This window comes from Talpa europaea, assembly GCF_964194135.1.
Source record: "Talpa europaea genome assembly, chromosome: 1".
Classification (NCBI taxonomy): Eukaryota; Metazoa; Chordata; class Mammalia; order Eulipotyphla; family Talpidae; genus Talpa; species Talpa europaea.
Window position 1 is genome coordinate 129302262 of NC_140073.1, and position 288358 is coordinate 129590619.

General features: G+C 38.5%; 1 protein-coding gene across 2 annotated transcripts; it reads right to left on the bottom strand.

Annotated features, from left to right (window-relative positions):
* Positions 1-39467: 39467 nt before the first annotated feature.
* SATB2 (SATB homeobox 2) lies at positions 39468-212924 on the bottom strand (the record flags this gene model as incomplete). Of its 2 annotated transcripts, none has more annotated exons than XM_084252893.1 (10): positions 39468-40232; positions 72362-72559; positions 87805-87960; positions 91922-92134; positions 110129-110601; positions 127745-127847; positions 138223-138346; positions 139632-139758; positions 190899-191075; positions 212741-212924. In XM_084252893.1, 10 exons carry the CDS (start codon positions 212907-212909, stop codon positions 39771-39773), a joined length of 2202 nt encoding a protein of 733 aa, XP_084109019.1. In that variant the 3' UTR covers positions 39468-39770. The 2 variants fall into 2 exon arrangements, with proteins under 2 accessions (XP_084109019.1, XP_084109018.1); XM_084252892.1 differs by having other exon boundaries at positions 212729-212909.
* Positions 212925-288358: the final 75434 nt, after the last annotated feature.

A 288358-nucleotide genomic window follows, 5' to 3' on the forward strand; every position in this document is an offset into this window, starting at 1 on the left:
ATAAACCACTTTTTGCCTGTAGGATAAAGTCAAAAATATGATAGATTGCTAATTCATAATATATTTACTCATCACTTCACCTGTTAAAACCTTGTCCACTCAAAACACCCTGTGCCTTTGTGAAAACTTTTCTGTTAAAGTTTTACCTAGGCATTACACTTAGGAAAATGTTCTCCCTCTTTAAAGTCCTATCATCTGTAATATTCATCAAAGCAAACTCAAACTTAATACAGCAACCACCAACACTCAGATCATCTTCCCTCCAAGCTTTCTTGCCCGGAGTTTTCTGTCCACCTGCAACTATTCCAGCAATCACTGGAAATTCCAAGGAGGCCTATAACTCCTCCTCCTTTTCACCGATGTGCCCCTAAGCCTATTGTTTGTTTTCCCACTGAAGGTCTCTCCATCTATCCCTTCCCTCTCTTGTCTCAAGCTCAGCCTTCATTCTTACCTTTTGGACTTGAGAGCATAAAAGAATGATCACAAGATTAAGTTTCCACCCCACAATGAGAAATATTAATAGTATAGAGGGCGCAGAGGAGGGAAGAGACTCAGGAAAAAGATTATGACAGCCCACATGGAAAAATTTAGGCCTAGAGAGAATGACGGAGAGAGAAAAAAATGCACATCACCTGGGAGTAGGAATGAGGAAGAGGACAATGATGTGAGATGCTGAAAGCTGAATGAGGAATTAGATAAGAAAAAGCAATGTAAGAGAAAGGTGGTTGCGATTAGGAGTGACATCCCTCTTTAATTTACCATTGGAAGACAAGCAAAATTTGACATTCTTTTTAAATTACATTTTGGCTGTTAATGCTATGCTTCCATGATAGAGCTGTCTTCTCTGAACCAAGGTACATGGCCTTCTCTACCACTACCTTCTCTAGCTCCCACCTCTCAAAAGTCGGCCAAAGCTACTCTGGTGGCATTCACGTCTCTGGGGGAAAAAAAAAGCTCCCCCACCATTCCTGGCTGCTCCCCACCACCCTCCAGGCCTCACAGGAGCCCACCAATAGTTTCCTTCTGCGTGTGTGACTTATCCAAGCTCCTCTCCCTCTCAACTGCCTGTCTCCACCTCTACCTCTCAAAATCCTCTCCACTCCTCAGTGTCTAAGGAAAACGCTCTCTCGCTGATTTTCTCATCTGGAAGTTCTCTTGCTCCCTCCTTTGAACACAAATGATACTTTGTTATTGCTTTATCATTTTTTAGCCTTCTTTCTTATCCAACCCTCCTTGTCTCAAACTTGGAATTTTCCCATTTTACCTTCTCACTTCAGCTTTTTTAAATTCAGCCCTGAAGGTAAAGACAATGATTTGCTTATCTAATAAATATTGCACACAAAGCAAGATAACCCGCACATATTTACCAGGCTGAGTGGCACTTAATCCCACTAGCCTTCCTGGTGTTTGCCCCTATTAGGCACTGAGGTGAGTTGTCCACCAGGGTTTTTTTTTGCATGGGAAAGTATCTCATGGAAAATCTTAGCCTCTTTGTTATAGATGAAGTTCCAATTAAAAAGCACAAAGTGACACAGTCTGAACCTAGAATATATCCTGGGGCCCAGACCAAAGAAAGAGACAAATTTAAAGTTGTACAAACCAACAGTGGGAGGACTGTCTATACTTAGTGACTAGTCTGTCAGAGTGAAAAACCTCAAGTGGGTTGTAAATATAGGGTTGATTCTTTGGAAGATTTTTCTTCTATTTGCTGATTCAGCTCCTACAATCAAGAGATTTTGTTGTTGTTCAATTTTACTTAAGACAGACTAAATCAACTGATTTCATGTTTATTCCTGATTTTTGTTTTTGTTACCTTGGCTAAACTCTGTACTTTACGAGGCCCTTTCAGTTTCGATGCTCAGAAATATGTTTTTATTCTTTTTATTTTTTTAAGCCTTTCCCTTCTTTTTGTGTCTTCTATGGAAGTCCAACTGACTTGGTACAAAATGTGATTTTTTTCAAATTTACAGGGATTTACAGGACTCCTGCCTTTGAACATTCTGGTCGATGGTATTGATGGAGTCTCTCTGCAGCATTCATTAGGGCCACTGTGAACTCACATCTGTACCACTTGTAGATAGCTCTCTGATGGGTACAAAATGGTTGTTTAGCATTTTATATTCCCCAATATACCACTGTCCTGTCTTTCATGATTCACATTCTCTTGAAATACAAGGTAATATTGAAGGCCTATCTTTCAAGGGACGGCTCATTTTAGAAAATCCAGACAACGGAGTGTTTACTTACCTATGATGACCTTAAATGGGGAAATTAGCAAAACAACGATGATTAAAGTTTCCCAAACACAGATTGGGCAGAGGTTTTAAAAGGCTTTCTCCTAGAGCTACACGATATGGTCATTAGGCATTTAGGGGAATAACTAGAAGATTAGAAAAGTAGACCAGACTCCCCTCTGCTAAAGTTCTAGGTTAAAAAAAAAAAAAAACAGAAAAGAAAGGAAAGGAAAAAGAGACCTTTTGGATCTACCACGTATTAATTACCAGCAACCTATATTCTTCTTGAACAACTGCTGACATTATCACCCCTCTCCAAAGTAAGACTAACCATCTTCCAAAACTAACACTCTCCTTTTTGACAGTTCATTCCCATTTCACATGTATGCACACACTGAAATCTACACACAGTTTTTCTTTCATATTTGGATTTGCAGAGGGGTCAGAGGAAGAGGGAAGGCAAGACTACAAAAAAAAAAAAAAAGAAAGAAAGAGAGAAAAAAAAAAGAACCTCCAGTAAGTTTGATCTAAACAAAATGGTTATTCAAATAGGTCCCCTACTAATTTCACAAAGATGCGTGATAATATCCAACATATGGCTTTAACTACGTTTTTTAATATTAGAAATTGAATGCACATTTTAAGACACAAGTTTTGCTGATATGCTGTTGATAATATAAGAGAACTATTTTCCATTTGTTTCTAATTATCTTAAAGACAGCCTGGGGATCATTTACCCATGGTTTAAGAGCACTCAGATAAGTCCACAGATGCGACAGGCGGGCATGTGTGTCAGCTACTGCAGCGGGGCTGTTTGAGGGTGGCTTAGCCAAGACTATCCTCTTATGTCTGAAACCACTAGATACGGTTCCTAAGGTCAACCATTATGAAAAATAAAATGCTTCCTTTGTCAACATTCTTAGGGTGTGGAGCCAGACTGCCTGGCTCCACCATCTAACTAGTTGACTGACCTTGTGCAAGTTAGTTAACCACCCCTTGCCTCAATTTCCTCATCTGAAAAATGGGGATGTGTCCAGTTCATAGGGCCATCCTGAGGATTATAAACCCAGTGTGCTGCCATGAACACACTTGCTCATTGATCTGGCCTAAGCTTAACTCTATGATTCAATTCTCTCTGCCTTCCCAAACCCAAGTCCTTTCCTTGAATCTTGGCAGCAAGATTTCTCCCAGTTCTTCCAACCTCTCCTGGAACATTTTCTCCTCTTCTGGTTAATTCATACTCCTCTTCCATATCTCAGTGCAGGTAATGCTCCTTTGATTCCGAGGTAGATGTTCCTCACCAATGTGTCTACAGCTCCCTGGGTTTCCCTGGTTATGGCGAGTGGAGTGATCCAATTTAACATTTGTTGGTCTACCCCACTGGCCTCTAAGCTCTGAGGTAGGGATTGAATCTGTCTTTGCTACAATTCTACCTTTTAAAAAAGTGCTTTGCCCTATAGATTAATTTTTTTCTTTGTAAAGCAAAAAAGTCTGCATTAACGTACCCATCCAAAATTGATAGTAATTCAGAGGAGGTAGAAAAGAATTACATGCTTACTTGAGAGTGTTTGTTAATTTTAATCCTTCTTGAGATTTGATGAGCACTTTCAATCTGAAAATTCAAGTGTTTCTTCAGCTGAGGGATGTATTTGTAAACATGCACATGTGTGTGCACACACTATGCTATCGATTCATTTCCATTATCTCTTCTATCTCCTTCAGTCATGGTTATTGTTTATTAGATCTGGATTTCTTTCTTTTTTTTTTCCCAAAGTTGCTCTTCCATTTTATTTTATTTTTTTAATAATAAATTTTATTTTTATATTCCCCATACAATTGCAACCCCCCCATTCTGATCCCAATCCCTCCCCTCCCGTCCATCTTTTCACTCATGATTTTCATTTCTTTCATTCCATTTCTTTGCTATGTGTTTGAAATTGTTCCTCTGTTTGCTCTTACAGATTACTAATTTTGTTTTCAGCAACATGGATTCTTTTTCTTTTCCACTAGTGAATTCTATTAACTGGAAATGTATGGTTTTACTGTTCCCACTACTTCCTAAAGCATTGCTAAAGCATTATGAATTCTTTTTTCTGGCTATACTTTTGGTTTTAAATCTCTCTTCTAATTCTTTCTCTAAATCTTCCTCCATACATGGTAGCTAAGTCTCTCTTCTTCAAGTCACTGAGAACTTTTTGCTTTCTCCAAAGCTGGGTCATGCAGCAGGCCCATAGTATCATGGAGCTCAGACTTCTAGAATTTGGTGGGAGGAGGGGGGCAGTGCAAGACTGGCCAGCTAGAGACAAAAGGTTGGAGTACCTTCTCTAGGTGACTGGTCATGAAAGGTCAGTGCCAGCTAGGACCCCTGCACCAAGAGTGGTAGTGGAGGGGGGAGGTTCCCAGTAGCAGCAGGGTCTGTTCTCTCCTCCTGGGTCTCCTTCTTGGCTGGTGCATTCTGCACCTGCAATCCTGCATTCCCTTCCCCTCCCCCCCCCCCAGCCCTGCACCTTCTTAAGCATCCCAGACCTTTGGGGGAGGGGCTCTTGAGTTTTCTTCACTCAAGTCTATCCTACACAATTCCCAGAGGTTAATGGCAGTCAGGGGTATGTGTTCAGGCTGCCATTTCCCATTTTTATTTTTAAATTATCTGAGGACATGAGGGTAGGGGAGGAATATGACAAAGCCCTTTATATTAAAGAAAAAAATTACTCAAAAAAGTTGAAATGCTCAAAGTTAAAACAGCCAATTAGGAGTAATTTCCAATTTTTAAGAGAAAACTACAAAATTAAAACTTCTCTGAAGTTTAGTAAGATATCCTGTAAGACACCCAAATTCATATGGGAAACATTAGCCTCAAAGCTTGATGTACTCTTTGAAATATAGCTTGGCTGTCCCTAAAACACAATATAGAGACAGTGTGATTAAGAGCATAGGCTCAGTGTGGCCTCCCTGGTGATGCAAGGGGTTAAGACACAACCCATGAAGCTATCAGCAGCCACTGCAGCATGAGTTTGATCCCCAGCCAAGAAGGAGACCTACATGACGCAGCAGACCTCTCCTGACTCGTCCACTGCTCTCCTTAGCAGTGTATTTCAGTCAATCTGCCTGTTCTGTTCCCTGCTCTGTCTCTGGTGAATCCTCTCACCCTTCACACCTCTGGCCTGTACCCCAGTTCTTGTATGCATAAATAAATAAAATGTTTTTTTTTTTTAAAAAAAAAGAGCATAGGCTCAGAACTTATGTTCAATACCTCAGTTTCATCATCTTTAGAGGGGATTAACAGTAATAGCAACTACCTGATACAGTTTTGTGAAGGTTAAACAAGTGTTTGGAATAGTACCTGCAGTTATAAAGACTACAAAAGTATTTGTTTAATAAAATTAATTAAAATAAGATAAAAACAGAGTACATCAGTATTTAAAGTTATAAGGAATTTTTGATATTCAGAACATCACTGAATTTTTTTATCATTTAAAATATCTTTGTGCTCAACATGAGTTCACCACTGTCTATTTGAAAATGATTCTGTAGTAAATGCAGCAAGGACTGTGGCAGAGAAATCTGCTGGAAGGCCAGGGTTCCCAGTGGGGTAAAAGGAGTGGAAACTTGCTTTATAATGTTTCCTCCAGGCATGTGTTTTCATGATAGTCCATTTTCAATTAAATAGTAGACTAACACATCATTTCTATTAATTAGATAATATAAGAAATAGCCTGAAGCATCATTTGTTTCCGAGGCCAAGCTCCTCTCAAAGACACAGTCCACATCTGTTTTCCTGGACTTGTTTTTAAGCACATTCACATAGTGACACAGTTGCCCCATTAACAGAAATGTACATGCAATTGAACTATCTCTCTGTTCCTTTCTGACCTATAGTCACAAAACCAAAAGTAAGATAAAACAGCAGCTGAGCAATGGCAGGAATGTCAGGTCCTGGTGATTAAATCATTTCACAATAATAAGTAGTAAAAGTGAACATCCATTGCAAGATATTGATAAACATTTTACATGCATTGTTTCACTTGATTTTCTAATAAATAGGGTAGCATATTTTTCTTCTCTGATTACCCCTTCGCTATTCATGGCTTCTTAGGTTAACTGTATCTTTTCCATTCCTAAAGGCCAAGAAACAATGGGATTTAGTTTTAATAATTTTGATGAGCCAAATGACAACAGAGGTTTGAGATTAAAATGTGTTTTTGATCTGTGCAGAAAAAGGATGTTAAGTGGCACAGCATAAATGGTTGACTACTAACCATTGAATAAGCTTCAATCAGCTGTATAATTCACATAAAGCATTCAGCTTGATCCAGACAACCAAGGACAATGTGTGATTTTATCCTACTTGATCCAAAATGTAAGTATTGACTCATTACATTTATTGTCAGCCTTATATGTTACTTAATATCTTGTGGAATCCATTTGAAAGATAATCTTTTGGTAACATTTTCTTAGAGCAGCTGAGGCTCAGGCATTGGAGGGAAAACAAATGTATGTGACACTCAATGTCAGGGAGGAGGTGGAGTCAACTGCAAATTTGGATTTTCAAGTCTCCACCATTGCCCAGGTCCTGACCCTAACCTTCTGTCTCCACTGGTAAAGAGAAGAATGTTCTGCCTCGCATCACATGAGAAGCCACTCTACTGTGTGAAATCCCCCATCAATTTTGCAGTGGTTTTCTGCCATTATCACAGTCCAGGTAGGCAGTTGTCACAAAGCATTAGAGCTGAAAGAGGCTGACAGCATAACTGCAGGCGAGCTCGGGGCTTAGCCTGGTCCTGCACCTGCCGCCTGCTTGGGCAGGAGTGTCCTCTGTCAAGACACAGCCTGGCAAGAGGCTTTAGGAATCACTTTGTATCCATGCCCTTCATTGACAGCACACTGGAGGGCAGCCTGTCTAGCAAAAGCAGGACAGAAACCTTTGCCAGCCACCTGCCTGCCCCCATATGGTGGCCATTTAGAAACCCGTCACATTTATAAAGAAACTCTCGAATTATTCATTCATCAAGTGCAGTTTTGACTGGGCAACTGCCTCAATGCACGATCACCTGATTTCTGTGATTTAAAGAACTTTGTTTTCACAGGACTTCATTTGGCTGTTGCTAAGGAAGAGGCTGCTTAAATGCATCTGGCTGAGCAAGTCAGGTCCATTCCAGGTTCTAGACTCCTACTTCTCCAAGGAGGGCATTCCTGGGGAGCAAGAGCCCAGGTGGTTTCTGATGACATGCTCGGGAGCCTCCCTGAGCATTTGTCTGGGCCAGTGGCAGGAATGTCTTTATTAGTCTTACCAGTTGATACTCTGTTTCCTTAATCTCCAGCCCCAGAGGCAGGCAGTTAAGAGAGAGTGGCTGGCAGGAGGAATCTACCCTGAGGCTCTGTCATGAGAACATGCTCCTTCTGTAGCCCAGACCTCTAGCTCCATGTGTGGGTCCAGACCCAGACTGAGCTCCTGACCTCCCTCCCACACCAGCACCTCCTCCTCTGTTATCATGTCAGGAGAGTTGCCAACATCACCCAATCCAGGCATCTGATACCTCTAGGACTCCCCTCAGGCTCCACCTCCCCCACCAAACCAGTCCGGACACCCCCCGAACTCAAGAATCATAAGGCCTATCACTTCATCCTCTCCCCTTTGCCACCACCACTAACTTAGTTCAGGCTTTGATCATCCTTACTAGAATTTTACAGTAGTTTCTCATTGGTTGTCCTGCTACCGGTCTTGCCTGGGTGATATTCACAAAATGAAAGCATTCAGGATACCCCACCCCGCATCAGCCTGGCTTAAAACCCCTTCTGGATGTGACTGAGCTTCTATAGCAAGGGCTACAAGAGCCTTCCCAATAGCCCACGGGCCTTACCTCTGTTGTAGTCATTGGGCTACACAGAATTTCCTGGGAGGAGGTAAGGTTGTCTTATCCATCAGGCCTAGACGCTTGCCGCCGCGTCTCCCTGTAATCCAACGTGGATTATCAGGTTTTTAGAAGAGAAAATAGTGCAGGTGTGCCCAGCTGTTCAAAGTATACCACTTCGCTTTTAACAAAAGACCTACATTATTGCCTGCATTCATCAACCCAGAGTAATCCAGAGAGGATTTTCACTTTTACGACAAAGGACGACATTTAGCATTTGTTTTACAGCCGGGCCAGTGGTATCGAGGCAGGCAACGCACACACCAGCCCCGAGCGGCCTCACCAGGCACCGCTCCTGTTCCCCCGCCCCCCATACTTTATACGGACTTTGTGAGTGTCAGGTCATTCTTGACTTTATATGTTAGTGTTACTTTAGGTTTTATGTGTATTTGACATGATTTGATAGGCTATTTGGGGAGTCCGGGAACACTCAGACATTTTTCCATATAAATTTGACAGTGATTGCATCTTCATTTTATGCCTTTTGGACTTGCAGAATGCTCTACTTTTGGATAGTGGGGAAAGCTGTACTCCAGAACTGAACATTCCCCTTCCCCCAAGTGCTGGGTAGTAAAAGAGAGAAGATCGGTCATTATTGGGACTGCTTACTAAGAAATCCTTGGCCCGGTAACAGGAGGTCTGAATTATTCTTTAATTTTGATGATCTAAGTTAGGCCTTTAGGATTTCTTGCCTAGAGTTGCAAAATGCCTTCAGAAGTTCTTTACCTTTTATCTTCCTAATCCATTCTCCATATTGCTGACAACCATCTTCCCAAACCTCAAATAAAGTCACATCAAATCCTTCCTTGTAAGTTTTCAGCAGCTCCCAATAGTCTACCCGGTTCCTGAGATTGGTCCCACAAGCCCCAGAGTTGCACATGGCACATTCAATGACTTCCTGTTAATGGAAGCATGTTAGCAACTCACAGATTTGTCCAGCTAAATGTCTATTCTGTGAGTATAAATTTCACAACAATAACAACTAGCATCAGTCTTCAGAGTCCATCACTCTGGTGACATGTGTTTGGGCTCCATAGTTGAAGCAGTAAGTCTTGCCTTTTTGTCTTCCTCAAATTTGAGCAGCAGAAAGTAGCTGAAATACTAAAGACGGGAGAACATGGACCATGGTTCAAATCCTCGTCCAACTACCTGTGCATCTTGGTATACAAATGCCTGACTCTCTGTGAGGCTTGTCTGTATCTAGAGACACAATTTCCATATCACAATAATTGTGAGGATCAAGTAGTGGGTATACCCATTCAAGAGAAGTCTAACTCATCTTCTCTAGTATCACCATATGCTCACCCTTTCTTATTACTTAAGGTATTATGGTTTCTTTCTATTAAAAGCTATCGTTAAACTGAAGCAAGCAAAAATAACAGCAAAAAGAGTCTGTCCTTTAAATCTGGAGGTAAGATCTTGAGGCTTTAAAGGACAGGTTAGTTTTTTAAATTTGTGTTTCCTTCTCAGGCACAGATGTTGGGTTTTGACAGACTTGCTGAAATGGACACTATAAAGAGATCATGTGACAGAAAGAGTGGACTCCCAGGGAAGGAAAGCCCTGTTTTTAATTCTCTTAAATCCTCAAGGTCAACTTCGAACAGAGTCTGGGTAACCTAGCCAAATTGGCAGTGACTAGGAAGTGACCCAAGCCAGGTTGCAAATTACTAGCTAATAGAACCAAGTCATTTTGATTGAGACCCCCAGTTGAGTTCCAGGTTTGTCTGCCTGCCACAGTCAGCACGGTAGAGAGTCAGTCCTCAGAGGAAGCACCCCACACAGAGGCTGGCTCCAGTTTAAGCTTTGGATGGAAGGTATTCAGATAAACTAATAATTGCATAGGGATGTGGTTTGCTCTGGAGAAGTTAGACTGTGTTTAAATGTCTGAAATTCCTGGTGTCGCTAATAATTGTAACCTCTGCTTCAATAAAACACACAAATAATGTTACTGAAACATTTCCAATCACAAGGTATTATTTTTGGTCTAAAACAGATGCAACCCTCAGTACTTAAAAGGAAGATGTCTGGATGGATTTACCTCTGCTTGAAGGGAAACAAAACTCCTGGAACTTTGACTGAGGCCTCAAATCTAAGAAGCATCTATTGGAACCACGGCAGCTCAGAAGCATCTTTCTAAGCACAAATGGGGACCATAATGGGAGGCCTAGTTGTACTGGGATGAAATATGAACCAGTAGCTTGAAGGGAAATGAGCTGTCATTTTAAAAATGCTAATAGTTGTTAGACTGTGCATAAATGTGGATTGTGTTATTCAACCATAACAGCAACCCCATTTTACAGATGATGAAACAGAAATCTAGAAAGGTTAAATAATGGACTAAAAGACACTCACCAATGTGAGGAAATTAGATTTGAGCCCCGGCTGTCTAAACAAAAAGCTCATGAACTTTGCAGTCACTCATACAGCCTCTCTAGGGAATTACAGAGTTAACCACAAATCAACAGGAACCTGTTGGGGTTCAAATCTCTGATCCATCACTTGCTATCTTTTTAACAAAGATGAGGCATTTGACCTCTCTGTCTTCAGTTTCCTCAACATAAAATGGCAAAGAATAGCACCTACCACATACTAGACAAATTAAAAGAGGCAGTGTGCCCAGAGCTCAGTGCTGGGCCTCTAACCTCACACCCAATCCAGACATGCAGATATTTGCCCTGCAGGCAAGCAAACCGGCTTTTCTCTTGAGCCCAGCCTGGGAGGGAAGACCCCTGGCTTAGCCCAGAGACCACTCTCCCTGGACCACCAGAGGTCCAAACCCCTGCAGACAATCAAGGCAAATGACCAAAGCTTTCTCCACCACAAAGCAGTAGGTCATCTCCCAAGTTTCTCATTGTAGTTTCACATCCCGAACACACTCCTCAGATGCTGCAGACACAGGCAGTTGTAGAAATTCACATTTCTTAAGTATTTCACATAGAGCTGGAGCACACCAATAAAGATTTGCTGAGCACATATGGAAAGCATTAGTTACTTTGTGGATTCAGGCAAAAGGTAGTTAGTATCCAAATAAATCAGATTGATGCTTTATCTAACAACCATTAAAGAAAAGCCTAAATTCAACATTTTCTGGCTGCGGACAAGACTTAATATAGATATAAAAAAAATCACCCCAACTGGAAAGAACTAAAGTCTTTAGGTACGGTAGTGCTTTCTCCTTGGTCAAAAAATACATGTACACCAGTGTTATAGAGGTTACTATCTTGCATGGGATATATTAAACAAAGATAAGGTATACAGCAATTGTACGGAATTATGAAAAATTAGGCATTGGGGTAAAAGAAATTCTTCCTTTTCAAGTTAATCATTAACATTTCTCCAGGAAACAAACAACTGAGACTATTGTCTAATTTCCAAAGGTTGCCCAGGGGTGAGCAAAAAAGCTAATTTCATTAGATGCAATACATAATCTAAGGGTGGTCATACAATCATTGCATGCATATGTGCCTGACCATAAAAATAGCTCAAGGACTAGGAAGCTTCAAAGTAAATGTAAAAATAGGATACATGAGCACATTTTCACACAGTGTTTAAACATGTATATACTTCAATAAAATGCACAAATAATGTATTCATTGTTTAAATATAGCCAATTGGCCATTATTCAATGCAAGTCAGGTGTCAGGAAGGCAGAAACTAGCCTCCTCTTCAGTCCTGTTTCTGAATTCTTAGAACAAGAAGTAGAGAAACTGAGAAAACAATACATCATTCAAAGCAATCAAGAAAAGCAACAAAAAGGGGGGGAAAGCTGGATGTTAAATTTCTGTGTAGCCAAGAATTTAAAGTGAGCTCTTTCCATCGTCATTCTCAAAGTCACAGAGTAAATGAAGTTATGAGTTATGCATTTTTTCACCACTAAATGTAATGAAATGCCATGAAATTGAAGTCATACAGTTTTGATTCTATAAGGAAAGCACTTAGCACAGTGCCTGGCACATATAACATGATTATTATTAACCACTATTCCCTTTTCCTAAACTTGATCCTAACAATGGAGTATGTCACATATTTTTCTGTTCTTTGAATATTTCTTCACTAGAGAGGAAACAGTAAAGAAAGAAAACTTCCTCCTTGGGATAAAATCTTTGAAAAAATGATTCAAATTATGTAATATCACAAAGATATATTTGATTCCTGGTCTCTTCCATTTGTTAAGACCCTGATGTAAAAGAAATGCCACAACTGATTATAAAACTTAGAGTGACTTCGAAATGTTTTCCCTTTGCAAATTTACATTTTTCCTCCCACCATCCCTTGTACCCTTTTGACCCTTTCATCCGGCCCGCCCTCCCTATTAATCTGAGAAGCAACGCTTTTTTTTTTTTTTAAGATTTATGTATTTATACAAGAGCTGGGATACAGGCCAGAGGCGTGGGAGGGTGAGAGGATTCACCAGAGACAGAGCGGGGAACAGAACAGGCAGACTCACTGAAATACACTGCTGAGGGGTGGAGCGAGCGAGTCAGGAGAGGTCTGCTGCGCCATGTGGGAATCTCCACGGCCGCCTGGGAATCAAACTCGTGCTGCAGAGGCTGCGGACAGCTTCACAGCCCTGTGCTCAACCTGCTGCACCACCCGGGAGGCCCGCCACACTTTATTTTTTGGTGTCCACTAGTTTTTAGTATTTTGCTTTGTCAAATCAACCACTATGTAAATGTCCAATTTTTGTGTTTTTCATTCTGACCCCAAAACTGCTGTCCCCACTCAATTGCCAAACCTGTATGTAGAGCCTCAAAAACCCATCCAGTCTAACTATGACTCTCCCCAGTGTTACAGGTTGAAGTATATAAAAACTTTTAAAAGATATATTGAAACCTTCACCTTAAATACTTCAGTATGACATTATGTGGAAATAGGGTCTTAACAGAAATATCCAGGTTAAAATGAAATCTAATGGGTGGGTCCTAATCCAGTGACTGGCGTCCTTATAAAAGGGAGAATTTGGACATTGAAACAGACACACACAGAAGGAAGACAAAATGAAGAGACACAGGAGAATGCCATATGAAGTTGGGTTAAAGTGATGCATCTATAAGCCAGGGATCCCCAAATCTAGGAACAGGCCTGAAGGGATTCCCTTATCAGTTTCAGAGGGAGTTGGGCTCTGCCAACACCTTGGTTGCAGATCTCCAATCCCCAGAATCATAAGACAACAAACTTGTGTTGTTCTAAACCACCTGGTTTGTCATACTTTGTCAGGCACTCTTCAGAAACACTGGGAGTGGGAAGTCTTTGCAGCAACTAATACTGCCCCTGCCCCCACTTCATTATTGACCACAGGATCCGGCCCATAGAGACACAGGGTGGCATGTAAGAACTCCAGTCACTAAGCCACCTGGCATCAGCAACCAGGCAGGAACTCACCTGCAGTGCTCTCGGGGTTTCTTTCGATGTGCTAGGCACATGTAGGGATATAACAGCTCATGAAAATATTTGTGTCCATTACAAAATAAAGTTCCAAAGGAAAGGAGGCAGCCATCTTGTAGGTTCATTTTAATTACTATGTTAGAGGTTATCATTAGATAGGTCGTAACATCACCTTTCCATGATGATAAAACTTGACATACTTTTCTAAGGTGACAATACTTCTTGATTAGAAAACTAGCACAAAGAGAATGTGGTCAAAATATAGACTACATACCTCCATACCAAAGACTAGGTCAAATTCATATGTTAACCCAGTTAATCAGTCAGTATGTATTTGACTATATGTTCAGCTCCATTCTCTTTTTGCATAATTTTTCTATTTCCTTTTCCCTTCATCCTCCTCTGCCCTGGAAAGAGTCTCTGGATCTAATAATAATGACAATTATAATAATTGATAATAGCTGATATGTATCATATACCATCCACTGTGCCAAATTTTTATGTGCTTCATTTCAGTTAAGCCTCATAATGGCTTTTGAATTAGGTACTATCATTTCTGCAGATGAAGAAAAAACATTGGAACATATAAGTAAATTTGCAAAAGACGAGAGGGTAAGTGACTAGGAAGGGGAAAACTTGAATGCTAATTTGTTGATTCCGAAGAAGATCGCTTCTCGGCCTTTTGGCTAAGATCAAGTGTTGATTCCGAATAGTCACACTCTTTTTTTTTCTTTTTATTTTTCGTACTGTAGTTTATATTTATAAAACTATAAACATAAAGTTTTTTGTAAATTTTTTAATAAAATTTTATAAATATTTATTTTTAAAAAGTGCATTGTTTTTACAACACTGTATATGATTACAGGGTATGGGTTCACACCTCTTCAGATGTTTGTCACCACTCTATGCCACCATTGGACCTGCTCCCCATTGAATTCACCACCCTGACCCTCATCTTCTGGTAGCTTCAATTCCTAATTCTAGGGTTGGCTTTGGGTTAGTCTGTTCCTTTGCTGTTGATTTTTTCATATGAGTAAAATAATTCAGTGTTTGTTTTCTCCTTCTGACTTATTTTGCTTAATAAGATCCCCTCCAGTTCCATTCATGTTGCAAATGGCAAGATGTCATCCTTTTTTAATAGCTCATAAAATTCCATTTTGTATATAAGCCATATCTCCTTTATCCACTCACCTGTTACTGTGTACTTTGATTCCTTAACTTTGCTATTGTAAATAGTGCTGCAATGATCCTAGGAACACACTGCACAGCTCGCCCTCTCTTGGATATTTCCACTTCTGGTGTAATTTAGATGTAGCTAACGGCTGTGACAACTATGCTGGGTGCTTCCTGTTTAGATTGACAGCTCTCATTCTCTATCAGTCAACCTTGAGCTCTTGTGGAGTGACTGCTCAATCTATATACATATATATATATATATATATATATATATATATATGAGCCAAATCCCAGTTGTCATTTGGTGATCATATTCTTTTCATCGATCGAAGTATTTCATTTTTAAACTCTTAGTGAGTCATTCAGAAGTTATTTTCATCATTATTTGATAATTTATATACACTTAAAAGCACTGGGAAAGATGATTTTGACTTCAGGCCAACAATAGATGTTAATCAAACTACTATTCTGCTGATTCTCCCATACAAGAAAGGATTCAACATGAAAGTCACAACAAATATCTTACATTTCCAGAGATTCAAGATCAGGCCAAATTTGGGTCCATTTAACTCTTTTTTTTTTAATAGTTTTTTTTTTTTTATAGAGGCATGTTTTTATTTATTTATTTATTATATTTGTTTGTTTGTTTTGTTTATACATGCACTGGGTACAGTCAGAAGCGCGGGAGGGTGAGAGAATTCACCAGAGCGGGGAGCAGAGCAGGCAGAAGGACTGAAGAACACTGCTGAGGGGAGCAGCGGGCGGCAGGAGAGGTCTGCGCACCATGTGGGATCCTCCTCCGGTGGCCGGGGAGCAGCCGGGGATCGAACCGGTGCCGCAGAGGCCACAGGCAGCTTCGCAACCCAGCGCTCAACCGCTGCGCCACCGGGGAGGCCCGGGTCCATTTAACTCTTGCATAAAAATATTACATCGGTTGGCAGTCCAGCCTGATAGGAGATTTTTATGTGGGAACAAACACTCCAACAAAGCAGCGGGATCACCTGCCACTTGTTGAGTGCCTGTTCAGTCAGTGTGTCACACCCAATACTAGGCACTCTATATTAAACTGATCCATAAGTTCTTCATTTTATGGATGGAGAAATGGATGCCTAAAGGACATCAAAACATGTTGATGGCCTCCAAGATTCCAACAGAGGAAACTCTGATTCAACTATATCTCTGCCCTGATCCTCTAGCCACAGTGTCAATAGGCTGACATTAGAGGCACATAAAAGAGCAGTCCAGTGTTTGGGCAGAGTCTAGAATCCAGCAAACACTATAAAAATACATTTTTTTTGCCTGGAGACATTTTTGGATAGAAAATGAGGAGAAGCGTTACCATCACCATCAATTATGCCTTTAATTCTGAATAAGTAATCCTACCTGTGGAGAATCTGCTGGTTTTAAATTCAGATTAGCAAACTGAAATGAAACCAGAGAATCATTCAATTCCCACTCATCATCTTCTGAAAGCAAAAAATAAAAATATCACTTTGAGGAAGCCAGTGTGCTTATCTCTTATATGGGGGAATCAAAAATAATACTTTTATTAATCAAAAACACATCCCAGTGTGGTCCTCCGTGCTATAAACTCAGTGCTTAACAGTTATTTTGCATATGTCAATTATTTTCCTACCAGCCAAGTTGCTGTAAAAAAGGTTCTACATATCCTTGTGCCCAGTTTACCAAGTGGTGAAATGATAAAAACAATATCTGCCTGGTGGGATATCAAATGCACATAAGTGCTATTAATTTCAAATATCAAGTACTATACAAATTTGAGGTGTTAATACTACAGCTCTTCCTTTTTCCTTTTATTATTCAAATATCATGCTCCCTTATTATCCACCACCAAATACTTTTACTGTTTACTCAAATATTCTCATTTACTCCCATTCACACCTCAGTTAGAAAAACTGAGCAGTTGTTTGTTGCTGATTTCCTGGACCTTTATTCTGTGCTTCTTAGCAGCCAGCACAGCCATCCATCACTAGGGCCTACCTAGTCTACCTGGCCATAAACCATACCTGCAACAGATTGATGATATGTTCAAACACGGTCATTCTTGTTTTGCTAAATAATGTTATATCAGTAAATTTTAATTCTTCATTTCCACAGCCTCTTAATTTCTTCCACTTAGTGTGACAAACATTCTTAACAAAAAGAAAAACCAATTGGCTCATTTTCTAATGTACATTTAAATGCATTCAAGTTTGTTTCTTTTTCATTTATAATGTCAAATCTCAAGCCTTTAACTTTTCTCAAATGGAAAGATAAGAAAAGCTAGATCTATTACATCCTTTCACTCATCCTTCTCTGACAAGGAATGATTATTTTGGTATTGGCAAATACCTGTTTAATATGAGGCTTATGAGTCACATATTTCGAGAACTAGTTCTTAAACTTGGCTGCCCACTGGCACCATTTGATGGGGGGCTTTAAAATATTGTTGTCAGATCCCATGCTCAGAAATTCTAATGTAACTGGTATGGAGTGTGACCTGTATGTTAGGATTTTTTAATTCTACAAGGGGTAAATGTAGTAAAGTTTGAGACTTACTGATTTGAAGTTTTAAGAAAACTAGCTTGAATAGGTTTAGCAAGTCAGGGGGAGAAAATTATAATAATATAGTTGAATATATTTTGATTTCTCTTTGGTAGAGTGCAAACTTGCAACTGGCAATTCCTGATATTATCCTGTATACTCTGGTGCAAAGATCAGGGGTTTATATTCCCTCTACAATTTCCCTAATAGCCTGCTTTCTTTGGAGTTTACTTCTTGGCCTGCTTTGATTTTCACTTAAAGAAGAGATATTTTCTAAGCTTTATTAAAAGTGATTCCGATCTTCCTTTTGCAATGCCACAACATTTAATAAAGAAGATCAACTTTCAAACAAAGTTGAAACAAATAAATCCTTCTGTTTGAAGCTGCGTGGTAAAAATTCTTCTAAATACCAGTACCAGCAAAGAAAACAGAGAGTACAACCTGAGGGAATGGGGATCATTTCTCTCTAAATAGTGGCTAAGTTGCTGAGTGTCAAAATGACAAGCCAGGAAAACACCAGGTGAAGAAAGAACCCTGGTTGGTAACATTCACATCAGTGCGGCTGAAAAGGCAGTGTGGTCCTGAATATTTGGCCTTAATTTGGAATTTCCTTGTTTTTGGTGAATTTAAATCCTTAGCACTAATGCCATGCAGTTGTTTGGTTTTTTTTTTTTTTTGGTATGGTTTATTTTCTTTTCATTTTTGTCATGCAATATTCAAAACAAGGTGAAATGTACATTCTTCCCATTGAGAATGAATTCAGCAATAACTCAAGCACATAATTCTTCTCTGCATGGGAGGAGATGCCGGACATCTGCTCACACCAGATCTATGGAGCAATGTGCGCGTTTTCATGGAGTAACTGAGAGAGGAGGCTCCTGAGAGAGTCCTCATATCACACACTTCAGGAGAGAGGCAAACATACAGGCTTTATTAGAGGTAAGGAATCTATAAATTGCTTATTTTTTAGAAATCTGTTCATTATTTATCTGGGTACTCAAAAAATATTTTTAAAATGAATGAAGGGTTCTTACTTCAAATACCAAATCATGAAGAAAAGTAAATGTATTTCCTTCTCTCACTGCAAAGAAATGGAATTAAAATGAGTGTTTCGTCCTAAATTACATAGGTAAGTTTTTGCACAAGGAATAGAAAGCACTCTTACATGGAGTCCTTTCTTGCAGGCATCCTCCCCAGACCAGCAAGCTCAGAGGCTTTCACATAACACCCAGGAGGGGTCTCTTAGAGCAGTCAGACATCCATCCGGAGCCCCAGCGTGACCCCCCACACTCCCAGATCCATCCTGGCTCCTGCTCAGCTGCTCTTCCTGACTCCCTGTTAGGATCCCAGCACAGCAGCTCTTAAGCACGAATGCAAATCACAGACACCTGGGGGTTTGTTAAATGCAGTTTCTGGGACATCACTTTCATGCCACATCCCAATAGATGTGCTCAGTGAAAGACCTCCTGCTCGGGTTGTTTAAGGCCTTAGTTTGCACCTACATTAAGAAAAATGCTTTGTGTTTTGAAGCTCTGCTCCCGAGTTCTTACCTGGATAGCGAGCTTCCACAACAATTGCTGCCAGAGGGTTTTCATCAAGCTTCTTAAAACTTCTCTGAGCCTCGGATTTCCCATCTATGGGATGAGATACTCAATTTTTTAAGTCAATGGACTTCTTTAGTTAATAACATTTTTTATAGCAGTTTTAGATTTACAAAACAATTAAACAGATAGTGCAGAGTGTTCCTATGCATGCTCCCCTCTCAGGGTTGCCCCTAAAGAACTTGCCTCACTGTGCAACATTTGTTACAAATAAGGAGCCAGTATTGATATATTATTAAGAACAAAAGGTCCTCAGTTGATAGTAGGGCTCATTCTTTTGTGTTGTACAATTCAGTGCGTTTTGACAAATGCATAATGTCATGTACCCACTGTTACAGTACCACAGAGAAGTGTTTTCACTCCACTAAAAATATCTTCGCCTAGACTTGACTAGGCCTTCCTCTGAAGCCTTGGCAACCACTGATCTTTTTATCTCTTTATGGTTTTGCTTTTTTCCACATGTCATCATTGGATGTAGCCTTTTCAAACTGATCTTTTTACTTAGCAATACACATTCAGAGTTCCTACGTTTCTTTTCATGACTTAATAGCTCATTTCTTTAACCATTGAATAATATTCCATTGTCTGAATGTACCTCAGTTTATTTATTCATTCACCTGTTGAAGGACGTCTTATTTACTTTCAAGTTTTGGCAATTATGAATAAAACTGCTACGTGTGCACATTGTAGACTTAAGTTTTCCACTCCATTGGATAAATATCTAGAAGCATACTTATGGTAAGATGATCTTTACCTATGTACAAACTGCCAAACTCTCTTCCATGGTAGCAGTAACATTTTTCACTTCCATCAGCAATGAATGAGAGTTCTTGATGCTATTCATCCTTGACCAGAGTTTTGGGATTCAGTTACTCAAATAGGTGTGCAGTGGTATCTCTTTGTTATTAGCATTTTCCTAATGACATGACATGACCACATTTTGATATCTTTATTTTCTGTTTATCTTCTTTGATGAAGTATCTATTCTAGTCTTCGGACTGCTTTCTATTTCGGTTGTTTTCCTATAGTTGACTATTTAGAGTTATTTTTATATTTTGGATATAAGTCTATTACTACTTGTTTTACAACTATTTTCTCAGCCTGTGGCTTGTCTTTCCATTCTCTTAACTCATCACCAACTTCAAGGTCATCTAAAATGTTTCTGCTGGGCCTCAGTGGCTGGCGCAGGCATTTGAGGGCAGTGCTGTGAAGACGTCCACAGCCTCTGCAGCATGGGTTTGATTCCAGACCCAGCCGGCAGGAGGATATCCACATGGTGTGGCAGACCTTTCCTGTCTTACCTGCTGCTCCCCTCAGCAGTGTATTTCAGTCAGTTCTGTTCTCTGCTCTGTCTCCAGTGAATCTTCTCTCCCTCCTGCATATCTGGCCTGTACCCCAGTTCTTGTATGCATGAATAAATAAATCTTTAAAAATAAAATACAATGCAGTGTTTCTGCTATGTCATCTTCAGGAACTGTAAACAAACTAAATGCCCATCAACTGATGAATGAATAAAGATGTGGGGTGTGTGTGTGTGTGTGTGTGTGTGTGTGTGTATATATATATATATATATATATAATAGAAAACTATTCAACTCTAAAAAAGAAAAGGATGAACTTTACAAAATGGAGGGAATTTGAAAAACACATGTAGCAAAACAAGTCAGAATGATAAAAACAAATATTGGACAATAGTATAATACAATTCGACAATGTTTCAAAACCTACTGGACATCAACAAACCACCTGAGGGCTCTGAGGTTAAGAGGGAGGGAGGAAGGAAAAGACAAGTGTTCACAAGGGGTGGTAGTGGGAGAAAACAAAAATAATTTTTTTAAAAAGATAAATCCTGCCATTTGCAACAACATGGATGGAACTAGGAGGAATTGTGCTTAGTGAAATAAGCCTGACAGAAAAAGTCAATCTATTATTTCACTCCTGACATATATAGAAAAAATAAACAGATAAACTAAATAAAAGAAAAACAAACTTTTAGACTATGAGCCCAGTTAGTGGTTATCAGAAGTGAAGGGGGAAGGGAGGTAAGTAAATGAGTAGGAGGGGGGTGGGAAGAAGATGAAGAGAATGGATTTTTAGCAGGAAGTTAATGTAGTATATATGCATGATGATTTTCAATGACGCATACTTGAAACATGCAATGTTACTCCAATGTTTTTAAAAAAGAAACGGTCTTAAATAGAGTGTCTTTCCGATCTCTCAATTGTAATCCACTCTTACTATAGAGAGCCCTGTTGATAGGGTTATAAGGTGTTAGAGATGGGAAGCATTCTTTAATTCTATGATTATATTTCAGATATTTCATTGGGCTTAAGTTCTTGAGCTGTGATATTTGGAAATATTTCTTAGCCTTATTTGTTCTCCCATTACGAGAGACAGAAAATTGGGAACTGAGCTAATTGTCCTTCCCTGGTCAGATAAGGCTCTGGTGAAGTAGTTTCCCTTGAGGGACAGACTCTTAGAGAAAATGCCCTGTGGATATTTCAAAATGGCTACTTTTCCACTTCTGCTGAGAGAATGAGAATGTGCTAGAGCTCTTAAATGTAAAACACACAAGGTGTGTCCCCACTATCATCATCCAAGTCTAGGTTTCCAGAAGTTTTAAATCTCAAAATAATCTCTACCCAGTGTCCAATAATTCATCAGATACAATTAAAGTGTTCCAACTAGTTACTGGCCCCAGTGCCTTTTGCTCCCAGTACACTAATCGGACCTGTGATTTTCCCTAACACCTCTTGTAGGGTAAAGAAAAAATGTCAGGCTTTTCTGACCTCCTGCCATCAGGATAGATGATGGATCCTTGCGGTCCTGATGGTCCTGAATGCATGCCTGATGGCGGGCACCTGGAATAGGGTGTGGGTCTAGGTAGATGGGATTCACCTGGGCTAAGACTGTGCTTTTAAGGGCAGCATCACGGGGACGCCAGTAGAAGCCAAGAACGAACAGAAGCCGAAAGAGAAGCTGAGAGAAGGCCGGAGAGCCCAGAGTGAAGACCTGTTGGGGGCTGGGAAGCCTGCCAGCCTCCCGGCCCCCCAGCACCCCGCCTGTTATATGCCTGGTGAACCCCAATAAAAGACCTGCAAAAACCACTGAGGACCCTGACTCCTCCTTTACCCGGTCTGCTGGATATCAGAAAACCTGCTCAGTGGTCATTCCTGCCTCTACTCCTCTCTTCATTTAGGTTGGTAGTTTGTCCTGTGGTCTGAATTTTCTCAGAAATCTAAGAAAAGTGACTGATTGCTGGTTTGTTCGGTTTTTTCTTATTGTAAAGATTCGTCTGATGACTTCTAATTTCTCTAATTATTGGAGCTGAACATATCTCCTAAATTCATAAAATTGTTGAGAAAACTAGATGCCATATGTGGGCAAATAATTATTATAATATTACCTAATATTATAATAGTAGCTACTCATCTCAAAAATACTTTACATGGATTATGTAACTTGAGGTAAAGAGAACTTTTATACCTAATTGAGGATATTCTAGCATGAAGAGTCAATCGGAGGCATAGGCTGACTTAATCCCTCCAATCCAGGCTCACCTTCACACACACACACACACACACACCACCCCCACCACCACCCCACCACCACCCCATCTGCTTGCCTCTGAGTCCAGCTCCCGGCTCAAGTCCTGCGCTGCAGCCAGTTCTCCTTGACTCCGCATCCCCTCCCAGTTGGCTCCGGAGCCCTTCAATTATTTAAAGTCCTCTTTCTCAATTTACTCATCAAGCTCATCTGCTACCTGTTCTGTCTCTCACCTCTGAGTTAATTTAACCATAGTTAAATTGCAGACAGAACATTTGAAAAAAAAAACACAAAAAACATTTAAAAGATGAGTTGTGGATTAACAACAACAACAAAATACACACCCATTCAACAAAATGTGTCAGTGGTTCCGAGGGATGCCCCTCTGGGTGGAAGGGTGGGGGCAGGGGGGCTGATCAGGGATTTGAAGAGACAGTTCAGTCACATATTTCCTTGGATGAGAAATGATAGAATGTGAATGAAGACAAACAAGGTAATTAATTTGACATATTCAATAGCATTCAATTAAGGGTCTCAATATTCCTGGTTAAAGCCCAATCTTTTCTCCGCGATGAAAGGGAGGCGCCCTTGTCTTGGGAGAGACACCCAGAGAGGATGAGAAACTGAGATCTGCTGCTCTGAGCCTGCAGACTTCCTGGCAACAATGCCGTTTTCTTCCTTGCCTCCTGGACAGCACACACTTCCTGCTAATAATCCTCTCAGGGGAACTGCAGGGCAATGGGGGGCCCTGGGGCACTCTGCATCTCTCTGAACTATCTTCATGCTTGCTCCTTGTTGCCTGCTGTCTTCAAGGAGACCACTGGCCCAAAAAACACCACCAAAACCAAAAATCACTTCATTTTTCATCAATACTTCTGCCATTGTTCAAAACAGTCCTTTATGATGGATCAGTTTACAGCAGATCGGTATTCTAGCATGGCTGGTCATTAGAATTCATTAACAGCTGAAATCAATTTCCCATTCTATGCATTTTACTGCCCTGAAATCACCTGTCCAGCTTAGCTTTCTGACCGGTTTGGCTCAATTTAATATCTACTATCCCACTTCTGCACTAACAAAAAGGATCAATGTCCAAACAATGGTCTATGGGTGTTTAACAATCAGTTCTTAAAAAAAAAAGAGGGGGAGGTGGTTGGTCACACTGTGCCAAAATGTGTATGTGTAATGCTGACATTGTGGCCAATTTCAAGCCACCAACATTACCAAGGGTGGATTTGGGAAAGATACACACTAGCATGGTATATAATATTTCCACCACACAGGTGTAAATCATCACAAGAGCATATATAATAGTAAATTGTTGGAAAATAATTTTGTAATGATGAGTTTCAAGTATATAAAAACTTTTAGGTGATTCATCTAATTTTGTTTATATAATTTTTAAAAACACATGTTTAGCAATTAGTTCATAGCTTTCCTGAAAATAGAACAATCAGCAAGATGGATTAGCAGGCTCATGTTCTCTGGAAAGGTGCGTGGTGTAGGAATGGAACAAGCATTTTAGTAAAATACACCCTGAATTTTAGCTAAGTAACCAGAGATGACCTGCTTAATTTTTCTAGTTTTAAGTAATATTTTAAAATATATCTGGTTCAATCTGTAGGGCTCCAAATTATCATTTCCATTACCACCTCAAAGAACCATATTCTGTTGCTCTTTGAATTTTAACATGTGGAGTTCTTGCTACCCAAACACAAGTGAAATAAATTAATGATAATTTTTTTTAAGAGCCTTTGTGACTTTTTTTTTTTTTTAAAGATCCATCTATTTATACAAGCACTGGGCACAGCCAGGAGCGCGGGAGGGCGAGAGAACCCACCAGAGACAGAGCGGGGAGCAGAACAGGCAGAGCGACGAAATACACTGCTGAGGGGAGCAGTGGGCACGGCAGGAGAGGTCTGCGCACCATGTGGGACCCTCGCCGGTGGCTGGGGATCGAACCGGCACTGCAGAGGCCATGGGCAGCTTCACAACCCAGCGTTCAAGCGCTGCGCCACTGGAGGAGGCCCAATTAATGATAATTTTAAAAAACAATAAGAGCTAACATTTAGTGAACATATACCATGTGCCAGGACTATATTAACTTACTGAATCCTCACAATTCAGTGACATTGATGCCTAAGATTGTGACCATTTCAAAAAGGAGTAAATAAATACACAAAGTTAAATTGGTGAAGAACTCAGGTCCTGGCCTCTTTGCATTTAATCACTGCATTCCAAATAAACGAACAATAACATATGCATCATGGAAGAAGCATTTTTTTTTTTTTTTTGTGGGCCCCTCGCCAGCGGCCGGGGAATGAACCAGCGCTGCAGAGGCTGCTGGCAGACTAGCAGCCCAGCGCTCAGCCGCTGTGCCACCAGGGGAGGCCCCCAAGAAGAAGCATTTTTAATACTATTAGGAGCTATGATTTCTAAAGGAAAACTTGACAAAGCCAGAAGTGTATCTCTGGGAGCAGATATGCAAAAGAAAGATACTATTTTTCCAGGCACATTTTTTAATGGCTCAAATATGGAAATGTTTATTACCACAATGCATGACCTTTTTTTTATCTAATATCTACAGTAGTTCCTGACAAAGGAAAGAATTCTTTATTAATTTAAAAAAAAATACTCCCTTACTATATGCAATGAGAAAGATGGCAGCATTCAGTAATACAAACTTCCATAAACAAATTAGATATTCCCTTACCCCCCAATAAAATCTTATAAGAAACCACCAATTACTGTGAGAATTATCTTCATTTTAACCATCTGGTTCTTCTGAATAGAGGGTGTGTATGCACACGAGCCTGAGAACAAGACAGAAAACTGTTGTTATCTTGATACATTGCAACATGTGAAAATAATTGCTTTTAGTGTGGTTAATACTCATATCACACACAACACAACTTTAGGGCAAAATTCTTGTCTATGTTCCATATAAATAAATGGACTCCAACATTTAACTCTCTTTATATGTATAAAACTGACTAGACATTCTAAGACTGACTTAATTTTGCATAAAATTTTCCAAACTAACTCAGTGATGAAAACTCATATGCAAGAACAGGGAGTTAGTTTGCTTCATAATGTTAATGAACATGCAATTTGAGGGTTTTTTTTTTTTTTAACATTAAGTTTGTGTACTCTATGTGCTGGTTGGTCTCTGTAAGGCCTCCAAATCACTCTTCACACTCTGTTGCCCTGTACTGCTCCTGGAGAGTAGGGGGAGCATGACCTCTGTTGTTTTTATCACCCAGCTGTCTTCTGAATTCTAGTTGGTTTAGGCTCATAGGAGGAATAGACAGGAGATTGAAATAGGGAGAGAAGAAATGGTCAAGAGTTGTATGTCCCTACCTTGCTATGCTTCTGAGGAATTTAATATTCGAAGACTACAGATTCTGTCATGCTGCTCTGCTCACCCTTCCATCTCCTGGCCCCTTCCCACCTATTTGTGATCATCGCTTTCACTATTGCTTCTCCCTTGGGTGCCTAATATACCAAGAAGTTATATACCATATACTATATACCTTCTTGGTATATTAGGCACCTTAACCCTAACCACACCTCTACAAAGACACCCTTCATTAATTGCATTTGGTTAAACACTTTGCATGTGCCATCTGTTTCCTGCCTAGATATTCATGGAAATACCATACTCAAAGAAATTAAATATGGATATTAAAAAATTGCTAAATGTCGGAATCAATACCTTGTTATATATAACTTGTCATTTTTATGTGTGTGAGAGTATATATATACATATATATTATATATATGTACACATATATTATACATATTTCCAATATTCCTTTGACTAGAGTAAGCCCTGAATTATTTGATTCAGTTAAAACTGACAAAAGCAAATTTTCAGGAGACATACCTGTTCATAAATTGTGGTAATCCTGGGTATGCAGATTGTAGTCTCATGCTGAAGAAAAGAAATATAGAAAGATGCATTTTGACCTATAGCAACAGTGAAAGCCAACAGAGCCCAAAAGAAACGAAGAGCCATTCTTTTCCAAGTTATAGGACTTCAATCTCCCAGTTTCCTGTTAGCACCTCAAAGAACTCCATTTGCTATCTTTTGCATTTCATATAACTTCCTATTTAGTCAATCATAATACAATGAATTAATGATTTTTTAATAACAATAACAACAGCTAATATTTATTGGGACAGATATTGAAGAGGGCATCTGTATACTAAATATTGTTAGTTGTTTATCTGAAATTCAAATTTAACTAAGTGATTTTTTTTTAATTTTGCCTTGTTTTGTTAGCAAAAGCTATATATTTTTTGTTGCTACATCTGGCAACTTTACACATGTGTGTGGGGTTTCATATAGGACAACACAGAGATAGGGCATATCTGTCACTGCAGAAACTTCTATTGGAGAGCTTTGCTGGAAATTACAGTGAGCTCAGTTTACATTATGTGCTTATTATTAATAAAAATCAGCAACAATATCCCCTCATTACCTACAGAGCAACACACTTTGAGAAAAACATACATTGATGTACTTGAAATCCTGAGCTATTACTTTAAATGCATTTGTTTTGGGGGGCAAATAGAATCTGAACCTTCTGACATCAGCTTTCAAGTGAATATTTTAGGGGTTGGATAGTAGTTTTTCCCAATAATGAGCACTTTGAGATAGTCTTTCTTTCATTATCACACAAAGCATCCTTTTAAAAAATTTTGATTGCAAAATACAATCCCCACACAGGAATATGTTTCATACATATTTGTATAGTTTCAAAAATAAGTATCTTGACATCCCTTCTGATGTGTGTTAGAGGCTGGTCACTCCCATGGGATCATTCCAATTTCTTCCCTTTCAATTTTCTAAATCTGGTCAGAAACATTTTTCTTGCATTTTAAACTCTCCTTCAATCTGCACTTGGTAAATATGTAGTTAGAACCCTTAATAAATTATTTATAAACTAACAAAATAGATTGTTTTAAAGGAAGGTATGAAAATTGACCTGTTTCTCTAATAAAAGTGGGAGAGACAGCATCCTTCCAGTCAAATCAATGCATTAATTGGTTATTGGAGCAAATGAAAGATTCTCTTTACCTGTTCTCCTCCAAGTTTAGGAGGAATAATCTGATCAATTAACCTTTTGGCATCATGGATTTGAAGCAAATTGGAAGAAAGCTATTTTTCGTTTCCCTGGGCTATTCCATTGTCCCATGCCCTTTAAGAGAAAACTCTATCCAGTATAGTCCAACAAATCCAGAAGGAAAAATCCTGATTCCCCTGATGCTTGATAAGTGAGAATCACAAGCAGACCGTGGGCCTTTATTTCTGGAGGAGACAGCTGGAGCAAGCCCCCTCTGAGGGGCTAAGAGCATCTTGCTCTTTATTCGGCTTCTCTGATCAGCCCTTTCATTGGGCATCAGTTTACCCATTGGTAAACGGAGTTGAATAATATATACTTACCACTCCATAGTAAATGAATATTGAAGATCTTTGGCTAAAGAGGGCTATGAATATGTAAAAGCACTGTGAATACAAATCAAGAATTCATGACTTAGTAAAAGCTCAATATGTTGATAAATCTTGAATTTTTGCAAATGCTGAGATGTTTCGCTTTTATTCAGAATATATAATAGTTAGGATTGAGGTTTAGCCAGAGAGGCTTTATGCAAAGGACACATATGTAACTACATACAGTAAAAAGCTGTACATCTGGCATGTTGGGGGAAATTGGAGGCACCAATCAGTCAAAAGTTCTGACTAACAATTTTTCATTGCTTTTGGTAGCTCACTTGTTTCTTGTCTTGGCCTCTCTACTAAAGCCTAGTTGGAGGGGGAAAAAAAAAAAAAACAGTTGGAAGATTTTACTCAGGCAAAGCTCTGTTGTTTGTCCAAAGTCCACTGAAACCGAGATGTAGCTCAGACTCACATCCAGGCGCAGCCCGTGCAGACTAGGAGAGATTGTTGTTTACAAATCATGAGCTCTTTAGGTGTGGCATTCTAACAGCAGAAGACCAAATGCTGAAATGCGATACATACATGCCTTTGAATTTGTGCATAAGCGTGGGCAGAGGCACCCCTGACCTATTCTGCACCTTGGCTTTAATTAGAAAGAAGGATTTCTTTTTCTGGACATCACCCCCCACACACACACCAGCACACACACCAGAACACATAATTTGGAGAAGCCTCCACTTGTCTCTTCCCCTAGACACTGTGCTATGAATAACACACACAATCATATGAGAAAGCTCCAAATATGGACTTGGGGTAGTTCTTTGGTCTCATCATAAGGATGGATTTGCCCATATGAATAAATTTTATTAGGATGAATTGTTTATTGACTTGCTACCTAAAAGACCTATAATCTCCCAAATCGCATCTTGGTAATTAGACATGTCATCTCTTTCCCTTTTAGAAGTACAGGGTAAATTTAGTAATTTTGAGGATAAGTTACATTGATTCTGAGCTTCCTAGTAGCCAGGGCAAAAAAAAAAAAATGCCTTAAGAAGTTCAATTGTTCTCTGGTGCATGGGTGAATTGTTGGTGGGAATTCTATGGGGACTACACCTGAGAGGAGAAAGCAAACATCGTACAAAAATTAACAGTGATAGTTGGTGGGAGTGCAAACTGGTCCAACCACTATGGAGAGCTGTGTGGAGATTTCTGGACCTACTAAACATAGAGCTTCCATAGGATCCAGCAATTCCACTCCTAGGTATTTACCCAAAGGACACAGAAACATCAATTCCAAAGAGCACCTGCACCCCTATGTTTATAGCAGCACTATTTACAATAGCTAAGCTTTGGAAACAACCCAAATGCCCAAAAATAGATGACTGGATCAAGATGTGGTACATATACACCATGGAATATTACTCAGCATTCACAAAAGATAAACACATGCAATTTGCAGCAACATGGATGGCACTGGAAGGGATCATGCTCAGCGAAATAAGCCAGAAAGAAAAAGGAAAATATCTGATGGTCTCACTCATAGCAGGAATCTAGAAAACTTAAATAAGGGACCAGGAAAATGAATAACTATAAGAAAGTGAAAATCAAAATCAACAAAAACTATGAACCAGAGACACTCTATGGGGGGTAGAGGGCGGGAGGGGAGGGATTGGGGTCAAAATAAGGGGGTTGCAATTGTGTGGGGAATATAAAAATAAAATTTATTATATAAAAAAAAATAAACAGTGATAGGGGCCTCCCTGGTGGGGCAAGGGGTTAAGCACAGCACTGCAAAGCTATCTGCAGCCTGTGCAGCACGAGTCCAATCCCCGGCCAGGGAACTGACTCACATGGCGCAGCAGACCTCTCCTGACTCGCCCGCTGCTCCCCTCAGCAGTGTATTTCAGTCAGTCTGCCTGTTCTGTTCCCCACTCTGTCTTGGGTGGATCCTTTCACCCCCCCAAACCTCTGGCCTGTACCCCAGTTCTTGTATGCATAAATAAATCTTTTTAAAAAATTAACAGTGATGTAAAATATATATAAATAAACTATTAAAAAATAATAAGTACAATTGTTCTCATTCACAGAAAAAGAAAATAGCATACTGATTCCAGTAGAGAGACAATTATCTCTTTTATTTTCCACTCTAAAAAAATTTTCTCAAGTGGAATTTCACTGGCACACCATAGAGACCTCACAGTCAACAGCTGTATCAATAATTTTAGAACAACTGTCATGGCAAGGTCATGTGACATCAAGTTCTTGTAACAAATCTTGATACCAGCAAAGCACAGTCGAGTCAATTCTGAAAAAGCTGGACTAATTTTGACTTAAGTGTGGATCATCTGGCGCTTGACTTAATCACAAGATAGAGTATCTGGGGAAGTAAATACCCAGCCTACTCCTCAGACCAACCATTCTCAAATGTCTGCCGTCAGCTTCTGGGCTGTAACAGAATTTTCACTGCTCCCAGAATGGGGAGAAAAAGAAGAGCAAGACATACATTTTATTTCAAATTGATTAACATTCCTCATTTTTTAAAATTAATTTGTCAGTAGTTTACATATCTATAACTTCGGGGTTACATTTTTACTCTTCCATATGTGCACATGCTTCACTCACCCTCCACAAAATCTCCCTGCCAATACCCTCTACCCTCCCTTTTCATCCTCTCCTCCCTCCGCCCTGTTCCCTCTGGTTACCAGTATATTTTTCACAGAGTCTAAGAACTGTTTTTGCTGTACTCTGCCAGTGTGTATTTTTTGGTTGTTTATGTTCCACAGATAAGTGAAACCATCCAATATCTGTCTTTTACTTTCTCACTTATTTCACTTAGTATAATCAACTTAAGGTCCATCCATTTTGTACCAAAAAGCACCATGTCACATTTTTTAAATAACTGAGTAATATTCCACTGAGTATATATTCTGCAATTTTTTTATCCAGTCATCTGCTGTTGGGCACTTAGGTTGGTTCATGACTTGGCAATTGTTGTTAGTGCTGCTGTGAGGATAGTGTTTAATATTATTCAGGTAAGTTCCTTGTAGAATTATTGCTGGATCATATGGAATTTCCTTTTTATTTTTTAAAGTATCTCCTATCATTGTCCCCAGAGACTGTACCAAGTTGCATTCCCACTAACAGTGAATGAGTGTCCCTTTTCCTCTACATCTGGCCAATATTTGTTGTTCCCATTCTTTCGGATGTTAATTTTTTCATTTGAATAAGACTAAACTTTATTCTAAGATTATGTCCTCTTGGCGGGCACAGGAGTTAAACTTACTTTCTCTGATGTAGTGATGCTATAGGAAGTGGTAGTTTTCTATTTGGTATTACTTGTTAATGTCTTTATTTGCCAATATGAATTTGACAACTTTATTATCCCAGAAGTTGGGGGGATGGCTCTGACTGGCCTATGAAGTCCCAGTGTATGGTGACGATGTCGGTGGACTATCTTCCCCACAGGATTTCCAAAACCAGCATAGACTTGAGAGTCGTACTTCCCCAGTGTTTGACAAAATTGTGCCCTTCTATGCTTATGCTGAAAATTACAGTCTCCCCACTATTCCCAATGCCACCAGAGCTGGGCCTTAAGACTACCTACAGCAACATTAGTAGGTGCAAGCCGTTCAACACATAATTGGTCAAAACCCCATTTTCCACTGTTTGAGTTTGGAGGCCTTGAGAGGAGTGTTCTCTGTGACCTGACTTTGATATAGAAAATATTCTCTTGTGTTTTGATGATCCTACTAACATTAAGGACTCCAACATGATGCTTTCTTGCTGTTGTGTTAGTTACAAATGTGTTCCCAGATAATCTAATAAGTTTGGGCTGGCTTCAGGAAATATTTAGTAGCACCTGATGGAATACAGAAGAATGGAGAATGATTGATGGAGGTGATTTTTACCTCTGATCGAGCTCACATTGAGGCACACGAGTAAGAGTAAGATAACAGGACTGAGTATGATTTGAGACCACTCCTAGCTTCTGCTAACACAAGAAGGCATCAGTACCTTGGGGGTGCATCACAGTGGGTCTTGGTCTACCTTGTATGTCAGTATTCTTGAGGTTACTTTGTTAGCTATCTACTGTTATATTTTTCTTCTAGGTAACTACTATGTCTTCCATAACATTGCCACATTTAAAATAATGGAATTCTTTGTGTCAGGCACCATCACTGGTAATGGGGATACAAAGATATTGAAGGAAAACTATCATGTACAGGTATGATGCCCTAACCATGATTCTCTCTCTCACACACAAAATACTGCACAATAGGCCTCATTTCCCTCTTTTTACAGATGTGGAAACTGAGACACAGGTTCAATAACAGCCCAAAGTCACAGAAATAGTCAGGATTCATACCAGATCTTTCTGATTTCAAACCAAAACCATGCTGTTTGAATAAGACACAGTGTCTTTCCTGAAGAGCTCACAGTTTAGTGATCATGTTGCTTTCAGCTCTTAGCATGTGCTTTGCACCCTGAGCGCCTCTGATTGTCTCTGTATTTGGAAAATATACCACCTATGAATTCACATTTCCCGAGATGAAACAGAAATTCATTTTCCCAACCTTCCATGCATATGACTTTAGTTACACATGCATGACACTTTGATTTGGAAGGGAGTGAAATGAAGAGAAATGTGCCATGCGGATTCTATGCTGTTAGGGGAGTAGCAAAGTCATCCAGTCTTCAATAGAAGCAGGAGTAGAGATTCTACAGGTGGCCTCCATGCCCAGGATCAAGGGACCAAGCTCTGCTGCCTGTGCCCATGGGACAGCAGTGTAGTTCCCTCTAAAGTATGCTTGGTCATTGATCTTAACCTCGAAGCCTGATTTTTCTGACTCCCAGAAATTCCCTGAGCATGCTAATGTCTTTTAGTAAAATCCTTTTTCTGCTTAACTAGTTTGATCTGTTGCTGTCAACTAATGTCCTAACTTTATTTCCTTCACGGTGACTTCAAATTATAGACATTTCTTAAATTCTGGTTTTTGGTTGATGTGTAAGGAAATGACTGAATGGAAAAAAATAGCAGAAAAAAAGCTTTCAAGGCCCTTCACCATCCTGGTGACCCTCTGTTTTCTGAATATATCTCTATTTATCAATATCTTCCTAAAACAAGTCATCCAATAAAAAAATAATGCTGCAATGTGGCCTGTCTGATTTGAAGAAGACAAGATGATGACTTGATCTAAGTTGTATATCTCTATTCACGCAATCTGAAATGACATAAGTTCTCTTGACAGCCTGTGATTAACAAAAGGAACCTAAGAACTTACAGAATTCAATGGTCAAAATCTGAGGTGAGCCTGGATACTGAGGCATTTACTGGAGAGACGCTGCAATCTTGGATGGCATCAATAATAAGTCAGGGAAAGCAGAGCTGACCAGAGATGGAACAGACTGAATTCCAAAATCAGAAGTTTCTAGTCATGGAAGGATGAAGACTACCTGGCCTCCAGCCAAGGATACCTGAAAAGAGATTTCTGCTTTGAGTAAGAGGAGGTGTTAACCAACAATATTCTTGGTTCAGTGGATTCTATTGTCCAAGATAGCAAAAAAACAGACTCTTCGTTACTTGCCTGTGGGCTCATAAATATCACTCTTGGAGGCTCTTAGGTCTCATATATCTTGGTTATGCTTTAAAAAAAAGAGAAGTCCAGAGGAAGTTCATCTCTAAGTCATTTAATTTCTTAATGCCAACCAAAATTGGGAAAATCGAAGAATCCAAATAAATGAAAATTACAATGAAATGTGCCCTACTTTAAATACTGGTCAGTTAAAAATATAGGTTTTATGCCCTCCACGTGTTTTCACTAGGATGAAGGAATTGAGAAATTATAAAAAATATGAAAAGGATCCAGAAGGCAGGGGTGGGGGCCATTTGCAATTTTGGATGAGCTACTATGATCAGTTCTCATTGAGAAGGTGACATGAGGAGGCAGGAGGGAATTGAGGGCCAGTCACATGGCTCTCTGCCTCTACCTCAGAATGAAGAGGTAGGAGAGCAGAGGCCCTCAGGCAAGAATGAGCCTGTGTATTCCAGGGCTGGACCCCAGAGAGTGAGCAGAGTAGAGGGAAGGGGGTCCAAGAGGGTCAGAGCACTAAAGACCTATCAGATCATTGTAAGAACTTTGGTTTAATCCTAAAGAGTGACAGGGCAAAACAAGAGGCCTGTTAGGGAGGCTATAGCTACAACCCAAGTCAGAGATGACAGTGGCTCTGGTCAAATTGGTAGCAGTATTGACAGTGGTGGTTAAAGGACCATAGATTCATTTTGAAAGTAGCGCCAAAGGACTTGAGTGACGGAGTGAAGGTAGTATGTTAAAGAATGAAGGATAAATCCAAGGTTTTAGGTTCAAGTCACTGGAAGTTTAAAGTTACCCTCAGCTGAGTGCAGCAAGTTTAGGGAAGAAGATAAGATCATTTAGGGACATGTTCAGTTTACTATCCAAATGCAAATACTGAGGAGGCAGTAGCACATGATGGTTTGGGGGTGTGGAAGAGGCTGAGTCTGTAGATAGAAAATAGAATGTTGGAAGCACAGGGATGCATTTGTGTCGTGACACTGGCTAAGGAAGGAGTGTAAATCCAGAGAAATGAGCACCACAGAAGCATCCCTGCAACATCCTGGGTGTTAAAGCATGGAAAAAAGAATCACACTGATCGTTCATTCTTTCATAGTGAAAAAAGAGCAAGAGAGAAGTAGGTGAGGGCCTCCCTGGTGGTGCAAGGCGTTAAGACGTAACCTATGAAGTTATCTGCAGCCACTGCAGCATGAGTTCAATCCCCGGCCAGGGAGCTACCCACATGGGAGAGCAGACCTCTCCTGACTCGCCCGCTGCTCCCCTCAGCAGTGTATTGCAGTTGGTCTGCCTGTTCTGTTCCCCACTCTGTCTCTGGTGAATCCTCTTACCCCCTCCCCACACACTTCTGGCCTGTACCCCAGTTCTTGTATGCATAAATAAGTAAATCTTTTAAAAAAAAGTAAGTGAAAAATAAGAGTGTGGTGTCATTCGTGTTTAAATATCTACTTTTGAAGACAACACAAGGCTCCTAAAACATCTCATGTGCTCTCTAATTAAGAAAGAAAACCATACTACAGCTCTTGACAGGAAGAAGGAAAGACATTACAATAAAAGAAAATGGAAGAAAGAGAGGGAAAAGGAGAGACCAAAAAAAAAAAAAAAAAAGGAAATATAGTAACACTTTGGCACCCTAGGTTTTAAGTCATGTAAAAAAAATTTTAAAACATCAGACAATACTACTCTAAAACGCATCTGAAATATTTTTTAAGTCATTTATAACATTTTATTCTATCCTAGTTCTTTTTTTGGAAAGGAGGAAAACAGAATTGTCCAACTTGTATTATTTAATCATGACACAATCCTGAGATCTACAAATTATTGACCTCATTTTATGGATGAAGAAACTGGGTATCTAAGAAAGCACTTCCCCAAGCTACAAAATTGGCTAAGAAATAGACAGAGGACAGCTCACTGCCCCCTCACAATCAATTTTAAGCAAATTATTCTAACAAATTTTCCCCTTTACCTTTTCCTTACACAAGGTAGGGCGGTGTCTTAGGGCTGCACAGTCCAAAGTTGCTTGAGCCCCTCAACTCCCTTAGTCTGTACGGTTTTGTGCTAAAATGAGATTAAGCGTGTTAATGGATAGTGAATAAATTCTAGGTATCTCTTTAATTAATCATTGCTCTGCACTATTGATTAGAGTGCAAATGCAATATCCTTGTAATTATTTCTCCATATGTGAAGCTAGTACTTTAAACCTTTAAATGTCACCAAAGGAGCTACTTCTAGATTCTTGTGGGACAGTTTTACCAGCAGAGCATGGTGTTTAAAATAGGCTTTTCTTTCAGAACTAAAATCCATCAGAAATGTCACACTCAGGCAAGGTGTGTTTAGAGAAGTCAAAAGGCCATGTAAAATAGTGTTAGCCACGGTTCAGCCAACTGAGGTTCAGTCCAGGTAGCATCCTGGGACACCTGGGACATAAAAGGAGGTATGGTGACACGGAGATTTTTAAATCTTTGCTTGAAACTTTTCAGAAAGGGAAGTAGCAGGATAAAGGAAAATTTCTTCTATAAAGGAAAAATAACAAAAAATCACTCCATGAAGAGACAACTTTCAGAAGCTATAATATGGCATAATGTTTAGTCAAATACTTCTTAGTTTCCTTTCTTGGAAATAGAAGTTGATAGCACAGAGACCACCTTCTAGGCAGAAGCCAATGCTTCTGTGAGCAGACTCCACTCTTCAGTGTCTGACCTCCAGTGAAGTGTGACCCCTACAAACACCACCTCATGCATGTGCTAAGAATCAGATGATCACAAGTACCTCCCTCCTTGACCCCAAATGTTGGATTTATTTACATGAATCCACCTCATATTGAGCCTCTGTTCTTGAAAAACTTCAGCTCTCTGTGCTGGGAGTCTGCCTTTTGGAGAACATGCAGTTTCTACAAACTGTCCTTAAAACAATATCTATGTGTATCCTGAGCTGTTAACCATCATGGAAAAAAAAAATAACAAGTGAAACTAAGGAAGAAAGAAAAGAAAAATTACAATGCAAAAGAAAAAAGGAACAATCCAGGAAAGACAATTTATCAAGAGAAAACAAAATCATTTCTTAATTGACTTTCTCTTTGCCAATTCTGTAGCTAAGCACTTGCTTCTTCCTTAATAACTTTAGTCCTTTGAGCAATTTTTTCCATTGTAAGCACTTTCAAAAAAATCATTTTCACACATTTCTCAGATACATCAATCCTTCCGGCATTCCTCTACGCACACATTATGGTACCCAGCTCTAAATATAAAAGACTTTTTTATGTCCATTAACCATGGACATATGCACTCCAAAAGTTTCCTGACACGCAGTCATTTGTGGTTTCTTAATTATAAACAGAAAATATTCACTAGAAAAATAAAGAAGCAAGCCCATACATATATCTTAATACATTTGAGTTTTGTTTGTATACGACAAAAATCTTTGGATAAAAATTACTCTCCCTGTTGCTGGCTCCAGGATATGAGCATGCGTGCATTTATAAACAGAGATTCACACACATTCACATGTATAATTAAATCCATGCAGCGTGCAGGACTCAAACATCTGTAATTGTGGGGGCTGCTATCTTCTCCTATTTAGAAAACAAGTGAATGAATTTTCCTTTCACCCACAAGATCTCCCTCTACATGAAAACTTAAATGGGAAAGAAGGCAACGTCCAGGAAAATACTTGACAAACGAAGTCATGTTTATTGAATGCGTTTTATTTTAACAACCAAAAAATTCTAACAGCCTAACAATGCACATAAGTTAAAAATTAATTATCACTTAGTGATAACAAAGATAGTTGATTTACATGGAAAAAAGAACATTTACAATATGTTAATCCTTATTCACATTGTTGATACCGCAATAAAACACAATTTGTTTTTCATTTCACAAAAAAAAAAAAAAGGCGGGAAATTGTGCTTTGTCAAGAGGCACTACAAGAGAAAGTTTCTTCTTCCAAATAGATATTATATGACAGATATTGAATAAATAGACATATATGCATTGTAATTCGCAAAGATCTGGCAAGACCACAGGCTAAAATGCCCACAGATTCACTTAGAACCACTGCAAACTTGGCAGTGAAATTAAAAAATAAAAGGCAAGACTTAGCATTGAAAAATACCTAATAAATTTTTGGTTGAAGTGTAAAAGATACCAAATGCGGATGCCATCGATAGATGAACCACCTTGTAAGAGCTTGGCAAAATCAGTTTCCATTACATGAACAGAGTGACCTTCAGCAACAGTGTAAGAAGACAATTTGGAAAGAGTAACTCGGAGATCAGGAAGCAGCGACCATGGACTTTCTGATTAAAGCTGCAGCATACTACAGAAACAGGAAGGATGGGCCCAGGGCTTATCTGCAAACCACCATCCTTTTGCAAAGGTATGACACTCAGGTCAAGATAATTTTTTAAACATCATTATTTGAAAAAGTACAGGAAAATGTCCCTTTAAAAACTCCAGAGGTTACTGAGCAGCTAGAATTAGCTTGTATTGCAACATGTCTTCTCCCTGTATATTGTAAGTTCTGAGTTAATATCTACACATAGAGGTTTTTTTTTTAACTCCTACCTTTTATACCTTTCAAATATATAAATAGTATTAACAGTTATATTACAATGCTTGTGTAGTAAACAGAAAATAACTTTCAAAGTGATATTGCATGAGGTCTTTGACAAGGTTGCATGAAAGCACAACTCAAAAAAAAAACAAAACAAAACAAAACAAAACAAAAACAAATCCAAACGTATGGGACTGTTTGATGGCCACTTTGAAGCACAGATTTGAAGAAGGCGAGGTCTCCTCCTGCAATTATTCTAAGTAGAAATGGGAAGTAATGCTCCTGGTGTTTCTGATAGAAAGCTAAAGGAGATTTGAAGAACTATAGTAGATTGCAGCTTTAATGCTCATTCTGCTCAACAGCCAGTCGGCATTAGTTCTGCTTTATGTAAGGTAATTGCTATGTAGGTAGCTGGGAAAATGTTTCCGTTTATTGAGGAGTAGGTGATTCCACTGAAATCGCTTCGCTGACTCTATTGCCTGGAGCTGCACAATGATTCAAAAACAGGTTCTCGTGAGGGCTGCCATGCCAGGGAAGGGATGAGGCTTGCAAGACCAGAGACTTGTCAGCTGGATGGAATGTGTAGAAAGAAGAGGAAACCCAAAGTGAAACAGAAATGAGAACTGTCTTTTGGGAGACTGAAGGATGGAGATTTATTTGAGAGGGAGCCCCTGTAACTGGGCAGCAACTTCTTATTAGTTCTAACTTAGTATTACATTGAACTATTTTCTATTAAAAAAACAGAACCAAAAAAAGCAACAATAAACAACTTTTAAATGAGCACGCTTGTTAATTTTAAGATTTGAAGCCACGAGCAGGTAAATAAATTTCACAATAAAATGTGGCTCATATCATGAATTGCATATGTCCAACCATTTTATCAAGACTGCACCAATGGACAAGTTTTCTCTGTACTGAATTTCAGTCTTACTCATTTGGAATTCCACAGAAATACATCTGTTCACTACAGCAATGACAAGTTGAATAACGGAACATATTGAGTCATTTTAAGTGTGCATTGTGTCTTTAAGAAAAATTTGACATGTATCATTTTAAGGTGCCCTGATTTTTTTTTTTTACTTTACTTTTTTTTTTTTTTTTTTTTGGCAGTGTTGATTTATTTTGTTAAATACATACCTCAAAAATTACCCATCAAGCTGCCAGATAGGAAGCAATAGAATTAAAAAAAAAAATCAGGGACAAACACAGAAAATAAATAGGAATTCAAAAATAGTCACCCCACCCTGAGAGCAGGCCGCAGTTTATCAAAAAGCCAAAGCGACTCACTGTGAAGTGGTTTTTTTTTAATACATAAACAAGTCTCTTCTTTAAGAACTCATTTCACAGTCTATTCTTTCAGATTGTAAAGTTCTCTGTCCCATGCAATTTTAATATATATATGTAAATATATAGATATATACATATACATATACACACACTTGTAGCTTCCTTCATTTATTTCGTAGGTCTTTTCATCCTGGAACTTGCCTGATGTCACTTCCATAAGTGCAAGAATAATGAAGGCAGAGTCTCCGTGATTATAATTACTGTGATCCAGTCAACTGTAAAAGTGTAACACTTTAATGTCTTTGCCAAGGTGATGTCTAATTCGGAAATACTGAACTTATTCAGTCTACAGGTGTATCCTGTGCAACAAAGAAATGTCATAAAAGGTAAGAAAAACAAAAAAAAGACAAAAAAATAAAATAAAGTAAAAAAATCTTTTAAAGAAAGTAAAACAGAAAATCCTTGGACCGATGTATTGCTTTGCCTGGTAGGAGTTCACATTATCTCTGGTCGATTTCAGAGGGTGCAGCCTTGCTTTTCTCAGCACTTTCCTCCTCGGCTTCCACTTTGTACATCTCCTCCGAGCCTTCCTCACTGTCATTCTCCTCTGACTCTGTCAGCAGCTCCTCATCCTTATACTCCGCCACGTCCACCGCAGAACCGAGGTGCTCCTTGAGCTTCCCGTGATGCTTTACGTGGTACCGCTGGTTCTGGAAGAACTTGATGATGGTGTGTTTGGGGAGATCCAGCTGGGCAGAAAGAGTGTGGATCGCTTCCTGATCAGGATACAGGCCCACATCATGAATAAAGCTTTGGAGGATCCCCAGAGCTTCTAAGGAGATCTTTGTGCGAGACCTGGGCTTTTTGGCACAACTGTCTTCAGTTGGAGGAGGTGGGGGAGGCGCTTCTTCTCTGGGAGGGGAACTCTCCTTGGGTGGCTGAGACTGCTGTCTATGAAGGACCTGATAATTAAAATTAAAAAAACAAAAACAAAAACAAAAACGAAAACGAAATGTTAATGTCTGACTCACTATTTCACATTTCAAAAGCTGTGGGTTCCTGTGAGCTGGCTACTTGCTTGCCACTCATGTACAAATGTGACCTATTTGCTATCTACAAATCACAGTGGAACATTCCTTGACTACCTATTATCTACAAGGCAGGCCTGGGAACGCCTAGGCCGCTGTTAACCTGATTATGTGACTATCTCCATGGTGGTCTCGGGATAACTCTGCCAGTGATAACATCAAATACTTTGCTGACGCAAATGTCTCTTGACGCATGGTAACGATGGCCCCATTCTCTGCTCCACGTAAAACTTTGTCTCCCATTCCTATCCCAACCTCTGGACCTTATTCCTCATACCACTGTTGCATGATCAGCTTTTACTAGCCTGTATGCTGTCAATAAACGGCACAAGAATTTCTGCTCAAGTAGCATAGTTTTGCCTTGCAAACCTGCTCCATGACTGCTGTGTCCCTCATCATTCACTCCACAAAGTGGCAACAAAGTTCCTATCACAACAAAAAGCAATCATCCCTCTGAAAATATGTGTTGAAAATATGTATTGACACATATGGTGTCAATATAAATTGTTGTCTTTGGAAAACTTGAAAGTCGCTTCTGGAGATTCTAAATCTCATCTACAAAACAAGAAACTAATAACAGTGATGTCTGCTAACATATATATTCTGAGCCACAAAGAAGTCATGTTACCAACGGTTATTTGATTTTAAACTGGGTCCAGAATCTCCCTTGCTGTGAACCAGCATGATATGCCCCATCTCTGCAAGCTAATGACAAAAAAAAACTGAACCTACAAGGAAAAGGAGGCTCTATGGTCAGATCACATGGATTCAAGACCAGACTCTTACACTTAGCTGGGTATCTAAGACACTGAACATTTGTGCAAGACACTGAACATTTAAAATCTAAACTTCTTTATCTACGAAAGAAGTGAAAGACATTGACTTCCTAGGAATGCTAAGATTAAATGGCAAATGCACGTAAAGATCAGTGCTTACTTTAAATCAAAGGTTAGTCAAACTATAAACTACTAACCCTCTTTTGCACATACTTCAGAGGTTTTTTATCCTTAATGTCAAGGTTTTCTAGTTGTTGTACTTAAATTTCTCTTTTATTTCTACCTATTGCCCCACTCATTAAAAACTGAAAAATAAAACAACTCAAGTGTTGAAATAAACTTCTGAATCCAAGATGGAGTCATTTCTGCCCTTGGTACCATGTTAGGAAACCAAACTTTCATGCTCCCATAATGTTCCAGCTGGTCATAAATGTCACATATATGTCCAGTCAGCCAAGCCCCAAATACCAAGTCAACTTTGAGCTCCTCACTTATTTCCTTGTTGCCTCATTTTTCAAAATAGGTAAAAAATGCAACCCCAGTCAGTCATGCTGCATCCATGTTGCTGCTTCTAATGTTTGAACAAAATCCCTTGAAAAGACAGCTCTTTTGCTTGTGAGGTACAAGGCCCTGTATTCCCCCAACCCATGGATTGCTTTCCATTGAATAAAGGACATCAGACTGGTTATTAAATTGTTGTAGTTGATCATTTGACACTAGTTTGGCAAGCTTATTCTTGATCTTTATAATTGCTTCTTAATTATCACCTCTATGTGACATAGTTTGCCATTTTAATCTTTATGAACTTGAATCTGACTAAAGAAAGACACAGCAATAGTGAGACTGCAGACCACTTGTATCTGCCCCAATCATAGGTCTATGTGAGAAGGGCTTCATGGAGAAGGGAACAGGGAGCATGGGGTTTCCAAGAGGAACCTCAGTCACTGCTTGCACCTTCCAACATCAGCAGTAATATAACCTAACTAAAGGCTACAGTGAAGGGTCATACTAAAAAGGGTTATATCAACTCCAAGGAAGAAGACCACATTTCCTGTATTCAGATCAGTGTCTAATTTCTTGAATCCTTTCAAATCATTAAAAATAATGTTATTTCACTTTTTAAAAATATACATTTTTCTTTAAGCTTTCTTTCCTGTTTCTATGTGATTTTTTCTATATTAGAGTAACAAATATTTTCCAAAGTTCAGGGAGAAATCAGTGAAGAAGAAAACATGTTTATTTACGTGAAAGAATGACTCCAGCACTGTCCCACACTAGCATCATCACACACCATATAACACATTATTTTAGCTACAAAACATCAATATCAAAGCAAGAGTTTAAGACAAAAAAAAAATCTCTGCCACCTATATGAAGTTAAGAAAAACTGATTTCTCACCAATGTGAAAATGTCAGTGTTTTACATAAAATTTTTAAAAAATAGGTAAAAATAAATAAGGTAACAATGAATAGAAGGCAACAATAGAGGTAACAATAAATAGAATTTTCAAATAATAATAATAATCAAAAGTTAATCAATGTAAATAACAATACCAACCAAGATAATCAGACAGCTGGTAGCAGAAAGAAATCTAAAACACAGGACCATAAATAGTGATACTAATGGTCCACATAATGTTGACCAATTGAAGTGAATGTTCTTGGCATTTTGTTACCACTTTCAATTAAGAAGTAAACTCCTGTGGTTGACTTGGTAAGCTGGCATCAGCAAAAGAGTGAGAGCCAGTAGGTAAAGGAGGATGGCATGGTGGGTCTGCCCTGCTCCTGTCACCTCCAAAGGCAGGAAGATATTTACTCAGAGAGGTCATATCTGGGAAGCTTGAGCATTGTAAGCATGAACCTTTTGGTCAACAGGTAAAGATTTTGGGTTTTGGCAGGCATAAAGAGAGGCGGAGAGAGGGAAGGAAGAAGGGGAAGAGACTGAAATCATGATGGAATAGATACTTGAAGAACATATACTCAAGCACAAGTACCCCCTATTAGAGCAGTTGCTTAAATTGGAAAACAAAAGAGAATTCACATGCCCCATTTTCTAAATTATGTTTGCCTTCTGTAGTAAAAGTGAGTATAATGGTTCCATTTAATTAAATAATTAGATTGGTTCTTTAGGAGTTTTCCATTGTGCCTTGGTTAGACTTAGAGATTTTCCAAAACTAAACTTTGAAGTTACTATAATCTTTCTGCATGATAGGGTTTGTTCTTCTTTGGGCCAACCAATTGGCTTGCTACACGTCCCCTCTTCCTTAGAACTTAGCGGTAGTAATATGTGCATATAGGAAAGTCACATGAAATAAAGAAACAGCAATAATAGCTACCACTTACTGAAAACTGATTCTCTGTGCCAGGCAATTCTCAGATGTTTGCATGGATTGATTTATTTAATCCTCCCTGCTCCTCATGGAGGTGCTATTTGTATCAAGCACTAGAACAAACTAGAAACATGTTGCCTCTCAGAAACATGTTGCTGTTACTCAGACAAGTAATAGCAATAGACATGCCCTATGAGATAGTACTCTACAGTGACTTGGCAGAATGACTATATTTACAGGAAGAAGGTTAAGTGGCACCTTCAAGCATATAAGGAAAGAGTAGTCAAAACGCAGCGTGACAAAATGAGCCATATAAAGTGAAATTCTTACAGATTACCAATGGGGCTTGCTTGCGGTTTTTCAGTTACTCTACCACCTTTCTTTGGCTAAAATTCCCCTTCAACCATGCTATACATATTATCTAAAAGATTGAAAAATTCCCCAAGTTATCTGTCCCAACTATCTTCAGTTGGGTAGAGAGTTAAGACAACTCTAGCAAAAAGAACTGCATATATGTCCTCACAAGTCAATTGCAGTCGCTTATTATAATGACAATCAAGGATTTTTTTTTTTTACTCCTCCTTTATTGAGGTAACATTGGTTTACAACACTGAATATGATTTAGGGGAACAAGTTCACATGTCCTCAGATGTGTGTCACCCCCTCACTCCCACCACCCAAGCACTATAATCTTTCAGCATAGATTCTTATATCCTAGTGCCCCTTCCTTCCCTCGTTTCAATTCCATAGGCATGCTTTCGAATCAAGGACTTTTTAATATTGTGTACTCTCTTCTTCTAATGGTGTAAGTGTCCTTAACAAAAGTAGACTAAAGCCGAGTCTTCAGATGATGGTATTCCCAAGACTGAAAGATGAATCAAAATTCTCCTCTAAAATCCATCTAAATGGCAGAATCATATCCTTTTTTCTTTACTTTCTTGACAATTCAAGAATATGTACCTAGCTGATTGTTTTTTTTTTTTTGATCACGAAATTTACACTTACTTCGACCAAGAGATAAGATACCCTGCCAAATGAATAGAGATATGCTCTTTTTTAACGAGTTCACAAACCCTGATTTATTTTTTTAATCAGGAGTTTTCTTAAAGTTTAACAGAGCACCTTCCCAGATATTTACATAAAACTACCCAAATTCACTGATTTTTCCAACCTCATCTTTTTCTCCATTGCAAAAAAGGAGTCTCTTATGCCTGAGGACCATCATCTCCACATTATTTTCCCAAGTAACAGAATATATATTTCTGTGAAGGTAACTGTTCATTCCTTTATACCTCACCTTTGCTTACTAAAGCCTGATAATTCACCCTTGCTCTATTTTGGTTTGATTTTTTTTCTCATCACTTCTGAACTTAATGTACTGAATAAATTACTTCTCATCATTTTGACAAAGAGTTTTAAAAGGTTTATTTAATAAGTCTCTTCCTTTTTGTAGCGTTTGTTGTTGATGCTTCATAACAGGGTTTGCAGAAGTTTAATATCTAAGTAACTTCAACAATATCAATAACAACAATAATAGGTAATAACATTCATGTAAAGCTTAGTATGAGCCAGAGTGATCTAAATACTATAAATATATTTTATTTTCAAAGTATTCTTGGAGGTAGGAATGTTTACATCATTTTATGATGAAAAAAATCAGAGTTCAGTGAGTGTAGGCAATTTGTTTGACACCTCATGGCTTGTTATAAGTAGCAAGACTGGGATTCTAAAACACATCTGCCTGATTTTAAATTCCATACCCTTCAATAGTATATCCTCCTGCCTTCTATAAGTAAGATTACATAAGAAAATTGAAAAAGATTACAGAGCAGAGGACACAGACCATGAATAAAAAAAAAATCAGGTAGCAATAAATACAATAAGCAAAAATAGAGCGATGCCTAAGGAGGTGATGGAGGAGCAGTTACTTTAGATAATTACCTTAATATGACTTAAAGTTATTTTATAAGGCTTCCTAAGGGAGGCAGTATTTGGCTAGAGGCCTGAAGGTAGTGAGGACCAAGCCATGAAGAGCATTCCAAACAAAGGAAAAAGTAACCAAAAAGGCCGAGAGGTAGGAATATACTTGGTATATTTGAAGGACAGAGGGGAAGGCAATGATAGAACCACTCAATATGGTAGCTGCTAGCCACATGTGGCTATTTACATTTATAGTTAATTAAAATTAAAAAAAGTAACACCTCAGTCCCTCAGTCACACCAGTCATATTTCAAGAGCTCCAAAACTGCTTTTTACGATATCAAATTGGACAGCACAGATACACTTCATTCCCATTATCACAGAAAGTAGTATTAGACATATGCTAGAGAGAAATGACAACCGAGACGAGGCCAGGGCCTTGGCATTCTAATGTCAGGGTAATGGGAAGCCCTACAATGAACCACAATCATATAATCTGATCTACTAAAAAACACAGTAGGGGGCCTTCCTCGTGGCACAAGGGGTAAAGACGCAACCTATGAAGCTGTCCCCAGCCACTGCAACACGGATTTGATCCCCAGCCAGGGATGGCGCCGCAGACCTCTCCTGACTTTCCTGCTGCTTCCCTCAGCAGTGTACTTCAGTCAATCTGCCTGTTCTGTTCCCCACTCTGTCTCTGGTGAATCCTCTTACCCCCCGCACCTCTAGTCTGTATCCCAGTTCTTGTATGCATAAATAAATAATTACTAGAGAGAAGAGAAATATTCACATATCCACATACTAAGTAAGAAGCTTGTTATATAGACTGGGCTCTCAATGGAGTGGATTTTAAGCAACACTATCAAAAAACAAACAGAAGGAGGATGCACTGGCTCTTCTATCCTGAAGAGAACAGTTAATTTACATTTAATTGATGGTTGTCCTCTTTATCACGTCTAAAACAATTAGCTTTGGATAAAACAATCTGCCTTGGATGAAAAGAGTAAATATGTACTCATAATAACTGGACCTATTCATTTATAAAACGCTCTAATAAGGAGTCATGTCTCCAACAATTATATATTCATGAATAAGTTATGGGTAAGACATAAGCAAATAAGAAGTTAAAAATTTGAATAAGCTTATTTATTTGTTGAAATTTCTCTGGGGTGAGATATGACATATATGTATAAACTAAATGGTCATGAAGATGGTGATGAAGAAGGAAAAGTTGTAAATTGAAAAAAGACATCAACTTGCCCACTTGTAATGCAGACACAAGCTGTTTCTCAGCTTCAAAACTGAAAATTTTGAAAACCTAAGGACAAAACTGTACCATGGTAAAAGTTGCCTAAGAAAGATAAAGCAGCTCTTCTTAAATCAGTGTTCAAATAGATTTCAAAGGCCTCAATGAAAACCAGCTGGAGCCATGTATAAAATATAATGGTTTTTGCCTACAGGGAAGGAAGTGAGATCTTGAATGATTAAGTTTAGGAAAGTATATAATTCACTGTATCATTATGAGGTGAACTGGATTACTTATAATAAGCCAAGACTTTGTGGTCTTTTTTATATAGGGAAAATGAGAAATTATTAAAGAGGTGACTATATAGAGTGGCAGATCCAGTGTGGTAATAGGTTAAAACAAAAGCTTCCCAAGTGGCCACAATCACCTCTCTATGACAAGCTTCACCCTGAAAACTGCACCTCACCCCAAGATTCAGGTCCTAAATGGTGAAACACATCAACAGAAGTTGATAAAACCAAGAAAATGACTTTGTCTGTATATATTTCCAGTTAATAGTAGAGCTACTTTAACTTGTTTAATTTACCTCAGCTATGACAACAGAATATACAAGAGTTGATCCAGAAAAAGGAAAACATTTCCATTAAAGCTCCCAAGAGAAATATATTTAACAGGCAATAAGAACAATTGGTTGGCCAAGCCATCCACTCTTGGACATGTATTCATTCAAACAGGAAACCATCAACTCAAAAACTACATGTTCCGCAATATTTGTTGCAGCATTATTCACAACAGCAAGAACATGGCAACAACCTAATCCAGTGCCCACTGATAGAGGATTGGATCAAAAAGATGTGGTACATTCACACAATGTAATATAATGCAGCCATAAAGAAAGATAAAATGTTGCCTTTAACAAAATGGAAGGAATTTGAGGCAATTCTGTGTAGTAAAGCAAGTCAGAATGACAAAGACAAATATTAGACATTTACATAGCAGATGATTCAAGAAAGAAAATGCCTATATGAAAACTAGAGGACTCTAATAAAGGGAGTCAGATTTCTAAGGTAAAGAGGCAGAGGGTAGGCCAAGAGGAAAAGGCCAAAGAGTTGAAAGGAATGGTAGTGGGGAAAGAGAAATGAAAATATTCTCAAGGAAACTTTAGTATAATCAGTTTAGTATAATACCTTATGTAGTTTTTTTTCATCAATCATGATTACTATACAAATCAGTAACAAAGGTTTGTCTCCCATTATCACCCCAGAGATCTATAGATCAACAATGGGCATATCCACCAATAAATCTACTTATTCCTTTCACTTTCACATACTACCTATATCTTTGTTCTCTAACATGCCAGCTATCACAGTGAAGCTGCCTCTTAAGCATCTGTCACATGGAATTGTAGCTCACAATCATAGTCCCATTCGAGGTGACACCCTATACACAGAGCCTGCAATACTTTTAGGAATATCCTTCATCAGTAGATTATTTTAATGTATGGTCCGTGGATCCCTGGCTGAATCTTGGTAGCCCATCAAGAGATGCATGACATCAAAATTATGTTCATGACAAAACTAAGACATTCGTTTTAGACCATGCTGAAATTGATGGTGCAAAAGCAATAGTAGAAAAGATGAGCTGTTAGTACAAATCAGCAGGATGGCACTAAGCCACACTAGTTACTGTATTCTTCACCACCATAAAAATGTCACTTTTGTTTAGGGATGTCTTTGATGAAGCAGTAATAATAAAATTATATTAAACTTAATCCTTAAATATACCTGTTTTTAGTGTTCTGTTTGAGAAAATGGGAAGTACACATAAAGCACTTCAGTGTTAGAATGTGAGTTGTATTTAAAGAACAACTAAGAAAGTATGGTTATCCAGGGTGGGGTACTTGGCAGACATTTTTTATGATGAATTGTGCCTATAACGTCACAGAAGGTATTTGACAGTATTTGTTGCCAGTGATAAAATTTGACCTGTCAAGCAAAAATCAGAATTCTGGAATTCTAGCTGCCACACTAAATTTCCAAAACTTAAGGACTTTCTTGATGATATTTGTGAAGATTTAGCCATTACATGAAAAATGTCACATAATGAAAGTTGCCAGCTCTTGGAAGATGTATGTAACTCAGAACATCAACATTTTCCAAATGACCATTGCATGATATTACAAAATCATGAATATGTAGAAATCCAGAGTACAAAAAAGACCAATGAGTTTTAAAGTAACAAAATATGGAAGCATGCAAAGTCATCCATATGATTTTAGATTCCAAGATGCAACTAATGTTTAAGAAATGATCACTTGTAGAATTTTGCCATAGTATCAGAGAATAACAACTACTTGGGGAAACCATTAAAATATCCCTTCTTTTTCTAACTGCAGTCTATGTGAGTCTTCATTTTTCTCATTTACTTCAACCAAAACTGTAACACACTGAATGCAGAAGCAAGTAATAAGAATCCAGGTGTTTTACATTAAGCTAGATATTTAAAAATTTTGCCAAAAAATAAGTAAATAACGGTATTCTTCTCATTTTGTTTGTACTATTTTCCAAAAGTACATAGCATTTATAAATATGCTATTTATTAATAATTTTAAAATTAATAAACTTTTCTCAGTATTCATTTCCAATACAGTAAGCCATGGTAGGTATATAGCACCTTATTAGAGCTCTCCACAGTAAGAGTGAAAGGATCCTGACACCAGAAAGTTTGGAAACTCTGCACTATCAGAAACACATTCAACATATATGCTTGTCTTCCTCCTAATGAAAACCAAGCACTTTACTATAAAATTCAAAATGGGCCCGAGATTTAAAAACATCCTCACTTGAGCCAAGTCACTTAGGAAGGTCTTAGCAAATGTGTGTAGAAAATTAAACATGCATTATGACTTGCCCCTTAACTTTATCAAAGACATTTCACAGGCAAAACACATTCTCCTAGATACACAACTCAGCATTATTTCTAACTTCAAATGATGTTTCTTGAGTTGGCTCTTATGGTTATAATTTCACATCCTAACATTATAAGACTTATTAAAAACCATGGTTTAGCTTTGTTGCTTTTTTTGGATTATACAGTATCCTAAGGTCAAAACTCAGGAAATCTGTTATTAAAAAAAAAAAGTATCCATGAAGTGATGACAAATTGCAGACTACAGGTGTTAGATTACATTTTGACTTCAGGCAGGTTTAATATAAGTTGGTTTCCTTTTACAATTGCTCTTAGCTCATACAGCTATAGGAAGGGGATTTTAAAAAAAAGAAGAAGAAGAGGAAAGAGAAACGAGAGAATAAAAAAAAAAGAGCAGTGCTCAATAAAAGAAGATCATGTCAAGAGAAATCAATACAAACAAGCAAAATGGTAGGAAGTCTGACATGGAAATATGTGTTCAATTTCATCCAGCCTTAGTCTGAGTTTCCTTTAATATTGTAACCAAGATGGTATTGGAACATCATGTATGTTTTTAATGCAGTTTAATAATTGTTTCTCAAAATAAACACTTTGGTCAAAGATAAAAGCATAAAAACACTGTGACACAATAATCTGTTAAAATAAACTTGGGGGTTGGAGGAAGCATAGTTCTTAAAACAGCCTTTGGCTTATATCATTTCCTCTTTGGTAACAAATTGAGAACAACTATACCAACAACTTTGGTATGGTTTGGCTCAAAGGAAAAAAAGAAACTGTTTCAGTCATTAATCTGACAACTGGCAATGACCAGAATCTGCAAATGCTGAAGATGTGAGTTGCTTCTTCAGTATAAGGAGATGAACTGATAGACAGTAAATTAGCAAGGTCTAGATGAATTACTATATCTCAATCAAATATCCACTACTGTTACATAAAAAACAATCATCTCTCTTGTTGGGGCATTAAAAGAACCTAATGGCAATTATACCTTTCCCCTCATTGGCACCATCATATAAATAGGTTTATTTGATCATTTACCCCTAATAAGGCCAAACCCATTTCACAAATATGACAGACAATATCCATGAGAGGGTTTAGAAGAGCAGGTTCTTCAGAACTATCCAGGCCAGCAGAAGCCATCTCCCTGCCCACCCACGCCAGCCCCATTTGCCTAATACCCTTGAACATTCATTTCCTCCCTGTTCCCTTATGCCTCTACCATCCTTCACAATGTCTCCTCAAAACACAAAACTGAGCTTAAAAATTCACAAAGAAAACCTTTCTTTTGAGAACCTGATTCAAAGTACAGATCATATTAAAGTTTCCTTAAAGACCTTATATTTGAGTTAAAATAAGTAAAGAATAACATGTACATGGTAAGTTTGACAGTTAACTGTGGGATTCTGATTTTTAAATGAATGCCAGACTTGTATCATTGGTATAATTAGAAGAAAAGTGGCTTTTATGTCCACATATATGAAAGAAGAAGGTCTTAAGTCAAATGAAAGACAGGCAACCAGGTAACCAGATAAAGAGGTAGAAGGTTAGGATGACATGAACACCAGTAATTCATAATGGACTTAAAAGAGGCAACTTGGAAATTCATAACAGCTCATCAATGGCAAAAAAATCAAGAGAGAAAAATGTACAAAGGGATGTTTGGGGTAACGGTCCATTAGAATTTTAAACAGTTAACCCAGTTGGCTAAACAATTCTCAAGTGAAGTAAAAATGTGACTCGAATGAAAACAACTTCATAAAATGCCAGTAATACATGATTCAGTGAGCTCTGAAATTTAGTTTTTAAAAGATTCAAGGTAAGCTTAAAAGAATGGAATACAGAGACTACTTCACATATACACATTCCATCCAATAGGTTTAATCAGAGCACAGTTTTGATTCCTTTTAAATGAAACCAGTTAAGTAAATGGAGGTAGAGGATAGATACTTTTTTACAATAGATATCATGCAGAGAGTTCAAGAACTGTGTCAATGAAGACAAATAATGATTCCTAAATTAAAGCAGTGGAGTCAGAATTCAAACCACTTCCAAATCTCTTAGTATTCATAAATTCAGTGACAAACATAATAACTTGAAATCACCTATTTGGTAAAGAATACCCCAGAAACAAGGATAACATAGGTTAAAGGATTATGTACAGTTTAAGTCATGGGTTTTCAATAAATCATGTAAACTTCACTGAAGTAAAACATTACTCTTCCAGATTTACACACAGATTATATAATGTGACTTGGTGGTTATATTTCAAGTTTCTATAATTATTGAAATCATATAACTAGAATATTTTCAAAGCACTTAATGCTCTTTGGACTTCTTGTTTCTTAAAAATGACTAATCTCACAATGCCAACACTGTAGCATTTATTCTTCAGAGGAGGAGGTCTGAGGAGTCTAACATGTAACACACATGTTCTTACTGCCATTTAGTTGTAAATGGAGAAAAATATAAAAATGTGTTTTAAATTTAAGTTTTGAGCACAAATTCATTTTGGTGTGAATAAACACCCTCCAATTAAAACATAAAAATAACACAAAAGATGACAGAGGATACTATTCAATATTTTAAATTTAGGGTTAAAAGTGAAGACAACAATTAAGTTAGGAGGTTTTAGAATACATTATGGAGAAATTCCTCTCCCAAATGCTAATTTTGAGTGGGTTATAAAGAGATTTTTACTGTTTCTATCTCCATGAACCATTTTTAAAAAAGTATATACCCAATTTTGTCAAAATTTGCTAGCACAAGAAAGACTGATAAAACTGAGCCAAGATTCAGTTTAAGATACAAAATCCCCATAATTGAGATGGCACTGGTGATGTTGCAGTTATGCTGTTTTGCAGCTTCTTAAAGAGGGTTTAAATTATTTAAGGAAAAAGGGTGTTTGGATTAGATTCTTTACTCAGGGTGGGGAGGGGAAGAAAAAAGAAGGTAACCCATGTGCTTGTGGCCTCCCATGGGGCTATTTAGAACCCCACGATAGGCTACATTTTCTGTATAATTTTTACAGTTGGGGCACTCAGAAGTCAGAACAATCTGACAGTTATGGTTAGTGAAAATATTAGATGTTCACCAATAAAATACTACCTCAGCATATTTTTTGCTCTCTAGATGTAACCACTTAATAACAGGACTTGAGAAAACTGCACTGTGTGAATCAAACACATAAAAGTAGAAATATTCCTTTTATAGAAAGCAAGTCCTAGGCAGTGCATTATAATCAACCACTCTGGAAGAAAACAAAATATCTACCATTACCACACCACTGACATATTATGGTTTATTATACCCTAAAGTCCAAACTGGGTAAACAAAGGCAATGATCAAAGAAGAGTTTTCTCCTCAAACTGTGAGGTAGAGGCCATAGATCTCTAGTACGTGGCTGCAAAGATTCCTGGGGGGTTAGCACACAAAGGTATCAAATGAGAAGTTATCAAACACAGTAAAGAAACTAATCTAAACACCCTTTCTCCTTAAATAATTTAAATGCTCTTCTTTTTGATTCTGGAAAACAAGTTTTCAACTTCATTAAATTTATCAGAGACTGGTTTCCTTGATTTAGTTTTCTTTCAGGATGAAAAGATTAGGGAAAAATTATGTGATGTGAGATAAATCTTCCCAAAGGTTAATTCTTGAGTATTCTTTTAAGTTCTAAACCACTTGTAATTCATTATGAAGAGACTGGTTTTACATCTTCTACATCAATGGCCTTATTAACTGAAATTAAATATGAGGAAATTTTTTTCTCTTAACTTTGTGGTATATATAACAGGTAAGAGATAGAAAAGCAGAAAGACCAGAAACTCTTATATAGACCATGATTTCCTCAAGAAAATGAGCCTCACCATACCAAAGATAGTCCCTGGGAAGATAAATCTCAGTTCCCAATCCCCTTGGACAGAATAACTGGATTTGGAGATTCCTTTTCCATCTGGAAAGATTCAAATCTCCCAACTGTAGATGAACCATTATACTCCCATGAGGCTGGTCATGCAGAATCCTTATCTACTGAGACTCACAAAACAAGCCCAATTTTGTCTTTATGCCATGTTGTCTTGGCTTTCCTTAGCATATTTGCTTACCCAATGTAGGTCGTCCTCAGAAACCAGAACTGTCAAATCATTATACTTTCAAATGTGAATTTGCTTTGGGGTGGATTTAATTTAATAGTTGAAAACTCAGTACAAAACAAACAAACTTACAAATGACATTAGCAGAGAATTAATCATTAGTGCTCTCCATTGATGCTCTAAGACCCTGTTACTCAAGTTGCTCCAGCCAGGATCTGAGAGTTTTACTCTTTCTCCTCAAACCTCCACATTTATTCAATCTCATATGTCACTGATTATTCCTTTCAAATAGTTATTGGATTAATTTCCTCCTCTCCATGTATACCCCCATCACTGTTATTCAGATCTTTATTATCTATGGCCTAATTGCTATGACTTCCTCCCAAAAGGCATTCAGGGGTCTTCAGAGTTGTCAAGTCTCTGTGACCAGCAGCAGTTTGTACCCCTGCCCCCTCCTTGCTCCTCACCTTCAGTCTTTTGGGCTGGCCTCCACTGACTAAAGCTGTAGCCTCCACTTTGAGGCTATTTTGTCCCTCTGTCCTCTGTGTCTCTGCTTCTACTCTCCCCTTTACCAGAAAAGCCCCTGTAAGCACCTTGAAAGACTTCTGGTTTTGGTCACATGCGCTCCTGTTCTCCTTTCCTTATATTCACTTAGATACTATATTATAGTGTGGGCTCTTGGGAGTAAATTCTTGCTCATAAATCTCCGCACACTCAGCACTTTGTACAGAATAAGGCACTGTGTTTTCAGTGAGTAGTAGAAACTTCAAATTTATCCTAGAATTTCCAGGAAACTTGCTACTGGTAATAGCCACGCTATACAGACCAAAAGGCTTAAAATTTCAAAGAGTTGTAATAGCAATAGAGGGTGGAGGCTGAGAGTGGGTGGTTAAGTCCATTCATTAAAAATACACTTATTACCCAAAAGAGTCAAATTACAATAATTTGTAATAACCTATTAGAGGCACACATAGACTTTGTGTAGGTTAACAATACTATAAAATGGTATCCAAAAAAATTAACTGATTCAAAATTACTGCCATTTTGACATACATTTAGGGCACTATTATTTTCAGGGACAAAAACTGATATATTCATCAGTTTGTTTCACTTCCTCTCTCCTAATCTGCACAAACATTTGTACTATTCAACAGAACTCAAAAGGCCTGCAAACAGTTTCTATGACAAGAAAAGCTGCTGGAGGCAAAACAGCAAAACAATAAATAACAATGAGAATCTGTATAAGACAAAGAGAACCTTTAAAAAAAAAAGGCTAGATGGATTTGCTTAAAAATGGATCACATGTGTCACAATAAAAGTTTCAAATGGTAATGGCTGTCAACTGAATAAATTGTGGAGGGAAAGCACTGGAGTAGTTCTCTGCCACAGTAAACGTTAAAAGCCAAAATGACTATTCTTGGAGTAGAATGGTGTTGACCCATGTGTGGAAAACCAACAATGCCAAAAAAAAAGTAACAAAACTAATTCAAAATTTGTAGTTTTGCCCCCATTTTGATTCAACCAGAATAGTTCGGACACCACACAATCCAAAGTGTAAAAGGCAAATGTTCTAAAATGTTAGCAGTGGAAACTGCTTTCTGCCTGGAGTCTATGAAGCTTATTTAGATTTCATCAGATTTTATCCTTAAAAATACTCAGCTAAAACTAAATAAATCATGGAAGTATAGAAAAATCTAAAAACTAAATATAAGCCATTTCGTTCTTAGTTATAGAGACCAAAAAAAGTATTTTAGTGTTAAAGAACATTTTTGTTTTAAGGTATATTGCTCCTAAGTTTTTATATAATTACTCTTACAAAGAGCAGAGTTTTTAGCTTTGTCAGGGTCTCTGTCAGAATTATAATTCCAGACTGAGCAAAGACTTCTATCAAAACTCTATTATCATATTAAAACACTTGGTCATGTGTTCCCTCAAGATTCCCAACTTTCTATTTCTGAGAAGAGGAACAGATTTAATGAGATATTTTCAAAGTAGAGCTGGTAAAGAGAATATTTGTGAAAAGCACTGCCAAAAAGACAATTCATTTGGTAGACACAGAAAAGGCAAAATTTACCACATATACTGGAGCAAAGGGTATTAAATAATTATCCCTGAATAAATTCTACAAATCGATATGGTCCTCTGGTCTAAACTAAAGATGGTATTGCCTAAAGGAAATCTCTAAGGTCAACCAGCAATTAACTGAAAGGTTTTGATTGAGAATGCTATTGACTGCTTTTATATCAGACAGCTTCCTGGTTATTATACTTCATGGACTAAGCAGGTGCCAAGACATTAAACTGTCAATAATCTATTAATACTGAATGGTTACACTCACTCTCCCTAATCTGCAGCCAGAGGTATTCAAGCCAAGTACCTGCTTAGAACTAATGCAAATTCCCCATCCCTGATGTGGAAATCATATCTTTATTACCTCCCAGCTTACATGCCTGGGAGAGTTGACAGAGTATAAGAAAAATATGCAGAAGACAAATGCTTATTCACATGAGTTAAACTAACATTTGTTTTTCAAGAAATTGCCGAAGGGATGGGGAACATGTCCTGGAATCTGACTTTCTTTCTAAGCCATATTTAACAGTTTCTAAATTGAATGTAATAAACACTTTACAAAGAGAAATGAGAAGTTATTTAAAGGGAGGCTCATAGGTCCCTGCCACTCAGCATCTGGAAAGCAGTTATACATGGGGGGGGGGGGCTTTTAATGAATTTAATAGAGAAAAGCACTTTAATTAAATGCTGTCAAAGTGGATTGTATTAATGACTGTACACAGAGGAATTTAAAGCAAGCCAAGTTTATTTAGCAAATAGAAACTGGGCTTTCAAAGACGGCGACTATTTATGTTTCCGCAGTTGCACTACATCTAGAAGATGATGGTGGTGCCAAATGAAACTGTTGAGTTATTAGATATGATTTTACTTATTGTGCATTATTAAAGTTTCAAAAGCCTCAGTGGAATTAATTTCATTTTCAAAATGAAATACCACATTTGATTAGAAAGGGTTAAGAAAAGAGTATTGTCTGGCAATTTTTTTCTACACACTGGCATTTTGATGCAGGTGAGTGGCGCTTGGGGACAACCTTTTCTAGGAGCGTCCGGTCAGAATTCACATCATAACACAGTAGTAGCTAAGAAATCGATGACAGTCTTTCTTCTCTGACTTTTTCTCCTATTTGTTTTTTTTTTTTTAAGATTTACCACATAATTCATTCTATTACACATAGCAATAATCTGAAAAATGACCAAAGCTCCTAAAAATCTCCATGAAAACTTGGTTACCATAACTTTCTTAATCAAAACCATGAGTAAGTAACACAAACATCTACAAAGGAAAAGGTATCACATGTTTTACTTGGGGCAAGTAGGGAACAAGGGTCTTCTTCAGTATCTTCTATTCAGAGGCTGATCACAGAATACATTTATTATTAATGATAATATTTTTAAAAATAAACAAAAAGATATGTGCCTTAATGCATGAAAGCTGTAAAAAATTGAAAAACTGGTCTGGCTAGAAAAGACTCTACGTGTGTATGTGTGTGTGTGTGTGTGAAAATGATTTTCTCTACCATTTATAAAACAGAAATTATCCATGACATGCTATTGTCCATGATACGCTGCAAGGGTAAAGGACTTCAGGTAAATCCACTGGAGGCTGAGGACTTGCCTTTGGTCTTCGGCCCCTGACACCACCATGTCTGTGAGATCACAAACCACTGCCATGATTTACCACATCCTTCTAGCAGTTATATATACACTCTTTTGGTCTGTCTTTAGATTTTAATTCAAAACATGAGGTAGGGGGAGGAGGGAAACGTGAGGATGGGAGAAAAACAAAACAAAACACAAAATCCAGCACCTATTTCCTTTCAAGAACAGAGAAATGATCACAAATGAAGACTTTCAACTTTCTAAATAAATAATCTAATTTTTAACCCTCTCCTCCCCCCAATCCTAGTTATTTATTAATATCATATGTTTGATCGGTGTCTTTGTAGTTCCAGAACTTATAACTCTGCTTTCCCCATCTGTGCCAAGATGTTTCAGACTAGTCTTTGAAATGCTGCAAATGCAGATGAATATGACATAAAATAGGAACTGATTACATACACATTCTATATGTGAGTAATGGCAACATAGAACACAGAAGATATTACATGTTCATACAGTGTACTGTACAACTCTATTTCACATGTGCAAATATGTAGAAATCATTGAAGTACAGCATGTCATCTCTAAGTTTATCAGCTGCAGAAGTTCCATAATAAATTTGTTGATTTCTTGCAAATAAAGTGGTAAGAAATCTTTTTCTCTCTAGCATATCAGGAGTTCATTTGTTAAACATCAGTAGTTCTAATATGAAGGTATTATCAAAGAATCATCAACTGATAAAACAGACTAATGCATTTGGTCCAGATTATGTTTTACCAACCAAAGAATCCATCAATTTGCTTCTCTTTGTTCATTGCTAGGAGTGACTGTATTAACTTAATACACACATTGTTGAACTATTTTAGCTCTATCTCTTAGCTCATTTCAAATGAAGCACAAATGCAAATAAAGATTTCTTTCAAAAGTTTACCACTAAATTACACCTACATGGAAATTTGACATTTGTCCACCATAATTCCTTGCCACTCTTGTATTAACACACTTCTGAGTACACTGTTGACATGAATTGTCAAAAAACTGAAATAAGAAAACTATATTTAAAAATCATTTGCATGTAGATATTGCACTTCTACAGTATATGCTCATTTTAGCATATTTAGAGCATAACAGAAATAGGAAGACCTTTCCATACCCACACATATTTATCTTTAAGAGTTCACATAGATTTTAGCTCTTTATAAGTTTAGAGTACTTTTTTAAAAAAATAATTTACTCTTCATTTTGAAGTTAACTGTCTGGGTTCATTTCATCATATCTAGACAGTAATTGCTAAAATACTTTGTCCTCCTTATTTTCTACCTTAGAGTTCTCAAATCTGTTGGGATTGGAAATTCATAGACTATCCTATGTGGTTCTGATCCTACAAAATGAATCTAACCAAATACTCAGAGTTAGCCTTATACATTACACACAGAAATACAAAGACAATAAGAAATAAATTTAAACTAAAAAAATGTGTAGAGGAAAGAATAGAAATAGTGAAAAAGTAGAAACAACTATAATTTAAATCAATTTTTTTTGGTATCTGGTTATCAAGTGAGCTATATATAATACCTATCAGTCAATCAGTTATGGAACCATGTGATTTTTCTTTTATACAATGGTTTACAGCAAGTTTTGTTTGTGGAAAATAAGTACATGGATATCGACAGAGTTTTAAAAAACAGTTAACTGGAGTCTAGTCAGTGTTGTGCTAGTGAATGTTTAACAACTAGCTCCCTAAAGAAAAAAATCCCAATTGGATCATTTGCTAGTTTTGTAATGTGAATAATCCCACAGAGGGGGGTTCTATTCTGTTTACTAAGACTGTGAACAGCTGGTTTTCCAAATTCCAGAAAATTTAACAATAGGTTCCTGCGAATGACTGTGAGCATATTCCTGTGCACCTTGAGTGAGATACAGAAAGTGATTCTCAACCTCTTCTGCCTCCCAGACTTGCTCACTGGAATTCCTTTCCCTGATTTAATTGTCATTTTCCCAGTCCCAAAGGGATCTGGATGACCCTGATGTGCTGTACCATTCCATAAAATATTCTATATCAAAAGGTGAAGGGTTAGATGATTTGCAGTGAATTAGATCTAAAAACAACTTGTGAGGAAATTGAACTTGTGACCTTAGAACTGTCAAATCTATCTAGTTTGCTTGATCTCCCATTTCTAGGGTTAAACCGAGTAATAATAAAATAAATGAATTTCAGAACTTTGGCAGTTTTCCTTTAATTGAAAGTATGCTTTTCTATCATTACAAGGGGGAAGTTCCAGACTTCAACTTAATAAAAATGAGCAGCAGTTTTCAGCTACATTAGATTTCCACACTAAACAGAAACAGCTGAGAAGCCACAGTAGGTAGGTTTGGCTATAATAGTTTAAGACTCAGTGGCTGGCTTTCTCTTGCAATTGTCATAAATATCAATCATAAGAAAATCATCTGGATCTCTCTGAACCCATATAAGGTATTCATAACCTGCCATTTTATTGCTAATTTGTCCTTCCAAAATGCATTTGAGCCTCCCAAGAGCAACAAGGTTTTGTTTGGCTTTATTTTTCTGTTTTTTACATTTTCATTAATACACTCAAATGAGGATCAAAAATAGATGAACCAACTCTATTTAGAATGAGTATTTCGGGTAAAAAGAGTCTTGGGGATTATCTAACTCAAAGGATAAAAGGTCACACGCCCAGTCCTACAACAGAGTCTAATGTGACTAACAGGGCCCTCTATTATATCAAACTTTCCCATTTGAGCAAAAGCTCATTGAAAATAGTGATAGAAACTTTGAGGGGGTAACACACATACAGAAAAAACTTTAATATTTGAGAATTTATTAGCATTAATGTCATACTACATGCAGATTTAAGCTAATCCCAGTCATCTACTTTAAATTTACTTAAAAAAAACTACAATCAGAAGGTGCTGCTTTCAAAAAGTAGCATTTAAGTTTGTTTCTAATATTAAGTAAGGAAGACATCACAATTTTTCAAAATTAAACTTAAATGGTTTTACTTATCATGAGGTTCTAAATCTTGTGACATTCAGTCATGGATCCTTCCCTTATATATTTGTTGTAAACTGTATTTCAAATAATCTGTTACCACGAATAAAAAATTTTCATATGCTCTACTTTTATTTTTCATGAATTGGAGCTAATGCCCTATTTTTTAGAGAGTGACACTAGTCATATATACTTCCGTTCCTATTTCCTTGTTTATGTGGGAGGAAAAGAGACAGAATTCCAGGTAGAATTTCTGATGCCAGGAATTGATCCACTTACAGGAAAACCACACATTGTTATTTGCACTCTGAGGGATCCATAAAGAGTGTCCTAAGATCTTAGCAAATTCATCTTTGCTCTACCTGTCACTACATGGCCTACTTCATGAGTCTGAACTCATTGCCCTGATAGCCTCTGAGTAACTCAAGGTTGGAGAAAATTTCTTTCGCCTTATGGGAGTCCATCAGAGGCCAGTGCAGCTCTGTTTATACAGAGGATATTATTTAAAACTGTGCATTGTCATTGCTCAGCATCTTCATGACTTTGTGGAGTCTAATGTGTTGTGAGAAGGACAGCAGAAGCCCCAGAGATGATCCAGATGCTGAGTGCTCTTTTGCTTTTTTAAAGCTACAAACTTTTTTTTTTGAAAGTACTGACTCACTTTTGTCATACCCAATGGCATTTTATTATGCCCTACAGGGATTTTATTCAGAACTGAGAAGAAAAGTTCTCACTTTTAAATAAATTATAGTGACTTTTAAAAGAGCTTAAAATGTAGGAAGATTAGATGAAATCAGACAGCTTTGAGTTTCTCAATTCGTCTCAAGAGGATTGCACAACATGTACACAATAGAAACAAGGCATACTCATATCTTGCTGGTTATAAAATTATATGCCCTCACTATCCTTGGTTCAACTCTGAATTCTTTTGGGTAGACTTAATCACTTTATCCTTAATACTAATAGTAGTAATTCTCAGTTACTATTAACGTTCCTCAGGTGCCTTCCATGCAACCACCATCTTAGTGAAGCCTCAAATAGCCTATGGATTTGAGGTTACTACTATTTATCAAAAATTTAAGTTGTCTCTGCAAAACCAGAGAACTCCCATTCCAGTGGAGGCCCCAGAATTCAACCCCAGGTCTTTTGAATGTGCAGTGCTCTTTCCTCTTTGTCTCCAGTTCTACTCAGCAGAACTGCTGTTGTATTCTACTTGGATAAACTCTTTGATGACTTGTATCACATTTAAAAAGGAAGGAAGGGAGGTTAAGAGAGTTATAATTTTTATTTGGATATTTTACTTTCTATTGAAATATTTTTTAATCAGACCATCCAAATCTTATCAGAATGGCTGTATTAGTATGTAATTGTGGATCAAGTTCTGAAGTTCCATCAGTTTCTGGCATGTAGCCTATAAGTCTCAGAAAGGCACTTGGGACTGTTTCCTAAGCCACCCTTTCATACCCATTTTCAGTTGCAATCATTTCCCAGATTTTGAACTAATTTGAGTGATTAGGCCCAAAGCAAAGTATGTGAAATTAGCATCCCTGCTCTGACCCACCAGCCAATGATGAGAAATTCACCCACATGGAGAAGCCCTGCTCTGCAGATGTGCATTTCTGTATCTTCTGCAAAGACGATTTGCAGAATCGTCTTTCAAATCAACAATTACCTATGAATGGGAAGCACTCTGGTAGAAAATTTAAGAAGAAAATGTGAAGCAGGCTCCTGTGGTCCTAGAACAGCGTGTGCTTTTCTGCCACAACAGCTCATTATTAAAAGGAACTAATTCACACACCTGACCCTCCAAGGGCCACAGCTTTATCAACACATGCCCAATGAGCCAGGTGGTTCAGTTCAAGCACTAACAATAAATTAATTAGCCCATATCCCAGTGCCAAATCAGAAGGCTGCTACTTGGAGAAGTCACCCTGAGTGGAGAGGATGAACATGAGCAAGACAAAAAGAGAAGTGTCTGTGTGACCAGAGACAAGCTGAGGGTGGAGTGGACATACTTATTACCCACCCGTCTTCCATCAACACCATCCTTCAAAGCACCTTTTGATCACTAATCACTGTAGGACTATGTCAGGACTCTGCAGAATAGGCTCAGCAAGTCTTTGTTTTGGCACCTTCAAATAGTCATTTTGTTTAATGTAGTATCATCTCTGAGAGGCTGAACATGTTTCAAAGATTTTAACTAGTGTCATTCTAGAAAGAGCTAGAAACCCTGAAACAAAGGCAGAATCAGAGAAAGAAACAGGCCCTCTGGATTCCACTAAACCATAATCTAAATTCTAGGTTTAGTCAGAGTAGCCAAAGAGAAAATAAAAGTCTATTTTAAAATGCAATTCTGAGTAGTGTGGGAGAAAACTGCTCAATAAAGGTGTGAAATGCTACCTGTTTTAGTCCCTGTTATATACGTGGTACCTATATTAACACCTGCACGTTAAAAGAATTTAACAAGTATTTGTTGAATAAAAAATTTTGGATTTGAGAAGAAAATGGCTAGGCTTCTCAATCGTATCTGCAACACAAGGCCTGAAAACAATTCTATTCATTTTAATTAGTTTTCCCAGAAGACAGACTTTGCTGTCTGTCTATAGGTATCTATAGAGGTATAAGGGAATATATGTTCCTTCTTGCAGATGAAAAGTGATGAGGCCCTTGATTGGAAGAATGACATATCAATATCCACAGTGCCTTAATTTTAATTTAATTTTATATTTATTGTTCTCTGTGAATGAGGGAGAAGGGAAGACACATTCTAATGTACTTTCTCAGTCTTTCTATTTATTTCGTTCTCCTTCTCTCTTCCTCAACATGGCTCACATTTAATCAGCTCACTCCTTCACAAAATTTCTTACTCATTGCCTTTTCATTCTTTCAGGTTTAAAAAAGATAGTGTTTCAGGTTATTGAAAAGAAAAGTGGGCAAGAGGGAGAGAAAGGAGAGAAGGGAGGAGAGAAGAATGGAAGGAGAGAGAAAACAGACACAATGTATTGTCCAGCAGACAATACCAAGAACATGCTCTATGTTAAAAAAAGAAAAAAGAAAAAGAAAACTGACTTTATCTTCAAAAATATTATGCTTAGTCTTATTTTCCTGTAAAAAAAAATCGACATGACCAAGGTACTAAAGGTTTTATATTATACCAAGTTTCACTTAATATAATTAGAAGGAAAAGAATATGACAATGTGTATACAGAGAAACTTGCTACCACAAAAATTTAAAAAATAGACTTAGAAAAAGATGATTTACATTAGTGATTTTTGAGCACTGATCAGTGAAAAAGTTCTGTCGGTAAGTAGCATTTATATCCATATAAACAACACAGCTAACCCTGATTCTTCCCTTTACCTACAGAGATGCTTTGGGTAAAGCATCTTCTGTTCAGTTTTAGAATCTAAAAAATAAGGAGTATAACAGTAACCCACAGCATGAGATGAAGGGATTGTGCTGCCTCTCAAAAATGCAAAATATCAGGGGCCTCCCTGGTGGTGCAAGGAGTTAAGCACCGTACTGTGAAGATATCTGCAGCTTCTGCAGCTTCTGCAGCTTCTGCAGCACAAGTTCGATCTCCAGCCAGGGAGCTATCCACATGGCAAAGCAGACCTCTCCTGACTCGCCCACTGCTCCCCTTAGCAGTGTATTTCAGTAGATCTGCCTGTTCTGCTCCCCACTCTGTCTCTGGTGAATCCTCTCACACCCCCCCCCCGCTCCTGTATGCATAAATAAATCTCAAAAAAATACAAAATATCAAAATTATACTGTTATTTAGCAATTACAGAAAAGAAAGCTATTCGAGAAACCAAGGTTCTCTATATTCTCACAGGACACGAAAAAACTGGATGAGTGAACCCAGCTATGTTACACTTCACTTCTACCCAGCAGCTAACTTGGATATTTAATTTGGAAGGTGTTCTGTTCGGAAAATCTAGTCAATCATGGGAAAGCTCTGCTTAGCAAAAATGCTAGAACAATCCCATGAAGAATGGAAAGCAGAAAGTTAATTCCACTTATTAATATGATAAGTTTAGCAAAATGTTGGATTTACTAAAAAAAAAGCATGCAGTCCCAGAACAGATTACTATAAGATTTTGAGTTTCATTTCTAACAGTATCTTATAAGGCATCATACTTTGGATACATACAGAAATTTAAATCCCCCTTAGGCATTGGTTTCCTATTACTTACATGTCAATAGCACTTTATGTTTTAAAAAAGTCATCAATCTCTCTTGATATGAGAGTTTTATATTAGACTTGTTGTTCATACCTGCCACCATCCACTCAGATAAATGCACAGTCACAGGAGCCATGTTCTACTAAACAATCTTAACTATGCAACCCAAGGACAAGCCCTTTACAGGTTAGTTACAAGTGGTCTACAGTAGCTTTCTATTTCCTGTTCTCCTTGAGATTATTTTAAAAATTTGCTCAACACAGCTTTCTTTTAAATGCAGTGCCTTCTGAATTAAGCATTTATGTTATTGGTTGAAGATTAAATCTCAAGAAAGTTTGCTTTCCTGGGGATGAAGTGGGCCAATCAACTTCCCCCTTAAAAGAATTTAATGTAGTAAATATGGAGTGGGCAACAGAAGCTAGATTTTATAAATGAATAGAAAGAAGTCATGAGACAAACCTGAGGTCATGGGAAGGCAAAGGTTTGAGGAAGCAGCCTTATAACTCAGAGAAACTATGACTAGTAAGCAGGAGCTATAGGGTATATGAAGATACAGAATACAAGGTAAGTCAGATCATGGTGGGAAGAAAAGCTTGACATCAGAAAGAAGCTAACACAGGGAGAAGTATGTTTGTCAAGGATAGCAAAAGAGAGACTGAATACATGAATTGCAGTGGTGTAATTCCAGTCCCGGGTTTAGAAAATCCCATCCATATTCCTAGTACCAAACCTGAATTTTCATGAGGCCCGAACACCCTTAATTTCTCTCAATATACCTTCAATAATTAAGCCAGAGGCCTATGTTTTGCAAAAGAAAAATAATTAAGAGACTTAGGCAAATAAGCAAGAAACTTGCCTAAATTTCTAAGAAAAAAAAAAAACAACAAAGTCATAGCTAATGTCTAATCAAACAACTCTAGCTAGCAACACTAATGAGCTTCTTCAACTTTCTGACGTCATCACTCAATGAAAGCTGTTCACCAGATTTTAGAAGGAACCCAAGGTGGAGACATTCACTTCCAAGAATAAAAAGAGTTAGTTGCAAAGGACCTCCAAATCCATCTATATTCCTGAACCTCAAATTTGAAACTTTGGACATGGTGAAAGGTTTGGACATGGTAATAAAGAAATGAAGAATGTTCTTCAGGTTGAATAAATATATTCAGGACAACAAATTAATATGAAAAAAATTCACTGACAGTCAGGGACTCCAAAAGTTTTCCCAAGGACCTACTTATACTCAACTGCTGCAAAATTTCATTTAAAACGACAAGTGTTCATTGCATCTCTCTTTGGGACTAGAGTAGGGTTTCAAAAGCCTGGAACCACATTCATACAGGAAACTTTAAAAAGGAACTTGGAATGAATCCATGGTGGGATAAATTCTAATAACCTGGTTATAAAATTTGCAAGCATCCTTAATTGATTAATTAACTTATTATTTTCTTTTCTTACAAGTTTCCTTTTTGGAAGCAAATTCAGATATCAAGATATAGTCCTTATAACTGGAATAGAAAGGCATTTTTCAAATGTTCAGAGCTTAAAGATAGATTTCAAATACTCTTAAATATTAGCAACAAGAGTCACATTCTAAAGCTAGCTCAAGAAAGATGGCTGAAAAATGAAAATTTCAGTCACATTAATTCTTTGACATCATGCTAGTTGAGTTATAAGTCTCACTGTATTAAGTATCCTATATTAAAAAAAACTTAAAAACAAGATCTATTAAATTGAATAATTAAAAATCAACTAATGTACATAAACAGCTCTGCAAAATAGTCGACAGCTAGACATGCATGTTCAGGGAATATTGGCCACTGCACATCAGCAGTTTGTCTGGTGCAGAGATAAAAGTCAGACAGTATAGATACACAAATGTGAAGTTAAGGTTTCCTTTGGAGCAGGTTATTTAACTTCTCTAAACTTTGGTTTTGCACATGTAAGTAGATAAAAACCACTCTCCCCCCCTGGTTTTTCACAAGGTTTGAAGAGAGAAGGCACATAAAAATCTCACATTTTGAGAGCCTAGTTCCCAAAAAGGCTACCTGCTAACAGGGAAGGAGAGTCAACAGCACAGCAGTAGCAGTGTTATCACAGGATTTTGTACAGAAAAACTCAGAATCAGTGTCAGAGACACCTAGGATTTTATCTTATATTGTTAGGCAAGAAGTGGTATGTCTCTATCAGGGTTTCTTAGCCCCAGCACTACTGAGATTGTAGGATAAATAATAAGTGTTTGGGGGACTGTCCTATAGATTGTGAGATATTTGGCAGCATCCTTAGCTCCACCAGTAGATACCACTTGCATCTCCAAGTTAAATAACAAAAATTTCTTCAGATACTGTCTAATATTGTATGGGGGACAAATTCATCCCTGGTGGAAAACCACTGGTTGATACTAATGACAGCAACTTGGTGGTTCATAAAATGTTGAGAATCCCCTGACTGGGCAGCAATCCAGAGGAGCTGAGGTACAGTGCCGGTGTCAGCTGTCACCCACCAGGTTTCACATTCTTAGTCAGTGTACGGCATGGAATTTTAAAACAAGTACTTGTCAGGAAACCACATAGCAACAAGCTCAGAATTCCTGAACTTACAAAATAACCCATGGAAACACTGTGGTGGAAATATAATAAAGCAATTAAGCACAAACTACACAGACAAGAACAATTTGGCAAATGCTCCCCAATCAACCCCACTCAGTGACCTAGTCATAGCATGACCAACATCCTTTCTTCTCCCCTGCATTAAGGGAGAAGTGTGGTCAGAGGAAAGACTGGATGCCAAAAACGCCTGCATTTTCATTCAGCTGGCAATTCTGGCTTCAGGCAAGGCTCAGAGCCTCAGCTCCAGTTTTTCCAATTGTAAAATGGGGGTTGGTAATAATGAATACCCTGATCTAACTAGTTTTTTATTCTAAGTTGAGGATACCCATTCAGCACAGGGCCTCAGGTCATAATAACCACTAAGGGGAAAATCACTACAACCACAAGAAATAATTTTGTCTATGACCTATCGGCATGAAATATGGAATTTATTCTTTTTTTCTTATGGAATGTTTTAATTTGCCTTACCAAATCACCTCACCTATGTTGGTCTTCTTTGTGCCATCTTTACATGGACCATAAATATTAGGTATATTAGTATGTTTCAACCATTCCTATTCCCTGAAGGAGTCTTCTTAAATATTTTCTAATCATCTCCTCCTCTGCTTCATGACATTTTAATACCAGATTCATACTTCCTATCTCTTTATGTACTATGTCCTTTATGTACGGTCCTTTGAAGGACCATAAACCATTGTAAATTGAAGAACCAATTTTCAATCTCCAAGAACCAATTTTCACCCCCTCAGATAACACCGTCCCAGCTGAGGATCAATAGTATGGATGAATCGAGTTCATAAAGTGTATTCAGAGCCTGGAAAATCACCCCCTACATAGCAAGGACCTAAATGAGGCATCCAGAAGAGACCTGGAATGCTGAAAAGACAACTAGATAGAAAAGATAATTCAATGTGACATCAAAGCTATGTATCACATGGAGATAACTGGATTCCTAAAGAAGAAACACCTCACTCTTCCTAGAAGGCCAAGTCTCTGAGCCTGACAATACTTCCTAGTGACCCAAAGCCCAGTTTGGTCTCTGCTATAACCTAATTTCACCTCTGAAGGGAAATTTTATCAAACATACATTTCTTGGCATGCGTGTAAATGATTTTGTTAAGTTTTAGGATTGTAAAAATAAATGGAATATGATGTCTTCCAAAGAAGAAATCAGAACAACATGGCAAAATCAGGTATTGCTTTCCTGTGGCATCTTTGGATGTAGAGGTAAACACAGAGACCAGGTGGCCTTTAGGAGCAGAGGGACGAGATAAGAGTGAGGCCTAAATGAAGGAAGTGGCCAGGATGTGTGTACACTGTAAATGGAGTATGGGCTACAGGGATCTTGCAGCAGGATGGTGAGTGTTCGACCTGTGTAGGGCGTATCAGCTGTGTGGTCCAGTAGCTCAGAGCTGACTTTCTACATTGCTATTGAGATATGGATGTTTTATGAAATCTCCTGACTTTTAAATGTGGGCTTAAATTTTTAAAACCCTTTGTGGGCTTAGAAAAAAAATAAAACATCTGCTGGCAATCCAAGACTATAAATTTGAAAACGATTTGCAAACAAATGGCAATAAATATTTCCATTTTTCTATCTTCTAGGAAAAGAGAAGCTCTGACTATAAGAGTCTTCTTTATATCACAGAAAGCACTGGGGGGCAAGGGGAGGGAAAGGGAAGCTCCTTTTATCTAGTGGAAGGTTGGGGGTGGATCTAATTCAACAGAGTCATCTAGTAGGTAATTATACACACAGGTCATAATTATACACACAGGTCATATATTTACCACTTAAGAAAAGCTAGGGAAATAGCACCCTAAGTATTCAAAGAAATTTAAAAGGCTATCTTCCATGACCACAAGTGGGACGGGCTTCTACTTGCATTTTAATCTGCTACATATATCAGAACTTTCTAATAATCACTGATTTTTACCTATACTTAACAATTTAATAATGGCACATTTTCTGCCTAATTAGACAAAATGTAGCATCACCAACCTAATATCCTACACATGAATTTTAAAACCCCTAAAAAACATGAGTAATTATGTCTCCTGAGAATTTCAGTTAACATGAGGGCACAATGAATTCCAATCCTGAGACCAATAACTTAACTTCTGGACAATTACAGACATATTTTTAGTAGTTTGGGATCTTTCTGAATGCAATCCTTCCCAAGTCACAGAGGTTGTGCCAATTGTAGTCTGTCTCAGGACTTATGCCAGCTAGCACCAGTTACTCATATAGACAATTAATTGTCTCATATAGACAATTAATTCAAAGTTTTTCATTTTGTTGACAAACAGAAATATAGCACTCCAAAGCAGTATCCATCAGACAGGCACAATGTAGGAAAAAAGTGATAAAAGAGGATGAAGAGTCTCACAGTAGTTATGGGATCAAGGTCAAGATGAACTCAATGTAGAGAAAATCACCTTATTTACAAACTCTTAAGCTAAGAGTTCAGTGATAGGAATAACCTTTTATAAAATAAGCGAATTCTCTTAGTTATATCAGAAGTTAGTGTTAGTAGCCACAATGTGCTTAAAACTGAAAAAGAAAATTACAGACTGACTTTTTCTTAGCCATAAAATATTGTTAGCATACTCCAGTTTTGTCATACTAACATCAAGGATTAAAAAAAAAGAAACTCATAAATTAATCCTACTTCTAGGATTTACTTTACTCAAACTGGCCAGTGTGATGAAAAAAATATTATGTTGACTATCCTTTTACTACCTAAACAGACAGATGTCATACAAATGAAAATTTCTGGATAAAGAATGGCAGCAGGAATGTTCAGGTGTTCTCATCCAACTGAAAGGAGGTCCTCAATTATAATGAAGAACATGCTTTAATATTTTATCTCACACCTCTCCAAATTTTCAATGTTGTCCTCATTCTATGATAAAAATGGGATGCTATTAATGTCTAAAATAAATGTTTCTATTCCTGTTCTAATTCTACTTCACCTGGATTGTACCATGACAGACCATGAACAAAAAGTCCACACAAAGGAGGTTTAGCCCTGAAACCAGTCTTCAGTCCTGTGTTGATTCAACACAGTTTTGACTAGCTCATATCAGAGCAAGAAAAACAGGGGTAATGAGAATTTTTCACATGACTGATTTTTATACAGTTGGTAAGATCTTCTGTCTGTGTGGCCCTTTTCATTAATTTGTTTGTAGGTTTTTTTTTTTTTAAATGATATCGATAATAAACGGAAGCATCCCTTGAGTTTTTACAATAAATTTATTTTCCAAAATAAAAGCTTCATGAGTCCATATTGGGCCCCTCTTTAATTTTCCTTTTGACTAAATCTCAAAATCTGAAAACCACTGCACTATGTGACTCAGCATGTTGGTCTAATTATCTAGAGGGAGGTACCCTGGTGTTTGGATGAGGCCCAGCCAGGAAAGGAAAAGGAGAGGAAAGGGGGAGGGTGGGTCTTTGAAGGCTAAGCTCTGTGGCTTACCCTTCACCCCAAGCACCAGGGAATGAATTACCCCAACACCAGACCAAAGCCAGGGGAGCAAGTTCCTCCATTTACTGGTCTTTATCACCCACCTCTCTGAGTTCCCTCATCACTGTCTGCTCTGAGTTCTCTGTGGATATTTCCAGACTCCACCTAGGTGCTGTGGATACATCAAGAGACTCCTCCTAGGTGCTCCTAACTCTATAATTCATGAGTCTAATCATTTGGAAACTGAGCAATGAGCACTGACTGAGGTGCAGATATTTGGATAAAAAGTGATGTAATGAACCCACTGATTTCTGGCTTTCCTCCCCGAACTGAGGGTGGAGCAAGGAGAAAGGAGACAGGAAACCTTAGGTTAGAGAAGGCGCCACATCTGTTACCATATCTCCTAGGAGATCTTGACCAAGAAACTAGGCCTGATTTCCTTTCATGCTCTTCATCTTCCCTTCCATTCTGTACATACATGCAGTCCTGCCTTGATTTTCCTCTTCATGCTATTTGAAAGAACATTCAGAAAGAGACTTTAAAGGGTCCTCCTTGGTTCTTTGGTGGCAGGTGGTATTGGACAACAGGGCAAATTTCATAACCTGAAGCAACAATTTGTGGGGCCAGTCCCTTAAGGGTCTAACCTTGGGATATTGACCTAGTTATTATTTCTACCTGAATGAAACTGATTTTAAATTACAGAAAGAGTCAGTAAACAATACTACTTTCAGAAATAAATATTATATCCCTCAAAAAGACCAAAAACTAAGCAAATAAAACACATAACACAAGTGAAGATAGATCTCTAAAATAAAGGAAACCAAAGACAGCAAAAACTCATCTTAAACTTCTAGGAATTTATCACAATTACTACTGATTCAGGTAAGCTCAATGGAATTCTCTATTTCTTTTCCTCAGTATAATCAAAAATTCCTTGAAAAATGTTAAATCAATTCATTGGCTATTTCAGAGTTTTTCTTTTGAAAATGAACCATTGGAAACTATGAACTATGGTTTCTGACTGGGAGATTTAAATCTCCACCAGTGTCTTGGCTTCAAAATCCCACAGGCAAAATGCTCTTGGGAAAGCAGTCACCTTCTCATTCAGCTTCGCAGTTATTTCTCGTTAGGTGATCATGCATCGTGGTCATCTCAGACACACACATTGCACCCACATGCACACACACTGTGCCTACTGTGAGAACCATGAAAGCAGAGTCCTCTCTCCTATAGCATGAGACCCCTCCTGATGGGGATTGGGGTGGTGTGCCCCTGTGTATGGTAAGGAAAAATGTCAAGCTTTTCTGCCCTCCCACCATCAGGATAGATGATGCTTCCTTGTGGTCCTGAATGCATGCCTGATGGCGGGCACCTGGAATAGGGTGTGGACATAGGTAGATGGGATTCACCAGGGCTAAGACTGTGCTTTTAAGGGCAGCGTCACGGGGACGCCAGTAGAAGCCGAAAGAGAAGCCGAGAAAGCAGCAGAATGAATGAAGAGCAGAGAAGCAGAGAGAAGGCCGGAGAGCCCAGTTAGAGTGAAGACTTGCTGGGGGCTGGGAGGACTGCCCGCCCCCCGGGTTCCCAGCACCCCAGCCTGCTGTGTACCTGGTAATCCCAATAACCTGCAAAACCACTGAGGACTCTGACTCCTCCTTCACCCGGTCTGCATGGGATCAGAAAACCTGCTCCGTGTCATTCCTGCTCTTACTCCCTGTGACCCTCTACACTTGTTGGCACTGACATATTGCTCAGCTTGGGAAGAAGGAGGGTGCTGACCTGCACTGGCTCAGGGGGAAGCTGGACCACGTGCTGCATGCGCTCACTGTGGTGGTGTCTCGACTCCTCCTCATAGATCACATCCCTCTCATGCTGGGGAAGGTTCAGGAAGCGACGGATGGTACAGAGGTTCTCCCAGAGGGTGCGGTTTTCTGGACTTGGATTCTCCTTCCAACGGAGCAATTCACAAAGCCAGCCCTGTCAAGAGAGAAGGTCCATGAGTTAACCTACAGCATACAGTGCAGCAGAGGATGGTTTGAATGCAGGCAGGTATATCACATTTTTTACCACCACCTGGGGAGATAGTGAAACAACCTGGCAACTCTGAAAATCCACCAGTGACTATGCAGGTGGCTACCCCAGTGCCCAAGAATCTTCACACTTGTAAATTATCTTATCATCTTATCAACTGTATTTTCAATTAATTTTCAGTTCCGTTGTAAGAGACTCAAGCAACAATGTAGCTATTTGATCCTCAGAAAAAGGAATTCTTGTTGGTCAACTATAACTTTTTAACATTACCCATTTGGGTAGAAATCCAGCAAAAAAGATGAGTGAAGATGAAGAAATATGTGTTACATGTTGGCAAATTCCAAAGAAAGAAATGTTTGTGACAGTACGAATTGTCTAAGGGGAAAATAGCCTTATAATTATCAATAATTCCACAAGAGAGAAACAACCACCTTAACTAGAATGAAAAAATTGTACATTTGCTTGATCTCTGAATGCCTTGGGCTCTAGGCCCTCTTAAGCATCACCTTCCCACCACAGCCACACCTGCAGGAAGGTAGGCAGTTGGTTGGGTGACACCTGTAAATGTCTGCCTCCCAACTCAGGCATCCGGATGTTCTCTCACTCGCAACTGCATAAGAAAGAAAATGTAATGCAAATAATGATGGATTATATGAAAATAATACAGAGGATGCTGTCAACATCGCTTGCTGACTCATGTCAAAATATTTTACCCAGTACTTTCTAACCCATCATTTCCAAGCTACATCGCTAATTTTAAAAAACAAGAACTGTCCCACATCACACATCTTGCAAAAGAGTAAGAATTTTTCTAAAAAGGTGCATAAGCAATAACAAATGACTTTGAAAGAAATAAATCCCAAACCTCAACAAATTCTATATCATAACTCATAAGCCAATGAAAGTTCCTGACACGCATTATAAAAGCCCATATAATATCATAAGCTGTTGTTTGTCTAACTCTCCACTGTGTCTTCTGCCTTTACCCAAAAAAAAAGGGCAAGATTTGATTATCTCCGCTGCATCAGCCAAGACAGCAACACCAGCTGTTCTCATTGTGCAGCCTCTTCCTCGCGGCCTCCATGTTAATAACCTGATCATTCCATTTTCTCCTTCAACTGCCGGCTGCAGCACCGCGAAGAGACAAAAACCCAAGCCCATCTGCAGCAGCTGTAGGCACTGAACTGTGAAGCCACTGGGGATTTATAAACTAATCTGTAACACAACACTGCCTTGTTTTTACAAGTGAGAGGCCACATTTGCGCAGACCTGATCTTTTCTTGCAATAAACTGGGAGCTGGGGAGAGTTAGAGGGTTAGGAAGAATGAAAAGAAGATATCTAATCATTTGCTTGGAAATGTTTTTCCAAGCATTTTCATAGATTTTTGTTTCAACTCAATTGAGAGACAGGTAATGGCTGATTTTCAAGGTGCAACATATATGAAAAATGAAGACAAATTTTTATCCCTATCAGAAAATAAATCATATATTTAAAAATCCTCTAGTCCCAAAGTGTTTCCTCAAGGGTGTCTTTGTACAAAGGAAAGAATTCTTGAAATGGAAAATAAACCATCTGTGGAAAAAATAAGCTCCTATTTCCCTGTCTTTTCACAGATCTGAATAAGTCTCCAACTGAACTCTTTCAAATGTTTCAAACAGGTATGTTTAACATCTCCCAGGGGAGGCGATAGCATGGAGACCAATCACTTAGCAGAAAATAAAAACAAAAACCTACATCTGTTAAAAGATGAAGTTCTGAGATACCCAGACCTGAAGGAGGACAGCACCTGCTGTTCCGCTTGAGGAGTGAACTGCATTGTGGGAAGCCGCAGCTTGAAAGGAGACAGGTGACAGCTGAGTGGTATCTCCACTTATGATACTCGGAATGTCTCGCACAACATTCATTGCCACATTTGATTTATATGCACTGTTATAATCTGCACTCATTACAATCACTTAGAACAAACTACAGGCCTCGTTATGGACTGTGTGCTGTCTGCCATCAGTCTTTAAGAAGTGTAGTGCTCAATTTGCCCACGGACATGCAAGGTCCTGACCTTGAAGCTATTATGGAGAGGATTAGACACAAGTGTGATCATGTGTGCAGACATAAGCAAACCAAATTAATTTCTGGCACAGGGAGGTAGCCAACAAGACCCTGTTCTTAGGGCACCAGAAACTTCCTCAAATCCCTGATGGAGCTGAGCTAATAGCATGTTTAAGGGAACCCGGTTTTGAAGATGAAGCACATTCATGGTATTTAGAGGGTTATTAATCTAGTTTCCCCACAAAGTGTTTGCTTGGCTGATCAGATTAAGGGATGGAGCCTTCAACAGTGCACCCCCACCACAGCAGGCCCCAAGAAATCTGTGATACTTCACAGCCTTGGACATATTGCACCATGTGTACCCAGCTGCTTCAATAATTAGCTTATGAATGTATCAGCTGGTTCTGTGATTTTTATAAATAATAACTAACCTACGGAGCAGAAAGACTGTCAAGAGCCTTACAGTAGCACAAAATTGCAAGGTGCTCTTAACTCTAACTTACTCTTCTACTAAATGTCAATATTCCCTATTATAGGAGTTCCTATGACGTCATTTACAAATATTTATTTTGCATCTGAAATAGCAATGTATTTTCTTCTGTTTTCTTCATAGCAGCCATGATTTGCTTTCCCCTCACTCTGATTCACTTGTTCACTCCATGCATTTGTACACTTGTCTTATGGAAATCTTTTCTTCCACCTCACTTCCCAGCTCACCCTCCATCTTTTTATCCACATGATCCTTCCACCAGCCCATTTGGGACACTTAACTCTGTTTTCTCAATAGGGTCTCTTATTAGCTTGTTTGGTGGCTAATGAATGTGAGAGAAAGTGCCGCACTGTTGCATGAACCACACATGTATGTAATTGTGAGTGAACCAGTACAGAAGAGATAGAGACTTCCCACATTGGGAATTTTTTTCATTTATATAATTTTTGCATGCCATCCAAGAAAGTTTTGCAGTATCAGGCAAAAAAAAAAGTGTAAATGTCAAATAAAACAGTGACAGATGACAGTATTCTCTATTGAATAGCACTGTTTCTGTCGTGCATGTTCAATGGGAACTCATGAATTATTAATAAACAAATCTCCTTTTTCTGTTAAAAATCTCAAGTAGGTTTTTTTGTTGTTGTTCCCTATGTGTTATGTGGAGCATTCCAGGAGAATTACTTTCATTTCAGAAATGCTGATACAGAAGTTCACTGATTTCTAGCCTTGGCCGGTTCTGTGAGTGGGCACCATGAACTATAGGGTCTAAATCTATCTGTGATGCCTCATTTAGGTTTCGATGTCTGGTTGTAGATTTTGACCAAAGGTTGACTGAATATTCATATGTATACAGTTTAGCCTTTTTAGTATGGTAAAACTGAAGCTAAGTAAATTACAAGTGTTTGAGCACAGCTAGGAAGCCAGAGAAGATTAAACTTGGAGCCCCAAGACCTAACTGCTAAGTTCCTGCTCTGGCATGAAATAATTGGGTGACCTTTGGGCTAGTGGTTACCTTCTTGAAGCTTCTGAAAGTTTAACTATAAAAAGAAGAGTTTGCCAAAAATTGTAAGTTCTCTTCCAGCTCCCATGATCTGTTACCTTATGTATCAGTACTGGCAGATAGTGATTATCCACTAGGCTTAAAGCACAAGGAAGATACCACCTTGACCAAATGATAAAGGTCAACATCACCAGTGATGACATCTGGATACCACAAACCTTGTGATAGAATGCACTGTATACATGGTCTTGAAAAGTTGATTTGTCAAAAATGCATAACCTCAGTTGAATCATGACAAACCCAAATTGAGACATATTCAACAATATAATCAATCATGCCAATAACGCTTCAAAAGTTGCAAGATCATAAAAAAGAGTCTAAGGAACATTCATAGATGCAGAAAACTAGGAAATAATAACTAAATCAAATGGGATTCTCTTGAATGGCATCCTACACAAAAGCAATAAAAAGTTAATGAAATTAGAATAAAGTTTCTGGTTTCATTAATAGTATTAAAACACTGGTAATTTCCTGGTTTTAATTATTGCACTGTGGGTATACAAGGTGTTAATATTAAGGAAAGGTAGGTGAGAGATGACAGGAAACTGCACTATTATGCAACATTTCTGTGAGTCTAAAATTTGTACCAAATAAAAGTTAAAAAAATACATAGAAAATGCTGGAACGTACATATAGAAAAATGCACCAGTCTAAGTATAACAATGCCAAGGAATTTATAATTAGAACAGTTTTAGCTTCAAAATATGATGCCAGAGATGGACTATAAGTTCAAAGACTTTATCCTTGCAATGAGTCGTTGTGTTCCCAAGCTTTCAATGCATAAGCAAATAATATCTATTAATATCTCATTTTAGCCATCTCATCAGCCTCTTAAGCAAATATATTTCCCTCAGCAGAAAAACAACTCTGACCATCCTTTCCAGCTACACAGGTGAGGTGAAACTCATACCAGTCAAGATATAGGTTGTTTACAGTGTATGTGTTCCAGAAAAGCTGGATGTCACTCTAAATTTAAAAAGCAAATGATGTTGTAAATGTATTGGCAATCTTTAAATGTGAAGAAATGTGCCATTATTTCTTTTTGGAAGATGAATAATAACCCCATAGTTTATCTTTTAGCAAACCAATGGTTTTATTGATGATTTACTTAAATGAGACATTTATAATTCAAAATTTATGACTATTAAAAGAGGCAACAATAAAAAATACAATTTACTGATGATGTCTTCATGGTCTCAACTTCCACTAACTCCTCTACTGACCTAGTACTCTAGCCACTGTTAGTTTCTCAGAGTCCTGGATATGCTCAGTATATTCCCAGTAACAGACTTTTGCTTACATTAATGCCTTGGTTGGAATGTCTCATTCTCCACCATTTCCCATGAAAAACTGTATTTCAAGGCTCAGTTGACATACTCTTACCAGATCTTCTGTACAAGTTGGCTGCTCACTCCTGCATGACCCCAAAAGTATTTTGCTAATATTCTTTCGCAAATTTATTGTTATCATCATCATCATCATTATCAGTTGGTATAACTGTATCTCTATCACGACAGTCAGTTACTTAATGGAGGTGAAGGTAAAGGATTGGTTTCTTGGGGCTCCCTGGTGGTGCAAGGGTTAAGACACAACCTATGAAGCAATCCACAGCCTCTGCAGCACAAGTTCAATTCCCGGCCAGTCAGGGAGCAACCCACATGGCGCAGCAGACCTCTACTGACTCGCCCGCTGCTCCCCTTGGCAGTGTACTTTGGTCAATCTGCCTGTTCTGTTCCCCACTCTGTCTCTGGTGAATCCTCTCACCCCCCACATCTCTGGCCTGTACCCCAGCTCTTGTATGCATAAATAAATAAATCTTTAAAACAAAGGATTGTTTTCTTATTCATTTTAGCATTTATAGGACAAAGAAGTTCCTGTTGCATAGTAGATGTACAATAAATGCTCATTATATTGAACTGAAGTGATTAGAGTGTGTAGAAATCAGCCTAGAGGATGTTTTTCTGCCTCAATTTTAGTTATGGCCAAAGAGGAATACTAATTCTTAGAGGCACATATGTCAATGTTCTGAGGTTTATTTTGACATCTCTAATGTATGAATATGATTAAAAAAAAAAGGGGGGGGGTGATCCAATTTACCCCATTACATAAATCCAAACAATGACAGTGGTCTCTATTTAGAAATAGAGTTAAAAGTCATATTATAAGAACACTACGCAATGAAATTTCATCTTAATTCTATGGCCCACCGGAGTGATTTTTTTCCTTCCCTTACTCCCTCCCTCTTCCTCTTTCTTTCCTTTCTTCCTTACAGAAATTACTGGGGAAAAGACTATAATAAAGTCAAAAAACACCATTTATCCTAGCTTAGATATCTTTTCCCCCAGAGTAAAATGTTGTTGCTTGGTACTAATTAAAACCCACAATGACCTGGTAGTGATCAAAGTACATACTTCATAAATACTTTATAATCTTCATCCTATAGGAGTTTTCTTTCTTTAAAAAACAATGATATATATCATAAGCACCAAATATATATATATATATATATATATATACGAACAATTAAAAAAATCTGTTCCCATCATTTTAACTATTTGTGTGTGTGGTCTACATAAGATTTTTAAAGCTCTCTTGAGTTGCAAATGAATGAGGAATGACAATGTCCATCTCACTTTTTAAAAATGTTAAGGGTTTAAAATTTTCTAAGAGATAATACCAAGTGACATATTCTCCAAACTACATACCACAGGCTAAGAAATTTCAAATGACCATGATGTCTTTCACAAAACAGTAACAGAGCCCAGGGTTTGTGTTTGGAGCCCATCAGACATGGGCTTGGTTCCTAGCTCCAAACCTTAAGTTTAATGATGGGGGAAGGGAAGCAGATGTAAAAAATGGGGTTCCTGTCCGTGGTACTGAAACATCTCTGTGAACTAAGTTACTTATTTTCCTAACCCGGGACACTGGTAAGGACTACAACTTCTCCTAGTTCCATTGCTTATTTTTCCTTTTAAAATAAGCTAGGTTCTATGGTGATGACAAATTTCCTAGTTTTTACAATATTTCAGAACAAATACAAACCACAACTTGCTCAACAACAAACATAGTTCACAGTCTGCTCTGATCTTCAACGAGAAAAAAAAATAAATGCCGTTGCTGTTAAGGAAGGTGTGCACACCTTGAAGTCAGGGTCTTTATGCCCCCCCCCCCCAGATGTGTCAAACACAGAGTTGATGAATGGAATCAATGTACAAATAGTAAGACGCCCCCACCCCCTGGCCCCTCTAGGAACTCCAATGAATGAATAAGTTGACAAATGAACAGTTCTTCAGAAGAATGACTCAAGGCTTTTGCAAGAGAAATGTAAAAGGCCATTTACTCACCCACATCTTCAATACAGAAAATGTCAGCATATGTAACCGAAAGGAAATGTTTTCTGAGTGTCTCAAAAGAAAATTCATATTATTAACCACAGACAGTTCGCTTTCTAAATGGAAGCACATAAAGTCCCCAAACAAACTTTTGTAACTGTGAAAGGATTTCTCTTCAGCTGGTTGAGATTCTTCTGAAGTGTGAAATGAGCCAGATAATATTCAGCTCTTGTTTCTTAGTCACCGAATTCTCTTTTCATGAATCCAATAAGTGTCTATTAAAATAAATAAACCCCCTAATGATTCAAGATAACCTAATCAAGAAAACTGAAATAGATAAAAGGCTAACTGCAAGGGGGACTTGTCAAGGGCTTCAATGAATTCCTGACGAGGAGGTCATCTAAACCTGAAGAAAATATTTGTGCTCAGTGTTCGGTTACAGTTCAAGGTTAATTATTTTATATCTTGAATGTTGTAAGTAGAAATGATCTGCTCCCTTTTTATTTTTCAAAACTGTACATAAGTTCTAAACTGTATTTTCATGGGGGCCAATTTTCAGTTGTCTCTGGGCACGGCTCTCACATTTCTATGGATGTGTTTGTAAAGATTGAATCTGTAATTGAAAGTAATGAAAATTTTATTTCAGAACAACTTCTTAACCTCTGTTATTGAGAGCTCAAGCCAAGAGGGGATTTCATAAAATCTCATGCTTTCTTAATCCCACATATGTGGGATATACATGGTTATATAATAGTATGGAGTTTTGGTATAACTATTAAAATATGTATACACATATATACATAATAAGATGCATCTAAAAGAGCCATATTTATTGGTCAATAAAAGACTGCCTCTGGAATCTTGTACTTTTCCACTTAAATACTAGAAAGATACCAAAAATATTTCCAGTCCCTAATTGAGGTCTGAATTCCAATATACCTATGACATATTACTATACATAGTGCAAACTGCATCAAGAATTTTTAAGGGCATGCTGGTGGGAATGCAGCCCTTATGGAAAGCAGTATGGAGGAATTTTAAAACATTAAAAATGGATCTGCCATTCAACCCAGTAATTCCACTCCTAGGCATCTACCCAAAAAATTCAAAAACACTAATTTCAAAGGAAATTTGCACTCCCTTGCTTATTTCAGTGGCATTTACTACAGTTAAATTATGAAAACAACTTAAGTACCCCCAAACAGATGAGTGGATCAAGAAGATGTGAAATATATACATAATGGAATACTATTTAGTGATCAAAAAAGATAAACTCATGCCATTTGTGGCAACATGGATGGAGCTTGAAGGGATAACACTAAGTGAAATAAGTCAGACAGAAAAAGATAAATGCCAAATGGTGCCATTAATATGTGGACTATAATATAATTAAATTAATAGTCAGATAAAGACAAGCTGAAAAACTAACCTTCGATAGCTGACTACAGAACTGAAACACCAGGGTGGGGGAGGGGAGAGGGAAAGAAAAGAAATGATCTATGGCGGTAGAATTTGGGTGAGCTGGTGACAGGTGCACTTGGTGGTAATACCTGATGGGGGTATACAGTAATATTACCTCAATTGAAAAGAAAGTAGAAAGTATTTGTGTGGGGAGGGAGGTTGCGGGGGTGGTCAGAAGACACAGCAGAAAACCAGGAATAAGATTTTTTTGAAAGATCCTGAACTGAGAACAGTATAGAAAAGCAAGCAAGAAGTATGTAAAATTTAAGGAGAATGGATCTGAAAATGTGGGCCTTTTTAAAATTTTGTAGGACCCAATTTACCATGGTCTTGGCCATATGAAGGAAAATGATTAAAGCATCTCGATAGCTACGTGGCAGGAACCATTAATAGGCACCATTTGCCAAATATAAAAAGCATGGTTTTACCCTCTTCACAAGAGGGCTGGCAGAGTTCAGAGAGCAGGATTTGAAGTCACATTCAAGTTTCTAAAGGTGTCATGTCATGAACAGGCAAAATAATATAATGCAAGGGTTTCTACAATAGATATTATGTTTAAACTGGTACATAAACTTTAGCTATAGGTAAAGGCATCTGACATTTTAAAAACTACTATTGACTCTGAGAGTAACTTCATTGATATAGCTAGTTAGCGGCTGCCATCAAGTATAGTTTTAGGGAATTAAACCTCAACCTAATTATGGGGATGGTTAAAAGAACCAATTCCTCCCCATGAGGTTGATAATAAAAACTGAACTCAAAGGAATTTCTGCTGCTAATAGAATCTATTTCTTTGAGGTTAAGTTGAAAAATAAAGAAAGAAAATGAAGGACTCACATAGATACCTCAGCATCATGGAGTTGACTGCCCATATAGTTTGACATTTGGCAATGCAGAGAAATCTAATTTCTTCACTACTTGGCATAAGAACTTTTTTCAAATGGTAATTGTAGTGTAAATATATTAATTTTTTCACTTGAATTTGGCAGACAGCCCCAAAATGGTAGCATACATGCTGCCTGAGTTGATAAGAGTATAAACTGTTCTTTGAGAGGCTGTCAAAATTATTGTGCCTCCCCCCCCCACCCCGCCTCCAAAACCTGCCCAGTCAGAAGGGGCAGTTACGCAGGCAAGGTTCCATGACTTCCAGGCTGCCTTCCATGCTGAATACAGGAGGAAAGAGCAGATTCATTCAGAGTGAGACTGAGACCACCAGTCTTACTTTCACTCTTGACACACACAGAGATGGGAGTAGCTAAACTGCTACATCCAATATCCTAAGCTATGTTGTCCTCAGTGAAGCCATCCCCATAAAGGGAACTTACTGATATCAGATAAATGTCAGACCACCTTTTTGTGCAAAGTGACATACTTCGATACTGGTACAATATTTTCTAAAGGTTAAAAAAATAATGAGACTAAAAATAATGTTTTATGCTTCACAAATTTACTCTTCTACATGAAAATTTGGTCTTAAAAAAGGAAATATAGTTTCAACTTGTCTTATAATTATGTGTTGTACAGAATGACCTAAATTAGGATATAAAAGCACATATGCATAAAGACGTAAAGCACATTAAAAAATGCATGTGCACACCCATATACACACACATATTAGAAGGAAAGACTCTAAAATATTAATAGTAAGCTCTCTGACTAGTGTAATTATGGGTCATTTATGTTTTCACCTTTATACTTTTCTTCACTTTCTGTATTTTCCAAAATGAGGATGTTACAATTGAAATCATCATAAAATGTTTTTTTTTATAAGAAATTCTTTACATTCTTTAAATTCTTGTTCAAGGGATATTTTTAAAGAAACTCAAAGGCAAAACTTGATGCAGTAACCCATGACTGAATGAAGAAAATGTTAGCACATACTGAATAGGATAAACTCCACAGGAAAGAGCAATAAAAGGAAACATATCCAATAATATTATTTTTCTTTATGTAAAATTGTCTGTCTTCCTTTTTTACTTTATTTTAAAAGGAACTGCCATGGAAACCTGTATATTTTAAATCATTTAACAAATTAAGCAAATTAGACCATCTAAAAGGAGGGATTTTATGATGAAGAATGTCCATAAAATCTGAGCTTGTACTCTACAATTTAAGCAAAAGGGCCTTATATTTAAGACTATAATTGTTAAATCAGTAGGTGAGAATATGGAATGTATTTTTGTTTGGTAGAAACATAGTGATAAGGAATAAAGGTCAATGCACAAAATCTACTTAATACTCATGTACACGAAGTACAGAAAATACTGAAAGTCATCATGGAAAACAGTTTCTACAAGGAAAATTATTGTGTACTAGAGCCAGAACTTATGTCCTCCATCTACAGTGCAATAACCATGGTGCCTCCCTCTTCCACCCCTGATCCCTGTGGTATTACCTGTAGTGTATGGTCTGGGAAAGGCTCTGATGGCAGGCAGCGAAATCCAGGTTTGGCAGAGGTCTTTAAATCTTAGTAGAGATGAGGACATCTGCCAATGTCATCTCTTTAGACACCCTTGGAGGCCTCTGTACTTCCATATCACTCCTCATCTTTTATCCCAGCAGTTTCTAAGGTTGTTCCCTTCACTATCATGATCTGAGATTTACAACCAAGTTGTCTATTTCTATTTTCTGCAGTGTCTCAGTCTCTCTCTACCTAACAAGGCAGGCAAGATTCCCCAACTCCCCTCCCACCGAAGTGAAAAGGAAAACCAGTGCACTTCTGAAGCTTTAGTTCAGTTGTGTGTTGTTTTTGCTTTTTCTAATGGGGGAACTGAGAACAAAGATTCAAATAAGCCTCTTCCCATTCATCTGGCTACTCTATTTTCACACAAATCTACAAGGAAAAGATAGTTACATAGATAGAGTTGACTCTTTGGGTATAAAAATAATAAAGGTTCAACTTTCCTTTCAGAAGAAAACCAACCTCAAATCATTCTAGGCATTCTATGAGCTGATCTAACAGAAACTGAATTAGTATCTGGGGAAAGGAGCAATTGATGCCAAGGAAAGAAATGTGGTTGAAGATGCTGTCACAGAGCACATGGCCAGTGCTGAAGGCCTGCAGTGAGAGAGTCAGGGGTTACTGTGCTTCTTTCCCTCCGGATTTTCATTTCCCAGATCACACGTGATAAACTGCTATTGTTGAAGAAGAAGGAAAATAATCCTACAGAATTTGATTAAGAGGAACAGAGGAATTCTAAGCCAGTATCGGAAGACAGAATTCTTGTGGCCATTCAAGACTGCATGGTGAGGCATTCATTCCCTAGTGGCCTTTCATGTGTAACAGTCATCCCGAAGGTATGCAGAAAATGTCCTATATGCTTGCACATTCAGTCTCTACAAAGGACCCTCACTCTATTTCCCAGGGAACCATCACTGACCACAGTGATCCTAGCCCATGAAGTCCAACATTCTGAATATTCTGCAGAAATAAAAGGAAATGAATCCTCGGGATATACACCCCTTCCCCACACAACAAATTGATCATTTATGAAAGGAAAAAAGAAGTGAGCAAAAGCATACCTTTCTTATTTTTTTCTTCTGCTTTTCCTTCTTTGACTGCTTTCCCATGAAGAAAGAGGAAAGGGTCATACTACAGATACTACTGGAACTGGATGATGGCCTGGCCAGGCCATGACAAGAGCTGGAGCTGACCTGGTGCTAGAGGTGGTTTATGATCGTACAAATATCCTGATGTATCCTACTCATGAAGGAAAGCCACACACTTTCCAGTAATAAATTTCATCCACAGGGCCACAGGCAAAACTGCAAAGCTTATCACCCTTATAATTCTTTTTCTGGATCCTTCCTTTCATTGTGCCAGTTCCCTAAACACTTACAGCCCTCAAGAACCACCTTAATCTCTCTAAAATTTCCTCCCTTTTTCCTACTTTTCTATCAGACAGTGTTAGTAGATATTACTTTAATAACTGATGATAGCAATTCACAGAAAAGAGTAAATGAGGTTTTTTTTTTAATATATATATATATAGAGGCATGTTTTTTATTTATTTGTTTGTTTGTTTGTTTGTTTACACATGCACTGGGTACAGCCAGAAGCGCGGGAGGGTGAGAGAATTCACCAGAGCCAGAGAAGGGAGCAGAGCAGGCAGAAGGACTGAAGTACACTGCTGAGGGGAGCAGCGGGTGGCAGGAGAGGTCTGCGCGCCATGTGGGACCCTCCTCAGGTGGCCGGGGAGCAGCCGGGGATCGAACCGGCGCTGCAGAGGTCTCCAGCAGCTTCGCAACCCAGCGCTCAACTGCTGCACCACCAGGGAGGCCCGTAAATGAGGTTTAATGAATGATTCCTTTCTATTTTAAAACAATTTGTAAATAGAAGGGGGAGGGGTCTCTAAGCATATTTAAATGAACTTCATAGCTTCAGGTCTATTCCAGTTCCACAAGTTCCTAATTAAAGTTTCTCCTAATTTCACTTCTAAGAGAATGGACAGTCCTTGCTACTTTTCTACATCCTCAGTCACTTCAAGAATTTCAGATCCCCCCACAAAGAAACATAATAGAAGGTGGGAAAGGAAAGCAACAGAAGAGAAAACTGTTGCTTTCAGTTCTCAGAATCCAATGATGTGGGTGTAGCCACTTCCCATTGTAGCTTGAAGAACTGAAATACCTTGGGAATAGGCCCACTGTTAGTCACCTACCTCACCTTATGAATATGCACCAAACATATATGCATGGCACCAAATCACACAATTGATTTCAGTTATTATGCTTTGTTAATAAATGAATGCTGGTTGTTATAAAATGAGTATCTTAAATCACCTTTGAAACTAAAAGTTAAGTTTGTTTGGCAGTATCATTTTTAAAAAACTTAACACCTGGTTTGTAGATCTAGTGAGTTATTTATAATATGTGCCCTATTTATAAATGAGAATGAGGGCATTGTCCCAAAGAATGAATGGAAAACTCTAAGGCATCTTCTCCCCACGACCAACCTCACACCCTTTAGCATATTAATTCCCAGAACTAAGTTTTCATCCTGATTCTATAAAATCAGGGCTAATGATTTCTTCAGGGGGCAAATGTGGAGAGCTAAACTTGTCCCAATTGGCAAACAGTTTTCAATCAGCCACCTGAATTATTTGGGGTGTTGGAGGCATCACTAGTTCCAAAAGCCATAGTGACAAGTCACTGGGATGGTTACAGGCATTTTGATTAAGTCCTCCAACTGTAGTGTTAAGTTTTTCTTGAAAGATGCTTATGAAAGGAGGACAGAGTGAAACCTTGATATTTACGTCAAGTCACAACTAAGGGGCAGGTTTGCAAAATCAATTGTGTAGCTTTTATACTCACTGCACATTTACCACATATGTCCTTTATTACACAGTGGAAAACCATTAAATGCACAGTAGTTTTGCCAAGTGGCATTATGCATTTAACAGCTTTATTCGTTTAACAGCTCCAACTCTCATTATATTTTGCCATGTGGTACATGGGATTTTATGCATTTAACAGTTTAAGAAGGCTCTATGGTATTTTCTTTTCATGTATTTCATTCTATGATTAGACATCATATCTTAGCAAATTATATTTCAATGATATCACTGATGAGAGAATAAGAATAATCTGGAAATGCTAGCATGCTGAAATAGAAAAGGAAAACAATTTTCTTCAAAATTCCTTGATTTTCTAGTCCTTTCCCTTTAAGGATATCTGAAAAATAAGTTAAGTTCAGTTACTGCAAAACTACAGGTAAAAAAGGCTAATCCCAAAAACCATACATACAGTTAATCAAAATATAGCATTTAACTATCATTTTTTTAATGTGATTTGCATTGAAAACCTTCTTGCATACTAGAAATATCATATTTAGTAACTTCCTTTCTTTGCAGCATACAACAGAAGATCTGTTAGGGAGATGATGGACCATTTTACCATTTACATATGTAGGGATGAAAACATTTGTCATGCAAGGCCACAGAGGAAATCAAGCTGAGAATCAAAGAACTCTCAAAATGAAGCTTCAACTAACTTTTGTTTCTTCCATCCAGCATTGGGTGATTTTTCATCTTCAGGATAAATAAGTATGCCCCTCTACTAACCCTTCTAGCATAGGGTGGTAGTTGTCCCTTTAAGCAAATTGAAACAGATAGTAGAGCCCATCAACTGTTGCTGCTTTGCAGAAATAAAAAACCTAAGCATCTGTCTGCCCTTTTCCCTGGAGCATTCCATTCCCCACAATCCCAGCACTCTGAAAAATTGTACTGGGTAAGCTCCTATGTTTTTCTGTTAAAGATTTTAGCACTCACTCTGGACTCCCCCATGTGTGTTTTCTCCTGGAAAAACAACTGTATTCTATACATAAAAGAAACACCTGACATAGCAAGGTGTCTCTGGGGCTGGGGAAAAGTGGTTATTATAACAAAGTCAGCCATTCCCCTGGTGGGAATAAGAGAGGTGATGAGCCCAGGCTAAAACTTGATCTCAGGAAGATGCTGTTTTATACACACCAAGTTTTGCTCAAATACCAAACACCTTCCCCCCAAAAGGGGGGAAGGGGAAGTATATACAGTAGTGTTTATTCAGAATTGGGAGAGAAATCATTCAAGGCTGATTCTTTTTGAAAAATTTCACTGACAGAAAAAAATCTGGGTTTTGACTTAGTCTCTATTTTGAACTCCAATGGGAATAAAAGCAAATCACAGTGCAAAAGGCAGAACATGACAGGTTCCCTAGGGATTATTATTGTTATTATTATTGTAGGAACAGATGTATTTTTATTGGTGGGAGGAGGAGAATGGTCTACTTCCAGCCCTCGCTTTTGCTCTTTTAAAAACCACTCACCTGACTTTTATTTGCAGCCACTTTGGCAAACAGGGCTTGAGACACCTTGGCCCTTTTCATCTCCTGTTGGATCTCGTCATAAATGGCAGCTGTGATGTTGACGTTGGCGCCGTCCACCTTAATGGGGAGGTCTGTTGTCGGTGTCGAGGTTTTGGCCTACCAAGAGACCATGAAAATAATAATTTAAAAAGTGCTGCATTCAGCCCAGCCATCTGTGCAGAAATTATCAAAGGATTTCAGTCAGCTGATGCCAAACTGCATTAGCTACAGAGGGACACTTCCTGTCCATTATTCTAATCAGGTTAATTGTGATTGGAAATAATTGCAGTGCATTCCTATAGGACATGCAGAGTCCTGTCAACCCTGTTCTTTCCCTCACAGTATCCTAGAGAGTTCACAGGTAGACACCAAACTATAAATGATCACCTCGCTGTAAAGCAAGCATGCAAAACACACATATTTTTTTCTTTCTAAAAATGGCACCCTTGGAAGAAGAGCCAGTACTTCCAGGAAAAAAAGAAAGTGAGTAAATGGGTAGAGGTCTCTAAATAATAAATTATTACTCAATTTAATGCACTCCCCTGAGTCTCTCTCATTCTTTATTAAAGCTTTACGTCTGTCATTTGAGTATGTATGGTTTCCCATCATTATCATCATTATGCTACCCAGACAGTCACCTAATTTCACCTAGGAAATCAGTGGAAATGAAACAAAATTTCATTTCATAAAACTAGGCTTCAGAATGCCTTTGATGTGCCTTTTTCATTTTCTTAAACTCATATTGTGGTTTTATGTATTCTGCCGAGCTCGTTTTAATTGAATGATTTCCCATCAGCTTCAGAGACAAGTGAAGGACAATATAGAAGGTGTCTGTACTTCTTGGGGGCTAAGATAACCCTAAAACATTTGAATCCACATGATCCAAAAGACTTCCAGAGCATGTGGACTGGCATGGAATGAGAGGGGAGTAGGCAGCCTTTGAAAATCCCCTGCAGCAGAACTGTGGGGAACACTCTGCCTTGATTATTTGGCTTATGAGCAAGGTCAGCTAGTTTGGTCTAAACATGATTTTTTTTTTTCTTTCTGTTCCCAATCACCCTAGAATTCCAAACCAAAAGTTGTCTTCACTTCACAATTTTGCCTCTGCAAATGGACTGAATCATTTCCCTCCCCCCCACCCCACCCCACCAATGCAGCCAAATGAAACTTTGAAGAAGGACAGGGTATGCATTCTGGAGAGCATGTGAGCATTCTCAGTGGTGTCTTGAAACTGGAGAATGTCCTGAGTTTCCAAGAAGGCAGTGATTCCTAAGAGCCCTCAGTGACTTCTGCCATTCGCTTTGACTTCCCTGGTGCACGCTATTTTCTTTTTATAGCAATGTAATAATAAAGTATAATTTATGGGGTTCTTTTTATGTGCCAGGCACTACAGAAAGTGTTTTGTTTGCTACCATTCAATAACATAAGCTTAAATGTTACCCAACCCATTTACACACACCTCCGTTTTCTCATCTGTAAAGTGAGGTAACAACACAAAATGGGGGGGACTGAAAAGTGCAAAATGCTCATATCTGACACATGAGAGTTCAATGAATTATTCTTATCCTGATATTGCCATTTTTTTTATTATCATCCTTACATTGTCATTTTGCTATTAATAAATACATCAAGAAAAAGTGGCCAACTGAAGGATTATGAGATGAGACTCTGGAGGTTTAATGTGAAATCTGAAATTTCATTTTCAATTTGTTTTAAACCAATAATAAAGTGTTGATGGGTCTGGAAAATAATCTCCCTGCACCCACACAAGGTAGTCAGTGTGTAGAATCCTGACTCCAACTAAAGCTTAATCAAGTTACATTTGTTCTAATATGTGTTCCTCTAATTTTATTCTCACAATGAAAGCTTACTGTACTAGGGATTCTCTCACATAGAGAAGTAGCTGTAAAGAATTTTGAATAATTAGTTAATCATAAAATGTTTTAAAAGGCTTTAATAACTTCTCCTTTTCAATGTTTAACCAACAAAAGGAGAGAATGCATTCCAGAGAATGCACAATCATCAGTTTCATCACTATAAGCTTAAAAATATTTTGAGAAAAACATTTTATATTTATTTTCAGAAATTTTAAGACTGTGAAATTAAATGATCAACTTCTCTGATATACTTGTCCCTAAAGGGCACCTTTATCTAAGAATTTTTTAGATGGTATTTCTTGTTGTTTAAAAAAAAAAAAAAAGGCAAAATATTGATCCTCTAACTGTGTGGCCCTGTTAAGATGGTCTGGCTCTAAAAGCTAGCACGCATACCTATGATATAATCTTAGAATAAGAGTACAGGGCCTTCCTGGTGGCGCATGGGGTTGAGCACCGCACTATAAAGCAATCCACAGCCTCTGCAGCATGAGTTCAATCCCCAGCCAGCCAGGGAGCAACCCACATGGCGCAGTAGACCTCTCCTGTCTTGCCCACTGCTCCCTTCAGCAGTGTACTTCGGTCAAGCTGCCTGTTCTGTTCCCTGCTCTGTCTCTGGTGAATTATCTCACCCCCTGCAACTTTGGCCTGTGCCCCAGCTCTTGTATGCATAAATAAATAAATCTTTAAAAAAGAAAAAAGAAAGAAAGAAAAAGAGTACAAACAAGTGGAAAACAAAACACATGAACCTGGGTAAACTTCTAACAAGCAGAAGTGATTTTCTGGGAAGAGTTGCCATAAAGCATGGCTAGACTCTCTATAATGGTTTAACGAGCTTCAAAAGTGGCGAAAATATTGGTAAATTTAAAAGTAGGTATTTATGAAAATTAACACTTGCCCAACTCCATAGTTCAACACATGTTTTTTAAATTAGTGAATCTTTAGTTCACTAAAAATTAAAGAGTAAGCATCACAATTTGGAATTACATGATAAAAATGATCATCAATTAAAAATCTATTGCAGGGTGCCAAAAAATGAATTTAGGTATGTGGAGAAAAAGTGGGTATACCTGAAAAATGTCAAATATTTTACTAGAATAAAATTCTGCTTCTATGCCTAATCTTTTTTTGGCACTTACCTGAAAACAAATTCACAAACTCAAAAGTAGAATATCTACAAAAAAAAAAAATCTTTGGTTTTAATGTACCCATTTTTCGGATTTGTAAAAATATGGACATGTTAAATATTTGTTGTGAGAACTACCACTCAGATGGAACGTGCAAGCATCCGAGCAATGATGAATGAGATGGCTTTCCTCATCATAAATCTATTAAGTAGCAAAAGCTCAGGGTAAATAGGGAGGGAATAGGCTAGAAAAAAGTGGGCTCAGATTGGAATTGGAAATGACCCCTGACTGACCTGAGATTTAACCCTTCATGGAAGATCTCTGAAGCAACGATATTGCTAGATATATGTATTTGTAGTAGAAAGTGAGACTGCTTTAAAGACTGGAAAATGGAAGGATATAGAAAGCTGAGTCATAAAATCTTGTGGGGAGATCACCCTAGAAAGGAAAATAATAAAGGTCCACCTCCACTACCATTTTCTAAGGGATCACTGATGATCTTCTAGTCATTCTGATCTAGCCCTGCTCATGCATCCTACTATCACACACAGGTTTCTCTCCATGTTGTTTTTTTCAGGCTGCATCAAGCAGAGTTTAGCCTACTCACCCACCATCCATAAATATATAAATATATATAAATTTTTATATTTTATATATATAATATTTATGTATTATATATTTATATATATTTATATTTTATATTTTTATATTTATATTTTATATTATAAAATATATATAAATATATAAAATTTTTATATGGAAAATCAGTATGTTTGATATGGAAACTCAGCTTCAACACAAAACCCCAACCTTTTCTTTGATAACTAAGCAGCTCTATGTAGACATTCTAGAGTCTACCCTTCTGCCTACTCCTGCTTTCAGGCCGTGTGGTGCAGGATGATACTTCTTAAAGGGTCAGGAATGGCATATGATACAGCACTCTAATATAGTCAGAGGTTTATATACGTTGAACACCATGTTTAGTAAGTTAAGAAGTCCTTGGATTATGTCTCCATTTTTGAGAGAAAACAGTGTCAATGAAGGCAAGGGTGAAAGTCAGTGGAGTAGGTATCTCACCTGAGGGGTTCGGGAGGAGCTGGGACTGCTGGAGGCCGAGGAGACCATGCTTACATTGGGATTCATGCTCCGCTCTCTCTCATCCTGATATATGCGATCCCGCTCCACTTCCGGCAGATTGAGGAAATTCTGCATGGCCCTCAGGTTTACTAAAAGGGACTGAGAGGCTGTCCGAGGGTCTTCTTCCTTACGCAGAATCTCAGACAACAATCCCTGATAAAATGGGAAAAATACAAGCCAAGTCATAAGTACAGGTATATGGCGGTTTCTGTCTTCCACCCTCTTGCCCTTCATGTGTTTGGTGTAAGCAGCTGGCTATGATGTGAAGAACCTCAGTCTAATTCCTGAGGGTTCGCTAGCAGGGTGATTTTGTGGGGATGTGCATGCCTTCCGGGGGCTGTGCCTTATTTTGGGACTGTTCTATTCTGACACTTATCATCACTGTAATAATCATCATCAGTGTAAGAGATGCCAGCTAGCAAGGTAGGCGATCGGGAAGAATTGTGAAACTGCAATTACCACCAGGTGCCTCCTACAAGTATTTCAGGAACTGTTAGAACTCTCTCTGCTTGAAACTGGGAACACTTGGCAGTCCTGCTCAGCTTTACAAATCTGCCAAGTTTGGTAAATTTAGTTCCGACATTTAAACAGCATGGGAGATTTACATCAATTTAAAAAAAAAAAAATGTTTGGCTGAATTTCTGTGTGACCGGCCACTGTTTTCTATATATATATATATATATATATATATAAATATATATATATATATTTAGCAAAAAGAAAAAAAAAGACACAAAGCAAATGGCTATAATTTAACCTTCCCAATCTATACCCATAAGAGGTATCCTGGCATCTGTACTACAGACACCCAAACATTTTTATGAGATGCCCTCATGGAGGGTGCTGTAATCCCATCATTAAAGCAATGGAAATGTGGTCGATGGGTGAGGGGCCTGAGCACCGGACAGAGAATGACATGCTAATTCAGAAACTTTCTGAATGTGTGACTTATACAAACAGAAAGCTTTAAATAGGAAATTAGTGTTTTCATGTATTCTGATGACAGCAAATTCACACAGAAAAGGAAAATATTGCCAAGTCTAGAGAAAAATGGTATGGACTCAAGAAAAAGGACGGGAGAACCTGAGTTAGAGCACTGTTTCCATTCTGCACCCTTTTCAGATTACCACACAGAGGCATCACTCACATTGGCGGCTCACACCCCCTTGCAGGGGAGTAGAAGAGCAGGCCCTACCATTACTCTGCAGGAAGAGCAGAGTTGCTAACCTCAAAAAGATGCCAACAAACACTAAGACTGTGTGATATCTTAGGAGCTTCCTTTAATGTTGAATTCCACAAAGGAAAGGATGAGCTGGTTCTCTCTTGCGACTCTCTTCCTTCTGTCTCTCTCCTAAGTAACCTTAGTAACTGAGATTTTAGTGAATCTTAGACTACCAGATTTGGATGAGTTTTTAGGTCTACATGGATTTATTCTTTATAATAGTTAAAATATCTCAAAGGCAAAGTTTGTAAACTTACTCTTTTTCTATGAAATTATGATTATAAATACATCATAGCAAATAGTTTGCATACAAGTTAACAAAAATATTTCCCTATTGGAATATGGCTTAAAATTGTATGTTTGTTCTTTCCTCATCAATAAAAAACCAAGTCAGTCTGAAATATTTTTGTTTCTTAGTTGCCTTGGTTTATTTTTGTTTCCCACACGAAAATCGTGAAGTGTCTTGCCCTGAATGTTGGACAATTTTATAGAAAGATGAACCCACCTCTAAGAAAAATCAACATAAAGCATCCCTATAAATAACTGCTCATCAGCATTATTTCTTAAATGACTGAGACACAAAATTTGTATTGTAAGAAGCTGATGGAATAAACTGCTGCCTTTGTTTCATTTGCCTTATGAAGAAAATGTCTAAAACCAGTAAGATGACCAGTGCGGCCTCTGTACTGGCTCAAAGAATTTGGAGACCTCTATAAATCATTTACTTAAAGTCCCATCTATTTAGCAGTCATCCCAAAGCACACTCCATTTACCTCAGACATTTAAATAACAAAAGGCTATGAATGATAGGCACAAGAAGAGTTTCAGTTGTTTTTTTGAGTCTTTTTCGCTTTATTTGTGCACTTTTCACTTTTCAAACTATTCAAATTCTGTATGTTCATCAACGTAAAAAAGAGTTTTACAGTTAGTTGACAATCAACATGGGGCAAAAAATTCAGAAGAAAATCTATGGCATAGATTATATACACTGCAAATCACCCCACTCAATTATCAAGATAAGTAAATGTTTATCATATTGAGACTGTCTTGAATAGAAAATAAATTAATATTTTATTACACATACATGTTTCTAAAGCCCTTGTCTGGCATTTTAATCACCAACTCGTCAGGCAGGAAATATCACTTCGACTTTCCGTTATGCTGCCAGAGATATAAAGAAAATGGGCACCAAAAAAAAAAAACATGTGCTTTTATGAAAAGAAAGATCATGAATATTGAGAATGTGAAAATTGAGGGAAATTAATAAATTAATCAGGATATTGCTTATTAAAGTTTCAGATCATTAATCATTTTAAAACATATTGCCAAGTATTGAGTAAAGTGGTCATTAAGTATTTTCCTCATCACTGGCAATAGAGCCTTCTCAAGGGAGAGATTATACCAATTCCCTCCGCGGAGTTAGCTGAGGTTATGTAAGACCAGGAAACTGTTGACTGGAAAGGAGTAGAAAGAATATCTACACCAGCTAGAAAGCTACCTTGCACAATAACTCTGGGGTTACAAGTTACAGAAGAGAGAAGCGAGCTGGGCAAAAGAACCACAAATTGACCTTTTCTCTAGTCTATTAATAGGGGATTTCCTATGCTTCATATTATTTCCAGTACCAGCAAAGAACATATGAGATTGGCAGAAGAGGTCATAAAAGCAAAATAACTCAAAGTGCAAAACAAGAGACAACAAATAATGCTACCTAGCTTGTTTGCTAACATAGGCTATCCTCACAGACAGAACAGAGATTTCAGGTGCTTTTAGTCTCTGAATCTGCAATCTGTGTCAATGAACTTTCTTATACACATTACTATGATTTCCAAATTTGTCCAGCAATTTTAATAGTTTGCCCCAAATTAGTGTGCAAAATACACACTGATAATTAAAAATGTTTGGGAAACATTATCATATCTTACTCCCTAAAATTTACTTCCACTTTTCTGCACTAGCCCTTGAGGCCTCCTCTGGGATAGGTAAAGAAACTGCCTTTAGTGGGCTTTTAAATTCTCTAAGAGAGCAGTGAGAAAACAAAAACGTGGGGCAGATTTTGAACCTGAGCCCCACAGCCATCCCCAGTCCACTCCAGAGCTGACAGCAACAGTTAAAGTCATTAATGACTAAATTTTAATAGATGTTATTCTTCACAGCTCTCAGACCTTTGGTAATTCTCTAGGATTAAGTTCTATTTCCATTGATTATCTAGGAAACCCCCAAATTTAATATACCTATTACCAAAGAATGAGAGATCATCATATTAATTCATTTCTTTCTTATAACTTGCTACAAGCCTCAGAAAGGAATGAAAAGATTAAAAAGATACAGATTCTGCTGTTAAGAAGTCTACTATATGATGACTTCTAGAAATACATTGTAAAAGATGTTAAATGTCACAAATTTGAGGTGGAACTAGTGCCATCTCAACTCAAAGGAAGGAGAACACGTCCAGAGCTGCAGTACTCAGGAAAACATTTTGGAAGAGGTGGGGCCTGGGTTGGCTGAAACCTGAAATGCACACGTTCCATGGATGTAGAGACAACAGTGAGACCAGGCAAAGGAGGAGCGTGACTGGGGGACTGAACTATACTGAAACATTTTGAGGAAAAAGAAAGAACATGACTAAACTAGAATACCAAGAGAAGTTTCCATTTGCTTAAAAACTTAAAAAGAAAGTGTACAAAACCAGTGAAGTGATAGAAGACATTTTGAAGTAGAAATAAGACAGTCCACATTAATATAATTCTGAACTACTGAAGTATACACAAACTAACCAGCAAACATTACCCCCAAAATGAAGTGATATTAGATAATCTGTTCAGCCTTTTTGTCACCTGCAACAAATTAGGCTTTCAATATGCAAAACATCTTCCTTCCAGAAAAACAAATGATCATGATTCCATTTAATTGTAATTTAATGAGGCATAATTTATTTTTTAAAGTGATATACACCAGGTGTGTACTGAGGAATCCAGCCCAGCCAAACCCCAGTGCTGCTTTTTGGAAAAAGCCTCAAACTAGCAGGAGACTATTTTCATTTCTTTAAATTATATTTCTGTTTGTGGCAGTTGAGGTGGGAGAGGGTAACTTGCAATGTTCACATATTTATTGCAATATTCCTTTGAAGTAACTCAGCAAGTACTCACTTACCCCATAAAGCAAATAGTTTACAAGTGTTGAGCGCTAATCTGGACAAAGATAAGATACTGCAATGTCATATAACACTTTATATGTACTTCTGATTACTAAGCTAAAAGCAAATTTGTACACTTGAGGGGCCTCCCTGATGGCACAAAGAGTTAAGCACAGCTCTATGAAGCAATCTGCAGCCTCTGCAGCACGAGTTTGATCCCAGGCCAGCCAGGGAGCAACCCACATGGCGCAGCAGACCTCTCCTGTCTCATCTGCTACTCCCCTCAGCAGTGTATTTCAGTGAGTATGACTGTTCCCCACTCTGTCTCTGGTGAGTTGTCTCATCCCCTGCACCTCTGGCCTGTACCACAGCTCTTGTATGCATAAATAATCTTTTTAAAAAATTTGTACACATGACATTTCTTTAAAAACACTGGGCATTTTAGAGAGAATAAACCTTATCTCATCAAAATTCATTTTAATTATTGTTAGATGCATGAACAAAGCTCTTTAATGCTGTTCCTCTTCAGAAATCAAGTTCTATCTCTTCAAGGATGTATGAGTCAAAATATATATAGTAGTGAGTCTGAAAACATATTTTGGTTCACAATTATATGTTGCTTTAAACAGTCTCATGACCCATAGCAAGATTTTAAAAATCACATATTTATGCCCCCATTTTACAGATTAAAAGGACAGAAAGCCAGAAGTGAAATGGGTGGCCTTAGCATTCATATGGGTCAATCCTGCTTCCTGCCTATGAATATGACCCATCACATACTTTACAAAAAAAGTTCCCTCCCCAAAGATATTCTTCACATTTCACCACCTCTTCTGCAAGCTTGTTTGTTAGCCTTCATTTGCACATAGTTCTAAAATGTCTGGTTCTGGTTGACATGAGGACCCAAAACTGGTATCAACAAATTTCTAGCCTAATTATATGACGTGAACTCCTAAATTTCAGTGTTTAAAATGTAGAATTAATTGAAGTCATGAAATCAGCTGCATGGCTACAAAAAGTATTGACATCCTACCACGTGAAATCTGACCTAATAGAATCGGTTCTCACCTAATCTCCAATCTTATTTCCTCTAGAAGCTCCTGAGAGGCATTTCCCCCTCTGCTAATGAATATAAACAGGTTTCCCTGTGTCCCATATTCATAATCTACAACCCCACTACAAACCTGACTGCTGAAATTCATTTGTATAATGCTAAAAATACTGCCCCTTCTACTATACCCCCAAGAGCATTGCTTAGCCAGGAAGCCAGAGTACTTAAGTCTAATTTGAATAAAAGGTATACAGAGCAAAACAATGACAATTTGATTTTTATTATTAAAAGTGATGTGTTAAATCCTCAAAGAAAATGTCATTATTGCATTAGTTTAATAAAACCTCTCTTTTATTACAATATTTCTTTATTAGGAAAGACAGCCTATGCATGTGGTATTTGTATTGGATGGGGGTGAACAGAATTGTGCATCTAAAGGGAATTAATGTACTCTGCAAATATAAATGCATATACAACAGAAGCATTTGCAGACAAATGTAGAAATGTATTCTGAAATGCACTAAAATACTATGTATATATGTACATATGTATATACACTGAGGTTGGCAATATTTTCTCCCTCCTTTGAAGAGAGATGGCACTAGTTCTATCTCACACTTATGACACTTATCATCTTTTACATTGTGCTACTATAAAAACCTCCCATCGTATAGCAAACTTCTTGAAAGCAAATTCCGTGCGCTGTGCTTAGTGGTTAGCTGGGGACATACAGGAATATAGATAGGGCTCTAAGAAGGTACCAAATGCATATTTTTTTTCAGAGAAGTGGGAGTTCTATCGTTGCTGAACAGCCAACAGCAGGCCCTGAAGGACTGACCACATACTGGAAGTCTGACTCATGTTATACTCCAGAACTTTTCATTTCATTGAAAACAGTAAGAGAGCAGAAACTGAATTTTGGGGCCATACATAATTCCCTTTAGAACAAATTTCCATGTACTTCAAATCTTCAATTTATTAAATGAAATACTTTACTAGTCACAGAGTTCATAATAAAGGATCACTTGTGCCACCTGACACATCAAATTTCAGTAGCAATCAACACAGAGTAGGCACAACAGAACATTTTTGAAACCAAAACAATCTACTCTCTTAACTGCAATCCCCTTGTCAAAGCCACACTTGCTCAGGTACAACAGAGGAGCATAGCAAAAACCAGATTCCTGGTAACTTTGTGTTTTCCACCTATTTAATCTATGCAATGACAGATGCTATCAGTTACGTAGTCACCTTTCCTTTTTCTCCTTTTTAATGTCCCTCCTCATCTTTATAAAGTCTTAGGTACTGGAGTGGGGGGGCTGTGCACGGTATAAGTCAAAACAGTCTAAACACATTAGCACCAAAAAGTAAAAGCAAATAGAGAACTGAATAGGCTCCCTTTGGAAACATTTTACCAGTGTTGTTCTCAGCTCTGGGCACATACATGGTTTCTACTAACACCTCAAGTACCTGGCACCATGACTATTGCATTCACAAAGTTCTGGGCCCTGGTTATTCCTAGTTTCCATGAGTATTCTGTGAAACAACTGTTGGCACCCTGCCCAAAAATTTTACTAGCTTTGGCTACTTTGTCAAAACATTGGCAAAAAAAGCACTTTCCAAAACAAAACAAAACAAACCAAAAACATACATTTATTGAATATTTATACCTCAAATATATCAAATGCATTCAGATAGAAGAAGTACAACAGTCCATTAATATATGAATTGACTCTGTCCTGAAACAGTTATAAAACATTATTTTTTCCAGCTGAAATGTTTTTGCATTAATTTCAATCACCTCCAGGGTCAAAAGCATCTGTTCTCACATAGCACATGTGACACATCACAGTACTTATTGTACCACAATGGAATTACTGGTTTGAAAGTCTGTTTATTCTTTGTACCTCATTGAAGGAGAGATGTATCTTTCATCTTCCATTCTATGATAGCAGAAATAACTGAGAATAAAGTGTGAGCTCTGAAATCAGAATTGCTGGGTTCAAATTTGGGCTCCAATTGGACAAAAATTAATTGATCTCTTTATAATGGAGTTTTTTCACCTGTAAGGCTGAGATAATAATATACTTCTTTAATAAACTCCTAACTGTATCTAATACATCTTAAGTGTTCAATAAATGCTAACCATCATTATAAAGCCTAGAAGTTTCTGAATGTTTAAAATATCTGTTAAATGAATGGATAAAGAACTAACATCAAAGTACAATTTCTATTTTAAATTTGTATCTTCAAATATTCAAGCCCCTCCATTTATATTTTGCTAAATGTCTTTCCATATAGAAAGTATAAAACCTAAAGATAAATTTTAGGAAATAGAATAACTAAAATCATTTGGAATAGGTGAGAACACAAAGAAAAATTTACTCTATGATAGTAATATAATAAACTATATATATTATATATTACTATGTAATAATATATATAAATGTATTATATAATAGTAATACAATAAACTATATATAGCATATATATTACCATGTAATAATAATATATTTAAATTTGTATTTGTATTCTCACCTATTTTTATGAATATATAAAGTAATATGGTGGACATACATAATATATAATGAATATATATGAGTATATAAATATATATAATATATATAAATACATATAGTGAAATGAGCACATGGATATTCAAGATATCATGGAACTAAATTTTAGTAAAATTTACTTCAGAAAAGTAAAAGAACTTTTACTTTCTAAGTGAAACTGTAATCATTTAAAACGAGCTTTAATCTGAAAATTATTAAAATATGGGTCACAATTATTAGTGGATGATAAAATGAATTGAGAATATCATAATTTTTTTACAGAGAAATGTAATTAAATATATTAGCAATAACTAACTAATGCTTCAGATGCAGTAGTGCTTCATACACAGTATAAGCATTGCTTCAAATTTTCTTTCATGAAATCTTTGCTTTAGAAATATAGAAATAAAGATATTTGTGTGTCTCAGTATAGAGCTCAATAATCATACACACTTACAGTGTGTATATGTGTGTTTGTGTGTGTGTGTGTGTGTGTGTAACAGTCATAATGTAAAGGGCATTTCTTATTGGGTATTGCAATCAGGTAAGTTTGAAAAGAGTATAGTCTCAGACTACATTTTAGGCACAAAACTTTTAGAAAACATTAAAACACCCTTGCAATTTCCAATTGAATTTAAATTTATTCAGTTATATTTTTTTCACAGCATTTCTGCCCTTTAAACTTAATACACTTTATATGGACAAACATGTACTTAACCCCAGGCCATGTGGTCATCATTTCTATCAATGGCCTTGAAAGGAATACTACTCACGTTGTTGTTTTTATTACTTTAAATAAGCAATGGTGAAAAGCATATAAATAATAGGATCTGAAGCTAGTGTTTCCTTGTATTTTCTTCTATAAAAATTCTACTTTAATTGTACACATCACCCAGGATTTGGAAAGGCTAGTTAAATAATAAAACAGTAGGTCTTTACATTAAAGTGCAGGTCTCTACTGAGACACAGTCACTAAAGTAAAAGTTAAGTCCTTATTGAGGATAGAGATGCTTTATCTGTGTGAAATGAGTTGGTCACTCCTTGTTACAAAGTGAGGACCTAAGCTTATAAAACCATTACCAAAATGCAGCCTTTTTTTACTAAAGCTGGAGAACTTGAAATTTCTGTAATTAGCTTGGTAACTAATTTTAAGGAATTTGCACATTGGTCAGGTATGAAAGAAATAGAAAATGTGCTATCATGTTTGTTCCTATGATTCTTCGGTGTGAGTTTTGTGAAGGGGGAGTATTCATATTTCCTTTTACTTAAAATTTCTATTTCAGGTGGACTTAGGAATGCAGAGATGATTGTGTATATTTGGCAGCTACTGAGTCAAACTTCTTTTAGGCAGAGCACAAAGCCATCATCTCCCCCTTGCTTTTCGGCTGAAATGACCTAAAAGGAACTAATTAAAGATAGAGTCTTCATATGTGTAGGAGGAACTAAAGTGAGACCATTATCTAGAGGGCCAACTTTTAGCCATCTAATAACTTTGAGACACTGCTTTCCTGGGAGATATTATTATTATTATTATAATCTCAAAATCTATGAAGTCAAGCCAGTGATTCTGAAATGAAAGATTGCTTATTTTATGAAGCAAGCAGGGCCATCTTTTCCTACTTTATTAATTTAATGCTGGAATCAAAAGAGGGTATATTATTTGCTTCAAAACCCAATAAAATGTTCGTGCCTGATCTACAGCATTTCATATTTACAGCCATCTTTCATTGGGTGGACTTCCTTTTTCTCACAAGTTTCCTGGTCGTTTTATAACCAGCTCACTGGACCATGGAGTCAGGACCCCTGGCTTTACATTGTGTTCTGTTAGTGTATGACTTGCTGAACACCTCTATCTCTATTGAACACTGAGAAATAATGATTGACTGTGACCAGGTCGACTGAGACAGAATTCTGAATATCTAAAAGGTCAAGCTTCCTACAAATATAAACGAATACACACACACACACACACATATATCATATATACATGTATATATAATTAAATCATGCTGTGTTTGGCTTACAGTATGTGTACATCAAACACAAGACTTAAAAGAGAAGTTTCTTCTCCCAAAATCTGATGTAATGCACTGGAATTCAGAATCCCAAATATTTTGGTTGCTAAGTTTTCATTTGGTTGTTGCACACCTCTTCCTAACTTCAAAATATAATGTATAGCAAGTCCCTAAACATTTTTAACCTTAATAATAATCTGGATGTACTTATACTCAAAACAGTGTACCAATAAAACATAAGAGCAAAATCCATTCATTTTATACAAAGACACACGAAGACATTTACATTTCTAGCCTTTGACCTTACTGCCAACTTTCCTGATACATCATTCAATCTAATTTTCCAATCTGTTGAAAACATTCTGCAGTTGCTGAGTGACTTTATAAATTGTATTTATGACCCTGGCCTTAAGTTTCTTCAAATGATGTGGTTTTGATGAGTAAACAGCAGACTTTTGGCCAAGTCTCATAAAAAATAAAAAGTAGTCAAATAAGGATAGGTCAATGAAATGAGTTCCCAAATAACTTTTAAAATCCTCTTTTCTATTAGACAAGACCAGAATGAACTGCATTCCAGAGTAAGGCCTTGGACAAAGGTGGGCAAGTTGTGTACAACTTTGACTTTTTCATTGAACTGAAGAAGGAGCAAAATGTTAAATTGGAGACCAACTGTTACAGAGGAATAGCGTATTTTGTAAAACACATCTGTGCTTCTGCTGAAAACATGTTTCTAAGAATTAGCTCAGGAAATACCTGAGCACCTGAGACACAAAATGAACCTGAACTTTCTGTTATGGGATAATCTGCTAAAGGAAAAAGAAAAATAACCAATACTGCATAGAAAGTTAATGTGGCAAAAGTCTCATATCCAAATGATACAAACTTCTCATTGCTGAACCCTTGCGTAAGGTAAGGGAAGAGTAGTGCGGAGAAGGAATGAATTTTCTATGTCTGGCATTCTAATGCTCCCCATCATACATGGCAGGGCATCCATTCCAATGGATTTAGCCTATTTTGAATCAAAGCTTCCTCTACTTCACATAAAATAATTGCTCAGATGGAAGGTCTCACAGGAGAAACAATGTTAGTAGATAGGGGCTTGTTGAACATATGAATATGTAGCTCATTGGACTTTTAAATAAATTGGAGAACAGTTGATCTATTAAGAAAGATTTACTGTACATATTTCATTAATACTCTTACTATAGGTCAGTGGACATCTTGCAAGCATTCCTCGGTAATGTTAAGTTTTTTTTTAAAAAAACTCTCAAAAACCTTTCCATTCTGTAATGAATCCCAAATTATTATTATTATATTTTATATATAAAGTACAAGGGGCAAAAGATTGCTTAAGGTTCAGATTTATAGCCAAAGTGTCAAAATGCAAAGATGTATGTACAGTAAATAGCCAAGCAATTTACTTTATGCCCATAGACCTAGTAAGTGAAAACATGCCAATGCTAAAATAAACCCAGGATATAAGCAAGGAAAAATGAATACACACACAAAAATGAAATCTGACAGAACACTGAGCCTATTGCTTCTTGAAATTGTTATTCTAACAGACACCATCTGCATCACTGACAGAGCACTAGACATAGGGCAAATCAAGAAGCAAAGTTACTATGAAACACACATAATTACATAACTCACCATTCAGACTTAGTAAGGATGGAAAACTCAGAACCTCAAATTCAGTAATTCAGTATCTCATTCTCTCTGTTTCTGTCTCTATCTCTCTCTCTCTCTCTCTCTCTCTCACACACACACACACACACACAGGCACACACACCCCTCATTCATTCCCCAACATTCAATATCCTTAAGTAAATACAGCCAATATTATTATCAGTTCATTAATTTCAAAGGGTTTAGTTTACAAAAAAATATTTTAAAGTAGTATATTAAAAAAAATCTAGTGTAGTTTCTAATAACATCTTGCTTAAGAATTATGGGCAAATGTGTTATTTTCAGAAGAAAGTAATACAGTAAAAACTTCTAAAATAATTCCCATAATAATATTTTGCTTTAAATTTCTGAAGGGAGTAGGCATCAAATCAAAAGTATGTTTTATTCAAACTACTACTCCGTGGCATAATCAAATGCCAGTTAGGTTAACAATTGCATTGATCTGTAATCTGAAATAAAAAAATGTATCCCAAGACAAAGATTCCTATGCCAGTGATTTATTAAGAAAACGCTTAAAAAAGAAAGAAAGAAAGAAAGCACTTCCAAGGGAATTTATGAGGGAGTCAGGGAAGCAGGACAGGGAAAGACCCAGCCTTAGATTGATTCTGAAGAAAGTTCTGGAGCAGAAATTATTCTTCAAAGCTCCCCTAATAAGGAATCATCCTCCTGCACCTAACAGATGCCGAGGAAGCATTTCCAGTTCTCTGGTGGGGTGAGCAAAGCAAACTTCAGTAGCCTGAGGATAGTCCTTTCACCAAAGAGTCAACCAGTAGGTACCATTTGGCTTTTAGAAGTAAAAGAAGGGGGCCTCCCCTGGTGGCGCAGGTGGTTGAGCCCCACACTGTGAAGCTGTCCCCAGCCTCTGCAGCGCCAGTTCCTGGCCAACCGGTGAGATTCCCACATGGTGCAGCAGACCTCTCCCATCTGGCCCGCTGCTCTCCTCAGCAGTGTATTTCAGTCAGTCTGCCTGTTCTGTTCCCTGCTCTGTCTCTGGTGAATCCTCTCACCCAACTGCACATCTGGCCTGTAGCCTGGTTCTTGTATTCATGCATAAATAAATCTTTTTTTTTTTAAAAAAAAAAAAAGAGGTAAAAGAAGGTGGGCAGGGAAAGTGAGGGTGCAGCAACAAAAACAGACATGTTATCTGCCTCAGCCTGCTCTGGTGCACTGAAGATACCACTCATTTGTGGTGATAGGTGATAGGAATACCTAGAAAATGTATATAGGATTGCTTGAATATTAGTGACCACGCAGAAAACATTTCACCTTACTGTTCTCATTGGGTCCCAAACTCTTCAGAGCCATGAAAAGTAAGGCTAACATTTTCTTTCAAAAGACTAGTAAAGAAGCAAGTGGTAATACTCAGACTATAGGCTTCTATTATCCCAATGGCAAGATAGGAAGTGATGGTCTACTACACCCTACATCTAGAACTTTATCAGTTTCATGTCCATTATGAAGATTTATATCCTTTAATGATACTGAATGAACTCAACTATGTGGCTTCCCTGGCCTATAGCATGTGACTTAATTTTATTTTCTTAGTTGAGACAGTATGTTTGTATTAACAAGCCAATAGAGAGATGTAAGACAAATTAATAAACAGTAAAATCAGACTGGGAAGGGCTGCCTATCTTTGATGCCAACAGAAATCATGATCTCATCAAGAAGAGTAGGTAGAGCATCATTTTACCAAACAAATGCATTTTGTTTTTAAAAGACATATTGATTACAATAAAACTGCATTGTAAGCAAGCTCTTATTCCCTTCATTATGTTATTCTGCATCACCAAATGATATAGTGGCAATGGATCAGATATACAAGATAATTAATAGTTTCTCTTTAGCAAATTGGTATTTTTCAAATGCTACTTATTATGGATGCAAGTTTTTCTTCTGGAAGTCTTAAACAAGAAATATTGGGCTGATTTTTTTTTTTAACAACTCTAACTTCATTTATGATTGTTGTGCATGTAATTCTGTCTTACATACACACAAACACACACGCATATACCACATTGTTAGATTTATTCTTAGTCCAATCATCAAGCTCAAATTCAGGAGCACAATTTGTAGGATAACAAAATAAACCAAATTGCATTTTATCAAATTTGATAATAAATGAATAATAGAGGCCATGAATTATTTCTGAAACTATTCAATGAACTGAGGATATGCTATGCTATCAGTAAACAAGACTGATATAGACCTCAGGTATCCATCTAAAACAAAATGCTCACATTTCTGTTTGCTTTAAGGAAAGAAATAGTTGAGATTCTCTTCTATCCAAAGACTAACATTCATTCATGTTATTATCTATAAAGTTAAATTTTTTGTTTATTATTACTGGCAATTATATTACCCATAAATGTCTGATTCCACTCAGAAAAGCCTCACATTTAGAAAAGCCATGATTGTTTTCATGGGGTATGGTACACCATATTTTCCACTTAACATTGCTGCTGGTGAAACCCAGCTGTCCAGCCTTGCTATTAGTGACTACAGTATATACAGCAAAACAATCTGCCTGCTGACCTCCAGTTTAAGTTCAAACTATGTCATTCTGTCAATACCATCTACCTTGATTAGGTTGGGCTTTATACACAACAGGTTATGATCCCAGAGGGATGAAAAGCTTTCCCAAATTAAAAGCAGAATTTTAAAAGGAAATACTCATACATTCCTATGCAGTTTCCATTTGATATCCTCAAGGCTGGCCCATGAGCTCAAGCTCATGTTGATTGAAAGTGAATGTTTCTTTCTGGGTGTAGCCATCTTACAAATTTAATGGCAGAAGGAAAATAATAAAATGTGTTCCATGCTTCAATTAGACCTTTTATAACTTGGCACTTGAAAGATGGTAAAGCCAAAGAAAAAGCATTAATCCATAAAAATAGACAAAAAGGATTGTGTGGTAGAAGACAGACCTCCAGAAGTCCAGGGCTTCAGCAGAGCATACCCTCACACCAACACATTCTCTTTCATCTAGACTCACCACTAGTCTTCTCTCAGACTGCATTCTACTTGTATAAAATGTATATATGGTGCATTTGACTCTAAAATCCAAAGTAATACCATCATGCTTTCAATTTCATCCTTAGCCAAAGGAGCTATATATATAATCAGGCAATAACGTTTAGGTGTTACACAACTACTCACGCACATGAATGATAGATGAAAAAACAGAGAGCAAAAGAAAAAGAGAACTGTAAAACATAGACTAAAAAATGTACCCTCCCACTTTGTGTTTTGAGATTTGCTCAAAAGAATCAGAGATTTTCATAACCCAAGTCCAGATGACTGTGGACACACAAACCCTGTCTAAGGACTTTCAGTCGTAAGAGAAAAATGGTGGAGTGATGTTTGGAACATGTGCAGACCTCTGTGAACCTCCGAACTCATTTTCAAATGATGTAAACAGACTCTGTCAATAATAGAATGTATAAATTAGCTCAGAGTCAAGGGAGCAAGAGATTTCACCCCTCTTGGTCTCCTGCCATACCTAATCTGTCAGCACCAAACCTCAAACAATTCCCACTGTGTTTCTTCTCTGCTCTCACGCCTGCAGTTGTAGCATTGCTGAAGACTGTTAGAAACCACAGTGGTTGGTTCCATCACTAGTTCATGCTGTTCAGCTTCAGCGGAGGCCCCAAACTACCTCACAAATTCTATCTCAAATTGACTCTATCACAAACTGTCAACTCACTTCTGGCTTCCTTAGCAGCCCTTACTTCTGTGTCCTCAACAGTTAATCACTCCTTAACTCCTCAGTTCTGGCTCCTGCCTTTAGCACTCTAATGAAATTATACTCTAAAGTTTGCCAAAAATCTATCCCAACCAATCACCAAATTTCATGGCATGATATCAAGTTTCTCCCTCCCACCCAGACTTCTTAGCTTTCCACACATGGATAAATCTCCTTCTGGAAACTGTCTACCAGTGTCCTCTGCACTTTCACTATTATCTCCCTAATCTTCCACCTCCACCTTCCCCCATCTCCCCTGGCATTTCTTCTGTCTCTTTTCCTAGTGGGAGGAGTGGTGGCTTATGCCCTCCCTTCCCTGACTCATTAAACCCTAGGCTCTGCAAATAAATTTCTAGTTTCTTCTCTACTCCTGACAACTCTTAACACCAAACTCTTATTTTCAATGACTGCTGTACAACTTCATTTATGTTTGTCAGCACTGTGAAGTAAAATAGCTCAATCCAAAATATTCACTTTAATCTTACTCCAACTATCTCTTTCAATGTCCTCTTTGATTCTCTAAATAATTCCAGTTTTATTCTCAGTCACCAGCCTCAACTCTTACTATCAACTTTACTTCCACAATGCTTTTTGACTACATACCCTCTATTCCGTTGGTACCAGCCTAGTTCAGAATTTCTATACAATTCTTCTGGTTGCCTATGGCATCCTCTGAAATGATATTCCTGCCTTCTTGCTACTATAAAAGGGAAAAACATCTTTCTAAGCTCCAATCCTGAATGAGATAATAGCATATACCTATATAAAACCTTCAATGATTTCTGGTGCCTGCAAGTTCAATGACTCTACAATCTTTGTCTATATTCTCCCCCTCTTTAAGTTTTAATATTAAGCTTGGCTATCAACTACCAACTATTCCTGCATTTTTTTTTTTTTTGATGCAATGCTTTTCTCATGAATTCTTTTAGCCCAAAATATCTTCCCCATTTGTGCCTGTGAAATTTTACTTATCCTTCCCAGGTCTAACTCCCTAGCAAGTTAATACTCAAGTTAGTTGTATACATATATACTGGCCCGTGATCTTTTTCATCTTTACATCCTCACAGAGCTCAGCTTCCTGCCTTGTGTATGAGTAGGGTGCTAAACTTACATCTACTGTCCTCTTAAAGACTTACTATATTCATTCTACTATAAGTATTTCTTACCACCAACTTCTCATGAACCAACCACCACAAATACTGCTTATACTCTCACATACAATTCATGTTACTTCACATTTTACATTAGTTATCTGGGCACATTTTTTTCACTACTAGGTCATTAATTCCTCAAGATTAGGTATTTAACTCTTCTGTTATTCATATAAGCACTAGATATGTGGTTCTCAAAATGTGGCCCAAGACTAGGTACAGCAGCATCACGTGGAACCTTGTTAGAAATGCAATTTTCTGGGTCCCACCCCAGACTTCTTGAACTAGAAACTCTAGGATGAGGTCAATCAATCAGTATTTCAAAAGCCTTCCAGGTGGTTCTGATGCACATTCACATATAAGAACTAACAGATGGTTGAAAAGAAGGTCTTATAAGGCAGACCTCAAAATAAGGCATACGTAAATAAATTGCTTATCATTTAATATCATATCGATAAAATTCTCCAAAAACATTAAAAGTATGAGTAAACTGGGTGTCTCCTTAGTAACATAGGGGTTATGTCTCAGGGTTGTCACCCCTGCAGCCTAAGTTCGATCCCCGGTGAGAGAGCTAACCCATATGGTGCACCAGACCTCTCCTGTCTCACCTGCTGCTCCCCTTAGCAGTATATTTCAGTAAATCAGCCCATTCTGCTCCCCACTCTGTCTCTGGTGAATCCTCTCACCCCTGCGCCTCTGGTCTACATCCCAGATCTTTTATGCAATGAATAAATAAATCTTTAAAAAAAAAAAAAACATGCCTAAACTATCCATTACTACTTTATGAATATCTTAACTCTAACTTGTATATTGTAAAAGGTTTATAAGAAAATATGAAATTATGATGTTGATAGTATGATATCTAATGATAATTTTCAAAGTTAAAAAATAAATAATAGATTTGGTTTGTAAAAATACTTTTAGAATTAGTTCTTAAAAAATACAAGGGAGGGCCTCCCTGGTGGCCCAAGGAGTTAAGCACCGTACTATGAAGCCATCCACAGCCTCTGCAGCATGAGTTCAATCCCTGGCCGGCTGGGGAGCAACTCACATGGTGCAGCAGACCTCTCCTGACTCACCGGCTGCTACCCTCAGCAGTGTACTTTGGTCAGTGTGCCTGTTCTGTTCCCTACTCTGTCTCTGGTGAATCCTCTCACCATCCGCATTTCTGGCCTGTACCCCAGCTCCTGTATGTGTAAATAAATAAATCTTCAAAAAAAAATACAAGGGAATGATAACCACAAAATTCAAGAACAGGGTTATATCTGGTGAAAAGCAAATGGAGAAGATAAGGGAGAAGGAGAGCACCTAGATAGATCCAAGCCACTGATAAAATTCCTGGATCCTGGGTTGAATGGTGGGTTAAAAGATGTGTATTACATTACTGAAATTAATTATTTTGCACCCATGCACAGATCAATGTGATAGTATTTCACAAACTATAATTAATCTAATTCCATTTGCTCTGCGATCCAAAAAGTATTTTAAAGAGATTAAAAAAAAAAGGGATTAAAAAAGGTGTTATAATTCTGCCCCTAGTGTTATTCTTAACCACCAGTTAGCATGTCTAATACTAATTGTACCTGTGTGCGGTTGAATGCCACTCTTGCAAAGACAGCTTGGGACACACTGGCCCTCTTCAGCTCATCTCTGACTTGCTGGTAGATATCTGGAGAGACTTCCACAGAAGAGTTGGTTGGCTCTGGTTTAACTGCTCTGGGAATGGGTGGATGGTTCAGGAACTGCTGGTTGATGGCTTGAGGATGCTGGTGAGCCAGGAGCCGGCTAACGGCAATCTGTTGGTTTATCAGATGGGCCATGGCTATTTGTTGCCTGACAAGTTGTGGACTGAGCTGGGGAGAAAGAAGACCAGGGCTCATGATGGGCTGTAATGTGGGCACTTGGTTTCGGATTGGAGTACTGTGGTGGATTTGGCTATGAGGAGACTGTTCGTTGGTTTTCCCCAGGGATGCCAGCTGGTTCATATTTGGTAAATGCATTGGACGCTGGCCCAGAACACAATAGTCTGAAAGATTTTCTCGTTCCACTCTTTCCACTGTTAAGAGATAAAAATGATAATTGATCATTATTTTCATTGGCATAACTTATTGCTAATACATGTAGCACTAAATTATCCTATTTTAGTATATTAATGGCATAACTGCTGGAAGTCCATGAGTAACAGTGAGTTATCCTTTCCTGTAAAATGTTAAAATAATATTCTCATAGAAGGTAAGAAAGTAAAATTCTGTCTCTTCAATTTTCTTAAATTCTTAAAAAAAAGTCTTTTACTAAATAGCCAAAACAGAAATCACTAACAATTATAAATTCTAAATCCTTCATATTTCCAAGATCTGTAGATTCCATCATTGCCCTGTGTTATAAAAACACCAGGTTGTTCATATCTTCAACCTCTGTAGTTTGTAGTTTGTAATTAATGGTGTATGTAGTTCATGGTTATCAGGAAATGATCAAGACAACATCTCCTGTCAAATTAACAACTACCTCATAATCAAACCTCACATAAATACAATTATACATCTACATAGAAAATGTCTACCAAATAGTGTATCCTTTTATCTACTCACTTGCTATTTTTATAGGATTATTTAAAAAATGGATATTTTAATGATATTGATATGTACTAGGATAAGAAAAAAATTCTCATAAAGTTAATAACAATGCTTTGATCTATCATGAAGTTAATAACAATTAATGCTTTGATCTGTCATTAAAGATATGACCCCCTCTCCATGTTATCTACTTCACTACTTTCTATTGCATTTTAGTAAAGATTTAAGGAACAATCTTGAAAAGGACAAGAAAAGGAAAGTAAATATTCCTTATGTTCAAACATGAGGCAGTTTCCTCCCACCAAAGCTGTTTTTCAGGAAAGAAGTGTCACCTCATAGTCAAATCCTTATCTAAATCTCTGTGTTACTTTATTATGTAAAATAAAGTCTTGTTTGGAGAAAACACATTAGGCTGAAACACCTTCCATGATGACTAGTTTTTAAATGCCTATAGATGTAACTTAAGAAAATCTGCCTTAGCAAAGCAAATATTCCAACAGATTTAGCTTTTATTTATGACAATTACAAGTGTTGGATATGACTATGCAAAACCTGTTAACTTTAAAATCACATTAGTGATTACAAGCTTGAGATCAAAAGTATTCACCTACAAGACAAATTTTTATAATAACTGTTCCCCTATTACGCACATGTGCTTGTTTGGCATATGGTTTACATTGACAGACTCATATTTGGATCAAAAAAAGTACTGCGATGCAAATGATATATGCTGGAAAACTGGGTAAAATGACCCAAAACACAAGATTTAATGATGACAAAGACACTACTTCCAAATCACATGTGAAGAGTTTGAATATCAAACAATGAACTGTAAGAGTAGGATAGAGTAGTATTTCTAAATTAATTTTATATAATATGTGATTCTAATTTTATATAATATGTGATTCTAATTTTATATAATATGTGATTCTAATTTTATATAATATGTGATTCTAAAATACATATGTGAACTATATACAAAATAAAATACATATGTGGAAATAAATGCATTAAAATGTATGTAGATATTTGTCCATTATATAAAGATGTTTAAAGTTTTGATATAGCTAAAACTCTTCATTGGAAAAATAAGATAAACATTCATATCTTAGAATCACCTTGTATTTAGACATATACAGTGCCATTTTTTCCCTTGCTTCTAAAGAAGTCAGATGAATGCTTAACTTTCTTGAACCCCCAAATAAGTCAAAAGTTTACTTCAAACTTCTTTAAAGGTTCAGTTTCTAACTTAATCCTTTCAAAGTAATTCATTCGAATTGCATTCACCTTTCCTTGAAAGGTTCAAGGTGAACACATTATTTTAATCTTATCCTCTAAAGGCAGACATTTTTCAGTTTATTAATTATACCTTAAGATACATAGTTTTTAAGCCAACCAAGCAAATTGCTAAGAGCCTTCAAATAAGGTAATACAGTTTCCATAGAACAGGAATTTTTATGATAATTTTCCTACTAAAACAAGTGAAGAGACCACGGACTGCTTGTCATAGTTTACAGGCACTTGGATAGACACTTGATTAACTTTTGTCTATTTGCTTTTAGTTAGTCAGAGTAAAGAAGTATTCAAATATTAAATCATGTCTTCAGGTACTTAAAAAAGCAAGTTTTACCTATTTCTTTTTTCTACTTAAATAAAAAAAGAACCAGCAACTTACAGCATGCATTCTTTGGCTAGACTTACATTCCAAAATTTCAGTATCATTCTTTCCCAATGATTTAATTATATTTGAGTGAGGTGCTTTGAGCTATAGCTAAATCACATCATTAATAAAAACCACTACATTCACAGATCACACACAGTTAAGCATACACATTAGAGTTCCATGAATCCTATGTAAGCTAGTGCAGTAAGAATCAGGAAGCAGATCAGTTCACATTCTTTTATACACATGATAGATCTTTTCTTTTCTTACGAGCTCTCAGAATCTTATAAAACAGTAACTAAGAACTATGACTACTGAAGTATCTTTACAGACATGCGGTAACAGAATAAGTTCTACCTATCTAGCAAACAATAATGAAGGAATTGCAAAAGCAAATGCCTACACAGTCAGGTAGGTAACAACAGTCTGAGATTCCAGTCACAGAGGCAGAAGGTGGAGCAAGAGGAAGCAGCCACTAATTTGCATTGGCCAGTTTTTGTCTTTCTCATATTATCATTTCTTCACATTTTTTTCCAAGAAAATGAAAAATCTGTATTTTTTACATGCTAGCTCCTAATTTTTAAGTGTTGGCAACTAATTCCATTTTCAAAACATAATAAATGCCAAAGAAAACATTTCTGAAAACCAGATCCTGCCCATGGAATGCCAGTCTTAAAATTTTGCCTGTGAAACCAAAAACACCCCTTATGGTGTTAAAGAAAAAAAACATTTGACAATACTTGTTGAAGATGGTAAGGCAGATTTTATTCAGGACCACTGCAATAGGTACAGAGATCACTGCAAATAGATTTTACAACGTGATAGTGAGACTGGCCCAAACTTCACATACAGCATGGGCAACTGCGGATTGATAGCACAGGAGTATAATCAGGGTCAGTGGATGGAAATTACTGAGGAATGGTATTCAGGTAAAGGGGGATTCTGGTTGAACTAACCTAACAGGATTCTTTGCTGAAGACAGGCCAGGATGATCAGACATCACCTGGGGGATGGTGGAGGATGGGGATCCTAATCAGATATGGAGGGTAATCAGATATCAAAGGTGGAAGGTTCTGGTTAAAGTGATTTAGTGGGTTCTTGCTGCAACTGGATTTTATAAGGAAGTGAACAGATAGGCTTAGGAGGTTTCAGGAACCTGACTAAAGTTTGGTCAAGTGAAGAATCTTTGTCATTGTTTTGCTCTACTGAAACTGACTGCTCCATCAAAAATAGTGAAGTTTTTTACACTTATGAAGAAAAATATATTATCATCCCAATATTAACAATGCCTGAGAATAGAATGTTCAACAGTCTACATCCCCACTAACCAATGTAGCAGCAATTGGTTTCAATAACCATTGAAAAGATTTTGCCCAATTTGAAAACCATTTCTCTGTTGCCATTTTTACAAAAATAGTATCAGAATATATTTTCACCTCTTTAGTGACAACACTTGAAATACAAATGCTTAAAAAAGAAAAGAAAAGAAAAGAAAAATTAGGAGGGCCACAATGTGCCAGATTCACTCTGAAAACTGAGATTGGGTGTCAATTTCTTTTCCTCCTGATCCCTCCCTTCCTCTTTCTCTTTTTTTCTTTTTTAAAATTTTGAAAGCAATCACAATGGCTGAAATGCAGACCTAACAGCAGTGGCCTGCTTTTGTATCTTGCTTTTTCACTCTGTGATGGAAAATATTGCATTATATCTGTTTTAATCTTAACCAAGACCAAGGACAACACATTGGTTTCTGAGAACCCATCACTTGTCTACAATATTCAATTGTGGATCAGAAATCTTAAAAAATAAGTAAAGGATAAAAAGCAGTGCAGCCTGTCATGGTGAAAGCAACCTCCACATTCACAAGACAAAATACTCTCGATGAAGTCAAAAGGCTTACTTACTAAAAAGCCACTAAAAACACAACTGCTTCCAGCATTTTAAGTCAGAGCTACACTTTAACACTGTGAATTTGATTCTCCTGTTGGCAAAGTCCTAAAGATGACCTGTGGAATAGGACATGCCTGAGATGGAATAATGTCCCCAGCTTCAACTACAAGTCTCTCTCTCTCTCTCTCTCTCTCTCTCTCTCTCTCTCTCTCTCTCTCTCTCTCTCTCATACACTATACATTGTGAATTTCAGGTCTCTGCTTTGTCAGAGATACTCAAAGTGTGGTCCTTGAACCATCAATATCCACATCAGCTGTTAGATTGCTAGAAATACAAAATCATGGGCCCATCAGCTGGTATATTGCTAGAAATACAAATTCATGGGCCCTGAAACAGAATCTTCGAGTTCTTATGTATGCTCAGATTCCAATGATTCTTAAGTATACTAAAATTTGAGAATCCATGTCTATATCATCTTTGCTTTTATATTGTTATCCAGAGATTATACCACTTTTTATAGTCATATCCTTTCTTCTTCTCTAATCCCTAACAACACTAAGAATTCAATCTTACTAGATGCAATACACTGTATCACAAATGTACCTAAGCATTTTAAAAAACTTTCTCTATGAAATCTCTTCAGGTTTTGTTGATGATCATATTAAATGGAAGAAGTATTGACTAGACTTGGTATTAGAAAGTTGCAATCAAACCTACATTTTCTCTATTAGCTGTGTGGCCTCTTTTAGCAAGTTGGAGATTACCAGGACTTCAGTTGTGACATAGGGAAAATATTATTATCTCAGAAATGCAAGAAATGATAAGTATCGATTTGAAAGATTTTTGTTCAAGTTTTTTTGTAAATTTCAGAAAATATCTGTGTAATTATGATTAACAGATTAGCCTTCCCATTTCAAAATTTTCTGATTAGGACATTCTGATCAGTATTTGCTACTTCCCAAAGGTTATCAAAAGAATTGCAATCTTTTCTTTTGGTTAGGTAACTATGCCATGTTACATCATATCACTTTTTAAAATAAATCCTTACAGTTTAAAAGAATTCATTATCAGTATAGAATCATATGCCTCAAGGTATATGCAGGAATATGTTGCTATTCAGTTTTTCCAAATGAGACTTAATAGTTCAAATTCTGAGCTTCACAACAGGGGCAGAAGAATAAATGGAAAATAAAATGACATAATTTCATAACATTAGAAATTATATTTATAAGAATATTATACAATACAGCTTTGTTTCAAAAATGAATATAAAAAAAAACTTAAGGAATAAAATGTCCTTTAAATGTATGTTATATTTACTACCAACCAAAAGAAAGGGCCCTATGATATTTTTATAAAGCTAATGTTTAATGGCTTATTTTTATTTTCCAGGGAACAAGTAAGCAACAAAAATGTCCTAAGTTAAAAGAACAAAAACAATAATTTTCCTATTCAGTTTTGTGCTTCTCTCAGTTAGATTTCATTATTTTTATTTCTATTTGTTATAGATGATATGTAAGATAGTCTCAGGAAAACTGAAATAGTGAAAATATACTCCAATGAATAGTGCCACAAAGTTACTTTCTGAGCTCATTCTTCTACGAATAAAAGAATAGTGTGAAGGGCGCAACTGCTTCCCAATCACTCAAAGCATGAGCATGATGGTAGAAAGAAGAGTACACTGGGATGTGTAAGGCCTGGTTTTTAACTAGTGAGGTGATTTGGAGGATCACCTGTAAAATGGGGACATTTATCTATAATATAGTTTAAAAGCAACGCTCCAGGTCACTTTCCTCACAATGTTTTAAGGAGTACTGCTGCAGCTAAAATTTTCAAAATATTTCCCTTTCTCAGAACACTTCCTTATACTTCTTGATTCTGTGGCAAAATTTTAAGGCTTTCTCAAGACATCTCTCTCTGTAAAATCACCGATTGCAACAATAGTAATTAATAGTAGTTTATAAAGGGCCTCCCCGGTGGCACAGCGGTTGAGCGCTGGGTTGCGAAGCTGCCCGCGGCCTCTGCGGTGCCGGTTCGATCCCCGGCTGCTCCCTGGCCACCGGAGGAGGGTCCCACATGGCGTGCAGACCTCTCCTGCCGCCCGCTGCTCCCCTCAGCAGTGTACTTCGGTCCCTCTGCCTGCTCTGCTCCCCGCTCTGGCTCTGGTGAATTCTCTCACCCTCCCGCGCTGTGCATGTATAAACAAAACAAATAAATAAATCATAAATAAATAAAAATACATGCCTCTTAAAAAAAAAAAAATAGTAGTTTATAAAGTGGCAATAGTGAGATTTGTGGCACTGCTCTTGCAAGTTTATCAATCCTGCTTAAAAGACTGATATTTCCTGAACTGTGAGCCTAGTGTTTTAAAGCAAACCTTAACACAGTTGCTTTTGTGAAATATCCCCTGGGGTTTAACCATAGTTATAATCTATAATCCAGTGGAAAGCAATGAATTGGGTAAAAGGCTTTGTACTGAGAAATTTCTGGAATTTCTAGCCTTTGGATTTTTCCTTTAACCATTAGATGCTTATGCAAATGTAAAGAGATTAGCATGAATGAGTGCTAATGGATTCCTTAATAAGATAAGGCTCTAGTACTCCCCAGAACCTCTCTTAGCAATCCTACATAGTAGAATATAAGCTAAATATACCCCCATCCCCCCAAAAAAAGAGGTAGAATTTCCCTATGGCTTCTTCAACGTCTGAAAATATTCTGGATATAATTGTATAAAGATATAAGTCTGTATTTGCAACTTGGTAGAAAAGTTACCATTCAAATCAATAATTGTGAATGGGTACCTTTATCTCTGGACATAAAGAAAAGATTGCCTTGGATTTCCAAGCCTCCACTCCATGCTCTCCCACCCCTACCTCCAAAATTCTTGAACCTAATTTTAAAGACAATGATATTGTTTAATGCCACAAAAATCAGATAACAAGTTCAAGATGAAATAGCATCCCAAATATAGAGAAATAATTAAGAAGGTTCAAAATAAATAGGGCTGCTGGCTTCATCCTCAGAAACAGAATAAGCAAACCACATAATCGGTAAAAACTAGCTTTTTTCTCTCTGCATAACTTAAAGTCCAGTTTCCAGGTCCTAAACATTTTCACAAGTAAACTTAATGGATTTACTTTAGAGAAAAATGTCTTATTATAAGTGAACAAAATTTCATCTTTATTGCTAATATACCTCTTTTAAAACATGTTGGCATTTTAGGTAACATCAAACTCAACCATTTATATAGTAACTGAGGCACTGAGCTAAACCATTTACATCATAATTATTTAATTCTCATAATAATTATGAGAATTAATATGTTATATTGTATAACATAGATATTATGTTATATTGTATAACATAGATATTTTTGTGATATGTGTATTAAAGAAGCTGAAGCTCAGAAAAAATGTTATAAACCTTGGGCCTCCCTAGAGGCGCAGCAGGTCGAGCGGGTGGAGCGCAGTGCTGTGAAGCTATCCACAGCCTCTGTAATGCGGGTTCGATTCCCTGCCAGCCGCCTGGCCAGGGAAATTCCCACATGGCGCGCAGACCTCTCCTGCCGCCCGCTGCTCCCCTCACCAGTGTACTTCAGTCCTTCTGCCTGTTCTGCTCCCTGCTGTGTCTCTGGTGAATTCTCCCACCCTCCCGCACCTCAGGCCTGTACCACAGTGCTTGTATAAATAAATAAATCCTTAAAAGAAAATGTTATAAACCTTTTAAAGAAGAATCAGAATTCAAATCCATGTCTTTAGGATCTTAAAGTCTTTGTTCCACAGCTTATGCTAAACTGCCAACTTGGGGCATGTGGTTATTATTTAGTTTTAGGGTTTAAGCCAGGACTAATGACTTTCCTACAGATCAGTCCCACTTTCTACTTGTATGTGTGTATGCATGTGGAATGTAGGTGTAAAGGTGACATACATTATCTGAATGGTGAGGACTCAATTTAACACCTCCACTCTATGCCCTATAAGTTTTATTCATAAGCCAGGCTGATAAAAGCAATTCTAAAAATGTGAGAAAATCAGTGATTCTTTGACTATTGAATTAGCTAATGACTTAAATAGGATTATTCAAATGTGTTTGTTCATTGTTTTAATTCATGATAAATATTTTTTAATCAACTATTATGTGCCAAGAATGATCACAGTCTCTAGAGCTTTAGTACTATAGAATATTGGTTTTAAAAAACTCCACCAATATATTTGTTTCAGACAATTTAATTGTTTGATACACATAGATGGGCCTGTAACATCTGTCTATCATTTAAAAATGCATTTCTTTTGGATGATAAAACACAGCTCCTTTAATCTCTATTTTGTCATTTAGTACTAATTCATCCTAGTTGTTTACATTACAAATTCACACTCATTATATTTATTTTCATGAATCTCCACCATTGTTTTATTTTTCTTGAGACCAAAAGAGCTTTGCCCCCAAATGAGTCATCAGCAGAGATTCCCACCTAACATGTAAGAGAAGCATAAATCATATAACTGATAGCTTTACAAGTACTTTTTGTAAACTAGTTGTGAAATGTTTCCTTGAAAAGGATAACTAACAAAAAATCAAATGGGATGTACATGCTTACATGTATGGTAATATCCTGAAAATCTCAGGCAATAACAATAAATCCATATATGATTGAACTATATGAAATTGGAAATGTACAGCAATTTGACCTACAAAATGGCAATTACATATATAGTTCAACCTGTATTTATTGTGACTCTTCTTTCTTAACTGGGCTACTGTTTTTTTTTAAGATTTATTTATTTATGCATACAAGAACTGGGGTATAGGCCAGAGGCATGGGAGGGTGAGAGAATTCACCAGAGACAGAGCAGGGAGCAGAACAGGCAGAAGGACTGAAGTACACTGCTGAGGGGAGCAGCGGGCAAGACAGGAGAGGTCTGCTGCGCCATGTGAGAATCTCCCTGGCCAGCCAGCTGGGAATGGAACCCGCACTGTAGAGGCTACAGACAACTTCACAGCGCTGCGCTCAACCTGCTGCGTCACTGAGGAAGACTTGAACTGGGCTACTATTAACACTAAACAACCTACTGTGCACCTAAGTCCTTCACTGACTATTTTTTTTTAAATGTAAACATAACACTAATTTCTCAACAAACCAAAACAATATAACATCTGCCAATACCAAATATGCCTAATCATTGAAAATACTTCTGATTTATTCTCTCCTAGTCAATAACTGCATATACAAAGTCAATTTGTTATATAAATCCATTTTCTAGTAACACAAATACAAACAGGACATGATTTCAAGTGCTAAAGCTAATATTCCATATCTATCAGATATAAATCCCACACACACCATTGGCACAGGTGGGGGTGGGGGAGGGGGTGGTGGACTATTACCAGAAGAGTTCACAAAATATAATTAAAGAAAATATTGGGAGTCTGAGGGCTGAAGGCCAAAAGGGGAAAAAAAAAAAAAAGCTAAGTCTTTTAGGACTATGAAACCTAAAGATTTTTTTTCTTTAAATTTGTTAAAGAGAATCTGTCTCTGGGTTGAGAACTTGCTTGCAAAGTCTCTGCCTTGAGCAAGATATTCACAGCCAACTTGTTAACTCCTAATAAAACAAGGCTTGGAAGGAAAATGCTTCCAGCCCCATAAGTGAAGTGTACCAGCCGGCAATCTGATAATACCATATGACTGGTTTTCTTAGGTGTATTTTCCCCTTATTATCAACTTCCTTTTTCCATCATATTAAGATCCACAAAAACATATATATCTACCATAAAGCAGCTTGAATCTAGACACCTCTGTTTGGGGCAATAAAAGCTCATAGGTCCCATTATGTTCCATGGAAAAAGTGAGTACTATCCACCTTTCCCCTACTGCATCTGAACACTCTTGTCCTTTTTTTTCAGACAGTGCTTTTTGTAATTTGACAACATGAACTATTACAAGTATCCCTAGAATTTTCTGTATAGATTTAAGCTATATATACCTAATAATATCTTATTTTTCATTTTAGTCTGAAATTATAATTTCAGAGGTAAATTTAGCATATGATAGAAAAAAGTCACATTTCAGAAACTTAAGTATTGTTTAGAAGTATTGTACCTTTGCAAGTTGGCATTGCATGTGTATTAATACTTTAAATGCAAACTGTCAAACAAAAGTTAATCAAGGAAACAACTCATGATTCATTCTTTTCAAGCAGTCATTCACTTCGGTTTTATAGGACTTAGCTGTTTAGGCCATTATTTTAAGGAAAATAATCATCAGACTAATAAATAACCTCAAAGGGATGGTTCTCTTAAGCTATATAACTCCCTAAATTTTATGTAATAAAGGTGCTGCAATCTCTTTCAGTGAAATTGCCTATTGCTAACTCTTTAGCTCAAAAATTAATAGGAAAAGAGAATGATTCTAACATTACTAATTTGCTAAGGATATTTGTAGCTGGATTAAACAATGAAAGACTTTCTTTTTATCTCAACTGAGACAATAAGTATATAGCAAAAAGATTAATCACAATAAACATACAAATAAGCATAAATATACAAATAATATATAAATGTATGAATAAGTATTAAAAATATAACCAATCACAATAAAATAAGTGCAAAAATAAAATTGTTCTAAGGGCACACATTCAAGTAAATTCATCCATATTAAATTCAATACTGTTAATAATTACGAAGTACTACAGTGGTCACGGCCCCACACCCACAGGGTTCTGAAGAGGACACAAAATGGGTAAGTTCCCCAGATGTTCTTTCAAGGAACATCTATGTTCAAGGAACATAGTAAGGGAATTATTTCAGAATCAAAATCACTATGGAACATGGAACTTAGAAAGGTGACAGGATGAAAGATTTGAGTTCAAAGCTTAACTTGTACTCCAGATAATTCTAGAATTATGCTCATACTCTTGGGATCTAGGAGTCCAAGGTCAGATAATCTCTAATTCTTGCAAAGGGTAAAATGAAGGACAATCACTAGTCAAGGAAAGAGCCAGTTAAAGAATTGTCTACCATAGTCAACTGTCACGTTAGCCCTAGTATTTTACATAACACTTTTTTTTTATTAATAAGTTTATTTGTTAATTGTAGTAACATCAGGATTCTCTCCCTCAGGTATCACCACTACAGGATACCCACTACTAAATTGTCCACACTCCATCATTTAAGAGTTTCAAGCACCTTACAAATGTGATTTTCAGCTTTTAATTCATGTAAATCATCTGAGGAAAGTCAAATTTATCAATAAACCAAGAGATTTCTCTGATTTTTACCTAAAAAAGAATTTACCACAATCATACCAGATTTTAAGTGGAACATATCCTGGTCTACATACAAAAAATAATCACCATTCACAAGTCTATAGATTCCTCATCAGGCATGACCAGATCTATCTTTGATTTTCAGGCTTAACTTTTGGTTCTGGAAAAATAAATGGAAATCTAAAACTATGAGAAACATAAAGGTAAATCAAAGAATGAGAGGCAAGAACCACTACAAATCCTTAATTATATCACCTCAGCTCAACTCCCAACTTCCTTCTCATTGTTTCCCAAATACTATTCTTCTAGAATCTATTCTCCTTACCAAGGCCCCATCCCAGCCACTCTCTATTTCATTGCTAGATAATCACAATCTCCCCACTCTTATCACATGGCATGAGCTGCTTCATTCATTACTATTTGCTCTATCTCTAAAGCCTGTCTTCTGATCTCTCCTCTCCTTTCCTTCAGCTTCTAAAGAAGACATAGCCATTTTTCTTTCTTTCAAAAGCAAAACATCATCTGTGTCTCAGATTCCACCCTTCCTACTTTGTCAAGCTCTTGATTATCACTCTCCTCTTTTTCGGTTTTTAGCTTTCATTGGCTCCATCCTCTTTCTCCTGAGTATTGGGGAGGGGTGTGGGGTAGTGTGTGGCAATCACACTTAACCCTAATGCTGCAGTTTGCTACTTTTATTATAAATTTGTTCCTCACTACATTGGTATCTGTTATCTTCATTTCCTTTCCACTTACCCTTCTTAGATATATGTCCCCTTTGTTTTCATACCACAAGGAAACATATCCTTCCAATGTTATCATAGTTCCCATTTTGACAAAGTCAAGAAACCCCCAATTATTTTCCCCCTCCTCCCACTACTCTTCCTAGCATTTCTCTATGTTACATGCTCTCCAAGACGACAAATTTCCTTGCCGAACATCTTTTAGATCCAAAACTGAAAAAGCAAACTTCTCTCATGACTTAGAATTAGGTAGACAAAAGTAAGTTACTTTTACCTCATCAGAACTAAACAACAGCAGAGGCAGCATACTGAGAGCTGATTAAAGGCGTTGTCCTGACCACTGATACCACCATGGCTGAGCCAGGGCTGCCACACAGACCCAGGGCAGGGGACATCGATTTCTCTATTCCACTGTGAGGCACCACTTTGTAAATGACACAATCATTTTTGGGTACAAGAGGTGCTTTAAATGTGGTAACATTATATCATTTCAGCTATAATGATCATAATTACTTATTTCTTTTAATCACAACCCACTTAACCACTTTAGTACAGAAGACTAGTTCAAGGAGTTTAATTTTCATTCAACATCTAATCTTTGTGTTTACTGAAACCCTTCATGGACTTTGTTTACTGTCTGCTTGCTGGCCTGGACGTTTGATCTTGCAAGACTAGATCAGACAGGGTCAGATAAAATACTGATTACTAGAATAAACTAGGCTTGGGGAAGTAACACTGGTTTTTAAAATCTTCATTTCTCCCAGCTTTTTAATGTTTTGCAAAATAAGCTCAAATAAACAAATAAAATTAAGACAACTAGCAATCAGGAGGTTCTTGAGCAATGACTGAAAAACGAAAGTGTTAGGGATAATTTTGCTTTCTGGCCAAAATATGGGGTTTGGTTAGGTCTGCTCATTCTGGTGGTATTATTTTATGACACAAGTAATTTTAAGATATCCACTAGCATTTGTATGAACTTTCAATGACCCCTTAATTCTTGTGACATATTAAATACTTGAAATTGACTTGACCAAAGATGACAGCTCATTTTGCTTTTGGTGCCAGATGAAAAATATTTGAGATATAAAATTATTTTCTTTTAACTTATTAATATTTAATTTAAAATATTTAAAATATATGAGGCCTTCTTTGTTATTCTTATAAGATGCTTTCTTGTTCTTCTAAGAGTTCCTGCAAAAGTAGATTGCCATAAAAGTATAATACCACTTGGTTTTCAAAAAATTATGGGGCAAGTTTATATCTAAACAGAGTTAATACAAATGAAGAGTTAGGTATTTAAAAAAGTGTTTTATTAAAATATGTAGGGCTTATGAAAGTAAAATTGATGGGGTAAATCCCTCATAATCCCGAATTCTTGAAATAATTTTTTGTAATAGCACAAAGGTTTCTAAGTCCTCATGGATTATATGTGCGTCTAATATTAAAACTCTCACACATGAAACAACTGTCAATATTGGTCTTTTCTTTTTTTTGCTTTTATACATGATATATATTTTTTTCTCATTCTTGAAAGCTTCTGAGCTCTACATTGCAAAATCTAAGCCAGAAGCAATTACAGTAAAAGATGAACAGCAATAAAAAAAAAAATGCAGTCTAAATCAGCCTATTGCCCATCGACCCGCTTCATTTTATTCAATATCAAAAACTCCTGGGAAGCAGGTTCATGGTTCTGGACCTTAAAACCAGAATACACAAACTCTGTCTTCCCATCTATCCTGAATTAACACTAATGTTAACTCAAATATGTCTGTGTCAACCATGATTGTCTTTGAAATTAAAGAAAAAAGGTAAACAGATTTTGTTTTGCTGTGATCACTGGGGAAAATAAAGTTAACATACTAAGCCAAACCAACTTAGGACTTTTTAAAGAATAAGTGTAAATAGTTTAGCTATAATAACAACAAATTCAAAAAATGCACATTAAAATGTTTACTTCAAAATTTAGACAATCCCATTTGTATATAGTTTTTACATCTGTTTTTAATGATATCAAATTATTGATTGTTCATTTTTCTCATATTTACTTAAGCATTAACTATAGAATTTGAAATCTGATCTTTTTTTTTTAATCCTTCCAGTAGACTTTTATTTTTGCCAGGTTTTACTCATATTTACTTTTGATCTTCCATAGTATATAATTTTTTTACTGTTTATTTATTTCTATGAGAAAAGAAAAAAATTGACCTAGGAGATCTATATGTGGCAATTTGTAACAGAATCACATAGCTTATGTTTAGGAAATCATGGTTTTGATTAAGAAGCAACCATTTAGTTCCCACTGTTTTATTAAAACAGACATTAGCAGATAATAGGAAACATATTTAACAATGCAGTCAGCATTTAGGTTGGAACATCAGTAGTTTAGCTTGAGATTTTATTCTATACTGAATATGAACCATGGTACATATAAACTAGTAACTTTGGAATGGAAACAGCGTGGGGGTAGGCAAAGAAGCACATGGCACTCTAACTTCTGGGCTCTCAGGAAGAGCCCTAAGCTAGAATTCTGGTTTTACTACCACTGATTTCCAGATTTGAAATTCACTACTACTTTTTTTTTAATTCATTTTGAAAATGGGTGGACACAAACAGAAATTTTGCAAAGTCATTCCTTTCTCATGGAGGGATGGATGCTACTAGACTGGTGCTCCCACAGTGACATCTATTCATTGCATGGTGCTGCTATTCAATAAAATGTGCCCAGAGAGGTCCAACACTTCCTTTTCTGTAGGGTTGAAAGTTAATAAAACACACTTCTCTGGGTGTTTATTTTCTGTACACCATTATACCTGTCATGAATTCTTTGTTTTTCCTCCCACTCCCTTGGCTGATGAATCAACACCACTTGAACTGTTTTACGGCAGCTTGTGTTTACTTCACACATACCTTAACCTCCCCTTTTCTCCTCCTACTGACACACACGCACGCACACACACACTTTCCAACAGCAATAACTAGCTCCATCTCCTTGAATAGCATGTGTACACAGTGTCTGGCAGCTTCTTCGGGTGTAGATCCTTGACCCTATGATTGAAATCAAGGTCTCAATCTGCTTTTACAGCACTTAAAGATTTAACTGTGCATTTACTATCTTGGGGAAAAAATAGAGCTTGAGAATTGAATCTCTAAGGAGAAAAGTAGAAGACATAAGTGTTAATGTGTGTGTGAACAGATACACACAAGCACAAAACACACATTCTGTAGTGGCAATTCTAAAAACACTAGAGTGAAGGGTTTCCAGTCTTTCTGAATCTGGAATTATGTCCCTGCCTATTAAAAGGAGACACTCTCTTCTTTTCTCTTTTAACAACAAGCAAATTGGATCTAACAAATGACCTTGAAGCCATGTGATTCTTTTGAGCCAAAGAGGATGTGTTCAAGCACTTTAACAATATTATTTTAAAAGAAAAACTTGGAGACAACACTTGAAAAAAAGAAACCCTTCTGAACCACAAAATCATGTCTTATAATGAGGAGCTATTCATCTTATCCTGTACAAGAGTTAATATTAATAACATTCTAAAGCAAGTATACCAACTAGAATCTAAAAGGTCCTAAGAATTTTAGAATACATTGAAAAGAAGAAATATTAATTCAATTTTCAGTGCATTTAATTTCTCCTGGGTAGTTTTAACATCTTGACTTGTATTATAAATTGAATATTTACTATAATATGCTCTCATTCCTTTGTAATTAGAAATATGTAGCCAATGAACGTAAAGCTCATTTAATCAAAAGCTAACCTTGTAATCAAGCTCCCAAACATTCAATATCAAACACCAAACATGCATTATTTTAAAACTGCCTCCACAGAGGAAACCTGAAGGTAGTAAAACAAATCAATCCATCCTTTACTTTTACCTGCCTACTACAAATTGTCACTTGACCCTTAAATGGGGCAGTAAACTGTTAGAAAGGCTATGAGTACCTATAATAAAGCATGATAGATGATGTCATAATCATGCAAAATGTGGACTAGAAAGAATCCCCAAAATCAACTTATGATGTCACAAAAAATTCTCCAATTTCCCTCATCAGCTGGTAACATTTGAATTGTATAGTATTTGAATGGAAGTGAGAACAGAATTTGTCCAATATTGACATATTCACAAAGGCTAAAATCACTGATCAGTTTTAAAGAGAGGAATGGCCTAAATAGCATGTCATTTTTATATAACAACTGTCCTTTCAGTTTCAGACAAAATTCCATATCTATTACCCTACTAGTACTACTACTACTAGTAGTACTATTAATTATTATTATTATGGTCTTATAATATATAACAGCTATTGTTTATCAAAAGGTTACAATGGGCTGGTATTACTTAGTGCTCATAGCCATCCAGTGACTTAGATACTTTCATTATTCTCCATTTTCAGGTGAGGATATTAAGTCATGGTGGAGTTAAATAACATGTTCAGGTTCACACAATTAGCTAATGGAAGACAAAAATCTGAATACAAGTCTGCCTGACTGCAGAGTCCCTTTGCTTAAAACCACAGCTCTAGATTGTTTCCAAATAATCACATCAAAACTCCGCTTCTGACCAAAGGTATTCAGGTACACAACAGTCACTCAAGTGTGCTAACTGGTATTTAAACTGTAAGTGCTGATTTGATGGGGAATGATTGCTTTTAATTTTTCATTAATATATTAATGGAAATGATTTATTGATTAAGCTTTTTTTTTTTTAACATTTCTCAAAGGGAAGGAAAGTTTATTGCGCCCCGCGCGGACCTCACGCAAGGTCTGATTAAGGTCTGATTAAGCTTTTTAACTAGACATATCTATCTGAAATAAACCATTCAAATGGTTTCATTTGGCATCTTCTCTTGTAAGAAGTATAAACCTTACCTATTATGCTAACTATGCTTTCATTTCTAATATCATCTTAGTTTAGAAGGAAACAATTTGGATCTATTAATGGAAATATTAAGGATCGTCCCTTACCATTGCAAATATCACATAAATTTAATTTAAATTAGCATAAATTCTAAAGAATCAATAAGAAACTGAAAATAGGTTTTAAATAAAAAAAAAAAATCAGTTTACCTTTGATCTTCTTGTACTTCTTATACCATCTCCCGAACTCCTGGCACTTGGTTGCTGACACGTTGGCATAATATGTGCTATTTACAATGGATGAAATCATACTCTGAAAAGAAAGAAAAAAGTTGTCTTTCATAAATATGAATATTCCTTTTAAAAGACAAGAAAGTGCACATTCGAGTCCACACCAATCTCTTTTGTCTTTGTATTTGAAGTCACCCTACTACAAATGAAAGTCTTAAGTATCAAACATGATCATCTAAATTTACTCTTCCTCTAATTTATTCTTGCATGACAGTGTTTTCTCCCCAAAAAACCAAGCCTGGGACAATGTCAAAGATGAAGGAGGCAGGACACACAGATTAAATGCAACGGGAAAGAACATTTCTGATTTAGGAATCAGAGCAAAAGGTGAGATCAGATGCTTCAGTATCCATAATCCAAATAATGCCTCAGATGTTTCTGTTCCTCTTCCAACTGCAACAAGCTTACACAGCCAAGAATCTGAGAACATCCGTGCTACACACTGCAGAACAACATTTAGGGAAATAAGTTAAATTAATATAATTTATAGAAACGCGTGATTAGCACTTGTGTGAAAAATTCACCAAATGAAAAAATTAACAGTACTATTTTAGAGCAGAGGAAACTAAACATAATACTTGAACTGCATTTCAACCAAAAATGAATCAAAGCTAAAACTTTCTGAGTACTTAAATACATGATTCCTTCTTACTCTTCCCCATCCTCCTCCTCAGCTCTGAACCCTTCAAATGATTTGTTTGTAGTTGAAGTTAAAAGGAAAGAGAAGAGAAGCATAAGCTGACTTACCACTGAAAAATTAAAAATTTTAATTGTACACCTTGCATTCAATTTCCTGCAGAGATATGTTTTCAGTCAATATGGTATGTTTGGACCAACATTTGTGGCAGATGTTAACTTATACCTGAATTGACTGTGATAGTACTTGTGTATTTTATATGTAGATTTTATATCTACAAAGTCTGTCTAAAAACAAATGGACATAAACAACTCAAGAGATCCAAATGACCTATGTAAGGTTTTATATCCAGTCTTGAAATCTCATCTTTCTTTAAAAAGATATCCCCAGATATGGGTCAGTTCAGTGAAATCTTAGAACTTCTAATGGCACTTCTACAAAGTAGTCAAGACAAAAGGATAACGATAAATCAAGACTTATTTACCAGGAGGTTTTTAATGCCAGCAGACAGACCTGCATAGACTCCCATTTAAAAGATTTCCCTCTGTGAACCCTTGTACCCCCCCTCTCGTTTTCAATCATTATGCAGTAATGGTGGAGAACAGGGATCCTAAATCATTTCACAGGAACCTCTTTGGCCCTTTCTACATAGCATATCCTTTCCCAGTTGCTGATCTCAGTGACCATTTTGTCCTCTAAAGAGAGACAGTAAGGAGAACTCTTTAATTCTGAGGATCCGAACACAGCTTAGGAACACAAAGAACCAGTATCACCTGAGTGTATCACAGAACTTTCAAAGCCTTGTCTGCTGCCTTATACGATGAGTGGAATTCTACTATTCCAAAGCATTTGTGTATTTTTATTAATAAAGGAGTAAAAAAAAAAGTTGTCTTGGCTAGCTGGGCTAGTTTCATCTCAAGACTGAGTTCTTCTCTCTGTCCTTGTATGTTGAGACCTCTGAGGACAGTAACTGCCTCTGCTTGATTTTTCTCTCTCCTTCATGTCTAATATAGTTTTGATGTGGGGTATCTGAGTCACTGAAATATAGCAGATGAAAAGGGACACAGATGAAATTAAAAATGCCAAATTAAAATGTCATCATAATGAAAATTTTCCATCAGCCACACTAGTGTATGTGAATAATTGCAGATGTACTAGTTAGCTTTTTATGTTGTATGTATGAATGTTACCCTCTGAATATATAGCCACAGTAGGAGTCATATTAGATAAACCTATTTCAAAGTGGTCTAGTAAGCAGACTAAAATGGAATGGGTCCCAAATACTGCCTAGAGCTGTCTCTCAATCTTCCATGCCTATAAGACCAGACAATAAATCCATATTAACCTGATTCTAGATAATCTATATTTCTTCAGCTCTATAGCCTGCCTAATTTATCCTAGCTCCAGATGCATCTTCATCAACACTGTGCAAGGTCAGTGTCAATCTAGGAAGCAAGGAAATGAATATCTGTGCTCCCACTAGCTCCATCACCATGTCCTATACTAGAGTTAGTTTCACACACTTTTAAAAAGGAGGCGGTGCCTACCTGGGGACTCAAATTTTTCCTCTTGCCCTATTCATATAAATGATTTTCTGTATCTTCTCATCACAGAACAAAAAATAAATGGGTTTATGCTATGAACTGAGCACAGGAATTGGGTAAGCAAATACATTTTCTAAGATAATCACAAGATAGGGCTCTTTAAATTTTGGCATATTTTATTCATATTAATTCCCTGAAGGTTTTTTACACATAGTTGATACTCAAAATAGTTTTCTTGGTAAGAATTTTATAACTCATCATTATAGGCTTGTGATCAGCACTATATGAAATTCACCAAATAAAACAATTAACAGCACTAAATTACAAACAGAAAAGGTATATCTTGGGGATATTTCAGATGAAAGGTCCAGTTTTAAACATAAACATTATTCCAGTTTTAAATATGAACATTCTCTAACCCTAAATTTAGGCTGTTCAATGCTCACAGCCTGAGACTGAATCACTAGGCCTCACCAGAATACTCTAGACATATACTACAAGATCATCTTCATGTTAGTGTTAATTTATTTTTAAACTATCAAAATTCAATTCATTATAAACAAACTGAAAGGGGTTAACACAGACCTATCACATACTGACTTTTACTCCACAGGGAACAAAGTTCCAGAGGTCCTGGGGCACAGAAACTCTGTATTTATCACATTTCATTCATTCCACAGCCACATTGTTTAAATACTTTAATGTCTTTAATGTCACTGAAATCAGCCAGTATCTTACAATCAATAGTATCTTAGACCTGACGAGACACAGTGCTGCAAAATGGAATGAGTAATGATTAAAATCTCTCCTACCTACCACCCTGCCAAAAAAGATCTCATTTCCATTTACTGCTTTTTAAAATATGTATATAATTTTATACTTGAGTATTGCTCTTTTATGTTTTCCAATCATTTTACAGCAGCCATACAATTGGACTTTAAAGATCTCCACACCTTTTTTGATAAGTGAACAAGATCTTGGTTTACCTTTTTAATTCAGAATGCAACCAATTCTTAGGTTATCCATGCCAAAGCCATACAGGCACCAGCATTGTTGTTTTTAAAATTTCAACAGAAGGATTATGTTTTACTGAGGCTATTAAAATGGCTTTGCATTTACTAAGCAGATTCTACTTTGCATGGTGGTGGCTTATAAAGACAGGACAAAGGCAAAAAAAAAACCACCCTCCTGGCCACGGAGGTTGTCCCTCAGAGAGTCAATCTCATGTCCCTCAGAGAGTCAATCTCATGTCCCTCAGCACCTCACAGACAGTGATTGTAGACAAAACTTTTTATGAAAATATTATTTATCAAATAGGAAGATTCAAAATGTCTTTTCAACTACAGAAACTTTTGAAAATGTCAGAGTTCTTTGTAATTAATCATGAAACTTTAAATACAGACATTTTAGAAGGGGAAATAATGTATGCTTCGTCATTTTCAGTCATTCTGACACATAGTTTGCTACGTATATTTGAGATTTCTTTCTTTAAAAAACTAAGGTATTTGAGAAATCAAAATATAGGAGAATTACTCTAAAGTTTACTAGATAATTTGAATTTGCTTAAGCCAAACTGCAAGAGAATATTATAACATTATTAATACTTACACAGCTAAGCAGATTGCCTTATCTAAAAACAAGCTTTCTTTTAGTTTCCCGAGACAAATTTGTATTTCATTTGTTTGTTTTTGACTAGAACACAAAACAGATGTTGTCTGTGATTACAAGGATGCTTCCATTTTTCAAATTGAAGGACGAGAAGCTCAGAATGAAGAAGCATCTTGTGTAAAGTCAAACAGCAGTCAAACACAAAGAAGAGTGTCTCCTGGCCCACAGTGGTTTGTGGGTCTCAAAAAGAGAGAAATTAGTGAAAGGAATAAAATACTCATCACCACCTCCACCGGTAGCACAAGCTCAATAAAGGAAATTTAAACCAAGTTTTTAGAAAAGCAAGAAAAAAGTGAAATTATTAAAGCATAAAGTTTTAACCTCAGCCCCCTTATATGAGTTAAGATGTTAAAAATCAGAGAAAATTAAGTAGCCTAAAAGTAATTTAAACTTAATAGGAAAGCAAAAGAATAAACACAAGTTAAGATTATTATACAATACACCTGCAAGGACAGAGATCTGAGCACACCCTCGTCCTCTTCTCAAAAAGATAAAATAATAGGATAGCCTTCGCCATAATAGCCTTGGCTGAGTAAGATTTACTTGCTGGAACAGCAATGTTATACTAAGAGTAGTTAAGCTGCTGAAACTTAATACAGTTGCTTAAAAAAAAAAAAAGGAGCATTTTTAAACCAAAGTGAATGATAACATATCATGTCAGTGACAATCCCCTGTCTGAGAAAGAAGAGTGTCCCAGTTGGGGTTGGGGGATAGCCCGGAAGCTCCTTTCCACCTGGGGGAAAGAGAAGGATGCAGACGATGAATAATATATACATCCTGTATCATTTTCAGCCTTTTCCTTCCCCTTTGTGATATGTTAAATAATATGATAAACATGACATTAAAATGATATTTCAATTAAGGTTATTAAAGGCAAAACATTGATTTGGAAGAATTGCTTTGTCACAAAAAATCAACTTAGTGTCATTCAGCAGCCTTCTACCATTCCTTTCTATGCCTACTTCTGAGCTATACTATCAGAACTGAAACGTTTTTCTTTGGAGTTGAAAGAAAACTTTCCAGTAGACTTTGGAGGATGAAAGGACTACATTTGACAGCCCTTCACATAAGTTGCTGCTGAATGACTTGCTCATCTGAGGCTTCCTCATTTGTGAAATCAGGATAGTGACACCTGCTCAGAGGACTAAGGATTCAGAGAGATGACCTGTGTAAAAGTGCAAGCACAAGATGTGGTCTCTCTTCACTCTGTGCAATAATGAAACATGGTCATCCCAGTCACCTGGCTAGGAATCCCTTCCAAGTTGTTACTGTGAGACTTTCAACAGGAGTTCATGAGGTTGGGCCTCGAACTCAACTCCACATGAATATAACTGAAACAGAGAGTCGGTAGAAACATAATACAGTTGCTCCTGACTAACATGAGACAGGACGCATGCCCACTACATATGCGAACTGAAGATTAACAATTGGAACAGTGGGAACTGCCTACACAACACTGGTCTACACGGTTGACCAACCACTGAATTGTAAACATGAAAGTTGTTGTGATGATAAACTTATATATTATTTTGCCACACCAAAAAAATATTTTTGAAAACATATCTGGAGTCATGGAGTATACATGATGGGCCAAGGGACATCAGGAAGTGCATGCATTCACAAATTACTGTTCTTTCAATACAATTTTCAGTGAGTGAAGCTGGCTTTTTCATCATTCCATCTGATCATCATCATAACCTATGGGATGGACAAGGCAGGTGCTGTTAGTTCTACTTAAAGGATCAAAACCCTGAGGACCTAGGGTTTTGTCTTTTAACTCTTCCTCAGGAAAGAATACATAAGTCACAGAAAGATGTATACATAATGTTTTATTCAAATTAGAATAATTGAGGAAAAACACTTAATAATGGAGATCTGTGCCTAAAACAGATAAATTAGAATGCTTAGTTCAGACAATGTGGCTGGAGGAAGAGACTGAAAGTGGTGACTCAAGGATATCAAGGAAACAGGAAGAGACTATCAGCACATACATGCATTTTTCAAAGATGAAATAAAAAATAGACACCATCCTGCACAGCTGGTGGAAATGCAAACTGGCCCAACCACCATGGAAAGCTCTATGGAGGTTCCTCAGTCTACTGAAAATGGAGCTACCATATGACGCAGAAATTCTACTACTAGGGATCTATCCAAAGGCCACAAAAACATTAATTCAAAAAAATACATGCACCTCTATGTTTATTACAGCACTATTTATAATAGGTAAGACTTGGAATCAACCCAAATGCCCAAAAAATACATGACTGAATCAAGAAGATGTGATATATATATGCAATGGAATACTATTCAGCAATCAAAAAGATAAATTCATGCCATTCACAGCAACACGCATGGAGCTTAAAGGGGTTATGCTCAATGAAAAAAGTCAAAAGGAAAAAGAAAATACCAGATGGTTTCACTTATAGGAGGAATATAGAGGATCAAGGGGGGAAAATAATAATAACAAAAACACAACAAAGTATAATAAAAATAAACAGACAACTATAAATCAGAGACATTCTGCAGGGGAGGGGGAGGGAAAGGGATCAAAATGAGGGTGGGAAGAGCACAAGGGACTATGGTGGTGGTGCATGGGTGAATGTGTAGTGGAAATTCTATGGGGACTACACTTGAGTAAAGAAAGCAAACATTGTAAGAAAAAAATTAATTAATTAAAAAAATAGACACCTAGGCACACAAACACAATCTATACTTTCTAAGGATCTGGCCAGACAGAGAATAGCTAAATTGCAGTTTCCCTCTTATATATAGATATGTGTGTCTCAGACTACAATTGTTGCTTTTTGTGGACTTTTCCACTCTTTTCTTCTTCCTTTATGGCTGTTCTTTTGAACTATAGGCCACTGGATGTTCGTGAAAATATATACTAACCACTGAAGCATTCCTTTATATAACTGCCAAACTCAAGTAAGGAAATAGCAAGTACAGTTTGGCTTAAGGATAATAAGAAAGAATTATTTCAAATACAGGTATCTTTTACTCACCAGCTGAGTCTATTTTAAATAGTCCACTATCCTACCTTTCCTATTTAAATTAAAATTTTAAGTATTAAGTATTGAGTGTGCTTCACTCTCTTCTTCCTAGATTGAAAACTTAGTCCCTCTCTCATCTTCACCACCGTACTCCAGTCCACTATAGAGTGCCCGACTCTTAACAGGGCCTCCTGAAATGGTGGTGGGATACATTGTGGAATTACTGCTTCATCTTGCTTAGAAGAAAATGCATTCTTTTTCACGTCATATAGGTTTAATCTCCAAAAAAAGGAATTCACCTGGTTCTACGACAGCCACCAATAAAATAGGTGAGTTTCTCTCCACACTGAAATACAATCAAATGAATTATCAGGGATGTTTAAAAGTAACAGTGGCAGGATGGAAGCTGGGAGCCACACTGCATGTCCACATAGGCTGAGAAGGACTACTCCCGTGGGATTTTCCATAATCACACAGCATACCAGAACCTGAAATCAAATCTCCCCCAAATGTAAGCAATAGAATTAAGCTCCTGTTTGACTGAAAATGTGTGGGTCATCTACCACCAAATTACTGTATTCACTGTTTCTAGTCCAAAGCATCTTAGACTTGCCAAGAATACTGCTAAAATAATAAAACTTCAAATTTTACAGCACTTTATGAAACATTTTTTATATTTAATTCACTAAACACATTAGAGCAGTAGTGCTCAACAGAGAGTGACTTTGTTCCCCTCCTAGGCCATTTGGCAATGTCTGGAGACATTTTGATTGTCACTACAGGGGGTAGGGGGGAGGTGGCATGCTACTGGCATCTAGTGGGTAGAGGCCAGAGATGCTGCTAGACATCCTACAATACACAGGAAAGTCCCCCTCACAGAGAATTTTCCAAGCCCCAAAAGTTAATAGGGCCAAGGTTAAGAACCCCACATTAGAGAAAGAGCGATATGGAAGGTATACATTGTACTAAATGCTGAGGAGACAAAAGATAAACAAGAGATGACTTCTGTTATTGTGGGCAGTACATGGAGTGACGGGACCTGACAGCTAACATTGACAACAGGCTGTGATAAGGGCTGTGACAGGAGTGTGTGCAAAAGGTTACTAAGAGCAGAACAAGTAACTACTTCAACCAGGAGGTCAGGGTACTTCACCAGTAGTGACTTTCCAGGTAGAATTTAAAAGACAATTTCATCAGCAAAAGAGAGCAGTGCATGCTAGATAGAAGGAATCACATGTGTAAAAACAAGCATCAAACTGAAGCATTCCGGGGTCACCAGCACTGTGTGCAGGGGCTACTAAAGTCAGAGATTAACATCTTCCTGGAGTACCAATCTCACTTGGACAGAGGAGGTTAATAATTTAACAGCCAAAGTGATTCTGGTGGCATTTTTAAAAATATCAAAAACACAATGAATAGAGTAGAATATAAATTTTGCATGGATTTTTAAAATAACATAAGGTATCAATCTGATAATGAGGTGACACTAGAACTTTGGTGCTAAGGTGTGGTGAGGCTTATACACAAATCAAGGTGTGAAACTGTACTCCTGAAATTTATATAATATTATATACTAATGGTGTATCAGTGATATTTTTATTTAAAAAAAATACTCAAGATGTTGCCTTGTTAGATTTATAATGCTAAGGCTACCTGTTAGGTTACTCCCACCCTCAGGAATATTTCGGTAAAGGCTGAACAATGGCAAATGTTCCAAAATAGTTAATTCCACTTGCAAATTATGTAAAACATGTAGATACAGTCATGCCCAGTTTAGAGATGAGTTTAACAAGACTCTGAAGACGAATGGACTGGCACAGGAATCAATCCAGGATAAAAGGACTGAGATAAGAGCTCAGGGCTCAGCTTATGACTTGGGTTCTTTTCATTCTTGTTGCCTCTCCAGTCTAGTCTTATTTATAGTTATAAACAAAGCACCTAATCACAGTAGATCAGTTTGAACCAAGTTTCTATAGATCTTAGAAGTACTGGGTAAAATTCTGAGTCAATGATAATAAATTAGGAGCTTGTTCACCTTCCAAACAAAGCCCATTTGACTTCCACGTGAGTGCAAGAGACCATTAATTGTGAGATTCAGCACAAATGACTTAAAATGTCTGCTTAAATTGTTCTTTATCAGTCTCTGTTTATTATCAGAAAAATTTGAAATACTTATAACTTCATAAGCAATTGTATTGGAATAAATAAAAATTCTAGCAATAAGGCTTTAACGCCAACATACACAACTTTGGGTAAATATTGAAATGGTGTGCAGGAAAGCCCCAAGCACAAGAACAGGCATATAACTACTGGTCAAAAAAAAACATAGTGTCTCTTTCCATCTAGCTACCTGCTACTCCAGTAATCAGGTCCTCTTCTAAATTCCAAAACACTCTCTAAGACACACATAAAAAATACTCAGTTCACACTGATAATATCATGCCCCAGTAACAATAGTTGATATTATTTCTAGATTACCAGTCCAAGTTTTATGTGTATTTTATTCCTCATTATATTATTTAGAATTATAACTGTCCTGGTTTTACTTATAAAGAAACAGGCGCATTAAGTTGATATTTATAAGACAAGACATGAGTCCAGATCTATCTGATTCCAGAATACACACCCTTAACCACGAAGCATCCTCTTTCTCGCAAAGACTATTATCCTAGAACACAACTCAGGGCACACTGAGTTTTTATATCATCTTTCCTTGAACTAGACAAACATGTAATTAGCCCATTGTCTTAAATCTAGTGTAGCGACTCACACCAGGATATGGATTTCCATTCCTGAGTTTAGATAATGTCAACCTGAGTTCATTTCACAACTGCTATAACCCACTGTGAACAGGCACCAAAATATTATCTCCTTAGAAAAAGTGGGGTCCTAGCCTATGAACACAAATGAAAAAGGCAATTCTTTCCTCTATGCTTCCTTCCTTTGATCCTCTCAATTCCTTACTTTTGTGACTCGAGCTTATGATCAATCCACTAGAAATGAAGTATCAATCACTTTTTTCATGTGTTGAATTCATTATAAAATCTCTACATAAGATCTCTGTATGATGTAGCGATCATCTCTTTCTGCATTAGACAGGGAATAGGCTTAAAAATAAATAAATTATTTATTATTGAATATTTTGGTATGACCTATTCATTCCACTGACCAAGTAAAGCGATTTGGCAGAGAAGGTCTGGATTGGGATCTCAACCTGCAACTTGCTCATTTGAGTAAGTTGAGGCAGGTAGAGTACTTCTGTATGCCTCGATTTCTTGACCTATGAAATGGAGTCTGATACTTATTTTCTCTGATATATGTAAGAAGTTAATAACTGTGAATGTACAAGTTTAATAAATCCAAATCATACCAATGTTCTCAATAAGTGATAACTTGTACTCTACAAGAAAAAGTTCTACAAACCCCATATTTTATCCACCTAAAATATCGTGACTCTGTAGAGAAAAGACAGCTGTCTAAGTTAGAGTGTCTCACTCTTAGTCAAACCACCAGTCACTTTCCACATCCCCCGGAACCCCATGTGGAGATACTAACCTGGGAGAGAGGGCATTCTTTGGCTAATGTGCTCTGGTTCATTTCTTTGAGCAGTTCCTTTAAGGCATTGCGGACTGTGGCGTGGTTCCACTGCTCCGCAGGCAAGTCTTCCAACTTTGAACAACTGGAAAACAAGGTAAGAATGAATGATATGCAAACCTTAACAAAGGGTCCCAACTAGAGAGGTCCCAGGATCCATGGGGACTCCCAGGTCCTGCATCAGCATCAGGAGAACTGCCTAGGATAGCATTTAACATGCGCCCAATAAAAGAGGCAAGGGGAGCAGAACTGTTTCTCTAGGTTGACAGACACAACCTAACACAGTTTCTATAAGTTAGTTGTTACACTTGTTACACTTGCCTAAGAGTCACTTGGAATACAAAAAAAAAAAAAAAAAAAAAGCTAATTCTTTAAAATACGGTCTTTCCAATTTGCTGATAGAAATGACAAGGCAGTGTGATTATAAACTTTCACAATACAAATTTAATTACCGTACATTCTTTTTGTTTTGTTTTTAATTTTTTTAAGTTTATATATTTTTTACATCATTTTTCATTTTTGCACAATGTATGCATTTTCATCTTGGTTATAGTCCCCATACAATTCCCACTCCCCCTTGTTTTGATCCTATGGTCAAATGGAAACAAATATTCCATCAGTCTTCATCCTCATAGAACAATTCAGAGATGTTACTTTCCAAACCAAACAAATAAATAAATAAATAAACTTTTAAAAGAGGGTACTAAAGCATTCAGAGACAAGTATGGGAACACTGGGTTTCTATTCAAGTGCCAATTCTCCAAAAGCTACAAATTCAAAACCTCTGTACTACAGGACAATAGTCCTTAAGTCATATGACTGGAGAGCACTTTACAAGAGCAGAAAACCTCTAAATTCTTTAGAGGTATAACTGTTCTGGATGAAGAATCTGAAAGAGAAGAAATCAGTCCCAGAACCTCTGTGGGTCACCAGGAAGGAAGAAAAAGACACCTGGTGCCATCATCTTCTTGGTAAGCCTGCTATATAGGCAAAAACTCACCGCTGACACACAAACTTGAAACAGCAGACAGAGGTGTTTATTCTTCAAATACTACGTGCTAAGCATTTAACCAGGCAGAGAAACCCATTAAATTAGGGGCTGTGGAAAGTGTCCCCTCTAAGAACTGCAGATTTTTAATGATTTATCAAGTTTCCCCTAGGTTACCACTTCACTGCTTCTGAAAACAAAATATAAAACAGTTGGAATGTGGACTATAAAGATGCCTGGTGAAGTGCCCTCCTTCTCTCCTCTCTCTCCTTTTTTTTCCATTTCATTCAATGTCTAGAAATGAACAAAGACAGGACACACAGATCTTTGCAGTGCCTCTACGATCAACAGAGCAGCTCCTAGAGTAAAGAAGGGCACCCACCTTTGTAATTGGATTTTCAACGTCACAACATGATAGACATCTTGCAACATGTCGGCCACTGTTGCGTCTGGTGCATCTGTCACATAACTGAGGGGGAGAGGGTTCCACCTCCCCAGCTTGATTATTCCTGCACAGGGAAGAAAAACATAATAAACACATATCTGCTATTTATTAAACCTTCCCATTGTTTGTTCAATGTTAAGAAGGTCACTCAATAGTCAACATTCAAGGCCCACTCAGAGATATTTTACAACCAACTCAGGGCAATAACCTATTTCTTTCTGGTTGACAATTGAGTGAGTTAACTATGCAGGAAGATGAGAATGAGAGGATGAGGTTTAATCACGGACAATCGGTTCTTTTATGTTTTCCTGTTTCTTAAATTACTTAGAAAACCATACGGATACTTCCTTCCCCCAAAGTCTTGTTTCACATTCTAACTTAAGACTGATGCTAAATATACCAAACTGCTGATTTCATAGACAAAAAAAAAAAAAGTCTTAAGTAAATATAAGATTGGGTTTTGAATTGTACAAGAAAATTCCTGTGTGTGGGCTCAGCGCACACACAGTCACATCCTGACTGCGGTGTGATCCCAGTGTGAATAGCATTTGGAGCTGATGAGCATTTGGAGCAGTTAGACTTCACTTCCAGATTCTCATTTCACCAGGAAGAGGGGTTGTTTTCCAATAGTACAATGATTGACCACAGATCAGAAATAGCAGAAATGCCTTCAGCTCCCCGCTTTTTTTTTTGTTACTTTTAATTCCTCATCTCCTTTTAGAATGACAAAAGTAACTTTCCCTGTGAGTTTCCTGCTGCATATGGTAACATGAATGACAGTGGAGAGAGAATAAAAGTCCAGTTAAATATGGAGTATATGGAGGTGTGATTTTAGGAATGTCCTTGTGAGAGGCAGAGGCACAGGAGGGCTCAGCCACATGTGGTGAAAATGCTAACACATTCATCAGATGAACCCATCTTACCTACTACATGGGGCACACATAACAATGACAAGGGAAAATAAAGAGAACCCCATTTTACAAATAACAGAACAAGAATTTTATGTGTATGCTGTGAAAAATTCAATGGTCCCCAGAATGTCAGAAATTGTCACACATAAAATCAGCTGTTTTAGTGATAGAAGACAAACAGTATTTTTAATGACACAGGTGAGTACAAATACACTGTTCTTTAAAAAAATATATATGCTTTTTATCATCAAAAAGAGAGAACACCTGTATACCCAAGTGACCTTTTAAACACTTCACAAAATGATGCTTTATAAGTATGGGGCAAAATTCTAATAATAGGAAAATGAACTTTCTGGTCAGGGCATGTCCTGTCCAAGATGAAATAAATGAATGCGCAATGCTTGACATAATGCTTGAAAACAGGGGATAAACAGAACAAAAATATTAAAATGATGCACTGTTTCAGTATTAAGATTTAACAATCTGGTGCTGAATATGCTGCAGTATAAATAGTGCCTGGACTCAGATCCAATAAAGTAACACAGCTCTCATTCATAGTACCGTATGTCTCCAGTTCTGGCTCCTTAAGTCATATTTCACTTGCCAAGAAAAGCTGTTTTCTTGTGGGGATAGTTTCCCTAACATTCTCTCCCATGACAATGAAAAGTGCACAGCAAGCAGCATGCAGCCGTCATGAAGTGAACATCCAGGAACCGCTGGACAGTCACACCAAGCAGCTGCATGTGCTCCCTGCTCCTGTCACCCTGCTGACACTGGGGAATACTAAAACAATAACCACAGAGCGTGTCGATCATACTGCCTTTGAAAAAAATTACTCCACAACTTTAAAGTCCTTTCAAAAATCATTACCATGGAATAAGGACCATACTCTTAAGATATATTTTATTATAAGAGACTAGAGAGGAGGAAAATGAAGTTGGCAGTTGTGTACTCTGTCAGGCAGGTAAAAAAGGCAGATTTTGAGGGTCATTTTAATTAGTAAGATTATGAAGATAAAAAAAATTAGCAAACTTCAATGCACAACTGGAAAGATGTAGCCATGCTGTTATGTCATGGTTCATCCCCTTTTCCTGTTTTGTAGTGTTTCCCTGTAAGGATATACCACAATGCAGTCAGACAACAGAGTGTCTGTGTGATTTCACATATATAAAATACTAGAACAGACAAGACTAATCTGTGTAGTTCAAAGCCAAAAAGTAACTACCTGCAGATGTCAGGAACAATTGACAGGAAAGGGAGAAAAGGGAATTTCTTGTTTTCGCTATGGTTGCCTGGGTATGAAAATTGACAAAATTCATCAAGCTGAACACTTAATATGCATACATTTTATTGGACGTATTATACTTCAATGAAAAAAGTGTAGAAGGGAGGAATCACTACAGGAAATGATAGACAAATTACTCTACTGGAAATAGTAACCTCCATGTAAGTAAATTCTCTCCCCATCTTCATGAGCCGGAAGGGGACTTGTTTGGGCTGGAATTAGACACACACAGGTGTCTTCAAAGCTCTTAATACTACCACACAGAGCAGCTGCTACAGGTTGGTTTCCACATCTTGGAAGAGAGCTGTTGACAAATGCTATTTTCGGGCAATGGTAAGTGGTTTGTGCTTTTTCTTTTTCTCACATATTGACTAACCTGCACGGTCCTAGAAGTCATGTTCTTTGCTCAACTAACTACCAGGGTCTACATATGCAGGATCTGCTAGGATAGATATGTCCAGAAAGCTGCATTCCTCCAGCAAGGCAAGAACTTGGAATAACTTTTTAATAAGTATTTCCTCCAAACAAGGTCTGTGTCAAATGCATTAACCCTCTTTGGACATGTAGTCCTTACACATAGTCCTCCCTCTCTAAAATAAAATAGACAAAAATATTACTTGGGCCAGTAGTTAAGTGTTAACTGAGGAAATCCAATCGGGAAACATTATATTGTAATGACTAATAATGCAGGCTTCCAAATCAAATTGCCTCTGTTCACATTCTGGCTCCTCCAACTACTATGTAACCCTAGCAAGTTACTTAATTTCTCCATATCCCAGTTCCTCACCTGTAAAATGTACCAATAAAAGTACTGACTTTATAGATAGACTCTGTAAACTAAACGTACAGAGCCTGGATATCCTTTATCTTAATAATTGCTTACAGGTTTTTAGTTTTATAGTTATTCTGATGTTTTTAATGCTTCTTGAAAGGAAGATATAGTCACTGTATTTCAAAAAATATTGACTCAAGGATTTGTTTATGACTTCATTATCTTTCAGTCTCCAATCATGAGACTATGAAAGGCCTTCATTAATTTTTTTAAAGATTTATTGATTGATTGATTGATTGATTTATACATACATGCATACAAGCACTGAAGTGTAGGAGGGTGAGAGAATTCACCAGAGCCAGAGCCCGGAGCAGAGCAGGCAGAAGGACCGAAGTACACTGCTGAGGGGAGCAGCGGGCGGCAGGAGAGGTCTGCGCGCCATGTGGGATCCTCCTCCGGTGGCCGGGGAGCAGACGGGGATTGAACTGGCGCTGCAGAGGCCGCGGGCAGCTTTGCAACCCAGCGCTCAACCGCTGCACCACCGGGGAGGCCCAAGGCCTTCATTATTTTAAATCACAAAGGAGGACTATATATCAATTATGCCCACACCTTTTCATCCCACCTCCCCCACACCCCACTCATTTCTTCCATTCTTGAGTCCCATTGCTTCCTGTCCTTTTACTATAGTAGGTTCAGATCTACAGATACTTTAAAACAAAACATCATCATAACAATCTGTTTCCCCTCAGCCTCCCATTTAGTATACCACCAAGTGTACAGAAGTGAACCTCCAACTTTTCCATCAGATCTTCACCCCAGATATCTTTCAAGTTTTTCCATGAGGAAATGGAGGCTCAGAATGGTGGGGTTACCATGAGTAATATGACTAGGAAGTAACAGAGTCTAAATCACTTCAAATACCAAACTTTCTCTTTTCTTAGTATCCTGTTATGGCACACTGGTTCTAGGGTAAGGTACATCAGAAGAAAACACTGGAAAAAGTTTGGTTCAAGTTTTGGAAGGCCTGGGGTGCTCCTCTCAGCAGCACACTGCACAGCTCAGTGGTCAGGGGCAAAGGGAGGCATCAGGTGTGAGTTAACATCCAGGCCTCCTCTGCTTATCAGCTGTGAGACTTTGGGTGAGTTGTTAAGTTTCTCCAAGTCTCAGTTTCTTTTATCTGTAACATGGGAATAAAAAGAAAGCCTACCCTTTAGAGTTGTAAAAGGAGGAGGCTACAAGTGAAAATGGTAATTTTTCCTGGGGCTGGCACACAATAACTGCTTGATAAACATCAGGAAAAAATTCCTTGAAAGTTCTTGAGTGTACATGTAACACCCTCAAAATAGTGCTATAGAAAGCCATTATAACCTATGCTGGAATGCAGGTATAGTAAAAGAAAGATGCATTCTGAGGGAAGGAAAAGAGCTAAAGTAAGCCATGTAGGTATGTCTAATTACAACCACAACAGCTTCTCACTAGCTTCCAAGGAAAGATACAGACCCTACCAGATGCTAGAGTTCCTGGAAGACGCACAAAGAACAGGCTGTGTGCCCATTGGGGGTAATAGCTGACTCACAGTATTGAAGATATATCAATAAAAATGTCATAGCTGCAAGCATATAGCCATTGTTTCCAGTGCTCACTCTGTACAAGTATATTTTTTTCTCCTAAGAAAGGAGAAACACTAATGTGGATTAAATTAGATGCTATTATGTATACCTCCAGCCTAGCCAGGCAGACAGCAGCTGTGCAATAAATGGCCATTCCCATTTCTTTTCTGAATATTTGCCATACTTTCACACTGTCTAGAGAGTACTGATCACCAATCTTTACTTTTAGAATTCGTACATGTTCTTCAAATTCTGCCACAAGAGTAATTTCAGTCCCGATCAATGTAGCCTGAAGTAATCCCTTCTCTACATAGCTGTACACTGAATGTTGTTGTGTAGCTGATAAAAAAAAAAAAAACTCACTTTATAACTGTATTCCTTTATGTTTAATTTACAGTCTGCAAAGTGTTCCTTTCGAACTATGAAGGAAGTCAGGGGTCAGTATTCTACCTGGAAGTAAACTGAAGATCAGAAAAGAGTGACCTTTCAAGGACATCAGTGGGTGGCTGTCAGGACTAGACCTTGGGCTTCATCTGACACATTTCTAACTACTGGACCAATAACTTTCTACTCAGTTTGTCGTGACAATGACCAATCACAAGATGGTCCCCCAGAGGGCAGGGCCAAGACAAGTTCACAGTTTCCAGGTGAGATCCTAGCGATGGAATATATGAAGCCAATGAACAAGCAGGTGACAAGGCTCAGAAGACTGAGGAGTCTCAACTATCTTTGGGACTTCTCTGGAAAAAAATCATTTTCCACACAGTTTCATTTCACACAGAAACACTGTTTCCCGAATCATCTTTTCTATTTCCAAGGAATTTATCATCTGAAAACATTTAGAAAATGTCTGGTGCTCAGGACTATTACAGATGCAGTTTCAAGGTCTTTGACTCACAAATTATGGGCCTTAATTTTGGGGTTGAAATTCATACAAATGTTAACATGATTGAATTGAGCACAATATAAATAAAATTGTTTATATCCAGCCAAATCTGTTCACTAAAATACAGAGGACCAATCTACTCTTTGTGTAATGCCTTTAGACCAAATAACAAAATGCAATTGTAGGTAAATTTCCCATTAGTGATATAAAAATTAGATTGGGAATGGAGGCAATTTTTGTCTAAAATTAAAAAGATGTCATAATGCAAATCAGTTTTTTACTCTCTCAATGTAGAGTATGCTACCAGTCAGAGTTGACATTTCCCAAAAAGAAATTATCAATAGTTGTTTGGGTTTATATGTTTTTGCTACTTTTATCAGTCTGTAACATATTTCAAAGAAATCAAATACTCTTTTCAGTAGATGCATAATTTATTTCATTAGTATAATTTACCTCTAAGTATGTAAAGACAAGAGAGATAGTAATTCATATCACAATTCATCAACTTTTGATTCAAGTTTTTAGAAATTCAGTGAATGTTAAGCATAAAATAAAATGTGGTGATAATATTATATCAGAATATACATCACAAGGACTTATGTTGAGCTTATTCATTCATTTAACAATTTTTTCTTTTGTGTTTCCAGCATAAGTCACTAACCCAATACACACTGTCCCTGCAATTATGGAGCTCATAATTAAGTAGATTAGCTTATTATTGCTAAGCACATAGCCAAGTGAAACCACTCTTAAAATAAATAAAAATGATAGATTTTATCCCTGTCCCCCAAATATGAGAAATATTTAATTTATGAAGGCCTCCAACAGATCACCTATAACATACACAAGAATAATTCTGTTTGCAGTGGCACATAGAGAAATGCTGATAAAATAAGTCTGTATTGGGTATGTTGTAGACTAAAGCCCACAAATCAATCTGTGAGACAGATACAGGAACCCAGCAAGACAGCAGCAGTATTCCTATAATGCAACTCTGAATAATTTTTTATTCCAGGTACATTTTAATATTAATTTTAAAAGCAAAATGAAAATTCAGTCTGAAAAAAAAGAGAAATTAGCTTCCTTATCCAAAGACTGTGTTTATATATCTCATAACTCCCTGGAAAAGATCTCAGCAAAAGAGTATCAATAAAAACCCCAGCCTCCAACTAACTAAGCCTTGGGGCTTCTTGTATTATTTTTACAATACACCAACTGCTGATGAGACCCCTTGTAAAAATAGGATAACTCAAGACATTGATTGAATCTGTTTCTCTGGCTAGAGTGGTCAAGTCCCTATGCTATAGCATATAATTTTCTGTTGTTCAGCTATGCTTTGCTGAAGAAATTAAAAACTGCCTGTCTTATATAATAAGAATATAGAATTATTTATCCATAAATCAGCTCACAGGAAACCACTACCCAGTAGTATACCATAACTCAGCCTATGTTTCTAACCTGTGGCCTGACTGTGACATATCATCAAATTGTAGTGGCATAAAGGCATAAATTGCAGTTATTACTGTTAAACCTGTTGTATGAATGACTCTTCAATGAGGAAAGAGAAAAAAGGCAAGGCAAAAATAGTTTTTAGAGGTGTACATATTGCCTTTTTTACTACATAGCTTAACAGTACCCCAATACAAATTAACAAAGTAAACCAGACTCTTCTACACCTTCTGCTTTAATTTTAAAGGCTATATTTCAAATGGCTTATATTAGGAGAAAATAAAATGAAAAATGAAATAATAATCTTTCAGCATCTGACATTATTCAAGTGCCATTAATAACTTAAACAAATTAATGAAAACCTCAGAGCACACTTGTCTGGGAACCTACAATACACTCAAAACTATTTGTAACAATACAAAAGAAAACATCAGACAAAAATAAATAATTCCACTATTCAGAAGAATGTTGAGGCTTTACTGTTATATAAGTTTATCTAAAAATCAGCATGCACACACACAAACCACTTCTCTATCTGTCACAATTACAATTGTAGGTATTATTGACAAACACAAATGATACAGGTTTTTACTCTTGAAGAACATTAGCTTTTATTCCTAAAGGATATCTATATCTTTCAGGGGAAATGATCTTCAGGAACATTATTAGCATTGAAAAACTGAAATAAGAAATTCAAAGCAGTTTTTGAGCATACTATAGTGATATACAACTGTTTGCCAATCTTTTCTTGAGCTGACTTCCCCCATACACAGCAGAAACATTCTACTTAAAGATATATATACAGCACCAGTTGGTGTCTTGTAATTCTATACATGGCTTTTACATTTTGCAGCATAAAGATTTTGTCTCATGTAATAGATGCTGCTTCACATTTGGGAAACGTTATGTTATAACCCCGACTTTTATTAGATTATTTAATATAAGCACTAAGTAACTAGACTAAATTAATAAAGACCCTATTGAAAAAAAAAAAAAAACAGAGAGAGAGAGAACAAAATTATTCCACAAATTAAATAAAACTTTCTGAAGTTGGTATTTTAGAAACCTTTATTTAATTTTCAAAATTCCAATTCTTCTGAAAAACAGCCAAAATATTGGTCAGGATATGAAAAAAATATGGTTGGTGTTTAGTTATTTATTTCATAAGAGTGCCATTTAAAACTATTACATGCGGGAATAGGACAAATGAGAAAGAAAAGTGTTATGAGAAATTATTTGGGATAGGTTCTAAGCTTCTGTCACTGGTTAAGAGCTATTTCATCTGGTATATATTTTCTTATAATTGTTCTAAGTTTAATCACTATCTAAGAGAGCTTTGAATTAAAGGGATAATTTTGGCAGGTAACACAAACTTTTTTTTTTCCTTTCTATTCCGAAATACATTTACATAAAGAGATTTCCCTCTAGCATTTGTCCCCTTAAAATATCTTCAATAATCAAAGACACAGGGGGAAAAAGTATATTCTTTTAAACATACTTCACTACATTCTAGCAGATGCTATTCATAACTTATGTTTAACCAGTGTTTCTGAATCCTCTGGAGTAAAATGTATCCACTGAAGATCTAAAAATACAGTTGCCACACATATTTCCCATCCTAATTAATGACATGTATTCTTTTCAGATGGGAGCTGGAGTATGGCAACAGGTTTTCCTGAGGACCTGGTTTTCCAGGTACTCTACCACTGAGCTCAACACCCTCGGAAGTCCCATCAATGCATGCTCCCAATTATAAATTCCAGAATTGTCCTTCAGGCATTTTCTGTTTCCTATAATTTAGGGTTACATAATATCTGATCTTAAGGGCAATATTATGAAGGCATGTTGATTATCAAAGAAAATGTTGCCATATAATATGAAGGCAAAAAGTATATTCATTTATATTGTACATTTTTATTCATGTTCCAACTAACCTGATTTCACAGTAATTTGTTAAGAAACTTTAAGACATGGAAGCAAATATGGCTATAACTATTACAAAACGCCAACTGCTTTTGGTTTGAAGGGGTTTTGCTGTTTTGTTTTATTTTTATTTTTTTGGTCCCTTTATGAATATTTTAGTAATTTTTAATTTCAGTACATTTCCACATATACTGTACATGGTTTTCAGACTTCAGATTTTTTCATTCAAAGTAGGACTGACAGTTTTTAGGTATCAATTTTTTAGAAATGTCATATTTAAAGGCTGCAAACTAAACTTTTAAACATGGCATGGCCATTTTAAAGAGTATAATAAGGAAGCCAAGGGCCAATACTTTGGTGGTGCTCTCTCATTAACAAAAGTTTCTTGAATTGATGGAAGTTAAAACTATAGTCACAACATACATGGTGATGAACAATGGTCTTTTTGAGTCCCCTAAAATATTAGGCTATATGAGAAAAATGCCATATATATCAATGTGCAACTGAACTGTTGTAGAGACTTAAGAGGTTACTCCTGACAGGATGTCTAGTTATCCCATAGTAGCTGGGCTGAGAAGACATGGAAGGCAGGGAAGATCAGAAATGCATTCTTTTTAGTCCCATTCCCAGGAATGTTGTCAGTGCTATGTTGTTGAGTGTGGCCATATCAAGTAAATAGATCCCAAGTTCATCCCTCAAGCAGCCACAGGCACACTAGAACCAAAGTCCCAGGGGCAGATCCCAGGAGATCTAAGGATGATCCAGGTTTGGGAAGTAATGCCCAACGTGCCCAGTATAAATGAGGAGCATGAAAATCAAGCCACTGTCCTCAAGGAAACAGCAGTAAGCCTAAAGACTCTCAAGATTCCTTTTCTCTTCCCTACTCACAAGCACATACCCTCTTTACTGTAAAGTAGGATAAGCAAAGAGAAAGGAGAAAGGTATGGCATATAAGAAGGAAAATGGGGTTAGGAGTACACCGTAAGTGAGTTATATTTCTTTTTAAGTTTGCATGGTTTGTCAATAGCCAGGGGGAAAAAAATGGTTTCCTGTATACATACAAACTTCAGAAACTCTTTACACTTATATTATATAGACTATAAACCACAAGAAAGCAAGGGTCACCCCATCAATTTAACTGGTTTACACTGATCTAGCTACCGGCCCACATACATGAGGAATCCTAAAATACAGTGGATGTGTAATGCAACAAGAAATCCACTTTGTTAGAAAGATCAGGACTGGTAATCAGGATATCCAAGGCCTGGTCTTGGATATGCCCCCTCTGGGCAACTAACTTAACTTGTCTGAGCTTCCATTTTCTCTTCTACAAATGGGGATTTAAAATCAAGAAGAGAGGCCTCCTGTTGGTGTAGGGATTAAGTCTCAGTGGCCACAGCTATGTCCTGAGTTCGAGCCCCGACGAGGGAGCTGACACATATGGTGCAGCAGACCTCTCCTGTCTCGCCCGCTGCTCTCCTCAGCAGTGTATTTCAGTAGATCCACCTGTTCTGCTCCAGACTCTATCTCGGGTGAATCCTCTTACCCCCCACCCTGCACATCTGGCCTGCACCCCAGATCTTCTACACACGAAAAAAATAAAATCTAATAAAAATAAATAAATAAAATCAAGAAGAAAATAACACAAACAATAGCAAAAAAAAACAAAACCCTGCCTGCTTACAAATGGTATAATTATAACAGAGAATATGAACTAAACTGCACTGAAAATTATAAAGTGATTTATAAACATATGCTGGAATTGATGAATTATAAGTTAACCTAGAAAAAGTAACCATTACATCTTTTTTAGAATGTTTTTAAAGGAAAGTTCCTTTACTTAAGCAAAAACATGAATCTTCTAAAACGTCATTGCTAACATGGCAAGTCATTTGATGTAGTCAAAAGAATCAAGGGCTTGAAGGTTGTTGTAGCTCAGTGACTGGGCAAATTACTTCATCTCTCTGAGTATCCATTTCATCCTCTTCAAGAGTAGTATCCATAAGCTGAGTGGACAAATCAGGAACTTCATCTCATTACCCACTTTTTGCAAAGGCAGGACACTAGCTAGGACTGTCTGCTCTTGTACGTATTTATCATCTCTATTCCTCATTAAACTGTAAATTCCACAATACTACAGTGCCTGGCAGATGACAGAGGGCCACAGATATGACAGGAGGAAATGGATGAAAGGAAGGAAAATGAGAGGGTGTGTGGGAGGAGGGAAAGAGGCAGGAAAGAGGAAGGGAGATACCAGGAAGAGAGGGAGGAGCAAGGGCCAGTCTGCCATGGCCTGCATATAGCCTGAGCTCACGCTGCATGTTCCCTGGAGGCTCCCTGCTCAGACTTTGTCCCCAGCATCTTGCTATCCCCCACTAAGTAGTGGAAAATGGAGTTTCCACATTTTTGGCACAAGAGATACTCTAAACACACAGATGTTGGAGATACCAAGAAAAATTTGAGGGGCTGAAACCCTCAAACCAAATCTCTCCACCCCCCTCCTAGATTTACTAATCTCCCTTTTGCAGCTTTGACATTCCAAATCAAAGCAAGGCTGCCCACGTAAAAGGGGGCAGAGTAATGCCCACTTTGGTTACTGTCTTTCAATTTTTTTTCTTGAGGTATAATTGACTTATATGATTATTGTCATTTTAAAAACATAGTAAGCCTTTATTTTTTTTATTATTATTTTTTTTAATAGAGGCATGCTTTATTTATTTGTTTGCTGGTTTGTTTGTTTGTTTTGTTTATACATGCACTGGGTACAGTCAGAAGTGCGGGAGGGAGGGTGAGAGAATTCACCAGAGCCAGAGCGGGGAGCAGAGCAGGCAGAAGGACCGAAGTACACTGCTGAGGGGAGCAGCGGGCAGCAGGAGAGGTCTGCACGCCATGTGGGACCCTCCTCTGGTGGCCGGGGAGCAGCCGGGGATCGATCGAACCGGCACCGCAGAGGCCGCGCGCAGTTTCGCAACCCAGCGCTCAACCGCTGCACCACCGGGGAGGCCCAAGAACATAGTAAGCCTTTAAAAATGGGAAAATAAACCCAACATTGAATTGGTGGACTGATTTTTCTTTCATTAACATTTTGTTTTTCTGTTAAAAAAAAAAAAAAGGCAAGCACCCAGCTTTTTGTTTTTCCGGGAGGGCTCATTTTTAAACTTTGAAAGTATAGTAAACAACTTCTATATTCAGGATAATTGAAGGTCTGCCAGTTGGTGAGCAAAACAACAATGGCTTGCATATCAACCAAAAAAAGGAATGTGGCTCAATCAGGATTTTTTTAACTTAATATCATTCTGCCAACTGCAATTCTTACTAAAATAACAAAAGCTGCTGCTTATGAACTATTAATGGACTACAACCTGAATTTTAAAAACTGTTCATTACTTCTTTACATTAAAATTATTAGATAGGGCCGATTTTCCCAGGGGTTCTTGGTGTGTTAATGAAAGGCAATAACACAATTATTAGGACAAGGGTGATACCCTCAGATCAATTTTGCACTTCCACTGATACCAAAGAGAAGAAATAAATTGTATGCCTTCACAAATAAGTCATTTCCTGTCCTTAAAAATGTATTTGTATATGTACAACTAAGCCCCTAGCATAACCCACACCAGGGAATAAATCTAATTCATTCAGGAAGCATGATGGTGAAATCAGGAGCAAAATCTGAAATTTCAAAATTATGTTAAGTATAAATACTTCGAAATTCCCCAGGAATCACTGAAATAAAAACCTCAAAATGTAGAGAAGACTTACTTTTATTCAGGCCTTTAAAAGATAAAAAACAGGCAATGAAGAGAAGAAAAGTTATGAAAGCTAATACTATAAATTTCTATTGTATCCATTCAAGAAAAGGCTGGAAAGGAGTCCCCAAGGGCGATGGTATCAGCTGGGCTTTTTTTCTTTTTTTTTTTATTCAACATCCTTGAAACAACTTGAATAGTGTTATGTTTTTATTCTATTATCAAGCTACAACTAGTTTCCCATTTCTAAAGAGAAGGTAAGTCAAAAATCTCAAAAAATATATTCAGTCAGCTCACTCAGTCAAATATGCAAAAAAAAAAATGACATTTGCTTCACTTTTTGTTGTTTTATTTTGTTGTTCCAAAACAGACATTCTGCTACATGAGAGGAACAGAAAAGACTCACATGAAGAAAACTGATTTTCTTCATATCTAATCTTTTGTATACTGATCAGCAGCATGTACCATAAGAGGGTCAAATGTTCCTTATACTCATTTTTAGTTACTCAGTAGTGAATTATATTTACTTTATAATGACCTATTAAGAAACTGGCTGTTTGTGTTTATCATGATATTGAACTGTTGCTACCCTAGAAGAAGTTATCCAAGTTTTCCAGTAACACACTAATATTAATTTGAATCAGAAACAAAGAGTACGTTATTAATTTTAAAGTTCTGGAATATAACACTTTTCAGTATGATTCACAGTAAGTTAAACTTAGGTTAAAAGTTTACCATATGATGCCCAAAAATAGATGACTGGATCAAGAAGATGTGGTACATATACACCATGGAATATTACTCAGCATTCAAAAAAGATAAACACATGCGATTTGCAGCAACATGGATGGCGCTGGAAGGGATCATGCTCAGTGAAATAAGCCAGAGAGAAAAAAAAAATACCGGATGGTCTCACACATAGCAGGAATCTAGAAAACTTAAATAAGGGACCAGGAAAATGAATAACTATAAGAAAATGAAAATCAAAATCAACAAACAACTATGAACCAGAGACACTCTATGGGTGGTGGGGGGGGGCGGGGAAGGGAGGGATTGGGGTCAAAATAAGGGGATTGCAATTGTATAGGGAATATAAAAATAAAATTTATTTTAAAAAAAAGTTTACCATTTGAGTATTCTTATACACTTGAAAACATCTCAAAAACAGTTACAACCAATCAGGGACTAACTCATTCATCTGAGTGCCTTAGTCTGGCTACTGAAACATAATTACTAGAGGCTCAAAAATTGCTTGCATAATAATATTGAAATATGATTATCATCTCAGAACTATGAGTCCAAAAATGATTGCAAATTTCCTCCCCAACCACATCTATGTGACATAATTTTAGCATTTAACTGACTTATAGTTTGTCAAGTAATATAAAGAAATTAGAAATAAGAGTTTCACAATTCCTGTCACTGTTAATAAATGACTGAATGATAAAAAATAAATTTATTTTTTATAAAAAATAAAAAATAAATAAATTATACCAACCAAGAATAAGACCCTAAAAAAGAAGTCTTTTATTCATCCATAAATTTCTCCATGTAAACAGATCCTGTAAAGGACATATTTAAGGTATCTGGGGCACAATTTCTTCTCTCTCTTGTCTATTCATAATATTGAAGTCTCTGTGACTACTGAATATGTTTCTTGCCCCTTCAATAGCAAGAAATAATCTGGGTTATGAATTGAGTTTACATTAGATATTGCTAGATTAAATATCCAACATTTTCAATATAGGGTAGATTTAGACAACAGCAAAACATTCTATTTTCAATAATTCTTTATGAAACCAAACATGGAGAGAGGGACTCGATTTTGTCTCCTTGAACTCCAGTTTCTGCTTGATTCATACAAATCTTTTACTCTATCCCAACAAATGCAATCACTAGTACTGAAAATTTTCTTATCCATTGAAGTGGAGCATAAAAGAAAACTGAGACTTCCATATTTATTGTGTCTACTAAATTTTGTAAAATAATTATTGCTTCACCCAAGGGGGTTCAAATTAACTGTTGCAATAATTCAAAAATTCAATTGTCCAGACTGGGTATCCTTATACGAACATTCATCCTGGACAATTTGAGCTATTTGCTTTTGCACATATAAGGCCTAAAGATGTGTTTAACAAAAATGACAATAACATTTTGTGTTTGGAATGCAAAGGAAAATGACCTTTCAAACCCACAGCACAAAAGGAAGTCACAGTCCCACTGGTCTCTAAAAACCCCAAAATCCTCAGGGAGATGAAGCCAAGAGAGGGTGAAAGAAATTTTAACTGCCCAGGTTAGTTTGCCTCATCTACAAAAAGAAAATACCCAAGTATAACCTGACCCATAGTTACTAGTGAAAATGTCACCTCTGTTGTTAACATATTACTAGCAAATGTATTTCTATTTTATGGAAAAGAAGATCTGGGTTCACACTAATCAGGCCCAATGGAAGGCCATATTAGCAATTTGGCAGGTGCCCGAGGGCCATACTTAATCTGCATAAAATGGAGCAGATTGCAACCGCCCTCATCTTTTTTATTTTTAAACTGGTTTTTGAAGCTGAGCATACATAAAATCTCAGAGGGAGAGACAAGGAGATGGTAGTGCATACATTTTCCTTCATGCCTTTATTTTCATTCTTTTTGTACAAACCATCTTCCTGAATGGCTGTTTACTGAAACAAAGATAACAAAATAAAAGGTGCTAGGAAAAGGGTAGGCATGGATCATAAGTGTTAAAAAAAAAGTCTTATTTCTTTTAATTGATCTTCACAATCCTCTGTAGGATCATTTAAAATCAGTTTTGCTTGAAGTTAGTGTTTTTATGTTTTGTAAAGATATACTAAATGGAAACAGACCCTGAATTTTGAAAACAGGCTTGTATATAACAGAAATTCTAAAACTAGTAAAACTATTTCTAAATCTATGATCTGTCCAATAGAGAAAAACATGTTAAGTATCACCATTATCATCTCAACACTGGTTTCTGCTGTTAATATAATAATTTAAAGTGACAGTACTCTTTATATCCTGGGAATTTATAGTAAAAATCATTCAGTTTAAGCCTCTGTGAATCTAAAAAATAACTCAGCAAAAATGAATGTTGAGTAATACAAGCCATGAAAAATCTGAAAAAGAAAAAAAAAACACAAAAAGAGCATCACATAAATTGTTAAATGGAGTTGATGTAGACGTGATGGAAAAATCTGGATTTTGATGCTGTTGAAAGATACATAAAGGTGCTTAGCAAGGGACTGGGCAGTACACCTGATGTTACAAGTAAAATGGCTGCACCTCAGAGAAGTTATATCTTAAATACATTCCATAACTCAGACAAGATGGTGGAATTAAGATAAAAAAAAAAAGGAACGTCTGGTGGTTTAAAGGGAAAAGATAAGAGGATCATAAAGTTGCTTCACAGGACAATGAATGCAGAGCATTAAGATATGATTGAGAAATACTAATTTATCAATATCAACAAAAGACAAGCCCAAGCTTTTCTAGAGCAATGGAATTTAGGTCATAGGAGACTACTACATTCCCTGGGCCAACAGCTAAACAAAAACTGTTTAGCTGTTGAGAAAAAAGAGAATGAATACTGGCAGTAGTGGCAGGAACAACAGAACCTAAAGACAGGCAGAAAAGTCAAGTATGGTATAAATTATCATACTTGATTCTGATTAGAATCAAAAGATCAAGTCACCCAGCTCTCAGTACTGCACACTCCCTTCCCTTGGAGGAGCAAATAAACAAGGTCATAATGGTCTCCATTTCCAGGGGGTGTTAAGGACATAAAATAAAGTATTCCTAGAACAGATTTTCTGTGAATTCTAAACTGCTAGCAAATGTAAGCTGTCATTGTTGTTGATGCTATAAAGCATAAACATAATTAAAAAAGAGTTTAAAACTGACATGTCCTGTTTAAATTAGAGAAAGGAGGACATTGTTTTCTCTGACAGCAGGTAAGAGTAAAACTCAAAAAGAGTTCACTAAATGTTCTAACAAACTGAGTATGAAGTGATGAACAGACAATCTTTGGACTTTTAAAGACAAAGGTATAGATAAGATTTAACCATGTTTGATCAAGTTAAGGCATATAACTAACTATGGACTCTTGGAAATGGAAGCCATTCTGTGATTTCCTGTACTATACAGAAAAGAGGACAAAATTCCAGGGGATTACAGAGAACTTGCATTTGTAAGTCCTTACCATGAACCAGACACTTTCTTGTAATAATTTTCCCTAAAAACCTATGATACAGGTATGAGAGTCTCTCTTTTAGATTAGGCTAGATAACTTGACTAAGGTCCTAAAAATGTAAAATGGAAGAGATTAGAAGCCAGGTATGCCTGACTCCAAAGCCCAAATGATTTCCCCCACAATATGTTACCTCTTACTCTCTAACAGACTCCTATTTAAAATACTTTCAGTGGGCCTCCCTGGTGGCGCAGGCTGTTGAGCACAGCACTGTGAAGCTGTCCGCAGCCTCTGCAGTGCCAGTTCAATCTCCGCTGGCCGTGGAGCAACCCACATGGCGGGGCGGACCTCTCCTGTCTCACCTGCTGCTCCCCTCAGCAGTGTATTGCAGTCAGTCTGCCTGTTCTGTTCCCCACTCTGTCTCCGGTGAATCCTCTCATCCTCCCACACATCTGGCCTGCACCCCAGTTCTTGTATAAATAAATCAATCCTAAAAAAAATAACTAAAATACCTTCAGATGCAATGGCAATTTTCCTATCCCCAGAGAGAATTAATCCCACTGTACTTTATATGTACTCATGAAGTAAATAGCGACAGTTTATGTGATATTCCCTTCCCCCACTAAACTGTAGGATACTCAACAGAAATTCATCTTAGCCACCTGATGGCTCCATCACCGAGCTGAGAACCTGGCATAAAATGGGCATTCAGTAAGTATCTTGGTGACTCTCAAAGATTCCCAGTTGTGCTAAGTAACTTGATCCCAACTCTATCATGGTCTTATTTTTATTAATCACCCTTCTTGATTTATTGAGGGTCAACTGTGAACCAGATAGATTTGCTCTAGACATTCTACTTTAATACACATATCCACTTACATAATTTACCGTCAAATTATTCCTACAAAGATAAAAGTGATCCATATTTTACAGATTAATAAATATTTAAAAAGAAAAAGATGAAAGCAGTTGGTATTGGCACATAGCTTGCAATAATAATGATAAAAATATCATTAATTCCCTATCTTGTGATGAGCATAGTGCTAGAATTTAACATATATTATCTTCTTTGGTCTTCATAATAAACGAAATCGGTAAATGCTATCATTGCATGTTGCAAATATGAACACCAAGGGGACAAAAAGTTTAAGTAGTTTGCCAAGATTACATGGCTAACAAACAACATAACTACTAAACTCAGGTTTTTATGATTCTAAAGCACACATTCTTTCAACTATATATCAAGATCCCTTCTACTATGTTATGTTGCCTAAATCTTTCTATTTTAAATGTCTGAGATAAGCACTTGAGATAAAATAAAATCCCAATGGTCTCTTTAACTAAAATTTGTCACATTTAATAAATGGGTCAAAATTTATAAATAACATGCAGGCAAAGGGAAGTCTGGGGATGCAGACCTGATTCGGAGAGCTGAATCAGCTGTATTTTGTTGGGCCCAAAATACCAAATATTGCTTTTGCACATAAAGAGCTGTGCAATACAATATTCTTTTCCAAATACATCTTTAAAATTTTTCACTCATTTTATCTGTTTTGGCATTTATGGAGTGTTTATCTAGGTACTAAAAGTACAGGGTAGTGAACAAATAGGCATGGTGCCTACACTCATAAAACTTAAGAGTCTACTACATCTAACTAACATGCAAAGACATTGTTAAAAATTTAACAAGCGCTAGGCATGAAAATAACAGGATACTATGAGAAAGAATAACCAAATAGTAAGGGAACATGGCCTGAGGGATGAAAAGGAACCTGCCTTGCAAAAAGCAATGGAAAGAGGATGCTGAGCAAAAATGGGGAAAAATGTGTCATGGTCATGAAATAGAAAAGGCCTTGCCTAGACGAGAAATACAAAGGTCAAGGTGACTGGCAGCAGGAATCAGGAGTGAGAAGATGAGGATGGAAGCCAAAATGGATTAGAAAAAACTTTGCAGGTAGCATCAAGTATTTGGACTTCATTCTAAATTAAACAGAAAGCCAGAGGAGTGTTTTAGGCAGATAAATGGTATTATTCAGTTTTTTATGTAAGACTAGGAAGGAGGCCTCCCTGGTGGTGCAGGTGATTGAGTGCCGCACTGTGAAGCTGTCTGCAGCCTCTGCAGCGTGGGTTCAATCCCGGCGGGCAAGAATCCCACGTGGTAAAGCAGACCTCTCCTGTCTCACCACTGCTCCCCTCAACAGTGTATTTCTTCAGTCTGCCTGTTCTGTTCCCTGCTCTGTCTCCAGTGAATCCTCTCACCCTCCTGCACATCTGGCCTGTACCCTGGTTCTTGCATAAAAATAAATAAATCTTTAAAAAAAAAAAAAGACTAAGAGGGAGTCTGCAATGAAATGGTTCAGGAGTGAAAGGTGGAAAAGTCAGGAGGCTGTTGCAACAGGTTATCAGAGAAAAGATGTACATTGGAACAGGTGAACGCAGTGGAAATCTAAAAGATCAGACATTTCCAAATTTTCCGCTGTCCAATACCACTAAGTTCCTTATCATAAAAAAAAAATCTACTATATTGAGGAGACCATGAAGGAGTTTCAAAGTTACTAGAAACAAACTATTTCCTAAGCAGAGTTGGTGAGTATAAAAGTGCTTCTTTCAGATGTGGTACATATATACCATGGAATATTACTCAGCATTCAAAAAAGATAAACACATGCAATTTGCAGCAACATGGATGGCACTGGAAGGGATCATGCTCAGTGAAATAAGCCAAAAAGAAAAAGAAAAATACCGGATGGTCTCACTCATAGCAGGAATCTAGAAAACTTAAATAAGGGACCAGGAAAATGAATAACTATAAGAAAGTGAAAATCAAAATCAACAAAAAACTATGAACCAGAGACACTTTCTGGGGGGTGAGGGGCGGGAGGGGAGGGATTGGGGTCAGAATGGGGGGGGTGCAATTGTATGGGGAATATAAAAATAAAATTTATTATAAAAAAAGTGCTTCTTTCATTATTTCTTTCATTATCCTGTAGCGCTAAACATATTCATTACTAATATTCTTGTGAAAGTACTGCATATATCATGATAAAACGTAAAGATTATCAATGCCATCAGTTAAGTGACAGTTATGTCTCAGAATACTGAGCAGCCTTGTCATTTCAGGCATGCTTTATAAATTCCCTAGTTTGATCCTTAAATCAGGACAGTAATGCTCCTCACCAGCCTAAATCCTAATAAGCAGGTGTTTTCTAACTCCAGATTAACTGCAATATACCAAAAAATACTATGTTAAAACATAAAATATGACAGTGTAACATCTTAGATATCAGTAAAAATTAATCATGAATTTTTCAAGTGGGAATCTAATCCAGAATTATAAAAATGAATGTCTATTATTCATTTAATCATAAATATAGAATGAATTCCAAATACAAAGGCATTTATTAAAAACTTAGCTGGCAGCATTAAAAAAAAAAAACACCTCTGAAACAACCTTAAAATGCCTAAACGAAAGGGGATGGTTAAGTAAATTATGGTATGCCCACATCATCACCCATGAGGTTGATTATTAAAAATTGATGCAATGAAAAACATTTGGCACATTAGTAGGAAAAATAGTGTGTATATCTATAGGTCTGTGCCTACAACGAGGGAAGGAAGAAGAGACCATGAGGGATGCAGAAAAACATTATCAGCAAAATTTTTAAAATAAGAAATATCTTAGCCCACAGGTAACATCATGGAGTAATCTTAATTTATCCTTCACACCAGTTTGTGTTTTTCAAATTTCCTGTAATGGTAAGTTTATTACTGCTAAATCATTGTGCTTTCTTTGAAAATTATTAAGCAAAGCAACCTACACATAAAAAGAAAGATATCTGCATTCAGAAATCTCAGCTCTTTTATAAATTCATGACTATTTTGAGATGTGAAGTCCTCCAATTTAGAAACCTTTAGATAGAAACATGAACAGTTCTAATGTTGCCTAAAAAGATGTTAAGCAAGAAAACCCTGATATTCAAAGTGTCTGGATAGCAACACCACCAGACTATACATTGTGGTCAGCAGAAATTAAGCCCCCATGCCATTCTTCAGCAAGTATTCAGCCAAAACTTAGGCAGTGCCTTCTGGGAGGGGCAGGACACCAAATCACAGGGGGCCACAAGGATTCAGAAGGCAATCTGATAAGGGGTTTCTTATTACCTAGCTGAAGAAAGAACAGGTAATGCAAGGACATCAGAACAAATCAGCAGTAAATGATCCCCAAGCAGGTCTCCAGGCAAAGAAAGGCAAGAGCTACCCTGAGTGTGAGTGTTGTGCTGGGAAGCTGTGCGGGATGGGTAAGTACTAGAAAGGACAGTCAAAGGGACCAAGTAGCCAACACCTACTCAATGATGGCAATGTTAACACCATGCCAAGGAAGGAGATAAGAAACTTTCACACAAACACTAGCACTCCAGACTTAGGACCCTGCTGGCTCTGACTTAGCGCAGTTCCCTTTGTGGGCAGGGGAAGGAATGACTACTATGTTAACAGATAGAAGACAAATTACATGCAGCAGCTCGAACTGACATAACCAATAACTCTCAGTTAATGGCTACTCACCTTAATGAAAATTGTGCACATTATTTAAAAGAAAAATTTAAAATATCACAGTAAAGAACAATACAGAATATAAAATGGCTCAGTATAATTTTGGGTACAACCACAAAAGAAAGTCATGTGAACCAGAGATTATTCATGTACTATGTATGCTTAGCATAAAAACAGTATATTCATTTAAAAAATATGAACACTGAATATTGCTTTAATTGCTGTGTGTCTTTTTGCCCTCATAACACTTACAAAAACATCACTTTAAATTGAATGACATTTTAAATAAAATCACACAAATCTCAAACCAGCAATTTTTAAAAAGTAATTTGGCATTCTTTATTTTTGCCTCCAAAGTATTCTATTACATCAATTAGAATACTGGACTACCCATTTTTTCCCCTTTTTGGTTATGCCCTTAAAATAACTGTGATGCTCCAGTAGCTAAGAGCTTAAACTTGTAAATAACCCCTCCCCAAAGCCCAAATCTCCATATCTTAATATCATGAAAGCTGGAACTGTAAAATAAAATCTGTTAGCAGCTGAAATCTTAATGAGGTTCTACAAAGAAGCGGCTTTTCTGCAATGACTCAATGCATGGAAACAGTTGAGTAATTATAAATGCATGGGCTGAATGTGAGTTGGCAAATATAATACCACAGAATGTACCCAGAACTAGGGTTGTCCCAGTTCAAATGAGACTATATTCCTTACCAGTACAGGCACACGACTAACCTGAAATGTCTTTGGCTGAGAGATAGGTGTGAGCCCATAAAATTATGTCCCTTGACTCCCCATTTACATGGTGACAATCTGTTCTGGCCCACCCGCAGCCTGTTCTTCAACAACAAAGCACTTCAGAAGGATCACTGCATAATGTTGGTTTCATCCAACTGTAATAGAAGCCAACAACAATTGGACTGGAGCAGTGGTTCTCAAAACCTAGGGGCATAAAGAAGATTCTGGGGTCTGCCACCAAAGGATCCGATGCACTAGGTTCAGAAATTTGCACTAAATAAGCACCCCTCAGTAAGCAGACCCCTTATTTCACAAGCCTAGATTGTGCTGTTTCCCACCCACCCACCTACCCCCTACCCCAGAGAAGTGTAGGAAGGATAGAGGGCAAATGCAAATGATGGGTGAGGAGAGGGGGAGTTACTTTCTATTTCAGGGAGCACGCCACAACTACCTTGTTTTCAGGGAATAGTAAAGGCGTTTCCTCAAAAGTATTCTCTGAACCTTTACACATATAAGTGCAAACTTAGAACATGTCCTAGAGATATTTTAGTACAATTATTCATGGTAAAGAAATCAAACTCCACGTTTATTGCCAGGGATGTGTACACACACACACATACACACACACACACACACACACACACACGTTCTTGTGGTGGGGGGAGTGGTAGAGTTCTCAGGGCTAACCTGTCTCAATTTCATTCTTATTTAGGAATTCCAAAAATTTAGGAATGCTTAGTTACATGAATATTGGAAGGCCCAGGATAAGCACTATTATTTAGTCCCTGCAATACTGCAGAAAAAAGCAGGCAGAGTCTTTACAATTAACACATCAGAAAAAGTAGAAAAATAAAATATAAACACAGAGAAGCCCTATATTTCATAACTTGGTTTCCACAATTCTCATTTATTTTTTCCTAAGCCTATTAAGGTGCAAACCCTATATGTTAATACTATGCTAGTTTTTATAATGTAAATTCCTTTGTGAAGAAACCCAGGGAAATACCCACATCGCAGGCCAACAATACTTCCTTAAGGAATATGTCTGCAGAGAGCCTACAACCCTAAGAGCTTTGGGTGCCCTCATAAGTCATGTGACTTGCAGTCCTCACCAAAGATATAATAAACACCTTTAAGAAGGTGAACTATGCTGGGCTTAACGTGGAAAAATTAATTTGAGAGATATTAAACCATAGGTGTGTAGGAGCCCACTTCTTCTGAAACTTACAATACTGAAGTAATTGTATTCTTAGAAGAGATATGTAGTCTGCAGTCTGGAAAAGCAGGCATCAAAAAGATTAAAGAAAATAAGGTGGTGATTCTATGTATAGAGTTTTCTTAAGGAAAAAAGCTTAAAAGAGATGTGAGACTGTGCAAACAATAACAAAAATGTGAAAGAATTTGAGGGGCATGAACAGGAGAAATAATAGCAATAAAAATAAAATTCATTGAGTCTGATGTCACTTATTGGTCATTAAAATAATCTCACTTAATCCTTAAGACAGTCCTAAAGTAAGGAGGGCTCTCAATACATTTTATAGATGAACTACAGGAAATGAAGTACAGATGCCTTAGTAAGGAATGAGATCAAAACCTGAATGTTATACTAAAAAACAGTCTGAGTTCTCAGAACGTTCTCCAATGAGTTTAAATTTTTAAGAACACATAAAAGTTGTGGAAAGTGGAGCAGAGAGATAGGCAGATTTGCTAAGAATCTAATCAGAGGTCATATCCCTGAAAGACATGAGACCCGGGAAACTTGCTCTCTTCCACAAAACTTTTAAGTGAAGTGAGGGGCCTAATGATCATCAAACAAGACAGAACAACTATTTGAGGGAGATGATGAAAAGATTGGAGGTACAACTACCCAATTACCTTCCTCCACTTTATCTGTTAAAGCAAAAGAAACTTAAAACTGGAGATGGTAAAACAATGGTCGAAAGAGCCCTCAAAGCTAGAACAGAAAATAAAGCCATAAAAGAGCATCATGTTGACGTAAGTGAATGTAACTTTCCTAATCCAGAGAATTCACCTCTCAGGGTATTTGAAGAATTTTTAGAAATGAAATCTGATGGCAAAAAGATTAATATATAAGTAAATCATAAAGAAACAGTAGAATCCCAGAACAAGTCAAATTTTAATTCAAAGTTCAGATTTTTTTTAAGTGAAAACATTCAGTCCACAAAGAAAGTAGAATGCCAGTCCAGACAGAGGTATAGGAATGGCAGGAATATTTAAGAAAATCTTCCTCGGTACCTTTGTGGAGTTGACAGTGCAGTTAGGTAATTTCTGCCTCATAAAATAACTAGTCTCAAAGTATATAGTCAGCTGTAAGGTGGTCTTCAGGATTATGATCCAGATTTCTGTGTTAGACTCTGCCCATTCAACATTTGCCAATTATTTGGATGAAAATGCTTATAAAATTTGTAGAGTTCATAAAATCAATTAGTTAATAACATAATCCAGGTTCAAAATGACCTCATTGGACTATTAACACTTGATGAGATAAAACAAAATTCAATTTAATAAGAATGAATATATTATCATACATACATATTTTATTAACATATAAGTTTTACCTTACCTAAATTCACATGGAAAAAAAAACTAAATTTAAAAAAAAAAAAAAACACTGGATAGTATTAAGGTGACTTAATATAAGCTACTATTATGACTATCTACTAAAAATAATTACTACATTTATAGCTAGTCCAGATCACATGATGAGTTAGTTTCAAAGTACTACAGACAACTAGAAATCACCCTATGCAGAGCATGAAATAGAAAAAGAAACCAGTTTTATACATAGACTTCTGTGGTTATTCAGCCTATAGAAAAGAAGTCTTAGAGATACAGAAATATCTGCATTGCTCTACAAAAAAGGAAGTATTATTCCTATACTTTGTCTGAGGATTTCTTTACAATCCTCAGGAATGATAAAACTAGAGCAACTGGTGACATGTACAGCCTCACAATGAAGTGAGTGTCTCATCCCTGGAACAACATCCAAGCACTGGATGAAAATTATGATTTGCTTTTTTTTATACTGTGATGTTATAACTCCACCTACAACAAATGTTAAGTCTTTATGAAGGACAAATCTACATGCTGTTTAGCACAGTTTTGTATTTAAAGGTTGGTTACAGAGCAAATGCCCTGTCTACCGCAGTGGGCAATGTTAAGATATTCAACTTCAAAAGAGCTTCTAGCTCATCTTCACAATGTACGTAATGATACTTCTGCAAAGTCTGGGTTTAACTTCAAGTGTGCAAAGAATGAGAGAGGGAGGAAATCTGTCAGCATGGCTCCCTCGCCATCAATTTTACCTTTTCTTTTTTTTTTTTTTTTGGTTTGCACACATTCTATAAGGCCAGAGTCGTTAATAACCTGTGCAAACACACTATTATAGAGATTATGACCTGCATTTCTCTGTGTGTGTTAGTTTAGCAGTTAAGGCTATTTGAGAGACTTTAAAAGCCCTATAGAACAAAACCTTTGTTAAAAAAAAAAATCAAAAGCAGGTTGTTCGCCCTACTCCCTGAAATTTAACCAGGACTCCTTGAACTCTGACCTGAAAGGACACTTGGTCAGTTAAACCTAATCCCAGGTTCTGAGATTAGTTTAATGATATTTGAGGCAGCTGGGGTAAACTGTGCTGAATTTTGTGGCCACATTGTAAAGCAAGCCATTGTTCCTGGGGTGGAGGGTTCTCCTCCCTTATGTTATTTGAGTTAAGCTGCTGTTTACTGACCACCCATTCCTCAGTGCAGATAGCTTGACAATTAGAATCTGACTATATTAATTCCTCATTTATCAGAAGTCAGTATTTCCCGGTATCATCTGTAAACTTGGCCTCTTTCAAAGAATTAAAGAACAATTCCCAATCCTGAAGTGAGATTACAACTCTGAAAACCTGACCTCCCAGCTCATGTTGCTATAACTTTAATTATGGAATATTTTAGGCTGTAGTTCAGGGAGAATGAATGCTCCATTATTTTCACCCACTGCTCAGGGTGGTCACTCTATTTTTTAATGCAATGTACTACACAGGAATGACATCATAAGCCTATCATAAAAGCAAGTGTTAAAACCTATGATGAATTTTCCTACTATAACTAAGCAGTTAATAAGTGTAAAAGTAGATCAAAACATACACTAATGGTCTGGTAAAACATTTACATTCACCTTTGTAAATACAGAAATAAAAAGTTTTTTTTTAAAAAGTCATTAAAGTTCTTTCTGCCTCTTACCTCTAAAGTTCTATTTAGTGATCTTAGATGCCTGGAGACTATTTTCTAATTAAAGATGCCCAAATAGTAACTACTAATAAATGGCATTTATTCATTTTGGGTAGTTTCTTTCTTCTTATGATAAAGACCTCATTTGGGTGATGTTGCTGCGTATCAAATTCAAATCACTTTGAATTACTTACTGTACATCCCAGTTTCATTCTCAAACAAATCTTCCTTTGCACCTTTGACAAGACTTTTTCCAACTAATTCTTTGTATCTAAAAAGGAATGTTTTCTCTTCCTATCTTTGTCATTCCACTCTCACTTAAAAATGAACTCCATCCTTAGAGAACATACATATCCTTGTGCTCACTTTCAAGGAAGAAGTAAAAGAGGGAGACGCTTTTACCACCAAACAAGTTATTATTTTATTAATATTAAACAAATATCCTTTTCATATGAATACACACCATGCTCTAGGCACTATACTAAGAACATTACTTGGATGTCATTTTATTCTCACAACATTATGAGGGTAGGTATTATTTTTATTTATAATTAAATAAACTGAGGTTTATGGAGGTTTACAAACTAATCCAAAGTCACAAACCAAGCAAGTGACAGAGTCAGTATATGAACTGCAGTGTGACTCTAAAGCCGGCACTTAGGCTATAAGAGAGACTAGAGTGTGGAATGAACTATATGACCAGGGTAGGCGAGGCTAGAATGTGATCCCTACTTGCCTCACTGCACAGAATTCCCTCAAACACCTTTCATTTTGCTGTAAATGCCAACATTTCATAGAACAGGATGACATAAGCCATATGGGATGGGGGCCTTAAATGTGGGGGCTAGAAAAGCACTATTGATCTGAGCATGAAAAGTAATGTGAGCTGAATGGAAGATAGACTGTAGGGACAGAGTAATGCAAACTTTAAATGCATTTAGCAAGGGAAAAATAAATTATGATGGTGACCTGAGTCAGGGAGTAAATATTAAGAGTTTCTGTTTTAGTTTGAGGCAGTCTTGATGGAGCATGTCTATAGATCCAACAGAAAGAGTCAATGGGGAGGGAGAAACACAAGATACAAGAACTCTGGGGGGAGGGAGAAACACAAGATACAAGGACTCTGGGGGGAAATGATATAGCAAAGTCCCTAAACAGGTGAGACTTAGGGATTGAATGAGCAAGAAAGGAAAGACTTAGGCAGGAGAAAGGACCCCACGTAGCAGGATCCTCCCACTGACATGCACAGCATGCAGATTACGACACCTGCTTCAGCACATCACAATTTAGTCTTTAGTGCTGTTCTCCATATGCGCTATGTGCCTTTGTCTTTTCTTCCCTCGAGATGATAGCAGGGGCCAAACTTCATATACTTTATATTTCTTTCTTTCTATCCCCCCCATATCTAAACCAATGCGGACACATATAGGCTAGTTATATGAGCCTTATGGTGAAGGGAGGAAGAAACCAGGGTTGAGAAAGCAAAAGGGACTACTAGTAGCACACTGAGGGGGAGAAGTCACAGATGAAAAGAGAAACAGTGTGTATCTTCACTTTGCAGGGCACCAGCTGCCCCAGATGGAAATATAAAATACATAGAGAACGTAATTGAGCTATTTACCAGGAAAAGACCTTGTGATACATTGTTATATAATAAATCCTGATAGAGCAGGGGCTCCAGAATGAATTTGTTATCTCCCACTTCCCCTACAGTAACTGAATGCAAGTACAGTTGATGAGAGAAAACACAACTGCCAAGGAATAGTACAGCTTGTTGTTTTAAAATAAATATTTTAAATTAATATATGTAATACCTTGGTTAGTTCGCTGGTTCCTTAAATTAGGAGAAAACTTTCAAACAAAATTTCTATCTTCTTATAATCTGTATGTTTATTTTTATAGCTTACTCAGTATTGAGTCTGAAAATAGTATTCAAGGACTCATATGCATCATTTTTTTAGCATCTTAGATTTTGGCTCACAGGTTTTGAAGTCCTAAATTTTATAGATAAGAAAACTGAGTTTCAGAGAAGTAACTTCTTCAAATAGAAGTGTTTCAGTGAAGTGGAGAAGGTTGTTCAATAATAAAGTCTGGTTTAAAGGCTGGCTTTCCTACCCATTGTTCCCTATTCTTTCATTAAGCAAATTTAAAATGGAAACCAAATCTTGCAGTTCTTTTTCTGAATCAAAAGTCCTTGCTTGCAAAGTTAGCTTTCTGCCCCTCTGCATTCTGTCTTCCTGATTTCCCATGATAGATTCACAAATAAACTGTGGCCAACACTGCACCTTCTCTACCAATATCCACTCTCCCCTGCTTTTTTTCTAGAGAATCCCAATATTATTTCCTGAGTACATTATGTCAAATTAAAAACTTTTATTTCCTAGGCTCTCTAGACCTGAAACTGAAATAAATAACAAAGCACTAGGGGAAGATGTCCCTTCCGGAAAAATAAAGACAATTTTACAAGGAGAGAGATTTCTCCTTTTGCCCTACTTTCCCCACCCTCTTCCTGCTGGAATCTGAACTGGATGTGTGGAGATACAGCAGTCATTTTGAAGAAATTCATAAGAGAAACCAGGAAGAGACCAGAACTCATGTCACTAGTGGGACATAATGCATTAGCCTGAATTAGTCATGTACATGAAACAAACAAAACCCTATTTGGTTGAGCCAATATTGTAGTTTCTGCTATAAGTTGTCCCTTGCAACCATAACTAACATCTAACCCAACAGCTTGACATCCACTGACATATTTCACACCTACCACTCCCCTGACTCAAAACCTCTCTATGGATGTCTCCTGCAAAAGACCACAAATAAAACATTAAGTCTTCAGCTTTTCAGTCCTGATACCCCCTCAACATATCCATCCTGCACACTAGTCAAACATAACTCCCTGCCAACTGTCACTCTCACCTCATCTCTGCCCATCAAAATTCTATGGTGTTGTCAAGGCCTCTCTCACACATCACCTCCCTCATCAGTCGGAATGGATCCCTCCAGCCTGGTGAGATTTCTCCCTATTTTGAACTCTTAAAGCAATTCTGCTTGCCCCTCTCCTGTGTTACTCTCATGACAGCCACTGACTCCCGCGCTCTCCTAGCCAAGAGGCACCTGAAGGCAGGACCTTGTCATTGTGGTATGGCAGCTCCCAGCCCTGCCCACAGCATAGTGCCTGCCACACAGCAGATGATTAATAATCACTTCTTAAATTGAATTAATAAACACTTCCCCCTCTCCTAATGTATCTCTGACTGATCCCAGAAAGAGTCCACGCCAACACTAATGACTTATGAGGGAGCATGTGTGACAGCAGGAGTAAGCTGAGCTGCAGTTCAAACTGCTGTATTGTTTTGACACCAGCGCAAGTGATAATGGGCTGTTACTCGGTGTGTCAAAGCGCTCACTCAAGACTCCGCCAGCCTCTCCTGCCTGTCACAAGCCGCAGTCTGCAAAAGCCTTTCCATTCGAAACACCATGTGGTTGCTCCCTAAGAAAGCCCTATAGCTGGTCACTCCTCTCCCCAGGGATCACAGATAAAACAGAGTACTGCCAGCAGGAGCAGGGTGTCACTGGGATCCCTTGGCACACCTGTGCCTTCCAGAATGACCCCTGCAAGTATCCAAGGAAAGGTAAAGGAGCTGAATAGGAAGAGTCACAGGGCAGAAAGGCAGGGTCTTCCCCCTAGGGAAGCAAACATTGCAGACTGCAAGTTGGGAACAATCAAAGGAGGAAAAATCTACAGGATGAGAGCCTGCACATTTGAATATAATCTAAAAAACAAAATAACTCAAATAAGAATGAGAGCCATAACATTTACATATTAAAATACAGGACCTGAAGTGAGAAACATGCTGTTCTCCACAGTACAGGGCTGTAACACAAACCTTACATATATATGTTCTCAAGTCCCCTAGGAAAACGTTATCTTCATTAAGAGAACAGTTCTAAGCTTGTCATCTGCCCAGTGGTCAAGGTCTCAAATGAATGTCCAAAATAACTCAAAGTAACTGTTATGTACACACTGAGTAGAAATGGAGACTAAGTCATGAATATTATCATAAATCCGGAAAAGTGGCTCATCACTAGCTAGCTTTATGAATCATTTAAAGTGCTACATGGTATTGCTTTAACTTAATAACTACTACATAGGATATGATTTAAAATGGCAATGCTTTAGCAAGCATTTCCAATATAATGATACACACTGGTTAAAAGATAACTTAATGAACATTAGGACAATGTATTTGGATATCTGAATTGCAATATTAAATGCTATAGATAAGTTACTTAATAGGACGGGAAGGTGAATACTTCCTGAGAAATCTGATAGAATGCATTAGCTCCTCAGTCCCCCATTGAGGTTTACTTGTTGGGAGCCTACTGACCCATTATCTCTCTAAGGCCGCCCCACAAAGGCCTGCTGTGCCCATGTACACCTTTATGATTAGAAGCTAAACTTGGAGTTCCCTCATTGCATTCCTTTCTCCTTCTTGGCATGATGCTCCATCCTACCCTCCAAAGTCTCTGAGGACAGTCTCTCTGCCAACTGTCTTCTGTAGGGCTGATCCTATCCTCCCCATCCCCATATGCCAACTTGTCATATCACCATTGCCGCCACAGCCACTGCAAACGGTCACGGGTAAAGAGATAACTGCCAAATGCACAGGCCTGCGCAAAGGGGACTATTTGGAAAAGTTAAGAACAGGACAATTGGACCAAGAAGGCAGTGGGCACCAGGACTTAGCAGCACTCATAGTACTTAGCAGAAACAACATTATATTACTATTTTAGCATTTCAGTTATTTCCATATAGGTGTGGTTCTATTATACCAAAGTAGGTTATTTTGCCTAAGATCTAGTGGATTACATATGGGGAGGGGAGAGAGGGAGGGAAGCTGAATCAACTAAAAATATACTTTTAAAAACACTACATTATGTACAAATCTATGAATGGGCAATTATCAAATAGATGACTATCCACTAATAATTATATTTGACTTTGAGGTACGCCAGGCAATTTTTAATACAGATTTACCTTCATAATTATACTTTTCTTAGATTATTATTAGCTTTCAGTTAGTAGTTCTAATATTAAAATAAACACACACCAAAACAGAGTGGGACCACACATCTTCTGATTGGCAGGAAAGAGGTTTTCAAAAGCTGTATTTTCTCAGAAATAAATCATGGGGGTGGTGTTGTTGTTGTTTTAAGAATAGAATATTACTTAAAGGGGGTAGGGAAAGGGCAGACATAGTTTAAAAAATATGAAAAGGGAGAGAAATAATGAGAATGGGAGAAGACTGGAGAGGTGAGGAGAAAGAAGTCAAAAAATAGGGCTAAATTAAAACTGTTACTTTGGAGTTCAATGTCACTTCATTTCTCACTGCCCTGTTCACAAGCTAACCGCATTATGCGATAATGTAACTGAATATAACATGACCCACTCCCATGGAGCCTTTAGTCACACAAATATCACTATTTATTTATTTTTGAAGCCAAGATCATTTAGTCCAAGTAAAATAGTGAGAAAAAATAGCAGAAAAAATAACGGGACACAGCAATACGCTGTCTGCTGTAAGGTGTTCCAGGAGAAAAATGAAAAGGAGTCAGTCATGATTTAAAGGTGACGTTACAGGGCCTCCCCGGTGGTGCAGAGGTTGAGCACTGGGTTGCGAAGCTGCCCGCAGCCTCTGCAGCACCGGTTCGATCCCCGGCCACCGGGTGAGGGTCCCACATGGCGCGCAGACCTCGCCTGCCGCCCGCTGCTCCCCTCAGCAGTGTACTTCGCCATTCTGCCTGCTCTGCTCTCCGGCTCTGACTCTGGTGAATTCTCTCACCCTCCCATGCTTCTGACTGTACCCAGTGCTTGTATAAATAAATAAAAATAAATCTTTATTAAAAAAATAAAATAAAGGTGACGTTACATTCAAATACTCCAGGACACAAATACATATGGACAACGTGTTCCCAGGGGAAAGCATTTATATTCCTTTCACTTCATGTGTTCCCAGATTTGCTTTGAGGCAGTTCTACAACTGGAACTGCATCAGACAAAAAGATAGGAGCAACTATTTCAAGTGAGGGATGAAGGGAAAATAGTCTATTTTTCCAAGACAACTGTGGAAAAAGCTGGACTTAATAAGATGGCTTTACTGTAGTAAAGTTGCATTTGTACATGGGTGGCTCCATATTCAGAGCTCTATAGTAGATAAAAAAGATGCAAAATATTTGTTGCCTGACCAAAATCTAGCTAACTTGATTAAACAGGCATCAGCGAAAATTTAAGTTCTCATTTATCATTTATAAAGGCTATTTCATTTTTTAAAACACACTATTTCAACCAGATTATTTTAAGGGAAAGTTGTATTACACTGATAGCATCTATAAAATACATTAAATGCTTTGGGGAAAAAAAGTGGAAAGAAAAAATATAGAAAAGAACACTTTGATAACAAAAATCAACTTTTTTCCAACTGATGCACAGCTATTGAATAGGGTCTAGAGAATCAAAATGCATGAATATCAGAGGATCTCTTCTCCCTACACCATACAAAAATCAAAAAGACTAAGGTAAGGAAATAATACTACTAATTCATATCCACTATCTCAAAATAAAGGGCCCTGAATTGAAGCTACAAAAAAATGAAAGAAATTCACATACTATATCTGACTTCTGCATTTTAAATGATAATTATAGTAGCAACGAACATGTACCCAATCCTTATAAAGCATTTTATAAGGATTATTTCATTTAACCTTCCTAACAACCCTACGAGGGAGATAATATTGTTACCCCTATATTCTAGATGATCAAACAGGCAGATAGTTACAGAGCTAGGAAGTGATAGCACCAAGATTAAAAGCCCATCCTTCAGATCTCAATCCACAATACCTAACTATCATACTCTGGTATCCTGTCATGGGTGAGAGCAAGATTGTGGAAGTCACAGAGTTGGAAGACCCAGCCCCTGTACAAGATGGGATTTATATAATGTTTTCTTTTTAAGGTACATTTTTTTAAGCCCCAAGGACTAGGATGGAGGTAGTCTAACAATGATTGAAAGTAAACTTCTTGCAAATCAGCATAAAGGAGACTTGCAACTGAATTTAATTATATCTAAAGGAAATGATGTCACATTTCTAACATCTAGTTTTGTAAAGGACTTTCATAATTGTAAAAAATAACAATTGTGGCTAAACATTGAGTTTTTTCTATATGACACATACCATGTTAAGTGCGCTGTGTACATTATTTTGGTTTTGTATTAAAAAATTACTTAGGAACAAAAGGAGTTCTTTTTATGGTGTATCAGGCTTTGGGGAGTATATGAGGGAGATGGTAGAGAAGGGGAACAGGGAACAGAACGTAGTGCCCCCTTCAATTATTGATTTTCCTGGCTCTGGCCAAAAGAATAAACTCTGATATAAAGGGGAGCAGTAGCTAAGAAAGATGTCTCCTGATCAGAAAATTTTTTTTTCTGTAGTCACCTCTCTTAACCTTCCCATTTAAGAGGAAGAGAGACCTGATGTGAAATTTTTTTTAATAATAAATTTTATTTTTATATTCCCCATACAGTTGCAACCCCCCCATTCTGACCCCAATCCCTCCCCTCCCGCCGCCCACCCCCCAAAGAGTGTCTCTGGTTCATAGTTGTTTGTTGATTTTGATTTTCACTTTCTTATAGTTATTCATTTTCCTGGCCCCTTATTTAAGTTTTCTAGATTCCTGCTATGAGTGAGACCATCCGGTATTTTTCTTTTTCTTTCTGGCTTATTTCGCTGAGCATGATCCCTTCTAGCGCCATCCATGTTGCTGCAAATTGCATGTGTTTATTTTTTTTGAATGCTGAGTAATATTCTATGGTGTATATGTTCCACATCTTTTTGATCCAGTCATCTATTTTTGGGCATTTGGGTTGTTTCCAAAGCTTAGCTATTGTAAACAGTGTTGCTATAAACATAGGGTGCAGGTGCTCTTTGGAATTGATGTTTCTGTGTCCTTCGGGTAAATATTTAAGGTATATTTTTTATTGTAACAAAAAGTTAGCTGAAAATGGATATCCAATTTAAATGTTACAATTTATTAAACAAGACAAATGCAATAACAAATAGTATTGTACAACATTGTGAGTAAAATCACTGATAAAATTTCACTCTTGTACATAAAATTAAAAAAATATATATAATTTCCAGTAACATAAATAGTGAAAAGCATATTGATTTACTTGTTCCTTTTGTTTGAGGCTGTTAGGAATTGTTCCTGTTGGGTTAGCTGATTCAACAAGATTAGCTGAGAGCTGATTTAACTTCAGATTAACTCTGGTGGTCTAACAGGGGCTGGGTCTTCCAACTCTGTGTCTTCCATGTAACTTCAGGTTACATGGAATAACATGGAATAACACTTCCAGTGTGACTTCACCAGGCTAGAATCTGATGCAAAATAAACCAAGACCTGCCTTGTGGAGATTCTGTGTCCGGTCTCCACTCCTGGCCCTATCTGCCACCAGTCACCAGTGACCAAGGGGACCAGGTAAGTGAATTTAGCAGACTCCATGATAAATCCTTCACTGCCCAGCAAAATCAGCACAACTATCTAGCACCACTGGCAATCAACCCCTATCACTCTTCTCTCACACAGATGATACTCTTGTTTTCACAGAATCCCTCCTACTAAAACAGAACTGTTTTGGATCCACACATTTCAAAGTCTTTTTAAAATTCAGGACAACCAAATGACTGTGGCAGCTTGGGACACAGGTTCTTTGAGAAGTACTTAAACTCACAACATCCACATTTTGAGTTTTAGCCTTCTACCACCATAGAAACCTACAACACATTCTGTTTTTAGTCCAGTGGGAAGAAAAGAGAAATTTTACTCAGTCATATTATGAATAAATTACCCTCCAAAAGAAGTCAACATATACCTTCCTGGAAACTATTAAATGCACTAACAGAGAGAAATTTCTAAGTGCCCTGAAAATGATCCCTTCTCCACATAGGATAAGACAATGCTAAAGAAGGTCAATTAAAAAGATATATCTGCATTCCATGACTTTAGAAGTTCAACCTGGGCTTTGCTTGACAGCATGTTTAAAAAAAATTTTAGTATGGGTTGTAAATCACCTTAGGATGCCCATGTGAAAGCAGTGCCGCCTGGAATGGTTCCTGTCATATTGTAGCACACTCAGCTGCTCTATCCCCATGAACAGCACTTGTAATGAAAACACTGCCATAGATCTTGATTTGTCAGAGAACAAATCAGTTTTATCTGTTCATTTGGTGGTTTAGTGTCATAGGTATTTTAGAAAACATAATTTATAACTCCTTATGCAATTATATATGAAATTAAATCATCTCACTTTTCCAGAAGCATCAAAATATTTTAGATTAAGTAGAATGCACTTGCAATGTCTTTGAAATTCTCCTCTTCCAATCTATTCTCAGAAGACTAAATAAATAAATAAAGGGAAAAAGGGGGAAATACATAGCATTTTCATCAGTTACTCTAGTTATATTTGTCAGGTCTTAGAGAAGTTTTATTTATATTTTTAATGATAACCCACTATCACAACAATACCTAATCATGCCATAGAGAGGCAGAGATACAGTGGCTAAGTCACTGACTCAAGAGACAGAATGCCTACGTCTAAACATTTGAATCCTGGTTGCATCACTTACTTGCTCTGTGTCCTCGGGTAAATTATTTAACCTTTCTGTGTCTCAGTTTCCTCAGCTGTAAAATTGTAGCTAACTGTACATAATCACACACACAGTTTGTGAGCACTAAATGAGTTCACATGAGCAAGCACTTAGAACAGTGCCTGACTCACAATAACCTTTGTTTATTATCACTATAATTAGCAACAACAGGCACCTCACTTTAAGAGATAAACACAGACAAAAACGTAACTGTTTAATTGACCATTACTGAAGCATTCCAATGAGAGATTAAAAAAATATCCTATTGGTGAGTCTAGGTTCAGGGTGATAAATTGGTTATTTTAGTAAAGTAAGCCAGTGCAGCCAAGACACCTTATTAAGTACTGACTATTTAGTGTCTGGAAGAACATGCCATCTTCACAAGTGTGTTGATCCCCCTGATTTACAAAAGAATTGAGCTTACTTATAGTTGGGTGGCTAATTAATATCTTCCTAGAGACTCAAGACAAATTCATAATCTTATCATTAGCCATAACAGGAAATTTCTCCTTAATAAGTAAAACAGAAAAGCAGTTATTGATCTTAACTATTATTTTAAACTGCAAATGGGTGCACTTTAATATCCACTGAGGCTTACAAATAAAAAACAACATCGTAGCAAATGATAACTTGATGTGTTATTGATCTCTGATCTATATATTTATGATAAAAACACTGGTTTCATAATTAAAACTCCTCTTTCATTTACATTGATATTTTTAGTCACATGAGTACCTCTAAACAGATAATTTGAGGACATAAATCTTGATCAATCCTTGCTGAATTCACTATGAAAATCCATCTAAAGGTTTACTGAAAGTTAGTAATTCTATTTAAGGACCACCAACATAACCACATAGAATGAGTCCTACCTCAAGGTGCAAGCTGAATGACTCCAGAAAAGTGCACAGAAGGAAGACAAGCAGAATGGTACAATGACATTTTGAGAAAGGTTGTATGTAGGGTAGATGGCCAAATATATCTGAATTTAAACTAGGCCCACTAGCTAAGCCTCAGGGAAGATTATGAAAAGAAGTTGGGTGCATCTTAGAACTCTAAATTATAGAAGGGAGACAGAGAGATGCCCATCTCTTTTCCATGCCCAGCAGAATCCAAGGTCCAGTAACAGCAAATCACCATAAGGGATTATAATCCACAGCTCCTGCAAGCAAAGCATTTTCACATTTTGTTTAATAATTCCCTACCTCCAATAGTGGAGCTGTGCTCAATCAATTCAAACACAGGAAAAACCTTCCCAAAGACTTTCCCCCAATGACTCTTTCATAAAATCTCCATCCTACTGCACATAGCAAAAAACAGAGGCTAAAAAATAGACAAACTGTCATCAGTTATTAATTCCTGGACCAAGGGACATCTTTAACACAGGACTGTCATTGTGAAACTGGTAAGCACTCAGTAACTAGCCCACACAATGCTGTGTATGTGTTTTTTAAAGAGGAGAAATACCAAAATGTGGGTAAGAACAAGACTATTATGAAAACAAAATATGAAATCAATTAACAAAAGTTTCCTGAATGACACAATGCCTTTTTACTCTTCTCCACATTAAAAACTTGACTCTTAATCACAAAGCAGAGGTAAGAAAGTAAGCAGGTTAATACCAAAAAAAAAAGAAAAAAAATTAATAACTGGCCTTTCACCTGCAATGAGCCAAACAAGAAAAATTTTATTTTCAAAGGATAACTGTATTCTCACATAAGTGTTGGAGGAAGTCACTCTCATTGTTCAGCATGTGCTAGGCAGAGTGTCTGTACTTAGCACCTCCTAATTTACTGACCACTCATAAATCCTTGCAGATAATCAGAAGCAAGCTAATGTTTCACATTTGATTTGAAAGTCAAAAGCTTTACTATTATGGAGCATTAGAAATAATAATAAAGAATATTAAAATTACACATTATAATACCAAAAGAAAAGCCTCAGGTGAAAACATTGCATACGTGACCTCAACTATGTAAAAGAAATGCAGAGAAACTGCAATGAAAGAGAAATACGTTAGAAAGTCATCTACCTTTATCTTTAGGTAGTAAGTCTATGAGGAATTTTTGTCTTCTATTGGCTTTTCTGCGTTTTAGTTTTAACTAATTAGCATTTGTTTATTATTAGAAAAAGATTTTTAATAAAACTTTGTAAGCTTATAAGGAGCTAAGATACATAAAAATGGGACTCATAAAATAAGCTCTCAAAATGCTATCCCAAGACAACAAGTTCAATTTTGCTATTTAAACTCAAAACAAGCTCCTCACTCAATTTAAAAATATATATGCTCATTCAGTTACCAAGCCCAAATGTTAGGCTTTGATTTATGCTTGTAAAATATAGCTACTATTATTCTGAATTCTAGATTAAATTGACAGACTAGAAATATAATGCCACTGGATGGGATATTAGTTAAATAGGCGTTCTCTGGAGCTAGTTTTTGGTGTCATCAAGCGATTTCTCTGAATGTCAATTTCCTCACTGATAAAATGTGAACAATAATATTACATACTTCACAGGGTAATTATTAGGACAAAATGAGCGAATACATGTTAACCTCCTAGAACAGTGACTGGTACATAAGAAGGACTAAAGAAACATTAGCTAATTTTATTAACTAAATTCATAACATGTTTATTCTGTAAAATTTCAGTTTCACAAAATCTAAACTTTGCTTTATATAAGCTAACATTGACAATGTTACATTTATTCCACTCCAAACACATCGGTAAGTTTTTCAGAAAACTGAGCTTAAGTTTTTAAGTGCTTACATTATTTTATTTTTAATCCTCAAAACCCATTCAAAACCTTCAACTTTGTTTCAGCTAAGCAGCTACTTCTCAGAAGATCAAATTTGCCAAAACTGTTCTAAACATTATGGGAAGAAGTTGGATCAATATAAGGCATAATATAATGGCAGGTCCTAACATCTTATTAAATATTTAGTTATTTTCTCTCTTCCATACTACAATATAAGTATCTTGAGGGCAGAGGCACTATGTTTGGTTCTTTGCAGTGTCCTCAGCACCCAGAAAAATACCTGTCACATAACAGACACTCAATACACGCTACATGAATGGAAAAAATGATAGTGTGCTAGAAAATCAGAGTATATAAGTGTGATCTTTGTTGTGTTTTCCTCTCCACAAAATAATACTAAAACCCAACCATCTATCTCCCAATTCTGCTCAAAAGACAAAAGATTTACTAGGGCCTCCCCGGGGGCGCAGTGGTTGAGTGCTGGGTGAGTGCTGGGTTGCGAAGCTGCCCCCAGCTTCTGCAGTGCTGGTTCGATCCCCGGCTGCTCCCCAGCCACCAGAGGAGGGTCCCACATGGCGCGCAGACCTCTCCTGCCGCCCGCTGCTCCCCTCAGCAGTGTACTTCGGTCCTTCTGCCTGCTCTGCTCCCCGCTCTGGCTCTGGTGAATTCTCTCACCCTCCCGCGCTTCTGACTCTGCCCAGTGCTTATATAAATAAATAAATAAATCTTAAAAAAAAAAATCTTACTAAAGTGTTTCTTTCCAAATAATTCTGACTTATCTTCCAATGCAGAGGATGTAAAGAAGGCTCCCTTTTAAAAAAGAATCTACTTCCCCCCACCACCTCCTTTAAGGAATTGCTATATTCCAGTAATAAAACATGACATTTAGAACTGTTTATTACTGTGGCTCTAGAGCATGTAGTCTCAAGAACCACGATCTGAAGTTGGTAAAACTGGTCAGAGCTTTTGATCAAGAACAGACTGTCCCCTTTACTTGGCTCCCAGGATGGTAGGCCTGTTGTAGGACAGGGAGAGGGGCAGCCCAAACCCCGCAAACCTGTCTATTCTAAGTGGGTTCTGCCATCCGCCGCATCAACACAAAACATAGGAGACTTTAATGAAAAGGAACTTTAATAAGACTAGGAAACAATACAGGTAAGGCAAAGAGTCTAGTTTCTAAGTGAAGCACCCAAAGTTACCCATCCCCTCGTGGGTAAAAGTCCATCCAAATGGGATCGGCCCAGAACAAGGCCCCAAGGCCTGCCACAAGTCTAAAGCATCTTCCAGTGGGGACCCACAGAAAAGGATCACAAACAACCAAACAAGCCCGGAAGGAAAAGAGCAAAATCAACATCAAGATAAAAGCTGCCATGGTCACCTCTCCACGGGTCTCATCCACATCTGTGTCACCCAGTCCACGACCAAAAGACAAGCACAGTTTCTTTACGTGTCTCTAGGCTCCATGCGCCTCCTCCAGGTCTCCTGGCTCCATCCTGCTTCCTTCCTCAGTCTCTTCTTCAGCTTCTCTTCCTCTTGCTCAGCTCCACCCTTCCTTGGGTGGGGCAGGGAACCTGGAACCTCCCCCTTTCCTGGGGACCACCCTGTTACAGGCCCAGCTTTCATCTGGAAGATCATTAGCTTTGTGGAGTCCAATCATCGAGGGCAGAGGTTTGACTGTGCTAGCTTTTCAGCATCTCATTCTTTGATTTACAAAACTGACAGAAAGAATATGTCCGATGTATTTCCCTGCTGAGAGCAAGCAGGAAGCTGAGAGGAACCTCGGGCGCTATTTGCATATAGCCTGCAGCGATCTTTCCCAACCTGAATGAGGAGCTTGTAAAACAGAAGTGCTGATTTGCCGTTCAGTCTGGGATCGTATTTCTTCAAACCAAAGGAAGGCAGACAGAGGAAAACCTTTGTTTTCTCTCATTGACACACAAATAATTTTGGCAATTACTGATTTCCAGCAAGCAAATGGCACGTGCCCTAGAGCCTTGCTGCAGACTCTTTAGAGCTCTCAAAGCTGCCATCAACAAAAGCATTGCATTTCAAAGCACTGGGTTTTAAATGCTCATCACCAGCATGAGAAATCTGGCAGCTCTGAAACCAAACCAAGGTGCCCTTGAGGAGTGTCCAAACAGCCAGCTGAATGCTTTCACCCCTGCCTCTCACAACCATCACTGAGCTTGTCCTCTGTCTCACTGCAAAAATCAAAAGAAGGGGTCTCTGACACCTTAGGGTCCCACCTCATCTTCCAGGCTACCTTATAAGTACTAAGCTGCCACTTACTGATATTATACTGATGAATGAATTACTAAGGAGTTGAGATCCTACAAGAATTTTAAAAGTAAAATAATGCTGTATCTAAGAAAATTTGAACACTCAATGTATAAAGTAAAATGTACAATAAAATGAAGACTACAGTTCTGAAATTTCACTATTTTGCAAAATAATTAGCTAAAGTTATTAGATTTGGATGACAGTTCTTTTCTGTATTTAAAAATAAGACATAGGGCCTCTCCGGTGGTGCAGTGGTTGAGTGCTGGGTTTGCGAAGCTGCCCACAGCCTCTGCAGCGACGGTTCGATCCCCTGCTGCTCCCCAGCCACCAGAGGAGGGTCCCTCATGGCGCGCAGACCTCTCCTGCTGCCTGCTGCTCTCCTCAGCAGTGTACTTGGGTCCTTCTGCCTGCTCTGCTCCCTGCTCTGGCTCTGGTGAATTATCTCACCCTCCCCCGCTTCTGACTGTACCCAGTGCTTGTATGAATAAATAAATAAATCTTTAATAAAATAAAAATAAGACATAGGGAATTTTTAAAAAGCATTTTAACATTACAAAATACTCCAAAGAAGAAAATTTTACCACCTACCATGAACATCAAAATAGACTTGATTTTTAAAAAATAAGACTACTTAAGAACTGGAATATGATGGTGTTGCACTAAGACTGAGAATTTCATCAATGGAGAGCTTTAAATGTAAAGGATCTACCCCCAAAATGACAGCACTGTCAACTGTAGCATTTTCTGGAGTTTTAATTAATCTGCTTTTTTACTAAATGACTTTCATGAATGGAATCTGTAATGCATCTTCTTATAGCACAAACAGACCTGGGTCTTCTGTAAATTACTCTACCCTGTATTTCAAATGTGCTTATTAGTATAGGACAATTACACTTGAGAAGGGAATACAATAAAAAATTAATCACAATATAAATTGTATCACCAGTTTTAGGCTGTACATTTCCTACTTGTAACTCCTCAAAGTTATACATTTTTAATAGGACATATTTTAATTATTAAATAAAAGTTATATATCACTGATGGTCAATCTGTTTAACCTAAATCATTTTACATGAATGCCAGAACTTCCTAGAACTCAAATAATACACTCCTGGTCATGTATTAAACTAAACTCCAAGAAAAACTTCTACATAGTTTAAAAAAATAACCAAAGTTAGTTGCCACTACAGGCCTACTGCCCCAAACAAGATAGCTGAAAACACTACTAACTAGCTCCTTCATTGTGGGAGAAATAATGAGCACATTTTTTTTAAGGAATTATTTCCATTGATTTTTTTTTTTTAAAGATTTATTTATTTATCTATACATGCACTGGGTACAGTCAGAGGTGCAGGAGGGTGAGAGAATTCACCAAAGCCAGAGAGGGGAGCAGAGCAGGCAAAAGGACCTAAGTACACTGCTGAGGGGAGCAGCGGGTGGCAGGAGAGGTCTGCGCGCCATGTAGGACCCTCCTCTGGTGGACGGGGAGCAGCCAGGGATCAAACCGGTGCTGCAGAAGCTGTGGGCAGCTTTGCAACCCAGCATTCAACCACTGCGCCACCAGGGAGGCCTGATATGATTTTTTTTTATGGGCATTCAAGCAGAAACTACAAGGTCAGAGGTAAAGTGAGATCAGATTAATTTTTTTATATTCATTGCCCTTAACAGTTTTTATCAAATACTTCTTATTCAACTGCCAGGCATACCACAAATCAAATTAGATAGGGCCTTCACCCTCTACAAATTTATATATAGACAATAATTCCATCAGCTGACCTTCATATGAGCCACAATTACATATCTATATTTTAAATAATACATATGTATGATGCAATAAACAAATATAAAGAATACAGAATTATAAACATTTAGATATTCGTTCTTAAGGATGAAGAAATAAGAGAAGCATTATTTTTCCTTTGGCAATTTGTTAAAAGTTGTTTCAGGTTTCACTCTGTGTGAGTAAGCAAGCCCATGAGTGCACGCGCGCACGCACACACACACACGCACACACACACACACACACACACACACACCCCTATATATGAGTATTTAATTTTATGCAGCGGAGGAGCGAAATGTATAGGGGGCCTGTTAGAGATTTGTGCGGGCCCAGCCAGTGTTTTACATTTTGTCCTGTCCAGCTCTAATGAGGGTTGACACGTAGTTAAAAGCAATTTTGGGTAGCTTTTTCAGCTCTTTCGAGAGCCACAGAATTTTTTTTTTAAAGCAGACTGTTTGTTAAAAGTTTGCTCCAAGGCCTGAAATTTCTAAATATGCACCTTTTTTTCAAAATTGCCCTTATAAAGGAAAAACTACCGAGAGCTCCCCAAACATGAGAGTTTAATTAAAGAAGGAAAAGTGTGTGTTTGTCGGGGGGAGCAGGGTAGAGGTTTAGAGCCAAAGAAAAAAAACCAGAAAGCAAGACAAGCAAGAGATCATTTAAATATTTTCAGTAGGGAGAATGTAAAACTTTCAGACCGTGAAAATCTTTCAGGTTCAGACAACAAGTCTTTCAACCACCCTTTTTTTTTTTTTAAGATTTATTTATTTATACAAGCACTGGGGTACAGGCCAGAGGTGCAGGAGGGTGAGAGAATTCACCAGAGACAGAGCAGGGAGCAGAACAGGCAGAAGCACTGAAATACACTGCTGAGGGGAGCAGTGGGCAAGACAGGAGAGGTCTGCCACACCATGTGGGTTTCTCTCTGGCCAGCCAGGAATCGAACCCATGCTGCAGAGGCTGCGGACAGCTTTACAGCACTGAGCTCAAACTGCTGCTCAACCCACTGCACCACTGGGGAGGCCCTCTTTTTTTTTTTTTTTAAAAAAATCAAAAGGTGTGTTTTTCTGAATTCTTTTCCAAGGTAATGACTGAGCTTACTAATTGTTTATTTGAAATCATAGTATTTTCAGGTATTTATAGGGCTAGGATTTCAATTAAGTTCAGCAAAACAAAAATAATTCTGAATTAAAACAGCAAATTAAAATTTTAGAAAAGACATACTAAAAATTTAAAAGGCTGGGAAACCCACAGATTCAAAATCTTAAGAGACACTTTAACCAAATGCAACATGCAGATTTGTATGTCTTCTGATGTGAATAACAAACACTAAAAAAAATTATAAAATAATTAGGAAAATGTTAACCATGACTGGATATTTCATATTAAGTAACTATTATTCTTTTAAGGTGTTAAGCTGGTATTATGGTTATGGTTTTACTGTAACTTTATCTTTAAGAGATCTCTAACAATATATTGCAAATAAAATCCAAGGCCTAATATGTGCTTTAAACTAATTCACTAGGGGAGAGATAAGAAGTGGGTTAAAACCAAACTGACCAAGTAGCAGACCTCTCCTGTCTCACCCACTACTCCCCTTAGCAGTGTATTTCAGTAAATCTACCTGTTCTGCTCCCCACTCTGTCTCTGGTGAATCCTTTCACTCCCTGAACCTCTGGCCTACACCCCAGTTCTTCTACACAAAAATAAACAATCTTAAAAAAAAAAAAAAACCTGACCAAGAATTACTAACTTTGACCCAGATGATGAGTACACATATGTATAATACACTAGTCTTCCTATTTTGCATATGCTGCATGTTTCCATAATAAAATTCTTCAGAGAATTAATTTAGTAATAGAGCACTTTAGATACAGAATAATTTAAATTGAAAGTGTATTCATTTCTAACGATGAAATTTATCTTAAAAGTAGTTTCTGTGTAAAGTTCTTTCTTTCCAAGGCATGTTGTAAAGAGTTAATCCACTAGAAAAGACATAATAAATATTAATCTTATTCTATTTATTTTTTATCAGTTTCTAGTTCATAGTCTAAAATTATCTCCCCACATGCAATGCCTCCAAACAGATAAGGTCCAGATAGACACTGACAAAATATCTCTGAGTGTTGATCAGAAGAATTTGGATCCTAGCAATACTATACATAAGTACCTTTTGAATCTCTTCTGATTCTACAAGTTATTACTGGAGTCTTTTGCCACACTAAGCACAGCTAAAATATCACTAAGGAATGACCTGGAAATGGTGATAGCTGATCAAGGAGTTAAGTTACATTTCATTTCTGATAAAAATTGCTAACTAATAAATGGAAATGAATTTCACCATGGTACAAGAGAAAAAAAAATTCTTCCTGAATAAAGGTTAATCAACAAACATTTAACGAATTCATGTAGATTTCCCATTGTGCTATATAGCACTCTGTATAAGGGAACTAAATAGTTCCCAGTTCATGAATTCACACTTAATTATTGAGGACAGTCAAATGAAAGGTTTAGGAATGCTTTTAGTTTTTCAAGATAATAAATAATATCTTCCAGTTCATTTGTTTATTCTTTCAACATCAATCAATGCCTACCACAAGTGCCATCCTAGTATTCTGAAGAAAACGGTCCTCTGAGAGCTGAAGAATTTCACAAATCTTCTAAAATTTCAAAAATCAAAGCCAACAATAGACCTATTTTTAAAATGGAGACAATGGACAGAAGTGGCAAATAAACAGGTTTTTTCAATGAGCTAAAGCAGGATTTTCTAAAAGTTTAACCCATCTTTGCCATCTTGTCATTTACTTCCAAAAGTTGACAAAAGGAAATTCTTAAGCTTTTTTCAGAAAAAAAAAAAAAAATAAACAATGTAGTAATAAATTAGCAACAATTTTGTAAACAAAATGTTGTGTATTTCTATTTGTGTATTTCTATTTCCTTAACCTCAGAATTTAGTATTTCTGAGCTCAGAGTCAAAAATCAATTAATAATCAGCACACTAAACTATTCACTTATAATTAAATGACCAAAAGTATGTTCCATGACAACAGGATTTTTTCTTTTCATTTCATTATCCCCAGAACCTAGAATAGTGACTGGCACGTGATTAAGCATTTAATACTGATAATAATACTTTGAAGAAGAAAATTACTAAGGAATATACTTTATCTTTATCAAGAATAGCTTTGCCCTTCTAAGCAAGATTTGTACATTGGAATTACTCAACCTACAAAAGGATTTCTCTTTTTTTTTTTTATAAGATGTATTTTTTTATGCATACAAGAGCTGGGGTTTAGGCCCCAGAGGTGCAGGGAGGTGAGAGGATTCACCAGAGACAGGGCAAGGAACAGAACAGGCAGCCTACTGAAATACACTGTTGAGGGGAGCAGTGGGCGAGACAGGAGAGGTCTGCAGTGCCATGTGGGGTCAGCTCCCTGGCTGGGATCGAACTCATGTTGCAATGACTGCCCATAGCTTCATAGTGCTGAGACTTAACCCTTTGCACCACCAGGGAAGCCCTACAATAGGATCTCTTCAGTTTCAAGTGCTGTCTTCAACAGAACAATTAAGTAAGATTTGTTTGTTTTTAATGAAGTTTGTCTAAGTTCCCTGGAAAAGGTATCTCTGTATATTTCACCATGAAAATGAAATGTATAATTTATCATTATTGAATATATAATAATTATCAAATAGATACAATCATTAAGCATCAAGTAAGCCCCCAATCCAAAAAGTTCTGTCTTTTAGGGTTTATAGCAACAAGTAAAGAGCTAGCATTAACTAAGAATTGGCTCCTACTCCACTCCACCTGTAAATTCCCAATGATCAGTTCTATAATAGGACAGTCCTAGGACCATATCTCTGGAAGGTCACCCTCCACTCACACCTGAGCACCTGGGAAGTTACTGCCCATCTCTGCCTCAATTTCCTCTTCTGTGAAATGGGACAAATGTAACTTTCTTCAAAGAGCTGTTTTGTGAGAATTAAATCAGTCAGTGTATGCAAATCTATCAGAATAGTGCCTGATATACTGCTCAATTAATGTTACTAAAAACTTTAAAACGCTTAAGAAATCCCTGGGTTTATATATCACAGGGGTCACTAATGGCTTATTCTTTTTTTAATCTTAAACTGAAAAAACAACAAATGTATCATGTAAAAGTTTTCATGCCTACAGACAAACTAAGGACAAAGTAAACTGCTTATCAAAATTGAGGAATAAGAAAAAAATAACTCCTCAATTATTCAGAGAAGTTCTAGAAGAAATACAGTATGATACTTACATATTTTTTTCTGACTAGAAAAAAGAAGAAAATCCTACACCAAATTCTACCAACCAATATAGGGACATTTTAATTTATTTCCTTTGTCTTTTTTCTATGCATATACTTGTAATTTTATGATTGAGACTGTGTTTGGCACACTACTTGATTCATATAACAGTCTACTAAAGGATTTTTCTGTGTCACTTTTTAAGATATCATTTTAAATGGCTGTATGAACTTATTATTCCAACAGAAATATGAAAAATGGTGATTACTATACCTCCTCTTGAATCAATAATTTTTATGTACTCATGAATCCAAAAATAGCCAGAAAAATATTTTCTTATTCATTGTTCAGCATATTTGTTTTTAAAGAATGTTCTCTGATCAAAAATAAACTTTCAGGGCCTCCCCAGTGGCGCAGCAGTTGAGCGCTGGGCTGCGAAGCTGCCTGCAGCCTCTGCAGCACCAGTTCGATCCCCGGCCGCGGGCGAGGGTCCCACATGGCGCGCAGACCTCTCCTGCCTTGCCCGCTGCTCCCCTCAGCAGTGTATTTCAGCCATTCTGTCTGTTCTGTTCCCCATTCTGACTCTGGTGAATTCTCTCACCCTCCCGTGCTTCTGACTGTACCCAGTGCTTGCATAAATAAATAAATAAATAAATCTTTAAATAAATAAATAAACTTCAGAAAACAGAGGAGAGCTAAGATGCCTACTTGAAAATTAAGTCAAATGTGCAGTGAGAAATCACATTGCCATCACTACTGCCTCCCCCAAGTCCACTGTCCACCTTGATGAGTATGTACTTGGTGCTACCTTGGCAAATAATCATTGGGATAGATGAAGGACTCCCAACAATGTAAAGAGTTTTAAGGCTATTGCCAAAAGTCTAACGGGGTAGAACTGAAAGGATAAAAAAGAAAGAAGAATAAAGGGAGTGATGTATTTAAGTATATGTGTGTATTGATGGGGGGGGAGGGGAAGGGTGGCATTTTCAATGTGTAGCGGTTCCCTAGGTAAACACTCCTTTCCAAAAGATTAGAAAACTATTGATTCAGAGGCATGGATGCATAGTCCACCACATAATGTAAACCTTGCTTGCAGTCTGTTAGATCTTAAGCTACTTATGCTCAGAAAAGCAAAGAACCTGCCATTTTTCTGCTTTTTCATATGCAAACCAGGAGGTCAGATGAATCCCGTGTCTCAGTCCTTTAAAATCACCAAGAGTTAGTTAATGGTAGGGAAAATGGAGGGTCTGGGTCAGTTAGAAGCATAGTGCCCATGATTTGTAGGAGTTCTTGTACCCTTATCCTTTCTTAGGTCCCAATATCTGGTTTCAAATAAAGAAGGCTACAATTAAAATGGGGTAGGGGGAGGATTTTGGAAATCTTTGAACTCCATTTTAGAGGAATTTTACCATCCTTTACAAATAAATATTCTTTATTAATTAAATACTTCAGCTCACCTAGAGGAAATACCCTCTCAGGAAAAAAGAAATTCCCTAAACCCACACTCACAAGAGCATGGGTCCACTACCTTGTCACTGGGACTTGAGTACCACTTCCAAAATAATAACAATTGCTAAAGTATGTTCTCTTTTTTCAGACAACCTAAACACTATTTCAATTCAATTACTACTAAAATTCTTTTCTGGTCATATCAAAAAGAAAAATCAAGTTTAAGATCCTCCATTTTTAAAAGAGCCTTAAGCAGCCAGCTCTCCTTGCAGTTTAGTTCTGCCCAACTTTTCTAACATATGACAAAGAGGTTCAGGGGCACTTAATTTCTCTGCTGCAAATGGATTTGCTAGGAGGTTACCCAAAAACTTCGGTCTTGGGGGAATTACTTAAACATTGAACAAACAAAGCCTAAACAAAATTGAAAACTACACACATAAAACCTCAGGCATCAACTATGCACTCATATTTTGTTCTACCTTCTTTTTTACCTCTCTCTTGCTCTGCTGTTTGTCCAGTATGTGAATGACCTGTCTTAGCATGCATTCTGTTTGGTCTGTAACAAACATGCAGCAAATTGCAAACGTTTGATGCTCTGATCTAATACATTAATTTCAAAATAAACAATTCCAAGTTTTTCCATTTACTCAAAACAGAGATCAGCAGCCTAATTTAAAACAAAGTAAACAAACTGTGATTCTTTTTCCTCTGTGAGATTATAGTACAGGACCAAGTGATAACACCTTTGCTTACCTACAAAATAAGTATATCTGTAATCTACAGCACCTTCAGAATGTTGATTCAACTTCTCAAAAGTGTAACACTTGATATTTTTTTAACCAAGGTTTTCAAAAGCTTTGGAAAAGCAAATATTTTGCTTTCAACTTGTCCTGTTTAATCCTCCTTAATATGAAGACCATATTTGTTGCTAGTGTATCTCACCTTGGTGAGGAGAACTCTCAGTCCACATCACTGAATGGAACAATGTGGCTCCCTAGTGCAAATTTCCTGAGAGCCCCTATCCTGAGCATGTGCCAAGAATCAAATCTTGGCCACTTAGTGCTCTGTGCTCCACACGTGAGCTCACGGCGTGTTGAGCAGCCATGCTAACTGAGATGGATAGCCCTGTCAAACAGGAAGCTGGCACACCAGGATGCAAGCAGTGGGATACAATGACCTTTACATTCGGAGAAAAATATCCTTAAAATGGCATGAAAAGTTTATAGGGGGGAAGTATGGGGGATTCTTTTATTTCATTTAGGCACATAGCATGAAATAAAAGCAATGGTGCCCAGTATGCAATTTGCTCGGGATCAAATCTTGAATCCCTCACACAAGAAAGAAAGTCATTGGAGAAAGGAAATGAATCATCCTTTATCACGCTACTTTGAAAGCAGGGGACTCTATGATTCAGCTGGATTACTACACCCGACAAGCCAAGAGCTTGGGAGTCCAGGCTGCATTTGAACTCCTAATAATTCATGGGGTATTACCTGCCTTGGAAAACATCCTTACCCGCTTCAGCCCCCACTCACCCCTACGTTCAGAGAATAGCTTTCTTGGTGGAACTACGATATACTTTAAATATTTAATTGAAGCTTTTAAAAAAAAATCATCTACTGACAGAATCAGGGTTAAGAACTAAAGAATTTAAATCCCATGTCATTGGTTACCATATTTGTAACTTTATAGACACTGCTCAACCTCTCATTGTTTCCTTATCTGTATAAAGAGAGGCTCTAACTCATAGTTCTTAGGAATTAAATGAATAGGAATGTTAAGTAAAGATACAGGTATATAGGAAATTAAAATATAAAACAAGATCTGGAAGTCACATATGCTCTTTTAGTTGTGACATTATCATAAATGGTACAACTCAATCATTTCAACTGAAAACAAAGAAAATCATTCCACTAGGTCCAAATTTTTTCTTTCCATTCTTCAAGGTTTGGAGAGTATTTTTGTTTTTATTCTTTGGCATGAAAGAACAATGGGTTATGTTTCACAATGAAGCAACTCACTAGCAATGGGCTCCCCCCAGTGCCATACAGAACATACTGAAAAAATGAGACAGTTTTAATATTTAATTAAATAGGTGAAAGGAACTGGTCACAAGGACACTGGGATTTTTTTTTAATTAATGAATTACATCAAAACCACAGAGCAGTTTTCAAAGATATCAAGCTATGATAAAATACTACCATTTTCTGTTTAATTAAAATCTGATCATAAATTTCAGATGCCACAAATCTGAAGCAATAAGTAAATTTAGAAAAGAGCAAGTTTATAAATAATATATTAAAATTTGGATCGTTTAGAAGTCAAGCATTTCAGTACCAGCTCTGAGAACACCAAATTGGGGACTTAGAGAAAATAACAGAGTTATGCATGCAGAAAAGTAAATAAGTAAATAAAACCTCTGATGGTCACTTTGAAATGCAAGTTGATTCTGGTGGCTCTAGAGGTTCAGGTCAAATGCTTCCCAAAGAAACCAGAAACAAGATTGCAGAAAACACTCCTCTATTCATTATGGTCTGGGGCCTGGCCCTTCTCCTCCAACCCTTGTTTGGAAAATGATGTCAGTGAACACATTCTTCCTCATATCATGACACAGAAGGGGCATGGGGGAGGGAGACACGTTACTACCTTGAGCCTGAGCAGCCGAGCTGTGGGAGTACCCGAGGGCCAGCAGCGCGGTCTCCACCAGCTGGCTAAAAAGCACATCTTTTCGAACCAGGACAAACTCAGCATGCTCTTCTCTGTTGTCGTATTCAAGAGAGCCATCCAACTGCTCCACCACACAGAAGACAGGAATCATCAAACCTGAAGGGACAAAATTCAAGAGCAAAACACAAACATTACAAAGCAAATCTCAGTCACCATGATGAGAAGGGAAGAGACAGTTATAAAAGTCACTCATCTGTGATCAACAGCAGTTTAGATTAAACAAGCCTCTTAGTAGATGGGTGAGGTGGGCCCTCCCCCAACCCCTCCATTATTTGCATCAGACTGCAGCAGAATGGCCTGGGGCATTGGCAGCAGCACTCAGGTTCCAGTTCTTAAAAAGTGAAGCTCAACTAAGAGAACTCAAATTCATGGCCAGTACCCAGGTGAAGTCAAGGTGACCTTATATAGAGCCTAGAATTCTTCCTGTCAATGTCTTTATCAATAACAATTATCAGCCCTGCTATATTTTGATCAGATCTGTGTTTGTCTGGAAATGTATTTTAGTCTATAGTTGTACAATGCACATAGGCATATTTGACTTCAGGGCCTAAGGTATTATGTGAGTATATACAAGAAAGTCAACAGGAATTTAAAACAAGTCCCTCTTGCATCTTTTCTTTTTCTAAGACTTGGCAAATAAGTCATCAATTATTCTGAAAATATCCTGTTCATTAAAGTCATAACTGACAATTAACTTATATCAAAACATACATCCAAATACAAAAGTTTGTCCTTTTTAAATTATTACATTATACATTAGCACCAGTTACCACTGGAAAGGGAATATCTCTTCTTGTGTTTTCAGAGGAAAGAAGTAAACTACCCTAAAGAATAAAGCAAATTAGTCTAGTTGAAAATCTGTTGAAATCTGTTGTCACTGAAATATTTCTCTGCTTTGTATCAAAGTGTGAAAAGCTAAAAAATGTTTAATTTGCCAAAGGATTTTTATAAACTGTTTTTTATTTTTAAAAAAAGTCATACAGGCATTTAAATCTAAACATAGGCAAGGCATAAGAAGATCAAAGTTTTACCAACATACAAGTAATAAACATGGACTCTACCCTACATAATCCACACAAATTAGTATATTATGAAATAATATGGATCCATCTGGTTATTCTCTTTGTACAAGAAAAATCAAAAGTTATAAAGAAGGAGTGGACAGGCAGAGAAATTAGGGAAGTAGAGGGTTAGCTGGTCATTATGAAGCCACTTCACAATAAAAATAATATCATTGTATAAAATAACATATGGGAGTACAGCCTCTGACACAGAACTTCTATAAATCCTTCCCTGTTACTGGGACCCTAGAAGACTCCTGACTCACTCTGATTTAGAAAATAAAGGGTGGGAGCAGACACTGCAAACTACTGGGTTACAGATGTAGATTTTTGTTTTAAAGATAATACAATGGTGTAACTGGTTCCCATGTGCTAATTATTATTATTAAAGATAATAAGTATTGGGTGTAATTATTAAATATAATCATTATTAACAATAATAATACTCATTTAAGAATTGTTATCATTAAAGATCTTGGTAATTATTATTAAGCCTGCACAACAGTCTAACAAGTCACACCATACCATCCTGGAACCACAATTGACTCAGTGTTCACTCTTAAAGCAGCATTATTATCTATAGCAAATACACTATCCATGGTGTAGATTTATGGAAAATAGAAAATGGAAAATGGAGGGGGAGGGAGGAGAGATTGTTTCAGACAAAGAAAAGAATTTAGACTGGCCACATGGTGACTTATACAAATTTTTTTTATTGTGAACAATCTAGCATATCAAATGTTTATTTATCTATGCCCAGTTTATTTCCAAATACATGTGAGACATGTAATGAATAATATAAATCAGACTTCCTCCAAGTTATGTCTGTGGCCATTCACTTATGCAAGTTTTATTCTCTGAAAACCTACTGTGTGCCAGCTATCTTCGTGACTCGGGGGATATAAATGAGAACAAGTCCGATATATAGTTCCTCCCTCAATGCAGTTGAAGGTGTTGTAAAATCTGTCTAAGCAAGCATAATGGCATTTTATAGGACCCATTCATGAGAGTCCTTACCAGCAGAGAATAACCCCCATTTAGACCTTTTAACTCTTACATACTGGTATATGATCTTTGTCCAAGGAAGCAGGTTGGTTTCTCTTTCTAATGATTTAAGCGAACGCACACATAGAGCCATGCAGTCACTGGTGCCATAAGCTACTTCACCACTAATACCTGTGTGTACATAAGTTTGAATGCTGAAAATCCATGTGCAGTTCCTAATGTCAATATATGAGTGTCACACATCTAGGAATCACAGATAAGACCTTTAAATGAATCCAGTTGTTCCATAATCTATCATGCATCCATTACTTAGGAACTATAAACATTGTCTTAAGTCTATGGTCAACTGCAAAAACTTAAGACCCTATCAATTGTTTTAAATAATATTAATAGCTCATGTGTTACATATAAAATACAACACAAAAGCACAAGGGTCTGGGCCATGAAGAGGTTATATGTTTTGAAAGTGCAAATCACTAAAATATTTCCTAAACATTTTAGTTCAGTGATTGAAGGAAGCAATTATATGATATGTTAACAATAACTTCTTATAGATACAAAGCCCTCATACTTCACAGGAATCACCTACTTTGAAAAAAAGATATTTAAGGAAAAAAGACTTTGAGATTCTTTATAAAACAAAAGTAATCAGAAGTGTGTGATAACAGATTTGTCTGAAACACATATACATAAAATACCAAAGAATATCATACATTGTTTATATTTAACCCCTAGAAAATTTGATTTTACTAGAATTTAATTGACCAAAACAAACATGAATTTTTTACAACAAAATACTTGCTTTACAAAAGAAAAGGAAGAGGGCCTCCCCAGTGGTGCAGCGGTTGAGCACTGGGTTGCGAAGCTGCCTGCAGCCTCTGCAGCCGGTTCGATCCCCGGCTGCTCCCCGGCCACCGGAGGAGGGTCCCACATGGTGAGCAGACCTCTCCTGCCACCCGCTGCTCCCCTCAGCAGTGTACTTCAGTCCTTCTGCCTGCTCTGCTCCCCTCTCTGGCTCTGGTGAACTCTCTCACCCTCCCACGCTTCTGACTGTACCCAGTGCATGTATAAACCAAACAAACAAACAAATAATAAATAAATAAATAAGACATGCCTCTAGAAAAATTTAAAAAAAAAAAAAAGAAAAGGAAGAAATAAAAACAGTAGCAAACACTAGTAAAATGAGAAATTTAAATTAGAGAAAAAAGTACAATGTAAGTTCAGTAGGGAGAAAAAGAAAACGAAGGCACAATTTTGTAAAACCTTTAAAAACAGGAAATCCCTAAAGAAAACCATAAAGGGGTTAGTAGAAATATATATCAAAAATTTTTTTTAGTTAATTATCTATTTGGTCCCATCACTCTCTCCATACAAAAAGAAAGAAAAAAAAGAAAGAAAAAGTGAGACACTGGATGGAAAGATAAGGGGAGTGTCTGGAAATACTTCAAAAAATAAATTAAGAATGAAAAGATCAGTTCCAATAAAAAAAAAGTAAAGCTAAAGCAGGTTATCATAAAATATAGAAATGAATAAGAAGAAAAATAATCTTATTCTAGTTTTATATCCGATGTTTATTGCCATGATTTTGCCTTTTCCTGTAGCACAGACCCATTTCAGATGATCAAGAAAAGAACTTTGAACCTTTGAATTATAAGCCTCACTAAGCCTTTTATAATTGTGGGAGGTAAGCAGGTAGCTTAATCTAGCGGACAGGCCCACAGCCTTAGTCATTTGCTAAAAATTAAGAGATGTGCTGGCAATTGGTATAAATGGTGAATTTTGTTGTCACAGAGGCAAAATAAGTCTGGGACTCTCTCGCTAGAAAAATGCGTTTTCCCAACTGTCATTAAGTGATGATGCTCAAATTATAATTTTCGTTATGACATTATTTCTGAAGTGTGTATGGCTATGGAATTAATCTGCTTGTCACAACGACGGCCATGTGAGCCAGAGAGGAAGAATGAGGAGACAGTGAGATGTGGTAGTGACTCTGAGGCAGGCAACTTTTGGGTGATTTATTTGACCTCTCTGATACACAAATTCCTCCCAGCTGTAACGCAAATTATAATATCTACATCACTAGAGTTGTCTTGAGGATTAAACAATGTAATATATCTAAGTTGTCTAACAGCCCTCACACAATGAAACTTGTGTTTCTTTTTTCATAATCAATATTAATAACACTTTACAGAGCAAAAAATGAGATCAGTATTTTTTCAAGGTCTTTAATCAATACTCATGATACTTATAAAAACCATCTTTTTAAAGAAAAATGATACTGATAATGATTGAGCAGACTAATGAAGATGCAAACAAAAATGGCTTAAAATATGTGATGTGCCCCCGTAGCAAAAAGGTGAATATTCAAAGCACCTTTCTTCACATTCTAAAACTGCCTACTCCACTCTGTGGCCACTGGTCACAGGAGGAACTAAGCACCTGAAATGTGGCTAGTCCTAAATGAGATGTGCTGTCAGTATAAAATACACCCTCGATTGCAATGATTTAATACCAAAAGAGAAATAAAAACAAGAATGCCATGAATAATTTGTTTAAACTAAAAGCATGTAGAAATAATATTTTGGGTATAAGTTAAATAACCTATATAATTAAAATTAATTTCACCTATTTCTGTACTTTTTTAACAATTCACATAATTTTTATTAAAGCACATTATTATAATTGTTCTATCTTATTATTAATCTTGTTAATTAATAACTTGTTTATAAATGTTAGTTTATAAATTTAACTTTATCATAAGTATGGACATATAAGAAAAAACATAGTATAATGGATTGGTTTCTACTTAGGGTTCCAGGCATCTGCTTGGGAACTTGAAATACATCCCTTGTGGACAGGAACACTTAAGACTATACTTTCTTTTTTAATTTTTTAATTTTATATATTTTTACATCATTTTCCATTTTTGCACAATGTATGCATTTTCATCTTGATTGTAGTCCCCATACAATTCCCACCACTCTTGCTTTGATCCTACTCCCTTCTCCCCCTTGTCCCCCCACACCCATAGTGTGTCTCTCTGGTTCATAGCTGCTTGTTGATTTTGATTTTTACTTTATTATAATTAGTCTTTTTCCTAGTCCCTATTTAGGTTTTCTAAATTCCTGCTATAAGTGAGACCATCCGGAATTTTTCTTTTTCTTTCTGGCTTATTTTACTGATACGCAATGGAATATTACTCAGCAATCAAAAAAGACAAAGTCATGTAATTTGCAGCAACATGGATGGAGCTGGAAGGGATCATGCTCAGGGACCTTTTTTTTTTTTTTTTGTAATGATGCTGCCAGGCAATTTTAAATTGCACACGTGGCCAGCATTACATTTCTATCAGACAGCGGCAGCTCTAAACAATCTGCCAAACACCAACACATACAATGGTTTTTCAAACACAATATAAATTCATCACAGACTGATAATGAGGACAATGGTGCCATTGTCTTGAGATGCCCCTCAGTTATCTTTCCTCTGTGTTCCAGGTCTTAGGAGACCTGTGGACAGATGTACTCTTGGTTAAATTCCAAAATTTAATGCGATATCTTCTCTGCATTGTCAAGCAAATTGTAGGCTGCTGTTTTATTCCTATCTAATTCCAACTTCTTTAAAAGAGTGAGACTTTATTTCTCTTCCCTCTGTTGTGAAGCTGCACTGGCATAAGGTGATGGGAGAATCAGGTATTCTGTGCTCTGGATGTCTATTCTCAACAACGAAGGTCCAGTGGCAGGGAGTCTAGATGACAGAACCCCACTGCATACAGGACAGCTGGGATGCAAAAAAATTCCCATTTGGATATTGCCTCCTAGCTCATCCTGTACCACACATACATGTTTTTTTCTCCCCACATTTACCCTGTGAGAGGGTTATTATTATTCTCATGTAATAAACGAGGAAGTGAAACTGGAAAAATAAGTAACATGCCCAAAGAAACCTCACAAGTCAAAAATGGAGCAATTCGGTAGCCAACTCTAAATACCAACCTTTCTTGGAGGTCGAAAGTCATATTCAAAAACCCACACCCCCAGAAATATAAAGGTGTGGCCTTTCAGCGCAGAACCTCTACCACTTGCTATGTCCAGTGGTGATCTGCATTGCTTGTAAGTGAATTCTCTCTTTAGCAGGTTACCACACATCAGGCACTGTGCTTGGCACAGAGGAACCAAGAATATCCCTGCCCTTGATCATACACAAAGCAAATTTTGAATAAATCATTCACACCCTTAAGTAGTTGAGTGTGGGCTTCAGCCTCCTCCCCAATCCCTCTGTCTTCTTGATCCACCTTCATTTTTGGACCTGCCTCTTGGATGACAAGAGCAGCCTGAGAAAACAGGCCAGACTTTCTCTTCCTTCCAAAAGCCCATCTGTTTCCAGAAAGAAGACAGCGGCAGGGCCCACTCCCTTCCCTGAGGTTGCAGTATACTGCCTGAGATGGTCTCCGGTCCCAGGTCTAATTGAAGATTAAGAAGGTTTTAGGACAGAGCCTTTCATACCTGCTCCTTGGATAAAAAGGAGTAAAGCACCACACTCAGTCACTATTGCAATCAGTAAATCACAGCACCCCTGGAACATTGAAACAAAGTACCACATAAATAAAACATGGTCTTCCCAAGGACTGGGAGAGAAAGGAGTGAGGGGAGTGGCCACTATATTTTATTACAAATTTACAAGAAAACAAAACAATCATTTACTTGCTCTATAACTTCAGAGTCTCCTCTGCTTTCTCCTTGCCTCTTTCTCACACTCACTTGCATGTACACACACACACACACACACACACACACACACACACGAGGACAAGACAAGTAACTTGACTAGATTACCTCTAGCCCTTCTTGCCACCCTAAACAACTACGATAAATTTGAGTGCCCAGAATTGCAAACAGAAACAAAAAGAAAGAATAGGGCATCCCTCACCTCCTTCTCGAAGTCCCATGTGAAATTTCAAAAGGCATCAAGTGTGTCTTTCTTGGCCCTGCTGTCCTCTCTGGGGCACCCAACCTCCTGAGCCAAGTAGCCAGAGGCTCTGCATTCCACCATTCCACTCTGGCCTCCCACTCCCCCAGGGGCTGAGCTAAAAGATTCCAAAGAGATTAATAGATAAAAAGAGGCTACACTTTGCTATTTGAATGGTTTAGGAGTACCTTAATCTCTTTAAATATATTTTCAATGTAAAAGAAAAATTTGTATCCCACATTAACTTCTGCTGGAAAGAACTTCAGGTAGTACAATAAAGAAAGATGTTTTACCAATCTTGGGGTGGGAGTGACAGCATAAACATTTGGGGGCTAGGGAGCCACACACAGGTGGCTCAGAGATCCTCTAGGCTCCCTGAAAATGCTGTTTTTCAAAGTTCTTCCTTGTTTTTGCTTGTGAACTACAGCTTCTCAGAGATTAATTCATTTTGTTGTTGTTGGTTTTGTTTTTATTCATACTGAAGAAGCAGGAGTTGAGAGAGAGATGAGACAGCTTCAAGTCTGAGGACATTCACAGATAGAGGGCTCCAATTAATCCAACAATTATAGGGAAGGCAAAATTTGCTTAAAAATTATTCTAAGGAGAAACTGAGTCATGTATGCAAAAATTCAATTTCATGTTGATCCATGACCTAGTTGTTGGTAACTCAGGATTAAATATCCAAAGTAAGTTTTAACAATAATGCTCCTTGATACATCTACCTCTCAGGGAGGAAGGAGGGGGAGAGTATCAAAAATATTTTATTCTTAGAATTCCCTCTAGTAAAACCAGACATAACTTTGCAGCCCCTGAAAGATAAAAGTAGACCAGGATAGGCACAGACAAAGGGGTGAACACTGATTCTCACTATTACCCTTAAGGCTCAAATGGGGCTTAGCGGTAGGGGAGGGAGGTGGGTTCTGGTCTCCCGGCTCTGTTTCCAGTCCTGTTCCCACACCAAAAGATCACAATTCAACCTGAAGTCAGGTCTGAAGAGTAAAAGATAAGCTCCAGGTTTATCAATACTCTTCAACCACAGAAATGTGGTGACATGATCAAGCTGCACTGAGAGTTTGTAAAGCAGGATTTCATAGGCATGCACAGGAGGCACAATGTAGCTACTCATCTCAACAAAAAAGCCTGAGCTATACATCTCTACAACTGGGAGCCTGACCACAACAAACCTGACCCAAAGAACTAAATTCCTGATGCCAGGAAAGTCCAGTAGAGTAGATACATCTTCATTCTCCCAATCTCCTTCCTACCCAAACAGTAGACCCAAAATAAATGTTGGTTCAGTTTAACCAAGTGCTCACTGCAGTTAGACATTAATGACCACCATTAACAAGCAGTGTCAGTTCTGGTTGTCTTTGTTTTTGTTTTTTTTTTCCTGTAAATCCCCAGCTGCAGAACTCATCCACATCGCACTGGCCCTACTGCATTGCCTATAACATCAGCACCCAAGTGGATTCAGGAATTAACATCATATTTTCTGGAGAAATTGCACCAGACCACAGGCTGTGCAGGAACACAGCTGACCAAAATTGTTGCTTTATCATCACGTAGACACTGCAGTCCATCAGTGCATGACTCAAGTGTCCAGTTGCACAGTGCTCTGTGATTGTCTGCTACGGGGCTCAGGGGCCTTAGTGGCAGTCCTGCTAGCATCCTGTACTGAAGGATACTACATGTTGAGTGCATTTAATAACTACACTGAAATGAAAGGTTTACTGACCCTGAAATCAAAACATTTTTAAAAGGAAAAATGCAGAATATGCAGGTATGAGTATCTCAAAAAAATTCAAATATATGGCAACCCTTAATTCAAGACTTGAAACTCTAATATACATTAGAAATATATATGTTGATGAGTCTTGAGACTCAATGGCATGTTAAAATGACTTTCCCATTAATAGCAGGATTTTTGTCTTCTGTTAAATAAAATTTTATTCCGTAGGTTTCTGAAAGAGTAATTTTTTAAGTAGTATTTAAGTGAAGATGTGTATGCTGCTCCCCTCATTTTCATTAACCTCTCTGGGAAATCTATTTGCAACTCAGAGTCCCTTGAGTCAAAATGGAGTCAATAAAAATTGCCTTTCTACTAACATTTGCTTCATCATCTTGGGTTCTGAGCTCTGCCTAAATGCTATTTTATCTAATTTAACAATTAAAATAATAACCCTTGATTAATTTCTCCAGTGTAGTGTTAAGGAAAGGTTAACCGTACTGAGGTTCTCTAGCAAGGAATTAATAAAGGAATCAAGAGTTCGGCTCTCAATAAGACAAGACTACCCAGATTTCTAGTGGGAATATTTCATAGCACAAGTATGTTTTCTTTGGGGAGTTTAACTCACCAAAATTATTAAAAATTGAGATCAAACACTGGTGCAAGGCCCCAAAGGAAATCATACTAGAGTGGAGCGATTTTTATCAAATAAAAGCCTGCAAAGGTAAAGTATTTTTGGTGAAATAAAAGGCTTTCTCCCGTACCAAAGGAACTGTCTGTGTTTTAGGTTCAAACCATAAAATCTGTATGGATATTTAATAGGTGTGTAGAAAACATCACTGTGAAATGAATGCAGATTTCAAAAGGCTGAGCTTACACATGCAGGCAGCCATCACCATCCTTTCTCAACTACTAAAAGCTACTCTCACTCTGGTACCCAACAAGAGTTCCCACCAAGATCTAACAGCAACCAAGTCTTTGAAAGAGCTAAATAACATTAAGAGGACAGGAAAAAAAGGAGGAGAGAGCAAGCAAGAAAGTCAAAATCATAGTGTATATTATGCAGTTCCCTAAGGGGACACTGAGATCTCGGACTGCAGTACATAGGATATTATTATTGTGACTGAGATGAACTTAATAAAACCCAGCACACAGGCTGGGGAAACCAGGGTCCCAACTGATGGGCTACTTCCCAGACCAGATATTTTAAGTACATATGTACCTTTGTGATTTATAGCAATTACTTAAACAAGAAAGAACAAAGCTAGCACAGTACTGTATTTTTACTCTATGATTTAAGGCAACTGCTTTATAATTTATAGAAGATCCAAAAGAAAATATTAATTTAATATTTTAAAAACCCTAAAAAAACCATTTAATCCACTGCATATGAACCCTCTGAAAATCTTATTTTAATCTTTAATGTTATCTAAAGGATACCACCCAGCCAAAGGAGGATGTTATTCTACTTTTAACTATTTTTGAGAAGTGTCACCAAAATGCAAAGTGATTTGTTTCCTGGGGAAAAAAAAAAGTGACAAATCCTTATCCTAAGGAAAATGTAAGTTTCTACTTTTCTTAAAGCAAAAATCCCAGAAAGAGTACTGCATTATTTTAAATTTGGGGGAAATCAGATATGAAACATTTCAATCTCAAAAGGATTCCTGGATTCTTAAATTCTTTAGCTCTAAAATAATTTCTGAACCACAAAATGAAGCATGTCATTATAGTTTCTCCCCCTCTCCCAAAAGGCCATAGTTTCAACATGGTTCTAATCTCACAAGTTCAACACAGAAAGATAAGTCAAGCCCTTGTTTTCAAACTCCAAAGGGATTCAAAGGAATCAAAGGGATTCCTTTGGGGTTAACATAGAGGTATAGGTTTAGGTTTGTGGGTGACCTCGGTGTCACCAAGGAGGCCTTGCCTGTCATGATGAGATCCATTTTATCTTAGCACCAAGGCTGCCCAGGTGGAAATAAAGATGATAAAGGAAACTGTACCTAATGTTCCCATGATTTTAAGTTCACGTCTTCACTTTGTTAACAGAAGTAGAACTGACAAACAGATACCTTTGCAAAGAACAACGTTGTATCTGTTATATATGAGAGGCTGGGTGTGAGAAAGATGACTTCACTGAGTCATAATTCAGAGGAAGAAAAGCGCTCCATCTCAGAAGCTTTTCTTGGTTAAAAAGGAACCTGTCTCCCTCAAACTCGCTTTCAAGCTATACATCAATCTTCAATATAATTATGTTTGACAGAATATAAGCTCTTGGCAGTTAACTTGTTTACAATAAATGCTTAGTTTGGGTACATGGACTGTATTTCAGTCTTATAAATATCAAACACAAGCCTACAACAGTCCCATTATGGGACTGAGAATTATTTTGCTATAAATCTTTTTATTGGGGGGCCAAGGGAATTACTTTGCAGCTTGTTTTCCACTAACCACTTGGAACAGTGTGAAAAGAGGTACATTTATACTCTGACCCTGTGCTAATTGGCATTCTATACATTTCCATGGTAGAATATGTGCTATCAATGCTTAATGTGCAAGGCCGGCCCCCAGACAGTTTTGCCATGGAGGCAAAAACCACACTTGCAACAAAATGGTTCTCACTAAAGTAGAGCATTTTCCTACATTCTTTTTCTCCTCCAAGCCTCTTGGGAACTAATGACCATTTGTGACAGCATTGGCAGGCTTTTGATGGTAAACTCCAGTTTTGGGTGGTTTATAAGTTAGCTATAAAAAGTGTGCTTAAGGCTCAAACTTACTGTATGAATGAAACTGTAAATAGAGTTACTATTGTTGAATGTTACCTGGAGATTCATTTCAGAAGGAAAGAAATCAGGATCACCTTATTTATCCTGGTAAAGTGCCTTAGCTTAGGTCTTAAATGTGTAATAACTTCTCTTTCAGAGAACAATTTGTTCTTATATTTCCTCAATAATAAAGGGTGGTTGGTCTTCTAGCACCACATCTGCCAAACCTATATAATAAAATCTTGTCTATATGGAACTCACAGGCTGAAAGGTAGGCCAGACTTTAGGAATATTCTGACTTAGCCCCATTCTCATCCATATATCTTCAGTAACATTCTGAATAACTTGTTATTCACAAGATGACAATGTATCATTGCAAGGTTTCCTCACTTGTTTCTTAATTTCACAAGTACCCTATAATCAGGTTCTATAAAAATTCAACTTTAACACAGTAGTAAGATATATAAAAAATCATTTTAAGAACCCTCCTTTAAGTATATTTTCCAAAATAACTTATACTGAGAAATTCAGTCCCTTTTTTACTTAATAGCGAGATTCTAATTTCTTTCCTTCTAGTCAATGTTGAAATTACAGTTGACATATTTTTCATATCCCTCAGCTTCTATTAGACAAAGGAATTAATTTATTATTTTTTCAAAGGAACTAATTTATAAGTTTCAAGGTTCATCAAATATAATTTCATAAAATAAAATTTACCACATGATTTTTTAGTGGAAGAGGGGAAAAATATTTTCATTGCATTATCAGTTTTACAGATCTTTCTTGTTAATATCAAAAGCACTAGTTTGCAAGGTGAACTAATGGAAAATTGTTAAATTCACCTACAATAATCACTTCTCTTTTTTTGAAATAATAAGCCCTTTAAAAACCTTGACTATTTAACTGTTACTTACTTGGGGTACGGGGAACATGGAGAAGGTGACTGTATGAAAAAAGAATTACTATTTTTAATTGTACAACAAAAATTCCCTCCAAGGCACAAAGACATTATGCCAAGTTCCACCCAGAATTAATGTTTAGGTTTAAATTATAAACTCCAGAAAAAAACTGAACCACTAATAGACCCTTAAAGCTCATGGCATTAGTCAACACTGTTATGTTATGTAAATGTTAAAACCAAAAAACCCTTTGCTAACAAAAGTATTTTAATGAAGGCACTATTAACTAGACTCTCTGAACTGAATTTTTTTTTTTAAGTCTTTTGAGTTGTTTGATATAAATTCCACTCTAACGGGGATTATGCTGGGGATCGTTCTGGGATTATGAGACCTCCACTGGGAAGGGTTTATAGTCTATCTTATTCCTTTCATTTTGCCACCCTCAGAAAGGTTTTTAAATATTGAACCAAAGAAAACTATTCGCTACAGATCAAAGACATATTCTTCTAAAACTCTCTCAACTGAGCTCAACCTTGGGGTCCAGCTACCCCGATGACCAACATTATTTGCAGTTTTAGTATCCCCATATTGAGCTGGGGTTAACATCACTGTCTGGGATAACTCCACTATCAACACCCAAGTTTCCAGGAGCTTGTAAGAAGTACAACCCAGACTGAAAGCTGGCTACTGATTTTGGCTGCTGCTGGCTGACTCGCTCCACACTGCTGAAAGCTCCACTCTGAGGAATAACAACTGGAGGCTTACCAATGTCAAGGATTATCCATTTAATGGTTCCAGTGATATGGAGGTCAAAGCCCATGCCTCTCTGGGGACAGGTTTGTCACTTAAATGAATGAAGGGTGTGCAATATCTTCATGGACCCCTCTTGTGGGTCCACCCACAACCCACATGCACTAAGAAGGCTATGCATTCTTCATCTTCAGCTCTCCCTCCCCTTTAGCTTGGCCAGGACTGCCAGAGGAGGATCAGCAGACTCAGAGACCACACCAAACCCTTCCTTGGCAGGGCTTTGTAACAAGAGGAGCACTCATTATTTTTGACTTCCATTTACACAGGTGGGAAAAAAAAAAAGAGGAGGGAGTTATACCTCAGATAGCTGTAAGAAAATGATTTCCCTTCTCAAACTGTATATGAAGGCAAATCAAGGAATACTTTTGATGTCTCTGAAGAAAACATCTCCCAGGGGTTCCTTTCTGAACTCCCCAGGGAAGAGCAAAATCTAAATGGTCCCTCTCCAAAACAGATTTTAGCTAATAAACAAGAGAAAGTAAGTGAAAGGCACTTCAGTTATTCTGTATCATCTCTAAGACTAAAAATTTGTACATTGTGTGACAGGTCCACCTCATTTTTCTTAATGATGTTTTTATTATTCTTTCACTCAATTAAAGCAGAAATGGATATTGCATCTTCTGACTGTATAATTGTTATTGTAATCTGTTTTCGATCACTGCTTGGGAAATGGGTTCAAAACAACATAAACTCTCCACTGCCTCAGAAGGCAAGTCATTTTCTTTTACTACGACACTTAAAGAGACATTTATCATGCTGCTCTGTTAGCATCTCTGGATTATGACAAAAGGAAGTTCTGGTTCTGTTAACCAAAATAATAATAATAATGTTTAAAAATAATAATATTTCAAAAACATTGCTATTTTAAGAGTTTTGATATGAAAGCATGTTCTTAATAAGCAACAAATTTTGCCTTCCCTTATATGTATAAATAATTGGAACAACTGCAATAAAAATGCAATTTAAATATAGGAAATAATTGGAAATTTGAAAAATTTGGTTATTTTTAACTCTATTTCTCTGGTCATTTCCCAGGAATTTCAAGCATAATAACATCTCTTTGCAGAAAAAAAAAATTTTTTTCTTGTGTGAAAAAGAAAACAATCAAATTTGATTATAAGACAACTGATACATATACTTTCCAATCAAATACATAAACAAGAAAAAAAAATTTAAACATAAAGATATCTATTTGTAATGTGATGAAATTCAAATGATTTCTGTTAAAAAAAAAAAAAACATACACACAAAATCACCTCCTAGATCTTACTGGGCTAGACAATATTTCTCCTAACTTGGGACTCATTAATTTTTTAAAAATCTGTGCAAGTCTACAACAAAACAAAGAAAGTCACTGAGTCACTGCCTATATATTTCAGTAACTCTGCAACCATCAGTGGGCACCAGTTACTCTAGTGTGATAAGCATCTTTTTCATAAATAGTAGCTTGCCCTGATTCCCTCTAACTTTTTGACTGTTGTTGTTATATTAAGCTACAGTTTAATAACCCACTGTGCTAAAATAAAAGTCCATACCAATGATAAGACAAAGTAAGAGCAGACTAAATTTGCCTTCAACATTAGCAAATAGCAATAGCACCAAGGAAAACTAAAATTAAAATGCACTTCCCCAGAGTTTTACTGTACTAGTCTGTCATAACCATAAAGAATACTTTTATTACGATGTAAGATGGTCATAATTTGCTAATAACTTTAATGTAAGTTTCAAATTCTTGAAATTTCCACTAATGTTTTTCTTCACTTTAAGCATTTGTGAAACTAGTAACTATAATATTCACTAGCTTATTTTTAAGTTTTAAAAGTACACACATCAAATAAAAAAGAAAACTATATACTCCATAAAACCAAACTGTTATAATTATATATCTAAGGCACATTTGCTCTATTTTAGGTCACTTTTACCTAGTTTGAAAAACTGAAATAAGTAAAACTTTGTAACTGAGAAGCAAAAGACAAGTTGTAGAAGACAATTTCTGATGCAGCCTTTCATTGCCACTTAATTATACCGATTTTATCACAATTTTCAAATCACTGCTATTAAATGGCAAAACAATTCTGTTAATTGAAAACAAAGAAAATTATATAGACTTACATGACTTTGAAACTCTACCATGGAACATTTTTACATCAATACTGTGCAGCAGAACGTGTTTGTGGGGCTTGTTCCACGTCAAAGAAAATAAATAAATGTTGGATTGATCACTGATAATAAGGGAACCAATGTAACTTCAGAAAACGGAAACACTATAGAGGCTACATCTGTGTTCCTTTTTAAATCTGTTAGTCCTCAACCAGCTTTTGTTCTAACTCACATCTCAATTCCACTCAGGGCCATCTACTTTGACTTTGAAAATATCTATCACATTACCCATAAGTAATAGGATGAGGAATCCTTCGTATGCAAAAATCCTTTTTTTTAACTGGCAACATAGACATTTTCAAACCTACATTGCACTTCAAAATAAAAGGAAGTCACAGCTCTCCTTACTGGAACCCTAAATTAATGCTGGAGAACACTGGTGATTGGGAGTGAGAAAGACTCCATACAATCAGTCAACAGAGGGAAATCACTCCCTTTAAAATTGCTATAAAGAATGGAAACTAAAAGGCAAACTTCTTCATTTTTTGAGCTAAGCATAAAGGTACCCTACTTGAAACCATTTTCAGTTATTTCTTTAAAAAATAATGAGTTAAAATGCGTGGGTTAGATCCAACATTTCACTGCTGTTCATACTCTTGGGGAGTAGGGGGGAGGGGAAACTTGCTGCCAAAGCTTCTGAAAAGAGAGTTTGGGCTGCTAATTTTCCGTTCACAAAATCTAAATTCCCCTTATGCATCTCACACAACCCATGAAATAATATGAAACAGTATTATATCACTGCAAATTGAGACATTTTTATCAAAATAAAGAGTGATGATGCCAACATTTCATTTGTCATTTCCCACTTGTCACTTTTCACTGACAAACTGTTACACATACAACTTTTGTCAAATGCTCCATCTTTAAATATGTTCCAAAATGCCATTGTATCTCAGCGTTCGTGTAAGGATGGTAGTAAAAACGACATGTTACCACACATTAATTATACAGGTTTAAAAAAAGAATCCACTTATTAGATAAAGGAATATAATTTTCACTTATTTTACATGACTAGGGAAGACTGTTTGGCTTCCTGAACTAACTAACTATGTACATATTCTATGCATCTAATATGATATTATTAGCTATATGAAACTTTTTAATGGTGAGAAATTGGGTCATTTTCACAACAGAAATCCAAAAACCCTAGAAGACCAAAGAAAATGATACAATTCTGTTATCAATCTGGCCCTATTCATTTAACGTCTTTTGATCTGTATACACGTAAAACTATTCTGATTTTTTTTTAAAGAATAAGGGTTTTAAATGCTCAAAGACTACCAAACTTCACTGCTTATCAGATACACCTTGTCAGACATACCAAATGATTACTGTGCCTTGCCTGCGATAAAGCTGATTTCCATATTCTTAAAATAATTCGAATTCATTCTTAGATATCTAATAAATGATGATTTGCCTGTTTCCCTCCCTCAGAAATATATCTTTTATACTTAATTTATATGATGTATTAATATGTAATGCTATGGAAATATATATATATGAAGAATTAACAGAATATCTGGAAGTACAGATTAATTCTGCTGGTGACAACCCCCTGGGAAAAGATGATATTACTCATTTTCTGCAGGGGTTTAAAAAAGGATGCCTTAAGGGACAACTATGTAGCTCTAACATACATACACACACACACACACACACACACACACACACTCTCACTTCACTGCAGATGATCTTGAATATATAATGGTCAGTGGGTTTCTGCTGATGGGACACAAGGCTTCCAAAATTACTCACAACATCAAATTATGCTCAGGACTTTGAGGGGTGGATACCCTATGTTCTATTTAATGTGTATGTTTCATTGCATATATTTTTTAACCAAGTATATCTTTATTTTAATAACAGACCAAGGACTAAAAACACTTCAGAGAAGGGCTATTTTTCTACCTCAGCAAAACTACAGAGGACACGCTAAATTGTTGGATGACCCCAAAAACCTAAGTTCATTCTATTTAAAAGATTTTAAAACCTTTGTATAAAAAGTAGAGTAAGAGGAAAATACAATCTTTTCTCATCTGAATAACACGTGTCCTGCCTTCAAGCATAACGGTGTACATCCTAACTAAGATGAATGCAATGAGCTTTCTCCGTTTTGTCAATGTTGACAATACATTTCCAAATTTGTAAGTAGATTCTGTATTTCAATATATAAATAACTATGTTCTTTCATATCTGCACTCTTTTCTAAAAAGTAAAATGTTTCTCTATAACTACTAATATGGTGACTACACCTGACCCGAAGTGCATTTCTTTTAATCGAAAAGGAAATGTTCCACATGCAGACAATTAAACTAACTGTAGTTGTAGACAATGTTTAGCTCTAAATGAGGCCCTGCCCAACAATTGTGATCACATTTGCTTCCCTATTTGAATATATCAGTGTGTGTTGCATAATGATTTCCCCCTTTGCAGTAAGACAGTTATGTACTTAAAAGCACAGGCTAGTAGCAAGAAGAATAGGTCCATATGGGGCCAACAAGTTACAAGATAACTCCATAAATAATTCTTCAACAAAATTAAATTATCTTAAAAAACAATCCTTTTCCAAGAAAGCAATTTTTTTTTCAAAAAAAAGCAAATATCTCTAAAAGATATTTTCCTTGGTTTAAACATTTTCCCTAAAATCTAGGATATTTAACAACAAAAAATTATCAAAATTCATAAGAAAATTTAAAATATCAAAAAGATTTCTGATGTTTAATGCCTCCTATCAGCAAATACACCATCTGGTATACTCAAGCGCTGTTCATTCAGTTTAAATAAAGCTGTCTGAAAGTTCTTCTTTAAACCAAACAGTAAAAAATGAAAATGTTTGTGTTAACAATGAATGAGACACAATAATTTATTGCTATTAAAGCACAACTGGCCAGCGCCTTTCAGCAGACCAGGAGGAAAGCAGAAAGCCTTGCTTTCTCTGAAATTTGATTGGCATCACTTTCGTTTCATGCTGTAGGTTGCGTGGCTGAAGCATTACATACAGCAGAACAATTTACTTAGGCTAATAGTGGTTCTGATTCTTATTTTTGTCATCCTTAATAATCTTTTCTTTTCTGTATCTTCAAATATATCTGTAAATTTTAATCAATGATTTCACAAATATAAATTTCCCCACCATTAATCATCCTTTTTCAAAATCCTTATGGAGTGAATTACTAGCTGAGAGGGGACGCCAATTCTAGTAAGTGAATGTTACCCAGCAGGGATATAAAGCTGTCAACACCACCGTGCTCTTGCTTGCTCTAAACTCTCTCCCAGCCTTCATATGTTTTTTAAAGAGATATTAGTCTTGTTTTTTTCTCCCGAGGACCTTCTATAAAAGCTGACTGTCATATACCTCTGAGCACTTATATTTTATTACACACATGTTTTAAAATGCACTGCTTAGATAAAAGCAAAAACATACTAGAAAGTGTTAGAAAGACAAAGCAAAACTGATCTAGTTTCTAATAGAGTCCTCTGAAGCTAACCACATTGTAAACAACGCACTAACTTTTAAGTCCTCTATTAAAAAGCAACCTTGAAGACTATGATAGCTTATCTATCACGTTGATGAGTGAAATCCAGTGAAATCTCTTTTATTTATGAACACTTAGTTCTCATGAAAAATCAGCAAACACTCTCTTCCTAAAAAAGCAGAATAACAACAGCAGCATTAACTATTGTAACCAATGCATTCAGAAGCATTTAGCCACCTCACTGTTTATCAAAAGCACTAAGATAAACTGACATTTTATTGGGCAACCAATTAACTTAATGATTTCCCCTATTTTTAGGAGGAAAGCTTTTAAGAAAGAGAATCACTAGAGATTAACAAATACTCTCCAAATGTTGAGCTCTATTTTTAAAACATTTTATTATAGCCATCTTTACAGCATTGACAAGACAGCAATATATCTAAAATAATACGCAGCTATAAATATTTTTGTTGTTGTCTGTACTTATTATATTGTTTTATTAAAAAGCTTACATAAGAAGATAGGACAACAGAAATGTAATCTATTTTATATTCACCCTATGTTCAAAAAGTGTCTTTTAATTATAAAAACTGCTCATTAGAAATATATTAAAAACATTAACTAGAATGTGCATTTTCAAAAAAGACTGTTTCTCTCCAACCTATACTTAATCTATAATTAAAAGTTACGAAAAAATAAATTGTTAACATTTCGGTGGACATTTGAAAACGTCATAGACTTAAACCCACAAAATAACCATTAATATTCAATAGGGAAACTTCGTACTATCAAAATTTTACGTTCAAAATTGCCTTATTTTAAAGCTTTCTAAATTAAAATCTTCCCCCAAATCTAGTATACTACATAGAATGAAATCTTACTTTCAAAAAGTCTTTAAAAATCTACCATATGTAAACTATCTTAACCACTTTACTATTATTATAAATGGTATTTACTGAAACAAAATAGTGTTATCTTTATTTTCAGTTTAGAAAGTAGTTAATAAAACCTTTGATATTACTAAATTAAGTTAAAGCTCAGAGAAAGTGACTATAGCAGCCTGTTGAAACAAATTCTCACTAAGACTTAATAAGTTAATATCAAATCCATTATAAGTGATTAAATGGGAATTATCGTCTCAAAAAATAATGAAAAGCAACTACTGCTGTATTATACTAACAGTATCCCTACTCAACAAAATGCAATTTCTTTCATTGTCCAATATAATATACAGAAGAAAAAAATTAGGGGAACACAAATGTCAACAATTATATTCTAAAAGGTTTAGCAACTTCTTTCAATTTGGTGGGTGAATTTTATCAGTACTTCAGAAACCAATCGAAATTTCAAGCCCAAGTGTTTTCCTTCTGCATAAGGCCATTTTAAGAATACATACCCTCCAAAGACTTCCAAAAGTTTTTCAACTGAACACAATTAGCATTCATCACATATCTCACATTTGGTCCCACCATACTCACTATATATTTTTCTTTCTTGTATGTATATATACTAAAGGATGATGCAAAACCCAAAGTTATTGTTCCAGTCTAAAGACAAAACACTAATAAACACCACTTTTAAAAAGTGGGTCACTGAACTGTCAAGTTTCCATTTGCTTCATTAAAGCATACCTTCAAGTGCCCAAAATGGAAGTTATATAAGCCACAACCTATAGCCAAACACTTTTTAAAAGATTTAAAAACTGCAAGAATGTTTCTCAACTGAGATAATTAATATAAGCAACTAAGGCAAACCATGCTAATTGTCTACCATGAAGAAACAATAATAGAAAAATAAGTAAAAATTAAAAATGTGCTTTTATAAAATTTCTGTTTTTAACCCTTTCAAAGGAAGCGACCATTTAGAGTTAAGAATTTACTTCAAAATACATACAAATGGCTATTTAGAGCACAGAGATTGGAGCTACTCACTAAGTTTTGCCAGGATTTTGTATCACTTCAGATAAATATGGACAGCTATATTAAGTAGATTACTATTGAAAATATTAGGGAAAAAACTTCTAGAAGCAAAAAAATTAAAGAAGTGATTTATCCTAAACACAAAGACTGCATGTCATATAAAACTGCATTTTATATTTAAAACAACAAAGTAAATTTACACAAAAACCTCATACGAATTTAATAATGTTAAAATTTCTTGCCTATTTTTATTTCATGAAAGTGATTTACCTAAGCACTTTAAAAGATGTTCTTTAAATAATATTAAATTCCTGGGAAGAAAATCAGCCTGCAGCCAATACGGCTACCCTGCTCTTCTTACCTGTTGTTCTAGATTCACAACAAAATTACAAGTGCTTATAATTTCCAACTTGACAGACAATGGTAACATCAAAGACCTTAAGAGCCTTATAGATTCGTGGTGTTACTCTATTTCCCAACTGAACTATGCCAGGAAATGTCCTCGGTTGTTACTCATTTCTGTGGAAGCACCGTCCCAACTACCAAGTAACACCAACACCCCTGCTTCTATACTAGCCTGCCTGAGCTTTAATGACTAGTCCACAGAATCGAATGCACCTAAAATTCATCCCTACAACAGATACTCCGAGGCGAGGCAAAAGAGTTAAATCACTAAAAAGCTCTCTAGGAAAATCTAGAAACAGTTAGCTGGCTGTGACATAAACCTGCCAACACCTCAGCACACAGTGGCAAAGTGCCCAAAAAATGCCACCCTCTGGGTAAACCACTTTCTTGTTTAAACTCGAGATGAAGCTACCAGTTGCAGATGAGAGGCGACGGGGGCATTATTTGGCAACCTGGAATTCACTTCCTGTAATTCTACACCACGACAGCGCCTAATCAACCTGAACCCTGACACCCGGGCCATTGTCACCAGGCCGCGGGGTGCGCGCGCCTCCCTGCCCGGGCTGTTACCTCCCACGGCCTTGGCCACAGCGCCGTTGGGCCTCCCGCGGGCTCCCATGGGGCTGCCGTTCTGCTCCAGCCGGGCCACCTTCACCGGGGGAGGCCCTTTGACATCGGGGCTGCCGCTCCGCCGGTCGGGGCTGTCCCGCAGACACGGGCTCTCGCTCCGCCGCTCCATGCTGCTCCGACTCGGAGACAAAGTTCCCACCGGCAGGTCGCAATAAAACGCACAGGGACCTAGGGAGGGGGTGGGGGGGTGGGGAGGGAGAGGGGAAAAAAAAAGAGGGAAAAGCGCTCACACACGTGATAGACGTTCAGGCCAGTGGCAGAGCGCGGCACCACTGCCACACAAACTTCCTCCCACGCTGCCCGAGGGGCCTGAGCCGAGAAGCTAGTCCTAACCTTTCACGGGGCGGCCCGGAGGGAGCCCAGAGCTTGGGGTGCTGCGACTCTGACCTGTCACTGCTACCCAAGAATTAGCCTTCAGTGACGACGTCGCGGTCCGCACCCAGGGGTGCCCAGAAGCGTCCCATTCATTGGGACCGGTTAGCATAAACCGTCCCCGGGTGCTACAGCCTCGCCGTCTGGGGGTCAGGGCTGGGGAAGAAGTGAACTTCATAGAAAGGCGTCTCACCCACCGGAAGAGGGAGGAGGTGGGTGTACACAAGTCCACACGAATTCGAATTAACCACATGATGGATGCGCTGTGAAGGCACGGCAGGAGCCAAAGGCCTGGCAAAAGTCCACTTGAATCCCCGCTTTTTACTTTTCCCGAGTAGGTCTTGCACTGTGCGCACAAAATCAACCCTAATTCCACATCAATAAGCATCCCAGACACAGGTGGAGGTGTTCAAGAGACCAGCCTCCCGAATCACCATCGCAAGGGCGGGAGCTACTAATCGTTCTTATTTTGGAACGTTCTTATCTTCATCCGATCCTAAGTGAGTTTTTTAAAGCTCTTCAGCATAAAACACACACACACACACACACACACACACACACACACAAATAAAAAGCCTTTGAATTATTAGATGCAGGAGCAGCTTTCGTCCACCCCAATTTTTAAATCTCTCCAAAAAAGTTTCCCCCTGGGTCACTTGGCTGGCAGCGCGCTCCTCGCGGCACCCACAGATCTCGCACACCCTGGATTTTGGGGGAGCAGAGGCGAAGGGGGAAACACCTAAAGGAACGGCACTCGACGCCGCCACTGCCATCGGCGAGGAGCAGGAACCTGGCACGACAGAGTGCGCTGGGAATCCTCGCGGGCGCGCCGGCCGCGGAGAAGGCGCGTCGCCACGGCTTAGAGAGACAAGGTGGGGGCGGCAGAGGCGAGGTGAGAGGGAGACGTGAGGGATGCAGAGACTGAGCAGCGAGGCTGCGGGAGAAGATCCTGCCCGCGCTCCACTAGCTGCGCGGCCCGAGCCGGTGAGCGCCGCAGGGAGGAAACTTAGCGCCCCCCGGGGCTTCCCCAAACTCCCGAGGGCCGCGCGGGGAGCCGCTGCCCTGCGTACTTACTGCTCACGGTCTGTCTGTAACTTGGCTGGCTGGGGCTCTGTCCATGGAGCAAAAGTAGAGAATCCAGGGTGAAAAGTTTCTGGTGCTTTGCCTTGCAGTGTTCGCTTAAGTCTTCCTTTCTCTGTACTCCGTCCCCTCGCCTCTTCCCCAGGTCCTAACGTTTAAGGTCCTGGGTCAGGGTGTCTTCTAGAGCGGAGATGGTTGTTATGTTGATGATGACTTGGGGGGGGGGGTGTAGGGGGAGGAGGAGGAGAGGCAAAGGAGGGCTCCACCAAAGGGGGACCCGAGCGAGCGGGGGAGGGGACGCGGAGGAGGGGAGGCGAGAGCAGGAGGCTGAAAAAGCCTTTTCACACCTCCGGGAAGAAGACCCGTTCTGGAGAGAAAGGGCTGCGAACTGGGAGACGGCGGAGGCGGGCCCGGGCTGCAGCCTCGCTCCGCCGCCGGCTCTCGAGGAGGCGCGGTCGGAGCTGCCGGGCTGGTGCCGCCGAGAGCCGGGAAGGCGCAGGGGCCCGCGACCGCGCGCGGGAGGCAACGCGGCGGCGGCCCGAGCTGTCACCTCCAGCCTCTCCCCCGCCGGCCGCCGCCACCAGCAGCCGGAGCCGGACTCACTGACAAGCCGCAGAGACACACTGAGAGGGAGATGATTATTAGTTGCGTTGAGTCATCAGGCAAAGTGAGTCCTTTTGGGTTGTCCTCGGTTTCCGATTTCGCCCCCTCCCCCTTTCCGTCCCCAGATCTAGCGCCTTCAAAATAATAATTTGGGGTGGGGGTAGGGGAAGTCTCTGGGCTATTTCGGGATGAGGGCTGGGGGGAAGAAATCTAAACCCCAGCCAGGCTGGTCCACCGCAGTGAAGGAGGAGAGTGGGGGGCGGGGAGGAGGGTTGGGGAGGTTGCGGGGGGAGGGGGGCCCCGCCTGGCAGGAAATTAAACATCAATCAATCAATCGCTGTGAGCCCGGCGACCCAACAGCCGCTGAGGAGGCAGAGGGACAGGCGAGGGGCGGGTGGGAGGCCGGGAGGAGGGAGGAGGAGGACGCGGAGAGCCGGAGATGGGCGCGCGGCGTGGCGAGGACCGCGCGCGCGGGGCGGCGGGGGACCGAGAGCGGAGCCCCGAGCGCCGCGCCCGGCGGCGGCCGCGGCCAGCGGGTGGGTACGCCCGGCGCAGGCGGGCGCCAGAGCCCGGGGTCCGGTCCTCCTCCTCGCGGCGGGTCCTGGGCGCGGCCGCCTGGCCCAGCCCCTAGGCGCACTCGTCTGGGCGCGGAGGCGGCGGCCGCGAGGCAAACGCTGGTGGCCGCGTCTCCCGGCGGAGGCGCAGGGCGAGGCGCAGGAGGCGGCGGCGGCTGCCTGGGCTCCCGGTGCTGCCAACAGCAGGGAGTAGTTTCGACTTTGGAGATAGGAGGGCTATCGCCTCCCCACCCACCGCCTCCGCCCACCACCCACCGCCTCCGCCCCTCCTAGCAACTTTTCGCGGCGCCCGTGAGCTCCCCCTCCGCGCGGAGCCGGCCGTCCGGGCCAGCCGCGCCGCCGCACGTGCGGAGCAGGCCGCCTCCCGCTCAGAGCCGGCGCGGCCGCGGGTCCAGAACAATAGCCCGGGTGTCCCGACCGGCAGAAGCACCGGCGCTGCCCGCCCGGCTGCGGGCGGCGCGGGAGAGGGGGCTGCGCGGGGCGCGCGGCATCCCCGCGCGACGTCCCTGCCGCGCCCGCGGCGCCGGCGACATCCCGAGCGGAGGTGCCCAGGCCGCCCGGAGGCCGTGGCGCGGGGGCGGCGAGAGCGGTAGGGCTGTCCTCCTCCGGCTGCGGGGCTGGGGCTCCCGGGACCCCCGCGGCTCGGCCCTGGGCTGCGGTCGGAGCCGTGCGGCGAGGACCTGGCCTCCCCGTCCCGGGGGAGGCCGCGCGGGGGCGTCCCCGGCGGGTCCAGGGAGGCGCAAACTGAGCCACAAACTTTTGCCGACTCCCGCGGCCGCAGCCGCCCGCAGCCTGGCTTCGGCCACGGTGCCTCCTTAAGGTGGCGCGGGCAGTCGCCGAGCCGGGCAGGCGCTGGCCGCGCTTTTGTCCCCTCGGTCCCGCTAGGGCGACGGGCCTCCTTAAATAAAAGCACGTGGGCAGGGGTCGCGGCCCCAGCGAGACGCTGGGGGCGCCGGCTGACACTCGCGGTCCGGAGCGCGGAAGCGAAAATGGGGACGCGTCTCCGCCCGCCTTGAGGCTGGCGAAGCCCCCTTAGCGGGCTGCGTCTCCTGTCGCTCCCGCACACCTGGGTTCTCCTTTCCAGTCTCCCGAACCCCGCGGTTCCCCCACCGCGTCGCCGCTTGAGCCGCCGGTCCCCCTTAAGAAGCGTTGACTGTACGGCGGCGCCAGAGGGCCAAACTAAATTCGGTTTCGGGAAACGCGTTCGGGGGGCAATTCTCGAAATCGCAGTCGGGTGTGCAAACAGCGGGAAACCGGGTCACTTTAGCGCGCCCCGGGCTCGGCCGAAGACCACGCGCGCCGCACCCACTCTGTGGGCGGCATGCAGGAGGCCGTCCCCCCTAAAGCAGGGGACTGGAAAGTGGGGGAGCGTCTGGAAAAGCAAGGGTCCCAGAAGCGAAACGTGCCCTGGCCTAAGTCTCGGAGCCCAGAGAACCCCACACCCAAACGCCGCCCACCAGCTCCAGAGCCGCGGGAGGCGATCCGGGAGGAGTCGGAGGAGCCTAGTTGAGAAAGGAAACCCGCAAAATAGTCAATCTTATGGGAGCCACCGGGGCAGTTCTAGGCAGTGCTTGCTTTCCTCTGTTTTTTTTATTCCCTAAATCCTATCCCACCCACGTACACCTCCCCGAACGAACGGGTTACAGAAAATCCATAATTCGAAGTCGGTGAGAACAAAGTGGCTCAAGTAAATCAACTCGTGGTGGTAGCCAAAAGGCTTTTGGCTGCAAAGAAACAAACTGTAAGTTTGATCGACAAACTTTTATCTGTACTATCATGTCGGAATGGGAAGGGGGTGTTGCAAAAAAACCAACTACCACTGTCAAAAAGTTTGAGCCCTTTTTCAAAAGTGAGAGGCGCATTTGTGATTAATATCTTAACGGTAATAATGCTGTTTCTTTCCTTACCTTGGTGTTGAACTGCAGAATCCTCCTCCGGATCAATGTCCAAGAACTTAGAAGAATTGGTGATATTAGGACTTCAGTACTTCTGGAAAAAAAAAAATGCAAATGGGTTAGCCAGGATCTTTTCTGTCTGATTCGTCACTATTATTATATCTGATGATGCGAATGGTTGGAGCGATTCGATCTTAAGTCATTAATGAGCTATTTTATAAACGCCGCTGTCTGAAGATCTCCATTTACATTTTGCGAAGGATCACTTCGCTAACCTCACAGTCTTACGTCGACAGCATGATTATGGAACTTCAATTACACTCGTAAACAACACAGCCGTATTGTTAATCGGTTAATATTTTATAAAGTGTAAATATTTTATTATGTTTTGAAGGGAACTATTGATTTTAAATTATTAAACCCCTGAGAAGGGTGATTTAAATAAAATATACAATTAAGTACAATTAAATGTACATTGTGGATAGTTTGTTTTCAAATTCTGAACCCCCAAATTCATCAATTTCCGCTTTATTGTAGTTTTCTCTTGTTAGTTTTGAATAGTGTACAAATCTATCATTTGGGGCAAAAGAGTTCAAATTATTTAAAATTGTAATTAACAAAGAAGAAAATGTCAAATACTGTGAATCCTTACCAAAAATGTATTTTGAATGTAGATTTGTGTAGTAATGCATTTTGCAAATTCTTTTGATTCAAAAAAAGGGGAACTTTAGCAAGTTTTATGATACATGCCCGGTGTGCTTTTTTTCCTTGAGTTTTGTCCCTAATAAAGGCCTTTTCTGTTTCAAATTACATAAGCCTTTTAACATACAATTTTTGAATTGACCTTATTTCGATTGAAGTAAGCGATTATTTCCAGCATGTTTGATTTTAAATAACATTTAAAAGAAATTTTAAAGAACATTTTTACCTTTCGCTAGTACTTTCTACTTTTTAACACAGTAAATAAATATTGATGACTCAAAAGCTTTGTTTGGTTTCGTTTTATATTCCTCAAGTGGTTTACTTCCGAACATTTTTAAACAAAAATCACACTAAAGTAAAGAATTGGTTTTAATTACGTTTTTTAAATAAGATGATCCAAAGCGCTTTTTTTTTTTTTTTTCGTATTCTGTGATAGTTTGCTTCAGTGCTCAAAACATACAGTTCACATTTGGGGGACATTTTTATCCCTCGGCTTGCTTCTCACTGACGTTTTTTGTGGGGAATCTACTCAGACTTTACCCCCCTTCCTCCCCCACTCCCAATTTTTTTCATATGTCATTTAGTCAAAGGTCGCCTGTCTTTCATAATCACACTGAGATTTGTTATTTTAAAAATCAACGGATCTTTATACTGTGGGCTTAAATATGCGTGTTTTTCTTATTTCCACGTTTTCCCCTTTTCTCCCTATCACTTGTAAGGCCTTTCTTCTCCTTTCCCTAGTGGCCTGCACTTTTAATGACAACATTACCTAATTTCTCTCTCTCCACACCGAGGTTTTTGCCGCGCTAGCTTCTCCTTCAACCTTTCTTCCCCAGTGCTGGTGCCCGACTTCCCCCGCGGGTGCGGGGTGTTAGGCGTGAGACCCTAGCTCTCCGCCAGGCCATCCTGGCCTCTGAAGGCCAAGTCTCCTTCCCCTTGTGCCCTGGATTTCAGGTGCGGTTAACCAGGTAAAGGCACCCCCCACGGCCACCTTGCTCGGCCTCTAAGAAAACAGCCTAAAGTTGTGCCACGTTTCCCCTCCAGTCGCATCCGCAAGGGGAAAGCTATGGGACGTGCCAGCGCCAAAACCTTCGACGGCTCCTAAAAACCCCACGCGGGCTTGCCTCTCCCCCACCCCGCCCCCGCCCCGGGCTTGCTCTGCTGGGGGCGTGAAGAGGGCGGAAGGGAATCGTTTCTTCCACTTGAAGCCCACACCAGTTCAGAAGTTAATTTCCGCCGCGGATAGTCCGGGGAGACTTGGGCGACCCACTTTTGCGCGGACCGCATAACTGCTCTGGGCTTGCACTGGAAATTGGATGCGCCAAAAGGACCAGGAACCCAGGCCAGAACGCCCCGAGGGGAAGGCGCTCGCAAGGGCAGCTCGACTAGGGTGGGCTCGAGCCCTTTCCCAGGCTGCTCTGGGGCATCTGGGGACTGACCAGGGCGCAGGGGGCGGGGGACACTTACTTCGTTATCCGCACGCCTTCCTAGCTGGCATCAGAGCCCGACAAATCCCAACCCGCGCCAGGCAAAGATAAATTACTCCTGGTTCCCCCTGCGGCCGAAGGGGCCTGGGCGGGGGCGGAGCGGTGAGGAAGCCGTCGGGCGGTCCAAGGTAGGGGCGGTAGAGGTCCTGCTCCCTTGCGCAAAACGACTAGCCCCTAGAACCTGGCCAGAGAGACGCGTCCCGGGGAGACGGCTGATGGGGCACGGCTGGTGGGCAGCTAGTCCGCGTTAGGTAGTGAGCGGAAAACCCGGGAGGCTGGGGCGAGGGGGCGGGGGTGGGGGCTCGACGCGAGTCTGGGGACCTGACCATGCCGAGGCCCAGAGGGCTGGAGGTGAAGCGCGAAGATCGGCCCAGGAGTGGCCCTGGCCAGGACGGCAAGCTTTGTGCCCCCGGGGTCTCAGAGGCAGGGATGGGACAGGGTTCCAAGAGAGAAAATGAGCGGACAGGTTTCCGAGCTAAAGCCATAGTCGGTAGGTGTGTGGCTACGCTTTCGCGGCGGCCGCGGGCTGGGAGGCCAGGAGGGCGAGGCCTGCGGCTCGGGGCACCGCTCCCGCGACGCGAGACAACGCCCCCCGGGGCTCTCGGGTCGCCCCATTCTTTTTCACATTCTAGGGCTAAAAAGCTGGATCTTCTGCCGCAGCGCAGCGAGAAAATGACTGCCTGCTACTCTAGTTTTTAACACAGAAATCGACTTTAAACGACGGGGGTGATAGGCCGAGGGGCAAAGAAAACGAAACCCCAAAGGAGCAGCCGCCTCCCCCAGCCCCTACCCGGGGCAGCCGGGGTGGGCGCCGGAAACCGCTCCTGCCACCGCTGCGCTTTCTGTCGGGAACCGCCGAGGGAAGCCACCCGGGTCGTTCCCATTTCCAGCCCTTCGGTCAAGGTGACGACGAAAGAACCCCGTGCGCAGCCTTGGTTCCTCGCCCAGGTCCCGTCACCCCCAAGCCCGGGTCACCGCCGGGGTCCCCACCCGCAGCTGAGGCGTCCTCTCTCCACAGCGCCACCGCGTGGGCTGCGGCCGGAACCTGCGGCGCGGGTTCTGTCCCCCGCGCCCCGGAACCCGCCCGCGGCGTCGCCTGGAGCCCACGGATTAAGGATGCGGCGAGGGATGGGCGAGTCCCCCAGTCCGGACACTCGAGATCACCCAACAGCGCAAAAACATGCCTGGCAGGCAACCCCTCGGCGCTCGCAGTTGGCCCGGCCTTTGCAAAGAAAAAGTACACCTGAAAAGTCTAGGCCGCGCACGCTCCCCGCACCCCAAGCTCCACGCAGGCCAGTCCGCGCTCTGAAGTCCACGCTCGTGCCCAGCAGGGGTGGTCAAGCCCAGGAAACCCTGTCCGCGGCGGCCCAAACCAGGGCGGTTCCCGGAGCGCTTTGTGTGCTGGGCCCGCTTGGGTCTGGCGCCGGGAGGGCGAGGACGCCTACTGCGGGACCCGAGGTCCCAGGCACTTACGGGGACCGAGGGCGCGGAGGACAGTCGGTCTGCCCGGAGGTCCAAACCCGCTCCGAGTGGCGGGGAACCCAGAGGCTTCCTAGGCTGGCGACTCGCCTGTTCTCTGGTTCTCACGAAGCCCCACTAACAACCTCCCAGTCCGTTAATGCTTGACCCCTGGGCTAATAAGGCCCAGGTAGGGACAGCGGTGCCCTGGGGCTCGGTTCTTCCCCCCCCGCGGGGCCTCGGCTCCCGGCAGTGCGGCCAAGCGCCGCTGAGCTCAGCATCCCCGCGCGCTGCCCCTCGCTATGTCAGGACTTGAGAACCCCCACGTCGGGCTTGAGGACTTCAGTGGGTAGGTAGGGGCTTATCTTAAATAATTTAAGTATCCTCGCGCGCGCAGACACAGACGCACAGTCGGGGACTGGAGGCTATTGGAAGGGACAGCAACCCAGAAAGGTGTAGATTCACCTGGTGCCCACTCAGCTACAAAGCCACCAGCTCCACACATACACCGGCGAGCCCTGTCCGACCGAGAGGCCCCACGCCTGGAGACCCCCACACACACCCCGCACTCCTGCCCCGCGCGGGCTGACCCAGCCCACGCGCACCGCGATCCGGCCGCCTGCTGGGGCCGCGGGGCTGGTGCCCGGCAGTGCCCGGGCTCAGCAGCGCCAAGGGCCCGCGGGGTTCCCGCGCTGCGCGGCTACCTGGCCTGCTCGCCCACATTCTTGTCACTGAAAATGACCTATTCGTTTCTAAATACCCAAAGGCCACGATGGAGCTAGCTCCAGCGCGCTAGGCCCGGCGCCCCTGCCAAGTGGCTCACCTCCGCTCGCAGCTCCTGCCAGTGCCCTAGTGTGCCCAGGACCGAGCCAGGGGCGGTGGGCCAGGGCGCGGACGCCGTCTGCTCACCTCCAGGAGCCGACAGCGGGTGCCTGCGGCGTGGCTCGTCCAGCCCTAGAGCTGATTTAAATAACTAATAAGCTCAGAGAAATTTTACGAGGGGAACTTTTCCTTTTAGTATCAATAAAGCCTAGTAATTGGGTTTGTTGGTTACCTAAGCTCCAGTTTCTCTCTCTCTCTCTCCCTCACTCTCTCTCTCTCTCTTTCTCTCTCTCTCTCTCCCTCCCTCCCTCCCTTTCTCCCCTTTTTCTCCCTCTTTTCCTCTCTGAAGTAACGTTTTACAAAACCGGCAACTGTGTGCATTTGTGTGGGGTGAGCAATTGTGAGTGTGTGAAAGAAGTTGTTTGTTTCAAAAGTCACCTGGAGAATAATCATCATTGTCTCTCTGTGGTGAGGAAGTGAGGAGTTTTGAAAGGTGATCAGTTGTTATTTCAGAGAATAAAATTGTTAACAGTTCAAGGCTCACAATATAAATATAAGGAGGGAATTCTAAAGATATTTCCCTTTGGATGTGACAAACACATTTGCAATGTTCCCTAATAGTTTGCATTTTAATTAACTTACTACATTTTGACTTCAGCTCCTGGGCTGCAGAGAAGTTGTTTCCAGTAAAGACGTCCTATACTATCATGCATTCTAAATGTTTGTTTTGGTTTTCTAATCTTTTTGAAAGCATGTTCTTACGCATAAAAATTTTTTCCACCTGGGAACCATGCCTCAATTTAAAAATATAAAAGACCTTTCATGAATAATAACTACAAATAGTCCATTCGTTAGTGTCCACACATTTGTTGGTGCCATACAAAAATCACAGAAATCTAAAGGTAATCGAAGCTTGTTTCTCTTCAATCATGGCAATATGTATTTTTTTTTATTTCTGTTTTATGGAAATAAAAAAAAATCTTTTACAGGACTTTTAAGGAAAGCATTCTAAAATTTGCCTGAGCTTAAATTCCCTACCAGATACAATATAACTAGTGCCTGCCAATGTCAGCCTAACGAAAGGAAGAGTATTTCTGAATCGGATTATTGTTGGGGTCCGATGTTGAATAGTGGAGGAAAAACTATGAGAATTTAAGTTTGCAAACCAAGAGGTGGAGAGACCGTTCCTGAAGTTCCCGAACCTGTGCGCTCATATATTCTGTGTTTACATGTTATGGAAATCTTTTCCTTTCCACTTCACTTAAATTAATGAGCGTCCCTTAGTTTCTCTTGTTTTAGGTAGTGAGACCCAAAGTCGGACCAGGGTTGCCTTCAGCCAGGTAACTTCCAGAGCCCAGAGTTATTCTGAGACTGAGCCAGCCCTTTGCACATTCGTGGCAAAGTCCCGCATCTAGCCAACCGTGCTCAGCGCCGCCACTTTTCCCAAGCTCTCCTTGGCTCCCAAGAGCTGAGGGTAATGCAAGACGCCTGACCCTCATCTCCCTTCGGTTGATCAGGTCAGGGTGTAGACATCTGGCTGCAAGGGAGCAGATCTTTAGCTGTGGGTGTGAGCTTCCCGGTTCACCCTTTCCCAGAGGGTTAGAAACAACTTCCCTTCCCCCTTACCTGCTTGACCAGCCTCCGTTTCCCTCCCTCCTCCCCAGTGTTGCCGCCTCCAGGCTCCTAACAGCTCCCCTGCAGTGGCTACATGTTCAGGGCACTCACCCACGCAACCCCATTCTCCCCAAACTCACACTAATTAATAAAGAACTTGACCTTTCATGCCTGCTCCAAGGGCCAGGAAGTGGCAGGGAAATGCGAGCAGTATCGGGAAGGCAAGTGCAAGGCAGAGGAGGTTAACATAGAGCCTCAGCCTTGGGCACCTCAGTTTCCCCAAAGCACTCCAGCCTCCTCCTCCCTCCATGACCTTCCACTGCAAGTCCCACCCTGTGCTGCAGATCTCTGACTAAACTGCTCATGGAATCCAGATTGTGCCTGGCTTGTAACACACCTTGCCCCCTCCCTCATTATCTCCCTGTTATTCCCTATTTTGATTTCAGGTAAGTTCTTTTCGGAGATTGTAGAACCTACACTTTTATTCTTTTCCTGGCTTTGCTTCATTCACATTCTCTTCCCCTTTTCTAGAAAAAAGAGCATTCCCAACCTTGGCTTCTGCCAGACCCTGTGCAATCTCCCCAAGCTCTATGTGCAAGAGAAGTGATTTGTCTGTTTATAGCAGGTTTAATTAAGACAGTAATGTGCCGTGAACTCTTTGGGACCCAATCAATGCATTTTGATTTGGAAAGTCAAATCAAATCATATCTTACACTTGCAGAACCCAGGTTGGCTGCCCAGGCTGGGAACAGACGCTGTTGTCTGTCTATATCGACCTCACTCAACGGGTGAGTTTTGCAGAGTTTTGCTGCCCTGCTAGTTCACCCAGTGACCTCAAATCTGGTGTTCCATCAATGAACCAGGACTTCTTGGTAATGGCAAGAAGCACTGAATGCCCAGAGCACTACGGGTGACCCTTACCTAAGGAACCAGCCTGCCTGACTTCTGTGGATCCAGCTCCAGAAGCGCTGCCCAGTCCCAGGCCTTAGTCTCCTGCCCTGCCTTGTCCCAACCAGCAGTTTCAGTCGCAATGAAAGCAAAGGAGGCGTTTATTGCCCCAGTAGTGCACCCAGTGGCGCCCCCTCCCCCCAACTCCAAGACCTAGGTGTTGGACTGCAGCCCACACCTTCTACTAATTTGTCATCATGGGAAACCTCAGACAACAGGGGACTAAAACTTTAGTGGCTTCCAGGGAACGTGTTCAGGCATTCAATGAATGGGGTAGAGAAGTTCAGGACAGACCTCCCAAGGTGCTCTCCTGGATTTCCCTCCCTTCACTGCCCAGCTGCACTCTCAAGCGATTGTCTACCCTTCCTCCCTCTCTCCTCAGGTTGTCTGGAAGTAGCCCAGGCCACTACCTCAGATCTTGAAAGGAAACAGGTGATTGTATCTAGGTCCCAGAGCCTCCTCCTATCCTCAGAAGTTATTCTAGGACTCAGGAGCTGAGGGCTAAGGCCTTGTTGCCTTGGAACTGACTAATGCCATAAGGAGTATGCATAGCCCTAGTGCTCCTCTCCACCCCACACCTCCAGCCTCCAAGGCCAGGGCCCACAACCTGGTCACCTCTATTTCTAATCACCTCCTTAAGCTGCAGATCTGCCACTAATTTCATATCATCAGTAATTGATTCCCTCAGTTTTCAGAGATTTGGAATCCAACTAGGGAATCTCTCTGTCTCTCTCTCTCTCTGTCTCTGTCTCTGTCTCTCTCTCTCTCAGCCTTTGAAACATTCTGAGCATGCCTGCAAGTGTGTGTGTGTGTGGGGGGGGGTGTGCTCAAAGAAACTGTCCTGATAGCTGCTGGGAGCAGCCACCTTTGCTGTCTCCAAAGCCTTGACAGGGTCCACTATGGCTGGCATTATGTACATCATCTCCCCCCCCCCCCCCACACACACACACATACCCACCATTGGCCTCTGGCAACCTAGGTAGGAGTTCTGGGTTAAAGGGTCCAGCTGGGGGCAGGGGGGGGTGTTGTTTTTTAAATTTTTGGTTTTATTTCTAGACGATTAACACACTCCCCCCAAATTAGAAGGGGGCACCAGCAGCTGGCCCCAAAGTGACCAGCTGTGATCATCTTCTCCCATATACCACATATGTCAGGCAGCACCCGTGGTGACAGTCTGATGTTAGCTTTGGGAACACTGCCTGGCAGGGCATTTACTTTGGACCTTGGTGTTCAAGGCTGGCCCAGTAACCCCGCTTGTGTTTGTATCTTGCCTGAAGTGTTTGCAATGGGTGCCTGCAAATCATGTGTGGGGGGGTGCTGGGTTAGTGCGGCTTCCAGCCTTGGGCAGCCTTTCTCTGCCACGCTCCACTCTGGGCGAAGTGAATGAACCCACGAATCAGCCCCAGGGCAGAGTGAGCCCAAGGAACAGCAGACTCCTTTAAATCTGCTGTGGGCAGCTGCCTCCAACTGGCCCCCTCCTACTCTGAACAGGCCTGAGGTGGCCCAGGAGCCCTGCCAGCAGCCCCCGCCCCTCAGGCGGGGCTCCGGCCCTGGCAATCTCTGCACTTTGTCATCACGCCCTAGTATTTGACATTCGCAATTATCTGCAAATACCCTGATCGGTTTGTATATGAAACACTTTTTTTCCTGCCTTAAGGTTGGAATCTGGTAAGTTTCAGACAAGTGGTTGCGGGGGGAGCTGACCCTGGGGACCGAGGGGGACCAGCCCGATGAACCCAACTCTGCGAGGCTGGCGAAGAGAAGGGACCGGTCTAAGTGCCTCCCCTCCTCTCAACCCCCGCTCTCGGAGGTAGGGCCGCCAAAGGTAAGGCCAGGTCGCGACCTTCGGAGTCCTCCTTCCAACGGAGCGCCCCCTAATCCCTGTGAGAGGGAAACTGAAGGGGAAGCCGGCATCCCACCAGAGGCAAGGCCCCAAGGTTAATCATCTCGATAACCGGAAAGGACGGGTCCCGCCTGGTTGCCATCACCCAGCGTGTCAGTCACCAGTTCTCCACCCTGCTGCAGAATTATCTGCCCAAAGAGTCCTTTGCTCCGAGGTCTTCCCGCCAGGCGTCTGCGGGAAGTAAACCGCGCGCTCCTTCAAAAGAAGCGAACGCCCCTTTGACCTTCCTTCGCCCTCAGACGGTTTAAAGCCAGCAGGGTAGTGCCAGGCAGGGAGCGCCCACCAGGCAGCCATACCTCGCGGCTTCGGGCGGATACCTGCCTATTACACAGTCGGTCTACAAAGAGAAATGTGGTGGTGGCGGCCGGAACTGGGGGCATGAAAGAGCAGGGGTCCTGGCCAGGCTCTTCTGCGCTCGGAGCCTAACCCTGGACGCAGGCTGAGCGGGCGATCTGGAGCCCCGTGACTGCGAGGCCAGACCATCCCCGGGAGAGGTCACCCGCCCAGGTGCTCCCGCCTCAGCTTCTCATTCAGCAGCCAGGAGAACTCCTCGGAATGTGCATATGGCAGTTTCAGAAACCCAAGTGAAGCCTCCTCCCCACCGGCTTAGGCTGCGACTCCGAGTCTTTCAGAAACTGGACATGGGAGCCTTTCACACAAATTACTCACATTTTCCGGGAAAGCGGGGGAAGGAGAGGTTGAGAGAAAAGTGGGGTGGAGTTATTGCAACTTCAATTAAAAGGGGGAAGGGTGTTAGGGCAGCTTTGTAACAGCTGGACCACCAAATCAGAGGAGTAATTTGAAAAGATGGAGAAAAAAGGAGATGCAGGAGGTAAATGAATCCTCTTCGGCCCTTCCCTCCCCACCTCCTTCTCACGCCCCTGGCCCAGATTGCAGACTGGGACCTGAGTGTGCCTCTGGGAGGACACCAGCCCTCCGAGCTCCGACCCAGCCCAGGCGGATTCCAAGCGCTAGGATCTGGAGAAAGTCGTTACAGCGTCCTAAGACGCTTGCTGTCGAGAGCCCAGCATAGGAAAGGCAGCTGAGGAGACTTGTCCACTCACTGGTCGCAGCCACTGCCCGAAATTTCCCCTGCAGCAAACAGCGACGCCCAGAGCGTCCGCCTCCCTTCCCGCCTGGCTCCTTGAAACTTGGGCTGCGGCTCAAGCCCACTTGCAGACACCCACTCGGGTCCCTAGATCAGGCCCCGCCGGGGCGGCGAACGCCAAGGTGGGGCGCGGAGGCCCCAGGCTGCGCGGAAGCTGACACACACCTGCCTGGATAAAGAGTCACAGTCCCGGGGGCCTGCAGGTCCACGGCACCTCCCGCAGCCTCCCGGGCCTCCCTCGGACTTGTGAGAAGGAGCCCCTGGCAAGAAGCCCCGTGGCGGGTCAAGGTTTCACCCTTTTATTTCTGACCCCCTTTTTTCTTGCGCGTATCTTAGACAAGTGTATGGTTGCTATATTCCAGCGGCTTTTTCTACCTAAAATGCCCCGAGACTCTGGCATTTTGGCTTCCCAGGTCACCACTCTTCAGGATTGTTTCCTACCCTCCCGGTTTGCCAGTGGTACCCATGGCAGCACCCACTTTGGCAAAATTGTTGATGTTGGGACCCGGCGAAGTGCGCAGAGCCCAAGCCAGCGAGTGCCAGAGCCGCACCATGGCAGGAGCTTCCACACCACACACCCTCCAGCCAGCTGGTATCCCCCGGCAAGTGCGAGAATCCTCCCGCTTTGAAACAAACTCGACCCGTGTTTTTCACCCCAAGCGGCGTGGCCTCTAGGGCGCTCCTCCGACCCCAGGACGCCGGAGAAGTACCGAAGTCGAGGGCTGGGGGCTGGAGGACTCCTTTGCTCACCTTGGCTTGAGACACTCGAAGGCCCCAATTAGCTATGGTGTATCTGGCTGACGGGGGCAAAGTGGCTGCGCCCCGCGGAGGCGCGCGCTCCGGAGGGGGTCTGGAGTCGGGGGACGCTGCGCTGACTACCTGAAGCGCGCAGGTCTCAGGCCCGGGAAAGGGCTCGCTGTCACCGGACGATCCTTTACCTCTCCGGGGATCGGCCTTGACTTTGTTGGTAATTTAAGAAGCGCCTCTGAACTCGGGGAGCCCATGTTGGGGCACCTCCCTACTCACACACCTCCCGCCCGCCGTCCCGGGCCTGGCATCTTGCCTTCCCCGCTTCTGTCCTCCCCCACCTTAACCCCCCCGCCCCTCTCTCCTACCCCCCCCCCCCCCCCGCCGCGGCCCCGCCAGTTGGAAGCGAGCTGCAAGTGCTCGGTTTCCTGAGCCGCCGTTTTAGATGTTTATTCGCAGCTAATTGCTTATGCAGAAAAATGCCCGTTCCCCTGGCCGAGCGTTTCCGCCCCACTCGGGCCGACCTCGCCGGCGGCAGCTCTCAGATCCCACCCGCGAAGCCACCGAGAGGGCGGCTGCGAGGCGGCGGTGCCCCCCTGGGCCCCGACTTCGGCGCTGCCGCGGACTCCCGGTAGGGGGAGCACCGCGGGCCCCCGCCAACCCCAGTCCAGGCCTCTGCCGGCAGCGCCCAGCGCCGGCGGCCTCTTCACCTGTCCTCCAGGTGCGCGCTGCCGGCAGAGGAGGGCCGAGCGCGCGCCTCGTTCCTGAGTGTTGCATAGCAAAGAAGGCAGACACCCCCGAAGTCTTTTCTTTAGGTTCAAGTGTAGTTAAGGAAATTTATGGGTGAGGATATCACCTCCTTTGCCTGTTGCCACGGGAAAAAGATACATCCAGGCGCACTCGCGCTCACACGCGCTCGCGCACACACACATGCACGCACATGCACGCACACACGGACACACTCACCTTTATTTCAGTGATTAAGAAATGCTCTGGTTCCACAAATTTTGAGGCTTGTTTTAATTATCAGTGACTTTATCCCTCTCACTGTGTTTCCCAGTCGTTTATTTCCGGGAGACTTAAGTGGTTTTAGCATAAAATAGGAATTCCTATGAGACTTGTTGGTTTTGCTATGGTAAATACCTCCAACAGATTCTCTCCCTTTCGGACTCCATCTGCTTAAGTAAGGGTTCAGAAGTTTTCATGGAAGTTATGAGCAATGTTTATAGAATCACTCTAAGCCAAGGTCAAGGGGAAAGAGAGCAACTGACTGAACTATGAACCTATAGGGCACTCCAGTGTGCCCAGAGTGGAAGCACACCCGTGCTGAGATCTGAGACTGCCTCACCAGCACTTCCACAGAGAAAAGCCTCCAAGTTCTCCTTCTACACAAGAACCTTCAACTTCAACCTTCAACTACAACCTCCAAGTTCAACCTTCTACACAAGAATCCTTCCCACAAGAACCCACAACTCTCTGAAGCTCTGGTAATGCCAAGTCATCAAAGTCTCTTCAGAGAGAATCATAAAAGCAGATAATTTTCACACCTGGAATAACACTTAAAAACCATCTAGTCTAACAGTTATAGTTTGCAGCTGAGGAACTTGAGCTGAGTGGCACAAAGCCTCATACTACAGCTGAGAAACTCTCCACCCCCCCCCCCACACACACGACTGAGCAAGGCCTGGAAGTCTCATCTGATCTCAGGTCCAATACAGTTTTTTAAAAAAATATTTATTTATTCATGCATACAAGAACTGGGGTATAGGCCAGATGAGCGGGAGGGTGAGAGGATTCACCAGAGACAGAGCAGGGAGCAGAACAGGCAGATTGACTGAAATACACTGCTGAGGGGAGCAGCAGGCAAGAGACAGGAGAGGTCTGCCATGCCATATGGGATTCTCCCTGGCCAGCCGGGATCGAACCTGCGCTGCAGAGGCTTAAGACAGCTTCACAGTGCTGGGCTCAACAGCCTGCGCCACCAAGGAAGACCCCCAATACAGTTTTGACTACAGAGCACTGGGATTGTTTTGTTTTGTTTTTTAAGATTTATTTTATTTATTTATTTATACAAGCACTGGGTACAGTCACAAGCACATGAGGGTGAGAGAATTCACCAGAGCCAGAGCTGGAGCAGAACAGGCAGACTGACGAAATACACTGCTGAGGGGAGCAGCGGGCGGCAGGAGAGGTCTATGTGCCATGTGGGACCCTCGCCTGGGGGCCAGGGATTGAACCGGCGCTGCAGAGGCTGTAGAGGCTGCAGAGGCTGAAGAGGCTGCAGAGGCTGAAGAGGCTGCAGAGGCTACAGAGGCTGCAGGCAGCTTCACAATCCAGTGCTCAACCGCTGCGCCACTGGGGAGGCCCCAGAGCACTGGGATTGTATTTTACTGTTGTCATCATCCTTTTCACTGTTACGTTTTCATATGTTTTAGAGTTCTTAGTAAGACCTACTCTTTTAAAAAATTATTATAATAAAATCTTTGGTTTATGTGAATGGAGTATTACAGTTGTTCAAAGGGAGGCCAAATTTTAGAAATGAAGTTACATATAGCATACATGGAAGCAATTGAGGGGAAGATGAAGCAAAAGTAGTGCTTTGTTTTATCTCAACTTAAGAAATTTAGATATATGCAGATATATAAGTGGACAAAACAGAGCAAAAACCCTGGGATTGTTGGCATTATAAAAACATTCTTCTAAGTTATGTAATTTTTCTTCAAAAATCAAGCTAATTTAGCACATTTATTTATAGATTTTTTCTTTTTTCCCTTATGGTTATTTTCATGTGTATCCTGTATAGATTTTTAAGTGTTAAATTCTAGTGTCATATTATAAGGATCAAGAGGGAAGAATATATATATATATTTCTAAAAGCAAATTTGAAAAAACAGAAATCTAATTTCTTTTTAAAAAATTGTCAAAATAATATTGCATTACAACATACGTTTCAGATGTTTGTCATTATAAACAACATCTAGATACACTACATTAAGTTCACCACTAAAAGCCCCCAGTTCTGTTTTTCACTACACAATTGGCCTTTTTTACCTGATTTACCCAGTCCCCTCCCCATTCCACTTATGGTAACTACTAATTTGACTTACAGATGAAAAGTTTTCAAAATCCAATTTCTAAAAAGCTGATTTAGCAATAATAGGGAAAATTTTTCAATGAAATATGAAAGGATAAGCCTAGAAAAATTACCCACTAACTTCATAATAAGCCCTGGAATATAAAATGATATTTTATCATTGTCTCCATAATTACCCTCCCTTATTTTTTGATAAGGTCAACACAAAACTTATCATTATAAGGACACTGCACTTTTCCTTTTTGCTTTCTGGTTCACAAAGGCAAAGAGATACATTATGAAATGGAGATGTCTTAGTCTCTTTCCGTAACTAATGTCTGATCTTTAGCAAATGGTGCTGTGATGTCATTGAAATGGGTATTGGATGAGGTACTAATTGATTTATAGATTTTCCTTCTTCAAAGTCCTTCGGGAATTGGGGAGAAGGAAAATCATAGGTTGGCTGAGATGTGCAATACTTTTTCTATCATGCGCATGCAAAAATTATATTTGGCTGATAAAATTGATAATTCAGAAACATTGCTAACTGAAATGCATAATGGAATGACATTGAGGCCACTCCACTAATCAACTTGCGTCTCCCACTCTGTCATATTATTTGCCCTTCCAATTTCAATCTTTAGATGTCAAAAAGCACCAAGTTTTCAATTAGTCTATATACAACAATGAGAGCAGAAGGAAAAAAGGAGGTTCGAAGTTCCCAGGAAAGGAAACAGGATGCGCACTTTTGCTTTCATAAGTGCCCTAGGGCCCTGTAAGCTCTGTGGTATCCCTGAAGACTGACACTTAATGTGACTCTCACAAGGGACCGCACTGGGCCTGTGCTGGAGTAACTTCCCACTTGGAGAGGGTGTCTGAGAGCCTCCTGGGACCTCCACCTGTGATAGTTCATAGCAGACTCATGCAGTAAAAAAAAAACAAGGCAGTTCTGATTGTCTTTGATTTTTCAGAGAGAATTTCAAAGTCAGGCTCCTTTCAGCAGAGACCTGGAATGCCAGCCCAACTGCCTGGAGATATTCTACATTGTCACATCTGCCTAGGAATCACCACACACAACAGTATCTATGGCAAAGCTGAAAATATATGACTAAAAACAAAGTGCAGCCTTCCTCTCCCTGGTACTTCCTAAGGGTGAGCTGCATTTATTAACAGGGAAGATTTGTTATAAAACATTCTCAACACAACTGCATTGTAGTGACTTCGTTTTCCCTGTTCCTTCCCTCTACTCCAAGAAGAACTAAGCATCTTTGCCTTACAGAACTTTGTATTTATTTAGCTCAATCTATTGGGCTATTTTGCTCAATCTATAGCACCATGACCTAGGAAATCCCTATTCACTCAGCTGAGTGGATGCTTTCACCTAGTGTCTACTAGCATGGGTGGAAGGATATGGGAAATAGAGTTTCTCCCTTTCACTCCTCAAAAAAGACATTGAATTCATTTTACCCAGTGGTGCTAGATGTGTCCCTCCCTTGATGCTAGATATTCTCATCTCCAAGAGAAATTGGATGGAGATGCCCATGACCAAGGACCTGGGACATGGCCAAGAAGGATTGGTGGTAAAGAACATATGGGGTCGGGAAGTATAAGAGAGGAAAGGAGAAACATGAGTACGTTTAAGGAGGTCATGCCAGCTTGGAGCTGTTGAAGAAAACAACTTTCTTTTTAAACAATTAAATTTATTTAAACAATATTATCCATCTTCTTAGTGGAAACTTTAAGGGCTATTAAAAAATATTTAAAATTCTATAAATATTGAGGGGAAATGAAGCATTATGTTCAGGGTTGTAAACCTGCAGGGTAAGTCATTTTTGTCCTTGCCACTTACTAGCAGTGTACACTTGGGGAGCTTGACATACATTTCTGAGCCTCATTTTTCACATCCACCAGATGGGGATATAATACTCAACAACTATTTCCTAAAGTCACCAGGATTAAATGAAATACCCATGTAAGTTGTCTCAAATAGTTCTTATAATGTAGTAGTGTCCATTTTGAAAATGCTTACCATATTATCATGATGTGGGACCCACTTGGCTCTCTTCCTTTAAATTCTTTTAATTCAAACTGCAAGTCACTGAATGTGATCAAGGAGTTGAAGGTTGGATCACCCTGTTCTTTTAGAGCCATTTTTAAAGGCAAAACAATGTGAGGAACCTTCTTTATATTACTGCATCTCTAATGAAGTTTTCCTGAATTTTGTTAAGTGCCTCTCTAGAAACTTCTTTTCCAGTTGTTTGGCGTTCTTTCTTCCCCTACACCACAGCCTCCTCAGCTGGATTAGTTGGGTCAAGATTACCAGGTTTGTGTGCTCAGATACCTCTCTATAGTGTCCTATCAAGAGCTGTGCTTGGCAGACAAAGGTGTCCATCATACAGTCCCAGGGAGGTGAGATTGCATTGGCACAGAGTGTAGAGAAAGAAACATATAGATCGTGTTCTCTGGTCTTTGACTCTTGCTACAGGGACACAAGTTGTCACACCAGATGGTGAGAAGACTCTAGGTTTATTCTGAAAAATATCTCTCCCATATTCTGCATTAAACTTGCTCAGGGACCAATATTGTTTTATCTGGTGTTAAAAAACTCATTTCCTTATTACAATGACCTGACTTTATGCAAGACAATGGTCACACCTTGCTGGGTTGGGTAATAGTCTCTAATTAATTTATAAATTCCTATGCATCGTGGTCAGATTTTTCTATGGGCTGTGTGTTCTTTTAATTACACTGAGAATACTATCAGCCCCATAAGGGGGCAGTGAAAAAGCAGAGCCTCTGGGTAGAGCAATGCCTCACCATTCTTTTCGCTTACCTGAAAGATCAAATGTAGAACTGGACACTTTCATAGGCACCTCAAAGGAACTGCCTTTCCAGTCTTAATCAAAAGCAGAACATGTTAGGAGTTACTACCAAAGACCCACTTCCTCCTTCCCATGGTTTTGTGTTTTTTCCTGAGGATTTCTCAAAGTCCACTCACAGGCTTCCAGCAGACTCGCCATACACCTGGCCTACTGTTAAAGCCTTAGACTTGAGATTTAGGTCATCTACTGCTGAGAGGTAGAGGTGTGAAGTTCAGGAAGAGAATGTCGGAAGGGAAATGTCCAAGGGATTGCTCCTTTCTGGTTCTCTCTGTTTGACTCACTGTTTTGCCATTTGTGTGCTCTGTCTAGATATTTACATCAGCTTGAAATATTCAGGCAATAAAATTTCAATGATCTTCCAGACTGTTCACACCCATGAACCAAACACAAATGGATTCCTTTTTAGCAATCAATTCTCTACTGCAACTTAAAGGAAGATGCTGTCAACATACTAAGAACCCTGGTCCCCAGATGAAGACTCCTGGAATATTTGGGGAGGATTGGGTTATTGTAAATTAAAGTCAAGCCAGAGAGGTAGCAATTCTTCTCTCCCGCCTCCTCCTGCAGAAGAGCCATTTGGTTTTTTGTTGTTGTTGTTTATTTCTGTAGATATTTTCAGAACTAGGAGGGGATGGATCTGGACAATAGCCACCAAACTGGACTGATAGAAAAGCTCAAGCTTTTCCTGACATCAGTGACCTCAAAACACAGAAACATCTCAATTCAACATACATACTGAGAGCCTATTGGCTCAAACATTCTACTGCTTGTCTACCTTTATCTCAAGGAAAATTAAAAACAACTATCAAAATAATGACTATGACTGTTACAAAGCACTTTACATGCAGCTCATTTAGTCCCTAAAAAAATGAAGAAATGGGTACTGTTATGATTTGCATTTCACTTTCAAAAGTGAGTTCAGGAGGTTTAATAATTAGCATGTTAACACAGCTAATTAAGAGCGAGGCTTAACTATAAGATATAAGCTACCCTGACTTTCTAACTGGTTCCACCAACAGCTTAACAGTGAGAAGACAAAGATGAGTTTTTATACACATGAACTTGTTTAAAGGCACCACTATGCAATCATTTTTGAAGGGTGTTTTCAGATCAGGAACTGCCCCAGATACACTTAAAAAATACACAACCAGAACACTCTTAAGAACTCACAATCTAAGATCAACTATTAATAGAACTACATCCTGCTTGACCATGCAGGTAATAGACAAATTCTGCGAAGAAGTAAACATCTTATAGATAAATGTACAACACAAGTTCGTGTTTGAGAGTGACAGTTGCATAGGAGTTGCCTATATAGCAACCCAGGCATTGGAGATGTGATCACATCTCACCAGCAGTATTTAGGGCCATTTCCTAGAGAAAGGGATACCTGTGATGCTGATGGAAATGAGACAAGTGACCAGGGCAGTCTCCAGTGGTGGTAGAAGGACTCTTGTGCAGACACTGAAGTTCGCCACCTGCTAGGACGTAAGATGGTCTCACCTGGGCAGTGGTCAGAAGAGGCAACAAGAGTTGCAAGGGGGGTGGTTTGCTTACAAGACAGGGTAAAGGTGATGTTTTCCAAGGTCATCAGTGGCTTGTACTGGTACCTCCAACCCCCACCCTGACCTTATCCCTGCATGCCTGTTTAGTCATGAGCACTATCCCTCTGACATCTTCCCTTAAATATTTGATAGGAAGATGACACCATGGTCTCACACCTGTGAAATCATCCAGCTGAGATGCATATTTGATGTTTCTAGAATACTTCTATCAGTGAGCTACCTACAGTGTGCTTGACACTCTTCCAGATAGTGTGGGAAAGCATGAACTCTATCCTCAAAGAATTTGGAATTCATTTAAGAGGCAAGATCCACTCAAGTAAAATGGTTGTCCATAACTAAAAGGGCATCATCAATTGCTAAGGGTGTGGAACAGATATACATATAATGTTGTAAAATCCACAGATCAATTTAAGAACCAAAATTGTTCAAAAAGGGGCCTCCCTGGTGGCCCAGGGGTTAAGTCTCAGCACTATCACCTCTAAGGCCTACGTATGATGCAACAGACCTCTCCTGTCTCACCCCCTGCTCCCCTCAGCAGTGTATTTCAGTAAATCTGTCTGTTCTGCTCCCTGCTCTAGCTCTGGTGAATCCTCTCACCCCCAACCTCCACACTCCAGTTCTTCTATTCAAAAGAAGACCTACATTCCAGTTCTTCTATTCAAAATTTAAAAAAAATATATATTTTTCAGAAAGATGAATTTTGAGCTTGATTCTGAAAGATGGCTCGGATGACAGGGTTGGACAGGAAGCTGGGTGCTCTCAGGAATTTACAGCAGTCGCAAGAAACCAGGGATAGTGCATTTGGTAGCGAGAATGGGGCTACTTATGGAAGCCTCAAACAGGGCCTAAGAGAACAGAGACCAGATCAAGAAGAAACCAGAGCTACAGGATATTTCAACTGCCTCCTTTCCAACTTTTCAGGCATTTAAAACTTTAGTTTTTCTTTTCATTATTACAGAAACCATACCTGTTTATTGCAGAGTCATTTTAAAGTGCCTATAAAGAGAAAAAACTCCAGCTCCAACAAAAAAAACAATAAAGAAATATTAAACAACCCTATAACCCTTCTTGGTAAAGTGCGAAGGTAAAGAAGCCTCAGAATGAAAAGGACCTGGACAATTATCATAACCACAATATTCAGATGACTGTGAGGAACAAAAATTGAGGGTCAAGGAGGCAAATCTGAAGGCTAGCAGGATAAAGAGTTTGTCACAGAAGCCTGAGGGCCACGTCAGGGCCCTAGTTGTGGAATGAGGGGGAAAGGTTGAATCAGAGAGACCATCTGGAGGCCGTCAGCACCAGCATTCTTTTGCTAACTGAAATGGCACAGAGTATGCTCCCTACAGCCCCCACTGCTAGCCAACTGCAGTCCCAGCCCCAGGGCTTAGCCACTGGAATCCTTGCATGGAGTTTCACATCCCAATTATTTTCTTTCAGTCTCTGAATTTCCTGGTGTCTTACAAACTGGTTTGATCCCAGTCAGATGGCCCCAAAGCAGCCAGGAGAGGGACAACGTTCTAGAAACTACTCTCCATTTGAGAGACAAACTTTTTCCCAGCTTTTCAGGAAATTTTCCAGAAATCTAGTCTCCTTGACTGACCTTCTGAAACCTTCTCCAGAAAGATCAGTTTCCAGAGCTTGCGGGTGAGCTATGTGCTGGCTGGGCATCAATTTCAGGGAAGGGAAGGGATGCCCCAGAGGGGTGAAAGCACGCCTTGCATGCCTTCGTTTCATGACGCAGCATAGTCCTGCCTTATTCTTCATCAGAAAACCACTGCTTTCCAATGTCATTTTCTCTTTATCACTCTTTCTATAACTACCACCAACATCCTTGCCTCTAAATTACTTTTGAATCATCAGTCAAGGGGAGAGAGAAGATGCTTTTTAAGAATATATATATATATATTTTTTTTTTTCTGTGAAAAGTGGGATAGATAAATAAATCTCCAGAAATAGCTGTGCTATGTTAATAATAACTCATATAGTCATAACAATAAGGAGTTTGTGATAAACTCCACTTTTTCATTTAATATTGTTCTTCTTTTTCTGGTCACATGACAGTCCAGCTTGCAGCTAGGTGTGATCGAGTTTGACCAATTAAATGTGAGAAGTGACTAGTGTTACTCTTGGTCTTAATTTTAAACAGACCGGGCAAGTGCCTTCTGGTGCCATTTGCTTGCCTGAGAAAATACAAGGATTAAAGGGACTCCCCTGGTAGCACAAGGGGTTAAGATGCAGCACTAAAAGCTACCTGTAGTCACTGCAGCATAAGTTTGAGTTCAGCCCCCAGCCAGGGAGCTACCCACATGGCGCAGCAGACCTCTCCTGTCTCGCCCACTGCTCCCCTCAGCAGTATATTTCAGTCAATCTGCCTGTTCTGCTCCCCACTCTGTCTCTGGTGAATCCTCTCACCCCCTCCACACCTCTGGCCTGTACCCCAGTTCTTGCATGCATAAATAAATAAATCTTTTAAAAAAAAAAGAAAGGATGAAAGAAGACTCTTTGAACCTAGAGATGAGATTCATATATTGAGGATGGCAGATTGTCCCATCAGTCCTCTTGCCCACCTCTGGACTATTCCATGAAAATGACACAAGCCCCTGTCTTGCTTAAGCCACTCTACTTAGGTGTCTTCTTGCTGTATGAGCTGGCCTGTAGCCCAACTAGTTTCATCTCATTTTATATGTAGGGAAACTAAGTCAAATAATTTTCTTAATGTCATTCATACACTCCTCCATGAAGATATCACAGCAGAATTAATAAATAGGGAATTGCAGAGGCATTGCAAATAGGCTTGAAGAGGATTAGGGGAGGTTGCATAGTAAAAAGAATGAATTATGACCTGGAAATTAGAAAAGCTGAATTTTAATAATAAAATTATCATTTATGGAATGTTTACTATGAACAGGTACTATGAAAATGCATCACACTTATTATCCCTTGAGGTACATAATTTTTTATCCTTATTATACTAATAAGGAAACTAAGATCAGAAAAATTAAATAATCTCCCCAAAGACACAGAACAAATAATTGTCAGTGCAGATTTAAAATCAAATCTAATTTCAAAGCTTGTATCCATGACCATGATACCAAAACTTCACTGTCTCAAGTTCTTATCCTAGCTCATTTTAGCAAGTAATTTACTGTCTATGGATCTCATTTTCCTTATTTATAAATGAAGACATTGGACAGACCCATTGCTTGGGTTCCTTTAATTCCATCATTCCATGAAATGACTATGGATTTGTGTTTGGTTGTACAGTAATTTCCTGGGCAATGGATAGGTAGCTTCAATATGTGCCATGCTAGAGATCATGGTGAGTTCTAAATATATCACAAAGTTGCAGTCAAGACCAACAAAAATATTTTGTGGCATTAGCCCTGTGATTATTGTTACTATTTATTTTCACAACCCCCTTATTCTCTGATTTCCCTCACATCCCCTGCTTTTGCCTCACATCTCCTGCTTGTTGTTAGCTGCCATCTCAGAACTAACAGCTTTAATTCAAACACATGATGGAAAACAAGAACTTGTTCCAGACCCAGTAACATTCCCCAAACACACCATACCCACCAGGTGCATCCTGGCCCCTACATTATACAGTCATCATATCATCATCACTCTACTAATAGGAAAGCTCTTACAACCATTGTCTCCTTAGGTTTCCAATGGTCCATCTCTGCTAAGTGGACAGATTTTGCCCCATGCTACCCTCAAGTAGTAGGCAATTAGCACCCTCTGCTGGCCACTGCTTGCAGCTCAGGACCTCTCTGTGGAGGAAGGCTAGTCAGTTCAGAGTCACCCCCAGGGAGCTGCCTGAGGGGATTTAACAAGAGGCTCCTAATTCAAAGACATTCATGCTGGGTGGGAGGCCTTGCTCTAATTATGCTTCTTCCCTCGGTCTCCAAATGGCAGCTTTCCAAATCTTTAGACCACTAAATTACTTTCCTGATTTCTAAGGGGGGGGGGGGCAGAATTGCTTGAATTCAGGATACCATGAACCACTCATTCCCTGGTCCATTTCATGATCCTCTCCACACCAATAAAACCCACCAAGGACTGGAAGCCAAGGTTTCCCATTAGATCATCCATGAGCCATTCATAATTCTGACACTTAGTGGCTTTCAAGTGCTGGTCAAGACAACCTTTCCTTTTCTTTCCTTTTTTTTTTTTTTTGGTTTCATAGCTATAACATATGGATAAAAATCTATACATGCCTTGCCTGCCTCACAAGATGTTGTGATAATAAAATGTGATAATTTGCTGAAAAGGACATTGAAAACTGTAAACTACCATGCAAAATCCAGTTATTGACGCTTTGATATCAGTGTCTATGCACAGATCTGCAAAGTCAGTTTAGGAAAACAACAAAACAAATTCTTACAAATAGAATGTATTCTATGAAAGTTTCAGTCAACCAAATTAATAGAATTGTTGATCTTTCCAAGCCCAACTGGGATAGTAACCTTTTATCAAGCATGTCAGTAATCTACAAAGTAGATTCTACATGAAAAGCCTGGGACTGGAAAGTGCTAGAATCACCAGAGAAGCTAACTTCAAACCAAATCTAGTTAGAACCACAGGGGTCTATACCTCATTGCCACTCCATTCCTCTGACCCAGGAGTTTACAAGAAGGAAATCAATCAGTCTATTCCTTTTTTGATGCTAAATACTTGAAAACTGGTGTGTATTTGACATTTGCAGTCAGTATGTATTGATTCGGAGTGGGTGAATGGCAAAGACTCAAGAGCCACATGCGGCTGGTGGCTTCTGAATTGGACAGTGCAGCATTCAAGTGTGCCACCCTGTGACATTTTGCGTACTGTATTCTCGAGTTAAAGTTTTTCAGACTTCCAAAGTGCTAATAAAGTAGTCTGAGTCCAGCCTCTCTACTTTCCTTTACCTAATAAACCCCGTACACCACACATGCAACCAGGCCTGCACATTTGAACTGCACAGTTTCCTCCCTGCCTTTCTAGTAACATTTGTTATTTAAATGGGAACAGCAGCTTAACCCCCCAAATATGTTATGAGGGTTAGAACTGCAGGAGCAGTTGTGGGGTGGTAGCGGCATGTGTGCTGTGGTATGGTAAGCTGATGAATGAATGAATATATCTAATTTGTAATTATTTAAAACCAATTAACATGTAAATTTCTTAGGTTTACAAAACTGTTTGAAAAGCTTCCTGAAGATATAATTTTTATTTATTTTCTTTTTGACTAGTAGAGATTTATTAATACATGTCATGGGAAATTTTTGCTCATAATATACCTGAAAAACATAACATCAGATTAATAATTGGTCAAATTTTACAAAATAAAGTCCTTTTTTGGTTTAGAGCTGTCTTGGGGCTGTGAGGCAATGAGTTGGCTGTGTGGAGTATTGAGTGTACATTGAAATGGATTTGTTCAGTCTTCTACATTAATGAGCATTTAAATGCAATGGATATCATTTCAGGTGAGTTAACATGAATGAATAAAAGTCAGTGCTACTGGGAGAAAAAAAACTTCCTGTGGGAGTGGAACTCCAGGAAACAAAACATATAGATAGCTATCTGCTTCTTAGGGACAGGCCTGTCCAGGGCAGTGGGTAACACAGGAGATAACTGAGCATTCTGGGGACTTAGGGGGAGTAGAGTTCATGAATACAATCACCCCCATGGTCTTTTGACTTTCATTTTAATTCAATAAGTTGGGGGTGAGTATTTACCAACTACCCTGCTAGAGAGTGAAACTCTCAAGATAGGACTATCTCTTCTTCACCTTTGTCTGGCCAATATCTCAGCTGGTGAGTTTATACAGTTTTAGCCAAAAGCCAAGGACATTTGATGTTTTCATTTTTCTGTGCTGCTTTATTTCAGGTAAGTAAATATTTGGGAGCTTTTCTGAAACACTAAAATACACTGGCTCGTGCTGGGTTTCTCTCCTGCATATGTGTGGGAGGCAACCCAGGGAGAACCCTGTCATTCAGCCTCCATTGTCTGATAAAGAAAGGAACGTAGGTCATGAGATCTTGGATGTAACTATGAAGAAAATTTTAGCCAGGCAATACTGAAGGGGAGAAGACTGAGGAATAGTTGGGCAATTGCTAGAATTTTATCAGAACTTAGCCCATTTTATCTTTAAGGGCCCCAGGCAGAGTTCCAGGGGAACTGAAAAGGGAAAAAGAGAAGGAAAAGAAGTAGGAGAAAGGAGCAAAGGAAGCCAGGCCACCAAGTCCTCAAGCAGGAGAATTTGTAGGGTTTTATAGTCCAATTGGCCTGTGAGGATCTTTGTATTCTTAGAAATGCACTGTGAGCTTTCAATACTTGCAAGTTGCCAAATCCATGGATCATTTTGTAAACTATAAAATCACCAGCTTAAAAAGCAATATAATTTAGCCACGTCAATCCCCAAAGCACCCCACACAGTAATTTTTTAGATTACTACAGAAAAATCTGGAACAAAGAAACCTCCCTGACCTCGCACACATTCCAGGGAATCACACATCGGAACATTTTGGGAAGACAGAGGCATATGGTCACCTTATATGTGGTCCATTTGAGTAGTGCTGTTAGAAATGGATTGTGCTCCAAAGGTTCATGTGGAATCCCATTGTCGAAAACCCCAAATGCATTTTCCCACAGAAACATTGATGGTGATCAGGTTTACAGCAAAATCCAGCAAGGACTGTTTAACCCGCATTGCTGCTGAAATACGACATGTTTGTGATGAAGAATAGTAGGGTGCTATGGCATGGCTATCTTAGGAATTAAGCAACAGCAGAAAATACATTGACAAAAAATGACTGATATTCAGAATAAAAGGTGAGGTTAGAGGATAAGTCCAGGTATCACCTGCTGTCTCACCCCACTATAGTCTGTCATCCCGAGCCCCCGCCACACCAACCCACTGAAGGCATGTGATGCTATCCTCCAGACCTGCATGTCTTTTCTTCTCCCCCAGAGGGCTAAAGACTCCCCAGAGCTTGCTACCTGACAAAGGCCATTCCTTCCTCAATACTGCCCCCTCCTGGAGAAGGGTGCTCTCTCCCCAAATGCTGTCCTACTTAAACTTAACCTTCCTGAAGGAGAGCAGAATATCCTTAAAAGACACCCTAACCAGGGCAGGGGAAAAGGAAGTTCTTAAATTATGTTCTAGGAGAATCTCTTCCCTGAGCATGGGGAGGAGAAACCAAAGGGTTCATACTAGTTCATCAACTAGGGGGAAGAGCAGATCAGGGAAAGAATCGAGACTTCCAAGTTTTTAAATACCAAATTTATTATCAATGACGTTGACACAGACTACATTTATAATTAATTAGTAAGTCTGTGTTAAATTCAATGTTCTAGTTTTCTAGATTTAAACAAACTATTTCAGCAAACACTTTTTCAAATATTAAACCTTTCAGTGGATCCTAGGAAAAAATATAAAATACCCTGAGAATCAGGCCTGTGGCCAAGCATTCCTAGCCATCTGAGATATAGAACAATTATAAAAGTGATCACCGGGCTTGTTCCTGGATTAGTAACATTAGTATGAATCCTGTGAAGATATAACTGACTTTACCATTTCAGGAAATTTTCTTGTTTCAGCATCAACAACTGGAAGCACCTAATAAGAAAAATTCAAAAACTGGCAATCCCTAGCAAAATTAAAATGAAATACCTTTAGAAATGCCCACCAATTCTTCTTGCAGGGAAACAGCCTAGACAAATGTTTTCAAGTGTATACAGAAAAAAAAAAAAAAGAGCACGCAAAGATATTCACTGTGGCACTGTTTATAACCTTGAAAACTTGGAAGCAACCCAAGCATCCATCAGAAGGGGAATGAGTAAGTGACAAATAATCATCTCTGCTGTGGAATACTAGTCAGTAGTTCAAAAAGAAAAAGCGGTTTTATATTTACTGATGGAAAAATCTTTGGAGACAAAATTTTAAGTGAAAAAAGATTTCAAAAATAATCTGCACCCAAAGATAAGGTCTAACACCATACAGTCTCTTCTCTTCTCTCTCTCTCTCTCTCTCTCTCTCTCTCTCTCTCTCTCTCTCTCTCTCTCTGTGTGTGTGTGTATAACTGCATAGAATAAAGGACTGGGAAAAGATACATTTCACTCTTAGGAGGGGAAGTGGATCTTTTTATTTTTCAGGACAGGGCATGTAGGAGCCTCTTGTGTACTTCTGTATTTGCATTTTTTATAACAGGACTGTATTCATGTATTAAGTAAATAATTTCAAAAATTACATATAAATAATAGGAACAGTCCATTAATGTTATACATGCAGTTGGGTGGGGCCAAGCTTGAGAGTAAGCCTATTTTCCCTTAGGACTTGACATGTCTGAGCAAGTCTGGTGGGACAGAATTGTTAGGAATCTATTTCTGAGACAAAGAGTCACCTGGGAGAGGCGGGCACACATGTGTGGCTTAATAACAGAGGATCAGAAGGGGAAAGGGGGAGCAGGTGTGAGCTGGCCCTGGGCAATTTGCTACAGAACAGGGACAGGTGGGCTCCCCAATAACTGGTAAGTGGGAAATGACTACACAGGGGTGTGGACAGGAAGGACAATGGATAGGTGTAGATGACAACTCTTCCTCTCCCTTACAAGATCCTCCTTGAAGTTGGGTTTCCTTAAGCATTCTTTAGCAGGGTAAAAGTCAACAAGCAGCATGTTTACCCCTTTTCATTGTCCCCCACATCTAGGTCAGCAAGCCCTCTCAGCTCTCCCTCAGTATGCACCTGCACCCATCACTGCTACATCCCTAGTGCCATGGCTTTGTTCTGGCCAGGAAAACAGCACAAGCTTCCTGCCTCAAACTACCTACCACACAGCTGCCAGGAAAGTCTTTCTGAAACACTGAAGATTGTGTTACCTTCTTCACATCCAATGGCTCGTCCAAGTTCCTTGGAAAGTCATTTCTGGCTCTAAGTGAAAAAAGCCGCTCATCACCACGGCTCTCCTCTCTCCCCTCCTCTGTGGCATATTTGCCCCTCCTGCTCCAGGCACAGTGAAATAATTAGCCTCCCCCACCTCATGTCTTCTCATCCAGGTATATGCATCTATTATTTCTTCTATATGAAATGTCTTCTGCACACTTCTCCATCTAGTGAACTCTTTTTTTTAAAAAAAGATTTATTTTATTTCTACAAGAACCGGGGTACAGGCCAGATGTGCGGGAGGGTGAGAGGATTCACCAGAGACAGAGCAGGGAACAGAACAGGCAGACTGATGAAATACGCTGCTGGGAGGAGCAGCGGGCTGGCTAAATGGGTTGCTCCGAGGCTGGTGGAGATAGAGCCGGCACTGCAGAGGCTGTGGTCAGCTTCATAGCACTGCGCTCAACAGCCTGCAGGGCCAGGGAAGCCCCCATCTAGTGAACTCTTACTCAGCCTTTATGATCCAGGTGGAAAACTCTGCCCCTTTCCTCCCTGATAGACTCAGTGACCCCATTCTCATGCTCCCCAAGTGCCTGCACGAGAGCGTCCGCCACAGCGCATCTGCCCCATGGCCGTGGTTGTCTCCAAGCCCACCTGCCAATGTAGATCACAGCTCTTTCAGGACAAGATCCATTCATTCATCCATTCAGTGATTATGAGTTGTAGGTGCCAGGATTATAGCAATTGACAAGATGGACAAGGTTTTTGGAGTTTTCTTTTTATGAGGAAGAAAAACAAACCAAGAAATATTTAACATAATGTTGGGTACTAAAGGGGGCTAGGAAGACAAAAAGAATTAGGGTAAGGGTGCAGACTGAGGAGTTGGGAGTCTACTATTTTAGCTGTGATATTTTAGATCAGGGATGGCATCTCAGAAGATGTGATATTTGAAAGAGATCCAAATCAAGTGACTAACTGGAGGCAGGGTAAGGGGAGAGGAGGATTCCAAGTAGAAGAAACAGCAAGTGCAAAGGACGTGAGCTGAACATGAACTGGGTGTGTTCACAGTGCAGGGAGCAGGTCAGCATGGCTGCAGAGCACAGGGAGCACAACATAGAAGATGAGGAAGGAGAGCAGGGACACCGATAGTTGGGGTACTTTTGGTTTGGATTGTATTCTTAGTGTTGATGGAGTGATCTGGTTAATTTTTTTAAGATTTATTTATGCATAGAAGAACTGACTGGGGTACAGGCCAGAGGTTCTGGGGGTGAGAGGATTCACCAGAGACAGAGTGGGGAACAGAACAGGCAGACTGATGAAATACACTGCTGAGGGGAGCAGCGGGTGAGATAGGAGAGGTCTGCTTCACCATGCGGGATTCTTCCCAGCTGGCTGGGATCGAACCTGCACTACAGAGGCTGCACTACACCTGCACTACAGCTTCACAGTGCTGCGCTCAACTGCCTGTGCCACCAGGGAGGCCCTGATTTAATTTTTTAAAGAGGTTATCCTGCTGCTGTGTGAAGAAATCTGAGTTGGGGAAGAGGCAAGAGAAGGGAAAAGGAAGCAGGACGCGCTGGCTGTTGACCTTGGAAGAGATGGTGGTGGGTTGGATGAGAAAGGAGGCAGGGAGTGATCAGTGTCTGGATTCTACACCCTTGAAAAGGAGAGAGGTTAAAGGGGAGTTTAGGTTTTTGACCCAAGCAATTATCTTCTTTCTTTCCTTCTATCTTCCTCATGTGGTACTTAATACACATGGGTTGTCAAGAAATTTTTGATGAAATGTTGCCTGTGACTATAATGTGTTATAACCTTTAACTCAGCAGTGCTACTAATTGAGTGAATTTTAAGTAGTATTTTTATGAATGCTCTTAACTTCAGCTGGAATTTTAAGTCAGAATCCTGGTGATAATATCACCCTTTGCAGTGATGCTCAATTTCTAAGTGTTAAACAGTGTGTGTGTGTGTGTGCACGCACGCACACTCACACATGCTTTCATTTCCAAGGAGAACTTGAACTGAAGGAAGGTTGCTACCTTAGATTCAGCCATAAATGATATTTGGTGTTCCTGTAAAAGTACTTAGCAAAGGGGTAGTGAGAGCGCAAATAGGCATGGGGAGAATTCAGCAGAGCATCTCTCTGTCTCTGGTATATGTGTGTCTGTCTCTGTATCCCTGTATCTCTTTCTCTCTCTCTCACGTGTGCACACACACACACACACCCCCCACACACACACCCCACACACACACCCCCCACACTCCTCTGGGCATTATGCCAGATGAAATGCTTTACATGTCTTCAGCAAAGCTTACATATGATTCTCTGTTCTGCTGCACATGTAATAATGCACTAAATTAAGAAAAATAGGAAAAATAATCTGAAAAATCACTTTCAAAATTTTACTTTGAGGTCAATCTCTATCTAGCAGTTTTATTACTGACTCTTTGGGACAGCTTCTGCCTAAGGAATGAGTGCTGTTTAATGCAACAATATACTTCTGTGTTGCACTCAAGGGGTGAAATAGGAGATTTGGGGCTTAAGAAAAATTGTATCTAAGCAGCGGTCTGAAACAGTGAAAACCCTGGAATGTTAACACATGCACTTATAGGTATTTTTGCTGTAATGATGTAATACATGTATTCTTGAAAACAATGTTATGTGAAATCTACACTCCAAACAACAAAATTTGTAGGGAAAAAAATGGGCACAAACCACTCAAAACCTATGGAATCTGATTATTAAAGCTTTACCTACCTAAATAACAACTATCACTATTTAAAATGATTAGATACTAGCATGATTTAAAAAGTATACTAAATTCTTAATTAAAAACTACTGCAGCAAATATGGGATTTAAACTAAAAACAACAAATTAGTTTGATGAATAAAACTTTAGATAGATTCCAAGTTTCACAATTTCTTTGCTATTATTCCATTGAGAGATGGAGTCTAGTTACCCCTACTTGCCAGTACCAGTGACTTGTTACACAGAAGCAGAGATATGAGATGGAACTGAAAGAAGGCATTGAGGTTGCGGAACCATGGCACACAATGAAAACTGCACAGTGGTCGGGAAAAGCAGCTAATCCCATAAACTGAGCAAGTGAGAATGTTGGGGGTTGTACCCAGACCCATGGCTTTACAGTCTCTGGTTGTAGTAGGTGCTTTATTTTCAGCGTCTTTTACTTGCTAGCTCAGAATGTTAAACTGCTAGGAAAGATCTCATTCTGCATTATACTGATATCCTTAATCTAATCGCTAATAGCATATGTGCTAACTCTTATTTAAAATATATAGGGGGCCTCCCTGGTGGCACAGCGGTTGAGCTCTGGGTTACGAAGCTGCCTGCAGCCTCTGCAGTGCCGGTTCGATCCCTGGCTGCTCCCCAGCCACCAGAGGAGGGTCCCACATGGCGCGCAGACCTCTCCTGCTGCCCGCTGCTTCCCTCAGCAGTGTACTTTGGTCCTTCTGCCTGCTCTGCTCCCTGCTCTGGCTCTGGTTAATTCTTTCACCCTCCCGCACTTCTGACTGTACCCAGTGCTTGTATAAATAAATAAATAAATCTTAAAATATATATATATATATATATATATATAGGGAGTATACAAACAGATTGCCCTTGCTTATCCACCTTTTTGCACACTATTGCCTGTAGTGTAGAGGCTAAAATTGTCTTGACTGTTTCTTTGGATTTTGGACTTCAGGTTGAATTTATATGAGTTACATGAGTTACTGGCAGCAAAAAGGTGCTCTGTGTGTGTGTGTGTGTGTGTGTGTGTGTGTGTGTGTGTGTGTGTGTAAGAGAGAGAGAGAGAGAGACTCTTATACATAGTTACACACAGACAGGGTGCCCTCTAATTATAGGAAAACAAGAAATAGAAGAAAACTTCCTCAACCAGATAAAATACATCTATGAAAAATCTACATTTAACCTTATATTTACTAATGCAAGATTGTATGTTTAATATCAAAAACAAGGCAGGGATTTCTAATATCACTGCATCAATTCAATATTGTACTAGCAGTTCTATTGTGCTAGCAGTGTAATGCGGTAAAAAAGAAGCACACAGATAGAAAAAAGTAAAGCTGCCCTCATTCACAGACAATATGATCTTTTGTCTACAAAATCCTAAAGAATCTACAAAAACTGCTAGAACTAATAGGACTAACAAGGTCACTGCAAGATTACAATAATCAATTATAATTGTTATATGCAAGCAACAAACTTGAAAACAAAGTCTGAAAGCAAAAAAAAAAAATTCATTGATGATAACATGAAAAAAATTAAATCCTTAGGAATAAATTTAATAATGTGCAAGAACCATGTACTGAATACTATAAAACTTTGTTGAGAGAAATTGAAGAAGATCTAAATAATAAGGGAGATGTTCCATGTTTGTGGAATATTGTTAAGATGTCAATTCTTCCCAAATTGATGTATAGATTCAATATAAGCCTATAAAAGCACAGCACACTTTGATTTCTGCATATCTTCACCTGCCCTTGGCATTATTATTTTTATTAATTTAAGCCATTTTGGTAGGTTTGTAATATAGCATTGTTGGTTTGACTGCTTTAAATAAGCCTTGTCTCCTCCCCAAGAAGACTTAGAAAGTCTTCTGAGACAGTGATCCCAAAATTTGGCCAAGGGAGTATACCATCTTCACAATTTTTACCATTTTAGCACAATGCCTATATCATTACTTATTTAGTATTTTTTTTTAAAAAATTATTTATTTATGGATATAAGAACAGGGGTACAGGCCAGAGGTGGGTGGGGCTGGGGGCAGGGTGAGAGGACTCACCAGAGACAGAGTGGGGTAAAAAACAGGCAGACTGACCTAAATACACTGCTGAGGGGAGCAGCGTGTGCGACAGGAGGGGTCTGCTGTGTAATGTGGGTTGCTCCCTAGCCAGCCCGGGATCAAACTCTGCAGAGGCTGTGGATTGCTTCACAGTGCTGTGCTTAACCCCTCTGCCACCAGAAAGGCCCTTATTTAGCATTCTTACATAATAATCAATTCAAACCTAACATTAATGCTTTCTTCAGTATTACCTGGATAATAATACCAGGTATTACCATGATGTCATAGAATTGATGTGCTAATACAGAGATTTTTAAGATACGTCCACCCACTTTGACAAACCTCCTTTTAAAAGGCATAGACAATTTTCCTACCTTTGCTTGTAGGGTGGCCTTAGCAATTCACTTGTAACAAATAAATATGGTGAGTGACAGTGTGTAGTTCTAAGATTATTCCAGAAAAGGTGCACGGACTTCCTCCGTATTCTCCTTGTTCGATCCCAAGCTCTGGGAAAAGCCCGCTGACATGACCTGAGAGTCATCAGGCAGACCCGTGGAGAAGTGGAAGGCCTCCTGGGGGCCATGTGAGTGCATGTCCCAGAAGTAGGTCATCACCCCAGCCAGGGCTTCAGATGACTGCAGCCTGGTCAGTGTCTAAACCGCAACATTATGAAAGTTCCCGAGGCAGAACTGCTCAGCGGCGCTGATCCCAAAGTTCTGACCTACTTAAATTATGAGATGATAAGTTGTTTGTTGTTCTAGGCACTACGTTTTGGAGTAATATTTTATACAGTAATATATACTAGTTTTTGTCAGTTTGGGCTGCTATAACAAAAATACCATAGACTGGTGGCTTAAACAACAAAACATTTATTCCTCATTTCTGGAGGCTGGAAGGTCAAGATCAAGGACCTATAGGTTTGATGTCTGGTGGGGACCCAATTCCTGGCTCATAGATGAGCATCTTTTCCCTGTCTTCAGAAGAGAAAGAAAGGGGTGGGGGAGGTAGAGAGAGGAGAGAGAGAGAAAAAGAAAAAGAGAGAGTGAGAGATCTGCCATTTTTATAAAAAAGATTTATTTATTTATGCATACGAGAGCTGGGGGTACAGGCCAGAGATGTGGTGGCTGAGAGGATTTACCAGAGACAGAGTGAGGAGCAGAATATGCAGACTGACTGAAATACACTGCTGAGGGGAGCAGCAGGCGAGACAGGAAAGGTCTGCTGTGCCATGTGGGTCATCTCCCTGGCCAGAGATCAAACTCAGTAACTACAGATAGCTTCATAGTGCTGCATCTTAACCCCTTGTACCACCAGGGAGGCTCCAATCCAGGACAGTTGATTCCTTATCCTTTCTAAGGACTCAACCATCATGGGGGCTCCACCCCAGGACCTCATCTAAACCTAGCTATCTCTAGGAGTCCCGCCTCCAAATACCATATTATCAGGGATGCTATGATCTCAGGGGGAAGACACAAACATCCAGTACATTGCAGTAGTCAAGACTGCCAGTTACATATCTCTTCAGTGGTGTTAATTCCATGCTACCCCCAGTGAGAAACAATTCCTTTCCCCCACTACTACTCCTCCTGACTCAGTTTCTTTCAAAATCTGCATTTAGTCTTTAAAGTCACTTGAATACAATTCAGCCAGAAAGTGCTTCTGCCCAGGAAATCTCAGTAACTGCCCCAGCCTGAGGCGATGAATTGGAGGAACCACGGGTTTGCAGTGAAGAAGGGAAAATATAAGAGAGCCTAGAACTTTGAATTCTCTTTGATCCTAAGTGGGCTTTTGTGCACAAAAGAAGCATAGTATATCTGCTCTTTTTTAGCTTTGTTTTTCCTCGGCACTGCCTTTTTTTTTTTTTTTTTAAGATTTATTTATTTATGCGTACACCTCTGGTACAGGCCAGAGGTGTGGGGGGTGGGGAGGTGGGGTGAGAGGATTCACCAGAGACAGAGTGGGGAGCAGAACAGGCAGATTGACTGAAGTACACTGCTGAGGGGAGCAGTGGGAGAGTCAGGAGAGGTCTCCTACGACATGTGGGTTGCTCCCTAGCTGGCCGGGGATCAAACTTGTGCTGCAGATAGCTTCACAGTGATGTGCTTATCCCCTTGCACCACCAGAGAGCCTCCCCACTCCTTTCCCCACCACACCCTCCCCCCACCCCACGCCAGGCTGGCACTGCTTTTACACCTTCAGTAAAACAGAAGTTAAATTCTAAGCTGAACTTCAGGTTCACTGAAGGTTCAAAAGAGATACTGGTGGCTTTCTGAGTGCCTGCACTGAAAGAGCTGTTCCCTACACAGGAAGATCCTGGCCCAAGATCTTAATATAATAGACAGCATGCATTAAACACACCTAGCTATCTGTAATGTGAGGCTAATCCTACTATTTCACTGCTGATACTTGTTTTGTGGATAAGAGCCATGTTACAACTGTTTTTGAAAAGAATTTTAAACTATCCCTACTGTGGGCAGGGCCCTTGGTGGGCACTTGAGTGCTAGTTTGAAGGGAAAAAATATGTGTAAGAAACATGTGATGTTTTTGCAGTGGTTTGAGGGCTGGGTTGGGTAATTATACTTTCGAATGCGAAAATCCAATGTGGCATAATGAAAAACACACCTCTGTTCTGCTTCCAAAACTAATTCCAAATACAGGACAATCTTTGCCCAGGCTGATTGTGCTCCACAGAGTGTACATTTGCTCCACTCTGTGTCTAGAAGACCAACAGGGCAAGACTAAGAGACCATAATATCATGTGCTACTTCCTCCCTTAGGTTCCTGCTAACTCATTTTTCTCTAGGCCACCCTCTTCATCACCCCCTATTGCTCAATCACAGGCAAAACTGGTGTTGATAGAAGAGAAAACTAGTCACGTGGATAGAAAATCAATTGTATAGTTTGAATCATTGTTACATGAAAATACTGTTCATTAAGTGCTTGCAAAGTTACATAAAGGATAGTTTATATTGAGTAGGAACAAAAAGTCAGCAAGGAATTACATAGTTCAAAGTGAAAATGCCTCTTTTACTATAAAATTCTTATCCAAGCCCTCTCAGCTAACATTTGACTACAAGAACTCAAAGGAACCAGAAATAGCTTCATAGATTTTTGAAAGACGTGTGATGGGCATTCAAACCATCTGCCTTCCTTTATCTGATAGAATTAAGAAAGGGGAGATGGTCTTAGCCTTTTCTATATCAGAATCAGTGGGTATAAAAATACTCCCCTATCTGCTACACAGAGGGCTATAGTTCATAACAACTGTTGCCATTTGCTATTCAGTTCTTACCCTGATTCATACTTCTTTCTCTGAAAGTATAAACACTATAAAAGTGCATATCATCCTTCTCTGTATCATTCCAATTAGTACACATGCTGCCAAAGTGAACAGTGTTTGGGTTTATTTTAAGTATTCCCAGCAGGTTTAGAAGAAGATAATATTGTTAAATCAATTTTTTTTCAATTTACCACTCATTTAAAAACGGTATGATTTCCCTAGTACAGCTTCACACCTCAGTAAGCACACATGCTTCACTCACGCAGCATCAAGGTTCCAGTGGCCTGCCCCACCACTTCAACCCCTCCACCCAACCGGCCCTCCTCTGCCCCTGTGGGAACCACCATATTGTCCACAGAGTCTAAGAGTGATTTTTGTGTTTTAATAGTTTTTTTTCTTTGCCTACTTACTTTTCACAAGTGAGTGAAACCATCAGTGATTGTCTTTTACTTTCTGACTTGTTTCATCTCAAGTTTGATTCATATTGTCTCAAAAGGCACACTTTCATCTTTTTTAAATAACTGAGTATATTTATTGAGCATATATGCCACAGTTTCTTTATCCAATTGTCCATCAATGGGCTTTCAAATTTATTTCATGGCTTGCCCGTTGTAAATAAAGCTGCTGTGAACATAAGGGTGCATAAATCCCTTCCCATTCAGCTTTTCATATTGGAAGAAGATAGTTTATAAATTACCTTCATAATACCATAAAACCAACTTTTACTCCTACCATTACCAGGTTGGTAATTTACTCATATCATTACTGGCTGATAAGTCAACCAGCTTATTAATACTCACGGGCTTACAAGCTGTGAGGCACAGTCTAGGTGTGTGTCACTTTATTCAATCTTCAAACAATGCAATGAGGTAGACACTATTATTAGGCTTATAATTGTTGTCACTATGATTACTATTATTATGACACTACAATTATTATTAGGGTTGAAGGAACATGAAACAAAGAAGAGTCAAGAACTTTCCCATGGCCACATGGTAGATCAGTGGATCTGGGATCCGAACCCCCAGAATGTCTGTTCAATTGTCATGCCCTTATTCCAATGCAGTGGCTCTCACATTGACCCTGAACATGAAGTAACATAGTGGGCATCAGGAGATGGAATAAGGAAGAAGGTAGGATGAAGACTACATAGATGACATTCATGTCTACAGGTGGCTTAAATCTCAGTGAGACAAAGGTAATTCTGGGGTCAGAAGCTATAGTGTCTGGCAATTCAGAATTCTTATAAGTTCAGATTTGAAATTGTTACAGTGAGTGAGTGAGTTAAAACTAAAAGACTCTGGCCATTTTGAGAAGGAATCCAGAACAAAATGATTCTAGTGACCTGAAAAATCAACATTTGTCTAGATTTTAACTTTTCATATTTTAAATTGGTTATTGCTGGTATACATAAGAAAGCTAGAGATTTTTAGCATTTATAAATTGATAACGGTTATATGAGTTTTAATTGTTTTCAGTTGATTCTTTTGAATTTTCAGGTATAGAAAACAGGTATAGAAAATTTCAGGTATAGAAAATTTTCAGGTATCATGCAAAGAATAATTTCATCTTTTCTTACTTTTATTTTCTTATCATATTGATTATAATTTGGAAATGCTCTAACACCAAACATTTGTTTTGAAATACAGTTTCCCTTTGGTTTAGATGGGTATTTTCTTCCATGGTAGGCCTTGCTAGGATTAATGTTCCTCTTAACCCCAGTTCTTTCTTTCCCACATTTTCCTTACTTCAACATATAATTAAATTAGAAGATCTTTTTGCTCTTTTTGGGTATTACCTCCAGAGCTCAAACCATAAAAAGACAGCAATAAAGTCAAACCCAAACTAAATTAAGCAAACAAACAAAAGCCAAAACAAACTACCCTATCACTACCACCAGTACCATAATGAAATGAAAAGACAATTTCAAATAAAATGAGAAAAATATCAGAAATATATGACCGCAGGCCAATTTTATTAATGTATGACTATCTTTTAAGAGTCAATCAAAAAATCCCAGAAGAATTAGAAGTGAGAAATACAAATGAATGACAAAGTAGTTAATATTACTAGTAACTTTAAATTTCAAATTAATACTGAATTGATAGTCTTCTGCTTACTTCTCCTTGCTTGGAAAACATGAAAAATAACTATAAAACCTGGTGGTAATGTGCTTGAATTTTCTTAGGAAAAGAACTGATGATAAAGATGAGAAGCCCGCAAAATGTGCTTAACTAAGACTCACGTCCTCCATCAAGAACTTGTGCAGTTTGTGGTAGCAAGGGTAGAAAGCAAACTGTGTATTCCTCATTAAGGTAATGGATAAATAAAATGCATGCACACAATGGAATACCATGCAGCAATTATAATAAATTAGATATATTTCTACATAAGATGAATAGATCTCAATAGTATTTAGGCATAATATATATGAAACAAAATGAAGTTTTTAGCATAATGTCATTTATACATACTAAAAACATATAAACAACCTCATGCATTTTTCAAGGATATATATTTGTACATAAAAGAGTGGACAGGCAGTCTTTTTCTTTTTTGTATAAATCAGTTTCTGGATCATTTCTTTTTAAATCCAGATTAGTTTTCCACCTACACTTCCATCACTCTCTTAGTATTCCCAAGCTCCAATGTCATCCCCTTGTACTTACTGGTCAACATACCAAGTACAGATCAATCTGCATTTGTGGCAACATGGATAGAGCTAGAAGGGATTATGCTAAGTGAAATAAACCAGAAGGAGAAAGATATGTGCCAGATGATATTATTTATATGTGGAATATAGAGAAACCAAACAAAAGGGTCAAAGACAAACTGGCATCCAGATGGGTAAGGGGGAGGGTATCAGAGGGGAGAGTCAAGGATGCAGATGGGTGGGGAGCGATAAAATGGACTATAGTGGAGGATGATAGGTGCTTTGGTGGTGGGTATGCTATGGTGACTACACATGAGGGATTAATTGGTATACTACCAAAACACTAATAAGACTGTATACCAATGGTAATTCAACATTTGTTCACTAATAAAAATATTTGTTCACTAATAAAATTTTTTGTTAATAAAAATTTCACTAATAAAAATATTTGTTCAAACTAAGGCTTAACTTATTTTTGAAGGTAATGTGAGGGAAAAAAAAATCAAACAGCAGCGGTCCTGTGAACATATCTTTCCAATCAAAATTATTTTTGAAAATGCCTTAAGGAATTAAGAGGAAGCTCATGGGAAGGCCTTAACAGGAACTTCACCTTTGTTAGGACACAAAGATTTGCAGGGTCCAGTGTATTGTCTAATTCAGACTCTCTGAATTCCTTTCTAATATGCCACATTAAATTATTCTTAAGTAGAAGAAATGCTATGCATTTATTTTGAGTTAGGTTTTCTTGGTTACAATCACACTTGAATCTTGCCTCCTTGAGGTCACCTTGACTATATTCTGCAGGCCTTTTAATCAGTATTTACTGACTTGTTTTGCAATTGTGTTACTGATGAATTGTTCATCTTTTATGATTTTATCTTTCCAATCTGAAAGGGTTCTTGTCCGTAATTTCAATTTGGAATTACTTTATTGATTTGTAACATGAACACTACAGTAATATCACCAGGGTTGTTTTTAAAGAGTTTGCATGGCAGATTATATCATTCTATCAACACATGCTTTTAAACATTTATATTTCTGAACTTAGAAATGTAATTAGATCCACCAGCATAAAGTGTGAAATATTTGGGTTGGGTTTTCAGTTTAGTTTTTTAACTTTGGCAGGACCTGAAAGGCTAGTTTACATAGCTTTGAAAACCCAATCCTTTTCAATAAGAAAGAAACACCATTCAGAGTATGCTGTAGGGAAGTTAAAAATGACTTAAGTTTTGATTATTTTACATTGTAAAAGTAATATACTAGGAACACACAGTCGTCATAGAAAAGGAATAAAATCAAAGGCAGTAATAATTTCACTCAAGTAGATATACGCAGCATATTTTCTCTCTGAGGACACCTGTTCTTGCTACTGATAATCCAGGACTGGTCTATTTCAGTATCTCTTCTACTTTCCTCCATTTTTAAAAAAGATTTATTTTATTTATTTATGCCTACAAAAGCTGGGATGTAGGCCAGAGGTGCAGGGGGGTGAGAGACAGAGTGGGGAGCAGAACAGGCAAATGACCAAAAACACTGTAGAAGGGAGCAGTGGGCGAGTCGGGAGAGGTCTGCTGTGCCATGTGGGTAGCTCCCTGGCCGGGGATCAAACTCACGCTGCAGTGGCTGCCGATAGCTTCATAGTGCTGAGACTTAACCCCTTGCACCCCAGGGAGACCCCTCCTCCATTTTTCTTGCTCGCATCACCCCTCCTTTGTCTCAGTGTCTTTCCCACAGTCCTTCCTTGCTTCATCTTTCTTTATACTTTGTTCTCTTAATAAGAGAATTTTGGGGTTCTGTAGAGTAAAGCAATTTGGCAGAAGACTTTTATTTTCCACATGAGTATCGTGAATGGGAATGGAGGAAGCATAAGGTTTAGCACTCAGGTGTCTCATCCCTGGCTAAGAAGGGATGGCTACTTACTCCATTTCCTTAACCTCCTTCGGTTCCTGTATGGAACTTGAGACTGAGTTGTCCCGTTAATCTGATTTTCTGTGAAAACCGGCAACTCTGCATTTGTTGAAACCTTTAGCCTACTCAAGCACCTGCTACGAACCAAACACAAGTTATTTGGGGCCATACAGGATGACACTCCATCCTTTGAGAAGTTTTCAGGCTCTCTTTGTTCAAGAGAAAGAGAATGATATTGTCTCTCCCTCAGTTCAATGAGGTCATTAGTTTAGTGGAGAGAAAGGAGTCTCCCAGCTAGCAACTAGCACCTCCTGGATGTTCTTAGTCAAGAGGAGGGAGAAAGTAGATGCTACATGGAGAGTGAATCTAGAGATCTTCAGGGAAATCTCATGGCAGCTTCCAGAAGCATTTAGTTCCCTTTCTTCCTCCTTACTCTACACTGACCAGCAAATTACTTTAAACAAATGTCTATACATGTAAACCTACTTAGTCTGTGGTACTGGATGATTATACATAATGTTAAATATTTGTCAGACTAACATTGCAGTTATGCTTGATTTTATGTCTCCACTGTATTCTATAGCAGTCATTTAAGCTTTTCTTTATGTAATATGCTCATGTATTTGAGTCTGAACAAATGGAGGGGAAAGTCATCTCTAGTACTAGATGAATAGATTTCAGGAGTAGTTAGCATAGCAAAATATATTTTACGATTTTTTTGTTTGGGTCACTGTAAAGTAACTCTGCTGGGACTTATGTCAAAAGAACGAACACATAAACCATTCCTTCTATGGACAATTGACTTGTGGGGGTATTTAAAAGGATAACTAGTGTTAAAGAATCATTGTATGAAATAAGTATATGTAATTTACTATCTATGTATGTAGAAGAGAAAAAGGCATGTGGTAGTGTGGAAACCAAAATTTAGCTACCATAACTGTAGTCCTCTAAACTTTCTTGCATCTTGTGTGTTATTTGTTCCTTAAAACTATTTTTAACATATGAATGCATAATTACTTCCATTTCTTTATGGTCATGGAAGAAGTTAAATATATATTTATTCATTGGAATCTATTACACAGAAGTTTTAGATATTGCAAAAAAATTTTCCTATTCCTTCTTCCCATAAGTGCATTTTTGTTTGCTTGTCATGTAAAAAAAATGTGGAGGAAAGATGAGTGGAAGATTTAGTCTCAGCTGAAGATCTACTGTGATTTTATGATGTGTTGTATGATTAATGAAATGTTTTGGAGTCTTTGTAGTACTATGGCTATGAAGTTTTGGGGATCAGAGGTTGGATTCTAGCTACTAGCTTCAATGTACATAAGTGGCTTAGAAATATTTCTTAAAGAAATAATTCTATATAATCCTATAGAGTGGATTCATTTGCTTAAGTCTCCAACCAAACCAGTCTACTCATTTTGTGGCCTTATTTAGATAAAACCTAAAAAGTGGAAAGTCATAGTGGAGAAAGAGATAGAAAGGTCCTCCTTCTTGTACTGTAGTAGAAAAAATGCCATGGAATATTTTATTGAATTGTGTTGTATACCAAAAAAAACAAAAAACAAAAACAAAAACAAAAAAACAAATAAAACCCCAAGATAAAAGCTTTGAGATGTATGAAGAAAATGCGTCCAAAACTTTTGAATCTCTGAATATTATGAGTGCAAGGTGAGGGGGGTGTGGAACTCCAAAGACAATATTTTCAAACAAAAACAAACTAGTCCTTTAATTGTAGCATATTACCCAAATTTAAAACTGTGATTTCACTTTTGCTTTGGTCTTTTTAGTAAATTATGCATGTTTTCTATATGGGGCCCCACACCAGAACTCCTTTTTAATCTGAGAAAATATTTCCAAATTCCAAGTTAGTATCCAAGCTCTGGGATATTAATTTGACTTTGGATTCCTCCATAAACTTTCCATGTTTAGCAATCTTTTTGAACTGTCCCTGGGGATACACATGTTTGTATTACACATATTCTATGTCTTTTAATAGTAACGTTTCGGAATTCAGTAGGAAAAAAATAATGCCCTTGTAAATTTGATCTCTTTTTGCAAACATAAGAACATGAAATGTTTTCTGGTTTACCCCCTACTACGTTTACATTAATAAACCATCAATTGTAAGCCCAACCATCCAATTCCAAAGAAACTCCCAACTTCAATATTATATGCTGTTTTATTCTGTTGTGCATTTAACAAAGGATTAAGGCATAATGCATTTTTAATTAACTGAAATATTAATGGCAAAATGCTTTTAAGAGAAAATTTTTAAAGAATTACTCACGAGAAACATGGTTTCAATAGAATTTATTTCTAAAACTGAGTAGAGAATCAGGAATAGATAGTTGAAACTTCTAAAAAATTTTCCTTTTATATAAAAAGGTTAACTTGAGGAACTTTATAGATAATGGAAAAATACTGTTGGAGGCTACCTATTAATTTACAAACATTGAGATTTTCTACCTTTTTTTTTTTTTTTACCAAATTGCTTATATTAAACATATAGAGTCTGTGTCCATACAGCCAAATTCTTTAATGGCCCATCTGCCACTGTCATAAATGCCTTTCTCAGCCGCCACTAGGAGTCCTGAATAGTAACATACCTGAACAGCAGTGTTGATCAATTCTGTACTTCCTTTCTTTTGACTTTACTACACAAAGCAAGGACAAGATTTTATACATTGTCCTTGATATCATTTCAACACTGACACTGGACTAATTTCATGGCTTTGGAAATTTTAAAACCACTTAATATAATTAGGATTTTGTTTAGCTAAATTTAACGAAAGTCCACCAACAGTGGTTTCAGCAATAAAGTTTTGTTAAAAAAATTAGAAGTCCAGAAAGAAGCATTGTGGACATTAAAGAAATCATCAGATTGAGGTTCCTTCTCATTTGCTGCACCATTTTTCATGGCATCCAATTTTCATAATTACAAGTTGTTTACTCCATCTCTAGGTATTACATCTGTGCTTTCAGCTGGAAGTTGAGGAATTACAATACACATGTCAGTTGAGTCTCTTCTTTTTTAACAAGGAAAACACCATGCCCATAGACATCTAGCCATAGAATTCAGCTTATAGCTCAATGACTAGGGTCTCTAGTAGATTGCCTCTGGTTGAAAAGGTAGCCTGGGAAATCAAATTCTTTTGTGTTTGGATACTTTGCTGCCCCCAATCCATTGGTGAGGAAGAAGGAAGAAAAAAAAAGGATATCAGACATATAAGTAATTATGAGTGGTTGTAGGGCCTCCCTGGTGGCTCAAGGGGTTAAGATGCAACCTCTGAAGCTGTCCCCAGTCACTGCAGCATGAGTTCAATACCCGGCCAGGGAGCTACCCACATGGCACAGCAGACCTCTCCTGACTCGCCTGTGGCTCCCCTCAGCAGTGTATTTCAGTCCATCTGCCTGTCCTGCCCCCCACTCTGTCTCTGGTGAATCCTCTCCCCCTCCCATCTCTGGCTGTACCCCAGTTCTTGTATGTATAAATAAATAAATCTTATGCAGATACAGCCTTGACTTTGCTCTCCTATTATCAGAACATCCAAAACTATTTTGTATCATAACAACAAACTTTTGCAGTCTAATTCTTTGGGCCAGTCTAATTCTTCAGGGACTTCCCAAGTGTTTCATATGGAGGTTGCAGGAAGGGGAGAACACAGGAAAACTGGATCAAAGGATGGTTTTGACACATTTATCTTGGTCATTCTTTTCATTCATGTAACCTGAGTCCTATCTCTTTTTGGCATAACAAATAGGAAGTTGGTAGCACATTATACCTAATTGTGACTGACATATGTTTCTTCATTAAATTAGAAAAACCCCTCATCATCCCTCATTGTTTCTCCATCATGTAAATCTGCAATACTCATGTGATAATGAATGTCCTAGATTAGAGGTCTGCTAAGAAGAACCCAGAGTAAAATTTGACCAGTTGCATTTTTGTAAATAAGATCTTACTAGAACATAGCTACTCTCATTTCTTTACATATTGCAGATGGCTGTCTTCACGCTACCAGAACAGAATTTAGGCTAGCCTGCAAATCCTCAATATTTGCTTTATGGCCATGTACAGAAAGAGTTTGCTGATCCTTGATCCAGAAAATCAATACATAAAAATTAACACAGGGAAGGGGTGGAGGGGAGCGAATGAGCAAAATAATGATATGGAACAATTTTAAGATGAAGGATAAAATTGACCTCTTGTAGTGTCTGGATTAGAATGTAAGTCAGCAGCAAGACCACATAGCTCAGGGTCCAAGTAGATCACAGACATGAAAATATCTCTTCCAAGAGTAAATTTCAATTTCAATTTTCAGATTCCAAAAATAATTAGCCCACAAATATTTAGGTTGAGATACTAAGATTCACTTTCATTCATTTTTTTTCTTCTATGTCAAGCACAATGAATAGGTATCTACCACCAAAAAGTAAAAGATAAAACAAAACAAAAGGACAGTTTTTGTAACTGCTATTCAGGTAACCTAAAAAGCAAAACTTAGATATCCTCATTTTCATCTCCACTAATGGAGATAATTCACTCCTTGCCCAAATGGATTTCTCTCCTGTAGTCACACTGCAATTAAAATACTGCACATTTAGAATACAAACCTGTGTGGCAAATTTCCAATGTCAACATGCCTGAGTAGAAATTTGATCTTTGGTCTCTGCTTTTTCCTGAATGGATCTTTTCTAGCTATCCAGGAAGAAAGGTCTTTGATTTATTAGAATTGGGCAAGTCAAATAAGGCATAGCAGTCACCACAGACATAGGCCCAATGAATTCCTATTTAAGATGGCTCTAAATAAAAGAGTTTAGAAGTTCTCATCAGAATGGTGCCTTTTGGACAAACTTTGCCTTGATTCATCCTTCAAAACCTTATCAAGTTTCCTGCAGTCTTGATTTTCTGCCTCTGAGAACTATTTTATTCTGTTTTCTCTACCTAGGTCTAGAGGTATGTCAGTCCCACCTTAGTAATGACTGACCTTTGCTCATATTCCAGAAAACTGAGGTTGTAGAAACAGCATGCTTGCTGACTCTTGCAGCGCCTGTAGGTGGTTTCAATCTAAGTCTATAGTCTCTGGCTCAAATATCTGATTTCTTTCTTTTTCTTGGGGTAGGAGTAAATGAAGGAAGCATGATAATTAATTTGAGGAGTCTCTGTCCATGAGAATCACAGCCCAAAGTGCAGAAAGCATTGAAATAGCAGCCAAGATAAAATAGCTATGAGCCTTAATGGGCATCAAACATCTGATTTCTTAGTATTTTTAAAATTATAACTTTAAATCCTATATCTCTTCCAAGATGGTATAATTTAATCAAGCACAATTTGGAATAACACTGGCCATTTTGGAGAACTTTTGATATGTACAGAAATGGAAACAAAATCTTACTATTCATTAATTTTTATTTTCAATTAACAGGAAAAATTATAAATGCAAGTGGAATTCAAAAAATTTTCTCCCTAAAAGATTATCAATAGCAAGAATTTTAATGGAAAACTTTATCAAAAGTTCTGATTGCTAAAGTACACAGACAACAATAGGATATAAAAGGAATCCAAGTTGGAAAGGAAGTGGAACAATCTTATTTGCAGATAAGATAGATGATATTTATATGTGTGTGTGTCAATATACATGATATAGAGAAAACCCTAAAGACTCTACCAAAAAGTTATTAGAAACAATATATGAATAAAGCAAAATGGCAGGTTATAAAATCAGCATACAAAAATCTGTTGCATTTCTATATACAAACAATGGGCAAGAAGATAAACAAATTTAGAGAGTGATTCCTTTCACAATCACTTTGAGAGAAATCAGATGCCTAGGAATTAACTTACTCAAGGAAGGGAAGGACTTATACAGTGAACACTATGAGACATTATTAAAGGATTTGGATCACAACATAAGATGATAAGATACTCGATGCTCATGGATAGGGAGAATCAATGTAGTCAAAATCCCAATCAAAATTTCAACAACATTCTTCAATGAAATTGAACAAAAGATTAAATAATTCATATTTATGTGAAAACATAAAAGGACTCAAATAGCAAACGCAATTTTGTGAAAAGAGGAAAGATACCACATAACCTGACTTTATACTGAACTGCATAGCAAAAGTAACTGAAACAATATGGTACTGGAATAAAAACAGACACATGGATCAATGGAACAGAATCAAAAGCCCAATGGAACAAAAATAAGTCCATATATATATATAATCCACATATGTATCAATAGGGAAAGGGGAATCTTTTCAATAAGTGGTGCTGGGAAAACGGAAAGGTCACATGTGAAAGAATGTAGTTGGGTCATTCTTTGACTCCATGATTTGAATGAACTCCACAAATTCTTTAACTCCACAAAAATAATTTGAAAATCAATTTAAGTTTTAGACATAAGACCTACAGCAATAAAATATATAGAAAAAAACCTTGGTGATATGTTTCATGATACCAATGATAAAGATGTTTTTGAAGGCTTGATCCCTAAGGCAAAGGAAATAAAAGTAAAAACAAACAATAGGGATTACTTCAAATTAAAAAGCTTTTACACAGCAATATATATGTGTGTGTATATATATATACACATATATACATATATACAATCTCTCTCTCTAGCTAGAGAGATTAAAAAGACATTAAAATAGGGCCTCCCCGGTGGCGCAGAGGTTGAGCTCTGGGTTGCGAAGCTGCCCGCAGCCTCTGCAGCGCCGGTTTGATCCCCGGCTGCTCCCCGGCCACTGGGTGAGGGTCCCACATGGCGCCTAGACCTCCCCTGCCACCCGCTGCTCTCCTCAGCAGTGTACTTTCTGCCTGCTCTGCTCCCCACTCTGGCTCTGGTGAATTCTCTCACCCTCCCGCGCTTCTGACTGTACCCAGTGCTTGTATAAATAAATAAATAAATCTTAAAATAATTCTAATATTAAAAAAAGACATTAAAATAACCTATATAAGATTTTAACCCTAATAAGTGTCTAAATTTTCTGTAATACTACAGGTTTTAATAAAATGTTGTACAAATAAAAATAAAAAAATTATTTAAAAAATAAAAAGACAACTTACTGAATGGGAGAAAATATTCACACATTACACAACCAAAAATGTTTATTATCTAAAATACATTAAAAAGTATAAAATTCAACAATAGGAAAACATATAACCCAATTAATAAATGCTCAACCAACATGAATAGACAATTCAATAAAGAGGATATCCAGGGGCCTCCCTGGTGGCACAAGGGGTTAAGACTTAGCCTGTGACGCTGTCTGCAGCTACTACTAGTTTGATCCCCAGCCAGCCAGGCAGCAACCCACATGGCCCAGCGGACCTCTCCTGCCCTGCCCGCTGCTCCCATCAGTAGCGTATTTCAGTCAATCTGCCTGTTCTGTTCCCCACTCTGTCTCTGGTGAATCCTCTCACCTCCCCCCCACCTCTGGCCTATACCCCAGTTCTTGCACAAATAAATAAATCTTTGGAAAAAAAGAGGATATCCAAAAGACCAATGAAAGCATAGAAAACTGTTTATCATTGTTTTAATAAGGGAGTTTCAGGTCAAATTAAATATCACTTGATACCCATGAGAATGGCACATATTAAAAGATCCCCAACAAGAAGTGCTGGGGAGGATGCAGAGATGGAGGAATTCTATTACATGTTAGTGGAAATACAAATCAGTGCAGCCATTTTGGAAAGTAATCTAACTAAAAATGAAAATACTGTATGACTCAGCAACCCCACTCTTGGGCATATATCTAAAGACTATAGAACTGTCAATTAAAAAACATATATGTTCTACAATACATATAAATATTGCAACGTTATTTACAATAGCTAGTATATGGAAATAACTTAAGTACCCACTGATAAAGCAAATGTGGTATAGCCACACAGTGAAATATTATTCAGTTATAAAAAAAGACAAGATGGAAGGAGTTGAAGGGAATTATCTCTAGTAAAGCAAGTCAGAATGTCAGAAAATATCAGACAGTTACATAGTGGACGATTTGACAGAGAAAAATACTATAAAAGCTAGAGGGCACCAATAAATGAAATTTCCAAAATTGAGCAGAAATGGGGTAGGAGAAAGGGTCAAAGGGGTGTAATAGTTATTTTTAAAAAGACAAATAATATTCAGAAAGACTAGAGATGCTATAGAGCCAAAGATTTCTCTTAAATCAGATGAGCTTGGCTCATGATGATAATGATGAAAATGACAAACTGTATCTCCACAAGGTTTCAGCTTATCTTTGGATACATGGAGACCACCAGGCCCTTTTAGTTGTCTGTAGGCTCTTTTGGATCCTACTTTCATTTACTTTGAAATATGCCCTTGAGGTAGAAAACATTATAAAACGAAGAAAATCGTTTTATAGGACTGTAGATTCTATTGATAAATTAAAATAGCAACAACAAAATTCAGACTTATCATGGCACATTCATTCCGAGTCTCCCAAAAGAGGAAAAAAAAAAAACCTAGATGTCTTTGTGGGACCATGAAGAAATTTAAGTGAGACTTCCACACCCAATTTCCATTGAACACTTTAAATCAATAAGGAGAATTATCTCTAATGATACAAGAATTTTTTTTAATAATAGATCCATCCTCAATTAGATTCTACCAGTGTCTAGAATTGTACTCTGTTGTAAGATCACGTAGATGATAATAGGTTTTGAACACCCCTCAAATCTTCCTCTTACCAAATCAATGATCAAAATTTTTTTCACATTTATCTGCAGCTGACTTTCTCTCATCATATTTTTTTCTCCATCTCTTTGGAATGTTCAGATATTAATTAATAAAAAAGTTATTATTTGTACTCAAGTAATATTTAGTACAGATAGATCTAACTGAAGGGGAAACATATGAGATATTATTAGGTTTAATGATTTAATAAGTTTTTGACATATTTAGGTCCTGAAATAAAAAGAGCCATAGCTGGGCCTCCCCGGTGGCACAGCGGTTGAGCGCTGGGCTGCGAAGCTGCCCGCAGCCTCTAAAGTGCCGGTTCGATCCCCGCCCCTGGGCGAGGGTCCCACATGGCACGCAGACCCTTCCTGCCGCCCACTGCTCCCCTCAGCAGTGTATTCCATTCCGTCTGAGTGCCTTTTCTGTTCCCTGCTCTGGCTCTGGTGAATTCTTTCACCCTCCCGCACTTCTGACAGTACCCAGTGCTTGTATAAATAAATAAATAAATCTTTAAAAAAAGAAAAAAAAAAAAAAAGAACCATAGCCTTAGTAACTGAGTTACAAGATAAGGAAGAATGTGAAATGTGAAGAGCTTTTAAGTATTATAAATATCATTAAATTTTTTGGATTATAAATGTACACATAAAAATTATATTTTTAAAATTTCATGCAATATTTTTAAATGATTCCTGGGACAAATTGGCTGAATGAATAATTTCACGTCAAAAATCCTCTTTTAAAATTTTTTTCTTTTTATTTATATATATTTTTACATCATTGTTCATTTCTAAACAATGTTTGCTTCCCCTGCCCACCCCTCCCCACCCTCAGGTGTAGTCCCCATAGAGTTTCCTTCACCAATGCTCCCGTGCATCATCACCTCAGTCTCCTGTGCTCCTCCCTCCCTCCCTCTGGTCCCTCTCCCGCCTCCTCCCCTGCAAGATGTTTCTGGTTTATGATTGTTTGTTTTTGTTTTGTTTCATTGTGTTTTGTATTATTATTATTTTTTCCCCTAATGTCTTGTTTGGTTCCCCTATATTCCTGCTATAAGTGAAACCATCTGATATTTTTCTTTTTCCTTCTGACTTATTTCACTGAGCATAATCCCTCCTTGCTCCATCCACATTGCTGCAAATGGCATGAATTTATCTTTTTTAAAAATCCTCTTTATTTTCCCCCCATTTTACCACCACAGTAAAATTAAAGTTAGCAAAATGTTTCAGTTTATACTAGTCTTTATTTTTCATTAAGAAATGTAACTTGAATTTTCTAAATTTCTTTCATTGGATTTGCCATCCAGACAATAAAGATGATAAAATTGAAAATTATATGTTTATGTAAATTACATATAATAAATAGTTTTTAGAAAAAGAGATATATTTATATAATCCTACAAATCATAAAATTTGGCAGGACATTCAGCTTAAAGTTTAAATAATATTATTTTTTGTTAACTGACAAGTAATCTGTGGATAGTTGTAATTTGGGGTAATATGGGGCCATAAAAGGAATGTTTTTTAAAAGTATATGAAAATGGGGGTATTGTTTCAGATTAGTGGATATGTTTTTGTTTACTATACAGAACAAGACAATTTGCCTTAAAGGAGAGAACATCTGATTATCAGAATGATATTTACATGTTTTATAAGTGCAGAAAAAAATCCCTCCTGAACTTTATTCATTTGGAATTTTCCACAAATAAGGAGTTGGAAAAAATTTTACTAAATTTTTTGACCAAGTTGATTAAATCAATGGTTTTATTCAAAAGAAAGGATGACTTACAAATGCTTACCTGAAAATTGCTGGGTGGACTTTTAAAGGTATATATTTTTAAGAGTGAAACAGAATGGTTTCTTTCTGTTAAAAATGGCTTTGCTTGTTGGATATTAAAGATTCATGAAATTGGTATTACTGTTCAATGGGTGTTATTACCATATAGTTTCCTATTTTATTGAAGAATTTTATCTGAGAGTAGCATTGTCAATAGATAATAATGGGAATGGTCTCTAATCTGCCCAGCTGAGCACAGAAGCTATTGTGGAGGCCATGTAACCATAGGATATTGAAATACAGTATGACAGAGGAAATTGTTTTAATCTTGTACACTTTTAATTAATTTAAATCTAAATAGTCCTGTGATTTGAGGTTGTCCTAGTGGGAGTGTGGTCTTTGAACATATACCATTCCTGACCCACTGGTATACTTTATCTTAGAGCTACACTCTTCTCAGGAAGCAATGCACCCTAATTACTTCCTTTTTTTACAAAGTCTAGTGGTGGTCTCTGAATGCAGCAGAATAAGAATCACTGATGCCAGAGGGAGGGTAAAATTTAACTCAGCCACTTTAAGAACACCATTTTGGTTGTATGGAAATGGTTTCTGCCTGATTTTCTAATTGAGCTAGTTTTTGCATCTCTCAAGATTAACATTAACATTCTTTTATCTACTCATTAGTAAAAGATCAAAAGTGTTATTCTGATTCAAAGTGGGTTATTCTGTCAAAGGTGTATTCTGATTCAAAAGCAAAAAAGCCACTGTTAATTTTGCCCTGTCACATTCATATTTGTAGAAATTCCATAAAGATTCTGGCATGTGATAAAATTTTTTGAGATTATTCTTATTTGTAATAATTAGTTTTCTTCATAATTTCAGATGTAACCAATGGGTATGTTAAATGGGGAGCTGACAGATTGGACCAGTGCCTACTTAGGTTGATACCATCTTGAACTAGAAGTCCCAGTGAAAGGTTCGGCTCGGTAAAGAAAAGGAGAGCCAGGCTAAATTTCTCAAAGAAAGGGAAAGTTTATTGCGCCCTGGGCAGACCTCACGCACCCAAGGTGGGGGTCAGTGAAGCTGCGCACGTTGTCAGGGGGAAGCAGTTTTTTTTTTTTTTAATTAATTAATTAATTAATTAAAGATTTATTTATTTTTATTTATTTATTTATACAAGCACTGGGTACAGTCAGAAGCGCGGGAGGGTGAGAGAATTCACCAGAGCCAGAGCGGGGAGAAGAGCAGGCAGAGGGACCGAAGTACACTGCTGAGGGGAGCAGCGGGCGGCAGGAGAGGTCTTCGTGCCATGTGGGACCCTCCTCCGGTGGCCGGGGAGCAGCTGGGGATCGAACCGGCACTGCAGAGGCTGCGGGCAACTTTGCAACCCAGCGCTCAACCGCTGCGCCACCGGGGAGGCCCGGAAGCAGGGTTTTATAGGGTGAGGAGAGATCAGGTGGGAAACTGGGCTCATAGGGCGGGAAAAAGTTTGTAGGGCGGGAAAAAGTTTGTAGGGCGGGAAAAGGTTCCTGGGGCAGGTAGAGGTTCTTTGTCTGAGACTCGTAGGGGGAGGGGGGAAGCTCACTGTCTGAGTCCTCCAGGCAGGCTTCCGCATTCCTGTTTCCAGGTGGGCAACCTGGTGGATTTTTGCATTCCGGCCTCCTGCATGGACCTTTCACCCAGTGTCACCAGAATACAGGTACAATACTTGATGATATACAAGAATGTCTATTGCTTAGCTAAGTTTATTTTTTCTAGCTTTTTTGAGATGTAATTTATATATAACACTGTATAAGTTTAAGGTATATAGCATGAAGAAGTAATACACATATATACTGCAAAATGACTAGCACCATAATGTTAGTTAATACCTTCATCACCTGACATAGTTTTTTTGCAATGAGAAGATTCACTCTCTTATCATCTTTCAAATATACAAGACAGTATTGTTAATTATAGTCCACCAGGCTGTGCATTAGAGCTGTAAAACTGTTATAGAGCAGCCCCGATATTGAACGGGTTCTGGCTGTGGGTCCTCACTCCTGCGCTTAAAAGGGACTTATGAATACTCCACTACAGGCACACACAAAAGGTTAATAAAAGGTTTATTTACAAGGGAAAAGGAAATAAGGAAAATATACAACTTAGGGAGAAAATAGGGAAATAAAGTCTTTAATGCGTCCTACCCGATCAGCCGACCTGGAAACCCAAAGGCACTCTCAGAGCTGGCCTTGCGCTGCGAGCTGGTGGGGAGCCAAAATGGGGGAACCCCTCCAAAGCCCACGTGTCTGGCTTTATACCAACCTGGCTGCTTAACCCCACCCTCAGGTCCCAAGGGGGGATTGTAACAGGGTGGTCCCCAGGAAAGGGGGAGGTTCCCTGCCCCACCCAAGGGAGGGTGGAACTGAGCAGGGAGAGGGGAAGCTGCAGAGGAGACTGAGGAAGGAAGGAAGCAGGATGGAGCCAGAAGGAGACCTGGAGGAGGCACATGGAGCCTAGAGACACGTGAAGAAACTGCGCTTGTCTTTTGGTCGTGGACTGGGTGACACAGATGTGGGTGAGACCCGTGGGGAGGTGACCATGGCAGCTTTTATCTTGATTTTGATTTTGCTCTTTTCCTTCTGGGCTTGTCTGGTTGTTTTTGATCCTTTTTTGTGGGTCCCCACTGGAAGATGCTTTAGACTTGTGGCAGGCTTTGGGGCCTTGCTCTGGGCCAATCCCATTTGGATGGACTTTTACCCATGAGGGGACGGGTAACTTTGGGTACTTGATTTAGAAACTATATTCTTTGCCTTTCCTGTATTGTTTCCTAATTGTATTAAAGTTCCTTCCCATTAAAGTCTCCTATGTTTTGTGTTGATGTGGTGGATGGCAGAACCCATTTAGAACAGGCAGGTTTGCAGGGTTTGGGCTGCCCTTCTCCCTGCCCTATAACAAAACCTGTAAGTGAAAATATGCACTCTGATCACATCTTCCCATTTTCTCTATACTGAGTCTCTGGCAGTCACTATTCTACTCTGTTTCTATGAGTTCTATTTTCTTAGATTTTCCATAGTGTGAGATCATGGTATTTGTTTTTCCTTGTCTGACTTATCTCACTTAGGCAGAACAGAATTCTGGCTTCTAAATATGTGCCCCACTTAAGCTGTGCATATACTCTTGTTGAGGGAAAACTAATTTAAGAACGAGGATTATTTCTATCACTTTTAAACTTTCCTTTGCAATTGGGCCAACTTGGTGTGATATATAAATTCCTCCAAGCAAGGCAAGATCGTAGTATATTGTGAATTACAAATGACTAGGAACAGACCTGTGGGCCTACCTTGAGGTTGGGTAGTGAGGCCATTTTGAAGGTCTGGGGCTTAATATTTGCTAGCTAGTACAAAATTTCTTTTCTTCTTAAAATAATTTATTTTTTATATTAATTTTTAATGAAGGTACTATTGGGATACCTCCAACAGGTAATCTCACTGTAGTGTACCCACCAACAACTCACCCATATTCCACCACCACAGACCATTGTACTTCCTTCCCTCTTTGTTTTTACCTGTCTCCCAAGCCCCCCAACCACCACATCTTTGGTGCTTCAGTTCTGTGGTCAGCTACCAAAGGTTAGTTTTTAAATTTGTCTTTATCTCACTCGTGGCTTAGTTACTTTATATCCTGCATATTAGTGACACCATCAAGTATGTATCTTTCCCCTTTTTACTTATTTTTACTTATTTCTCTTAGCATTATCCCATCAAGCTCCATCTATATTGTCACAAATGGCATGAGTTTGTTTGTCTTTTTTGATAGCCGAATAGTATTCCATTGCATATATATCGAGTACAAAATTTCAGTGGTTGGTATTCCTGTGTTGTGTTACTCTTGTGAAGTTTTTTAAAATTTATATTAACATTTAAAGTGCATAAATTGGTGTTTTACTGTATTTGAAATCTTATGAAGTCTCTCTGGAAAATGATTTAAAGTTTTATTATAGTTTTTCCTAGGGTCGTACATAGGATATCATTGCCAAGTTTGGCTTTTTCTTGGCTGTTGGGATGGTTTTTTACTGTTTCCTCATCCCGGATGGTCTCTGTCCAGGTCATCTTTCATTCTGTTGCCAGAGTTCTGAAGGACAGATTTAATCACATCACTACCTTAAGAATATTTATTGTCTCTCTATAATACTACAGGATGAAATCTTAATTCCTTACGAAGGTACACACAGCCTTTTTGGCTCCAAGTTCCCTTTCAAACATCCCCCCTTTCTCCAGGAAGTCTTCTACTCTATGTGCTCTGTGTGAACAACAATCAGGGCTGTTTTATTCACCTTTCTATTAGTGACCAACACATTCAGAGATGACCTCTCATATAACACAAAGGGGAGAAGATGGCCGGGTGGAGACTGAGGTATATTGGCAAGCACATGCCTCAATGCCTCTTTCAAAGAGGGAGGAGGCATAGGAGCTGCTACTCAGCTCCAGTCATTTGTTGCCATGTGGGCCCAGTGTTGCCAGATCTTCTGATTTTTTTTCAAGAGAAGCCAGAAATCTGGAATTTTATGAGAAATCTTCCAATTTTTAAATCTTGGCAACTAATTCAAAATATTTTTAAAACACTGCATGGGCCAAAAAAAAAAAAAAAAAAAAAAGCAGTCTGCCAGCTGAGACTGTGACCTCTTTGGTAAGAGCCAGAAAGTGTTTGCTATCTGGCGCCACCCACACTACACTTCCTGCCATTCCCCAAACACACCAACACTCCTCTCTTCAACAGTGGACTTGCTGCCAGGAATGCCCTTCTCATCTTCACTTGGAAACTCCTATTCATCCTTCAGGACCCAGCCCCAATGTCACATTTCCTGGTGAGTTTTACCTTCTCTGAGGAGGTACAGTCAGGTTCTGCCCAGAATCTGTTCTAACCTGTCTCATGTATTTGGTAATCCTTACAGGCTAGTAGGGGCTCTCCAGTGAATCTTCTCTGGCACCCAGAACAGGGTCTGGCACATAGTAGGCTCTCACTAAATGTTTGTTGAATGGATGAGTTCCCATTAGAATGAATAAATGAGATTTCCTGAGGAAATAAACATTTTTCATTTCCTCTCGTCTTTGCCATGTTGATTTCAATGTGGTAGGCAAATCCATCTGTGGATGTTGGTGTCCTTTTTCAGTTCTACATGACATGCAGACTGCACTCTTTTTGGAGCTCTCCACTGTTACCACGCTCATTGGCTTAGGGTTAAATCGTATCTAGGCAGATGGCTATATAGCTATTCATCTTAAATGGGCTAAATTATTTAAACTGGTTATAAGACCTTAAGGTATAAAAGAGTTGTTCCTTCAATGACCTGGATATTGGTTTTATAAAAATAAAATTATTACCTGCTGGGTCAGGTATTTCCAATTAAAACAATATGCCCACTGATTTTGCAGTTTTGTAAGCTTACCTTCTTTGTGAGAATTTCATTTCTTAAAACTGTTTTGAATTCATGTTTGATGTATATTATGAGAATAATGCCAGCTTAAATGATTTCATATGAAAAATGAAAGCCACTCCAATCCATCTTTACCTCTGTAAAGTAAAACCATAAGGGTTTCTAATTCCTAATTTCCTGTATACACCCATACTTCCCAACGAACAAGCCTATCCACATAATTTGACCACATATCTACCCACACAAAAAAGCCCACAGATTCTATACACATACATGCATATAAACAGAGAAATATACTAAGCAATTTGCATATAATCATTCTGTCTACACAATAATATTCAAAGTAGAAATCCCCCCTCTGGAATTTGATGCACTTAAATGTTAATTAAGAAATTCCATTTCTCTTGTCTTTATAAATCTATCTACTAGCCACAAAAATTTATTTTCTTATTAAAGAGCTGAGTGAGTAGTTGAAGCAAGTAAGAGCTGAGATATCTCCCCATCCATTCTACTATTACTCCTATATAATTAAAGATAGCTGAGTATCTGAGTATCAATTTTTTTTGAAAGACAGCTTTTCTTTAATAAAACCATTCAAATTTGATGATTCAAAGAATGACTAAAATTTATGAAGTAGAAAATTTCAAATAGCAAAAATGAAAAGAATAAAGCTTTCAAAAGATTTTTTGCCAAGTCAACAAGATTTATCATTTTTGCATGATGATTGACAACCGATTATTATAATAGGAAGTTTACCATACGTGATTATGGAACAATATTTGTTCTTTCTTCTACAGTATTTATGCTAAAATACACCACTAATAGGATTACTCAATTAGGACTTTGAGAACTCCAGGAAAAGGTCAGGGTAACACACAAAGCTATACTTGGCAGTGAAGCCCAACCACAACCTCAGTCTCCCTCCTCTGCCCTCACACATGTCTCCTGAGGTTAAAAATATGCCAAGTCATCAAAGTGTCACCGATTTTAACTTAAACGACCTCCACAACAGCAGTGAAGGAGGAACGTGAAGCACTAGGCAACCAACTCAAAGGTCAGGATTTTGAGTTCCAAAGCTGGTGGGGCCTGGGTCACTAGCCAGTGGTAAGCGTAACCTCCCTACTCAGTTGCTTATGTTCTCTCAGGATCCCTGTGAATGTCAACCTGTACGTTTTCAGAGCACAGGGCTCATGATCTGAAACCAGAGAGGTCAACTGCTTGGGTTTCATGGATTCCAAGCTCTCCTGAGCTCTGTCCTTTCTTAATCTGCTGTCCAGCATGCATCCTTGCCCTAAGGAGTTGTACAGCACACTTCATTCTGGCAGCTTTCTCACCCTTTCTGGCCCCTTTTTTATTCCTTTTCTCCCATAATAAGGCATTTTCAGTAAATATTTGTGATGGCAAAAACACAACAAATGCCTAGGATAGCAAATAGAAAAAAATAATACCATAGCTGCAAGTCACAGGACAGAAGGACAGATGAAGTGGTCTTAAGATAAAGTTAGCTCATACAAAGTAAAATTTAAAAAAATAAAGTTATCTATTAGTGAACACAAGAAGTAATTTAACCAGGAAACTTTCTCTCTCCTAAGTGGAACTTGTCCAAAATTTTAGTTTTCAGAGACAATAAGGAAACACCAGAAAATGAAGGTAGTTAGAATTTCCAGATGGGAAACTACAGCAAGTCATTTTTAGACTAAAAATCCTGCGTCTTTCCTTTTAAGGAAAACAAAATCCTTTGTTATGATGCAGTAATAGACACGACTGGTTATTGGGTTATAAATTTTAAAAGGTGTATTAAGATCCCCAAACCAGGAATACAAAAATACAGCTTATCCCTTTCCTTCTCAAGCCATATTTACTGGCATCCATAGTGAAAAGAAAAGAGGCTTCTGAAAATCCCAAACGTATCTAAATAAGCAGTTAAGAATACACAATGTGCATATGCCACATCAAAAGAGGTATTGTAATTTAAGGACTGTAGGGTAAAAATAAAACCCAAATCTGCCACAGTTGCATAGAAATGTGTTTAATCCTCCGTCTGAGTTATTTAATGTGAAACTTTACCCTGCCCCCACAAACCTTGACACAGTTGTTGGTGGAAAGTTAGCCAGGCCACTGGTTCCTTCAGCCTCTATTAGGGTTGGCCAGTCTTCATCCCCCGCCCAAGGGCTACCATGCTTTAAATAAACTCATCTGACTTTACAGGGATGTTATGCAGACAGATTGTTTGTCTGCACTTGTCTTTCTGAAATGGAGATGCTTCTGCTCATGTTAAAACGGCAACATGAAGCTTCACTTCATGGAAAAGAGTCAGGGAAATGTCATTTGTACCTGGTAAAGAAGCCCTGTATGCTGCACAGATTCCCCTTTCTTTGGGCCTGCAGCTGTCCTCTGAGCAGCCGGGAACTCTGGGCCCATGAGGCCTCCACATGGTACTTGAAGAAATCAGGGGCGTTTCCCCCCAAATTATATTAGTCACGCTTTGGTGCCAAATGAGTAAGTTTTTAGTTCCAATTCCACATGCATATAATGATCTAAGTAAAAAATATTGACACAGCAATAGAGCTAAAATTGTTCTTCTCCACACTTTCACGTGTTTATTAAACATCTACTCCATGCCAGGCCTTGTATTGACTCAAACAGAAATATGAAAAGAATATGCAGGTGGGGCACTAAACATTGTCCACAAAGGCTAGACAGTGAGTGCTAGTAGTGAGCACTAGCAAAACACAAGGTGACAACACAGAGGCATTGCAATGCAATCTCAACTTAGCCAAAAGTTAAGTGTTTAGGGCCAAAAGTCAGAGAGCAAGGAAAAGCTAAAAAATTCCATCACTCTTGAAATCCTTTACAAATGCATGATGTTTGTGACCACACCATCTCTAACCAGATTAATTTTGATCACAAGAATATTGAACTAGTATATGCAGATGCAGGGCTGGTGATGAAACTTTCCTCTTGGCTTAACATGATTTCTATGTAAGTTTATCATTGATCAGTCAGTGAACTATGGATTCCATCAGGTACAACATAATATTGTTATTAACAAGAAGTAATCACGGTCCAAGGTCTTAGTTGGTCACTATAGAAAATACAGCACTTTTCATAAAAACAAAAATGTCAGCCCTGACTCGAATTTACGGAGACATGCCATTATGGGGAAAGGGGACTTCTTTCATTGTGGTTTATTTCTAGCATGATATTGGATCCTTTAGGATTAGGATCTGACATTTATACTTGTGGCCACAACATTTGGGGGGAAGAAACCAATAAAATTCCATCTCAACATTAGGTGAAACAAAGGCTAGATAGTGAGTGCTAGGGTTCTGTCCTTTTTCCTCCTGTTTTTCAGCCCATTTAGGAGGGAGCACGTGTGACTATGTTTATGACATTGTACATGAGAGAGTGAAATGAGTTATGTTTGTTCAACTTCTATCTCTTTAGTGATTTTGGTTAAAAAGACATGAATGACTCTATCCTATATTAAGCAATAGCAGTGCATAGCAATGTTGAAATATTGAGGTCAGATTTCCTTTTATAGAATTTATCTGGGGATGGAGGTATTACATAATATCCCTTAAGTAAATCTTACCATGTATTTACTCATCTGACTATTATAATAGAGTACAGTCTTATCTTTTTATTACTGAGTAACATTTACTACCAAATAATGTTAAAAAAAAAAACTTTTTTTTAAAAAAACAGGCACTTCACCTAATATTTGGTTGTAATAAAAGATAAAATTACTACCTGAATTAATCAAAGATGGTTAAAATTTAAGAACAACAACAAAGCTTAACAATAGAAGATTATTAAAAGCTGAACTAAAGTACGTTTATTTTAATGTCCTTTAAATTGTTTGCTCTTCAAGAAGTTTCGAATATATTGAAATCTATCTAATATAATGGAAAAAATCCTCACTGTGGCTATAGAACATATGCTACATACAAGTAAACATTCTTTTTAGTGATTGAAAAATAACTCCATAAGGAGGATGTCACTGGAGCATCCCTAAGATTTATCTGGGCTCTAAGAACCAGCACTTTTAACCACACATTTATTGCTTGCCTCGACCAGAAAATAGGTAGATGACAAATTCTAAAGTTTTCCCAAGATGAAGGCCGCTTCTTTAGATAGATCCTAGGGCATCTGATGGAATACATTAGAATAGATAACTAGAAAGTTCTTTTCTCTGGTAGCCTCTGTCCTGTCAATATTGGGTCTTATTAGTGAAGGGTCTTCTTAGGGTTAAGTGAAGTTATCCTTAACCCCAATGGGTGTGAGAAGGGTTAAACCAAGAATTCAAGTTGTAGAGACCAGCTATCTTGAGGGGAGTCGTGTCCTTGAAGCTGCCAAATACAGTGTTTGGAGTTTTGATTGCCTTCTGCATCTAACCTCCCAATAAATTGGAGTTATCGACATCCCCTTGCCAACTTAGTTATAAGGAGCAAGTCTGAACTGAAAATAAATGTAGATAGTTGAAGTGAAACTTTATTATGCCAACCATGTACTTCACTGATGGGTGAAACTTCCCTACTTTGCCTTGAGGTGGCATTTCCTCAGTCTCTGCTTGCAGAGAGAAGAAAGTCCCCTTTCACCGGACCTCTTTCTCCTGGTTCCTTTTTTCTTACCTTGGGACAATCTAGAAAATTTATTAGGATGAAAAATGTTTTGCTGAATTTTTCTTTTCTTTTCTTTTTTGTCTATCATTTCCAAGAATTTTCCAAAATAGCAGAGGGATGCTGACTTGCCACTAGTATTCAATAGAGTGTAGCAAATCAAGCAATTTTCCAAAAGGCATTTTCCTACCACTCATCTGATCACATTTCCCACCCCCAGAGAAGTATTGTGGCTGCAAGCATAATTATAACTGAGATTCTCAGATAGAAATAGGTAAACGTTCAAATATTGGAGAGAGAAAGAAGCAAAAAACCTCTAGTACAGTGGAATTTAAGTGGGGGCAATGGATGGGGTAGGAGATTACAAAGAAAGGATAGCAGTGCAGTCAGGAAAGATGCAAACTCACTTACTTTCTGAAACTGAGTAGGAGTCAGGTGACCAGCTGAAGAGAGTGGAGGGTAACTTCTAGAGCAACACAGAACAATTTAGATCCGATTCTCAGTGATCTGTAGATCTTGTCTAATCAGGAAAATGCTATTTTTCATCATTCCTTGCTGAGCTGTGACACATGAAAATAATTACTGAGGTTAGGGATGGAAAATATTTATTAGGTCAGCTCAACATCCTTTCCACTATGTAGGCTGACTTCCTGCCAGGCCTGGAAGACAGAGCTATGACAACCTGGCAGGTCCTTGTCTCCCAGAACCTGAAAGGCAGGTTATTAGTGCCTTCTTGATCTTTGCTGGGTCTGTGAATGCCAAGAAGATTAAAATGTGACAGCAAGAAGTAATCCAGCAAGAGAAAGTTCTTTCAGTTACTTGCCCACTATTAATATGGGTAGTTGTTCGCTTTGGCTTCAAAAAGTTGAGATCCAGCCCTCCTGGAGGACTCCATTACTATTTATTTTTGACAGAAGCACCAGGTCATATTTATGGTTGGGAAGTTTTCTTTTGATGGGTTGCATCCTGTGCTCATGACTTTTCCTTGGGTAAGGTCTGGCTCCTCAGTACTGCCACTCAACAGTTTGTGTGTGTGAGTTTGTTTGTGTGTGTGTATGTGTGTGTGCAGGGGACAAGGGGGTGGTTGCGTGCCCTAATGGTTGTTATTCAGCCAAACCAGAAGTCCCCTCAAGGTACTCCCTCGAGACTTCCTCCTTTCTGCGTTTTCCTTCTGCATGACTTCCAGTTCCTTAACATTGAACCTATCCTAAAGAGACCAAGGCAGCACTTAGCCAGTTAAAGGTGGTCTCTACAGAGCTATAGAGACAGAGCTGGCCCCATACAGACAGGTAGGCCCCCCAAATAAACAGCTCTCTTAAGCCCCCTACCAGCTCCAGTCTAAGCACCCTTGTTTCACAAGGAAGTCTGGGGCTGGATCTCTACAGCACTCAGTGCACAGAGGCACTTAATATGGATAAAATAGTGCTTTCTGCTGTAGCCCCGCCCGCGTGACCAGGCCCTGTGAGGGCTGAGGAGGCACCACTCTCCTCAGAATAGCCTCACACACGCACTAGGAGCTCATGGGTCCTGCCCAGAATTGCTCTCGGAAAATAGCCCAAAAGAATTGATTGCAATTGCTATCCGAGTCCCAAAACATCTAAAGGGGAAAATGGAGCAAGCCTTGGTATAAAATGAAGGAAATGGCTGACGAAAAGGTTATAATGATTGAAGATATTCACAGTGAGTGCAAGCGTTGCTTGTACAGGTGGTGAAGGGTGGGAATAAGCATGCACGGGAGGGCAAATGACCCGTACAGTCTGCTTGTCCATGGACAAGAAGGGCCTATATGGAATGTTTTTAAGGTAACTGAAAACCATCCATAATTCCCCTGGGCGATTTCATAGGTCTATGGAGAGGGCAATCTTTTACTGACTCGGCCTAGGGCCCTGGTATTACCTCCAACTCTTTAAATCCTTCAGGTCTGCGGGCAAGGGCAGTGATAACTGGGTCCTCAGCTCAGCACTAAAGTGCTGTGTTTACTGGTGAGTGGGGTTTTATATAACATCTCCACACAGAACTTTGAATATGTTGGACTTTAATTAAATCATGTCACAGGCCTCCTTGCTCCTATGTCCAGATCCACTGCAAGTGGTAGATCCAAAGGCCTTAAAGTCCTTCCCACACAGCCAGGAACAGAATGTCTGAGAGAGCAATGTTCTCAAAACAGGGAACTGAGCCACTGGCATTTAAGATTTTTACTGTTTTCCTACAACATTTTACTAGAATAATGGATTTTTTTTTTAAATGAGGGACATTATCTCAATTATTAATAATATCCAATTCATGATTTTTACTACATTAATTAGTTAACTGTACTGTGCAGACTTTTCTCCTGAATGATTAGTAGCAGGTATTTTGACGGCTATTCACCTTAGAGAGATACAAATATCAGTAAAATACCACACGTGGGTAAGTGTAACTAAAGGAAACAATTTTAAAGCAAGAGTTTCTCAGATTAATGAAGAATTAAAAACGTTAACAGTATTTCAAGACTTTCCTATTCTATGTCAAGGCTGAATTTTCTCTTTCAGTTTAACCTTTAATATCTTTTTTTTGTTTTCATTGCTTCACAGACATAGAGAGAACTGTGTGTGGTAGGGAGCTTCCTAGCTTCATATCAATGTATTTTTCTTATTCATTTTAATATCCATAAGCACTTTTCTTCCCTATTCTGCTGGGAAAAAAATCATGCTTTTCACTTTTTCTTTTTGGAAAATAAATTAACCAAAATGTAATATGATACTTAAGTGAAGAGTGCCACTGACATTAAATGGTCCACATGGCATTACATTATGTTTTCGGTTTTATTCTATGCATCTTTCTAATACAGGTTAAAACTGGTATTCATGTAAATTGCTCTGGTTTTTTAGAACAGGATGCTGAATTCTTTTTGAAACCCAGGGCTCTGGTGCAGTAATAGGGAAAAAGGCAGCAACAAAATAATGGGCCCTGGCAATCAAACTATCATTATAGGTACATTATGTGCAGGGTGCTAAATTGGTAGAAGGCCTTTATTTTTAATTTCTGCTCATCTGTTCACCATTATTAAGAGAGCTTAGACACCAGAGGAGATTTAAGAGTGGCAGAGGGTAATTATACACTTTAGGAAAAGATATTTATCATCATAGGGTTAGAACCGCACCAAGAGAAAAAACCCTTCAGAATTTCATATAGGATTTCAATGGACATTTTTGTTTGGACAGGTACATAAATTTCACTTTTTATTCCAGTTTGAGTTTCACATAATGTTCTCACTATTAGATTTATAGTCCAGTTGGATATCATTTCATAATCGTTCTCAAAGATCATTATTTTAGTAAATAATTGCTCATTTTGCACTCTGTATTGAGAAATAATTCATAGTGCAATTAATGAATTTTCAATTTTCCAATTATGGTTAGTGTTGCTGGGATGAAAATGTAAGCATTTAAACAAAAATGGACACTTAACGCAAAAGATTTAGGGCAGAATTTTTTAAAATATAAATTTTTTCAGCAGTTTTATTGACATATAATTGGCATACAGTAAATTGACTATATTTTAATTATATACTTTTATAAGTTTTTAAATATACCCAAGGGATGTGTGTGTGTGTGTGCATGTGTATGTGCTATATCTAAATGTGTTATCAAAATCTGGTGAAACCATCATCACAATCACAATCAAGATAGCGAACAGAGTCATAACCCCAAAGTTTTACTGTGCTTTGTAATGCCTCCCTTGCACCCCTCCTTACCTTCTGCCCAGGTAAGAGTTTTAATCAGCTGTCACAGTATATTAGTTTGCATTTTTCTGGTTCTACTTTAGTGGAGTCATAGCTTATACTATTTTTTTCTGGCTTCACACATTCAGCATAGTTATTTTGACTTACATCTATGTCTGCATGCATCACTAATTCATCCCTTTTATTACTAAGTATTATTCCATTTAATGACAATATCACAAAATTTGTGTATCCATTCACTTGCTGGTGGACATTTGGATTGTTTCCAATTTAGGGCAATTATAAATAAAGCTGTTATAGGTACTCAAGTACAAAATATTGCATGGACATAACTTTTTTTTTTCCTTTGAGGTAATTATTTAGGAATGTCATAGTTGATTCATATGATGGATGAATGTTTACATTTTTAAGAAACAAGCAAACAAAAATTGGTTATACTATCTTATATTCCCACACAGTCCATGATTATGCAAGTTGCTCTTCATTCTCACCAACAATTGGTATGGTCAATCTTAAATTTTAGACATTTCCTAGGTTTGATTTGAATTTCTCTAATGGCTAACATTATTGAGCATTTTTTCACTAGTGTACTCTCCACTCATGTATTTTCTTGGGTAAAGTGATTGTTGAATGTTTTGCCATTTTTTTTAATAAGGGGAAGCAAATATTGTTTAAAAACAAACAATGATGTAAAAAAATATAATTAAAAATATATATACACCTCTAAAAAAATAAGGTTGCTTGTTTTCTTATTATTGAAGAGCTCATTATTTATTCTGGACCCAAGTCAATTGTCAAATATATACTTTGCAAATATTTTCTCCTAGTCTTTTTATTTTTTCCACAGTGCCAAAGAGACGATCTTAATTATGTTAAAGTACTATTTGTCTTTTATTTCTTCTATGGCCATGATTTGGCTCTTGTAACTAAGAAATTTTTGCTTTCAAGGTTATTATTTTCTTTTGTGATTTTTTTCCTAGAATTTTCATAATTTTATGTTTTATGTTTAGGTCTGAGGATGATTTTGAATTGAATTTTATATATGGTATGAGGTATGGCTAGAAGTTTATTATTTTGCATACAGATATTCACATGTTCCAGCACCATTTATTTAAAAAAATCATACTTTCTCCAAAGAATTGACTTTGTACGGTGGTTAAGAAAAATTATTATCCATGTTTATGAGTCTTCTGTTACATTGATATATTTTATTTTTACACCCACCAATGCTGGGTCTTCTGGCTCATAAACAAGGTTTATCTCCTCATTTATATAGCTCTTCTTTAACTTCCCTCAGCAATTTCATGTGGTTTCAGTATATAGGTTTTTCACATCAGTTGTCAAATTTATAAAACTTGCAGTATTTTATATTTTGATGTTATTGTGAATAGTGTTGCTTTTAAATTTTAATTTCTGACTTTTTTTGCTAATATAATAGAAATGCAATTGAATTTTGTATATAAAACTTGTAACCAGTCACCTTGCTGAACTCAGTTATCTAAGCTCTTTGTAGATTCCATTAGATTATCTATCTAGGTGATCATGCCATCTGTGAATAAAAATAGCTTTATTTCTTCTTGCCCATTATGGATGTCTGTTATTTCTTTTTCTTGTCTGATTGTGCTGATTGGAATCTTTAATACAATGTTGAATTGAAGTGTTGACAGTGTGGCCTCCCTGGTGGCCCAAGGGGTTAAGCACCGCACTATGAAGCATTCTGCAGCCTCTGCAGCATGAGTTCAATCCCTGGCCAGCCAGGGAGAAACCCACATGGCGAGGCAGACCTCTCCTGTCTTGCCCGCTGCTCCCCTCAAAAGTGTATTTCAGTCAGTCTGCCTGTTCTGTTCCCCGCTCTATCCCTGGTGGATCCTCTCACACACACCCCCACTTCCCCGCATCTCTGGCCTGTGCCCCAGCTCTTGTATACATATATAAATAAATCTTTAAAAAAAAAGTGTTGACAGTGAACATGCGTGGCTCATTCCTGATCTTAAGGAGGTTTTAGTTTTTCACCAGTAAATATTATGTTAGCTCTAGGTTTTTAAAAAAAATGCCTCTTATGAAGTTAGGAAGTCACTTCCTATTTCTAATTTTTTTTTTTTTATAGAGGCATGTTTTATTTATTTATTTGTTTGTTTGTTTGTTTTGTTTATACATGCACTGGATACAGTCAGAAGCGCGGGAGGGTGAGAGAATTCACCAGAGCCAGAGCGGGGAGCAGAACAGGCAGAAGGACCGAAGTACACTGCTGAGGGGAGCAGCGGGCGGCAGGAGAGGTCTGCGCGCCATGTGGGACCCTCCTCCTGTGGCCGGGGAGCAGCCGGGGATCGAACCAGCGCCGTAGAGGCTGCGGGCAGCTTCGCAACCCAGCACTCAACCGCTGCGCCACTGGGGAGGCCCATCTATTTCTAATTTTTTTGATAGTTTTGATCAGCAATGTATGTTGGATATTGTCAATTTTTGCCTTATTATTAAGATGATCACAAATAGTCACTTCCTATTTCTAATTTTTTTTGATATTTTGATCAGCAATGTATGTTGGATATTGTCAATTTTTGCCTTACTATTAAGATGATCACAAGGTTATTCTTTATCAAATATCAAGCCAGCCTTGGATTCCTGGAATAAATCCCACCCAATCACAAGGCAATATCTATTTTATATATTGTTGAATTTGACTTGCTAAAATTTTGTCTAAAATACAGATTTATTGACAGTGGAAAGAGGTTTTTTAGGGAAATAAAACTACTCTGTATATTATTGTAATGGTGGATATATGTTATTATACATTTGTCCAGACTCACAGAAATACAACACCAAGAGTGAGCCATAGTGTAAACTATGGGCTCTGGATGATAATATTGAATTAATGTAGGTTCATCAATTATAGCAAGTGAACAACATCAATTATAGTAAACCATTCTAGTGGCAAATGTTAATAAAGGGGAAGGTTTTACATGTGTGGGGGCAGGGAGTATGTAGTATTTGTCTCTTCCAGTCACTTTTGCTGTGAACCTAAAACTGCTCTAGAAAACAAGTTTTTTAAAAAAGTTCTGGAGAGGGGTAGTGGTAGATGGTTATGCAACAATATGAATATATTGAATTGTATAATTAAAATGGTTAGAATGCTAAATTTTGTGCTATATATACTTCATAATAAAAATATTGTAATTTTTTTGCACACAAAGGAATATAGAAAATATTATATAACGATAAAAAGCAAACACCCAAGTACTTAGTCACCACTAAATTAGGAAACAAATCATTATCAGACACAAATCTTAGACAGTTCTCTGAATAGAATATCCTTTTCCTCCCAAAGATAACCACTTCTATGATTTTATGTTTACCAGTTCTATACTTTTCAATCTTGCTACATCACTAAATAATGTATTAATTACTATATATTTTAAAACTTTACATAAGTGATATTTAGGGGACCCTCCCTTGTGGCACAAGGGGTTAAGTCTCAGCACTAAGAAGCTGTCACCAGCAACTGCAGCACAAATTTGATCCTCCACCAGGGAGCTGACCCATATGGCACAGCAGACCTCTCTTGTAGTGCCTGCTGCTCCCCTCAGCAGTGTATTTCAGTCAATCTGCCTGTTCTGTTCCCCACTCTGTCTCTGGTGAATCCTCTCATCCTCCACACCTCTGGCCTGTATCCCACTTCTTGTATGCATAAGTAAATAAATCTTTTTTTAAAAAAGTACATCTTTATTTATTTTTTAACCTTCAAGTTTTTTGTCTCCAAAGCAGGAAAACAGTAGGAGAAAAAGAGTGTGAAAGGTTGAAAGTCAGAGAAAGGGGTATGTGAAATGTGTTTTAGGAAAGATTGCAAGTAAAATCTTTCGGATTCTGGTCACCACTGCATGCAGTTCAATTGTTTGTAGAGAATCCAGATTTCACTTATGAACATTAGAATGTGAATTGCAAGATTAAATCGCTATTAGTAGCCTAAGTCTTTTAAATTCATACTCATGTTTAAAATCTTACATTTAGGGCCTCCCTGGTGGCGCAGCAGATTGAGCACAGCGCTGTGAGGCTGTCGGGAGCCTCCGAGGCTCCTGTTCTATTCCTGCCCAGGGAAATTTCCATATGGCGCTGCAGATCTCTCCTGTCTCACCTGCTGCTCCCCTCAGCAGTGTATTTCGGTCCTTCTGCCTGTTCTGCTCCCTGCTCTGTCTTTGGTGGATTCTCTCACCCTCCCACACCTCTGGCCTGAACACAGTGCTTGTATAGATAAATAAATCTTTTTTAAAAAGAACAAAATTTTACATTTAAAAATTAATGCCATTTAAAAACTTTTCTTGGATACTAAATAGAAGTCTAGAATTACAGAAGAGCTGAGAAATCTTATGCACAGTTTCATTCTATGTGTATAAGATTATAAGATTTCTGGGGCCTCCCTGGTGGCACAAGGGGTTAAGCACCGCACTACGAAGCAATCAGCAGCCTCTGCAGCACAAGCTCGATCCCCAGCCGGCCAGGGAGCGGCCCATGTGGTAAGGCAGACCTCTCCTGTCTCATCAGCTGCTCCCCTCAGCAGTGTATTTCAGTTAGATCTGCCTGTTCTGTTCCGACTCTGTCTCTGGTAAATCCTCTCACCTTCTCCCCCACACTTCTGGCCCATACCCCAGCTCTTGTATGCATGAATGAATAAATCTTTAAAAAAATGTTTGTTTTTTTTTAAATTATACCACTTCTGTTTTTTGTTCTTACTAATAGATAAATACATTTTTATACTGATTTGCTTATAAAAATGGAAGAAACGATCGAAAACATGTAATACAAAACAATATAACTGATAGAGTTATAGATAATCTAGTTTTTTTTCTGTGAAGTATCATTTAAAATTGTTAACTCTGCCATGATTCACAATAAATATCACACAGAGTAATACAATATGACTTATCCTTCCTATAGATGGCAGAAACTCTGGTGTTTCCCAAAAATGCTGGTGCTCAAGAGCCATGAAGAATGATGAGAGGTGATGGTTCATATAGGTGTGTTACTAGTCACCAAATTTTCTTATATTGCTAAGCAATTTTAAAGAATGCAAATACCAAAGTTGCATCTTCAATAATGTTATATTAAGCATCATTTATTCCTTTACAAATCAAAAGAAGTTTTTAGGCCTTACAATGACAATAAGCCAATGAGTGCATAGAAATTTTCCCTATAGGGAAGTATTAGTTATAGGATGCTGGAGTAAAACCTTGCACATATATTTCCTTGCATTTGTATTATCTATTTCTTTAAAATATGCAGTTATAAAACATACAAAATATATAACATATATTTATGTCTAAAATACTAATAAACAATAGCTGTGCACCACTGTGAATCACTTTCAATCCCACATTAGGTTTGTGATATTCACCTGTGCTGATATAGTTAGCTGTAGTTCACTCATTTTTCACTACTATAGAGTGCTTCATTATTGAATATGCCACAGGAGGCATTCTAGAAAGAAAGCATGTTATTTTTTAAAAAATTAATATTTTTGTTATGTCCAAGTTAGAACACCTCAAAAGAAACCCAACCATTTCCTTCTCCAGGAAGCACAGAGTTTGTGGCTAAGAGTTACTGACAAGGATCAAACAGTTGCTTTACCAGTATGATATTGGACAGGTTACTTAATCTCTGAGCCTTAATTTCTTCATCTGTATCATGGAGAAGACAAGGAGCTATGACATGTAGAGTGTTTAGAGCCAATGTCTGGCCCACATTTAAGTGGTCAATAAACATATCCACCAAAAGAGACAGAGATCTGGAAAAAAGCTTAGATGCTTTTTCAGACTTATGTGCATCAGACTTACATGCATATGATAAAATATTTTAAGAATTTTCAGTTAACAAGCTAGTGAAGAAAGCATTGATCCTAACACTTCCAGAGCAGAGATGATAAGCCTTGTCTCCTCCTGTATTGTCTGTAACAGTAGAGACAACATGAAATAGACCAAAAAAGAAAAAGGATAAGGTTTAAGAAAGATTATCTCTTGGGGTCCTGCCATTAAATAGAAGAGATGAAGAACTCATCTTTATTGTAATCCTAGACCTTATGTAGCAAGTCCATTAGGATATAAATTTATGTTGTTCTTTAATGAAAATTTATCATGATGAAGACCTCTAAGGGAATTGGTAGCTCAATGAGTAATTGGAGATTAAATCAACATTTTATGGAATAAGGCCAATTTACTACTAAAAGCCTACAACCATACCAGCTTACCCTGGAGAAGAAACAGAGGGAGGAGAACAAATTAACTTTCAACTGCAGAAAACATTCATATGATGTTTGTGCAGGGGAATGAGTCTATTTTAGCTGTTCCACAAATGGGAAATAAACTTAGGATTTTTAAGGCCACCTCCTATATTTATTATTAGTCACAATTTTATGTTGAATGTAGAAATAAACCTTGCATTTCAAAAATCTATTATCCCTGCTATTAAGTTGACGATAACAGTATTATGAGAGTGGATCTTCTTTTAGATGCCTAGTTATCTAACATACTAGGCATGACTTACTATATTGCACTACCAGTCACTTAGAGATTGCAAACAGCCTGGTTTCCAGAGACGACCTGCTTGGCCCTAAGACAGCTCCCGGCTTAGCTAAGTGTGTACTGATATGTGGATGATACTCAGTGAATAACAGCATAATAAATACACAAACAAGCAAATGTCTGTGTCATCTTGAAACAATAATGGCCCAAATTATTTTAACTGGTCTAATGAAGTACATTTTAATGTTTGTCAGTTAATAATCCTTAGTGCTTGGAAGTTCATCTTTATATCACACTCCTATCCCAATATTCTATTCAAAATCAGTTGCTCTCAAGCTTTTCAAAGAAAAAGGCCCCCCTTTGAGTGGCAAATATTTCACATATGAAAAAAACTATTGGTATGCTTGTTGTGTTGTGTGTTTGATGAAATAAATTTGAGGATTCATCTAAATGAATTCCGTGATAATCTCTTCCCCATTG